The sequence below is a fragment of the Anabrus simplex genome, chromosome 1 (assembly GCF_040414725.1).
Source record: "Anabrus simplex isolate iqAnaSimp1 chromosome 1, ASM4041472v1, whole genome shotgun sequence".
Lineage (NCBI taxonomy): Eukaryota > Metazoa > Arthropoda > Insecta > Orthoptera > Tettigoniidae > Anabrus > Anabrus simplex.
In genome coordinates, this window is record NC_090265.1 from 881,207,613 (window position 1) to 881,495,970 (window position 288,358).

The 288,358-nt window shown below is 39.9% G+C and overlaps 1 protein-coding gene across 1 annotated transcript; it reads right to left on the bottom strand.

Moving 5' to 3' along the window:
* Positions 1 to 70,347: 70,347 nt before the first annotated feature.
* On the bottom strand, positions 70,348 to 211,641 carry Rpt1 (26S proteasome regulatory subunit Rpt1). The gene is made up of 9 exons (XM_067136524.2): positions 211,442 to 211,641; positions 208,846 to 208,883; positions 173,754 to 173,927; positions 151,963 to 152,102; positions 132,262 to 132,430; positions 105,092 to 105,256; positions 104,810 to 105,001; positions 81,925 to 82,120; positions 70,348 to 70,580 (listed from the first exon to the last, which is right to left on the bottom strand). The coding sequence occupies exons 1-9, from the start codon at positions 211,512 to 211,514 to the stop codon at positions 70,423 to 70,425; spliced, it is 1,305 nt and encodes a 434-aa protein (XP_066992625.2). The 5' UTR covers positions 211,515 to 211,641; the 3' UTR covers positions 70,348 to 70,422.
* Between the last annotated feature and the right edge of the window lie 76,717 nt (positions 211,642 to 288,358).

Consider the following 288,358-nt stretch of genomic DNA (forward strand, 5'->3'; position numbering starts at 1 on the left):
GACCCATTGCCTACGCATCTAGGACTCTGTCGGCTCAAGAAGCCAAGTATTCCATCTATGAGCTCGAAGGTTTGGCAGTCTTATTTGCCTTAGAAAAGTTCCGTCTCTATCTGGAACATGTCAAATTCGACCTGGAGACAGATAATCAAGCCTTAAGCTGGGTTTTAGGTAGGCCGCGTCGTACTGGTCGTATAGCCCGTTGGGCCATCCGAATTTCTGCCTTCCAATTTGATGTTAGGCATATTAGAGGTACTGAAAATGTCGTTGCAGACGGACTCAGCCGTATGTTTTCCAACGACGTCGAGACCCAGGAACCGGTCGACAGTTCATCAGCTCCCGAGTCCATACTATCTGATATTAACGCCATCTTAACAGATGCTCCCATGCTCTTTAGGGATATCGAGAAATACCAACATGAAGATCCGACGCTGGCTCCGATAATGGAAACACTTTCTTCTGGGGAACATGTTGTCCCTTATGTACTGAGGAATGGTGTTCTATGTTGCCCTTCGAGGCATGATAAGATGATGAAGGTTGTCGTTCCAGCTGTTCTTGTGCCTATGATCTTCAAGTACTATCATGAGACCCCTTTGGGGGGGCATCTTGGAATCTTTAAAACTCGTGAAAAGATTCGTGAAAGGTTCATCTGGAAGGGTATGGACGGTGAAATCTGTGAACTAGTAAAAGCTTGTAAATCTTGTTTGCTCAGTAAACCCACCATGTCCACCAAGGTAGGCCTTTTGTCTTCGCATCAAGCGTCGCGCCCCATGGAACGCCTGTATATTGATTATGTAGGACCCTTCCCCCAGTCAAAGGGAAATGCCAAAAAGTTCATTTTTGTATGTGTAGATGGTTTTACAAGATTTTCCTGGTTATTTCTGACTAAGCTGGCTACCGCTCAGTCCACCATTACTTGCCTAAATTCTATTTTTGCTTCTTTTGGTCCGTGCCAATATATTGTGTCTGATAATGCTAAGGCGTTTACATCAAATCTTTTTCGTAAATTCTGTTTTGACTTGTCCATCTCTCATGTGACGACTTCTGCTTATTACCCTCAACCATCTCTGGCTGAACGGATTAATCGTAATCTCAGGTCCGCACTTATTGCCTATCATCATGAAGATCATTCTAGGTGGGACACGTCCCTGCATTGGTTAGCTTTTGCTTTGAATTCGGCGGTTCATGAATCTCATAAGTTTACTCCAGCTTCTTTGATGTTCAAGTTCGTTCCCAACACGCCGCTCTCTAACCTCTGGTCTCTGAGTGACATTCTACCTGAGACAATAGATCCGGACAACATTAAAAATCTTTGGAAGAAGGCTAAAGCCAATCTTAAAGTGTCTCACAAAAAGGTTAGGGAAAGGTATGATCGTGGACGGAGACCCACCCATTTGAAGGTAGGTGACCAAGTGATGGTCAAGAATTTTGTTCCCGCGGGCAAGCTTGCCCCCAGATTCCATGGGCCGTGTATCATTCTCGATTTCCTTACTCCCGTTACCTTATTGTTAAGCAATCCAGCCACCGAGAGAATATTTAGGGTTCACCTGTCACAGGTGAAACCGGTGTAATTTCTGTGTTAACTTGCTTCATATAATCTTGAAAGAAATATGAAGGTTATATTTTTTTTTGAGTTTTCACTGTTAAGGCCTTCTGCCCCTTCTATAATATTTTGTTTTATATGTAAGCATTTTTGTAAAACCTTCCCCGAACCGTTAAACTGCCATCCTGTCCTTGCCACGGCCATTACCACGCTCCCGTCTCCTGCTCCACAACACACAGTGGCTCATTAAATGCCATGGATATCTGCACGCCGCTGGCCCCTCAACCTCTCCACAAAGCCTGTGCCCTCAAAAAATGATGATGGTCCAACAAAATTCTGCCGCCTAGCTTTAATGTTTCAGTGCCCCCGCAGCCGCGCGGCGCCGTGCCGCGACTGGGATAGAGGAAGGGCCCCCTCTAATCCAGCGAGGACGACATGTGCACGGCGAGCCGGAGCCCTCCTCCCGGCCAAGGCTGATGTGCGGCGCACAACCTGTAACTGGCCCGCGACCTGCATGTTCACCGCGGGCGCGGCGTGCTTCAACACCCCTGCTCCTCTCATAGTGCGGGCGAGCGGTATCTCAGGGTACTTGAGGGGTCTGAGCGGCCTCCTCTGAACTCAAGCAGCGGTGGCTGGTCTGGCCGCCAAAATCATCATCGTTTAAAGTACATATCCAGCTATATGGACATACCTGTTCAACATTATTACATTTTCTTGGATTTTACTGCAATACCTGGTGGACTTAGAAAATTTTGCCTCAACAAAAAAAACTAAAATTTTCCTTCTGAATTCAACTCCTACAAACATAAAGACATTACTTCAGCAGTTACTACAAGAATTTTTGAAACTAAATCAAACCAAAATAGAAAATTTTTATTAATACTTCTGCAATTAATCTCCATATCAACATCATAACTTGGACCTTGTTTTTAACGAATTTCATGTGTTACCCCTGGAGGGACTTTTGGGGGGGGGAGGTCTGTACCGGGCGGTACACCTCCATGCCGCTAATTCAAACTTTGCGCCAGTTGAAACTCCCCTACTGGAAGAAGTCTGAACTTTGTCTTATGTGTTAATTTTCAAGTTACCCTGAAGATGTCACTACTTGGAAATTTTGAAGTTTCTGAACTGTGTTGTTTTCGACGTATTTTTGTTTTGCTTGTAGTAAGAAGTGTGAACATTCTCTTCTAGAGGACACTACTGAAGAACTACAACGGTGCACCCTAGTGCGAAGTGAAAGAACTGTTTTTTTGGAGAAAAATTTAATTTCAAACGTTTGTTCTTTGCTAAATTTCTTTCTGTCATTGTTTAAGTTGGCTGTATAACCCTTTCCTTCCCCTTGTTTTGAATCTAGCCAATCCCGAATTTCTTTAATTAATTTATAACCAATCAAGTGTATCTTCCCCAAAGGGGATATATTGCTTAACCCTAGCCAATAAAGGTTTGGTGGGAGGGTGTTCTCATTCCGGTAACGCCTCGAACTTTCCGCGAGAGTATTTAAACTGCTGATTGTAGGGTCTCTCGGCCACTTCTGTTCCATCTTTCTGTGTGCAAAGTACATAGCAGGGGGCGGGAAGCGCCTCTTTCTTCGGGCAGCAGTTCAACAACCAGGTAATGGCCGTATAATAACTTATTTTCTTGCTAGCTCAGCAGTTTAACTCTCGGGGCGGGTCCGAAGCTTTTCCAACATGTAACTTTTCCCTAAATGTAAAAAATCCTTGTAACTATTCTCTTTTAAGCTACATTTTGGGATAGAGAGTGCTTAACCCTCTCGAGCTCCCACTCATATTGCTTCGAGGTGAACTTATTTTCGCAACCTATTCTTCTTTAACGTAATGTAAATTGTTTCCTTCTAAAGTCACCTCTTTAGTATGGGACTAGCCCTTGCATTAGCGGCCTAGAGCCAGATTAGGTTTCAAACAAAATGTATTAGGAGTGCAGTTCGCCTCCCCTCAAATTGGTATTTTTAGAGGCCATGTAATTAACCTTTTCTCACTTAATAGGCCTCAGTAGGTTGGGTATTTTACCCCTGTGTTTATGTCCTTAGAGGACAGCTTGAAGGTCGAGTTTGGTGTGGCCTGTGATAGGCTTAAATTTTGAAAGCGAGTGGCTCTTTCTTGAAAATTGAGTATGTATACCTCGAGGAGGTTTTTCTGTGTAATTCAGGGCATGTGCTCCTGGGCGTGAATGGGGTTTTCTGCCCCTCTGTTAAATCTTGTTTTGAGGTAAAGTTGAGCTAGTTGCTCAAGAATTGTGAATTCGGGGCCTGAAGCCCAAATCCTGTAAATACTGTAATTGTACCTTTGTTGCCTTGCTACTGTGTACCTGCCATGTTTGTTATTTCTTGATTTTGAAAAGAAAATATAACCTTGTTAAATTTTACCTTAACTTTGATTTCGTATTTTGAGGCCCGTTCACCCCCACACCTTCTTTCACCTCTAACTACCACGGAAAACTTGGTAACAATCATCATCATCATCATCATCATCATCATCATTATTTCCCTTTATCCAGCTGTAGCCGGGTAGGGGCAAATATGGTTCCTCTCCACTTTCTTCGGTCTTTCCACCACTCCTCCTCCAATACTGTGTCCCAGTCCAGGTTTCTTTCCATAATACTGTGTTGGATTGTATCCTTCCATCTCAATCGTGGTCGTCCACAGCCTCTCCTTCCTTGGATTTGCATTTCCATCACCTTTTTTGACATTCTTTCATCACTCATTCGCTTTATTCTGTCATTCAGCTTTTCCTCTCCAATTTCCTCCTGGATTTTCTCATTCCTTATTTCGTCTCTTCTACTCTTCTGTATCATACTCCTCAAGAACATTTCGGCTGCCTGTATTCGACTCTCATCCTTCTTTGTCATTGTCCAAGTTTCTGCTCCGTAAGTTGTTATGGGTATGTAATACATCTTGTACATAGTATCCTTTGCTTCTATTGGCACATCTTTGTCCCATAACATGTTTCTTACACTATGATAGAAACAACTTCCAGCTTGAATCCTCTTATTAATCTCAGCATCCAGTCGTGCATTCTCCATTAATTCACTCCCCAGGTATTTAAACGTTTCCACTACTTCGAGGGGCTTGTCTGCAAGTTTAATCTGACCTTTCCTTTCTTTCTCCCCTCTAGTCATAACAAGAGTTTTACTCTTTGCTACACTTATTTTCAATCCACATTTTTCGATCTTCCCATTCACCACATTCAACTGTTCTTGAACCTTCCTGTCGTCTTTTCCCCAAATCACAATATTATCTGCAAATAAAAATCATGTTCCTTTCTGTGTCATGCCATAAATAGCTGATTATCTTATCAAATAATTCAGTGCCAGTGTTGTCCCTTCCAGGACTGTACTCCCCAAAAACATCAAGTTGCCTATTATGTTTAGAGATGAGCCTTAATCCTAGAATTTCATGTTCCTCATCCTTAACTTTTTTATAGCTTACAAATTCTTCTTTCACCAAAATTAATACTCACCATCCTACTGTTCCTACCATGTATCTACAATAAACCCTACAATAAAAAGTTTCTGCATCTATAATATCACACATCAGCCATGGTTTTACTCCCATTACAATGGTAAATTTGGTGATCATCATCATCATCATCATAATTTCTTCGCTCCAGCAAGCCGGGTGGCGGTTGTGTACGAGCCTCCTCCAGTTTGTTCTATCCATCCACAGATGCTGCTCATATATGCGACACCAGTTCACATCTCTAATTTCAAGGTCCTTCATTATCTGTTTTTCCCAAGCATCACAAGTGAGGTCTTCCTCTTGGTCTCTTCCCAGGAACATTGTGGTCAAAGTATGTTCGAGGAGTTCTGTGAGGGTTCATTCTTTTCATGTGACCATACCATTGCAATCTCTTTGCTTCTAGAGTCTCCAGCAAGCTTCTTTCTAATCCAAGCTGTTGTTGGATATCTTTTTTTTAGACAAGAACAGAGGAACTTCATTTCTGTTGCCCGCAGACGACTCTTTGTTGGTCCAGTAAGTGTTGCTGCTTCCAGGCCATACGTCAATATAGGTACCGGTACTACATATATTTTGTACAAGCTGATCTTGGAAACTAACAGAAATGTTTCAACCAAGTATTTGACATACAGCGTGATAGAATTTGGAAGCTTTCTGTATTCTGTTACTGATCTTTTGATGTATGGTATTGTCTGATGACAGAACACTAACCTAAAATATCCATCTCCTCATCTCCAATTCTTAGATGAACAGTTGGAGAGTTTCTACTCATCACCAAACCAACTGTCCAGCTCCATAGCTAAATGGTTAGCGTTCTGGCCTTTGGTCACAGGGGTCCCGGGTTCGATTCCTGGCAGGGTCGGGAGTTTTAACCATAATTGGTTAATTCCGCTGGCACGGGGGCTGGGTGTATGTGTCGTCTTCATCATCATTTCATCCTCATCACGACGTGCAGGTCCCCTATGGGCGTCAACTCAAAAGACCTGCAACTGGCGAGCCAAACTTGTCCTCGGACACTCCCGGCACTAAAAGTCATACGCCATTTCATTTTTACCAAGCCAACTAACTGTCTTCGTTTTGGTGATTTTGAGACCTAAGGTTGTAAAAGTTTCATGCCAGAGATCTAGTCTAGTTTGTATTTCCGCTTGTGTCTCACCCCATACCATTACATCATCAGCAAAAACCAGGGCATTAGTTGTTGGATCCTTTCTCTTAACCACTTTAAAACTTCATCCATTATGATTATGAATAGAAGTGGTAAAAGACTACTTCCTTGCTGGACTCCACTCTTCATTTCAAACCAACCTGACCTTCCATCCTGGACCTGGACACAACACTTGGTTTCATCATATAATCATTGTACTCGTGCTATGATGTCATCGGGCACTTTCTTATGTCTCAAACATTTCCATATACGCCTGCGTGGTACATGGTCATTTATGCTTTCTCGATGTCCAGAAAAACAGTTATAAGTGTTTTACCTTTCTCCCAATACTTCTCATAGAGCATTCTGGTAGCAAAAATTATGTCTATAGTTGATCTATGAGGTCTAAATCCATGTTGTTCTTCCTCAAGTGCAGGTCCAACATACAGTATTTTCTAATCCTGCTCTCAAGGATGGATTCGTAGATTTTGAGGTCATGTGACAGCAGAGTTATACCTCTGTAGTTGGTACATTTCTTTCTATCACCTTTTTTCAACAATGGGATGATGACTCCTTGCTTCCAGTCATTGGGTATTACATTCTCTTTCCAGATTCTATTTAGTACCCTGTACAGCCACTGTTGTCCTACCTCTCCTAGTGCTTTGATCATCTCAACACTTAATTCATCTGATCCAGTTGATGTGTTGTTTTTCAGCTTAGATATTGCTGTCTCTACTTCCAACCATGTCAGACTAGTGGTATTTATGCTGCCAAAATAATAAGGTTTGTTGTCTAAAGGAGTGACATTTTCATAACAGTTCAGCAAAGTTTCAAAGTGCCTGTGGAACTCCTGTAATATTTTGGTCTTATCCCTAGTCACCTCACCATTAGGAAGCTCTACAGATTGGATAGATTCATTTTGAGTTCTTCTATTCTTAACAATACTGTATAACAGTTGTTTTATTTCCATCCTGCGTTATTTTGGTAGGCAGATCTTCCTTGCATTTCTGCTTTTCAGCTACAACCAAATGTTTGACCTGTAATTTTTTCTTTCTCTAAAGTGACAGCTTCTCCTCTATTTTATGTTGATCTCCCCATGTTCTTGCTTGATACAAGGATCTTCTTGCACGGTTTCTGTCATTGATAGCCTTTTTAATATCATCATTCCACCAGGCAGTTTCTTTAGGTTTCCCTATTTGACTCTGTCGTCCACATACTTTTTTCTGCTGTACCAACCACAACCTTCTAAGAGTATCCCATTCTTTATCTACCAGTTTCAGTTCTTCTCTCGGCAACAACCTGCGGACACCTTCCCTGAATTCTTCCTTTACACTTGGCTCGGTTAGTCGCCGAGTTTTTATTTTTGGGACTCTTTTGTTACAGACTTTGGGAGGTCTTTCCTCTGCAATAACTGCAATCAACAGTCTATGGTCTCCACCAAGGCCTTCATTTGGAATGACCTTAACATCATTGACATTTTTCCATACATTTTGATATAGAAAAGAAAAACCTACAACCTGTTTTCCAGTCATTGACCGGGTCAGGGATGTAATGAATGAAACATATATGGGCTATTATTACAATGGGGTCACCACTCCTAAGGTGATTTATTAATGAGTGATAAATGCTATGAAATGATAATGGAGAGTGTTGCTGGAATAAAAGATGACAGGGAAAACCGGAGTACCCAGAGAAAATCCTGTCCCACCTCCGCTTTTTCCAGCACAAATTTCACATGGAGTGACCGCGATTTGAACCACAGTATCCAGTGGTGAGAGGCCGACACGCTGCCGTCTGAGCCACGGAGGCTCTACATTTTAATATATCAGAATATAATGTATTACTGTACCTATTTTATCATCCCAAATATACCTTGTGATTTTATGGGAGTCCCTTTTCTTGAACCAAGTATTACTCCCTATCAGGTTGTTTCTCATGCATAATCTAGCATATACTCTCCCTCTTTATTTCTGTTTCCCATTCCATGAGGGCCCAGTATGGATTCATATCCTGTTCGTTGTGAACCAACTTGTGAATCAAAATCATCCATTACAATTAGATTGTCATACTCAGTGTGTTCTCATTAAGGAAATTGGCCTTTTCCTCTTTTGAGCATCCTACCTGTGGAGCATAGACTTGGATCACATTGTACTTTTTCCCTCCTAAGTTCACAGATAACTTAATTATCCTTTCACTAACAAACTTAACTTCACTTATCCATTCTTAGACTCTACTTCCAGACCAGTAGAGACTATAGTCCAATCTGATATTCATTTTCCCAGTTTTCTTCCACTTTGTTTCACTCAGGCCCATGATCAGAAATTTCCTCCTTTCCATGAGGTTGACCAGCTCTTCAGTTTTGTTTGTCAATGTCAGGATATTTAATGTTCTCACTCTGATACTTTGTCTTCGTTTGGTTTGGGTAGCTGGTGTAACATTGGGCTGTAAACCTTCATTCGCATCAAACTAATGTCGTTGTCGTGAATTCCTACATCTGAGGCTCGTATTATTCTTGAAAGCAACTTCAGTAATCCCTCTGTCTAACTTGTCGGCTGAATAGTCAGCGTACTGGCTTTCAGTTCAGAGGGTCCCGGGTTCGATTCCCGGCCGGGTTGGGGATTTTAACCTTAATTGGTTAATTCCAATGGCTCGAGGGCTGGGTGTGTGTGTGTGTGGCGTATTCAACATTAGAAATCATCCTAGGTAGGGCCCTCATCTTCACAGACATGCAGGTCGCCTAACAGGCCGACTACTAGAAAAAGACCTGCACCAGGCCTCTCCGGAGTCCATACACCATTATTATTATTACTTACCCCTCTGTTGACCTGCTGAGCCTAACACAGATGGAGATTTTCTTTCAGGGTTTTCTCCGTTAGACTTTGGTGTCCAGTCACCTCAACCTACAAGGCAACAGGTTGTACTCATATTAATCCCTGAATACAGGGCTTCCTCTTCCGCCATCTGCACCGTACTGAAGTCCACCTTCTCCGCTGTAGAAGTCATTGAGGTCTTCACTCATAACCCTGAGCTGGGACCCTTATCAGATGTTACACACCGGGTCAGTGTGCTCTGGGACTCACATAGGCAGGGGTGCCACTTCCTGGGTAGGACTGCCTCCGAAAAGGGTCCGGGTCCCTACCTGTTACCTACAGTAAATTTGGTAAATTTATATTATTATTCACAGAGTGGTGATCTGTTACTGGATGTTAGCAGTCCACATGGCTATTTAATTTTTATTGACTGCAGTTTGAAGTAGTTCTGTTGATGAAGTATTGAACCAAATCTCCAAATTCTTTTGTCACGTCTTCCCCGCCCAGCTACTGATTTGTTATGTGGTCTGTCCAGGAAATTCTTAAAATGAATCTGTAGATCTACACCTCCAATGCTTATAATTTTTTTTTTTTTGTGATTGCAGTGAGTGCCCATGTTTCTACACCATATTGCAAGACTGTGGAGACATAGTCTGAATATCCAAATGATGACTTTTCAGAATAGAACTAATCTTCACAATCAATCAATGATCTGCATTTAGGGTTGATATTATTATTATTACCGGTATTTACCTAGTCATAACTGAAAATTTATTGAACATGTCCCTTGATAAATTATTCCAATCCCTTACTCCTTGTCCTATAAATGAATATTTTCCCCAATTTGTCCCCTTGAATTCAAACTTTAGCTTCATGTTATGATTTTTCCTGCTTTTAAAAGCTCCGCTCAAGCTTATTCATCTACTAATGTCATTCCGTACCATCTCTCTACTAACAGCTTAGAACATACCACTTAGTCAAGCATCTTGCCTTCTTATTCCCAAGTCTTCTAGGGCCAAAGTTTACAACATTTTCATTTAACATTTGTTGGAAATCACCCAGAACAATTCGTGCTGCTTTCAAGTTCTCATATCAGGTAGTTCTGGTGTGGGTCCCATATGCTGGAACCATACTCTAATTGGGGTCTTACCAGAGACTTATATACCCTCTCCTTTACATCCATACTACAAACCCTAAATACCCTCATAACCAAGTCAACTGACAAAGTCATTTTGTGCCTGTTCTATTTGGCACTTGATTTTGACTTTGATTGGTCCCATCTCCCTATGCACTTAAACTTCTTCCTTCTCTCAGTTTCTATACCATTTAGAAATCATTTTTCTGGAATGATTTGTTGTCTTGTTGTATACTAATAACCATAAATTTTATCTTTTTCACACTGATTAGCACTTACTTCTGATATATTAACCATTAGTCGGCGTAGACCTTCCAAGGAATCAGCAAATACAACAGCATCATCTGTGTACCTGATATTATTAATACAGGGTAGTTGGAAACAACGTGAACTGAGTATGTGAACATTAGAGAGTTGGTCACACTGATAAGTAATTTGAAAAAATTACGTTGGTATCTTGCGCCATCGTCATTTTATTGGCTACTGAAGTTAGCCAATCAGATCGCTTCGCGGGTGAATTAAAACGGGCTTTACAAGGCGGCGTTGCTGAATCTGCATGTGGCTTGGTCAGGCTTGAGAGCCATTAAATCAATAAAAGTAAATATCCCCCTTTTTGATACTTATATTTTCTTTAAGAAAATTAATTATTTATAGTACATGTTTCGGGAAATGAAGCTGATTTCTTGCAATCTTGAGAGCCATGCTGAGAAATGAGCATCAACACTAACACACTATGGGTTTCATCTAATGCCATCATAGTGTGCTTTCTATGGGGCGAGTTTATCAGCAGGCAGGTCCTGTTTCAAGTCCCTCCCCTGGAGAAGTTTATTTCTTATACTGTAAATTATCACACCTCCCCCCTTTTTCACTGAAGATGACTCAAATGAGCCGAAACATGTTTGAATTTGATTACTCCGTCTAATGATGGAATATATAATGTATTGAATAAGGAGGATACACTCATTTCTTCACCATTGTAAAGTGAAATATCTTGTAATGGAAATGCCATCTAGGCAGGCAAGAAAGCTAACCTTTATTGCAATCTCAAAATAAAGGTTGCCAAATTAGGGCAAGACTTATGTTTCCAATTTTCTAAAATCTACCAAGAAAACTCGTAGGAACACAGCAAAAACTTGCGCGACTCAGCTTAAATCCGATAAAATCTGGTAATGACGAAATCAAATTTCTCCATAAAAATAAATATCTTCTCTACCACAAACTGTTTGAAACTTATTTAGAAGTATCCACCCTACTTTTCCCCCTTGAATGGACGTCTTTTCAATTACACATCTTTAACAAACTTAACCTCACTTTGTTAAAGAAACAAAACACACTTGACAAAAAATGGAATGTTCTTTCAGAAACAACACTTAGCAAACATAACACCCCAAATAACATAAAGCCACGTGATTTTCACCAACCTGTAGTGAACTTAAGTAAAATTAATCTTGATGCCGATGATCTCGATGTGCTGAGCAAGGGACCTAAACATAATTGGGGTAATCCTTCTAACCGTGGTAATTTAATTTCCACCATAACTGAATCTGAATTGGCCATTAATAAATTACCAATAAACATACAATAAGAGGTCTGATATGAAGTCAAACACAAACTATCTTCCATCCTTAATCAACAACAAACCATTAAACCCAACACAGAGCACATAGGTACAGTAAACAAACTAAAGTAGAAAGTCAAACAAAATGACTTAATAATAACAAAAGCCAACAAAGGGCACACTACCGTAATCATGGACAAAAGTGACTATATTAATAAAGCACACATGTTTTTTACAGACTACACCTTCATAACCTCTAAAAAAAAAAAAGATCCAACTAATAAAATACAAAGAGACCTAAAAACCATCATTAAGAATGTTTCATTTCTGTTTAATGACTTTGAAAACTCCAAAATGATTATCATGAATCCGAAGCTTCCCACAGCCAAAGGGCTACCCAAGATCCATAAAGCAGACATCCCCATACCCATTATCAATTTCAGAAACAATCCGACCTATGAGATACCTCGCTTCATTTACAAATTCCTTAAGTCACACTATCGTTTTCAAGCCAATACATCAGTAAAGAACTCCATAGAATATTGCAACAAGATCAAACACTTTAATTTATCCAAATACCACACTCTTCAGTCTTTTGATATTACTAATGTGTATGCTAATGTTCCCATTAACAGCACCGTTCAATTGATCATGAACAATCTTTCCAAATTCAGCAATTTAAGTATAGGTGAAATAGATGAATTTATTCAGATTCTGAAGTTTACTTTGAGCAACAATTTCTTCAATTTCAATAATGTCATTTACCAACAGATAGGTCTTCCCATGTGGTCACCAGCTTCAGGAATCCTTGCGGATATCTACATCGATCATTTAGAGCATTCTCACATCATTGGCAATATTAACGGCATTCAACACTGGACACGCTTTGTAGATGACACGTTTGTTATTTTAGACACCCACGTTACTAACAGCAACACAGTACTTGAATTTCTCAACTCCGCTGACCCACATATGAAATTCACCATAGAGTCAGAAAACAATAATGCCCTTAATTACCTGGACTTAACCATTATGCACTACAGCAACAACACTTTATACTTCAATATATACAGGAAATCCACCCACACCATCAATACCATCCATCAGACCTCTGTGCACCCAGACATACATTAAAAAGCAGCTTACAATAACCTGATCTTCAAAGCATTAACTGTTCCTTTATCTCGCAAGAATTACAAAAAAGAAATTAATACTATTTACAATATTGCAGAACACAATGGTTTCAGTAGAACCTTTGTCAGCAGAATCATCAATAGATATAAGAGTAGGCCCAAGTCTACCCTAGAAAAAGATTCCGCTCCTAAAGAAAAGTTTACTTTCACTTTCAATAATAGTAGCATTTACCAAATTTCTAATACTTTTAAGAAACACAACATCAAAATAGCTTATAGAACCTCCCACACCAACTCCAAACTAATTTTCAATCCACACACTGTCAACAATAACAACATTAATAACAAATATTTGAATTCTGGAGTTTACAAATTAGAATGCCAATCCTGTAATTCCAGCTATATTGGTCAAACAGGCTGCAATTTTGTCATAAGGTACGCCGAACATCGTAACACTCTCAAATATAATCGTTTCTCAGCTATGAGTGAACATCATGAAGCATCCAGCCATAAATACACTTCAACAGATAAAGATCTTAAGATCTTGCATTATGAGCAAAAAGGCACCTTGCTCAACGTTCTCGAGAGCATCCACATCAATTTAGATCAGTTTATTAACACCTCTCACAATTTAAATGAAGTCATCAAGAAAAAGAAATTCTACTTCACATTCCATACATTTGTCAGAACTTCCATAACATAAACAAGCCCTGCCTCTGTCTCTCCAACTCACCACCACTCCACTCTCCCCCCCCCCCCCTCCTCACACCAGCCCTGCACCACCCCTTCCCCCTCCGCTCCTTCCATCCTCGCAAACACAGCTGAACCAACAATAGACTCGATTGCATGAACGAGACAGTTACTTTGAGAAGGCCAGGCCGTTTGAGAGGACAACCACCTTCTATACACCTTAAATTTAAGCTTTCTACACATCCATTCCACACTTTTTACTTATCAGCCCAAATTTCTCACACAACCTCATAATTTTTTATTTTATTTTTTTATTACAGATTGGAACTTCATTGACGGTTTCCACTAGGTCACTTACAGTTTACCATGCATCTGTCATCTCCCTAATACAGCTTCTCAATTTTATGTTGCGGCCCTCTGACCTTTTATAATAAGGCAAACCAACCAGCCAACATTATGAAACATAATCAAGAATGGTACCGCTAGATTGAGAAGATATTGAGAATGCTGCTGTTCTAAAGCTTTAAATTTCATTGGTGTTTCTCCGTGTCACATGCATTTCACCTGCATGTTATGTCAGGCTTGGTTTCTCAAACTTTTTCGCTCCCACTCCCCTCCTAGCCAATTCAATGTGATGGGTTTCTACAAAGATACATTTTCTGCCTGAATTTTCAACAGTGATTTCATCCTGTTTTGTATTGTTGCAAAATCAATATTTTGTAAACTAAGAGGTCCACAACCTCACTATGTGCACTTATTGTTAATTTCCATCTGTATCATCTCTTTTCTTCTTAGGTTAATACAATTTCTAGTTTCAATTATGTTTTTGTATTAACCCCTATTTCATTGAATTCTGTCGCAGTGAGTTGTTTTTTGCTCCACATGATGATGTGAATATTGTATATTGTGCTAATTTAGTTTTTATCTAGGCTCTCTTTTGTTTTTTCATTTGGTCTTTCATTATGTTTTTTGGCATTTTTTAGCTTATATTATGTACCCCTTCCCCTTTTCACTGAAGAAGGCTCAAACGAGCCGAAACATGTTTGAATTTGATTACTCCATCTAATGATGGAATATATAATGCATTGAATAAGGAGGATACACTCATTTTTTCACCATTGTAAAGTTACCACAATTGTTTAGGAATTTTACGTGGATGCCATTAAATTTCCCGGAGCTTCCCAGTTTTCATTTCCTTTAGAGGTATTGTTACTTCCTCAGCACTGACTGGTTTAGAGTACTGTGTCTCAGTTTTGGCATTTTCTTTAAGAAAGCAGAATCATCTAGAATCATAGCCAGTATACCAGGTGGTTCACCAGCTCCTTGTGATTTAGTTTTATACAACTGGGCAACCATCCTCTGTATAACAATAAACAAAGAGAGGAAAAAAGGAAGGGATCCAACACTTCAAAAAATGAAAGTATCGGCAAAAGAAAGACAAGAGCCACAAGGGGTGTGAAAATGAAAGATTCTCTAGTTCATGACACCTAATATTTTCAGGGTCAGAAAAGAACAAGAGTCGACCCAGGGAGGTTGGATAGGATAGACGAAAGTAAGGAGCCTAGCAAAAGTTAGTGGAGCAATGCCAGGATTCAGTTACTGTGAGGGCACCATGGTCGCCAACTCACACTCCCAAGTTAAGAGACCCCGGGCCCCTTTCACCCAGCTCTTATGACAAGCAGAGGAGATGGTGGTGGCGATTACTGTTTTAATAGGAAGTACAACTAAGCAACCATCTTATATATACTGTAACAGTAATCAGAGAAAAAACTGAAGGGATCCGACGTTTCATAAAATGAAGGCATCGGCGAAAGAAAGAGAGGGCCCATGAAGGGCGTGAAAATGAAAGACTCTGTAGGCCTCAGAAACTTAATGTGGCAGTATAAAGACAGCAGTGGGAATTGATTTGAAATTTGTTACTTTATTGTATTAAAAATTATTTTTCTTGTATATTATTTTATTCTGTTTGGACTTTTGGATGCTTGGATGAATCTAAGTTTTTTTTTTACTAAGGTTAAAATTTCATTCTTTATTATTATTACGTAAACAGCCCAAACATGGTTACATCTAATACCATATGGGTTGGGAAAGAACAAGAATTGACCAAGGGAGGTTGGATAGGACAGATGAAGGTGAGGAACCTGACACAAGTAAGTGGTGGCAATGTCAATACTCAGCTAAGGGCCAAACCACACTCCTAAGTTCAGAGCTCCTGGGGCCACTGTCTTTGTGTGAATCCATGATCATACAGTTCACAACAGAATGTTCATACTTCTGCAAAGCAAGAAAATAAATGTTTATACATAAATTTCCTGTGTTCAACAGGACTTACTGACTTACGATTATAATTGATTCCTCCACATGCACAGTTGTTGCAGTGATGTCACCATATGACAATTTTTGCACACAGTGGTTAATGTAAGCTGCTTCTTACCCAACTTATTTAACCATAACTTTACAGATTTCCTCTTGTACACAAGATTTATAGCATATTTCACTTTCTTCTGTGGACTGAAAGCATACTTTGAACTGGTAGATTTGTCACGTGATTTACATCAGTAATTGTGTTCGATTATGATGAACAGTCTTTGTGTGAATTCATGATCATACAGTTCACAATGGATACTAAGAAAAAACAGCTCATTAACAGAAATCACCAACATCATTCCTATTTGACCCTTTGATCATCGGTTTGATAATACAGTTTTTGTCAAGGAAGAGATCAATCAATCAATCAATCAATCTTGATCTGCACTTAGGGCTGTCGCCTAAGTGTCTCTTATTTCCTTGACACTGTTGAAGACAAGTATATCCCATGGTTTGAAATGGTTAATCCAAGCCAGAAATGTTTATGCATCAGTCCATAAAATAGTCCCTGCTCCAGGAGATTTCAAAGAACTTAGGAACTGATTGAACATTTCCCTTGATAAGTTATTCTAATCCCTAATTCTTCTTCCTATAAATGAATATTTGCCCCAATTTGTCCTCTTGAATTTCAGTTTTATCTTCATACCTTTCCTACCTTTAAAAGTTCGACTCAAGCTTATTCGACTACTAATGTCATTCCACGTCATCTCTCCACTGACAGCTCAGAAGGTACCACTTAGATGAGCAGTTCATCTCCTTATTCTCAAGTCTTCCCAGCCTGAAGTTTGCTACATTTTTGTAATGCTACTCTTTTCAATTTATAAATTAAGTTATAAAACCAAAGTTGATGCTACTCTTTTGTCAGAAATCACCCAGAAAATATTGTCCTGCTTTCCTTTGGATCTTTTTCAGTTTACATATCAAATAATTCTAGAGTGGGTCTTACACAATTTAATCATACTCTAACTGGGCTAGTAAACCCAACAACTTTGGATATGCTAAACCAGAAAAAGCCTCTGCTTGCACTAAGCTAATTATTTTAATGTTAGCAGCCTCATATTCTTCAGGTGTCAAATCCTGGTGTATATGATTGTCTCTTTCTGCTTTTCAGTTCTTTATAAAGTGAATAATCCACCCCATCATGAATGATATTATACGGTGAGAAGTATCTATGATATCATCCACTGTCTCTAGGGTTGCACAACATGAAAGAAATGACAGTATTTTTCTTTTCCTTATTTATTGCTTCATAGATAATTTCTGACTTTGGCCATTGGTTGGATGTTTTTTAACCAATCAGGACCGCCCCACCATTACAATTCAAGCAGTTTCTGTGCTGAACAGCCTCTTGAAGATACATCAACTGGATTACTGTGACCAGGAATGTGACTCCATTTTTTTCAGAAGTATAGATAAACCTCTGTGCAATAAGTAGCTAAAAAATATCTAGGATTACACTGTCCTTCCTTTTGGTTGTGCCTGTATTCGGAGAGCTCAGCAACTTATGCTGATTGTCTTAATGAGTGCATTTTGTTAAAAAGAGGATGTCTCCATCCATGACCCTATGTTAAGTCTCTTATTTCCTTGACACTGTTGAAGACAAATATATCCCATGGTTTGAAATGGTTAATCCAAGCCAGAAATGTTTATGCATCAGTCCATAAAATAGTCTCCACTCCTGGAACTACAGTCTTCAACAATATTTGCAAATAGGCTTGCAGCAATTGATGCACCCAGCAGTTCAACTCTTGGAATTGTCATCTTCTCCCGGGACTTACATTTGACAATCATCTTAAAAGATGTGAAATATCCACTTGCCATACCTGTTACAACCAGGCAACCATCAGGGTGTCTTAGTTTTTGAGAGGTCTGGTGTATGTTTACACCAGTTTAGAAACTGTAAATTTTCTTTCTTGGTAACTATCCCTTCATCCCTGCACCCAGAGATAACAAACCATCAACAATCACCTTGAGGGTATCCATTATGATTCTGCTAAATTCTAAGGACACTGACTGTACTGCATGTGATGTATCAGAAGCAGAACCAGTAAACTCCCACCCTATTAACTCAAATCCTTGTTCCATAAGGACTGTGGAGGCTGAATGAATTCTTGAGCTTCTTGTTCAGCATTGAGACCAGTAATACAATTATCAACATAAAAATTTTGTGCAAGTTTTTCAACCAAGAGAATAGGCTACTTTACAGTTCCTTCTTGGCATTTCTTCAGAGTTGTTTTGAGATTTATCCAAGTGCAATGGACATGAAGACACACAAAAAACAAAACAACAGTACCTACATCTTTTCATTTCTCCATCCCTAGTAGTCCTTAAATATCAAAGAACATCTCAGTCATAAGGAATAACCCTAATCTGCAGGAAGGCAAGTCTAATGGCCCCCACCACTCTAATCTTCTTGACTCAGAAATGTGCTAAGAGAGAAGGAACCTTTATGATTAATAAATTTGGTAGTTTTTCTAAACACTGACTGAAACCTGAACTTTTGTTTTCCCTGGAGAAGGCATCAAAGACAGGACACACAGGCATTGTACTCCCAGGTTTCGCCACATATCTATGAGGAAGGTAGTGACATGATGTGTCTAGATTCCCTGATGACATTTCATTAATAACTTCTTTGGTGATCTATTGATTCAACTTGATAATTGTCATGCAATTGGTCCGCTTCTGTGGTGTAGTGGTTAGTGTGATTAGCTGCCACCCCCAGAGGTCGAGGTTCGATTCCCGGCTCTGCCACAAAATTTGAAACTTTGTATGAGGACTGGAACGGGGTCCAGTCAGCCTCGGGAGGTCAACTGAGTAGAGGGGGGGTTCGATTCCCTCCTCAGCCATTCTCAAAGTGGTTTTCGCGTGGTTTCCCACTTCTCCTCCAGGCAAATGCCGGGATGGTACCTAACTTAAGGCCACGGCCACTTCCTTCCCTCTTCCTTCTCTATCCCTTCCAATCTTCCCATCCCCCACAAGGCCCCTGTGCAGTGTAGCAGGTGAAGCCGTCTGGGCGAGGTACTGGTCTTCCTCCCCAGCTGTATCCCCCGACCCAATGTCTCACGCTCCAGGACACTGCCCTTGAGGCAGTAGAGGTGGGATCCCTCACAGAGTCCAAGGGAAAAACCAACCCTGGAGGGTAAACGGATTAAGAAGAAGAAGAATTGTCATACAATCCATCAGACTATAAATTCAAACACTTAAATGCTAGGTTATACTTATCAGGAAGAGGAGGATGGTTCATAGCCCGTATTAAATGTACCTCAAATAGTCCTTCATCTGTGACGGACAAAGTTTCTAAAAATGCTGTTGAGTTCCAGCCGCTAGTGCCTGTTTTGCAACTTTCTCAAAGGGGTCTTCGATTCCTAACTATTCCCAAGTTCAACTAATCTGACAACAAAAAATCTTTAACAAACATGCTAATTAAAAACAATAGCAAGATTGTCATAATAACTTGCAGTTTTGGTACATTTCCTATCAGAGTCCATCCAAGCTTCAATTGCTACAACAATCATTGCGAGTGTAGGAACTGTGGGTGTGGCCAGGCATTAAGGAGTATGAGGGAAGAGTTGGAGAGCTTGAGGGAGATAATTTGGATTCTCTCAGAGGACAGGAAAGAAAGTAGGCCTCTCTCAAACAATGTACAGGATACAGTAGGTGTAATAGAGGGATGGGAAGGAAAGGGGGGAACTACAGAAGGCAGGTGGTCCAATGTTTTAAGGGGAAGGAGATTGCAGGCTAAGGGTTCCATTCAGGATCAGAATTCAGGACTGGTGTCGGTGAGAAATCGGTATGAGTCACTGCAGGTAGAACAACCAAGGGAAGATAAGGAACAGGGAATTGGTGCCGAGAAGTGTGGAAGTAGGAGAAAGGGAAGAGGTAGAAAAGGGAAATGTGGAGTAGTGGATAGGAAAAGACAGGTGGAACAGGGTCATGGGATGGAGAAAAGGGAGCAGCTTCTGCAGCCGTCAGCAACGATAGGACTGACCAGGAGGGGAGGGGATGAAATGAGGTGGATAGGATTGAGGCTCTGTTCATGGGGGATTCCATAGTTATACATGTCGGGAAAGTGTGTGGAGGAAAGGGTACCAGGGTAGAGTGTTATCCAGGAATTAGTTTAAGGCAGATATTGAGGAAAGTAGAAGAGAAGGAGGAGGGAAAGGAGAAGGTGGTAGTGTTTCACGTTGGTACTAACAACATAAGACAAGCAGGTATAAGTACCAACATAGTTGGGGATGTGTGGGACCTGGTAAATGCAGCACAGGTGAAGTTTAAGGAAGTGGAGATTGTTATCAGTGGAATACTGTGTAGGAGGGATACTGACTGGAAGGTGATTGGGGATTTAAATGAGACTATGGAGTGGGTATGTGGAAAACTGGGAGTGAGATTTCTAGATCCTAATGGTGGTTAGGAGATAGGGATCTGCGCTCAGATGGCCTTCACTTAAACTGCAGTGGTACATATAAGTTAGGAAATTTCTTTAGAAGGGTTATAGGGAGATACATTCAGGGAGCGGTGTTAAGGGAACAGAGAACTGGAAATCAAGTAGGGATGACATAAAAACGTTAGTGCTCAGCTGTAGAAGTATTGTAAAGAAAGGATTAGAATTAAGTAATTTAATAGATATATACTTACCAGATATTGTAATAGGAGTTGAATCATGGCTGAGAAATGATATAATGGATGCAGAAATTTTCTCATGGAACTGGAGGGTGTATCATAGAGATAGGATAGGAATGGTAGGAGGGGGAGTATTCATTCTGGTGAAAGAAGAATTTGTAAGCTACGAAATAGTTAAAGATGACAAACACGAAATTCTAGGGGTAAGGCTCATCTCTAAAGATAACAGGCAACTTGATGTCTTTGGAGTGTACAGACCAGGAAAGGGTAGCGCAGATGCTGATTCAGAATTATTTGATAAGATAATCAGCTATGTGTGAAACAATAAGGAAAGGCACCTGATTCAGAAAGTGATGGAACCAACTAGAGGGAAGAATATTCTGGATGTGGTGCTGGTAAAACCAGATGAGCTCTATAGAGAAACGGAAGTAATAGATGGTATTAGTGATCATGAACTGTTTTTGTGGTAATTAAAAATAAATGTGAAACAAAGGAAGATATTAAAATTAGGACTATTAGGCAGAACCATATGGCTGATAAAACAGGCATGAGGGAGTTTTTAAAAAGTAACTATGATCGGTGGAAAACGGTAAATAAAAATGTAAACAGACTATGGGATGGGTTTAAAGCAATTGTTAAGGAATGTGAAAATAGGTTTATACCTTTAAAGGTGGTAAGGAATGGTAAAGATCCACTATATTATAACAGAGAAGTAAAGAGACTAAGAAGGAGATGCAGGTTGGAAAGAAATGGAGTTAGAAATGGCTGTGGAAGTAAGGAGAAATTGAAGGAACTTACTAGGAAATTGAATCTAGCAAAGAAGTCAGCTAAGGATAACATGATGGCAAGCATATTTGGCGTCCATACAAATTTTAGTGAAAAATGGAAGAGTATGTATAGGTACTTTAAGGCAGAAACAGGTTCCAAGAAGGACATTTCAGGAATCATTAGTGAACAAGGGGAGTGTGTATGCGAGGATCTTCAAAAGGCAGAAGTATTCAGTCAGCAGTATGTAAAGATTGTTGGTTACAAGGATAATGTCCAGATAGAGGAGGTGACTAATACCAAAGAAGTATTAAAATTTACCTATGGCAGCAATGACATTTAAAGTAAGATACAAAAGTTGATAACTAGAAAAGCAGCTGGAATTGATAAGGTTTCGGGGGATATACTAAAGACAATGGGTTGGGATATAGTACCATATCTGAAGTACTTGTTTGATTATTGTTTGCTTGAAGCAACTTTACCAAATGAATGGAGAGTTACTATAGTAGCCCCTGTATATAAAGGAAAGGGTGATAGACATAAAGCTGAAAATTACAGGCCAGTCAGTTTGACATACATTGCATGTAAGCTTTGAGAAAGCATTCTTTCTGATTATATAAGACATGTTTGCAAAATTAATAACTGGTTTGATAGAAGGCACTTTGGTTTAGGAAGCCCAACTTGTAGGATTCCAGCAAGATATAGCAGATATCCTGGATTCAGGAGGTCAATTGGATGTATCGCGATTGACCTGTCTAAGGCATTTGATAGGGTAGATCATGGGAGACTACTGGCAAAAATGAGTGCAATTGGACTTGACAAAAGAGTGACTGAATGGGTGGCTTTGTTTCTAGAAAATAGAACTCTGAGACTTAGAGTAGGTGAAGCTTTATCTGACCCTGTAATAATTAAGAGGGGAATTCCTCAAGGCAGTATTATTGAACCTTTATGTTTTCTTATATACACTGACTGACAGTGACAATGCAACACCAAGGAGGAGTGGTTCGAAAGGGATGAAAGTTGGGGAAAAAACAGAGACGGCACGGATGAATAATTGATGTTTATTTCAAACCGATATGCAGGTTACACAGTGCGCACGGCATCGACTCAGTAGGATGTAGGACCACCGCGAGCGGCGATGCACGCAGAAACACGTCGAGGTACAGAGTCAATAAGAGTGCGGATGGTGTCCTGAGGGATGGTTCTCCATTCTCTGTCAACCATTTGCCACAGTTGGTCGTCCGTACGAGGCTGGGGCAGAGTTTGCAAACGGCGTCCAATGAGATCCCACACGTGTTCGATTGGTGAGAGATCCGGAGAGTACGCTGGCCACGGAAGCATCTGTACACCTCGTAGAGCCTGTTGGGAGATGCGAGCAGTGTGTGGGCGGGCATTATCCTGCTGAAACAGAGCATTGGGCAGCCCCTGAAAGTACGGGAGTGCCACCGGCCGCAGCACATGCTGCACGTAGCGATGGGCATTTAACGTGCCTTGAATACGCACTAGAGGTGACGTGGAATCATACGCAATAGCGCCCCAAACCATGATGCCGTGTTGTCTAGCGGTAGGGCGCTCCACAGTTACTGCCGGATTTGACCTTTCTCCACGCCGACGCCACACTCGTCTGCAGTGACTATCACTGACAGAACAGAAGCGTGACTCATCGGAGAACACGACGTTCCGCCATTCCCTCATCCAAGTCGCTCTAGCCCGGCACCATGCCAGGCGTGCACGTCTATGCTGTGGAGTCAATGGTAGTCTTCTGAGCGGACGCCGGGAGTGCAGGCCTCCTTCAACCAATCGACAGGAAATTGTTCTGGTCGATATTGGAACAGCCAGGGTGTCTTGCACATGCTGAAGAATGGCGGTTGACGTGGCGTGCGGGGCTGCCACCGCTTGGCGGCGGATGCGCCGATCCTCGCGTGCTGACGTCACTCGGGCTGCGCCTGGACCCCTCGCACTTGCCACATGTCCCTGCGCCAACCATCTTCGCCACAGGCGCTGCACCATGGTCACATCCCTATGGGTATCGGCTGCGATTTGACGAAGCGACCAACCTGCCCTTCTCAGCCCGATCACCATACCCCTCGTAAAGTCGTCTGTCTGCTGGAAATGCCTCCGTTGATGGCGGCCTGGCATTCTTAGCTATACACGTGTCCTGTGGCACACGGCAACACGTTCTACAATGACTGTCGGCTGAGAAATCACGGTACGAAGTGGGCCATTCGCCAACGCCGTGTCCCATTTATCGTTCGCTACGTGCGCAGCACAGCGGCGCATTTCACATCATGAGCATACCTCAGTCACGTCAGTCTACCCTGCAATTGGCATAAAGTTCTGACCACTCCTTTTTGGTGTTGCATTTGCTCTGTCAGTCAGTGTATATCAATGATATGTGAAAAGAAGTGGAATCAGATATAAGGCTTTTTGCAGATGATGTTATTCTGTACAGAGTAATAAATAAGTTACAAGATTGTGAGCAACTGCAAAATGACCTTGATAATGTTGTGAGATGGACAGTAGGCAATGGTATGATGATAAACGGAGATAAAAGTCAGGTTGTGAGTTTCACAAATAGGAAAAGTCCTCTCACTTTTAATTATTGCATTGATGGGGTGAAAGTTCCCTTTGGGGATCATTGTAGATACTTAGGTATTAATATAAGGAAAGATCTTCATTGGGGTAATGGGTGAAACATGTATCTGACCTGATAAGTCTACATAAATTCATGAAGATAAAAACCACATCAAACATGGAAAGTATTGAATAGGTGGTTTTTATTAAATTATTGCTGAGATTCTATGCCTAACGTCCTCTTCAATATGGAACAATAATGAGAGTTGTTACTTGTAAGTGGTATGTTCTGAGCTGTCAGTGCAGAGATGGCATGGGAGGATATCAGTAGACGAATAAATTTGAGTGGTGTCTTAAAAGTAGGAAAGATCACAATATGAAGATAAAGTTTGAATTCAGGAGGACAAATTGGGGCAAATATTCTTTTATAGGAAGGGGAGTTAGGGATTGGAATAGCCAAGGGAGATGTTTAATAAATTTTCATTTCTTTGCAATAATTTAAGAAAAGGCTAGGAAAAGAACAGATAGAGAATCTGCCACCTGGGCGACTGCCCTAAATGCAGATCAGTAGTGATTGATTGATACACTGAAATCTATCATCTTTCGCGTGAGCAGTTTACCAGTTATGTTAGCTTCAATCGTATTTCTATCGGATGGGAAAAATTAACATCACTTAATTTTATATTCTGAGCTAACAATTCTCTTATCCAGGGGCCCTGTCTCACTGAGGAAATGTCTCCACATTTACTGCTTGGCCTAGAGCTTCAAAATTACACCCATGCTCATCATCTAAGGTAGAGAGATGAACCCTGTAGACAATACATGTAAAATTACATCAGTTTTTATACCACCGAAAATTTAATGTTGAATAAGTTCCTGTCTACACGGTTGATAACCCATCTTCTTTGATGTTTCCTTTCTTCTTCTTTTTTTTTTTATTTTTTATTTTTTTTAATTTTTTTTTATTTTTTGCTAGTCGCTTTATGACACTGATAGGTCTTATGGCAAGGATGGGACAGGAAAGGCCTAGGAATGGGAAGGAAGCAGCTGTGGCCTTAATTAAGGTACAGCCCCAGCATTTGCCTGGTGTGAAAATGAGAAACCACGGAAAACCATCTTCAGGGCTGCTGACAGTGGGCTTCGAACCCACTACATCCCAGATGCAAGCTCACAGCTGCATGCTCCTAACCACACGACCAACTTGCCCAGTCTCTCTTTTCTTCTAGCAGGTGACATCTCTCCCCTAATGTCATATTTTGAGCTTTTATACAGTCTTGAGAACTGTGACTTGAATTACAAAATATGAATTTGGCCTGACTTTCAATAGTTGTGAGAAATTCTGCAGAAGGAGAAATCTTGCCTGAAATTGACATTGTTTCTCCCTGCACCTTTACAACTTTTCTGTTAGTTTTTACTGTATTTCTAATTAGCTGTTCCACTGAAATTCTTTGTTCCTCTTCAACTTCAGAACAAAGAAACTCCATTAACTGAGTGAGTTGTGTTTTCCCCGTGCTGCCACTAGCTGTGTCTAATTCTTACCCTTGAAGTAAAACTTCAGACCTTTGCCAATCTATGAGCAGTTCTTCTGCCAAACCAAACTCTATAAATAATGGCATATAGCCTCTGAAGCGGCCTAGTGCATGTCTTTGGAGTTGATGCCGTATAGGTGACCAACTCATGTCCTCATCCTGAGGTGGTGCGTTTCTTTTCAGGCACAACCCCCATGAAGGTGAGCTGCATGTACCATGCTGTGCCTCTGTAAATGGGAAAAACATTGCTTCACATCTCTGCATTGTTACCTTCAAAGTTTCAAGAGCTCTAAAGTAACTTTCAAGGAGATCATACAAAGAATAAAGTGACATACTGGAATTAGAATTACCTGGCTGTAATACAAGCCCAAGCAACTCCCTCACATATAGACTTCTACCAGCATTTCTTCTCTACCAAAATGTGCCTTCAGTGCTTCAACATTCTCAGAGTAACTCTCGAAAATAGCAGGATAACTGCTTGCAACCTCTAATGTTTGTGAGTCTTCAGTTGTGGATTGGAGTAGATATTGAAATTTGTCTGATGGATCTAAAGTTGTGCCTTTGTAAATTTTCTTGAACTGAGCCCAGGATTATATTCAGTTCTTAACATTGCTATTGAATTTTTTAAATTCAAGAAGAGGAATTTTATGTTTTCTAAAATTACAGTTGTGACACTTTCACTAATGACCTTTTATTCTCTTAACCTTAGGAAACTGGCAACTTTAATTTCAAGTATATTGAATTTACCTGAAATGTCATCAGAAGCATTAACCTATTTCTGAAGTGCATCTTCAAGGAATAGGTCGAATATCCAGTTATCAAGTATACATAATTTTTTCCCATTTCTCTAGAAGTAAGTTGAATTCTGCTTCAATTGCAAATGAATCAGGATTTTGTGATTCAGGATATAAACTGTTTTCTTGTATAACTAAGCAGATGCATGACAATGAACACTTTGCATCTTCTTTGATGGACCCATATTTACAAGACTGTCCTATTACTGTCATCCGGTGTTACAACATGTAACCAAACTAAATGATTAAAATCAACCAAATATGCCATAATATATTTGTTTCAGATTATTTCTATCACAGGCATACAGAAATTTTCTCTGAATTGAGGAGTCAACTCAAAGTTTAGGAGCGAGCAAGAATCCCACTAACCTGATATCCACAAATAAACAAGTCGTGCTACTTAGTGGTGTCCACAGTATCACTGTTTCCTAAAGTATCCAGAAATTAAAGACCTATAGTAGAACTATTAACTGTAAATGCTAGTATCAGCTTTGTTTTACAAAAGTCAGACTGATCATAGATTTACATAATCTTCAGAATAATGATCTAATGACACCATAATGTACAGGGTTATACAATGTGCAGATGATTGTCTGAAGTTACAGTCGTCATCAGCCTTAATGCAAAACTGTACAAACACATCCAGTAACTTAAAAAAATGTACAAACACACACAAATGGCATTAAAAAGTGTTAAAAACATCTGGGATTAACTATTTGCTTATTCAGCGCAGCTTTAGAATGACCTCTCTGCCAAGATTAAATGTAAAAATGTAAATATAGTTAAATGTTATGTTAGGAAGCACATGCGGTGAGAAAATGTATGTGAATATATGGATGAATGAACCAGGGAGTGAAAGGTTGTGTGAATGAGAAATATGTATCCATTATCTTTTGTTACTTTACCTGCAAATACTGTATATGAATGTTTCATTTTATGATTTAGGTTATTATTTCAAAAGGTCAAGAGGCACTACATGTTGAGGGGCCTCTCCTTTTTCCCTGGCCTTCCAAAGATACTGTAAAGGTTTACGGTAAATAACTAATGAATGAATGATTCTTGCATGTACGTTGTGACCATGGATGTGTCTTGTGGTCTTGCTATTAAGGAAACTGCTGGTCCGCAATCCTTGCAGGATCAAATGGCTTTACTGCATATTACACATCATCACATCACATAAAATGTTTGTTTTTAATGACGATCTGAATTTGTCTTGCATAAAGTTCATCTGACTACAGCCTTGCTCACATGATGTAGTAGAGACTGGAAGAACAAACACAATAGATAGTAGCTGTCCGAGAATATGAAATCTGTCACTGCTTGCCAACACCAACAGTTCAAACATTTTTTTTTTTTTTCTCTTCCAAAAACTTTGAACTGATACCACCACAGATTCATTGTACTTTTGACTCACCACTGTCTTGGACAGCAGTATTTTGACTACATGTGACTATGAAGTAATTAGTTTTCATAGATTTACACAATGTTCAGAATAATGATCTAATGACACAGTAATGTACAGGGTTATACAATGTGCAGATGATTGTCTGAAGTTACATTCATCATCAGCCTTAATGCAAAACTGTACAAACACATCCAGTAATTAAAACAAATGAACAAACACACACAAAGGACATTAAAAAGTGTTAAAAACATCTGGGATGTGGATATCAATGAGGGTGAACTGCATTATGCACATCGACTATTCACTGTCATTAGTGCTGAATCTCTCGTGATCTTGTACAGAGTAAAACATATATTTGCTTTGATCTCACAGTTATTTATTTTTGAGAAGATCATAGCACTGTTATAAGCTTGTTCAGTGACGTTATGTCATACGTTAAGGGGCCATTTGTTGCTGATTGATGGGTAGGAGAAAAAATAAAGTATGACCAAACAGAAAACAGATTTTTTTTTTGTTGAAGGTTCAAACTTGGCACCAGTAGCAAAAGCACTATCGGTGCGGCGACCTGGCACCCGGAGTTTCTGTACCCCTGTTCTATCAGATACAATAATAACAGTCTCTAATAGGTAACATACTGGTAAACAGTACACAGGGAGGAAACAACATGGCCAACGATAAAAATGACATAATGGTACCATTGTTGTTGTTTGAGTCATCAGTCCATAGACTGGTTTGATGCAGTACTCCATGCCACCCTATCCTATGCTAACCTTTTCATTTCTACATAACTGCAGCATCCTGCATCTGCTCTAATCTGCTTGTCATATTCATACCTTGGTCTACCCCTACTGTTCTTACTGCCTACAATTCTCTCAAAAACCAACTGAACAAGTCCTGGGTATCTTAAGATGTGTCCTTTCATTCTCCCTTCTTCTTGTCAAATTTTGCCAAATCGATCTCCTCTCGACAATTCGATTCAGTATCTCTTCATTTGTGATTCGACCTATCCATTTCACTATCAGCATTCTTCTGTAACACCGCATTTCAAAAGCTTCTATTCTCTTTCTTTCTGAGCTAGTTATCGCCCATGTTTCACTTCCATACAATGCCATGCTCCAGACAAAAGTCTTTGAAAACATCTTTCTAATTTCTATATCAATGTTCAAAGTGAGAAAATTTATTTTCTTAAGAAAGGATTTAATTGCATTTTATGTCCTCCTTACTCCTGCTATCATTAGTTATTGTACAACCCAGGTAACAATATTCATCTACTTCCTTTAAGACTTCATTTCCTTATCTAATATTTCCTGCATCATCTGAATTAGTTCGACTACAACCCATTACTTTTGTTTTGGACTTATTTATTTTCATCTTGTACTCCTTCCCCAAGGCTCTGTCCATACCATTCTGCGATTTCTCCAGATCGTCTGAAGTCTCAGATAAAATAACAATATCATCGGCAAAACTCAGGGTTTTTATTTCCTCTCCTTGCATTGTGATTCCCTTTCCAAATTCCTCTTTGATTTCATTTACTTCCTGTTCTATATAAACATTGAAAAGGAGAGGTGACAAACTGCAGCCCTATCTCACTCCTTTATGAATTGCTGCTTCTTTTCTAAAGCCCTCGATTTTTATCACTGCAGACTGATTTTTATACAGATTGTAGATAATTCTTTGTTCTTCGTATCTGATCCCAATCACCTTCAGAATCTCAAATAGCTTGGTCCAATCAACATTATCGAATGCCTTTTCTAGATCTATGAATGCTATGTACAGTACATGGGGTTGTCCTTAATTCGATCCTCTAAGATCAGACGTAAACTCAGGATTGCTTCACATGTTCCTACATTTCTTCTGAAGCCACATTGATCTTCCCCCAAGTCAGTTTCAACTTGTCATTCCATTCTTCTGTAAATAATACATGTTAAAATTTTGCAGGCATGAGATACTATACGAATGGTGTGGTAGTTTTCACACTTGTCAGTACTGACTTTCCTGGGAATAGGAATAACAACATTCTGCTGAAAATTGGATGGTACTTCTCTTGTATCACACATCTTACACACTACATGGCATAACTTCACCATGCTGGTTTCTCCTACGGCTGTCAGTAATTCATAGGGAATGTCATTAATTCCAGGTACCTTGTTCCTACTTAGGTCTCTCAAAGCTCTGTCAAATTCTGACCTCAAAATTGGGTCTCCAATTTCATCAGCATCAACAGACTCTTCTTGTTTCAGAACCATATCGTTTACACCTTTACCTTGATACAACTGATGGATACGTTTCTCCCATCTTTCTTCCTTGTTTTATTTTCCTGGAAGCGGTTTTGCATCTGAGCTCTTAATATTCATACTTTTCTTTCTTCAAAGGTTCCCTATTTTCTTTCATGCAGAATCTACCTTTCCAAGGACCATACAAACTTCAACATCTTTACACTTCTCCTTCAGCCATTCTTCCTTATCTGTTCTATCCACTTCATTCCTTAAATGCCTGTATTCTTTTCTGCCCTCCTCATTTTTTACATCCTTGTTTTTTCATCGTTCATCAATCAAGTCTGGTATCTCCTGAATTATCCATTGATTCTTAGTTCCTAACATTTCTTCAGTAGTCCTACTGACCTCATTCTTCTCGACTGTCCATTTTTCCTCTATTGTTTTTCCCTCAGACTTTTAATTTAGTCCTTGTGCAACATGATCCTTGAAACAATCCCTCATACTCTTTTCTATCAATTTATCTAGATCCCATCTCCTTGCATTTCTTCCTTTCTTCAACTTCAGATGGCATTTCATAACCAATAAGTTGTGGTCAGAGTCCATGCCTGCTCCTAGAAAAAATTTGCAATCCAGCACCTGATTTCTGAATATCTGCTTAATCATAATGAAGCATATTTGATAACTTCCAGTGCTCCAGGTATCATTGATGTATACAGCCATTGTTTGTGATGTTTGTATTAGCAAGGACTAAAGTATGATCAGTGCAGAATTCAAACAGCCAACTTCCTCTTTCATTCCTTTGTCCCAATCTGAATTCTCCTACTGTATTACCCTCTCTTCCATGGACTACCACTGCACTCCAGTCTCTAACCACAATTAGATTCTCGTCACCTTTTACATATTGTACTTAATCTTCTATCTCTTCATATATTCTTTCGATTTCTTCATCATCCGCTGAACTAGTAGGCATCTGCACCATTGTGGTGGGCACTGGCTTGGTGTCCATCTTGTGAACAATAATCCTTTCACTATGCTGGTCATAGTAGCCTATTCGCCCTATTTTCTTATTCATTATTAAACCAATTCCTTCATTTTCCCTGTCTGATTTTGTGTTGATAATTCTGTAGTCGCCTGACCAAAAATCCTGCTCTTCCCATCAACGTACTTCACTTATAACAACTACATCTAACTTTAGTCTATTCATCTCCCTTTTCAGATTCTCTAACCTACCACAATGATTCAAACTTCTAACATTCCATGCTCCTACTCACAGAATCTCCCAGAGATCCGAATGGGGGACTATTTTACATCCAGAATTTTTTTTTTGCTAGGGGCTTTTCGTCACACCGACACAGGTAGGTCTTATGGCGACGATGGGAGAGGAAAGGCCTAGGAGTTGGAAGGAAGCAACCGTGGTTTAATTAAGGTACAGCCCCAGCATTTGCCTGGTGTGAAAATGGGAAACCACGGAAAACCACCTTCAGGGCTGCTGATAGTGGGATTTGAACCTACTATCTCCCGGATGCAAGCTCACAGCCGCGTGCCTCTACGCGCACGGCCAACTCGCCCCGTCCAGAATATTTTACCTGGGAAGAAGCCATCATCAGTACATCATTCATACAGACAGAGCTGCATGTCCTCAGGAGTAAGTTATGGCTGTAGTTTACCACTGCTTTCAGCTGTGTAGCAGTATGAACACAGCCAAAAAGTACCATAACAAGCCTTAATTTACCTTTTCCTTTTTTTTTTAAAAAAAATTTGCTTTATATCGCAACGACACTGATAGGTCTTATGGCGATGATGGGATAGGAAAGGCCTAGGAGTGGGAAGGAAGCAGCCGCTGCCTTAATTAAGGTACAGCCCCAGCATTTGCCTGGTGTGAAAAATGGGAAACCACAGGAAACAATCTTCAGGGCTGCTGACAGTGGGGTTTGAACCTACTATATCTCGGACGCAACCTCACAGCTGTGTGTCCCTGACCGCACTTCCAACCTCCCAGTAAGCATTTAAAATAAAGGGTCGCTAGTAAGACCCAAATTAGAGTATGTTTCCTCACCAGGATTTATTAGAGATAAGATCTAAAGGAAAGCAGCACGATTTGTTCTGGAAGATTTCCAACAAAAGAATAGTGTTATGAAAATGTTGCTAGTTGCTTTACATTGCATTGACACAGATAGGTCTTATGGCAATGATGGGACAGGAAAGGGCTAGAAGTGGGAAGGAAGAGGCCGTGGCCTTAATTAAGGTACAGCCCCAGCATTTGTCTGGTGTGAAAATGGGACACCATGTAAAACCATCTTCAGGGTTGCCGACAGTGGGGTTCGGACCTACTATCTCCCAAATACTGGATACGGGCTGCACTTAACTATCTTGGTGCCAGACGGTAGTGCGAGCACCCGGCCTTTAAATTGCCAGAGCCGATCTGGTCGGCCTTTAAGAATCCAGTCGGAAGTTGCCAGAGCCGATTACATGGGCCAGCTTAAAATTCTGTGGTATACATAATTTTGAGGCAACCTAAGTGACGTGCATACATTTGTTACAACCTGTAGTAAAGGGGCTACACGTTATTGTGTGCCTGGCCTTGGTTTGGCAGTTCTAAGAGGGTGTTATACCTTTCACAAGAGTCGTTTCCTGTGTTTACAAATACCGCTAACCGGTCAGTAAGAGATTGCTCTTTGCAGTGAGTGGATTTTTGACAGGAAAATGGCATGTCGTTCACGTGATATTTTTTCACCAGGTATTGATGACAATAAATTAATGCAGTATTTGGAACAGTGCGAAGTTAACGCGGATGATTTATCGGATAGCGATAGGGAATTTAGTTCAGAGAGTAGCGACAAAATTATACCAGACACGTCCACGGAATCACCGCAGCTAAAGAAGATACGTTTAATTGTGTCTAACAGCATTAAAGCTACTCTGAATATGGTGGGAGATGATACTAGTGATAACGAATATGATGATGTCTCTGGAGAACATTTTGTGAAAATTTGTCCCAATGAAGCCGACAACATTCCTCAACCTCCTGTGTCCTTCAAGGAAGTTCTTGGACCTAAGCATGCCCTACCGTCTGATTCTCCGCCCATATCATACTTCAATTTACTTTTCACTTACTCTCTGCTAAACCTTATAGTCACATATAGTCCTCTATCATTACCTAAATGCCGGTCTCCACGGGCCAAGTGTAGCGTGCCTGCCTCTCACCCGGAGGCCATGGGTTCGATTCCCGCCCAGGTCAAGAATTTTTTACTTATTTAATAATTCAGAATTATTCTAATACTGTGTTGTCCGCACGTAGAATATTTGTTGTCAGTATTTGTCAAACATCGATACACGTACGCGAATTTTATCGGTGAGTAAAATTGTCTTGTTTTTACTAGTGACATATGTTTGAATTTTTATTTTTTACGTTTTTATTTTTCTCGTTCAAATTAGTTATTCTATAGAATTGTATTTAGAAATACATTATACATAATTACGTATATTCTTTTGTATCGTAAATTATTTTTCAAAGTAGATATTGAGAGAGAAAGTGCGAAAATATTTTTCTCTACCTAAAAATAAACAGTATCGACAACTATAAATCAACAATAAAACGTCTTTGACTCTTTATATCACTCCAAACCAATTTCTTATTCTACATAATCGATATCTAGAAAATTTCATGCCGGTATTTGCTATACACCGGTAGATATACGCGAATTTTAAAATACATGTATTTCCACTGAAAACGGCCTGGCACTTTACAATAGTAGAGTGGAGGCGGAGCTCTGGCCTCTTCCAGCTGATGGGGAGCGGCCTACCAGATCGGCTCTTGGCTCCAAGAGGGTTACGCGACTGCAGCTATCGAGCTCGGTTGAAAATGTTGCAAATTTTGGGCTGGGAAGACTTGGGAGTATGGAGATGAGCTGTTTGATCAAGTAGTATGATCCAAGCTGCCAGCAGGGAGATTAAGTGGAATAATATTGGTAGATGAATAAGCTTGAATGTAGTTTTAAAAATTTAAAAGGACCTTGGAAAAAACACCATGTTAATCTATCTACATACATACATTAACATGACTGATAAACAAAGAAGATAAATTGGGTATTCAAGAGGACAAACTGGGGCAAATATAATTTATAGGAGGAGGAATTAGTAATGGAATAATTTACTAAAGGGGATGTTCAGGATATTTCAAACTTCTTTGGAATTGTTTGAGAAAAGATAAGGTAAACAAGTGATAGAAAATCTGCCACCTGGGCAACAGCCTTAAATGCTGTTTAGTGGTGATTGACTGACTTGGCTTTTTTCACAAAATAAATTGTTTATTCACCTCAATAATATTATTAACTAGCTGATGTACCCATGCTTCGCTATGGAATTCTCAGAAAGACTGTGCCTCAGAGTAGGGATTGAATAGCTGGAATGCTATGATGAACCAGTGTACCAGTAGTATCAGAAAATGTATGAACCAGAGGAAAGCAATGGCATGCTAATTAAGAGAGAAATCTAACTCCCCAGCCACTTTCCCCCAATATTCAGGCAGGCTGTTATACCTGGTATGCAGCAGTAATGCCGTCTACCAGAGATGAGTGGCAGCAGAAGACAAAAGCACATCACAACAAACAATGGTCAATGTAATGTTTTTGTTGGTCACTTTTATGAGCTTTCTATATTGTAGGCCTTCACATTAGATTTCTTCCGACTCTGTGATATTAGCGCATCTTATAAAATTATTCATAGCGTAGACTGTAGTTCCTTATTCCTCAGTTTTACATACCAATTTTCATTAAAATCTGTTTATCCAATTTATCGTGACTTGGTGTAGATATGGATTTAGCAACAAAAATCAAAATTCATGTATATCTCTGTTCTCATAATCGGTACGATAAAAATGTATAAGACATAAATGATCGGAAATTGAATACTATATAACTTTAGTTATGTAGTTTTTATAGACAGGACCACTAATAACATAAATATTTGAGAATTACATTTTAGGCCTTCCCCTAAACTACAATTTCACTCACCGTGAATAAAATTATTTATGGCCAAGATTGTAGTGACTTATTCCCCAACTTTACATACCGGTACTGATTTTTATTAAATTCTCTTCAGCCGTTTTCTCATGATGCACGTACATATATACAGACAGACATAAATTACGGAAAATTGAAAAGTTCATTTCCTTGTTACTGTGGACACGACTGATACAGAAATACAATTCTTTTTTAAATTCTGAGCAATGTACAGGCAAAACTCTTATTTTATATATGTAGATATAAAAATTCTCTTTACATAATTTGTATACTGTATGGTATAGAAGTAAACTGTTGCTTCATAAAGAATCATTTAATATCCACTGTAGGAGAAGGGAAACTGAACTATTTATCTTCTGTATTCTGTCGATAGAGAATAAACTTGCATCAGATTTAAACTTCTCAGACATAATAGATGATTTTATGAGTGTCAAAATGAAAAAAATTCAGTATGCCATACATTGAATATATATCCTTCACACAACATGCTATAAGATGTGAATCTTCTCTTCAAAATCTGCAATGGGACAGTGGAAAATATTTAGAATACTCAAACTTAAATTTATTATCTGACAATATTAAGTAATAATTTTCATATGTACTCCTCAGTAGTGTAAGAGTTAGCATTCTTAGCTGCCATATTTGGAGTCCTGGATCGATCCCTGATACTGCCAGAAATTCAAACCTTCGTTACTCACGTCGGGTCACAGAAACATGAGTGAATGTTCTTTTATCAATTTTCTTTGATATATCTTATTATAACTTATTGCCAGCATAATGTAATTTCATCTGCTTTCGAGTTATTTGTCACAGTGCATTGTTAACAACAATTTCTTGCGCTTCTGTTGTAGTTATGAAATTTGACTCGGCGCAAGTGTGTGTGTGTGTTCTGCTAGAAGATATACATAGAAATAATTAGAAAATTAGTGAGCGGCTAAACAAATTTCTATTTTATGTGTAAGCGTTATGTTATGGAGCAGCTTCATGGTTTAACTGTGTAGCATGCTGGCCTTTGGTTCAAGAGTTCCTGGATTCGATTCTCAGCTTGATTGGAGATTTTGACCTTCATTGGTTATTTCCTCCTGCTCGGGACTGAGTGTTTGTGCCCCCTTCATCATTAGATTTCATTGCATGTATTGCCCCACTCTCACAAGCCTTTGGGTGTCAACTCAAAATACCTGCACAAGCCTATCCAGAGACCACACAACATTATAATATATAACATTCTGTAATAGTAAGTAGAATGGTGTGTGTAGTGGGTGTATTAAGACAGACACAAATATCAGTCCCTGACAGAGAGGAATCAACCATATAAAGTTAAAATCCTTGGCCAGGCCAAGAATCAAACCCAGGGCCCTTTGAACCAAAGGCCATTACGATGATCATTCAGCCAAGGATGAGGACTTCATATTGTGGATAATAATTAATAATTTTCCTCATATTATACTTAAAAGTTTTCATTTGCAACTGTGGATCAAAAAGACCCGACGCAAGTGTTTATGTTCCTCTGTCACGCGAGTAAGGGTTAAGATTGACAGGAGAGCTAGCATTTGGTTAACCCTAGAACACTAACATACGTCAAATTAATGTGTACGCATCAAATAACAATGCACTGCTCCTTCCCACATCACCCCCAACAGACCACCTGCATGCAGTGCTTCCACTGATCAATATGGATGATGTCACCATAGCATTTGGATGCATGTATGAGGAGCGAATACTGGAAGAGTTCACGTTTGGTAAGTTACTGTGCTTTTTTTAATATTGTTGGTATCGACACATTATCGTTGGTACGTAAATCTTATGTATTATTAGTATGTAACAGGTACTTGGATGTTGTTGTATGCGGGTAGGTTGCTCATTCCGAATGGTTGCTTTATAGTTACTAGGCGGGTGGCTTTCCAGGTACAATGGATAAACGAAGGGTGAAATAGGAGTTAATTTGCCGTATTCTTGACGAGCTGGTTGAAGATGAGAGTGGAGAAGACAACTGTTTAGAAACTGAATCTGAGCATAAAGACTTCGATGATGATCCAAAATGTTCACTCAGTGATGATGGTTCCAAAGATAATTTCAACTGTGATCCATATTTACGAGCTTCAGTTGAAATTCAGCAAATTGAGCGGCCATCAAAAGGGAAATCTCAAAAGGAACTAGGAAGAGAATAACAGAAATGACCACTTCAAACAGCTCACTTCAGCCTCTTAACTTCTAGAACAGCTTTTTGTTGACTGTGAAGTCTTTGGTAAGGATGAGCATATATGGAAAACAACTGATTCAAACATAGGAAAATACCCAAAGAAAGAACATAGTTCATATCCAAACAGGACCTTCGTCGAACGTAGAAGCTGAGCTACTTAGGTGTTTGGAATTATTCTTTACTAACAACATAATGCAAACTATACTTCATAATTCATAAATAATATATTACTTCTGGCAACAATGTGGAGTTTTCTTATTGTTTTAGCGTAGATATGGACAAGCATGTAAATTTTACGTACAGTTAGTCACAATAATTATCATTCAAAGTTATTTAATTCAAACTCAAACTTTTGTTTTTCTAAAAATAACATTATACATTAAAGTAACAATAAGCACAAATAATTACAAGTCTTTGGTATCAATAACAAAGAGTATCATTCTTCTAAACTATAACAACTGTTATTAAAATAATCATTAATTGTACATGTTGCAATTTCAAAGTCACTTAAATGTTCGGTCAACAAAGAAGCGTATTCCCCTCTCACTGGTTGAATATAATACCTGATAGGGTATCCTTTATGTCTGATTATTTCTAGTAGGTGTGAATTCATATTGAAAATTATTTTCCTTGCATAGCCTGGTTCAATCTTAACCCATTCTTGCAGCAGCCTTCTCTTATGATGATCTTTAGAGGTGATGGGAGAATTTCTGATTTGTTTATTAAATTCATTCCATAAATTCTCTATTGGGTTAAGATCTGGACACTGTGGGGGTATATGCATGACTTTTGGGCAATTATACAACAACCATACCCTGACAATATATGTTTGTGGTCTGGATTGTTATCTTGATAGAATTTAAATGTATCTCTGATCCCTAATTTCTCTATGCAGTGATGTACGTTTTCTCTCAGAATCTGTAGGTGTTGGATGGAATTTGTCCATACTATTTTCAATGAACACCAAATTTCCCACTCCACCTGCTGATATACACCCCCTAACCATCACATTACCACCTTTGTGTTTTACTGTAAGATGTAAATTCTTTCTGCCCAGTTCTGTATTGGGTTTGTGCCACACATGAACCCTGCTTTCTATATCGAACACATGAAATGGATTTTCAACAATAAAAATAACAGCATCCTCCCATTCTTGATATTATTTGCAGTATTCTTTAGCAAACTGCAACCTCTTGGCTCGGTTAGTTTTATTTACATAAGATTTTTTTCTGGCTGACCTTCCAATATACCTTCATTTCTAATAACCCTTATAGCTGATTATGGGTGCGCATCTTCAACAGTTGACAGATGCAGTTCAGTCGCCAGTTTTGGGGCACTAATTTTAGGATCAATAATTACCTTCCTCATAAGTATTTTCTTCTCTCGCTCACTCAGCTTGTGTGGATGTCCTGTTTGTGGCAAAGATTCATTTCTGTCCTCTACTCTGTATTTTCAGATGATGTCTCCAACCGTGCTCTGTGGTATATTCACCGTAGCAACAATACCTCAATGTGTAAGACCTTTAGCATGGTGAAAGATCACAAGCTGTCAATGTTCTAATGTTGAGTTGGTTCATCTGTGTCCCATTTTCATTTCCGCACACCACGACAGCATAGCAGCACAGGTTTGTCACTGATAGTAATACGCTGGGATCCTCCCCTTTTTAAACTCATTTCAGTGGATGAATACAAGCTTAACTATGACTGACCGAATATTTAAGTGGCGCAAGAATATCCTGCTCTGAAATCAAACGGTACATGTCTGCTGCAACAATCTAAAATTACGGAATGTATTTAATATTTTGTTTATGCTTTATTATGAAAATAAAAAACTGTGTTAAATCAATTTGTAATTTTAAATATCTCTGCATTTTAACATAAAGTCTTCTGTGACTGAATATTTATGTGAGTACTTCTATGTTAGTATTGAGTAACTAGAGAATAACATTAGTATTATAGGGTATATACAACTCAACTCCACTGGGGGTAGGCCCTATGACTGAGAAGAGCTGCACCTCCCCAGGACAAGGACACATTTGGATTACATTCCATTTTACTTGTTTTGAATAATATAATAAACTGTATTTCTGAAATGAAAAACAGATATCCTAATGTCAGTATCCATTATTGTACAAATTTTATTTGATATTTCATGAAGAATTTGAGGCCTACCATCTTGATTTGTCAGGGTGGCCAGAATTAATGTGGGAGGCCCTGTGTGTATGTCAATGCATATATAGATAATTTGTGTTTTTGTGGGTCTGTAATACCATATATGATTAAACTGAGGCACTCCAGGACATCATAAAAAGATACAATCCCAACATCTTTCCATGGTTTAATATGAACAAATACAGCACAAATCCTTCTCTGGATAACGAACAAAAAAAAATCATGAGGAATCATAAGAAAACTCCTTGATTTTGGTTCTCTTACCCTCTCATCAGTACCTTAGTATGAATGCATATGAATATAGATTTGTGAAGCTACCTAGGGGAACAATTTATAAACATGAAAATATTCTTTTAAACTTGCAATTTTGCTATAATCCAGAATAAAATAACCAATTAAAATGTAAAACAGAATATGAGAAAACTACCTTACCTTCTAAAATAGTTTCGAAAATTATGCATTGTGTAATGTAACACAAGTTTTCAATATATCACCATGGTTATGCAACAATAGCATATCTAGTATTGTTAAATCTATGAACAATGAACAAGGCAATAATCAAAGTGGTTTGATGGACACTTATTATCTCTGGAATACTGCATTAGGGTCACACAGCAGATTATATATTATTATAACAACAATTTTTATGGGAATGGTATGGTGATGACATTCATTGACATTGAAAAGGCATATTACAGCATCCCCAGGACTAAAGTTTGCGACAGTCTGGTGCAAAAAGGAATTGGACAGGGATTAATAAAAATGATCATTGCAGTGTAGAAGGAATCACAAGTTGGCAGGACAAGTTGGTTCAAAATAACTAGTGGGCTGAGACAGGGAAGTGTTCTATCACCAATCCTGTTTACAATAGTAATGGATGACATCATGAGAAGAGCAAAAGCAACATATGGAGGAAGAGAAATGTACATCATGTTATTTGCAGATGATATTGTGATTTGGGGAGAAGAGGACATGAAGGTTCAAGAACAGTTGGATGTGGTAAATGGGAAGATTGAAGAATTTGGATTGAAAATAAGTGTAGAAAAGAGTAAAACTCTTGTTATGACTAGAGGGGAGAAAGAAGGGAAAGGTCAGATTAGACTTGCAGACAAGCCCCTGGAAGTAGTGGAGGCATTCAGATACCTGGGGAGTGAATTAATGGTGAATGCTCGACTGGATGCTGAGATTAGTATGAGGATTCAAGCTGGAAGCTGTTTCTATTATAGTGTAAAAAAACATGTTATGGGACAAAGATGTGCCAATGGAAGCAAAGGAAGCTATGTACAAGATGCGTTACGTGCCCATAACAACTTACGGAGCAGAAACTTGGACAATGACAAAGAAGGATGAGAGTTGAATACAGGCAGCCGAAATCAAGTTCTTGATGAGTATGATACAGAAGAGTAGAAGAGACAAAATAAGGAATGAGAAAATCTGGGAAGAAATTGGAGTGGAAAAATGAATGATAGAATAGAGAAGAACTGACTAAGATGTTTGGGCACATAAAGTAAATGAGTGATGAAAGAATGCCAATAAAGGTGATGGAAATGCAAATGGAAGGAAGGAGAGGCCATGGACGACCACGATTGAGATGGAAGGACACAATCCAACACAGTATTATAAAAAGAAACCTGGAATGGGACACAGTGTTGGAGGAGGAGTGGTGAAAAGACTGAAGAAAGTGGAGAGGAACCATATTTTCCCCTACCTGGCTATAGCTGGATAAAGGAAAGTAATGATGATGATGATTTAACATGATTCATTAAGAAGTAATGAAAATCAGAATCCAAACCTTAAAAATCAAGGATTTTTTAATTTAAAAAAAAAGAGAACATGATCTGTAGTTTTTATATTACGGTACTAGCAAGATACCCGTGCTTCACTACGGTATTATACTGAAGTTTCTAATTGAATGTTTAACATTTTATATATAATCCGCAAAAATTCGTGATCTGACTCGTTTTCTGAGAGATTACGGCTAAGTTCCTCCCATTTTATTTCCAGCAATCGATTTCGTATTTTCCAGGCTAGCTCCAGGTATTCCGCCCGGTCAGTTGGGTTCCTAAATCCTTGCCATCTTTTCCTATAAGCATTTTTAATATGGATGAAATCCTTGAGGAGATCTGGCGTGGTGTCGTCTTGGGTGCCTTGGCGGTACTGAACCCGTGACCAGACTGCATTTGTAGTCATTACCCAGTCAGGATCCATTTCCAGCGCGGTCCGCACATTTTGACGACGGTCCACAACATTATTATTATTTTTATTATTATTAGGGTGGGTGATATTAATTGAATTTAGGTTATTAATATTATTGATGTTCTGGAACCTGCAGCAAGATGCAAGACCGCTACTAGGCGGTAAATTACATCTGCTACCATTGTCGCGCGTAGGCAAGTACGCGGGATTTCTGGCGATACGAATTATATACTTCCGTGCATTATTGACCTTATTATAGAGGTGAACAATTGTGCAGTCAATATCATTCCTATAATTTATTTCATATGTATTTGAATTTTTATTTATATGCCAGGAGATTCTACTGTAATCTAACTTTAAGTTCTCCAAAGGAAAAGATGGCTCTTGAAAACGAACCCAGGAAAGATTAAAAATGATTTTATGATCAGAATCAAGTATATTATGAACAGTAAAATCAAGTGGTCTCAACTCCTTTTTCATCCCACTGCTGTTAAGTTGATTTACCCCCCACGAAAAGGAAGGCGTGTTTCATTATGTTTAAAGGAGATTCCAAATACCAATGTTCATGTCTGTTACCTTCAGTTTTGAGATATAAGTATCCCCATAAAAAGAATTAACTTTTTTTCACTTCCTTTCACACTCCCCCGCCCCCACTCTTAAGTGAATTTTCTCGGGGGAAAATACTTGTTTACTTGTTTCTTTATTAGTAAAGGATCTTCTAAATACCAATTATCATGACTGTTTTTGAAATATGTGTCCTCATAAAAGGAATTCATCTCCTTTTCACCCCTGCCCCCCAAGATGATTTTTGCCTAAAAATGCATTTTTCTTTGGTTTTAAAGGAGATCCGAACATCAGTTTTCATGTCTGTAACAACTTTATTTTTTATTAGATGTCAGTATTCTCATACAGTTAATTCAATTAATTTTTCAATTCTTTCAGCCATTTTCCCCCCACCCCCCTAATTGGATTTTCCAAAATTAAAGGAATATGTGTTTCTTTACTTTCAAAGCAGATTCCAAATAACAATTTTCATGTCTGCAACATCTTTCGTTTTTGAGATAATAGTATCTTCAGCAAATAATTGAAATACGTATATCTTTATTTTAAAGGATATTCCAAATACCAATTTTCACATCTGTAACATCTTCAGTTTTTGAGATATCAGTATCCTAATAAAAAGAATTCAACCCCATTCTGAGTCACCTCCCAAGTGGTTTTTCCAAAAACAAAAAATACCCGTTTCTTTATTTTTAAATAGAGATTAAAAATGCCATTTTTCACTTCTTTAACATGTTAAATTTTTGAGATATACCATAGACATGCTCATTTTAAAATTTCATCCCCTTTTTAGTTCCCCTTAAGTGGAGTTTCCAAAAACAAATCACTTATGTTTCTTTACTTTTACATGAGATTCCAAATACCAATTTTCACATCTGTAACATTTTAAGTTTCTGAGATGATACTGTAGATATAGTCTTTCACCCCATTTGTCACTCCTGTTTAACCCCCATTAATTGGATTTTTCAAAACAAAAGAAATACATGTTTCATTATTTTTAAAGGAGATTCCAAATGCCAATTTTCAGGTCTGGAATATCTTCAGTTTCGGAGATATAAGTATCCTCATTAAAGGCATTCAACCCCTTTTTCACCCTTTTTCTCCTCTCCTAGTGGAATTTTCCAAAAACAAAAAGAATATGTGTCTCTTTATTTTTAAAGGAGATTTTAAATAGGCCTACCAATTTTTACATCTGTAAACTTTTAAAGTTTTGAGATAAAGAAATACTCATTTTTAAAAATTCACCCCCCCGCCCCCTTTTCACCCCCTTAGTGAAGGAATATCCCAAAATCCTCCCTTAGTGAGCACCTACATTGTAATATAAATGTATCCTCAAAATTTCATTTCTTTATATCCAGTAGTTTTGGCTCGGCGATGATGAATGTGTCAGTCAGTCAGTCAGTCAGTCAGTCAGTCAGTCAGTCAGTCAGTCAGTCAGGACATGTTCTTTTATATATATATTACAAACAGTTAATAGAGACATAGGTGAAAATTAAATATTTCAATTTATTTTTTTATTAATAACCTTAACATTAGAGTGATTAGACCTTGCCATTGGTTGTTACTCATTTATAAGTATACAATTTCTTGGGCTTATAATCCACTTACACTCACTGCTGTTTGTACTTGTACTTCAGATGACTGAACAGGACAATTCTTGCATGAAACATGTGTCCACCAGTGGCGGCCGGTCAGTACGTGCTACCGGGCTCCAGCACGTAGCTTGGAACTGTAAGGAATATTATTTATGTACAGTACAATTATCCTGGTGCCTTTTCGTTTTGAGTACGATATGAATTTGTGTTTTGTGCAAATCAGGACGAGATCTGTCGAACACCTAGCGCCGTTCTCCCGGAGAACAAGGCTCGTGCTCATGTGAAGTGAGCCCTTGCCTGTAGCCTGAAGGAAGCAATACGCAGGCGCAGCCAAGCTTGCAACACTCCCCCTAGCCGGCGGAGTATACCGTAAACCGGGATCAACTTTCACTGATCCCGTTTATAGTTACTTCCTCTCCCGCAAGGGGGTAGAATTACTCGATGTCTCCTGCTACCCGGAGCGCAGCGAGGGATCCAGTCGGCCGTGCTTATGTTGAACGTGGTAAGCGAATCTGCCACTAGAGAGTAGCATCGTCTGGGTTCGAAAGTAAAGCGTAAGTGGAGGCAATCTATCTCACACATGCTTATTAAAATAACCATCTTCCTTTTGTGTCAAAAATAAGGAATTCGTAGGTGAGTCAAAGAATCTTTGACTGACCCTAAATGTTATCCCGCATTACAATGTAATTTACTCTGGTGAAATGAAATAGCGTATGGCTTTTAGTGCCGGAAGTATCCGAGGACATGTTCGACTCGCCAGATGCAGATCTTTTGATTTGACCGCCGTAGGCGACCTGCGAGTCGTGATGAGGATGAAATGATGATGACGACAACACGTACACCCAATGATGGTTAAAATTCCAGACCCTGCCGGGAATCGAACCCGGGATCCCTGTGACCAAAGGCCAGCGCGCTAACCATTTAGCCATGGAGCCGGACATTTACTCTGGTAATAGGGGAGGTCTCAATGAATCAGTTGGCAGCTCTTTCAGTTGCTTTGTGCGGTTTTTAATCTCGCAGTTATATTACTGGTGCGTGTTTTTTCTGGCATTGTGTTAGTGCTAAAGTTTATACGAAGTTTTATCAAATTATTTATTAACTGCAGTGTATATAAAGTGAAATTAAATTAGTGTTCTTAGTGCGGATCTATATTCCCACGATTCTATTTGCACTGATGTAAGTTGCGCCATTAGGTTAGTAAAAACAATATTTCTCGAATGAATTATTTATCTCGTAGACAGTTGTCGAAGAATTCATCTGCTTCCAAATTAATGTTGTTTTTGTTTGTTCTGAGTTATAAATTGTGAGAAAAGTTGTATTATTATTATTATTATTATTATTATTAGTAGTAGTAGTAGTAGTAGTAGTAGTAGTAGTAGTACCAAGTTTGAAGTATGCGTTGTTCATCATGGCAATATGCAGATTTAAAACAGCGTATTTAGCTTGTTTTTTGTAGCACGTAGGACGATTTTTTCACGAGCCGCCACTGGTGTCCACACAGACTGCACTGCATGGATGGGGGAGGATGATGCTGCATCTGATGCAGTATGCGTATCTGTCATTTAAACTATTCATGTCTGCGATGCTCATGCTCAAACAATTCAATAACAGTAGAGGTGGTTCAGAACCAAAGCGAGCGATCCTTGGAAATTTTGTTCATGATTTGTTTAAGCTGGTTTTTATAACACTTCAAAGGGGCATCATAGGATATTGTGCCCAAGCAAAGTTCACCATATAGGAATTGGTAAGGAAGCTGGTGTCACTCATATGCTAGACATTCCCAGTCTAATGAAGCCTATGGCCAACAAGAGGCTTCTACACTGTTCATGCGTGCTTTCTCAAGAATGGCAATGGTTCTCCCATTTGATATTTATGACAGAAAAAGATTTCTGTTGATGAAAATGAAAGTTTCTTCATATCGCAGCAGTATAGGGTCCAGGTTTCACATCCAAACACTGAGATGATGACTGCTTTATACACCGTGTTGTGTTTGAGTCATCAGTCCATAGACTGGTTTGATGCAGCCCTCCATGCCACCCTATCCTGTGCTAACCTTTTCATTTCTACGTAACTATTGCATCCTACATCTGCTCTAATCTGCTTGTCATATTCATATCTTGGTCTACCCCTACCGTTCTTACCACCTACACTTCGTTCAAAAACCAACTGAACAAGTCCTGGGTGTCTTAAGATGTGTCCTATCATTCTATCTCTTCTTCTCATCAAATTTAGCCAAATCGATCTCCTCTCACCAATTTGATTCAGTATCTCTTCATTCGTGATTCAATCTATCCATCTCACCTTCAGCATTCTTCTGTAACACCACATTTCAAAAGCTTCTATTCTCTTTCTTTCTGAGCTAGTTATCGTCCATGTTTCACTTCCGTACAATGCCACGCTCCACACGAAAGTCTTCAAAAACATCTTTCTAATTCCAATATCAATGTTTGAAGTGAGCAAATTTCTTTTCTTAAGAAAGCTCTTCCTTGCTTGTGCTAGTCTGCATTTTATGTCCTCCTTACTTCTGCCATCATTAGTTATTTTACTACCCAAGTAACAATATTCATCTACTTCCTTTAAGACTTCATTTCCTAATCTAATATTTCCTACATCACCTGCCTTCGTTCGACTGCACTCCATTACTTTTGTTTTGGACTTATTTATTTTCATCTTGTACTCCTTACCCAAGACTTCATCCATACCATTCAGCAACTTCTCGAGATCTTCTGCAGTCTCAGATGAAATAACAATATCATCGGCAAATCTCAAGGTTTTGATTTCCTCTCCTTGGAGTGTGATTCCCTTTCCAAATTTCTCTTTGATTTTCTTTACTGCCTGTTCTATGTAAACATTGAAAAGGAGAGGGGACAAACTGCAGCCTTGCCTCACTCCTTTCTGGATTGCTGCTTCTTTTTCAAAGCCCTCGATTCTTATCACAGCAGACTGGTTTTTATACAGATTGTAGATAATTCTTCGTTCTCGGTATCTGATCCCTATCATCTTCAGAATCATAAATACCTTGGTCCAATCAACATTATCGAATGCCTTTTCTAGATCTACGAATGCCATGTACGTGGGCTTGTCCTTCTTGATTCGATCCTCTAAGATCAGACGTAAAGTCAGGATTGCTTCACGTGTTCCTACATTTCTTCTGAAGCCAAATTGATCTTCTCCCAACTCAGCTTCAACTTGTTTTTCCATTCCCCTGTAAATAATACGTGTTAAAATTTTGCAGGCATGAGATACTAAACTAATGGTGCGGTAGTTTTCACACCTGTCAGCACCGGCTTTCTTGGGAATAGGTACAACAACATTCTGCCGAAAATTGGATGGGACTTCTCCTGTCTCATACATCTTACACACTAAATGGAATAACCTTGCCACGCTGGTTTCTCCTAAGGCAGTCAGTAATTCAGAGGGAATGTCATCAATTCCAGGTGCCTTGTTCCTATTTAGGTCACTCACAGCTCTGTCAAACTCTGACCTCAAAATTGGGTCTCCCATTTCATCAGCATCAACAGCCTCTTCATGTTCCAGAACCAAATTATCTACATCTTTACCTTGATACAACTGTTGGATATGTTCCTGCCATCTTTCTGCTTTGTCTTCTCTCCCTAGAAGTGGCTTTCCATCTGAGCTCTTAATATTCATACACCTAGATTTCCTTTCTCCAAAGGTTTCCTTGATTTTCCTGTATGCAGCATCTACCTTTCCCAGGACCATACAGCCTTCGACATCCTTGCACTTCTCCTTCAGCCATTCTTCCTTAGCTTCCTTGCACTTTCTATCCACTTGATTCTTTAATCGCCTGTATTCTTTTCTGCCCTCTTCATTTCTAGCATTCTTGTATTTTCGTCGTTCATCAATCAGGTCTAGTATCTCCTGAGTTATCCACTGATTCTTAGTTGATCTTTTCTTCCTTCCTAACACTTCTTCAGCAGCCTTACTGACTTCATTTTTCATGACTCTCCACTCTTCTTCTATAGTGTTTCCTTCAGCCTTTTCATTTAGTCCTTGTGCAACATGTTCCTTGAAACAATCCCTCACACTCTTTTCTTTCAACTTGTGTATATCCCATCTTTTTGCATTCTTTCCTTTCTTCAATTTCTTCAACTTCAGATGGCATTTCATGACCAACAAGTTGTGGTCAGAGTCCACGTCTGCTCCTGGGAAAGTTTTGCAATCCAACACCTGGTTTCTGAATCTATGCCTAATCATAATGAAGTCTATTTGATACCTTCCAGTGTCTCCAGGTCTCGTCCACGTATACAGTCGTCGTTTGTGGTGTTTGAACCAAGTATTGGCAAGGACTAAATTATGATCAGTGCAGAATTCAACCAGCCGACTTCCTCTTTCGTTCCTTTGTCCCAATCCAAATTCTCCTACTGTACTACCTTCTCTTCCTTGGCCTACCACTGCATTCCAGTCTCCCATCACAATTACATTTTCATCACCTTTTACATATTGTATTAAATCTTCTATCTCCTCATATATTCTTTCGATTTCTTCGTCATCCGCTGAACTAGTAGGCATATAGACCTGCACTATTGTGGTGGGCATTGGTTTGGTGTCTATCTTGACGACAATAATTCTTTCACTATGCTGGTCGTAGTAGCTTACCTGCTGCCCTATTTTCTTATTCATTATTAAACCAACTCCTGCATTTCCCCTGTTTGATTTTGTGTTGATAATTCGGTAGTCGCCTGACCAAAAATCTTGTTCTTCCTGCCAACGTACTTCACTTATACCAACTACATCTAACTTTAGCCTATCCATATCCCTTTTCAGATTCTCTAACCTACCACAACGATTCAAACTTCTAACATTCCACGCTCCGACTCGCAGAATGTCAGTATCCATCTTCCTGATGATCGCCCCCTCTCATGTAGTCCCCACCGGGAGAAACCGAATGGGGGACTAGTATACCTCCGGAATATTTTACCCGGGAGGAAGCCATGATCAGTACATCATTCATACAGAGAGAGCTGCATGTCCTCGGGAGGTAGTTACGGCTGTAGTTTCCCGTTGCTTTCAGCCGTGTAGCAGTATCAACACAGCTAAGCCATGTTGAGTATTATTACAAGGCCGTATCAGTCAATCATCTAGACTGCCGCCCTTGCAACTACCGAAAGGCTGCCACCCCCCTTTCGATGAACCATTCGTTAGTCTGGTCTCTCAACAGATACCCATCCGATATGGTTGCACCTGTGGCTCGGCTATCTGCATCATTGGGACACGCAAGCCTCCCCACTGCGGCAAGGTCACATGGTTCGCAGAGGAGGCTTTATACACCATGAGTTTGATATGAGCTGTCAGGTCTTTATCCTGGTATTTGGATAGCAGACCAAATACCAAGCAGACAGCACAGAGTCTGTTTACCACAATATCTTCTGAGGTGCATTGTTTAAACAACATCTATAGTACAAGGCAGCGGTATTCGAATCGGCAACGTCACCTTAGTGGTCACCTGACGTGCTATGAGAGAAGGAAAAGCCATGTTCTCTTTGTATCCCAAAATCTAATTTTAAGACTTATTGGTAATGGAAATAACTGAAATGCCATGTTTTCTATATTATATAGAGATGTATAATAATCCTCAGTGCATTATGAAATCAATAATTCATGCATATTTCATAATTAAACTTTTATTAAATGTTAAAAGAATTGATAAACCACTAAATGAAATATTACTGCTACCAGACCTGTGAATAGAAGAAGCATAATATGTTCCAAACTTCACCATTAGGCTACAATAGCCATGTTTCAAGAGACTTGGGTGTATTCTCACCATTATTGAGCAACACTTACCAATTGCTTTTACTGCATCTTTACACAATTTAAACAGTTGCCACCTCAGCAATGAGACTCCTTGCGCAAACATTATTTCATCATTTTGGACCCTGATTTTACTTAAATAGTGAAGAATGTAAGTTTGGTTACATATCAGATGGCACTGAAAATTCACCCCTGTTCAGTCTTTGAAAATACTCATCTTGATAGCTCTTACTATTAATTAGAAGTAACTACACTTTACAATTGCAGCAAGCTTAAAACCTACATAACTACAAATGTACAGAAAACTGGGCTCAAATTCCAGACAATTCTCTTCTAAATCCCCCAAGCACATTTCTCATTGACCTAAGGCTACAATTTCACATCTGGTATCATTATGTTCAGTGGATTCAATACTCTGTAGGGAAAAGGTAATGGCTTCATATTTTGCAGAATGAAGACCAAAACTTTCTTCAGCTTATTCCAGTTATTTCTGGGGTTGTTAGAGCTACCCAGGATCATTTTGGTTTTGGCCGGGATTTTAAGGCCGAATGCCCCTCCTGACGCCACTAGATTTTTAGATGAAAATTTCAACCCAGGATCAACTGGGATTCGAATCTTGGTCTTCTGGGTGGGAAGCCTGATTAACTTAGTGGTTTAGCTGCAGGCTTCCCAAGAAGGAGGACCAAAAACACTTTCAATACATATCTTCTTTCCTGCTTCAGGAATTTAGGTAATTGCAATATTATAATTACATTGGATCAGCGGTTTTACAGGAAGCCCTTGGTTTGAACAATTAGAATTTTCCTTGTAGAGAAACACTAACAAAAGGAATTGTTTACACTGTCCAAACCTACCGAGCGAGTTAGTTGTGCAGTTACTGTTGCGTAGCTGTGAGCTTGCATTCAGGAAATGCTGGGTTCTAATCCCACTGTCGGCAGCCCTGAAGATGGTTTTCTGTGGTTTCTTATTTTCACACCAGGCAAATGTAATGTACATTAATAAATTAAGGCCACAGCCGCTACCTTCCCAATCTTAGCCTTGTCCCATCCTTAAATTTCTAAAACTTCCGTGTTAGTGCGATGTTAAACAATCAATCAGTCACTACTGACCTGCATGTAAGGCAGTCGCTTAGGTGGCAGATTACCCAGCCGTTGTTTTCGTAGCCTTTTCTTAAATGATTGCAAAGAAATTGGTAATTTATTGAACATCTCCCTTGAATAACTCCGCTTCCTATAAAAGAATCATCATCATCATCAATGTCCCACTCCAGTCGCCCTATAAAAGAATATTTGCCCCAATTTGTTCTCTTGAATTCCAACTTTATCTTCATATTATGATCTTTCCTACTTTTAAAGACACCACTCAAACTTATTCGTCTACTAATGTCATTCCTCACCATCTCTTCACTGACAGCTCGGAACATACCACTTAAGTTTTAAAAATTACAAATATTTATTCAAACAATCCACCTATTCAATACATGCAATGTTCTTATAGTTAGGACTTAATCCTTATTATAACCATCTAATTGGGACATGTTTTGCCCACTTGCTGGGCATCATCAGCCAACATCGCACCTCATAGTCAATAATCAGGATCCTGATTATGTTTAAAAATGCTACTTCGTTTCTACATTGTACAGGCTTGAAAAGTCTATTTTACAAGTGCTTGTTTAGATTGTTTGAAAAACAGCACTAGATTATAAAACACCTAAGAATAAGAGCTTAGCTATAATAATGGCACAACTGATTATGAGATCATTTAATGAAAAATTTAAATATGTTGACAATCATGTTAGGTTGTTCTTGGTCTTAATGTCTAATGTCTAAAACTTCATTCTAGCTTGAATTTTATTATATGAAAATTTCTGGAAACAGTTGCATATTCATTAACTTCTAAATAGAAAATCTGGTTAAAAACTTTGTGACCTAGTTTATATTTATGATGAATACTAAAGCCAACCAGGCTAATCAAAAAACAAATAAATATCTCAACCTCAGAGTCAAAATCAGTAAAATATCTAAAGATATAGGTTTCCTGAAAAGAGTGTCTAAAACTTAAATTAGCTCCATATTCTTAAAACCGGTCCAAAGAAAAATCATCTCAACTCCAAATTTGATCAATACTCAAAATAGAGTTAATGAAATCTGGTTGAAAAATGAGATTAAGATGTTATACAAAAATAAGTCATATTTAAACTTTCAGCTGTACAGAACACATTTAACTATCTCCAATTACTTATCCCCCATAGAATGGAATTCTTTCCTAATGTGCGCTAATAATAAGTTAATTGACAAACTAAGTAAGAAACAAATAATGTTAGACAGTAAATTTGCTCGCCTTAGAGAAACCAAAATGAAATTATCTGAATAGAACATAGAAACAATAAAATCTATCCCACTTATAAACAATACTCCAACCACGGTTAATATGTCGAATACAAGTCTTTCAGAAAAAGAAATGAATCTCCTGAGTAAAGGATTAAAATTCAATTGGCCCAGTTCACGTAAAGAAAATGACGTCATTACAATAATAGCAGAGGTTGAGTCCAACATAGCGAAACTCCCTCCAGAGCAACAGAACAACATTAGGCATGAGATAAAAAAGAAACTCCCCACCTTAACTAAGGAATTAAAACCAAACTCTGATCCCACCCATCTAAAGTTAACCCAAGAATTGAAAACCAAAATAAACGATAATATAAGAGTCACTAAAGTGGATAATGAACAAGAATGATTTTATTTTTAAAAAAACAAAGAATTTGTCTCAGATAAGTCATATTCAATAGTAAATAAAGACCCCATAGTTAAAATTCAATGGAACTTAAAATGTTACTTAAAAACTCAACATTTTTACTAAAGGAACACGCGCATCAAAAATTAACATGAATCCAAATATACCCACAGCAAGAGCTTTGCCAAAAATTAATAAAAAAGAAATACCTATTCGACCAATTTTTAATAGTAAAAACAGCCCAACATACAAAACATCGAGATTCATGCACAGTTTTCTTAAAAAACATAAGTTCAACACAAATCCCCAATTAGAAACTCAATAGATTTTTGTGAAAGATTAAAAGGATTCATATTACAACCCAATCATCTCATGTGTTCTTTTGACATCACAAACATGTACTCCAATGTTCCAATTAATGAAACTATCAATATTATCAAAGGAAATCTTTCTAGACACAGCAACCTAAGTAAATTTGAAATGGAGGACTTTATTAAGTTATTATTTTTTTGCTAGTTGTTTTATGTCGCACCGACACAGATAGGTCTTAATGGCGACGATGGGATAGGAAAGGCCTGGAGTTGGAAGGAAGCAGCCGTGGCCTTAATTAAGGTACATTTACCTGGTGTGAAAATGGGAAACCACGGAAAGCCATCTTCAGGGCTGCCGACAGTGGGATTCGAACCCACTATCTCCCGGGTGCAAGCTCACAGCCGTGTGCCCCTGACCGCATGGCCAACTCGCCTGGTATTAAGTTATTAAATTTTGTATTAAATAATAATTATTTTACCTTCAGTGGTAAAATTTACCATCAAAAAGGCCTAGCAATGGGCGATCCAATATCAGGAATTCTGGCAGATATATACATGGACAGTTTAGAACATAATAAAATAGTGACGAAAATAAAAGGGCTCAGCCTATGGCTCTGATATGTAGATGACACATTCGTAATAACTGATAAAGAACAATAGTGATAAAATTCTTGACTAGCTAAATGATCTTGATTATAACATAAAGTTCACAAAAGAAGATGAAACTAATGGCTCTATAAACTTTCTAGATATTACCGCAACACGCATCAATAATAATTTTGAATTCCAAATATATATAAAACCAACCCAAACCCCAATAACAATCAAAAATAACTCTCCACATCCAAATTTCCATAAACAGGCAGCCTTCTACAGCCTAGTGTACAGAGCATTTATAATCCCTCACATGCCTAAAAACCTAAATATAGAACTTAATTATATAAAGAATTTAGCTAAATTTATTGGTTACAAAATAGATATGATCAACAGAATAATCAATAAAGTTAAACTCAAACTTTCAACAAATCTCATCCCGGATAAAACTAACAAGCCCAAATTCCTACCTTCACATACAATAATCCAGCGCCATCTATCAAGTTTCAAAACCTCTTAAACAAAACAAGACGTTAAAATTGCCTTTAAGACTCAAAACACCGATGAAAATATTTTCTTCAACCATAATATGGTCAACTTAACCAACAACTGTTATTCAGACTCTGGAATATATAGGCTCACATGTTCACAATGCAAAATTTGATATATCAGACAAACAGGCCGCAGTTTTTAAACAGGTACTTACAGCACTTCAACGTGATTAAACAAAATAAATTTTCTGCAATGAGTTCTCATATGAAAGAAACTGGAAATCAGTTTACGACAATAGAGCATTAAAAAGTAAATAAAGGTAAATTAATGAATTTAAGAATATCTATATCTACCTAGACCAATATTTTAATAAAAACCAGAACCGTAACAATATAATAGAAGTTAAAAATCCCATATACGAACAAATTCCCAAATTATTACAAATATTAAATTTGAAAGAAAATAGCTTTGATAATATTTTTAAACCAAAGTCTTCAAATACTCCCACTAAACCAACAAATACAACTCCCTCCCAATCTGCTTCTATCAACTCCCCTCCGCGTACAATACGCAAGCATAATGCTCCGCCCACCCCTCTTTCGCCAACACACCCCCGTCACAACATTCACACAGTTACAATACGAGAAGTATGAGCGCAGCGGCTGTCAGTCGTTCCGGTGCAGTCAGCACAACTAGTCAACTATACAAGAGTCAAGGGGGTAAGTAAAAAAACATTTGATGATGTTGGATTGTTGTGATCTTCTCATAAAAATAAAATGTCATGTATTATATCTTGTATTAGTTATAAGAAAACAACATTAAGGTTATGTGTTGGTAACTCAGTTAAATTGAGTCGAGTGGTTTATCTTAGTTTGCTTTGTTCTTTGAACTGCTTGATGTGTGTGATTGTCAGTTGTGGTCAACAGCTCGTAATAAAAGGATGTGTATGATGAAGCTGGTGTTTCTATGGTATAATTTGCTTACCTAAACCAGTGTAATGAGTAGAAATGAAGATATATCAACAAATGAGGCTTCTTTAATAATGAGAATAATACAATTCGAAAACAACTTACACGTTTCCTTCTCATTGCAGACATTTCGACATGTACTCTGCAATCAGCAAAAAAGGCATGGGAGAAACTGGACGAGTTGTGTAATGACAAAGGGCTAGTGAATGGTGCTATGACCTTGAAACAGTTAACTCATTTTGTGAAGCCCAAGGACATGAGTGTTCAAGAATACTTTGCAAAAATAAATCAACTGTGGAGGAGAACTAGTAAAGCCGGATACGATTTCACAGATCAACAAGTTGCACGAATGATCATCGGAAATCTTACAGAGGAATATGCAGGTTGTATACCTTCCTTGGAAGCTGATTTGACGAAACTGACAATCTCGAAGGTGAAGGCGAGATTACTCACTGAGGAAAGCAGAAGGAAACTTCAGAAAAATGGAGGAAAGGCTTATGACACTGGAAAATGTGAGGAGGATGAAGCTCAAGCCATGGTTGTTCAACAGAAGTGATATATCAAGAAAGAAGACGTGGGACGAGGAAAACGCTATAGATGCTACAATTGCAGTAAACAGGGTCATGTATCTAAATATTGTCGCAGTACCCAAAAGTGCTTCAATTGTGGCAAGTCAGGACATTATTCTAAAGTATGTCCAACAATGAAGAGTGACAAATCACAGGAGAGTAAAGCAGCGAATGCAAGTGGAAAAGTGGTAAGCTCAGAAATTATACATGTAGTAGATAAAGCAATGAGCAGGGTAGTTTCTGTAGGAACTGAGAAAATTAGAGATTGGCTGTTCGATTCAGGTGCGTCCCATCATGTGTGCCCAACAGAGATGTTTATAGACATGGCAACAAATGTGTAACCGCGATTTCGACAAGTACGATTACACATAATAATAATATGGAAATAACCAAAATAAAATAATAATAATAATAATGAGATAATAATAATATAGAAATAATAATGATAATGAGATAGGAAAATGACGCAGTGGCGGAGAATTCATATAAACCAAATACAGGGAACACTTACAGGCCTAAAAATGACAACTAAGACAGGATAGTGGAACGTGCTGGGAAGCCCTATCTATGAGGTCCATGGGAACGTATGACGTTATGGGGGAGAAAAGACTTACAAGAAACACCCTCTAGCTCAACTATATTAAAAATGACAAGAAGGTTTTACAAAATACAGTTCCACGACACGGAAACAAGACATACTTAAGTAACTTAACATAAAATTTGATTTAACAATGAAGGGGATGCTACATTAAAGGTATAGTTTAAAGCGAAAGTATATAATGGATGAAAGAATTGAAAGTACGGCAATTGGAACCTAGGGTAAACTCGGACACATTAAATTAAACTTTTAAAATGACATTAAGCAAAGAAATAATGAAACACAAAAGGAATTAAACTAAATGAAATGAAACCGGAAAACATTGAGAATAACATTGCAAAAACACTGAAATAACACTTACTTCGGAAAGGCAGGAGTTCCCGAGGGTAGCCCTCGAGCGCGAACGCTCGCGAGGGCGGTCGGATGGAAAATGACGCCGAGCTCACGCATCATTTTTCGAAGCCGGCCACAAGGCCGGAAATGGCCCGATTACAATCAACCAATAAGATCAAACTTACCCTAGATTCCTGGACCTTTTTGCCAATAGGAACTCTCGTGTCCATATATGGTCATTTTAACATCGTTAGCAATTGCACAAGTTCTGGAACATTACGATTACAACACCAAAATTTCATCATAGGAAACCACACGTGTGGTACAGGGTGACTCAATTTAAATAACCTTTTACATTTTAAAATCACATTACAAACATCAAATCAACCTTTGGACAAGTTGCTGACATTAATTTAAATTATAAATTTCATAAAATTTACATACAAAAAAATCACTTCGAAAACCATTCTCGTATCTTGCAGTGTTCATTTACAGTTCCATATTATCGTGATGTTTCCATATTTAAAAAAAAATTCACAAACATATTTCAGTTACACAAAAACTTTAAAATTTATATTTCTAAATACACTGTAGTTCCAATTCTCCGTCCCAGCGACCGGTGACAAAATGTAACTGGGAATGTAGAAACAGGAGATAACAGTAAGCTGGATATTAGAGGTATAAGTAAGGTGAAAGTAAAAATGTCAACAAATGTGTTGTATGTACCAAACTTGGATGCAAATTTAATATCAGTTGGTAAGTTAACCAACAAAGGTTTCAAAGTAGGATTTGCAGGTGAGAAAGCAGTGGTTGTAGATAAGAATGGAGATGAAACATTGTTTATTGCAAACAGGAGGAATGATGTGTATGTAGTACAGATAGAGGGAAGAAGTGCTATTGTAGCTGTGAGTGATTGTGACCAAATAATAGATCAAGAATGTAATAACAATGTAACATTTAAATGTGTTGGGCAGGTTAGGTTGTGGCATGAGAGATATGGAGCTTTGTTTAAATTGCCTATGTTAGAATTGAAAAGAAGTAATGATATTAATACTTGTTCTATATGCATTCAAGGGAAACTAAGTAATAAGGGAGTACCTAAGTCTTGTGAGTGTAAGGGAGAAAAACCACTTGATGTTGTGCACACTGATGTAAATGGAAAAATTAGTCCACCATCACTTGGGAAAGCTCAATATGTTGTAACGATGATTGATGAATACTCCAGATATAATGTGGCTGTATGTGTGAAAAATAAGGATGAAGTGTTTGAGGTGTTTAATAGATATCAGGCATAGGCAGAAAAGTTACATGGTGTAGGAATTAAGGTAGTGCAATCTTACAATGGTACAGAGTACAATTGTGAAAATGTGGTATTACTCATAGGAGGTCTGTACCGTACACTCTGCAACAAAATGGATTAGCAGAGAGGCAGAATAGAACAATGTTTGATACTGTTAGATGTCTACTGATCCAGTCAGGGTTACCAAAAGAATTTTGGGGAGAAGCGGTAATGACAGCAGTGTACTTAAGAAATAGGTGCCCCTCCTCAGCAATAAATTTTCAGATACCGTATGAACTGTGGTTCAGTAGGAAGTTGGATGAGGAAGAAATAGGTAGATTGAAAGTATTTGGATGTCAGGCGTAGGCTGCGAGAGCAGACAGCAGGAAGTTAGATCCCAGAGCAGAGTCATGCGTTATGATAGGATACGAGGCAGGTACTAAAGATGGATATAGATTAGGGAGTCTTGAAAGAAAAAAAGTGATAGTGAGGAGAAGTGTGGCATTTGAGGAGCAGATATTTCCCTTTAAGGTGAAAGGTCCTGGAATTGATATTGATAGTAAAGATAAATGTACCAAAGAGAGAGGGTAGTGAAGCATACTTTGACATATTGTGCATTGGAGATCCAGAGATAAAATTAGGGACTGAATTAGACACAGGGGAGGACGGAGAGGAAACATTGGCTGTTGAGTCAAAGACAGGGGAGGAACAACTAGAGGCTGAGTCTATAGCAATACAAGAGCCAGGGAATAATCTGAGAAGGTCAATAAGACAGAGGAAAGGAAATACATGTGCAGATTGTAAGGCAATCATGGAAGCAAATACAGTAGAGACAATACGCGTCACTCAGCAAGATATCGAGGGACAGCTATTAGAGCTCTCTCTAGCGGATTGACCTGAGAACTACTGATTCTGTCATAAGAGCACGTGTATTTGTGTGTGAAGTTTTTGGTGTTATTTATGCATTTTTAGTGAGTTGACATAATTAAATAGTAGTGTGTGTCATTCCTTGATATCTCCTCTCAACATGAGGGGAAAGGTATGTGCTGTGTTTGGCTGCAGTAACTATGAAGTAGAGAAGAATGCGCTGTCTTTCTTCCGTTTCCCTCGTGACAAGAAAATGTAAGTAATATTGTGTTTGCATATATATTCTTCCAGTGACAAAGAGATTTTTATAGTACTTCATAATCTTCTGACCTGCTCGACCCATATTTTAACTGGCTTAAAATATAATACGCATATCTTATTGCATAGTGCAGCAGTCAACCTTCAATACCGATGTGTTATTGTAGGTATGATCTGTGGGTTTGATTTAATTCAGGAAAATACATATGCATATGAGTGTGGTTGGTTGTGTTCCAAGTTACCCCATCTGGAATGCATTATCAAGCACTGAAGAAAATATGGGTGATTTAAGAAATGTACATATTTTGTTGAAACAATATGATGATGCAAATTTGCTTTACCATAATGTAATGACATTGTGGCAAGTATTGCTTACAGGGAAAGTTTGAATGTTTTTGAGGCTAAATTTATAGATTTTCTTTCTGTTAGTAGGCTTCAAGTTAAAAGGAAAATTGTCCAGCTCTTAAATGTAAATTCAGAATCATGTGTGTAAGGAATGTGCCGATATTTTTGTTGACAAGCGTTTTAGTATGGTGATACAATGCTTTTAAATGAGAAAAAATCTAGCCATGAACGTTCAGGCAGGAATTCTAAAGCTAAAAAAGTAATGCATAAATGAAAGATCAAGTCCTTTCACAGCAGTCCATTTCACATCTTGATTATATGTCTAATTTCAGTCTTTAAATCATAACCTGTTAAATAATTCTTCATTCATTTATCCAGAATTGCTTTAGCAACTTTGAAGTTAATATCTTAGTAACACTTTCTTTCTAGACGTAATTTATTTATCCATTTCCGTATATACATTTCCAATGATATTTGAATTTAGCGTGAATTTTCAGGTCAAGCCTAAATCTGGAAGTGTCGCGTATTGTCTCTACTGTATTTGATGGAAGTTAGACCTGGGAATGTAGTGGAACCTATGTCAAGCCAAGAGTCTGATAACTGGATGGAAGCCATGAAAGTGGAGATCAATGAGATGAGAAAGAAGGATGTTTGGGAAATTGTAAAAAAACCAGAAAATATCAAGATAATTAGTTCTAGGAGGGTGTTTTCATTGAAATATGACAGTGAGGGTAACACTCAGAAATATAAGGCTAGGTTGGTTGCCCAAGGTTTTAAGAGACAGATGAACCTTAGTTATGATGAAACATTTAGTCCTGTTATAAAGAGGAAAACAATGAGACTGTTAATAGGTATCGCAGTACGTAAAGGTTGGACTGTAGAACATCTGGATGTAACTAGTGCTTACTTAAATAGTGAAATCAGTTGTACTGTATACATGGAACAACCAGAATTGTTCGTAGAAAAGGATGTCCAAAACTATGTATGTAAATTGAAGAAAAGCATCTATGGACTACCTAATTCGAGTAAAGACTGGAATGCTTATGTTGATGCTATAATTAGAAGACTAGACTTTAACCCGCAAGTGGTCGCTATATGGGATTTTATCTCACATTATTTTTTATTGTGGTATCACTTCACAGTGATGAAAGGGAGGTGACTGCTCCCTCTTCTAGCTGAGTTTATAACTCATGAGTAGAGCGATTCACGTTTGAAGGGTAAGCACCCCCTTCCCTAGTCAGAACAAAGGTTTCTATATGCCCGTGCGTGCTGCGTTAGAGTTTCTCTCATTGCGGGACTAATGACGTTGGTGTTATGTTGAAGTAGAGCGGAAACTTACTACTGTTGTACGCATTAGTATTTGACTTAGGTTGTGAGCGGAACGTTTACTATTTGCAGTTACTGATAAATGTGTCTTCAAAAATGTTGAATCGAGGAAGAATGATAGTTGAATTAGCGTTGTTACAAAATCCAGGTAACCCACATGTTGAGAGAAGACTTAATGTACTTCATTCTTGTTTTTGTATTGCGACTGTCATAATGTCTTATATTTTCAATATTACGTACTGTCATGTGATTGAATTTAAGTCTAATTTCCAATATTGTTATTTTCAGAAATTAATGCATGGCGACAGGAATCCTGTCCTGACTGCGTGGAAAGTGCTCAAGAGTAAAACCACAGATGTCATTACGCAGCGAGACCCTGTATTATGAGCACTTCTTGTTTTTGAAAATGTTATTGTGTTCAGAAACCTTGCTTTGTACGTAAATATTACTAGATGTAATGCATGTGTGAGATTTTTTACAACTTCAGGATGGAAGTTATTTTTATGTACATTGCATATGTTATTTTAAGTAGTAATTTGTGTCTTTAATAAACAGCTAATCATTTCATTTTTATCTAAAATATATAAGGTAGAACTTGCGTTTCATTTCAGTAGTAAATTTCAGCCTTATGCCCCATAAAACTGTGAAAAATGCCATATTTATTTTAATGTGAGAGAAAGTCTCACGTGCGACCACTCACGTTACTTTTCGGCTAGCGACCACTCGCTGATTAAGAGATGTGTCAAGGAACCATGTGTGTATGTAAAAAAGTGTTGTATAATTCGCTTGTATGTTGACGACACAATTGTTATAGGTGACAAAGAGGTTGTTAAGTTGGTTAAAATAAGATTGGCAGATGAGTTACGAATTAAAGATTTCAGGAAAGCAACAAACTTACTGTCAATAAAAATACAACAAACAAAAGAAGGAGTTATGTTGAGTCAAAGTTTGTACATTGACAAATTATTTGCTCATTTTTCCATGAGTGACAGTAAACCGAGTAAGACTATTTTACCAAGTGAGTATTCAGCAGCTGAAAATGATGAGCAGGAATTTGATTGTACCATCTATCACATTGCAGTAGGAAGTTTGCTATATTTGTCAAATATTACTAGACCTGACATTGGATTTGCGATAAGTAAAGTTAGCCAAAATTGTCAAAAACCTAAGATTAAAGATTGGAAGGTGGTGAAGTATATCATAAGATATCTATGTGGTACTAGAGATTTAAAGTTGCATTCCAAAAATTGTGAGGAGTCAGTACAAGTGTTCTGTGATGCAGATTGGGGAGGAGATACTAGTCAAGAAGATCAGTGAGTGGGTATGTAACAAAAGTGACAGAGGGAGCAGTATCTTGGTATAGCAAGAAGCAGAGTTGTATTGCTAGATCTACCATGGATGCTGAATACCTGGCAATGGCAGAGGTACCTTGAGAAGTCACTTGGATGAAAGATTTGCTATCAGAGCTAGCGCTGGAAAGGTTTATGGATATACCTTGTAAAGTTTTTGCTGACAATGCAGCAGCGATTAAATTGAGTAAAAATGATAATGTGAGTGACAGGTCAAAACATATTGACATCATGTACCATGTATGTACAGAACTAGTAGAAAAGGGGTTCATTGAGTTTGTATATGTAGCATCGGAGAGAAATGCTGCAGACTTGTTCACAAAGAATTTATCAAGTAACAAGCTTAAGAGTTTCTGTAGGCCTATAGGATTGCAATGAGAGGATAATTGATTGAAGTATAGTTTTTTATTTTTTGAGAAAAGGGGGGAGTGTTGGAATGTTGTGATTTTCTCATAAAAATAAAATGTCATGTGTTCTATCTTGTATTAGTTATAAGAAAACAACATTAAGGTTATGTGTTGGTAACTCAGGTAAATTGAGTCGAGTGGTTTATCTTAGTTTGCTTTGTTCTTTGAACTGCTTGGTGTGTGTGATTGTCAGTTGTGGTCAACAGCTCATAATAAAAGGATGTGTGTGATGAAGCTGGTGTTTCTATGGTATAATTTGCTTACCTAAACCAGTGTAATGAGTAGAAATGAAGATATATCAACAAATGAGGCTTCCTTAATAATAAGAATAATACAATTCGAAAACAACTTACACGTTTCCTTTTCATTGCAGACATTTGGACATGTACTCTGCAATCCAGAAGCAACACCTACATATTATCTAATATTAAGGTTGAGTGTCCCCTTTAGAACAACACAACAAGAGGCAGCAATTCCAACTTCAAATCACATAAGTACAAACAATTCTCTCTGACATTTTCCATCAGTTATACCAACAGCAGGACTGAAGAATAATGCTGGATACGACAATTGTAAATCATTAAGTAATAATTAATGATAACGTCAACAAATTGTCTTCTAAATAACTCATAATCGGAGACATACTCTTAATGGAGGACAGTTATAAGGGACAGCAAATATCAACATATTGCAGTAACAATGGCGTAAAAAGTTTTTAAGAAGACATCAGTGTTTTAATCATAAATATAAATCAGGTCACAAAGTTTTTAACCAGATTTTCTATTTAGAAGTTAATGAATATGCAATTGTTTCCAGAAATTTTCATATAATAAAATTCAAGCTAGAATGAAGTTTTAGATATTAGACAATAAGACCAAGAAGAACCTAACAAGATTGTCAACATATTTTGACTTTTAATTAAATGATCTCATAATCAGTTGTGCCATTATTATAGCTAAACTGTTATTCTTAGGTGTTTTATAATCTAGTGCTGTTTCTCAAACAATGTAAACAAGAACTTGTACAATAGACTTTTCAAGCCTGTACAATGTAGAAACGAAGTAGCATTTTTAAATATAATCAGGATCCTGATTACTGACTATGAGGTGCGATGTTGGCTGAGGATACCCAGCAAGTGGGCAAAACATGTCCCAATTAGATGGTTATAATAAGGATAATAGATGAATTGTTTGAATAAATATTTGATTTTTAAGACTTGTATGAAATTCAGCATGGATCAACAATGAGATTGATTACTTGTAATACATACCACTTAGTCAAGCAGGTCATCTCCTTTCTCCAAGTCTTCCCAGCCCAAATGTTGCAACATTTTTGTAACGCCACTCTTTTATCGGAAATCACCCAGAACAAATTGAGCTGCTTTACTTTAGATTTTTTCCAGTTCTTGAATAAAGTAATCCTAGTGAAGGTCCCATACACTGGAACCATACTCTAGTTGGGGACTTACCAGAGACTTATATGCCCTTTCCTTTACATCCTTACAACAACTCCTAATTACCCTCAGAACCATGTGCAGAGATCTGTACCCTTTATTTACAATCCCATTTTTGTGATTACCCCAATGAAGATCTTTCCTTATATTAACACCTAGGTACTTACTTAGAGAATCTAACAGAGTTAAACCCCTATAATTACTCATGATATTTCTATTACCTTTCTTCTTGTATATTGAAAACATAATTCCTTGTTTCCCATTCTTTTGGGTACTTACTCCCTTCAAAAATCTTGTTAAATAACTTCACTATGCCCTCTATCATCAGCCCAGTTTTGCTTAATTCTTTCCAAAACCCACTGTTAATACCATTGCATCCTCCCACAGACCTACCCCTAATTTTACCTATCACTACCATGACTTCTTCTTTTGAAATTTCTTTGTCTAGTTCAAATTTTGATACCCCCCTACCTTCCAAATAACTTCTTCCCCCTCCTCTCTATACCATTTCTCCTCCCCCCTAAGTAGTTCACTGAAATAGTTCACCCACTGCTCATCCTCAATACTTGGTTTCTCAAATCTGCTTCCACTCTTGTTAATTCTATTTATTCTGTCCCAAATTTCTTCCATTTTATTCATCCCATACGCTTCCGTTTGTTCTTTCACTCAATGATTTCCCTTTTGTAACCTTTCCTTAAATTACACAAAACTTCTCTTTCTGCACTCCCACCTTTTTTCTATACTCTCCTAATGCACCCATAACCCTTTTTCGTAATTCCTCACACTCCTTACTGTACCGCTCTTCTTTCTCCTCCTGCCTCTGTCCATCTGTGCTACCTTTTTGATTGGGTATAAAATCATTTCCAATGCTCTATCTGTGTAGTTTTCCTCCAATGCAACTCCCACCTATAACTTACTAATTGTAACTCCTCTTTTATTATCATATCCAATTCCCGTTTTGCTTTCCCTGACCACTTATAATTAACATACCCTCTCCCCAATTCTTCACTCTTCTTTAACTCTCTCTTCTTATCCCTCCCCTTCTTTTTATCAACACCCACACTTTTAACTATTTAATTAGAGAATTAACAAAACAACAAGGTAAAGTGTAAGTGAGATCACGCTATAACATGGTAGCTGTCACATCACGGGCCGGGCAGCTCGTGTTGGTAGATTTACTGGCACGTAAAAGAACTCCAGCAAGACTAAATTCCAGCACCTCAGCATCTTCGTAAAACAATAAAAGTAGTTAGTGGGACGTAACATTATTATTATGTGAAATCATGGTCAACTAGATGAGTCAGGAAATGGTTCTATCTTCTGTTCATAGCAAAGACATATGTGCCAGAGGGGGGAGGGGAAATGGTGCAATGTCTGACTTACCCCAGTCAACCCAGAAAGTGGATAACAAACTGTAATTTCATTGGAACCTGAGCCTTCAATTTATGGTGGATAGGAAAGATGTGCACCCTTCTGCTCATAATTTATTATATGTAATATTTTTAGCACACACTGGAGATCTTTCTTGCTATTTTGCTTTACGTTGCACCTACACAGATAGGTCTTATGGCGACGATGGGATGGGATAGGCCTAGGAATGGGAAGGAAGCGGCCGTGGCCTTAATTAAGGTACAGCCCCAGCATTTGCCTGATGTGAAAATGGAAAACCATCTTCAGGGCTGCCGACAGTGGGATTCAAACCCACTATCTCCCGGATGCATGCTCACAGCTGCGCGCTCCTAACCGCACGGCCAGCTCGCCCGGTACACTGGAGATCTTTACCTCAAAGTTATTATTCTTTAGCACAATCTTTGGGACACATGTAGCTTAAGGAATGCTACAGACACAAACGGCTAATAATAATGTTATGGGTTTTACATGCCACTACCCATCTTCACGGTTTTCGGAGATGTCGAGGCGCTAGAATTTTGTCCCACAGGAGTTCTTTTATTTGTCGATATATTTACCAACAAGACGCTGGTGTATTTGAGCACCTTCAAATACTACCCAACTGAGCCAGGATCAAACCTGCCAATTTGGAGTCAGCGGGTCAATGTTGTACTGTCTGACCTAATCAGTCTGGCACACGAATGGTTGTTATCCTCTTCACAATACCAAAGCATGCTCTGCATCCTGGTGAAACCATCTGCTTTTGTTCAGCCCCAAGCCATATGGACAACCCTCAACTGCATTCAGACTAACCATGGAAGGTAAGCAAGCAGATGCTCTGCATTAGTGAGGGAAATTAACTTCATCTACAGGGTGGGGAAGAAGTCACGATCGGAAAGTATTTTAAGTAACTTAACATATAGTTTCGTGGTTGCACTGATCTGAAAATGTGTTCTAGAGTGAGAATAATGTTCATCCCTGCCCATAGTACATCTGTCTTCTGGTAGAGGTCACTCAAATTACAACAATGCAGGCGATAACTGCTATGGGTCACTCCATGAATATACAGCGTGTGAATATTCTGTTTTGCTTGTGGTTCTGGCAACTGCTACCAAGTTGTTACTGTTGTAAACATTGGTGTCTTTTACATTTTTTTTTTTACAATTTGTTTTATGTCACACCGACACAGATAGGTCTTATGGTGACGATGGGTTGGGAAAGGCCTAGGAGTGTGAAGGAAACAGCCGTGGTCTTAAGTAAGGTACAGCCCCAGCATTTGCCTGGTGTGAAAATGGGAAACCATCTTCAGGACAGTGGGGCTCGAACCCACTATCTCCCGGATGCAAGCTCACAGCTGCACGCCCCTAACCACACAGCCAACTCGGCTGGTAATTGGTGTTACAATGGCGCATACAAGCAGATTCACAATTGTGAACTGTGTGAGAAACGTGGGGTGATAAGTAAAAAGTGTGGAATGGGTGTGAAGAAAGCTTAAACTTATGGTGTTTAGCAGGTGGTTGTCCTCTCTAATGGCCTGGCATTCTCAGAGTAATGGTCTCGTTCGCGTGATCGAGTCTATTGTTGGTTCGGCTGTGTTTGCTAGGATGGAAGGAGCAGAGGGGGAAGGGGTGGTGCAGGGCTGGTGTGAGGAGGGGGGAGTGGTGGTGAGTTGGAGAGATGGAGGTGGGGTTTGTTTGGCAAATATATGGAAAATGTTTCAAGTAGAATGTTAGTTTTCTCGCTGACTTCTAAAGCTCGAATGGCCTGGCCTTCTCAAAGTAACGGTCTCGTTCGCATGATCGAGTCTATTGTTGGTTCGGCTGTGTTTGCTAGGATGGAAGGAGTGGAGGGGGAAGGGGCGGTGCAGGGCTGGTGTGAGGAGGGGGGAGTGGTGGTGAGTTGGAGAGATGGAGGTGGGGTTTGTTTGTGTTATGGAAACATTATGAAACAATAATGAAGAAAGGGACTGCTAGATTGAGAAGATATTAAGAATGCTGCTGTTTCTAAAGCTTTAAATTTCATTGGTGTTTTTTCCTTGTTACAGGCTTTTCGCCTGCACGTTATATCAGGCTTGGTTTCTCAAAAATGTTTGCTCCCGCTCTCCTCCTGACCAATTTGATGTGATGGGTTTCTACAAGGATGATTTCGACAGTAATTTCAACCTGTTTTGTTATTGTTACTAAACCAATATTTTGTAAACTATGAGGTCCACAACCTTACCATGTGCTACTATTGTTCACTTCCATCTGCATCATTTGTTTTTTCATTCCTTTGTTTCTTAGGTTAACACAGTTTTAGTTTCAATTATTATTTTAAATTAACACCTGTTTCACTGAATTTTGTCGCATTGAGTTGTTTTTTGCTCCGCATACTGATGTAAATATTGTATATTTGTGCTAATTTTGTTTCCGTCTAGGCTCTCTTTTGTTTGTTTTTACATTTGCTCCTTCATTATGTTTTTTAGCATTTTTCAACTTATATTATGTAAATTATTTCAACCCCCCCCTCCCTCATTTTTCACTGAAGATGGCTCAAACGAGCCGAAACATGTTTGAATTTGTTTACTCCGTCTAATGACGGAATATTTAATGTACTGAATTAGGAGGATACTCTCATTTTTTACCTTTGTAAAGTGAAAACCGTCAATACGGAATGATTCTAATATCTTGTAATGGATGTTCCACCATTCAACACAATATATAATACATAACATTTATTAAGTGAAAACCGGTTTCGATTCCCTTATCATCATGAAAAAACATTTAAAATGGCTGACATGGATTATATGACATAAAAACACATTAAAATTTATAGAATGTCCTAGGATCCAGGTCACAGATAACTGCATTGCATTTGTACAATTTTGAACATAGCTTTAAGATAATATATAAAAACTTGATGTTGAGGGATATTGTGAGGTTCTTATTTGTTACTGTGGACATAAAAAAATACATTAAAAATGTTCAAATATTCGTAGTTGAATCGTCGATGAAGGATAAAAATATGTATAAAAATTGACGATCTTGTAAAGTGCCGATGTTAAGAAAATTTGCAGTTAAAACTATTAGTTGAGGAGTTGGGGGGAACATCCTTCATTGTTTTATAACATCTGCTTTGTTGTTGAAAATGTCGCTGTTATTGTGTTGAAGTAAAAGTTGAATGATGGTATGGCCTTAGTTGTATGGCATAGTATCGTAAATGGTGGATGTTCCCATATTCCTCACTCCCGTTAACCTGCCGCTAGAAAAGTAGGAGGTAATACCATCATTCAACTTTTACTTCAACAATAACAGTGACATTTTCAACAACAAAGCAGATGTTATAAAACAACAAATGATGTTCCCCCAACTCCTCAGCCTATCATTTTAACTGCAAATTGTCTTAACATCGGCACTTTACAAGATCGTCAATTTTGATACATGTTCTTGTCTTTCATCTACGATTCAACTACGAATATTTGAACATTTTTAACTTATGTTTTTATATCCATAGTAACAAATAAGAACCTCACAGTCTCCCCAAACTTCAAGTTTTTATATATTATCTTAAAGCACTGTACAAACGCACTGCAGTTATCTGTGACCTGGATCCTAGGACATTCTTTAAATTTTAATGTGTTTTTATGTCATATAACTCATGTCAACCATTTTAAATGTATTTATAGGCAGATTTCATGTTGATTGTTGTTAAGATCCTTTGAGTTATTTATTTACGGTGAACTGATGATGTTTTCAAGGGATTTGAAACTGGTTTTCACATGTTAGGTATTATATACTGTGTTGAATGGTGGAACATCCCTCAATTAATTCCTATTACATAAGTTATACGTCAACACGGAAATGAAAATTATAACTTATGATAGTGACCTTATCATCGGGCCGTAATTCTTCGATGGTTCTGTGACGGGAATCGTACTAACAGATATTATCTTACTGGCTGTTATCTGAACTTGACAATGTTGGCCTGCTGAATGGTGTAGTTACGCAACAGTATGGTGCCCTTGGACACTACTGGACTCCTATTCAAAATTGGTTGAACAATCAGTTTCCATTATGGATTAGACATGGCCGTCCAGAAGCTCGGACTTAACAACATGTGATAATTGGCTGTGGTCCTTCTTAAAGGAAAAAATTTCCGCAACTCGCATGACTTTTGTTGAAGAGCTGAAAGAAGAGATTACCTGTACCTGAGAATGAATATTCCCGAAATGCTGCGCCGGGCAAGAAGACGCAGACAGCAACGAATCAAACTCTGTGCTAAGAACATTCATATCTGTTTTATTCCATTCTTGCATGAATTTTTTTCTGTTACATACAATTGTTTACCTTTCAGGTTGCTTCTTGTTTCAATACAATAACATTAAACATTTCCAATTGTGATTTCTGGCTCACCCTGTACATTCAACTGAGGTGCTGAATATTTAACTGTTTAACATATAGTGACTGAGTGCAAACTCCGGGCATACCATGGAGACTTGAGTGATTTTCTGACAACAGCAGCTAGTGTGGTAGATAATAATGTAGGTTCTTGTATCTCCAGTGATTCCATGACTGATATTATCTGTATTGTAATTGAATGTAACTGTTGGTACGCTTTTGAGAGAGAGAGAGAGAGAGAGAGAGAGAGGGTGGGGGGGTTGGGTGGAGGTACTGTAGATCTAGAAACAGCTTGATGTATTAAATGAGAAGAAAACAGAATTTAAAAATGTGAGACAAAGATGTTTAATGGAGAACTACAATTATACTGGAAGTGAATTTGTGGAGAATTCAAGACTTTATATGGAAATCAGCAGGAGAATAGAACTTGGAATTGTTTTCTATCATAGATGATACAATATACTATGGAAGGTAGATATTCCAATGAAGGTTGATGAAATAATGCACAATACGTTTTACATACCAGTTAGGACATACAGTACATAGCAGAGACTTAGTCGGTGGCAAAAGATGAAAAGTCAGATACAGGCATGACAAATGACATTTTTTGAGAAGAATGTTACAGAAGAAAAGGAGAGTTAGAATGAGAAATGTAGATACATGGAAAGAAATAAAGGTAGAACAGTTGAGATATATAAGGCATATTTTGGGCATCTGAGGATAAATGACAGAGGAATGTCAAAGTAAAGAATGAAACTGCAAATGAAAGAAGGCCAAAACCCAGATCAGGATGGAAGGACCTAGTTCAGAACTACTAGGATCTCAATGGGAATACCATACATAAGTGACGGGAAATGGTGGAAAGAAAAATGAAGAGTACCTGTATTTGTCCCTAGCTGTATCTGTATAAGAAATGATTATGAACGTCAGAACTTTTCACAAAATCTTTAGTTAAATTAACAACTTATCAAGACCATAGATAGCATAGCAACTGCCACTTTCCACCCACCCACAGTCTGAAGCTATGACATTGAGACTTTGCACATATTTCCATCTATGAATTTGGTTTCCCATAATTCCCATAATTCTGCTGAATATTTCCCAAAAAAACACTCAATAAAAGATAGTTTGTAATTGACTTCAGTGTATACAGAGCATGTATATAAATTGCCTATATTACTACAGGCTTTTGCGGTGTCGTTACTAACAAAATTTATGACCTGAAAGATCATGACTACCGGTACTTTTGAAATGTTCAAACGCATTATAATGGGAAAAAATGTTAGAAGGGTTTGTATTGATGGCTAAATTTATTATTAAAAATACAAACAGTAGATTGAAACTGATACTTAAAATATTTTTTTTTCTTCAACTGCTCACCAATGAAGTGAGTTAGAAATGAAAGGGAAATAAATATTCACAATCATCGTAATATGTAGGAGATGTCATTTATTTCCTGCAAAATTATAAATTAAAAACACAAAATCATATCATCAACTGCATTTTAGTTATACGTCATGTAACGTGGAGTTGCAGAGAACTTTGCATATGACTTGATTACTTTATTCACAGCTTCTAAGAAGTCCTTCTCAGTTGCTACTTTCCTTCGTGCACGAATTGCAAACATTCCAGCCTCAGTGCAAACAGATCGTATTTCAGCTCCTGCAAGAGAAATTCATATTCACAATCCAAATATTAGTAAATAAAGAGTGAAAGCTGATTTTCTTTACAGAGAAGTTTTAGAGGAATTGGGTTAAAGCAGCGTTTAGTTGACATAAATCTGGAAAAATATTATGCACAAAAATTAAATGTAAAATGCCGTCATGTCAGAAGTCAGAAAAAATAGTATCTAGCGTTCCATATCCCTGTTGGATAGCTTTTATTTGTGTATTCAGTAGTACGTTTTCTCGCTTAACACGTTCTTTTACCTTGTCCCCTGGAGAAATGTCTTAACGAGGTTTTACTGTATATGTTTTCATGGATCACCACAGGGTCATTAACCCTCTATGGACCGTTTATCTCCTAAGAACCCCAAACAGCTGAAAACTCTCTCACTTGGGACACTTGTAGCTGGAATACTCAACACTTGTTTTGCAATGATTGCTAAATATGGAAAAGCATCTCTGCTGTTTCTCCACCACATAAGTAGATCATCGTCAACCTGCAGATCTATATTTATATATCAATCAAGTTCATTATGATCTGATAGAGCACTTCAAATAGTTTTTGTCCCCCTTGGCACTGTAGTTGCAATGATGGTGTTGTTTCAGTTTTTCACTTGATGTGGTTACCAACAGTGAAAATAATTATTAATATGCTACATGAGAAATCATGCTAAACATTAAATGCTCATGAAGAGAATATTGGTCTTCTCAGAGACAGAGTGAAACATTAGGTCTACCTTTTGCACACATTTCAGACACAGTTGTATGGAGTTAATGCTCTTCATCTTGGGGCAACTTCTTCGGGTAAATTAACAAGGCACTAATATTGTGCCACCTTTTTTAAGAATATAAACTTTAAACTTCTTATTCAGAAACATTTTTCCAGTTTATTTCAAAAGCTATGTTATTTGAATTGTGAATTTTTATATGTATTTATTTATGGTCTTGTATTATTGTTTATTTTTCATGTCTTTCTTATTAATTAACCGAACATATTAACAGTGAATGTAAATATAATTTTAACTTGACATCTCTATCTTAAACAGTACTATGTGATAGCAATATATGAAACCCTAATACATATTTTCTCAGTAGCCTATCTTTACATCTGGGGCTACTATGATTTAATAATCACGTTAAGTTCCTTCTAAAACCTTTGTAGCATCCCTGCAAGGCTGTAGAAAGAAATAAGCTCAGCAGCTACGTTTTGGTCATAGCCTGTTACTTTCTCCGTGGCATTTTCTGGGTCTAGGATTGTTGTTATATCCTCTATTTGGGAATGAACAGACTCCAGCATGTTCATACAACTATTTCAGTGAGTACAACAATATTGTTTTAAAGACGACTGAAAACAACTTCACATTCTTTCAAAGTACAGTAGAACTTCGATTATACATTCCCGAAAACTATGTTTTTCCGGATTATTAGTTCAAATCAGGTGGTCCCACGAGCATCCTAATTAAATCACATTGTTAAAAATACTGCATTATCCGTTCCTTGAAGAAATGATTTCCCGGATCAACCGTCCATAAATTTCAGTCCCATCAACGCTAAATCCTTGATCAAGGGTTTTTCAAGAAAGTGTATTTCACGAAAGGACTGCTACAGCATACTTATGCATCTTGGTGTTAACGTCACGTCATTGTGATAATTAGAGCAAGAACTGTACTGGAAAAGCGATCGGCGGTGAACTTGCATAAGGGACCATCTTAGCATTGCATTCGGAAGGTATTGTTTAGAGAATCCTAAGAAATCGTAAAGCAGAGAGTGGCCACAACAATTGGAAGGAGACAGAGCAAATTTTGACAGCTCTACTGGAAGATGGAATGAATTCCATCACATGTTCAAACTTGTAAAATGAGTACATTATGTCTTGTATATTATGTACATTTTTCTACTTTTTTCAATTGTATCGCCGAACAGGTTTTCAGCACTTTCCTCAGGACAATGTATAATCACTGGGCTTTCAAGCAGGAATCAAAACTGCTCCTTCTTAACAGAAAGTTAGTATTTTAATATTATCGTATGTTATAAAAAATAAATTGATAATTCAATACAATATATCAAGTAAACAACATTACATAAGCCTGGAGAATCCTCCTCAATGAAACTGTCTATTGAGAGAATGACCCAGTTACCAGCACGATGAAGAAAAGAATCTCTCATTTCTTTCACATCTTACAATTACCAGAAAACAGGATTTTAAGACAACTAGTGATGAGAAAGCTGGGAAAGAAGATAAAAGGGTACCAGGTCAAAGAAATTCAAGAGGATCTCAAAACAGTTGGACTTAAAATTACAGATGTAGAGAAGAATAAAATTACCACCCTTCTTAAGAATGACAAACTTTCAACTGAAATGGTGCACAGAAGGCCTGTAGAGATTTCAGACAAATTAAGAACACTGCGATCAGAACAAATAAGAAGAAGTACTGGGCAGATAAGAAGAATCAAATGGTACAATGTTCAAAGAAAAAGTGTATATGAAAGACTTAAAGGGTCCGATGTGGACAATAAAGTTAATAATAATAATAATAATAATAATAATAATAATAATAATAATAATAATAATAATAATAATTACATCAGTCCTGGAACTAGTTTCAGCCACTTAGTGGCCATCTTCAGCCAAATAAAAATTAAATAGATTATGTGATAACTAAAACATATGTATATCAGACAAAGACGATGCAGGAATAATTATAACATTAAAATACATATAACAACAAAAAATATGGTTATATTGTCATAATATGATGTCTTTAAGTTGACATAAGACCTCAGGCAAAGAAGTAAATCTGGAAATGATAGCCAGAATTAAGAATGAATAAACATACAGAACATAAATTAAAAAGGAGAAAAATTATCTATGAGACTCACCTCTATAGTGAAATGTACAGTATAGCTAATGTCTGATGTAGACCAAGCAATGACTTGCAGGAGGAAGCAGGCAGGCCATGTAAACAAAGGAGTGGATAGGGAACAAGCACTGACTTGTAGGAAGCAGGCAATATAAACAAAGGAGTAGATAGGGAGAGGACGGGGTAAAGAAGGGAGAGGAAGGGAAGAGGGAGGACTGAAGGGGTGTCTACGGTCTACGAAAGTTGCATGAAAATGAGAAATGGTTGAATTTCTGAACTTCACAGGGTAAATTACACCTTCGGGAAGGAAGCCGTTAGCCTCAGGAAAGTTCAGTTTTGCTCTCCGATTTTCATTGATATTGCTGAATAACCTAGAAAGCTGTTTGTGCTTGTATTTCGCATCCCTTTCAGAAAGTTAGAAATTTATTTCGTGTTGAGTCATACAGTGAAAGGAAGCGAATATTTGTCACGTGAAAGCCTATGTACAGATGAGGAACACAATCGTGTTGACTAGCGTGGTCATATTATTGTGTAGCCCAGTTATAGATACTGAAAAAGTTGTGATATTCGCTTACTAATGAAAACAAAATTAATATTCAGGAAGACGACAAGCATCCACATCTTTCAACAGTGGTGCTTATGTTGAAACTCACACCTTCGAGTTTCGACTTGAGTCGATCAAAGTGTTGTCACATTCGAGATGATGCTCAAAGTAATCCTCTCACACATGGCCAAGTTTAACCTCCAAATAATTCATGGTGGAAGAGTGTGACCAGAAAACAATGTTCAACACGTCGAGTGCCAAGCGACCCCATTTGGGTATATGAGAGTAGTCAAGTTTTTGAACTTCACGTTCCCATATGGGGTCGTAGGTTCGTTGTAAATCGAGAACTGTGCAGACCCATTTGGGTGCGCACTAAGTATGTGTTTCGAAGCTGTATAAATTCTCTTCCTGCCATCTGCTGGTCATCTATTTAAATACATGCATAGTCCACCTTCCATTCCTCAATCCCTGTTTTGGCGCGACCCCGTATGGGTACATCAAGAGTGCTTTGTAGGGTGACAAATTCATTGTCTATCTCGTGCACGGATTGTTTATGTAAGTGTACAGTGCTGTGAGTTTCCTTTTCTAGTTTAAGTTGTTACGAGTAAATCGAGCAGTAAAATACTTAGTGCAGATAGTCTGGACGATATATCGAACAAGTCGGACAATGATTATCTAGACGAAGTATATAGTTAGGGTGATTTTGAACCCAGTACAGAGGAAATAGCGATCTCGCACGTTTGTCCACATTGATGAATTACAGTCTTCAGCATACACTTCCCCACTGTACTCCTAGTTTCCAAGCCAGCTCTTGCAACAATTATGACCGTCTTCAACGATATGGATAGTCACTGGTTTCCCATGCCGCACAATCATCGGTGTTAGGTTCTCTTACTCAAATTAAAAGTTATACAAACACAATTACATACTTATTCTCCGTAACTATTAATTTTTCTTATATTATTATTCTGTTACATCCTAATTTACCAAATTCACATGATTGTCACTACTTTATATAACTACATTTTATACGAAAATTTCCTAACCTAATTTCGAAAGATCGTCATTTACAAACATTTCCTGACCTAAAATCGGGGATCGTACGTTTTTACGGCTCCAGTATGAACACGCTAAAACTTCTCTCATAATCAACAGCATATAATGCATCCCTGCAAAGGAAAAGGTTAGTATGACCGAGCGTCGGGACAGTAACTACTGTACAAGTACAACCCCATATGGGAGCGCGTGTACATGTACAATTCATAATGACCAATACGACCCCATATGGGGTCGCAATATTTTACCTAATATACATAATAATACATAATAATATGACTTCAGCGATCATTTGCTTGGTTAAGCCTGAGAAAGTTTTGGCACCAGGGAGTAACTGTATGTTATTAGCTCACGCCACTAGATGGCAATCCTATGAAATTCGGTCTGGCACTCAACGTGTTAATAATCTACTAGTCCAATATGACTTCAGATGACATTGGTTTTAGAAAGTGTGTGACCGTTGTCATTTAATACACCCCAGTGGAAAAGCTTTTTGTATTTGTTCTCTTATCTTTTTCATGCCTTTTAATACTCGCATCTTTAGAAACAGTAGATGGCCCACTTCCTTCACTGTACCCGTACATACCAACGTAAAATGGGAATCAACATTTATATCAAATGTACTCACGTCGAAAGAAAGAAGCTTTTCTCTACTGGAGTTCTGAATCGTGTATTCAATAGTATGTTTTCTCGCTCAACTTATTCTCTTTCCTTGTTCCCTGCAGAAACATCCAAACGAGGTTTTACTGAATTAAATAACCTCTGAAACCGGTCATCCTTTCTGCACCGTATTCAAAAAAAAGTTATTGACTTTATGTCCCAGTAACTGCTTTTGCAGTTTTTGGAGACACCAATGTGCCGGAATTTATTCCTGCAGTTCTTTTATGTGCCAATAAATCTTCTGACACGAGGCTGACATTTTTGAGCACCTTCAAATACCACCAGACTAAGCCAGGATCGAACCTGTCAAGATAAGGTCAGAACACCAGTGCCTCAACCGTCTGAGCCACTCAACCCAGCCTGCCGTATTTTGAGATGTATCACATTCTTACTTAATTTCAGTAACTGAAAATCCACAGCCTGTTTCCAGTCATCCGACCGGGTCAGGAATGGAATGAATGAAGCCCCCATCTAGCGGCGAAGATGGGAATTGTGCCGGCTGCCGAAGCCTGTTGCACTCCTCTGGGGCAATGATTAATGAATGATTAATGAAATGAAATGATATTGGAGAGTGTTGCTGGAATGAAAGATGACAGGGAAAACCGGAGTACACGGAGAAAAACCTGTTCCACCTCCACTTTGTCCAGCACAAATCTCACATGGATTGACCAAGATTTGAACAATGGAACCCAGCGGTGAGAGGCCGGCGCGCTGCTGCCTGAGCCACAGGGGCTCCACTTCATTTCAGTACACAATATTAAATTAATTGATTGTTTACTTCAGCCTTTATTTCTAACTACTATCGGTCCGGATACTTACGCATTTATTACGGGAATATGTTGCCTTTCATTTTCAAATTGTGTTTAAAGAACAACAGTCAATGAGGATTACTAATCGACTCTGACATTCCCTTCGAGTTCAAATGTCAGCGAATGAGCTTGCGAGTGCACATGCGCAAAAACTACACCGAAGATGATCGTTTGCATTCATTGTAGTCAGTGGCGTCCATAAATATTGATAATGGAAATAACGCATGCTTAATCGCTCATAATAACGGATACATCACTGATAGGGTTCTCGCTGTAACCGTAGGATAATACACAGTTTAATATAGGAATTTTCAAGGGACATAAAAAATCTGCCGTTCCAACGGAGTTCGCGCTATATGCCGTATTCGCTATAGCGGACTTTACTGTGTATGTATTTTAACGTTATAATTATTCCTGAAATATTGTCTTTGCTTACTATACATATGTTTTAGTTACCACATAATCTGTTTAATTTTTATTTGGCTGAAGATGGCCATTAAGTGGCTGAAACTAGTCCCAAGACTGATGTAATAGTATTTACTTGATATATTGTATTGAAAAGGTGGATCATCTTGTCTATTTCTTATAATCGACTTCAATACGGAACAAAAATGAAATTTATAGCTTATAAATATGATTATGTTATCGAGACCAGACAGATGTTGCACCTTACATAAAGCCATGGGAGGTTTTGGGATTGCCTATTACTGCTTTGGTCTTAATATAAGACTGGGAATTTTACCGTTTCTGTATTAAAACGTTATAAAAACCGCAGTTGTTTTATTTGCGCACGTTACATTTAAAAACTTTGCATCATTTCCCACTCGTACTGACCTGTACAGTGAGCGTTCTTTTCAGTTGAGCTCAAGGTCACGAATAACTGAACCATAATTTCTGAAGTTTTGATGATATTTCTTCTCTTTCCAATTTGATTGTGATTATTGATGGGCAGAATTAAATATAATGCATTCAAGAACTTTTGAGAATTGATACTTCATTCAAAAGCATATTCTAGAGTTCAACGTAGGCCTGATTTACGCAGTAAAAGATTTCCAGAAACTGACTACGAACAGTATACTGGTGATCAAATTACAATGGAAGATTAAAAAAAAGGGATTTTGCCATCATGTTGGACGCTTTTGTATCTGAAGTGCTTTATTTTATTAGATTAGAGAATTAAAAGCTACTTATGGTCGATTGTAGTTTGGCTTAGCGTTATCGGTATTAGATTTTTTGAAGAGTTTAGCTGATAAAAGTTGCTGGACTGAAAGAAGTTTTCATGGAAAACTGATGAAAACTCTGTCACAGTCCAACGGAAGAATGGGGATGCTTTCACCTCACGGTGGGCTTAAGTAACCAACAGCAAGCTCGCTGGCTTTGGGGGTTCCCCAACTGTTTGAAAAAACAGCCAATCAGTGGACTAGCCTAGTTCAACGGCTCTACATTTAAACCAATTAATATATAAAAGCGCTCAAGTACTAGGTATTTTCACTCAACAGTGGACAATAACTCTGTGCTGACTTCTGGTTCTATCAGACCTATGGATTAGCAGTTAATAACGGATTTTACTGAATAAATGTAGAAGATGACAGCACTGTAAAATCAAAGTTGGCCCATCTGATATCCTTGTTCTGGGCTTCCCTTCATCCAAATCTGTCACACTCTGAGCTCATCATTGGTTATGTTTGAACGGTGGAGTGAGGCTTCCTTACTCGAGTCTGCCGGAAACGGCTTGTTTTAAAAATTTGAAGCAGCTCGCACCGTGGAAAAGTACCGGAGAATCTCACCCCCTCTCGCGATTCCAACCGACTATCAGCCTCACCTTCAGCTCTCAGCATTTGAAATATAAGAATACTGTCCACATTGCATAAATCAATAAGTACCGGTACATAGGCTAATTGAGGCATCAATGGAATGTCTCAGTATATCTGCCGTCGAGGGAAATTTTGCAAGCCTTATTTCTGCTGTTGAAGGAAGGTTAGAAAACAGGTTTTCGACTATCAAGGGAGATGTGCAGAATATAAGGGAAAACATCCTTCACATAGTAGAAGATACATTAACACAAACGGGACATATCCTTTTTTTTTTTTTTTGCTAGTTGTTTTTTACATCGCACCGACACAGATAGGTCTTACGGTGACGATAGGACAGGAAAGGGCTAGGAGTGGAAAGGAAGCGGCTGTGGCCTTAATTAAGGTACAGCCCCAGCATTTGCCTGGTGTGAAAATGGGAAACCACGGAAAACCATTTTCAGGGCTGCCGACAGTGGGGTTCGAACCTACTATCTTCCAAATACTGGATACTGGCCGCACTTAAGCGACTGCAGCTATCGAGCTCGGTACAGGACATATCACCACACCTCTAAACCCCTCAAACCTGACCGGCAATACAGCACACCTACACCAGAAGGTGATTATAGAGAGCCTTCCAGAATACCATGGGCGACTGGAGGAGAACCCTACTAGCTTCGTTGAGGGATCGGTCAGCCTATTAGGCAGGACTAATTTACCAGAGGACATCTTCGTGCAACTCATCACACTGTAATTAAAGGGGAAGTCGCTACTTGGTGGAAAAACTTGAAGGGTTTAAATCTAAACTGGATGGACTTCAAGAGGGAATTCCTCGCTAGGTTTAATTCCGAAGGGGTGAAGAGCTCTGTGAAAAGGAAGCTACTGACTGAGGCACAACCCAATGGCATGAGAGCTAGCACCTTCGTCCTACAGAAGTACCAACTCTTCAAGCATCTGCACCCGGAAGAAAGCGAAAACGAGATCTTACCAGATATCACAGAGCTACTCCAGGATAAGATTCGACTCCTAGTGAAAGTATCACAACCTTTGATGATCTACGCAGAATCATCGCCCAGCTGGAGGAGGAATGCAAGAGCAAAGCTACAGAAGAGACCAGTGCAGTTAGGAAGTGCTACCAGTGTGGAAGGTTCCTGAAGAACAAGTGCCCAGCCTTGACGTTCGGAAAACTAGGTCCGGCTCATTCTGGATTGTGGGGGGGAGGGGGGATGGGACCGGGAACAGGAATGCACCCCAAGACCTGACAGATAAGCAACCCCGGTCAAGTAGGAGAGGAACTGGTCAGATAGTGAGTAGAATAGGCCAACCCCGCCCAGCTATCATCTTAAGGATTGGAAACAAGAATTTTTCAGCCATCCTCGACAGCCAAGCAAGCCATTAATTTGTCAACGGGACCGGCGCCAGATTACTACCACCTATGCAGTCTCACCATCTCGGATGGGTAGTGGAAGCAACGGACGGAGTAACCTATTCCATCTCCTTCCCATGGTAGGTCCGCTGGGTCCAATCGACGGTGTCTTCGTTCCTAGTGATGATGATCCACAGGTCCTTGCGTGGCATTCAAAGCTTCGCTAACTGGTAATAAAGAGATGAGCAACTACTATCCCCCTAAATCTATAGCTAACTATCTATTACATCTACTCTGTAGCATCCCACACATGCGTGGATAGCCAGCATCACGTCACATGCTACCTCTACAACTATCTACACTAACTACTTAATTACCTTATTCTAACTAAGACTAAGTCTGACTGGTCGCGGAACCCCACCCCGCAAGGAAACATCCCATCCAACCCGCGGATACCGCCAGCAGCCCTGCCTTGTAAGGCCGTGTACTGAACCTCATAGACTCTTGCTGATAATGTGTTCCTCACTATTCCTTACATAACAGGCTGCATGTGGCGGATAGCCCGTCCAACACACGGCCCATCACACTCTTATCTCCCGTCTAGCCAGATCTCCTTACACGGCTCGTCTTCCATCACATCTTCCATTCGTTCCTCTCCACGTGCAGATGTAATAATCAACACTTCCTTGGGATGGGTCAGACCCGCCCCTCTCTCTCACCTCTTACGTCATGCACTCCGCCATTTTGCTTGTTCCCACCTGATCATACTCACACTACACACATATAAACACTCCATTCTTCTACATAGTCTACCATTCCAGACACACAACAGTTCATCATTCCAAACTCTCCTTTACGGATACTATTTTCTGAAAGAATGTTTCTTGAGGGTCCACCTTTTCAATACAGTATACTGTATGTTTTTTATTAATTTACATAAATAATGTTACATCATTACTATGTCTTAACCGGGACATTTTTGCCTATTTTTTAGGCATCTTTCGACAGAGCAATTCATGTTAGCTCAACTATTTTAAGCATTTTATCATAAACAAAGCCTAGGATCCTCGCAATTTTGATCATAGATATAAGGAACAGTAGCTGAAGATGCCAAAAAAATTAAGCGAAACATGTCCTGCTTAAGACATAATAGGAATGATGTAACATTATTTATGTAAAATAATAAAGAAAAAAACATTTAATGTATTGAAAAGATGGGCCCTCAAGAAACATTCATTCAGAAAGGTATATGTTGCTCAACACAAACCTAACGATGAGATTTATAACATGTAATAAGCAGGATACTAAACCTACTTACATATTACTGGCAAAACTTTTAGTGACACTTGAATTCCCTAGTGCTGAATCGGTAGACCTCGGCAATCTTCGAGATTTGTACTGACAACCATTGAACACAAACTATGAATCGCCATGAGACATCTGGAGTACACTTTACGTACTAGTATTGTTGTTGTTTACACAGCAAAGCTAAAATATAGAATTCATGCTAGGAACAAGATTTGCATTGAGAAATGTTATATAATGTGTGTGTGACACAGTTGTTGGCTTAAGATAATGAAGGTTTAGAAAATACCTATTGATCGATCGATCATACTATTGCTTCAATTTAGATTTCATTTCCATTTTACAAAGAAGTATTACTAAAAGTTTTGCAAGTAATATAGTCCCAGTGGAGATTTCTCCTCTAAAGGGTTAGGGACGATCGGTGGATTGTACAGTCCTAGCCGCCTGAGAACAAGGAGGGCCTCGACTGAGAATATGTCTGGAATGCCCTCTCCCATTCCATATCAACTGGTATCCTGACTCTCAGGACCACTTACTAGGCCACTCAGCCATTGCCTAGGGTTCACGAACCACTAAAGACAAAGTATCTGAACTCAATACTAAAATTTTGGGACAACAATTAATTTTTATGTACAGTATATGTCCACTCCATCTAAATTTCTAGTCAAAGTGAGCTGTGCAGTAACAGAAATCATTGCAAAGAAATATAAGCCATTCACAAAGATTCATATTATTTCCTGTCAAATAAATATTGTTGATACTGACCACAGGATGTACAGCTATCATGAAAAGCTGTGTCAGTACTTGCAGTAAGATCGGACATTTCAAAACCTATTACATGTACCGTAGATGCTATACAACAATTACTAGATTACACTACTGAGTAACATTAATAAATTTCTGAATGTTTCTACAAATTAAAAATTTAAACTTTAAATTATTATTGCATTACCAGTGCTGTTAGGACAGAGACGAGCTAACAACTCAAAACGAATGTCACGTTCCACACTCATGGAACGGGCATGTATTTTGAAAATGTGAGTACGACCTTCAAGGTCAGGTAAACCAAATTCCACTTTACGGTCAAGCCGTCCAGGCCGCATCAATGCAGGATCCAGGGTATCAGGTCGATTTGTAGCCATCAGAACCTGGGAAGGAAAATAAAAATTATTTCAAAAACTATTTTTAAAAATGTGTCTAATGTTGTGTTAAGACTTTGCTAAATACTTTATTTCTTTTTGTATTTCTTTCTTTATTTCTTTTTATATTTTCCGCACGTATTTTTAAAGAAATTATCACAAAATATCACACCAACAATAACAATGGGCACACTATGTGGATGACATAGAGTCAGAAGACAATATTGCCCTTAATTATCTGGACAGAAAGGTCTTAATGAGATAGGAAATGGCTAGCAGTTGGGAGGAAGCGGTCGTGGCCTTGATTAAGGTACAGCCCCAGCATTTGCCTGGTGTGAAAATGGGAAACCAAGGAAAACCATCTTCAGGGCTTCCAACAGTGGGATTCGAACCCACTATCTCCCGGATGCAAGCTCACAGCCACGCGCCTCTACCAGTATGGTCAACTCACCCGAACAACACTTTATCCTTTCATATACAGTGGAAACTCTATTCTCCATTTTTGGAGGGACCACGAAAAAAAAGAAACCCGTACAACACGGAAAAATGGAAAATCCGGAATTGAATGATGATGATGCCTGTTGTTTAAAGGGGCCTAACATCTAGGTCATCGGCCCGTAATGGTACGAAATGAGACAAAATGGTATGACAGTTTAAAAATCCATAATCCTCCACTGACCAGAATTCGAAAACGTGAGGACGAAGAATGAATGGACTGATATGAAGTTAAAACAATCAGTGGATCCGACCCGCAATGCCCCACATTCCCAGAAACTTTGCGTTAAACTATAGTATTACTGACCAAGGGACAGCTTCTAAAGCACAATACTGACTTGATGATGCTTATAGTCGAAACGGGTCCAAAATCCATGTCATCGGCTCCTCATAATGGTACTTATCGCTAGGAAAATAGAACCATGCTATGTGTCATGTTGCATCAAAAGTAGCATAGGACTCGTGTATTCCACACAGTATGGTACTAAGCACAGGTAATGAAATTCGCACATGTAACATAGATCTATGGTGTTTTGCATACTCCGGCGCTACTTACAGACAACATAAACCTATTCAGGCAACGCAAACCTATGGCGTTCCTCACATAAGTGGACTAAACACAGGGACCCACACTATCCCATGGTGTTCCTCACAGAGTGGGTACCAAGCACAGGCAAGGCAGAACCATGGTGCCACTAATCCCATGGTGTTGCTCATATAGGGGTACGAATAACAGATCCTGTAAAAGCCGCCAATGCACTCTATTGCTACTAATCACAAACCTATTGTGTACCTGACATAGTGGTACTACGCGCAAGTATAAGCGACCCATGGTGTTCCCCGTGTGGTGGTACTAATTACAAGTAGTATCATGGTTCTAATTTTATCATCCCTTGGTTGCCCCTTTTAGTCGCCTCTTAGGACAGGCAGGGGATACCGTGGGTGTATTCTTCGTCTCCGTCCCCCACCCACACGGGGTGGTGTGTGTGGTCTGCGAGAGGTATTTTATTTCCCTCAAGTCCACCGGTTAGGACCCCCTTATCCGCCACCTGGGACGCGCCACGTGGGAGTATCACCTCTCTTCCTGCTGCGCCAGCGTAGTAGGTTCGTTGCGGGATCGAATGAACCATAAACAATTTGACTAAACATCACAAAAATGAAATATATATTTATAATCTTACAAACACCCCTAAACTAAAACAAACTACAGCCCCAATGGGCCTTCCGCCTACCAAGCGACTGCTGCTCGGTCCGAAGGCCCGCGGATTACGAGGTGATGCATGCTCAGTGTAACAAATCCTCTCGGCCGTTATTCCTGGTTCTCTAGACCAGAGTCGCCATTTCACCATTAAATAGCTGCTCAATTAAAGGTAAACGGACCGGGCGAGTTGGCCGTGCGTGTAGAGGCGCGCGGCTGTGAGCTTGTATCCGGGAGATAGTAGGTTCGAATCCCACTATCGGCAGCCCTGAAAATGGTTTTTGTGGTTTCCCATTTTCACACCAGGCAAATGCTGGGGCTGTACCTTAATTAAGGCCACGGCCGCTTCCTTCCAACTCCTAGGCCTTTCCTATCCCATCGTCGCCATAAGACCTATCTGTGTCGGTGCGACGTAAATCCCATAGCAAAAAAAGAGGTAAACGTAAAAAAACCTGGAACCAGCCCTCATATCCAGGTAGAAATGCCTGGCCTGGCCGGGAATCGAACCTGGGCCCTCCGGGTGAGAAGCAGGCAAGTTAAACCGCAGGGCCGGCTTCGAACATTAATTACCGGTATGTGACTTAAAAATCTAGAAACTCTACATTCAGTCAGTTTCCTCTAGAAACTTATTTCTGTTCAGCAACTTTGATCAGACAAACTCTTCAAAAAATTTTATACCCGTAACAACAATTAACCACAAGTAGTTTTTAATTCTATAAAACTGCCTGCTGTCATTTCTTGATGGATACAGTACTTTTGTATCCATCTCTTGGCACAGGCCAGAGTAAAGTGTAGCTTCCACCGAAGTCCCAGTCAACATCCATGGCTGTGACAATATGGAAGTTGCTGGGGTATGGGTACTGCTGAGTAATGACATTCAGAGCATGACTAGTGCATCTGAGTGTTATGAAAAGTGCTGCTCATAGGGTCAGTCGTGCTGCAATAGTACTTTCTGACCCAGTGAGGAAAGCAATGGCAAACTACCTCACTCCTCATCTTGCCTAGTACGCCTCATTTTGGTGCTGCGATTGGTTTTTGGGGTTTCCTCATAACAGCATAACCTTTGGTGGTGTTATTTGAGGATCCAACCAGCCTCTGGGCTGATGACCTAACAGACAGACAATCCCCTTTTTTAATCTTTCATTGTAATTTGGTCTCCGGTATACTGTTCGTAGTCAGTTTATGGAAATCTTGTATCGCGTAAATTACGCCTACATCAACTTATAAAGGTTATGTTGAAGCAAGACCAACTGCAATACCTCAAACCTTAACCAACCTATCGAAACCGTCCAATATGGCGGATACCGGTGTGCTAGCATGAGTTTGTTTTGATTGTGGAAGTTGTGTTGTTGCTCAATAATTACGTGGAACTTGAATATCATTAATCGTAAATTTTATATATTTATAGCTTTAAAGAAGCTATGGAGCCTCTTTCAGTGCCTTGAGAAGCTGTTTATTCTTAAAAAGCTTATTTATTTGAGCAATTTACGTGATGATTAGGTTATTGTTCTAGTGTTCTTCACTAAAAGTGTTTTTTCTATATTTTCAGTTAACTGTGCAGTATGTGTATAGTTTAATACAATGGGTCGTATGTGCCGTGTGCCTGGATGCAAGTCCAATTATAGGGGTAGTATACAAGTTTCAATGTTCAGATTTCCGAAAGACCCAGTATTAAGGCAAAAATCGGTTAGGTGCATTCACAGGGAAAACTTCGAACCAAATGATAACAGTGTTGTGTGTATTAATCATTTTGATCCTAAATGTATTGTTAGGGAAGACATTATACCCACAGAAGGTGGTGATCCAGGTCGAGTGCCATGCAAAGTTCCAAAGTTAACGACTGATGCCCATCCTAGCATTTTCCCCAATCAGCCAACATACCCGACTGCAAACATAAGCCAGTCCCGGAAAGATCCGGAAATTCGTAAGCAAGAGGCACAATTGAGAGATGAAAATAATTTTCAACAGTGGTGCAAAAATGATATAATTGATAATTTCCAGTGTTTTACAACTGAGGTGCATAAACGAAAGCTAACCCCATTTCTTGTAAGTGAAAATGAGGATTATGTTCTCTTTTATAAATTACAAGAGGATGATGTGCCATCAATTCTGGTGAGTTTTAAAGTGACGAGTTATTTAGATGTTCAAGTGTACCATAGAAACATCACTATACCTACTCAACAGTTCAGATGGATTTTGGAGAGTGAAGGGCAGTAAGGCTTGAAATGCAACAGATGGAGCAAGTTTGATTCATTGGTAAGTCATCTTGGAAATTTTTCAGATTCTAGTGTTACAGTTAGTACTAATTAGTTAATAAATTTTGTAAAATATGCTCTCAGAGTGGACAGTGTCTTCAACAAACTGAAGGTCAATAAAATAAAATCTGCATTATAGCAACTGGAATTAGGTGAAACAAATCAGGTGCGTTATTCCACAGAATTATTAGTATGGGCTGCAACTATTTCATTTTCATTCCCTGGTGCATATCATTTTCTCAGGTTTACAAATGTGATGACTTTGCCTCACCCTTTGTACTTGAGGAAATTTTTGACTAAAATAGGTACGATCTGTCCAGGCATTGGGCCTTCACAGAAAGCATTCTTGCAAAAAAAAAAAAAAAAAAAAAAAAAAAAAAAAAAAAAAAAGTAAAACTTCTTAAGGAACATGAAAACGTAGTAACAGTGAAGTTGGATGAGATTTATGTAAATTCCAAGTTCTCGTACAAAGCAGGTAGGATTTATGGAGTGGCAGAAAACTGTCCGCAAGCAGACCCAGCAAGTACCATGCAGGTTTTCATGTACTCTTCATTATCTTCTGATGTAAAGGATGTGATAGGTTTTTTCCTTGTGAAGAACATGAACGCTGACAACCTTTTAAATCTAACTAATGAAGTTATTAAGTGATGCATGAAGTAGGACTTTATGATGTTTGCTTAATATGTGACAATCATAGGATCAACAGGAAAATGTTTGAACTTTTATGCTGTGGTTCCTTAAAACCGTGTATACCTAACCCGTGCGATTCATAAAAGAGCAAATTTCTTTTGTTTGATAATGTACATTTACTAAAGCATATTAGGAACAATCAATTAAATAGACCTGATGAGACCCTTAACATCCCTAATGTTCAGGAAATATTTTATGCGATTGCTGGCATGTTGAGTATTACTGATGGTGCAGTTAACTGTGAATACACCACTGTTTCAGCCAAATTTTCCGATTTAAAGGACTTACACAAGAACCTTGTTTATCCGGCCCTCATTAATCCAGATCTCCAGTTTATCCAGATCGAAAATAATAAAAATGTATTTTTACTTGTACAGTATATCTTTTACTGGGTCGACTCTTCTGAATGTCTTTTCCGCCAAGAATAGTTAAGGACAGGAATTGGAAGTAATTCGGCCACGGTCTATAAAAGGTAACATCCCGGCATTCGCCTGGAATTGAGAATGGGAAGCCGTGGAAAATCATTCCCAGGATGGCTGAGGTGGGACTCGAACCCCACGCTCTTCTGAATGCAACGCACTACTAATTCACTGATGGTGAATTTGAAAATGAAACTGGCGCTCCATCAGAAGAAACAATGACTCCTGGAGAGGCAACAATGCAGCTGGACGGACAAACTGATGGCTTATTTAGAATCCTAGACTAAACCGCACCGGCAGAATTATTAGTAAAACGTCGTCGTGATCGTGCTGTGCACAAACACTATACACTAAAGTAGAAAAGACTCACACATTAGTGCATAAAACAGTCGTAAATGTATCAAAAGTGTTCTTATATTTTTTTGTACAATTGAAAAAAGGATATCACTGTACAACTTATGTTAATAGATTATATAACACGTGCTGTATTTGTTTTTTAGCTTTCCAGATAATCTGGATTTTTGATAATCCAGATCTGTTCCAGTCCCACTTAATCCGGATAAACGAGTATGTTACTGAAGTTAGCACCAAATTTATGCAGGAAAGCCCTATATCCATCTTCTATAGAGAGGCAGAATGTTACCCTAGTACAGTAGTTAATGTTTTCAATCTAAAGAATATCACTGCACTGGAAATGCTAAAAAATCAAGGGGTTTTTGAAAGTCATTAGTAAGTGGTGGAATATTTGCAACATGCAGCACCCAATGAAAGGGAAATATACTCAAATTGATGATGCCCATCCTATCAGTGGCCCTGATGATCCGAAGATTTCATTTCTAGAGAGTTTTAAACTTATTCTTGATATCTGGCACATATCAGTCACTGATGGCAAACTGACCCAGGAAACTTACATTGCCTTGACCCATGTGCTTGCAGCAATGGTTGGGTTGTGCAGGAACCTCGTCAGTAAATATGATTTTTCATACACTTACTGCCAAATTGCAAAATGATGGATTGGAAGGAAGGTTTAGTGCCTAAAGACAGCTAAGTGGATGTACCTACAATGTATCAATAGAGCAGATTTTAGAACCTGAGAGGAAAGTTAAAGTACTGGGTATAATGAAACTTAGGTCTGCACAACTTGGAGAGTTTTCTTTAAAAGATTTCTCATTGGCCATTAATAAAGGTGCAAAAGGTAGAAAACAACATTGAAAACTTTGGAAACAGCACTAGGAGATTTGGACAGTATTGCACACAACGTTTTGGTTTGTATTGCAAGCTACATTACTTTTAAAGTTACAGAAAGATCAGGTAGTAAATGTTCTTACTGTTTGCAAGCATGCAGTCAGAAGAAGAAATGAGTGAACTTTGTGATGAAGATTTATATTCCTACTTTACTCTGGTAAACTGTGCTGGACTGAAGTGCCCCTCACCCATTCTTGTATTTCTGTGTACTCAGATGTTCATACTGTTCCAGGTTCTGATTAGTGAAGTTTATGAACTGAGCTTATAAAAATTAGTCAGCAGTATGGACTGTTAACCTTAAGCATGTGGCTAAGTGAATGCATAATTAATAACCGGGATGATGTCCGCAAATGTGGTACCCCATTAAAATATCTTAAGTGCATCAAAATTATCTTTAACATTTTTATAAACAATTATATTCAAGTCTTAGCAGAAAACAGTGCTTTTAAAGACATAGCCAGCAAACTAGCAAACCAAAAATCGAAAAGGAAAGTTGATAACCCTAATGAACTGAAACTACAGATACACAAACCGATGAAACTAAGCAGCAAGTAGATGCATGCTCCAGTAATAAGGTAAAAATTAAGTTATCTCTATTTTTCTGTATTTATTATTATTATTGACATTTTGTAGGAGAAATGCATCTGTTTGCATTTTTTTTTAACATAATGGACTGTGGGTACCTGAGATGTTGCATGGCATTTGATGTAAGGTTGATAATGCAATTTGTTGACCTATTTATCTTATTTGCAGTCCGGAGTTTCATACGTGAAAATATTTGACGGTGTGTCTGTTTCAACCTGACGTTTATAAAGTAATTCTCCCACTGAAATTACAATTGGATTTACAATAGAATTACACGATAATGCTACTTTTGGTGTATAATTACTCATATTTTGAGTTATTTCCTTGCATTTCATGACATTCAACTTGTGATGTTTCCTTTAGTTAACTAGGAATGAGCATGAATAACCTACTCCTCAACCTCCCATGTCGCCCACAGATGTCCGCCATGTTTTTTCTGTGTTACGGTCTGATGCAATTGTAGTTGGTTTTCGTTGAACTAGAGAATATGGTTTCAAATGTAAGTATCGATTCCAAGTTCTTGAATGCATTATATTCAATTCTGCCTGTCACTAATCACAAATTGGAAAGAGAAAAAAAAACCATCATTAACACTTCTGAAATAACGGTTATTCGCGACCTTGAACTCAGCTGGAAAGCGTGTTTGCTGTACAAGCCAGTATGAGTGCAAAATGATACAAAGTTTTAAATGTGATGTGCGCAAATAAAATTATTGCAGTTTTTATAGCATTTTAACACAAAAATGTGAAATTCCCAGTCTTATAACAGTAATAGGCAATCCCAAAACCTGCCATGGCTTTATGTATGTATACGATGATATTAAAATACTAAATCTGTGTTACTTAAGAAATTCGATTCCTGCCTGAAAGCCCAGTAATTATACAGTGCCCTGAGGGAAGTGCCGAAAACCTGTTTGGCGATACACTCGAAGAAGGAGGGGGGGAAAAAAAAAAAAAAAACCACCATCTAATCGTGGACATAATGTAGACGTTTTGCAAGTACGAACATTTGATGATGATGATGCTTGCTGTTTAAAGGGGCCTAACATCTAGGTCATCGGCCCCTAATGGTATAAAATGAGATTAAATGGTATGACAATTTAAAAATCCATAATCCTCCACTGACCAGAATTCGAAAACGTGAGGACGAAGAATGAATGTGCGGATATGAAATTAAAACAATCAGTGGATCCGACCCGCAATGCCCCACATTCCCAGAAACTAGCGTTAAACTATAGTTTACTGACCAAGGGACAGCTTCTAAAGCACAATACTGACTCGATGTAGTCGAAACAGGTCCAAAATTCAGGTCATCGGCTCCTCATAATGGTACTTATCATTCTTCTTCAAGTGCCATATCCGGTTGCCCAGACGTCGGCGATTACTCTGGAGAAAGTTTTTCTGTCTTCTGCCAATCGGAAGAGTCTCTCAGTTGTCTCGATACCGGTCCACTGCTTGATGTTGTGTAACCATGTTATCTCTGGTCTGCTAACTTGCCGTTTGCCCTCTATTTTACCCTGGAGAATGAGTTTTATGAGGCCATATTTGTTTCCTTTTAATATGTGGCCTAGATAAGCTATTTTGCGAACTTTTATAGTTATTAGTTCTTACTTCGTCCTAGCTCTGCTTAGGACTTCATCGTTTGTTGTTATATCTGTCCAGGGTATTCTAAGCATTCTTCTGTGCAACCACATTTCAAAGGCGGCAAGTCGTTTGATACTTGTGGCTTTTAAGGTCCATATTTCTGCTCCATATAACAGTACTGACCAGACGTAGCACTTCATTAATCTCTGTCTGAGCTTCAGATTCAGATGATTATTACAGAACAAAGAGCTCATCCTGTGAAATGGAGCTCTAGCGTTCTCAATTCTGCATCTGATTTCCTTATCTGGATCTATACTGTCTGTTATTATGCTGCCGAGGTACTTGAACTGGTGGACTTGTTCTATTTTACGGTTGTTTAATGACAAGGTGACATTTGCATTACTATTTCTGCTAAATACCATTAACTCAGTTTTTGCTACAGTACTTATCATTAGGAAAATAGAACCATGCTATTTATCATGTTGCGGTACTAATCAAAAGTAGTGTAGACTCGCGGTATTCCACACATTATGGTACTACTCACAGGTAACGAAATTCGCACATGTAACAAAGACCTATGGTCTTTCGCACACTGCGGCACTATTTACAGGCAACGCAAACCTATGGCGTTACATAAGTGGACTAACCACAGGGACCCGCACTATCCTGTGGTGTTCCTCACAGAGTGGGTACTAAGCATAGGCAAGGCAGAACCATGGTGTAGCTCATACAGAGGTACGAATCACACGAACTGTAAAATGCATCCTAAGCTACACACTATTGCTAGTAATCACAAACCTATTTTTACCTAACGTGAAATAAAAGTGACCCATGGTGATCCCCACGTGGTGGTACTAATCACAAGTAGTTTCATAGTTCTAATAAAATCATCCCTTGGTCGCCCCGTTTAGTCGCCTCTTACGACAGGCAGGGGATGCCGCGGGTGTATTCTTTGTCTGCTTCCCCCACCCACAGGGAGTACGAACATTTAACGAAACTCGTTCCATCCTCAAGTAGAGCTGTCAAAATGTGCTCTATCTCCTTCCAATTGTGGACACACTGCTTTATGATTTCTGAGAATTCTCTAAACAATACCACCCGAATGTGATGCTAACAGGGTCCCTTATGCAAGTTCGTCACCAATCGCTTTTCCAGCACAGTACTTCCTCAAATTCTAACAGTGACGAGACATTTACACCAAGATCCATAAGTATGCCATATGTAGCCGTGCTTTCTTGACATACAGTTTCTTGAAAAACGCGTGATAAGAGGATTTAACGTTGATGGGACTGAAATGTGTGGATGGTTGATACAGTAAATTGTTTCTTTGAGGAACGGATAATGCAGAATTTTTACAATGTAATTTAATTAGGATGCTCGCGAGACCACGTAATTTGAGCGAATACGGGAAAACGTAGTTTCCAGGAACGTATAACCGAGGTTCTACTGTATAAACAGCTTACAATAGACCGCGTGAGTCAGCTGTGCGGTTAGGGACACACAGCTGTGAGCTTGCATCCGGGAGATAGTGGTTTCGAACCCCACTGTCGGCAGCCCTGAAAATGGTTTTCCGTGGTTTCCCATTTTCACGCCACGCAAATGCTTGGGCTGTACCTTGATTAAGGCCACGGCCGCTTCCTTCGAACTCCTAGCCCTTTCCTATCCCATCGTCGCAATAAGACCTATCTGTCAGCGCGACGTAAAGCCAAATTAAAAAATAAAATAAAAAGCTTGCAATAGTATGGTACTCAGAGCATTAACTGTTTCTTTATCTCGCAAGAATTACAAAAAAGAAATAAACACTATTTACAATATTGCAGAATACAACAGCTTCAATAGAACCTTCGTCAACAGAATCATCGACAGATATAAGAGCAGACCTAAGACTACCCTAGAAAAAGGATTCCGCTTCTAAAGAGAAGTTTTCTACTTTCACATTCAATAGTAGTAGCATTTACCAAATTTATAATGTCTTTAAAAAACACAACATTAAAATAGCGTTTAGAACTTCCCACTCCTACTCCAGACTTATTTTCAACCCGCACACTGTCAACAATAACAACAATAATAAATTAATGTAGCCACAAAAATGCACAAAAAATGCTGTCAAATTGCGTACATGGATTTTTATTTACAATTAATTATTTACAAGCTAGGAAAGATCGCGGCTAGAGTAGACACGCGCAAGCTTAGTGCTGCTCCAATTTGTGTTGTTTGTGTGGGAATAATCAGAGTTGTTTCGCTTTACGGTTCTCTGCACAGGTCTATTCGAGTTAAGGAATCGGTGTGTGCAAGTGAAAAAGTGAGTTCTCCTTTTGCATGGCTACTAGCAGAGAGGAACTACTACATTCCAGCATTCTCTCTGACTGGATGCGCAATTTTCCAGACTTATAGGCGCCTCCCTACTAGCTCTGAGCTGAACAAGCCTAGGCCTGGTCGCTCAGCGATTAGGGGCTTGCTTTGCCTCCTACTACTGGCTGGAGTTGTCCACTTAAACCCCGGTCCCACCACTTGTGAGATGAAAACAGACATAAACATCTAATGTCAGAATGTGCAAAGCCTAAACAATAAGCTTCTGATTGTGAACTATCCCTGCCAGACTTAAGAGAAGTTGACGTGATCAGAATTACTGAAACATGGCTCTCTTGGGCTAGTGACAGTGAACTACCACTCAATGCTAATTACAGCATATTCCGTCGTGATCGCGCTACTCTAGGTGGTGGAGTGATGCTAGCAGTGAACAGTGTGTTTACCATGTAAACGAAGGATAGATCTTGAACGGAACTGTGAGTTAGTGTGGGTGGAGCTACTCTTTCCTCGACACCCTGTACTTGTGGGATGTTACTACAGACCACCAAACAGCCCATTCTGTGACCTTGAACAGTGCCTGGACTCAGTCATTGCAGCTCTCCCTCATGGTGAAGTAATTTTAATGGGCGACTTTAACCTGTCTATAAAGTGGTCTTCTCCAACTACCGGACTGTCAGCTAACAACTGCAACACACTCTTTATACACAGTTTTATTAATGGCCTCGGACTGAAACAGTTTAATATGTACCCAACCCATGGACCCAACACCCTAGACTTCATATTCTCCTCATTAGAACTTAAAACAATAACCCCAGGCAGAAACCTTTTCCTGTGTGACCACCAGTCTCTCGATGCTACATTCCTCCTTCCCCACCCCCTCCTCAAAGCCTCACAGCAGGACATCCTACTGCCCTACCTACATCTGGCGCCGAGCCGACTGGCCTGCAATGTGTCGTGCACGTGAATGCCTTCCCTGGAGTCTGCTCGAAATAGCTGATATCGAATCGGCTCTTGACCTGCTGTACGACTGGCTGCAAGCTGCAATTAAAAACTTCGTACCTGCACAACGGGCTACTACTAGCAAATATCAACACTGGATATCACAAGAGACCAGACTGACACTATTTAATAAGAAGAGAGCTTGGCGCCTGTGGAAAGACTTTCCTAACCCACACACTCAAAATACCTTCGTTAAAATCCGCCGCCACATGAGGTTTATGGTCAGAAGAGACTACAAAACACACGTAGACACTGTAACTGAAAACGTCCGCAGCAATCCCAAGCGCTACTGGAGTCTCATCAACACACGGAGAAGGAAGGAGCGGATTCCTGTCAGCGTGAACCACAACGATGCAGCAGCAGATGGCGCTGATTGCAATGAACTGTTCAACAGGTATTTCTTCTCCAACTTCTCCCCTCCCGTTGGTACAGCTTCAAACAGAACTCTATCAAGCATAACTACCACACCAAGTGAAGTTCATAACCTTCTTCAAACTCTTCGTACCAACAAAGCTACCGGTGCCGACACTATAGGTCCTCTTTCCCTAAAAAATACTGCCAGCACTCTTTAGGTCCCTCTCTCTAAATTATTTAACAGATGTTTTGCTGTGGGCTATTTTCCTATTACCTGGAAACAGGCAAATACTGTGTTGTTCCACTTCTCAAATCAGGCAACAAATTTAATTTTTCATCTTACCGACCAATTTCTATTCTTCCCACACTATCCTTTATCTTTGAAAAAATACCAGCGTCTCCTCGCATTCACTTTGCCGTATATCTCAACCAAGCAGCATGGTTTTCTACCAGGTGGCTCTTGTCTAACAAACCTGGCCACTCTGCATAAGCTTAGCATCACACGCCATTGCAGCTAAATCACAGCTGGATATCTGCTACGTAGACATTTAGAAAGCTTTCGATTCTGTAGACCATACTCTGTTGCTCCATAAACTCTCCGAACAATTTAATATACATGGCAGTCTTCTGACCCTTCTTGCTGGCTTCCTACATAACCGTTGGCAGAGAGTGGTAATATCAGGCACTTCATCCTCATGGTTACCAGTCACCTCCGGTGTCCCACAAGGCACTACTCTTGGCCCCTTGCTGTTTTCTTTGTTTATGGACGATCTGCCGTCCAAACTCAATGAAACAGCGAATACCTTACTCTTTGCTGACGACTGCAAGATATTTAGGGAGATCAGGAATCCAGCAGATGCAGCTCTGCTACAGCCCTGCCCTCTCGAACTGGTGCCGTACTTGGAAACTTATACCGAATCCACAAAAATGCAGCCACATGACCATAACACTACGTAAATCTCCTCTACCGACACCATATTACCTACTCGACAAGCCCATCACCGTAATTACGCAACAGCGTGACCTAGGTGTAATATTCGATACAAAATTACAATTTAAGACCCACATAGAAACATATACAATCAAGGCTATGAAATTACTAGGCATTCTCTATCGCTTCACAGAAATTTCTGACCCCATTGCTCTTCGTCACTTCTTCCTCACGATCATTCAACCTCTCTTAAACTACTGTTCTCCTATTTGGACAACAGCCTCCCCCTCCAATACTAAGCAGTTAGACAGAGCAGTGTCCTCCTTTGCTGCAACTGTAAGTAACAGAAACCCCAAGCTAAGAAATCTGTCTACGCAGCAGGTATTAATGGCAATTAATATGTCACCACTGCACATCAGGCGACAGGTAGCTGACGTGAGTTTCCGTCACATGATCTTAAATGCGCATTACCACTCAGAACATCTTGTCTCACTCTTCTCTCTCCGTGTTCCTTCCCGCTCCACCAGAACCAAAGACCTTCTCCACATTCCCCACACTCAGCACTCAATACTTCAATGATCTTTCCTAATCTGCCTCCCAACACTCTTTAACACTATTAATAGAAGACAAGAGCTTGATATAGCATCAAATAAAAGTGTATTTGAGAGGTGTGTAAATAGTCTCTTAAAGATAAGTTGATGTGAAGGGATTATACCGCCATCTTGACCCACGACAACTTGGCTACGAACATGGACATTCTCATGGTTTTCGATTTGGACAGGTGTTATTAGTAGGCTGTGTAACTGATCTTGATACATTTTGTTATGTTTGTTATATTTTATGATGAAAGTTTACATTTGTTAAATAGTCTGTCGACAGTGCAAGTGAAATTTGCTCAGTGTAGCTGTATCTTGTAATAAACAAACAAACAAACAAACAAACAAACAAACAAACAAACAAACAAACTACAAATAAATAAATAAATAAATAAATAAATAAATAAATAAATAAATAAATAAATAAATAAATAAATAAATAAATAAACACGCACATAACCTAATCAACTGCCTTCACAAACAAAACACACACATCAACAAACCACCAATTTAACAACTGCCTATCACTAAGCACATGGAGACTGCAATCTTGAAACAGTTGACTGCTGACTGCTTACATTAGCATGTCGCCCTAAACACAACACAACACCTGTTAAACAATAACTCCTCTCCACCATCAAGACTGCTTCCTTATATATGTCGCCTGTCCAGACTTCTAGGATTTGTCACAGCATATCTTCTAGCAAATTCTAGAGTGCTTAATACATAGTTACAATTGGAAGAAAGGTTTTCCATAGTTCTCATCTTACCTAGTGTTATTCTGGATATTACAATGTGTTGCACAATACTGTAGTGGATTACACACCATATACACGTAATAATAGATTATATACTATTAATTAAAGGTTCTTACATTAACTAAACTCATATAAATATTCATGACATAGCCTCACAAACAATGCGATTGTAAATAATACTACTGTGCCATTTCACTGTGTACAAAGGTTTATCCGGAGCAAAAATGGCGGCTATGTCTTACGAACGCCAGACATAGAACGTCAACGTGTGCGTGAATGATAAGAGAATGATACTCCCGTCAGGTAAAAGAAGGGAAGGAATTATAGAAGTCGGTGAGAAAAGATGACGTCGATATGTTGTTAAAATATGCTTATTAAAAGAAAAAAATTTATTGAGGAATACACAGAAGTCATCGGCGAGATAGAATTTGTAACATTTCGTAATATAAAGCTACACAATTAATTGGCAGAGTACCGTAGTACTACGTCACGGGAGACCAGCAAGAACTTGTATACAACGAAAGGAATTCAACATTAAGAAGTCGCAGAAGAGGAATAATTGTTGCGCACGAAATAGAAAGAATTATATTGCGGTTTAATTGAAACTTTAACAGACGTAGAGAAAGATTCTAAAATATCATAAGCCACATAAGAAGCAACAATCAGACTAATAAGTAGCTCATAGTAGGCCTTTCCCCAGAAGATGATGAAATTGACTATGTTGATCTGTTTTTCATGTTCACCACGCAAGAAACCGGCTACGTCATGTGCTAGTCGTACAGAGGCACAGGCTGCCTAGATAAAGGTATCACGATCGACAAGTCCAGCCCATGAGAGTCGGAGATGAGCAAAGACCATCCCAAACGTTCCCGACAGGCTAATATGATGCCGTGAACCCGGAGACCACATGTCCTAATCATTTGGACACGTGACAGCAGCATCGAGAGCGGGAGGAAAAGATAAGTCTTGTCAGTCTTTTAGTAAGTAGTTTAGATATTTGTTATTTGGAAAGTGCCAGGTATATTTGCATTTGTTACTCAAAAGTGCTATTTTTAAGTGTCCTATAAGAGTGATGTTACGTGAAGGGTTATCTGAATTCACAGTATCAGAGGCTAGTAGGTAATCTAAAATGCAAGGCAAATCCATTCATATAGGAAGTGATTATCCAGTGATAACTTATTTTCTTTTTTTGCGTTCGTAATGTTGCCCTTGGTGAAGTAACGGAGGTTAGTTCATGTAAATGCGATATTAAGCCATATTGTGTTTGACATTAGGTCTATGATAATGCACGTACAATCAAGCTGAGGTAAGATATGATCATGGAGAGGTTGTTACAACATTGTTACAAGACATAACGAGATAATTTATGGAATTCGAAGAAAGTTTGAGAATAAAGTAGGATATTTGATGGATGAATAACGACGAGGATGTAATGTGTGTCAAGTTAAGGTGAATTGTGATGTTGTTACAGCATTAAGATGAGACATGAGGCGCGTTATATGAAATAAATGAATTGTATAGGAAGAATAGTAATATGGTAGGAGTAATGATGATGATGATGATTATTATTATTATTATTATTATTACATCGCAAATGAAGAGATAGATAGTTTCTAGAAATGAAATGAGGTCAATTGATGCTATTCAAAATAAATAATAATATAATTGGTTCTCAAACATACGTTAATCTTTCGGGAAGCTTTATACAATGTCAATTACAATCCAAATATCGTAACTAACTTAGCAACTACTTATATGATCATCGAAAATGATTCCACACATAGATGATATTAGGAAGGCAACTTATGTCTGTAGAATTTCCTAGCCATAGGTATTTTTACGCTGGTAAACTAAGCTCAGAAGTTTATTTACTAACATGATATGGTATCACTGGTGACATTCATAATTAACGGTTGATGATAACAGTTAAAGTTTCCTCATGTACCCGATTGCCTAGTATTTAATTGAATTAGTTTAGATGCTTCTTAGATGTGAGTGACAGCTTGAATATTAGGACACATATAACCTCTGAACTGGCACTTAAGGGTATATATATTGTAATGGTCGTCGAGTCCGCCATGCTAACTCGCTACGCGCCGGGGCCATCACCCATCGCCCCACCCCCCTTATGCTCGAGCGCGCCAATCCGCGAGCAACACTCAAGCGCTGGGCTGGCCCTTCTCACTTCTATCTGTGGTCGCGCCGCAGCGAACTGCGGAAACGACTGGAAGACTAATCTGGAGTCTTCTATTTCGCGAGGTCCCTCGATCCATCGGACATCCGGACTATTCCAGAAGGGCTGGCGCAGGTATAAAAGAGCAGTTACTTGCCTACAGAGTGAGTCAGTGAGAGCTAGTCAGTGAGAATTGGTCGAGTGTGAGGGTTAGTTAGTGAGTGTGTGAGGAGTGAGCGCAGTCGGGCTGAGGTGTCAGCCTGAATGGAGTATCTGCCTGTGGGAGCCGAGGACTCGTTCCTGTCTCGTTGACGTCGTGCGTGCGTATCTCTTGGGGCCGGCTACTGGAGAAGAACCTTGGGTGTTCTGGAGTAGCGCGAAGAAAACACTGGGTGCCGACGTGGAGGACTGCGGAGTTCGACGGATCGAGTAAACACCGGATACTATCCCGACCTGCGACACTGATGTGTAGGCTGTGGACCGAGACAGCGCTAACGAGTGTGACTGAGTGGCTGAGAGAGTGTACTGTAAATAATCGACGACTCTGTGTATGTGTGTGTGTGTCATTGTAGATGGAACCTAAGAGAAACTAAGAGAGAACGCGCGAACCGTAAGTGTGTATCTGTACTTGTGTAACTTGTAAGCTCGGCTATCATCTGTCTGTGTGTGTGTGTAAATCTGTAATTGTAGTGCTTAGTTAATAAATCTTAGAAATAGGTTGCTACCAGGTGCTGTACGCATTTATTCATTTATTTACCCTGCCAAACACGTCACAACTGGTGTCAGAAGTGGGATGGACAATTGTGATAAACTAGTGGATAAACTCTTATGTAAAAACTGGAGTCAGAATCGAGTACCTGGTAGCTTATTTTGTAGCCGGCAGAAATTTCGAGTGAAATGAATTCCGAACAGCTTCAGATTTTTCTAAGCAAGTTTAGTGAACTTGAAAATAAAATCTTATCTTCCTATGACGAACTCATTAGTGAACTGAGATCTGAGCGGGGTTTAAACCCGGACCAGCTGAAAACCGATTTGAGTGAACGGAAGAGTGAGGACGAAGTGCGCTCTCTCGAAACCGAGGTCGACGATGACGATAAACGGGATGGCAACGAACTGGACCAGAAGGGATCCGAAGAGATGCTCGCGGTTGTGGAGTCCGGAGTTCGAGGCCCAGAGGTGGAAGTGAGTGCCCTGCGTGCGGAAACGATGGCTGTGGAGACGTGAATGAATCCTGCTAGCAGCAACGGCGGCTCCACCACCGTGAATTTGGAAAACCTATGGGACAACGGGATTACTTCCAAGAGAACACGCCGGACCCAGTTCGAGACCGGATCGACGTCCAAGAAGAGTGCCGAATATCTGATCGCCGGACTACGTGTACAACGCAGCCCCCAACCAAGTTCGACCTACGAGGAGGTTATGGGAGTGCTCGACGTACGCTGCGGTGTCCACCAACAGAGAGCCACCTACCGAGTCCAGTTGCAGGAGAGGACTCAGCGCACAGATATAACGCCGCGGATAATCGACGCAGAGATCGAGCGACTAGGCGACGTGACTGTGGAAGAGTTATCGCGAGGTGACACTGAGCTCGAAGTGGCTGACGCCTGTGATAAACTACGTGGCGCTGAGATCCGTCCAGGGAGGACGATCGGCAGGAAAGAGAACTACAAACCGGCTCTGATGATGGCCCACGAGACAGAGGCAGTGACTGCAACGGCACGGCTGGAGGGACCCCTACTAGGAGATGGAGCAACAATGGAAGACGAACCGATGACCAACGAATGAGGATGCCACCTGACTAGGACACTTGTTCCGGCACGAAGCTGCGTGCCGGTACGAACATCAAATTCCGCACCCCGGAAGAAGAGGAAATCCAGCAGGGCTAAACCTGGGACGAGCAAACCAGTCCCGGGCATCACACCAGAGGACTACGAAGGCGCTCAAGCCCTGAAAGTAGATGCGGGTGTGGACGAAAGGAAAACCACCGAAGTTCCGGCTGCCACGCGAGGACTTGCTGATCGTTACCAACGGGAACGAGGACACCGTCGACCGGACCCAGCGGATCCCCCATGGGAAGGTGGTGGCCAACCGAACAAACTGTATTGCAGCGAATCGTGGAGCTGCTCGGGACGAGCAGACTTAAGGAGGGGGCAATGTAATGGTTGTCGAGTCCGTCATGCTAACTCGCTACGCGCCGGGGCCTTCACCCATCGCCCCACCCCCCTTACGCTCGAGCGCGCCAATCCGCGAGCAACACTCAGGCGCTGGGCCGGCCCTTCTCACTTCTACCTGCGGTCGCGCCGCAGCGAACTACGGAAACGACTGGAAGACTAATCTGGAGTCTTCTATTTCGCGAGGTCCCTCGATCCATCGGCAGGTATAAAAGAGCAGTTACTTGCCTACAGAGTGAGTCAGTGAGAGCTAGTCAGTGAGAATTGGTCGAGTGTGAGGGTTAGTTAGTGAGTGTGTGAGGAGTGAGCGCAGTCGGGCTGAGGTGTCAGCCTGAATGGAGTATCTGCCTGTGGGAGCCGAGGACTCGTTCCTGTCTCGTTGACATCGTGCGTGCGTATCTCTTGGGGCCGGCTACTGGAGAAGAACCTTGGGTGTTCTGGAGTAGCGCGAAGAAAACACTGGGTGCCGACGTGGAGGACTGCGGAGTTCGACGGATCGAGTAAACACCGGATACTATCCCGACCTGCGACACTGATGTGTAGGCTGTGGACCGAGACAGCGCTAACGAGTGTGACTGAGTGGTTGAGAGAGTGTACTGTAAATAATCGACGACTCTGTGTATGTGTGTGTGTGTCCTTGTAGATGGAACCTAAGAGAAACTAAGAGAGAACGCGCGAACCGTAAGTGTGTATCTGTACTTGTGTAACTTGTAAGCTCGGCTATCGTCTGTCTGTGTGTGTGTGTAAATCTGTAATTGTAGTGCTTAGTTAATAAATGTTAGAAATAGGTTGCTACCAGGTGCTGTACGCATTTATTCATTTATTTACCCCGCCAACACGTTACAATATATTTTCTTTTGAAATTAGTATTTCTTTAACGAGCAACTTGATTAATTATTATAATAATATTTTGATTATTTGTGTTAAATAGAAGAACGACACCGAGTTATCTTTTCCTCAATGCCTACGAGATACTGTATCGAAAACTCAGGAAAGTTAGACAGGTGAAATGCTTGGGACACTTGGAAAGAATGTTTTCCCTGATAACTGATATCCCTAATAACTGAATGTGATAATTACTAGCAAAATGAGTTTATAATACTGCGAATTAAGTTAGGAAATAATTAAATCGAGTGGAAGTTTGTAGGAACAGATTATGTAATATTGGAAGAATATTGTAGACATGATCCTAATTTTTTTTAAAATGTAAATATCTTGCGTCAGACATTTTCAAACTACTCCCAATCAAAGATGTAATGTTTGATTTTCCTTTCTTGTTAATTACTTGGAGGCCTCCAAATTTAATATACTTTGAAAGCATTTGATGAGATGCGACATTGATGAATTATTGTTCATTACTTTAATGGTATTTCAACGCACTTAAAGTTTTTTTTTAAGATTTCATTTATTCTTGTTTTAATAAACAGTATTGTTTAAAACTGCTAATTCTTTCAATGACTTACTAGATTATGGACTTAGTTTGTAAGTAGACATAGGTCAAGAATTGTGCTACTTTATTTGGATACGAACCGGTTTCGCGATTTGGAGACGTCCGTTTGCGTAGGTTTGTTCACCCGATGGTTTACCACGACGGTGTTTTCTCTAGTTTCGGAACTCGTAGCCCAGAATTCTTTTGTTATAATTTTGGAAATTGACATTGTCTTCAAGCTAGCCTGGATCTCACGCGGCCCTACCTGGACGCGGGACGGCGCAATACTAATAAGTGGATGTAAACACTTCATAGCCATACCTCACAAGGAATAATAATAATAATAATAATAATAATAATAATAATAATAATAATAATCATAATCATTTGAGCTCAACACTTGCATTAACCCATCGGTTAAAGAATATTGTTTTCAAGTTACATCAGTCTGTTACACTTGCGTCAAAATACTTGAACTCCGGAGTTTACAAATTAGAATGCCAATCCTGTAATTCCAGCTATGTCGGTCAAACAGGCCGCAATTTTGACATAAGATATGCTGAACATCACAACGCTCTCATATATAATAGTTTTTCAGCTATGAGTGAACATCATAAAGAATCCAATCACGAATATACAACAATAGATGAATATCTTAAGATCTTGCATTATGAGCAAGAAGGCACCTTGCTCAACATTCTCGAGAACATCCACATCGATATAAATCAGTTTAGTAACACCCTCTTAAAAAAAAAAAACATTCTACTTGAAACATTCCATATATTTGTCAGCATTTCTATAATAAAAAACAAACCCCGCCTCCATCTCTCCACCTCAACACCGTTCCCCCCCTTCCCCTCTCCCCAACAACTCAGCACCTCCCTCCCCTTTTCCCTTCACTCCTCCCATCCTTGTAAACACAGCTGAGCCAGCAACAGAAATGATCAGTGAAAGTGGGACCACTAAATTGAGAAGGTCAGGCCATTTGAGAGGGCAACTATTTAATAAGTAAGTTTAAAGTTTTCTTCACATTATTTTTTACTTATTAGCCCAAGTTTCTTATACACACTCATTTTTCCATTACAGATTTGAACTTCATTGGCAGTTTCCACTATGAGTTACATACATTTTACCTGGCATTTGTTTTATTCTCAAACATAGTTTCTCAATTTTTCATTGCTCTCTTGACTATTTTAAATGTGACTCAATGAAGACAAACTGTCATTTTAAATTTTAGCACAATGAATTCGTCCTAGTTTTTTACTTGTAACGCACTGTATGTCTAGACTAAGAGGCCCATAATCTCGTCATAAATACTTTTTGTTTTAATTCCATCATGTGTCATTCATTTCCACTCTCTTCTTCAGTATGATTTAACATTCTTTTAGCATCAATTACGTAAAAAAAAAAAAATTACCTTTTGTTCACTGATGCTTCAAACGAGTTGAAACATGTATGATTAATATTACTCCATCTAAAGATGGAGATATGTATGTACAGTGAAACCTCGTTAGTACGTTCCTCATTAACACATTCTCCCACTTAGCACATCGTAAATTTGAAGTCTCATTGCCCATCCTATTAAATCTGTATTAAAAAATACCTCATTTAACATGTCACGATTTTTTGCCTTTACCGCTTGGTACTATCATATATTCCCCGGACCTGAAAATGTTCTTTGTCATCCCTTGTGTACGGAATGTGATTTCCAACAGAGATATGATCCCTCGCCAAAGATCGGTCGGAAAAAGTTGCGCGATAAGAGGAAATGACCTTGACCCCCCTTTACTATTTTTGGCTGTAATAGTGGAGAGAAAAAAAAAAGGGTCTAATACGCGAGTAAATACGGTATTCTAATTCCTAATTCCTCTTTCTATAAACAAATATTTGCTCCAACTTGTCCTCTTGAACTACAGCTTTATCTTAATATTATGATACTTCCTACTTTTAAAAACTCCATTCAGCTTACTCATCTACTAACATAATTCTATGCCACCTATCCCCTGACAGCTTGAAACATATTGCTTCAAGCAGCACGCCTTCCCAGCATCATTTTTGTAACACTACTCTTTTGTCGTTAATCACCCAGAACAAATCGTGCTGCTTTTCTTGTAATGTTTTCTAGGTCTCGAATTAAGTAATTCGGGATAGGGTCCATAATATAATTGGGTTCCTAGCAGTGACTTACATGGTATCTCCTTTACATCCATACTCCAACCTCTAAACACCCTCAAAACCATATAACTTTTGTCATTTTTTCTATATCTGGTTATTTCTTTTTTCTACTGTTTCCCTTTATCATTTATTGCGACCTACCCTGAAGCTAACTTAACTTTAATTTAAATTTTCTGCTCATGAGTGGTTGCTACTTCCAGTGCCATACTTCTGGTCTATTCACACAGAGTAACTCTAAAATATTGCGCCACTTTCAGAGAGATTGTTCAAAGTAAACATTTCAAATACCAATATACACCAAAATACCATTACCTAGAATATTTACTGCATACCTTGATATTACCACGTGGATCAAAACCATCCAACTGATTGATGAGCTCCAACATAGTTCTTTGAACTTCATTATCACCTCCAGCACCATCATCGAAACGTGCTCCACCAATAGCATCAATCTCATCAAAGAAGATGAGGCAGGCCTTTTTGCTACGTGCCATTTCAAACAACTCTCTCACCATTCTAGCACCCTAAAACATAAATATATAACAGCATCGTTTTAACACAGCCCACTGACAAAACGTACAAAACAAGGTAAAAACAACAAGATGCTTGCTTACCTCCCCAACATATTTCTGTACTAGCTCCGATCCAATAACACGGATAAAACAGGCATCAGTTCTGTTGGCAACAGCTCGGGCACATAATGTTTTCCCAGTTCCAGGAGGACCAAACAACAGGACACCCTTGGGTGGCTCAATACCCAGATTCACAAACTTCTCAGGCTGAAAGATATTTAATGACAAATTGTAACTTAAAGGGTAAAACTGACAAAGGTTAATGTGATGTAATACATTTGATATGGTCTTATATAATACATATAATACAATAACTACAGGAGAATCTACAGGGGAATCTCACTCCTAGACACAACATACAAAATATTTTCAATAATCATCCTTAATAGGATAAGTTTACAATTCGAGAAAGAACTAGAATATCAAGGAGGTTTCAGACCCTGGAGGAGCTGCTTTGATCAGATCATGAGTCTTAAGTTGATAATGGACTATAACAGGAGAAGAAACAGAGATATGGTGATAACATTTGTAGATTTCAAGAAAGCTTACGACTGCATCCATAGAGAATCTTTGTTTAAAATTTTAAGACACCTTGGACTACACTCCAAATTAATAAACGTGATAAAATTGACACTCACTAACACCAAATCAAAAGTGAAGTTTAGGGGTGAAACATCAGAGTCATCTGAAATTAAAACTGGACTATGACAGGGGGATGGGCTCTCGCCACTATTATTTAATTGTGTTCTAGAAATGGTAATGAGGGAATGGTTTAGGAAATGTCCCCCAAAAATAAAGACTGGCTGAAAAATCAAAACAAACTGCCTGGGTTTTGCTGATGATTTAGCATTACTAGCAGTGGACATAAAAGTAGAAACCCAGAAACTTCAAAACATTGCAAATAAAATTGGCCTGAAAATATCATTTGAAAAACAGCAATTATGCCCCAAAAACCAACAAAACTAAATGGTAATAAAAGCAAAATAGTAACTTAATTTAAATATCTTGGAGAAGTAATAACACATAACCTAAATGAAAAAATCTCAATCCAAACAAGAACAAATAGATTAGCTAAAGCACAACAATTAACATGGGATATCTACAAAAAGAAATGTTTAACAATAAATGCAAAAATAAAACACTACAACACAGTTATAAAACCGGAAGCTACATATGCAGCAGAAACACTTTTTCACCTGAATAAACAATCAAAGACTGACAGACTTCAGAAAATTGAAAGGAGGATTGGAAGAACCTGCATCAACAAAAAATACCAGAAAGATGGGCAGTGGCGGATAATACCTAACAAAGTCGTGTACAAAGAGCTAGAACCCATTACAGGTACTATGCATAAGAGGAGACCGGGATTCTTTGGACATATCATGAGGATGCAGGATTTGAGACTTCTGAAACAACGAGTACAACACAATCTCGTCTCAAAAAATACCACAGCAGAATGTAAATGGATCAGAGAAGAAGGGATCTGAAGGAAATAGGCCTTACAACAGAAGACACCACAAATATGACAAAACTGAATACAAAACTCAAGAATACAAAACTCCGCTTTACCCTTACACGAAACAAACCAACAACATGCATATTTTCAACTGAGGAAAGAGCACGAAGATCGGAGCGTCTGAAGAAGTACTGGGAGGACCGCAAAGCCGAACAATCCCTTCAAAGAGACCTGAACGATGGACTGACTAAAGTGATCCTATTATTATTTATAAATTTCATTTTCCGTATTGACAGATTCAAAGTATAGATAGGAAATGTGTTTTTCCACCATTCAATACACAATTTATTTTAATAGATTAAACTAGTACCGGTTTCGGCTCTTTAACGGCCATCATCAGCTAGTACATGATTTGTTTTAGCCATTAGACAATTCACAAGTTGTTATTGTATTAGGCATCCGGATGTCTAATGGGGGATGGAAATGTATACAATAGCATATAATTAAAATATCAATAGTCAGGGTAAAAAGTTACAAATTAGAACATGAGTATGTAAAACATATTAAAACACACAGGCCACAATATATAACATTTAAAAAGTTTCAACACATTAAAATGGTACGTATAGGTAGACACTTGTTAAAATTTTCAATTCATGCTACATAGATTCCATTCTTCTGTCCTCTGTGCAGTTCCTTTGCTTCTAAGTTATGTTGATTTTAGCTGCGTAAGGTAATCTTCGAGAACATTCTGAAACTGGTGTACGTCTTATTGATATGGGCCTTTGTCATGAAGAAATTTTGTTGTGTTATATATCCCAACTTGCGATATACTATGGCAAGTTTCAATATAGCAAACAGCAGGTCTCGAGCTTGTATTTAGAAGTAGTTGGTGGCAACACCTCTCTTGTCTACGTTTGTTGTTGTAGTCTGTAAAGATAAGGTGATATAAGTATGCCGGTAGTGTGTGTATGAAGGAATGCCTAGTATGTGTATGGAAAGAGTACTTACTATAGTTGTTGTGGAAGTCTTGTGCCGATGTGTTTGAAAGCTTGTTGTGTTCTACTGCGAGTGCGTCTGGGGCTCATATTAGCTGTGGAGGGGAATGTAGGTGGAGGGGAAGAAGGAGTGGCCGTTGGAGAAGTAGGGGCGGGGTCAGGCTTGTGATTCGTTGGTTTGTTAGAGCGTGTATTTACTATTTTGAGGTAATCATTCTTTAATGTCGGAATGGCTTTGTCAAAAATGATGCTTGTTTTTTCAATAATATCATTAATGTTATGATTGGGGTTGGCGTATTGGTCTAAAGAAATGTAGAAATCTTCGGTTATGTTGACTTTTTAAATGTTATATATTGTGGCCTGTGTGTTTTAATATGTTTTACATACTCATGTTCTAATTTGTAACTTTTTACCCTGACTATTGATATTTTAATTATATGCTATTGTATACATTTCCATCCCCCATTAGACATCCGGATGCCTAATACAATAACAACTTGTGAATTGTCTAATGGCTAAAACAAATCATGTACTAGCTGATGATGGCCGTTAAAGAGCCGAAACCGGTACTAGTTTAACTCATTGCGGACCGTGGACGGCGTAAGACGTTTAAGCTTGCTCCTATGCTGCGGGCCGTGGACGGCGTAAGACGTTTAATGTTCCGCGCGAAGCAATGCTGTTTATATTCGTCATCTATGCATTCTTACACCTTAGTCAGCGTTACTAGTTGTAGCAGGAAGTTGGTTGACCTTTTTTGAGATAAACCTCGCGTTGAGTGGGCTTATGTTTATCTTAGCCGTTTTAGCGGGAATATCTCAGCACTTCCTCGCGCGTCAAGACGACACTTGAGATTCCAATGCAGTGCGTGTCGTTCTTACCGAGTGTAGTATAATGGCTTATAAAACAAAGTTTATTACGGAAGATTAATTATTAGATATTGTTCACAATGATTATTCTGGTGATGAACTTATTCCTGAAAGTGAGAGTGACGAGGAAATTCCGATTCCCGAATCCAATAGGCCTATAAAGGAAAGTGAAGTGGTCGATACATATCATCCTAGTTATTGTCCACCTGTTCCATCGTTTAGAGAGAATTCAGAAACGTTCAAACAGAAAATGAGCAGGATATTTTGAGTTAGGTGAGTATTTTCATGAATGACGAATTTTATCAGTATGTGTGTGAGCAGACCAATCTATACGCGAGTCAAGTGATAAGCATGGCGCCCTGGCCTTTCGCGAAGAATTCGTTCATGCAATCGTGGAAACTGATTATTCCAAAATCCTTATATAAAAATGTACTGGACCGAAGACCCTGTTTTTCATACTCCGATATTTTATAAAGCAATGTTCCGAATATGCTTTCTTCATATTCTTTCCTTTCTTCACTACAGTGACAGTAATCATTATGCCGAAAGTACAGATAAGCTATATAAAATTAGACGTATTTTGGAACCTGTGACACCAGGTATCACACCCTAAATATTTACTAGAGTTTAGCACAAAGTATCATGTTACTAACATTTATAGTTCAGGAGTAATGGTAAATTTTATTAAGTAATACACGTTAAGAGGGCCGGGCATGAAAATGGCTGGTCCAGGCATTCAAGTGTCCCGCTGAGAAGCAGGTACTGAATGTGTTAATCTATTAAAATAAATTGTGTATTGAATGGTGGAAAAACACATTTCTTATCTATACTTTAAAGTGATCCTATGCGGTCATAAAAGAAGAAGACAACAATGTGAAAAAGTAACACCGTCTTATATTCTTTATATTTTTTTTTATATCTTCAGAGGTGCCAACCTTTGAAGTGGGTTTATCAGTAATCCCATTTTTAACTCCCCCCCCCCACAAAACGTTTACGTGTTAAATGCAAAGCACCCTGTTTGCCCTTTCCTATAGCAATCTATTCTATTCTAAAGTATATCATATTACAGAATAAAATTTGCTCATTACCTGTTAGTTCTGCGATAAAAAATTCTTTGTAGCTTGTTTCGCACCCAGCAGCTGCTTTTTGGTGTAGGTTTTCTTGAAACATACTTCCCCCTGAGATGACATTTTCATCTCCAGAACCATAAGCGATTCCAGTGTAGATGTACTTAACATAGGCCTGAATTCTGTCTGATTTTTCCTAACACTGAAAACTCTTTCTGTAGGAGAGTTACTATGAGGTACACTTAGTACTGCAAATACAACATTACTTAAGGTTTTATACTTAATTTGTCCACTTTCATTTTTATGCTCTGCAATGTTGCCCCAATTCACATCAATGTTAGGTCCATGAACAATGTATTCAGGGAAAGTATCACACTGGTAAACTGCAAATTTCTCTTCAAGTTTGTCATGTTCACTTTCCTTGACAAAAGTTGGGAATCTTCGTACAAAATATTCAAGAGATGAATAGGAAACGTTCATTCTGAGAGAGATGTCTACAACTTCGGCATGATGAAATTCATCAAGGGGAAATTTCCTGGTAATGCAACTGCAAGCTGCCATATAAAACTCTCTAACAGAATTATAAAACATCTCTTCATCACAGTCATTATCTTTCAAGTATGCCCTAGCTTATGCTCCAATTACCAAGTCCTCATTGGCTTTCTGGTATTTCCTCCTCTTGAATTCAACACTCAAAAGGGAGGTAGATTCTGACTGAAGAGAACATGGCTGAACAAATCTGACCAATAGGTCTGTTAAAAGACCAGTAAGTTTCCTCCTAAGAAGATGTATGGCTGGAGCATCTTGTTGCAGAAATATATTCACAGAGTTAAAAACAGGAAGTGAACTCTGAAGTAGCAAAAAAGTTTTGTGTGTGGGTCTTGTATGAAAGATTTCACAGTTTCAAACTGCTTGGTGGTCTCATTTTTATGGTGGATCTCACTACAAAACATGAGTGTCAAAGCTTCCCACTGCTCAAGAACTCTATCAATAGACTGAAGAAGCGGGAGCCAACGGGTACCAACATATTTCAAAATTTTGTGACCCTCAGTGCCACAAACAGTCTGATAAACTTTCAACGTGTTTTGCCTTTTAGAACTCTTATCAAGATAGTAATATAACTGAACCAAAAAGTTATCTACATGGACTGGCATTTGGGCTGCTGCTTTTTGTGCACAGATGTGTATGAGATGACATGAACAACCTGGGACATAAACAGAAGAATGCCTGTCCTTCACAAATTTGGCAACACCTTTATTTGCCCCTATCATTGTGTATGCATTGTCAGATGAAAAAGAAATGCAATTTTCCCATGGATGGCTAAAGAAGACAATTCACTATTAATAACAGAGAAAATTCCCTCATCTGTATTGTCGGTACTTTCTAACAATGACAATAGAAGAGTTGATATTTGGCCTCTCTGAGCATTAAAGAAAGATAAAACTATAGGATAAAGTTTAACTGCATTTTAATCCGTACTACCATCAGTAGCCAAAAAAAAAAAAAGGCGTTATTTGCAAAAGTTCACTTATTTCCTTTTTTGCCTCAGATGCCGTGTATTGAACCAAAGTAGAGGTTTTAGTTCTTGCACAACCATATTTCTGAGATATCTTAGAGTCGAGGAACATTGATCTAAACAAATTTCCAGCGTGGTCTGAAACTGATAACGGAATATTATGATCCAAAAGAAATTATGTGAACAATAATTCGGCATTTGTCACCGCAGTTTCATTACTTTTTAAGAAGAACGATGAAACAGACTGGTTTCGTAATTTTGATTCACCGTATGTGTGATGTTTCTTAGATTCTATGTGTCTTCTGCAACCATCTCGTCCACAGTGAGCCACAGAGAAATCACACTAACACACACTGCAGAACACGTGGTTTTCACTAACACGTGAGGCAAGTACGCACGGCCATTCCTTTGTGTAACCGTCTCTATATTTCTGTAACACTGCTGTCTTTTTAAGAAGATGCAATTTGACAATTGCTCCCGCTTCATTTCACAAAACCTATGACTACTTTTCGAATCAACGTCTAGGATAATTAGAATTGAAATGCGCTAAATATACCATTCGTTCTACGCACACAACAAACCGCGCACTCGAGAACAGCAGAGCAAGGAGTAGAGCCTACCATACGGCCGACTTGATACGTCATTCCCGCGTCATTCTAGCTAAGAGAGCAGCGTATATCTATGTAGCTGGCCGTGATTTCACAACATTAGCGGGACACAAAACGAAGTGACGACCTAATAACTGCCAAATATGTTTAGTTGCCAACTTACAAACACTGAAGCGAGGAGGGTTGACCAGTAATGCTCTAAGGGATTGAACATTTTTTACTTCTTTCCTTTTTTTTCACAGAAATTAATTTTTATCGTGACAATGTTGCTTTTCCGTAATAATTTTCCCTTCGACCGTAATGCCGTAATCGCGAAGTGAAATCCATAATCATTATGGACAATCCGTAATAGTTGGCACCTCTGTATCTTTATATCAACAAAAAATATAACTTTAAAACCCAATTAACACATTTTTGGGTAAACAATGTAACTAAACTGTACTTTTAAAGAAAGCAAATTAGCATTCGCATATATTCAAAGTAAAATTTTTTTGCTTGCTAATCTGAAAAAGTAGTTATTACCCTCCTCTCAACAAATGTATTCATTTAAAGCAAAAATTTAAGCTTGTGTTTGCATATTTAAATCCTTGAAGCACATGTTAAATCCATCCATAAAGTTAACGTTCACAAAAAACAATTTCACAACAAAATACTACATAATTATTATTAGGAACCACAGGAAGAGGTGAATAAAATGCTTCATTATCAGCAGTGGAAAAAATACTTAAAAGGTGGTAAAAGAGACAGTAAATGACAAGACTATTTTTGCTACTTGTTTAACGTTGCACTAACACATTGAAGATTTTCAGCTGAAGAGGGATGGGAAAGGGGTAGGACTGGGAAGGTAGCACCCATAGCCTTAATTAAGGTACAGCCCTAGTATTTGGATGGTGTAAAAACAGGAGATAGTTGAAACCATGTATTTGAGATCATAGTCTCCTCTGGGCAAAATGCTACTAGTAAACTCTCCCCTTACATTCTGGCCTCCCAGACCATAGTTTCCAATACCACCATCAAATATCCCTTTCCCCACCTTTGCATTATAATCATCCATAATCGTAACTTCATGCTTGTTTGTGTACGACTGTAGATCCTTTACTTCTGAGAATCTGTTAATCTAAGTTTCAGATTTGTGAGTTGTCTGAATGATATCCGAGTGATATTTACGTTTCTCGGTACTGCTTTTAGTTGTAGTAGCATTCCTCGATCAGAATCTGGGATGAAGTCAATAATAGATTTCTTTATTATCTTAGAGCTCGGCAACTCAAAGTGAAATCCTGCAGGAAATGCGAACTTCGAATAACTTCCTCTTGCCCTTCTCTCTGTAGTCATGCACGACCAACAGCTTACTAATCTGTATAAGGGAGTGTCCGGTGATGAGCCAATCGAACTGAAGATTGCCCAACACAGTCGAATAGTGAGCGCAAGTCAGTGCTCACCTAGCTCTCATGGGAGATATTCCCGTTGAGCAAGCATGAAGTGCTCCAGCTCTGTCCTCTGTCAATGTGCATGGCTTGGCAACACAAAGGGCTAAATAGCCATTGCTGCCAGTTTCTGTATGCTGAGTGCTGCACTGTATTGATTGTGAGATTTTCCCTCGTGGCCTTGTTGGAATATATTGTACCCTATCGGAAGTTCTGTCACACTAACTGACAGAACCAGCGCTTATATCATGTGGCTTCCAGGATCTTACTTCAAATTTTCATGCTATATACTCACAGCAAAGTTGGGATAATTCATTGCCAGAATAATATACAGTACAGTCAAGTCTCCTACATCAATTTTTCCTGATCCAGGCCATCTAACCTCATTGATTCCAAGAATGTTCACTGCCATTCTTTCCAATTCCTGAATTGTGTTACGGATTTTTCCAGACACGTATAGACTTTGGATATTCCATTCACCAATTTTCAAAGTGTCTTTTTACAGTTTTGTTTGGTCGGGCCATTTCTCGTGGGTATTTTTAAGATCTGCCACGGACTAGGGACCTTTGCTTTACTTTGTATTGCCACAACCGCTTCTTTTGAGGAAAACTAGAGTAGAAATTTCTCTTTGCTTTCCACTCTGTAGTACTATGGCCATATATGCTGATTCAGCTACGCCTGTAGTTCTCTGAAGATGAACCTTTGCAGCAATTATATCCTATAGCCTCATTCTCAGTACTGGAAGAACTGCATCATGACGTAAATATCATAAGCTTACATAGACTTAACAGTAATAATGGTAAAAGGTGTGCCCAAAAATTGTAGAAAATTCAACTTTACACGAACAATTCTGCTCAGAAATGAACCCTTTTAGTCCTTGGCCTAAGGATAGTTGGAACCCCAACAGATCCACCATCAGTAATACTAGGAAAATATTTATTTTTGCTAGTGGCTTTATGCTGCACCGACACAGATAGGTCTCATGGCGACGATGGGATAGGAAAGGCCTAAGGAGTTGGAAGGAAGCGGCCGTGGTCTTAATTAAGGTACAGGCCCAGCATTTGCCTGGTGTGAAAATGGAAAACCAAGGAAAACCATCTTCAGGGCTGCTGACTGTGGGATTTGAACCCACTATCTCCTGGATGCAAGCTCACCGCCGTGTGCCCCTGACCGCACGGCCAACTCGCCCGGTACTAGGAAGATGAATGAGGCAGTTTCCCATTAATTTCCTCATCAGGCCAGACGGTGAGTCTGCCAAGCCCACCGAGATGCATGCAGCAACCAACTTTATGAACCATACTTTCACACCATTCATCACAGGGAATGGCTGTGTAGAGAATAGCATTATTAGCATCAATCATACCTGACTCGCTTTCATATCGTCAAAGCCGAGGATGAGACTGAGACCAAGACAGAAAAATGAAAATAAACTTGATACAGCTCATACCAGGAGACATAATACAGTCTGCACACTTTATCTCACCAGAGAAGGATCTGGGCAGATAGAGCATATAGAATTACAATATGCCTGATTATTTAGGATGAAATACTACATGCAATAAGGGAAACTGTTCCAATCAAAATATTTATGCGAAAAGCTTATTGAAAAGATTCAAAATATTTTAATACAATATTCTGATCATTTCATAATATCAAAGATTGAAATATACAGTATTATATTGTGCCATTTCACTGTTACGTAAAGTTCCATTCATAACAAGAGCAAAGATGGAGTCCAAACTTCCAAGAACAGCGAATATTAAAATGTCTGGCGATACCACGAGCTATGATGACAGTATTTTCATCAGGCGCTTGTAAAAGGACTAAGGTATAGAAGGCAGTGAAAAGGAACGAAGTGTGAAGATTGTTACGAACAATGATTTAAAAAAAAACAAGTTGGAAGAGAACTACTTTTCATCTTAATTACACACGAAAAGCGACATCGTCTACTACGTAAAAGAAGGTATCGACATTAGATTCATCCAGCGGAAACAAGAAGAGGACTTTATTGACAACTACACTGTAGATCATTAGCAGAAGATTTTTTTATTTCGCTCCGCGAAATTTAATACGCTAAAACCCAAGTACAAAGACTACAACAGGCACACGTCACGACAGTCTCTGCTGACGTATTATCTGATACCAACAGACTTAAAGAATCAAAGGAGTGGAATTCCAACAGTAATCTTTAGAAAGAATATATAAACATAATCTATTCATTTCGAACGTTATAATCAATTATGTTATCCCAAGTTACCAGTTGTTGATAACATCAACTCTTCCAGGAAGAACAACCATTCGCTATAAGCAGATAGTAACTCAACCTTTTCCTAAGATGACGATGTTAATTAAAACTGCATGTTATTCTGTTCCAACTAGTCAAGATATGGACGAGATGTTCTAAGAAGATGGAAGGCGAAACTGCCCAAATGAGCGCTGTAGGATGACACTGCCAGCCGTAAGATGACCGAGCCCAGAGGAGACGTACTCTAGCCTTCCCAAAATACATAGGGAAACGAGAGGAGGCATATCCATATGTCGTGTCCCCCGGACATAAACCAACTACAGGAGTTGCTGAATGAGATAAGTCTATTTTTAAAGTAATGTTTAGATGAATAATATTTATTTCTTTGCTTATTAGAAACGTACCGAGTTGTTCTGTGCGAAAATAACGAAACGATGCAAATAGTGGATTATGAATTAGGTTAAAGGTGATCAGGTAATCTTCACATCCTAAATGTCAGATCCATATGTAGGTAGTCAGTGATTAAAGCCTACGCTCGAAATGTTGTCAATGTAATGTGAGAAAAGTTGGTTTCTCTAAGGTGGTTGGTATATGGTATACGATGTCAAAGGTGAACTCAAGTATGTGTATATGATGGTTGTGACCAAAAATGATAAATTAGAGGCCATCCGTAGGAAGTGCTTGCCAGATGAATACATGTGTTTATATTAATTTAGGGTTATGACAGAACCGAAGCTACAATGCAGTGAATAAGTCCACAAACCATGGTAGAAGTGATACTCTATGTGAGAGGAGAATGAAATACGTAGGGTAAATGCAATGTGTTATATGTTTAATGTGTGAAATAATGGCTGTTTAAAGAATTGATGATATGAGGTTGGTGGATAGGAATAATAGTAATTATCGTTTCTTCATGAATACGATCATGGTTATGTAGTGGTGGACATAATTGCTTCCAAGTTGAGCTTTGCGGAATGTTAGTGAGTTTGTTGTGTCTCTTTTAATTATTCACTTGCGAGCAAACATAGATAGGTTGGTATATGATTGGAATGACACCTGTTGGTTGACAAGTATACCCGAAAGTACCAATGATTTCCCGACTAGGAGGGTAAATTTGAGTATGTTCATACCTTCACAGATATTTTCAGATTCTGAAATTATTCTCAAGTGGAAGGAACGGTAGAGTTACTTCTTAGGCTATATCCGATATCACTGATGGCTGACTGTAGGTATATGAGTTATGACCTTACGATAGGATCTTCACAGAGTAGACCACACAAGCCAATATGTTTTATATGGAATTAGGATAGTATCCACTTGGAAACATAATGCAATCGCACGAATACTCACTTAGAGTAATAAATATGCTCAAGTTACGAGTAGTGTACTTAAGATTACAGATACAATGTTGAATCATTTATTGCAAGTAATTTAAAAAGGGACTTATCAGTATTCACGCAGTGAAACAAAGAAGCATAAACATTCGCACCACATAATGTCGACTACTTGTTTTAATACCATGAAAATATTCTCCCAGGTTAATCTGATTGTGTATCCCTAACACTGTGAACTAGAAGGAAAGAGAATTATCATATTTCAGTAGGTCAACATCAGCTTGAACTGAAAGAGAACAATTAAGTCGAAGGTTTCACAATGTAAAGTAGGAAGATTTTGATTCCAATTCATAAGATTTGATTCCAGACATAGAAATTGCGTCCTGCATATTTGAAACCACCCTCAATCTACAACTTTGTGTATAGTGTATTATACTGTAAATATTCTTTTCTTGTTAGATGCATCTAATACTTTTAATCTAATATTTTTTAATCAAATATTTTTAAATTAATATCTTTAATCTAATATTTTTAATTTAATATTTTTTGATCTACAGTAATATTTCTAATAACGCTAATCTAACGATGATAATCATGTAATTCTGATTTAAGAATCCTAACTTAGTAATATCCGATTTGACGATTTATCTTACTTACCTTAATGATCTTTCATTTAATTTAATTCCTTTTCCAATCAATTTTTCAACCATTCAAGACTTAATCATTGATGTACTGTATTACTGATTCAATATTCTTATTGAGGAATATTTTAATTTGAATGGCAACTTTTTCAGTAGGCACTATTAAGGTTGGACATATTAATCACTTAAGCATTTGTGGTGAACTTCACCCAACATTTTTGTCCGATACTGACATTTCTTAAATTCCTTTCATACCAGAAGTAAAGGTGTTCTAGGCCAATGACTTGTAATAGAGGAGATTAAATGGATATTTAGGCATTTCATCAGATATTCTGACAGGTGATGTGAAATATTTTTAAGAATTTAAAACTAATCCTGTCGAGAATGAGTAAAATACCTAGGTGAAGCCTACAAATTTTTCATTTATAATTCAAGGGAGAATGATATAATGTCCAATTCATGGAATGACATGAATGTATAATAAATGTGGTACGTGAAAGTATAAATTCTTCTTGTAATGTGTATTTTAGAATAGCGACCTACATTTAAGTATTTATGTCATAACAACTTAATTAATTGTAAGGAATTCTAGTCAGTAGAGTGAGGGAGACGTCTTTCGACGCGGTTTAGAGGTTCCTTAGATATAATCTGACATACCCTTCTCATCATTCGGAACTCATAGCCCATATAAATGTATATGATAGCCGTTATAATTGCGAATTAAGCTAGCCTGGATCTTAATGCGTCCTTACCTTGGACGTCGGACGGCGCAATATATTAAGTTACACTAATATAAATTTATATTACACTAATATAAATTTATACATGCAAAAATAAATAAATATATAAATAAATAAATAAATTAATTAATTAATTAATTAATTAATTAATTACCGATGAACTCACTGACAGACTGGGGTGGAACGCTGGTATACTCCTGAGCACGTAAACCCATACACTAAGGGTGCAACTTTACTCTTTCTCCCCTGTATGTAAAGGTAGTGATTTATAGTTACTTTTCTTACTGTTAGTTTTTTTTTCAGTGTCGCTAACCATACAGTTTAGGGATCCTACTTGCCGATGTGACCTCTTACAGTTACCGTTAAGCTGCCACGTTGGCAACGTTCAGTCATGGTTGTTGCCTGAATTACGTATTAACACTGCAAAAGTTTCTATCGCTCATCGTCGCAGGATGTTTACTTTTGGTAAGCTTAAGAACCGAAAAGAAACGCTCACAAATGTATGTTGAGCCGAACACTGACAGAACTTTACATGCATGTTGATACAAAAGGGGGTATTTTTTTTGCGGAGAGCCGCTGTAAAATTCTTCTAAACTTGGTGACATTAGAAAGCGGTCTTTAAGACGAGCATTGCACTGCAATTCAATCAACTCTTAATTGAAATAGCTGTGGAGCACTGTCTGCACTAAGAGAAAATGGTCGAACAAATACATCTTAACACCGCTTGGAGTTCTGATAATTCTGAAAATCTCTTTTCAAACTCTTCTTGTAATTGGCGAATTACCTGCAAGTACTCATCAAAGTCGACACCTTCTTTCACGCTTTCAAGCTATGGAAAATGTCCTGTGTTCCTTGCATGGATCTGGTTTTCCCACAAAATCAATTTTCATTTGAACGCTTGAATTTTTTCCAACAAATCGCAGATATTGTTCTCTTCGCCCTGAAAAGTGTTCAAAGTATTCAGATGGGTGGTAACGTCACTTAAAAATGCCAAGTCCACCACCCACTTATGATCATGCAAAAGAACTTTGCGCCGGCCTTTCACGTCACAAAAGGTATGTATTGCATTCTGCAAGCAAAAAACAGGATGAAGCACATTCGCCTTGCTTAGCCATCTTACTTCTGCATGGTATGGGATATCCAGATACTCCGCTTCGATGTCATCCAAGAACTCTGAATTGACGGTGCAGTATCTTTTATTAAGGTACATAAGGTACATAATATTCTTACATGTATGTATAATCGAGGAACTGAAGATCCATATACAGGTAAGTGGGTCGCCCTATGGTAGAAGTCCAAACTGTGTAATTTGGGAGAGAGCAAGCCCATATGGTAGGCCTATTACGCGTCATAAGAAAATGAGTGGACTGGCTGTGCAGTTCGATCACATTGCTGTGAGCTTGCTTTCAGGAGACGGTAGATTTGAACCCCACAGTTGGCAGATCTGATTTTTTTTTTTTTGTGGTTCCCTCATTTTCATTTCAGGCTAACGCTGTGGCCGTACCTTTATTTAGGCAATAACTGCTTATTTTCATTGAAGTCCTAGCCCTCCTTCCTATCCCATTCTTTCCTTACAACCTGGCTTCATGTGATTTAAGCCAATATATATATATATAAAGATCTGGTAATGTTTGACTCATTAGTCCCCCTGTACATTTCCTCGGTTTCCCTAATGTCGTGAGCTTGAGATACACCAACTTGCAAGCTGAAAATAATGTCTAAACTGCCCCCCATCTCCCCTACTGCTTACTGAAGAAAGACAAAGACAACATCCAAGCAAAAGGATGGACGCCGGGCTGAGTGACTCAGACGGTTGAGGCGCTGGCCTTCTGACCTCAACTTGGCAGGTTCGATCCTGGCCCAGTCCGGTGGTATCTGAAGGTACTCAAATACATCAGCCTCATGTCTATAGATTTACTGGGATGTAAAAACTCCTGCAGGACAAAATTCTGGCACCTCGGCATCTCCGAAAACTGTAAAAGTACTTACTGGAATGTAAAGCTATTAGGATTATTATTAAAAGGAAAGACAGGTATCGTCGGTGTTCAGGCAGAAATGACTACGTCCATTTTTTACAAATTTGAGTTAAATGCAGTAATGGGGTAAAGAAAACATGTTCTACGCGATGGCGTGGTCACTGTTTTAATAGAATGAACCATTTTGGGAGTACGGGTACCCTATCCTCTAATGTGAAGTCCATTTTTGAAGATTGACGTCCAGGAAAAAATTGACTGCCTTAATCACTTAATATGTAACATAGTAGAAGACACTGCAAAATGAACTAGCCCAAAAGATGGATAGCCTCGCAGTAATATAGAATCATACATCATTGATTTCTTAAGACCCATTATATCTCAAAACTATGTTTTTGGGCTTAGTAACTTCTGCCAGAATGCTGACGATATGTCCTATGTAGTAAGGCCTTGAACTTACGGAAACTGCAATAAATTATACAATCTAGATTCTCTCCCCCCCCCACTCCCTTTCGGAATACAGTTATAGTAATGCGTACATTAGAATAAAGGCAGGAAATGTTTAAAATTATTTAAGTGAGTGAAGGAGAGAATGTATGACTAGCTCAGGTTGGTCGGTTCGAATCCGGCAGTATTTGAAGGTGCTCTAATACGCAGTCTCATGTCTAGATCTACCGGTACATAAAAGAACTCATGCGGGACGAAATTCTGGCACCTCAGCGTATATGAAAACCACAGAAGTAGTTACTAGAACTAACAACATTATTATTCTCAATTCCGCAGTGAGCTTGAAAGCTGATCTAATTTCCGTTCACGTAGCTTGACACATTAGTGCTCCTATATGTTTCCTGGATAAGCTTGAAGATATAACCAGCCTGCAAGCTGAAAATATGCGAAATAATCTCCCTCCTTTACTGGTTATTGAAAAGAGAAGGAAACGTTCGCACAAAAGAAAGGCATGAAGTAATTTCTGGAACTTTCGAAAATCACAATGCAAAGCCTTATTAAATAAACTGTATCGTTAAAGACGCACCTCTTTCCAAGAATATGGTTATAATACTGTGTATATCAAAATAAAGACAGAAATATTTAACATTAATTTGAGTGAGAGTGAGAAAGTGTGTTTATTTCCTTAATTCCTCATTGAGCGTGGAAATTGGCTTAATTACTAATATAGTAGAAGTCCGCTATAGCGAGTACGTCTTATAACGAGAGCCCCGTTATAACGACAATATTTTTATGTCCCTTCAAAATCCCAATATTAATATCTGTATTATCCTTCGGTTACAGCGAGAGCCCTATCACTGCCCCATCCGTTATTACAAGCGATTAAGCGTGCGCGATTTTTTCGTTATCGATATTTATGCACCCCAGCGATTATCATGCATGCAATCGATTATCTTCGTATTGTTTCCTCTCTATGTCCACTAGCGAGTTCTCTCGTCGACATTCAAAGGCGATGTCGGAGTCTATTAGTAATAACCGTCGACTGCTGTTCCGTAAAGAAAATTCTAAATGGAAGAGAACATATTTTAGTAATACATGCGTAAATAACATGTCCGGTAACAGTTCTTATGTATAATATAACTATTTATAATAGTTTATTTAAATCCGCCTTGATCAATACACTCATTAAATGAAAGAAACATTATTTATTAAACCATACATGTTTCAGGAAATCTCAACCATTCCCTTCATCAGTGGTTAGATCAAAGAATAACACAATATGACACAATCTTTTGTTTTACAATTTGAAGGAGTATTGTGTCCCAATACATCATATCAAAGAGTAAAGAGAACTTATGAAATATTATAAAAATGATCAATACATACAATTTTGGTTGAACTGAATGAGAACACTATACAAATTTAGAATCTTCAAGTTTTTCTTCTTTTCTTCTTCTTTTTGTTCCTTAAATGATTATATGCTAGCCTAAACAGTGGGTTATCTTCTGTACTTTTCTCACTTAAACTTGATTCAGAATTTCTTTTTCTCTTTTTGCTCTTTAATTAAAGTTGTTTTAGGTTCATTTTTCACTTTATTTATCATTCTATTAATAAATCTGTTGGAAAAAAGAAATTCGTAGTTCTAACTTTTCGAAATAAGCACTCTTATCAACTGGCTAAAATTTTCAGGAAAAAGAACATCAATGTCACATACAAAACGGATAATAATACTAATAAGATAATTTTCAATTCAGATAAAATAGAGAATAAATGCATATTTAATAAATCAGGAATTTACAAACTAACATGCCAAACATGTAAACAACGATACATAGGACAGTCCGGAAGAAGTTTGGCTATAAGGTACAAAGAACACGTTAATGCGGTCAAACATAAAAGATATTCGGCAATGGGAGAACATATGGTTGAAATGAATCATAAATTTACAGACATTTCCAATGACATGAAATTATTACATTCGACCAAAAAGGGAAAACTGATGAATGTTTAGGAAAATTTAGAAATTTACCTTACACAAAAATGTAATTCTGAATCAAGTTTAAATGAGAAAAGTACAGAAGATAACCCACTGTTTAGGCTAGCATATAATCATTTAAGGAACAAAAAGAAGAAGAAAAACTTGAAGATCCTAAATTTGTATAGTGTTCTCATTCAGTTCAACCAAAACTGTATGTATTGATCATTTTTATAATATTTCATAAGTTCTCTTTACTCTTTGATATGATGTATTGGGACACAATACTCCTTCAAATTGTAAAACAAAAGATTGTGTCATATTGTGTTATTCTTTGATCTAACCACTGATGAAGGGAATGGTTGAGATTTCCTGAAACATGTATGGTTTAATAAATAATGTTTCTTTCATTTAATGAGTGTATTGATCAAGGCGGATTTAAATAAACTATTATAAATAGTAATATTATACATTCAGACCAGTCAATACGGACCAAACACAATATTAACCTATCATGGTTAAGTTTATTAACAACAGTTCTTAACTCATTAAAAATAAAGGTTGACTAAACGATTGCTTAATTTTAATGCTAAATACTGCAATTAAGTAAAAATGGGTCACGCATCGAGATAGTGCATAATTGATTTTACAGGTTAGTTTATATTTTCTCGTGTCTGGTTAAATTATGGAAAGGTTATTATCATGTAAATTTAAAGCGAGAAGGTTTCATCGTTTCTCTAGAGGCGCTTGAAGTATGTTTTCATCATATGTATAATACGGTTAGGTTAGGATAGGTGACGCTGTTTGAATAAGGAAACCGAAACGTTTGCCACAAAATGCAATCGATCATCTTTGGTACGGTATAGTTTTCTCACTATGTGCATTTGCGAGCTCTCTCTTCGACATTCGAAGGCGATGTTGGAGTCTATCAGTATTACCCAACGACTGCTATTCTCTAAACAAAATTCGAATGAAAGAGAATAACAAGTTTTTGTAATAAATGCGTAAATAACGTGGCCGATAGCAGTTATTAACTCGTTAAAAATAACGGCTGAAGTAAACGATCTCTTAATTTTAATGCTATACACTGAAATTAGCTTGAATATGATATACCTCAAGATATGGCAGAGTACAGCACAGATTTCAGAGGATAGTTCATATTTTCTCGCGTCTAGTTAAATTTCGGCAAGGCTCTTCACACATAAATATTTAGCGAGGATAACTAATTTCTCTACATGCGTATCAATTATGTTTACACGACACATATACCGTACGGTTAGGTTAGGTCACGCTATTTGAAAAAGAACTCTGGAGTAATACCGTATTTCTCCGAATCCAAGACGTTTTTTCCCCCCCCCCCCTCAGAATCTCATGCGAAAAATCAAGGGTCATCTTGCATTCGTGGCCTAACAGTAATGAATACCACTGGCAACTCTCGCGGTAACCCCGTTTCTTCTTTTCACCCCTGCACGCACACAGACAATTCGTTGACAATAAGCGACCCCTCTTTATTATACATCGCTAGCCGTGACAACCAGTTTTACAGTGCCTGTGTGTAACGTCACTGGATCTCAGGAAATAGTGAAGAGAGAATGAGATACTATTAGCCTCCACAAACACGTTTCTCGATTCTGGAGAATGGCATCAAAATATGAGAGCCTTCGACTTCTTAGAAAGGCCACGGCTACTCAGTGGCAGAGTTATAACGTGTCTACTGTACCTGACTCTTAGTAAAATAAAGTTTTATAGACCGCAAGAATATTTTCGTGATGGATAATCGTAAAGATACGTGGAACAGGTATTGACGGCAAGTTGTCAACGGGTTCTCGTCGATATTATGCAAATTTTAAGTTACCGGTAATGGTTATTAAACACTCGGAAATGTAGAATAATTGTGCAGCCGCAAGAAAATATGGCGTAGGCCTAACTAAGTCAATATTTGGCGTCAGCGCGAAGACAAAGATACAAAAAATGCAATCAGTGGTCCGCAACAAGGACGCTTTAAAGAAGTCGAAAATGAAATTGAGAGGTATGTGCACGAAAAACGCAAGGCGGAAAGGCCATACAGTGGCGCAATAAACTCGTTCATTGACGTTCAAAGTACGCGATTAGGCCTAGCTATCCGCTGAAGTTGGCCGAACCCGGCAAGCGAGACGTGCATGTAGCGGTAGCCGGTTATATCTGACACTGAGTAAAAGTACCATGAAAGTTTTTATAGACAGCAAGAATATTTTCCTGGCGGATTGCTGTATTGTAGAGACGCATGGAATAGGTATTGCCGGCAAATTTTCAATCGGTTCTCTTCGGTATTATGATGGCAGTTTTAAGTTAATGGTCATTAAACCTGCGGAAATAAAGAATAATTGTGCAGCCGCAAAAAAGTGCGGCATAACGAAAGCCAATGTCCGGCGTCTAAAAATTGTATAAAAATGCGTACTGTACAACAGAGGCATTCATATGATTTTACAATGCACTTTTTGAGCATGATCAAAATTTTTTGAAGGTAAAAGTAGGGTTCGCCTTGGATTTGGAGAAATACGAAACTGTAATTTTTTTCAGAATGAAATGAAGCATACACTTTCACGTAGTATCGGATTTTTAAAAATAACAAACAAATCGTAGTGTGGATACCATCCGCAGAAAAGTAAGTTTTGAACAAATTGATTGCAGTTTCATACCAATTTTAATGTGTATGGGGGGTTTTCCGACTTTTATACAAAACTCTGATATAACAACAATCCGTTATAGCGAGTAAATTTTCCGCTGTTGTGAATTCTCGCTATAACGGACTTCTACTGTATCTTGATTTATTTCATCTTAACTTTTCTCATTTACTAGCGTAAGGGAACATTCATTATTATTCATTATCGATCCTTTGAGGTTAATTTGTTATGGTTACGTCTGGTGATTTTAATATGTAACTAGTCAGGCTAGCAACCAAAGAGGATAGAATAGAATAGAGATGAAACTCAATGATAAATTTCGGTTCCAAGCCACTTGGCGCTAGTAGTTTTAGTCTCTTTTCCGAGATAGCGCCACAGTGTGCATTCTGGTGCAATACCTTAGTATTACTATCAACAGATAGCGCGGAGAATTAACATCCGGCGCAGTGACGCACATCCGGGTATGCTTACGGCTCCTCCCCCATCCTTTTGCCTGCCCTTTCCCCCCCCCGCCACCAAACGGCGATAATAATGCAGTTCTACTACTTCCATGCCCAATACATTGTAATTCATATATTTTTATTTCCAAGTACTTACTATGTTGTAAATAATGATCTGATACCCCTAGTTCGTATGGCGTACTATGTTACTGAGAACATAACCTCACACCTCAAAGCAGCTTTAACTTCAAATGAATGATTGACACATTAACACAAAGCTGATATTATAAAAAAAAATAAGAAATCCCTTCGAAAGCAAGACAACAGAGCACACCATATGCAAGACAATGGGGTATCACATCAATATCCAAGTACCACATGAAAATAAAAATAACAGAATTAAATGCACTGAGACAGGAAATATATAGAACTACATTAATAGAACCATTCAGCTTTCAGCCCCTGATGTGTACTCAAACAGGAAATACAGGATTTCAGGAGGACTGGCGAAGATATATTTCAAATAAACAAGCACAAGGAACAAAGATTTACAGCACAAGCACATGAGCACTTGGAATTCAAACAACACAAATACTGTAGCATCATGGAAACTATCGATTTAAAATTGATATAAGTTCGAACAAGGTTAATCGATTGGGGAAAGTCGAATTCGATGCAATTCAGCAATATTATCTCCACAATGCTTGATGTTTTATGACTAATTAATTTGTGAGAAGTGCCCAATGATTGAGTTAGACTTGAAATACTTCACTTCGAGACAAACTGCCTTTAATTATTAACAACGCTCATTTCAAGCTTACTTGCGTGCCATCTACAGAACGTGTATATAACTATTTACACGTTATGAATGACCTACAGCGCCATGTAGAAAAAGAGACTGAAACTACCTGAAGCTAGCTACAGATTGGAACCAAAAGCCCTATTAGAGTTTCACCCGCCTGCTAGCAACAGTGATCAGCCATTACAAAAATGAGAATTGGGCAGCAATACAGTAGAAGTCCGTTATAGCGAGAATTTACAACAGCGAAAAATTTACTCGCTAAAACGGATTGTCGTTATATCTGATTTTTGTATAAAAGTCGGAAAACCCTTCATGCGCATTAAAATCGGTATGAAAAGGCAATCATTTTGTTCAAAACTTGTGTTTCCGCAGTTGATATCCACACTACGGCTTACTTGTTTGTTATTTTTCGTAATCCGATACTACGTGAAAGTGTATGTTTAATTTCATTCTGAAGTACTGTATTTCTCCAAATCCAAGATGAACCCCACTTTTCCCTTCAAAAAATTTAAATCAGGCTCAAAAAGAAGTTTGTAAAATCATATGAATGCCTTGTTGTACATTAGGCCTATGCATTTTTAGACGCCGGACATTGACTGACGTCACGCCATTTTTTTTTTTTTTGTGGCTGCACAATTATTCTTTATTTTCGCGGGTTTAAGGACCATTAACTTAACATTGGCATCATAATACCGAAAAGAACTTGTTGAAAATTTTCCGGCAATACCTATTCAATCTACCTATTCAACCTACAATACAACGATCCATCAGGAAATTATTCTTGCTGTCTACAAAACTGTTATTTTTACGCAGCGTCAGATATAACCGGCTACTGCTACACGCACGTCTCGCTTGTCGGGTTCGGCCAAATTCAGCAGCTAGCGATGTATAGGCCTAATTGCGAACGTTGAAAGTCAACGAACGAGTTTATTGCGCCACGGTATGGCCCTTCCGCCCTTGCGTTTTTCGTGCACATACCTCACAATTTCATCTTTGACTTCTTTAAAGCGTCCTTGTAGCGGACCACTGATGCTTTTTTTTGTACAGTACCGGTACGCATTTTTTAGCTCTTTGTCTTCACGCTAACGCCAAATACTGGCTTTAGTTAGGCCTATGCCGTATTTTCTTGCGGCTGCACAATTATTTTACATTTTCGAGTGTTTAATAAACATCAACTTAAAATTAGCATCATAATATCGACTAGAACCCGTTGAAAATTTGCCGGCAATACCTTTTCCACGTATCTTTACAATACGACTATCTATCACGAAAATATTCCTGCTGTCTATAAACCTTAAGTTTACTAAGCGTCAAGTACAATAGACGTGTTATGACTCTGCCACTGAGTAGCCATGGCTTTTCTAAGAATTCGAAGGGTCGCATGTTTTGATGCCATTCTGCAGGTTTGAGAAACACACAGGCACTGCACAACCGGTTGTCGCGACTAGCGATGTGTAGTAAAGAGGCGGTCGTTTATTGTCAACGAGTTCTGTGCGCGTGTGGAGAGCAGCAGCGTGTTTACCTCTGTAGTTGCCAGTGGTATCAATTAACTTACTGTTAGGCCACGAATGCAACAACCCTTGAGTTTTCGCATGAGATTCTGAGAAAAAAGTTTTGGATTCGGAAAAATACGGTATCACTCCAGAGATTTCTGTGGCAAACACCTCAGCTTTCTTCTTCAAACAGCGTCACCTAACCTAACCGTATATGTAGCCTATCATGAAAATATATTTGAAACGCATGTAGAGAAATTATCTCCACGCGAAAAATTTACATGTAAATAGCCGTAACTAGACGCAAGAAGATATGAAATATCCTCTGAAATCAGTGATGTACTCTGCCATATCTTGAGGTATATCACATTCTTACTTAATTTCCGTATATTACATTAAAATGAAGATATCGTTTACTTCAGTCTTTATTTTTAACGAGTTAAGAACTGCTATCGGCCACGTTATTTACGCATTTATTACGAAAACCTGTTATCCTCTTTCATTTCAAATTTTCTTTAGAGAACAGCAATCGATGGGTGTTACTAATCAACTCAAACATTGCCTTTGAATGTCAACGAGAGAGATCGCAAATGCACAAAGTGAGAAAACTATACCGTACCGAAGATGATCATCGCATTTTGTTGCAAACGTTTCAGTTTTCTTATTCAAACAGCATCACGTATCCTAACTTAACACTTCAAGCGCCAGTAGAGAAACTATAACTTTCTCGCTATAAATTTTCATAATAGCCTTTCCGTAATTTAACCAGACGCGACAAAATATAAACTAACCTCTGAAATCAATTAAGCACTCTGCCATATCTCGAGGTTTATCCCATTCTTACTTAATTGCAGTATTTAGCCTCAAAATTAAGCGATAGTTTAGTCAGCCTTAATTTTTAACGAGTTAACAACAGTTATCGGACACGTTATTTACGCATTTATTACGAAAATATGTTCTCTTTCATTTCGATTTTTCTTTACGGAACAGCTGTCGGCGGGTATTACTAATCGACTCCGACATCACCTTCGAATGTAGACGAGATAAATCGCTAGTGCACATAGCGAGGAAACGATGCCGAAGGTAATCTATGGCATGCAATATCATCGCTGGGGTGTATAAATATTGGTAATGGAAAAAATCGCGCGCGCGCTTAATCGCTCGTAATAACGGATGCGCCAGTGATAGGGTTCTCGCTGTAACCGAAGAACGATACACAGTTTAATATAGGAATTTTGAAGGGACAGGAAAAAGTCGTCGCTATAACTGAGTTCTCGTTATATGCCGTACTCGCTATAGCGGACTTCTACTGTATTTACTTTCTAGTGTGTGGCCTTACATGGCAATTACTATAATCTGAAATGGCCTAAAGAGCTTGAATGTTGTAATTAACACAGTTGGTGAAATTAAATTACGATTCCCTTGTGGGAACTTAAGTTTTGAAATAAATGACTTTAAAAAATTCGGATTAAGCTGAACACGCAATATTATGCTCTTGGCATTAAAAGGTTTAAATTACATGCATAGAAAATATCTAGATACAGTAGGAATCTATTTTAATACCACAAACTGCAAGATGTTAATAATCAATACACTGATATCAAAATATAATTATTGTTTCTAAAATTTGCAATATGTCACAACTGTATAACGTTAGAAAATTAAGCAGTTTGCCGTATTGAAGAGCAATATAATGTAAAACAAAGAGCTAAAGGTTTCCATCTACTCAATACTATTTATTGTAACCTTAAAAAAGTTACATATAATTAATGAAACTATTTTTGGTCTTACAAGAGACCATCACCAGTCAAAATCAATAAATTGTATCTATAATTCATGTCTTGCCTTAACTTTTAATGATTTTGACAAAAGGTTTAAGCGACATGCACGGAAAATAGCTAGATAGCGTAGGAATCTATTTTAATATCACGAGCTGCAAGATATTAATAATTGATACACAGATTTTTTTCCCCCCCATTCTGCAATTGTATCTTTGATAGACTTGAAAGCAAGGAAATGACCCCCCAACTAGTTGCTGGCAAGGAGGAGGTAAGTTCAGTGGTGGGTCGGTCACCTTTCAGCTTCTGAACCAGCTGCATGGTACTGCATTTCCTCAGTACTGAGATGGAATGGTTATACCGCCATGACTCGGTTCCCCAGAGCCTCATCTGTAAAAGCAGGTTACTGCACCTAAACAGGATGGACAGAAGCAGGATCCCCAAAGCAGTCATAAACTACTGTCCCGGTGGGAAGAGATCTCTGGGACGCCCCAGGAAGAGATGGCGTGAAAATGCAAATCTTTTGTATAGACCGTAACAGTTCTATAGAACTAATACCTGAAAGGATGATACACTGACATCAAAATATAATTATTGTTTCTATGCAACCGATTGATGGATGACATCCTGCAATATATCGCTGTTTTCACTGAATTTTTTTTTTTTTTTGCTAGGGGCTTTACGTCGCACCAACACAGATAGGTCTTATGGCGACGATGGGATAGGAAAGGGCTAGGAGTTGGAAGGAAGCGGCCGTGGCCTTAATTAAGGTACAGCCCCAGCATTTGCCTGGTGTGAAAATGGGAAACCACGGAAAACCATTTTCAGGGCTGCCGATAGTGGGATTCGAACCTACTATCTCCCGGATGCAAGCTCACAGCCGCACGCCTCTACGCGCACGGCCAACTCGCCCGATACTGAAAAATTTGTTTGAAATAAAAATGAAATAGATATTCATAAAAATCATGAATTACGTAAGAATGTGCAAAAATAACAGATTCGCTTAGATGGTTGCATCATTTTGAATTAAACATAACGTCCACTACATACAACAATTCAATAATAACTATACATGACATAACTATACTATACATGCAAAGTGAAGCACTGTACTCTAAGAACGTAGGCTACATCCCCAAACTCGCTTGATTTGGATACTGAAGCTCAAAATTCAAAATTTACATTCGACCTCAGCCCCTGACCCCTGACAGCAAAGCAAACCGAAGGTTTCTGGAGAGCGCACTGCGGCTTCAGGCTACAAATACGAACAAAATGAACGTTCGGCTTACTCCATACACTTTCAGAACTGAAGCCTTAGTACGCCGCAGAGTGAAATTTACAGTAGGGAATAAAACATGCGTGATTTCCCAGAAGGCAACACAATATGTAAGACTGTTTAATAACCAACAGAAATTCATGCTTGGTGGACGCAGAATAACTCTGCGCCTGACTATTGGCCTACCACTACATCACATAGCGTTGGAGGGAGATGGAACAGCAAGCTTGTATGTCGATATGACGATCAATCGGGATTTAGAATTTGTCGGGTTCAAAATCAATGAACAACAGATCCAGGAGAAACGATACTTTGAGGAACGAGAAATACAGCTTCCTTTAAACCCAGATTTTATTGGATATGTTCTCAGATCTGGGAATGATTATGGTTCCACCACACAGTAAACTGAGAATGAAATTGGTCTACTGCTTACAATTTCGATGTCATACAGAAGAATGTATGTTTTCACTGCTTACAATTTCAATGTCATACAGGAGAATGTATGTTTTCATCAGAAGTAAAAGAAAAATGATGTACTATTGCTGTCACAAACAAGAGTCTGCTTTTTGTTTTTAAATGCTGAAAATGACAAGGTTATGGGTGAAACTGATGTTGAAGAGGAACTATTTTATTTTTATTACTAAAAAATGATGAAAATTCTTCCATATGCTGCAATTATCAAGCTACAGAGATGAAGGTCTATCACTACAAGACCAATGCTGGAAAGTCACAGCAATTTGGAAGTAATAAAGGCTTTTCTAATTTAGATGTCTCAGAGCTAAACATGTACTGATGGTAAGTAAATCCTGAAAATGGCAAACAATGATCATGTTAATGACACAACTTATGAGCGACTCTTCTGACAGGCAAATAGTGGAAATAATGAAGAGCTGCATGTAATTTGTATATTGTGCAGGGATGATTGAGCTAACTGTAATACAGCAGAGATTAATAGCTGTTATCAGAACAAGAGCTAAAGCAAGCCATGCAATCACCATTCATTCAGGAAACAAATGAAAGTATGAACTTCCCTACCGCAAAACAGAGAACTACTGAACACTGCAGCAAATTAAGTGACGAATTTGCAATAATCAATGATGTCATTAAAAGTAACATGCCAGAAAAAGAAATCAAAAACTAGTATTCTATGGAAGGCTATGAAACATTCAACAATACCTTTTCATTTACTGCTTTGAATTTACAAATAATTAACAGTATCACTGAAAATTTATGAACTGCTCTACGATGAGCAAAATCTCCAAAGTTTAAATCTTATAAAAATCCTACATTAGCAGAAACAGCAAATTTTCTGAAAATGTTCAAATATTCATGAATATATGAAAAATTATACTAATGAAAGTTATGAAATAATTTAGGTTATTGGAAATTACAAGCACATGTGTGTGAAATGTAAACGAACAAAATCAAGTACAAATGCTGATTATAGAAAAATCACAGGTATTTTCTTACATGAAGTAGAGGAGTTTCAACAACTTCCCTAAGCTTTTCAATCTGCTCTTTGCACCCACCAACATCACTGTATGTTACATCAGGCTTCTCTTCTACTTGCATCATTGTAACAGTAGGGTCAATCTTTGGTGGCAGTGGGATATGAATCTGGTACTTGTTACGGTCAACCCTGGAAATGCACATTATAATTTAACATACTGGTAAAGACCACAAACTAATAAAGAGGTTGGGAATATATACAGATGATAAACACAATGAGATGTCAAATTAGCAGGACAGGAATGTGAACAGGAGCATATACTATACAAAGATGGAGCAAAGGAACAATGAAAAACTCCACTTCATCACACACCTCCTGATTATGTTGGGAAGGAAAAACAAACTTGTCAGAGCCTGAGAAGAAACAGATATACAAAACCTGGGAACTAATGAGGAAAGAATCCATTCCATCATCATCATCATCATCATCATAGAGCCTTTCCAGCATATGCAGGTTGTAAATGAGCGCTCTCCAATCTTGTCTGTCCAAAATGGTTTTGTTACTCATGATGAATTCCCAATTCCATCCTCTGTTCTCCATATCGTAACTCAGTCTATCCATCTTTTCCTCAGTCTACCAACCAGTCTTCTGCCTGTTAGCCTTGTAACCGTACAAAAGTACGATCCCCTGATTTTAGGTTAGGAAATTTTCGTAAAATAATTTGTAATACAAAGTAGTAAAAATCATGTGATTTTGTTCAGTTGAGATGTAAGAACATAATATTATAAGAAGAATTTGTAGTTAGGGAATACCGAATATGTATATCATCACATTTTGTATAATTTCAGTGTAGATTCTTCAAAGTTGTGCAACATGGGAACAGTGACTATATCGGTAAAGAAGGCTGAAGTCAGTTGAAAGTAATGCATCAAGTGGCTTGAAAACCCAAGGTACAGTCTGAAGATTGTAATTTATCAATATGGATGAATTGTGAGTTCGCTAATTTTCGTATCGGTTGCTCGGTACCCAATCAGAAAGCTCTGATTTTAAACGAAGGTGCGTTAACAGAGAGATACTTGAAGAATTGCCAAGGAGAGCATTGCTACCAGTGAACTTTGGGAGACTCTACAGCCATGTGGAACAAGACTGTATATACCCATGCGTGCAGGCGACTGTTTTCATTACGGATTCAATCCGAGGTCTTTATGAAGTCATTTTCTGTATTCATTCTGTGGAAGAAGCAAGGAGTTCATTCTCTGGAAGAATGTACAGTACATGGAGTTTTATATGTAAACTGGAGCTAATATGTTATTTTGCATAGAACTGATTATTTATCATGTTTTTTCTTTTCACGTCCCACTAACTATTTCTAACAGTTTTCAGAGATGCCAAAATTTTGTCCCGCAGGAGTTCTTTCATGTGCCAGTAAATCTACCAACACGAGGCTGACGTATTTGAGCAACTTCACACTCCACCAGACTGAGCCAGAATCAAACCTGCTAAGTTGGGATCGGAAAGCCAGCACCTCAACCGCCTAAGCCACTCAGCCAGACAAGAACTGATTATTGCCAGATGAAACAGTTGGCTAAGTGTTCACTGCCTGGTCATTGTTTCATTCAATTGACATGGCATTCGTCGTTCACTGATTCTACATTGTGAAATTGTTTGGATAGATTCACATAGTATAGTGAGGTGACTTGGATTTTTACCTCATGTAGTTACAATACGTGGTGACTTTATTCCATGGTGATGGTATTATTTTGTTCATGCATAAGAGGTAAAGAAAGATACAGCAATCTCATCCATATGAAATCACTCTGAAGCCTGGCCTTCAAAACTATGTACATACATCTGTGAACCAAGGAGGCTATTCATGTACATCAATACCTCGGAGCAACACGAGGGGACAAACCAACCTTTGGAAATAGCTGATGGAAGCTGGGAGGACTCAAGGCATCGGTCTGAAAAGGAAGTGTCTGTGATTAAGTTTAGGAATGACCTCAGCAAAAACAGGGCATCGATGTGTAAAGAAGGTCTTTACTAGATAAAGTGGAATTCCAACAGCATCAGGCAGTGCCTAATGGAATATTACCTTGAGGTATGTAATATACGTAAGTGTAAATAATTACATCAAAACTTAGTGTAGCTAAATTGTGGGTATATTGCACATCTGTGGTTTGTCAATTTTAGAGACATAATTTACGAGTTTGTTTAGCGGCAAGATGAGTTGGTATCATCAGATGATTGCTGTTTTTGTTTCGGGAGTAAATTCACATAGTTAAACTTATGGCAATTCATCTTGTGGGTGGAGTACAGAAAATACCCGGATTCACTTTCAGGGTTAAAAAGTCGCAGGTAAGATAATGAAGCAAGTTTGGAGCCTTATGACAGTCACCTTGCGAGAAGGAGTTTGTTCATGCTCAACTGAGTTATTTATTTCTGCAAATATTTTGCAGCTGATGCCCATCTTCATTACCACTTTTGTTATACATTTTGTTAGTTATATTTTATTTACATTACAGTCTCCAAAGTTTAAATAAGTTTAATCACACGGTATTCTTGTGCTGTTCATTCTTTTTACATGCCTAAACAGTTTAAGTCTGGTTGGCCCTAGTTTTCCCTTCAAAGGTTCAGTTAATCCTGGTTTATTCAGATCTCTCTACTCTTTATATGATCAAATCGTATTTTCTGGAAGCAGTTCTAAGAAAATTCATCACACAAGCATTAGGCTTGCAAATGTCCTTTGATATATATAATGTATAAGAATGGAAATAAGATAAGACTCGTTCAGCGTGTTTTTTGTTTAGGAACATTCCTGTCCCATTCTATGAAGGTAATCCCAAAAATAAGGTCTCCTATTTTTTATAAATACATAGACCTGTTTATTTCTACAATGGTTTACATCAATTTACAGCTTCAATATTTAGCTATTTTCCTACATAATCACCATTTTGGTCGATTAATTTTGTAGGTGCTGTGACAGTTTTTGTATGCCCATGTCATACAAGCTCACTGCCAGTTGTCATGACTTTACCGGCAGACTGTGTTTGCTTCAATTTCTGCGGCTTTGGTGAAGAGGGATGCCGCTACTGGCGTGATTGTTGCTTGGTCTCAGGTGTAAAATGGAACGCCCAGGTTTCGTCACCCATGACAACTGAGTCCAAACAGTTGTCCTGTTCGGCTGCAAGGCGTTGAAGAAATGTGCGGGAAGAATCAACTCGTTGCCGCATGTGGTCTTCAGTCAGCATGCGTGGCACCTATCTTGCACACATCTTCCGGTATTTCAACTTTTTCATTAAAATTCTCTGAGCGGCGCTTCGGGAAACCTCAGGAACCAAAGTGCAGAGATCATCCAGGGTGATCCGCCGATCTTCGCGCATGATTTGCTCAATCTTCACGACTGTCTCGATGGAAATTGACGGTCTACTGCTCCTTTGTTCGTTCGTCAGTCTGACCAGCTGCAAACTCTCTACACCACTTATGAATAATTTTGACATCCATGCATGACTCACCGTACACTTCCCTCAACTGGCGATAGATTTCAATCAATTCAGTACCTTTTGCGTTCAAAAACCGAATAAATGCGCGCACTTCGCAGTAATATACAACGGGAGCTCCATTCTCAACGGCTGCCAAGCCAAGACTGAGTGCCACAGTGTGGCATGCGCATGTTCATATGCGAGCGTGGGAAACACCCTTCACAATATTGTGACCAACAGCCACAAAAACAGAGTTCTGTATTTATAAAAATAAAGGAGACCTTATTTTTGGGATTACCCTTGTAAGTTTCACATGAGACTGTAGAAATTGGATCCTTTGATTACTCTACTCAGTAATTTTGGCTCTGCCCAGGCATTCTATCCATCATGCTACCCAGATATCTGAATTGGTTTACTACTTCAACCTGTTGGTCATGCAGTTGTATGTTGCACCTGCTAAGCTTCATTTTTCCATATTCTTCAAACTTGATTTTCCACATATTAAGTTTGATTTGTACTCCCTCCTCTATTTCATCCAATACTGATATACAATCCACATACATCAAAGCCTGTAGTTCTCCATTTCCTACTCCCTTTAGGTCTTTCCCACTATGAATAGAACAGGTGAGAGGGCACTTCCTTGTTGTACTCCCAAGGTTGTCTCAAAACCATTCAGAGTATCCATCTCCAATATGAATCGTGCTGATGATTTATTATAGTGGAAGCCATTTCTTTTCACTTTCGACTCCGTTAATTTATAAGTGTTAATTTCTTCAGTGTGTCAAAACTTATTAATGATAAAATTCCTGAAAAAGAAAACATTTCACAACAGATTATAAATTAGTTGTGACTCTGCTGCTTGTTCTCCCACTTATTTTATCAGCACTTACAGTACCTTAATTTTCTCAGATAATTGTCACCATCAGCCTAATCTGTATTGAACCAAGTAGCCATTTTTGGTCTCTCATTCTCTCTCCATCTCTTCTTCACTGAATTCGTGGATCTTTCTCTGCGTTGATAGAGAAGAATCTTCTTAGGCGCTTTCCAAAAAGACATTTCCAGTTTTTCTGATTATTGTAAATAAAGTCAAATTGTCTGGACTTTCATTTCTTTTAGCATAACCTTATGTATCCCATTTTGTGTAGACTGCTATTCAGGACATGTAATTCATTTCACTGCTGTGAGCCTAGGGATATGGATAATTCTTAGAGCCCATGCTGTACAGCCATATCTTAAGAGTTGGTTTGACTAATGAGCCGAACTAGGGAAACATTTTCTTGCCATGAGTGGGCGACTACCTTTTCCCTGAATCGAACGCTTAGTCCCGCGGCGTCTTTCTCCTATCGAGCTCTACGACTTGGTAACAATTTTTTTTTCTTGTACCGTTCTTATGGGTGACTATTTATCTAGAGCCGTGCTACAGTGCCTATCTCACCTTTCGGTCCTCCTCAGCAATCAAGAAAATTCAATGTTCGAACAATATCTCAGGGAATAAGTTACATCAGCATTTCTTTTTTACCGTGAATCCGACTGGGATTACCCTCTCTACCTTTCATTACATGCGAACATCGATTGGAATATTTGGTCATGAAGACTCGGTTTCAAACTCAATTAATTACCATCTTCAGGTACGATATTACCTTAAATTAATCTTATAATCTATAAATAATATAAAATCACTTAAATTCTAAATTATTAATATTTATTCAAAATGATATCATATTTTCAGATGAGCTAAATGTTTTCTAAATATTTTGTATGTACATTGGTATTTCATCCAAACAAAAAAAAATCTTGAAGTCGTCCTTGAAGTCCATGATCATTGATCAAAAACTACCTCATTATTGCCTATGGTCTCATCCTATCAAATAATTCTTCCCCTAAAATTTTTCATGGATTAAGATTGTTCGATGAATTCATCCTGACTTATTATGAATTACAATCTATCTTCATCTTCTCATTCTCTTATTTAAAAAAATTATAATTGTATAGTTCTTTATATTGACATTTAGAAATTAATTAGATTAATGAATTAGCTTGAAATTGTGTAAATGACACAACAAGAGTAAAATAAAAATGAAACTCTTTTATGAATAAAGTCAAATTCTTGTGAAATATAAGATTCTACTGTTAAGCTCCAGCAGAATGTCGATTTCTGACATACATCCAGTTTCGGTTATATTGGTATTATAAATTTGCTCATTCAGGACAAATATTTCAGATTCCCCATGGGAATCAACATCTATATCATCTGATGGCCAAGCAGGCATCAATTTTTGATAATGAGACAAAGTCTCTTAGTGCATCGGCACTGCCGGTGGCTCCGGTTAGCCTACGCAGTGGCCTCCACGGTACGCACTAGCCAGCGTATTGGTAGGTGTGCTATGTACCAACTGATGAGCCCACCCTAGCACACGAGGGCGAAACGCTGGCAACCAAGAATGAGTTAGCTGGAAAATTTATAATGTCCAATGACGGACCATTTACATTGGTATTATAAATTTGCTCATTCAGGACAAATATTTCAGATTCCCCATGGGAATCAACATCTATATCATCTGATGGCCAAGCAGGCATCAATTTTTGATAATGAGACAAAGTCTCTTAGTGCATCGGCACTGCCAGTGGCTCCGGTTAGCCTACGCAGTGGCCTCCACGGTACGCACTAGCCAGCGTATTGGTAGGTGTGCTAGGTACCAACTGATGAGCCCACCCTAGCACACGAGGGCGAAACGCTGGCAACCAAGAATGAGTTAGCTGGAAAATTTATAATGTCCAATGACGGACCATTTATATTGGTATTATAAACTTAAGAATCCGAGATTTTTTTTTTTTCCCTTTTTTTTTTTTTTCTTTTGGTAAGTAAGCTTAATTATCTGTCTAGGCTCTTCAACTAACTTTATCTTTCAGAAAACACACGCAGAATAAGAAATGTTTCATGATTGTAGCTCGTAATAGCTACCTACGTTAATATATATATAAACACACACATATATATATATCATTATTCATGACTAGATGTGATCAAAATATTCCTATGAAACCTGTAAAATCTTCAAGATAGACTCAACACCTTTGCATTCAAGGTTATACTATGTCGCATCGCTTAATAAATTCAATTATATGTTTGCAATAATTCAAGGCACACATTAGAGGACAGTTCCTAATCCAGTAATAGCGATAAGCTAATATTACGAGGACACTAATTTCATACCTGCCGACACTAATCTAGTGTTTCAGCTTAAATCAAGTTAAATATCAAATAGGATGTGGAAATTTTCTTTCAGGTTGCCATAATAGCCTGAGTTGTAGGTTAATTGAGATTAATTTCTGATGACCATACTTCATTAACATCCTGTAAACCCATCTTCAATTTGCCAATACGTCACATATAGATTATTCGAGGTTACGTCGCTTTAAGCATTAAATAAAACCATAATTCTACACTACGTTACATACACTCTCATTAATTACTTATACGTGAGATTCTTTCCTCAAACGACCTTCCATTTATTATCATTCCCCAAACAAATATTCAAGGATATCTATTATTTATTATTCGCACTCCCTATCTCATATTTCCATCATATCCTTACATCACCGCATACATAAACTTCATTTGATCTATTCAATGTAACGCTCGATTTGAGTAATTCCATATCCCAATGAAATTACAATATTATGGATCGACAACTTCTATTTCTGACAATATGCACTTGATTTGTCAAAATATACATATAAATATAACCCATATTTACTCACGTTTGGCAATAAGTTGATATTAATGATGATCTTGGTAACCTACGATTCGATATGCATTACCGGTATTTATTCACTCCAAGTACATTTGAACAGCTTGATTATGGCATAACTCTTTGAAAATCGACTGACAAGACGTTATTATTGTGCTTCATTGGCGAATGCGACATTTCCTACATATGGAAGTTCTTATCTGCTTTTGAAGATTACCAAACACCTTCATCTGAACAGCACTATCAATACGTTCGCGATGAAACTATCTTTATAAGTCATCTCTCGAAGATACATCGATCCATTCCTTACATCAACACAACCAACAAATTACTACATGATACTACACAAATATCTACTTTTGAAAAATACAGCTTTTAATCTTATTCTGCCTGTGTTTAGGGCTGGGACTGCTGTAATTTCGTCCTCTTATGTGGCGATCATCTCTGGTTTATATCTGCGGCATCTCCGAGTCTTGATCGCTGGACTTGTGTTGTCGGGCAAGGCCGGTTCGGTTCCAGTCTGTCGCCAATCCCATCTCCATCTAGCAGGCCATCACAGCGTTTTCACGTACATGCATGCAAAACATAGACAAATATAACATTAATTCCACGGTCTCCTTAGTTATAAAGCCTTCTTATATTCTTTAGGTTCTTATGAGGAGAATATGATGACGTAAATTCAACTATTGCAGTTTTAACGACACGAATGGTGGCTTAAATACTGTCAGGTTAATGTTAAAATGTTTCAAGATATCATTTTCATAGAAATCTTCTTCAATAAACTTTCATCGATCCTCAGTTCAACCCTGCTTTCCGTTCAGTCGTCTTCTTCATCTGATGCAGTGTAATTTTCCTATGACCCTATATCTTTACAAGAAGTATAGCATTTGGACTTCGTATTTTTGTTAATTCTTCCGGTAATTTTAGTATCTTCTCTCTAAAATCTGCTATTTCTTTATACAGTAGCTTCTTGAAATTTTCTGTGTATATTCTTCCTTTTTACGATCTTCGAATGTTCCTACTGTTGGTTTATAGTGAACTTTTCTTATATCACGGTTACCTGGATTCCGTTTGCCTGTATACTTTCCCTTATGTTAGCGGCCACATGGATTCCATTAGTCGGTATTTCATTACTTCGAACTTTCTGCCGCACGATTTACGGAACTTTACCGCTATTCTCGGCAAATGACGATTTCAATTCCCTGTTATTTTTTATAAAAAATTTATATTTAGGGCAATGAAATGGTACACTAACCTAAGAAAGAAGTGGAACAACATGGGTACAAGGCTGGCAGGAGTACAACAAATTTTATATTTTCCTTGAGGATGCAGGCAGAAAAATATTGGGAAACAGGAAAAAGGCCCAATTATTGTGTTTATGGAACTTGGCATACAATAGTGTCCCTAGATCAGTCATATGGAAATCTCTAACATAACTTGGAATACCTGAGTCTCTCTTCAGTCTGTCAAAACTAAGTTACAATAGGTTGTGAAATGTTTTCTTTTTCAGGGATTTTCTAAATTTTATTATATCATTAATTAGTTTTGACAGACTGAAGAAATTCACCAGAGGAAAAAACGAGAAATGGAAAGCTGTGGAAATATGTAAATATCCTAACAATTTCAACAGGGACACTGGCTATCAATTAAGTAATACGTAGTTGCCAGCCATTAAGGATTTACGCAGGTAGCCAGTCCTTTCTTAGTTATTTTGTCTCGGTGTTTTTGAAATTCGTACGTTCGTCATCACCAGTTGGTTCATTCCAAGCTATGCAGTGTTTGTATTAATGTCATACTTTCATAACATGTGTACAACGGTTATGCCCCCACCCATCATTATCATCCTCTGGTTTTCTTCACATACTTTCTTTTCATTCTTCAGCTCTGTTCTATTCTATCCTGGTGTCTTTCACTGCATTTTTATTTTAATAGTTTCTATTTATTTCTTCTACCATATTCGTCTAATGTCCTCTCTGTTACTCCTCACGCATACATGGTGTGATGAACATCTTAACTGGAGCTTAACCCTTAGTACTCTTTTTTTTTTTCTTAACACTCCTGCCTCTCCAGCTTCATTTAGGAATCTGCTTGCAGAGGGATAAGAGATAGCACAAACATATGGACAGCATATTTATAAAAATCAACTAAAGCATACATTACATACATTATCATTATAGACTGTTATGCCTTTCAGCGTTCAGTCTGCAAGCCTCTGAGAATTTACTAAACGTCGCCACAATCCTCGATTTCTAAAGCAAACACAAAATAAATATAATACAAGTACAGTACAATATTCAGCTGTAATGTTCAGCATTTTTAAGCCTGAAATTACCTCAGACAGTCAGCACTTGGCGGGATGCACTCCAAGCTTTTTTCTGCAAGTATTGCAGAAAAACGCTGTCTCACGTCGTAATTCAGGCTTACTGTTCACTGAAATATTTAGGATTACGCTTAAAAGTTCTTTGAATTCAGGAAGAGTATCTATCCATGACATCCTAATAGACTCATGTCTGAGGGGTGTAAGCTTTTGAATATTTACACTGGCATAACGGTTACTCTCGCGCACAATCTCCGACGATAACTCGTCAATGATGAATAATTGGAAAAAGTCAAGTTCACTGTTAGGTTTAGTCCCTTGCGGTGGCTTATAACCTGACGTAGGGCCTACCTGTGAATGGGTTCTTTTGAAGTTCAAGTCCATTTCACGGTATTCCCTCCAGCCATCAGCAGAGGTACCAGCACTGCCATTTAGCATACTTTTCTCATTGTCGGGATCTACATCACTCAACTCACCAGCACAGTCTCGTTCCGCAATATCTTCCTCACCACTTAATTGGAAATCACTCTCACTATCACTGAAATCAACGTCACTTTCACCTAAACGTCTGGCTATTTCCTTCTCATGCTGCTTGAACGACACCATGTTGCTATTTAAACAACGCCTGTTTACGAACTCACATGATCTTCAAAGAATGCGCACAAAGCCTGATTTCAAAGAGATTATAGATATACATAGCTTCAAACTGTTGTCAAAAGATGGCAGTAGCTTACTGTACCTGTAATTCATACGTGCGTAACCCGACAAAGGAGTTATATAGGGAAGAAAAGTCTGACATAGGATCTACGCGGGATATTCTCGTTGCAGGCCATGGCCCACCGCATGAGTGGTAAGGGTTAATGTTATCGTCGGCTCCCGCATAGAGCGTTGTACCAACGTACAGAGAATCTAATGGAAACAAGAGAGGTCCACCTATTCAATACCATACAATGTTATAAGATAAATTATAACATTTTATTATTCTTAGTACATACAGAGAGCCACCTGGTGATGAACGAGCATACTACTACAGCTCCAATGGTAAAATAATCTTAAATTCAAACCCTCAATATTGTAGAAGACTTCCTCGTGGAAAGTCTAGATTTTCTTCTGAAGACAGGCAGCAAAGTTCTCTGCAAAATGTAGAGAGTTTCACCTTGTTTTCTTGACACTGCGTAAGTCCAAAAGCCCATATCATGGCTACAAGTACAGACTGTGAAAGCATCAATGTAAACAAATTATACCTAGCTCACGGCCCTATGAGTTAGTGGGTACTTTATCAAACCGACTGATGTATCTTAGGCATAGAATCTCAAGGATAATTTAATAAAACCACCTATTCAATACTTTCCACATTTAATGTGGTTTAAATCTACATTTACATCCACAAAACATGTTTTGTTCACATTTAAAAAATTATTATCCTGGCATGTTAGTCTTAAGAGATTATTAACGTCCATATATTATGCTATATAAGGTTAAAAAGGTCCCAAATCTTGACCTAAAGGTTGTCTACAGGCTGAAGATGCCCACATAATGGGTGAAACATGTACCTGATCTGATAAGTCTACATAAATTCATGTAGATTTAAAGCACATTAAACGTGGAAAGTATTGAATAGGTGGTTTTATTAAATTATCCTTGCGATTCTATGCCTAGCGTCATCTTCAATACGGAACAATAATGCGAGTTGTTACTTGTAAGATGTATCTTAAGTTCGTGCAATGCAAAAACACAAGTTAACCATTCGATACTCTTGGCCTGCCGAGTCTGTCGAAGTTTTTGATGTTGTGAACGTCTCCTGCCTTAGGGTAAGCGCTGTTGTTTTCTGTCCGGTTTTAAGTTCCATTTAGTTTTCGTTGGTGTATCACAGGAGTTTGCCCTAATTGCCACTCTTTTGATCAGATGTTCTGAAAAGCAAGTTTTGATTTCACTCTAAAATGTAATAGTATTTTGTACTTCCTCTTACCTTCAATATTGTATTTGTGGAATTTGATTTGTACTGAGATGTATTTACTCAACTCTTTGAACTTAAGGCAAAGCTCTTGTCTAGGATCATCTAAACTATATTTGTCAAAGAACGTCTAAGTCGTGTGTAGTGTGTATCTAGATTTGGTGTACAGCTGAATTTGTTTCGGAAGTTAATTTGTATTGCCGATTTTGTAAATAATATTTTGAAAACAAGAGATCACTGTTGGCTTTTCGGAAAACCGCAACCTTCGCACCTCCATGGCCCTTGGTAAGGTTTCCCAGTCTCCTTTCCACGTTCCTGTTTTATTATCATCAAGTTGCCCTCACTGATATTTACCAGTGTTGTTTTCGGCGGAGTTCTGCGTAGTTCATCAGATGTTTTAATGTGAGTGTAGTGTCTTAGGAACCGTGTAATTGCATTTACTTTCCTCCCTTTAACTATGTTTGGTGTAGCCGCTGAAGTATCGGTTACCGATACCGCTATAGGTTTGTTACCTCATATATCGAGGAAACGGGCATAAATGTTGCAAATAATCCTCTAAAATATCATGACACCCTGAAAGTCGTGCAGAAATATTGATAGTCCAACACATATCACGACAGTCCAATTTTTAACACTTGACAAACTTAGAAAATTACTACTTACAATGTTTGTACGTAACACTGTCAGAAATGATTCAAGATTAAGAACAGCACTTCTAAATCACTTGGTAAAATGAATTAAATTGTAAAACAATACTCACAATATACTGGAAGTTTGAATTATTGTATAATTGTTGCAAATATATTGTCCAAATTTCCCCCAGTGAAAACTACAGTAGTAATACCTTTTATTTCATTTGCATTCTTCATGAATTACACCACACAATGTTATTTACACGACAATTTACGTTTCAATTCTAACACTTCACATTCACAAACCACGTGTTTGAACTGTCAAAGCTTCAACATTTGAAAAAAGTGACAAACGGTCATGCATAGAACAGTATCAACATTAGTGCCAACAGTATTTAACAACACATCTGTTTTCATGGCATTTCAGTCATTTTTAATAGAGTGCATACTGATGAACCTGTTTATGATGTAAATAAATATAAACTGTCAACTGCTGAGTTTAAAAACATGTATAATGCCTGTGATGTCATATGCCACGACAGATCAATTATTCCTAATGAATTGTTAATTAATCAAATTTGCCATTCATGTGTGATAGTGAAAATTTGAACAGTTCTTGGAGATTAACTCCAGTCTCTAATACTTTATGATGTCAGGTATGACACCATAACTCATCAATTGCCTTGTAAATGTGGTAGGCATGTGCTCTCGTTGTCATATGTAGTACACTATTCAATGATGTTGAGTAATAGTACAATATCAAGGTATGTTTTCCACCATGTTTTCTTGTTCCTCGCACTTTAATTAATATATTGAACAGCATTTAAGAGCGCCTACAAGTAAACTGGCAATGGTCCACTTTTTATAATGTAACCCTACTTTCTTCCATCTTATCCCTATTCCAGAACTGCCATGCTTTCTTCTTACTTTTCACTGCTTCCTTTACCTTTCATCCCACAAGGAAATTAAATCTTTCAGTTATTCGCACACAAGCACTCTCTCCACAACTTACAAATTCATTTTTGAACATGTCCCATTCCACTGCAACTCTCCACCTCATTTCCGAGGATGTGGTGTTTCACTTTATATTGGAAATTTGCTTTTACGTAGGTGGTTTGAAAAGTTCTCGGAATGTACTAGAATTAAGTATCTTACCTAGGTGGAACTGCTTTTATTTTTCAACATAGTCTCCCTGTAGACTAATGCATTTGGTCCAGCGATGTTCGAATGCCTTGATCCCATCTCGAAAATGAGATTCCTCCAGGCCTGCAAAATACCTCTCCAATTCGGCTGTCAGTTCCTCCCTTGTAGGAAATCTCCGTCCACCGAGGAAAATTTTCAGCTTGGGGAATAGATGAAAGTCTGATGGTGCCAAATCAGGTGAATAAGGTGTATGTGGCAACAATTCGTACCTCAGTTCATGAAGTTTTGCCATGGCAATAACACTTGTATGCGGTGGAACGTTGTCCTGATGAAAGATGACCTTTTTCCTTGCCAAACCAGGCCTTGTTTCGCGTATCTTTTCCTGTAGTTGGTCTAGGAGGTTCGCATAGTATTGCCCCGTAATTGTTTGGCCAGTAGGAAGATAATCTATCAACAGAATGCCTTTTGCATCCCAGAAAACTGAGGCCATGACCTTTCCGGCCGAACGCACTGCCTTTGCTTTTTTGGTGGTGATGAATCAGCATGTTTCCACTGCTTTGACTGCTGTTTTGTCTCTGGGGTATAGTAGTGGACCCAAGTTTCATCTGTAGTCACAAACTGGCGCAAAAAAATCTTGTTGGTTGCACCGAAAACGGGCCAGACTTTGTTCGGACATTTCCAATCTGGTGCATTTATTGTCCAACGTCAATTGTCCCATCTTGCGGATAATTTTTTCATACCCAATTCTTCGGTTAAAATATAATATACCCATTCAGAAGACATCCCTACAGCTTCAGAAATCTCCCGCACTTTCAGTCGACGATCCTCCATGAGCATTTTGTGCACTTATGCGATAAATTCTGGGGTCGTAACACTTTTTGGCCGTCCACTACGCGGATCATCATCCAAGCTCTCCCGACCAAATTTAAACTTGCTGGTCCACTTGGCAACAGTTGAAGGAGCAGAGTCCCCCAGTGTGTTCTGAAAGTCGGCATGAATTTCCTTTGCTTTCATACCTTTCTTTACAAAGTATTTAATCACTGCTCGAATCTCAGTTTTTTCCATTGTCACAAATCACTACGCGGGAACAACAACAAAGAGTCGTCACTACCACACTCCTGCAGCAGCTAGAGCACTGACACACCACGTGTTCACTCACAAAGGATGTGTGATTATTGCGCGGGAACCTCGTTGCTCTAGCACTGACATCTAGCGGTGATTCCGAGAACTTTTCAAACAGTCTTCGTACTTACATACCTTTTAGTTTGCATACTTTTATTTTCTTCTCTCTTACTTATTTCATTTTCACTTTTTATTCCTGCTTTCATTTTTGCTATCACTACTCTGTGGTCTCCATCATAGGCTACTTCTGGCAAAGTTACTACATCTAACAAATGTCTATGACTTGCTCTTTCCACCAAAGAATAATCAATTACTGTCTTTGTCCTTTGTTTCCCCATCCATTTCTCGTAATCTTTTGACTATTCTTCTTCCTAACCCACATATTACTCAAACTTAACCCAATTTCTCACACAAAAATCCCCCAAATTCTCTCCCCCTTCATTCCCCTTCCCATATTCAAAAGGTACAATTATTTCCTCCATTCCTTTTCTGTCACATTCCACTATTGCATTCAAGTGACAGTCACTTACACAACCTTTATTTCTCTAATGACATTAAGCTTGGTAACCTATTGTTTAATCATCATCATCATCATCATCATCATCATCATTTCCCTTTATCCAGCTGTAGCCGGGTAGGGGCAAATATGGTTCCTCTCCACTTTCTTCGGTCTTTCCACCACTCCTCCTCCAACACTGTGTCCCAGTCCAGGTTTCTTTCTATAATGCTGCGTTGGATGGTATCCTTCCATCTCAATCGTGGTCGTCCACGGCCTCTCCTTCCTTGGATTTGCATTTCCATCACCTTTTTTGGCATTCTTTCGTCGCTCATTCGCTTTATGTGCCCAAACCATCTTAGTCGGCTCTTCTCTATTCTATCATTCATTTTTTCCACTCCAATTTCTTCCCGGATTTTCTCATTCCTTATTTTGTCTCGTCTACTCTTCTGTATCATACTAATCAAGAATTTCATTTCGGCCGCCTGTATTCGACTCTCATCCTTCTTTGTCATTGTCCAAGTTTCTGCTCCGTAAGTTGTTATGGGTATGTAATACATCTTGTACATAGTATCCTTTGCTTCCATTGGCACATCTTTGTCCCATAACATATTTCTTACACTATGATAGAAACAACTTCCAGCTTGAATCCTTTTACTAATCTCAGCATCCAGTCGAGCATTCTCCATTAATTCACTCCCCAGGTATTTAAACGTTTCCACTACTTCCAGGGGCTTGTCTGCAAGTCTAATCTGACCTTTCCCTTCTTTCTCCCCTCTCGTCATAACAAGAGTTTTACTCTTTTCTACACTTATTTTCAATCCACATTCTTCAATCTTCCCATTCACCACATTCAACTGTTCTTGAACCTTCCTGTCGTCTTCTCCCCAAATCACAATATCATCTGCAAATAACATCATGTTCATTTCTCTTCCTCTATATGCTGCTTTTGCTGTTCTCATGATGTCATCCATTACTATTGTAAACAGGATTGGTGATAGAACACTTCCCTGTCTCAGCCCACTAGTTATTTTGAACCAACTTGTCCTGCCAACTTGTGTTTGCACGCAACTACAACATTCCTTATACAATGCCATGATCATTTTTATTAATCCCTGTCCAATTCCTTTTTGCACCAGACTGTCCCAAACTTTCGTCCTAGGGACACTGTCATATGCCTTTTCAATATCAATGAATGTCATCACCATATCATTCCCGTACTCCCAATGCTTTTCCATTAGTTGTCTCATAATGAAAATGGGCTCTATTGTTGATCTTCCACTTCTGAAACCAAACTGATTTTCCTGTATCTGCTTCTCAACCCTCAACCTTATTCTACTTTCCAGTATTCTTTCCATTATCTTAGCAACATGGGATATTAGAGTAATTCCTCTGTAGTTCTTCAAAACTTTCTTATCACCTTTCTTGAAAATTGGGATGATTATTCCTTTTTGCCAATCCTCAGGGACCTCCTTATTCTCCCAGACATTCCTGAGAACCCGATATGTCCACTGCAGGCCTACAGCTCCAGCTGCCTTTATCATCTCCACTGAAATTTCATCTATTCCAGCAGTTTTTCCATTCTTCATCTTTCTTACTGCCATTTCAATTCATTCATTGTAATTTCTTTATCCATTTCTTCGTCAACTAAATGTCTTTCCTGGTCGTCCATTGAATGACTGTCATCCGTTCTTATGTTCAGCAGCTTCTGAAAATACTCTCTTCATCTATTTCTTATTTCTTCTGGCTTTGTTAAAATTATGCCACCTTCATCCTTCACAAATCTGGTGTTTACTTGATCTCTCTTTTTGTTTCTTAAGATACCATACAGTAATTTCTTGCTGCCCTGCGTATCATCTCTCAATTTCTGTGTGAATAAGGCCCAGCTTTTCCTCTTTTCTTCCTCCACTACTTTCTTGGCCAAATTCTTTGCCTCCACATATTTTCTTCTACTTTCTTCAGTCTTAGATGTTTTCCATGCCTTCCATGCCATTTTCTTTTCCTTCACTTTAATCTTTACCCTATCATTCCACCAGTGTGTTTCTTTGTCTTTCACATTTCCTGATGTTCTACCACACACCTTTTCTGCACATCCAACTAGTGCTTCCTTAAATCTTTTCCATTCCTCTTCAACATTCCCCACCTCTGTCCTGGGTACCAAGGGTATTATTTCCCTTTGAAATTCTTCTTGTACGCTTTTCTCCTTCAACTTCCATACTTTAATTCTTTTCTCTCTTCTTAATTGGGGTTTTTCAATATTTCCAACTTTCAATTTTCCTATCACAACTCTATGATCTCCACCAAAGGCTTCTTCAAGCATGGCTGTTACATCTACAAGGTTCTTCCGGTGTTCTTTCTCTACGATTATATAATCAATCATGGTCTTTGTTCGTCTGTCTCCCCAGCCATACCTTGTAATCTTCTGACTGTTCCTCTTCCTAAACCAGGTGTTTCCAACAATCATTTGATTCCTCATGCAAAAATCCACCAACAACTCGCCTTCTGGATTTACATTTCCATATCCAAAGGGCCCTACAACATCTTCCTTTCCTTGTCTTTCCATTCCAACTTGTGTATTTAGATCTCCCATCAATAGTACTTCCTTATCTTCTATCTGTCTCTCCACTTCCTCTAAGAAGTCCTCTAGATGTTCATCTATGCAACCCGTTTGTGGGGCATACAACTGAAATAGATCTTTCACGCCATTTTCAAACTGGAGTCTCATCATCATCATCCTATCGCTGACGTACTTTGTATATTCCAGATATTCTTGGATTTTTCTTCTAAGTATGATGGCCACTCCATTTTTTGCTTCAGGTCCTCCGCTGTAATACAGCCTGTATCCTTCTCTCAGAGGGATCTCCCCTGTACCTCTCTTCTTGGTCTCGCACAGTCCAAGTATGGCTATATCTTTTTCTATCATGAAGTCCACCAGTTCTTCTGTCTTTCCCGTCAGTGTCAGTACGTTAACTGTTGCAATTTTGATGTAGTTTGGTGCTGGTTGCCCATTTTTCACAGTTCCCCCAGCACCTGAAGAGCTGCGCGTCGCTTTTAGCAGGGGACGCCCTAACCTTTTCCGAGGCACCATATTTGCTTTGTCCATATAGGCTATTGTTACGATGGGCTCGTCACACCCAAAGGCATTTTATACCTACTGCCAGGTTCAAAATTAGGCCGCCCCTAACATGGAGACAGACGCCTTTCGTAGCCGCTCCTCTGGAGTACAGACGCTACGGGTATGCCCCTTCCGCCATCTCCGCCGTACCGAAGTCCACCTTCTCCGCCGTAGATGCCGTTGAGGTCTTCACTCGTAACCCTGAGCTGGGACCCATACCAGATGTTACACACCGGGTCAGTGTGCTCTGGGACTCACATAGGCAGGGGCGCCACTCCCTGGGTAGGGCTGCCTCCGAAGAGGGTCCCTACCTGCTACCCACCTATTGTTTAATATCACCCCAAAATCATTTCTGGGCCGATGACCTCGATGTTAGGCCCCTTTGAACAACAAGCATCATCATCAAAATCATTTCTATGGCAGTGAGATTTGAATGATAAGCTAGTAAATGAAGTATAGTGTGACCATACAAATTTAAAATGTTATGTAACATGTACTGTACTTCTTAACCCTCCATTTATGAAGCTTTATTAGCTCATAAGTTCACTTTTATACACTTCATTTGTAAAAGAAGCGTTATTTTGCAGCAACCAATCCTGCATTTCTGACTTTTTGGTTCTGGATGTTGGGGACTTATTAATTTCTACATTGTAATAGGATGCATTACTGGTATCTATCATGAAGACAGATTTATAAGGTAAATCAGGAAGAACCTTTTCCTTAATTCAGCGCTGGTAATTCATCATGTTCATCACACTGTGATAGTTACCTGTTTTTATACAAGATTTGAAGATCAGAAGTGCATTTGGGATGAGAGCAGTTATGTTTCATCACTGTACACAACTGATCTATGCTCTTGCTTAAACCTTGTGATAGCTCTAGGGTTAGAGATCCTGGCATTTTTAATATTTCTCTCTATCAGTATGCATCTGTTATTTTCAGACTTCCTCCACCAAATACCCACTTTCTTAAAAACTTTCTGCAGGCTATATGGCAATCCTTTTTACTGGACTTCTTCTTCTTTTTCCCACACCTGTGGGGTCGCGGGTGGGAACTGCATCACACATGTGGATTTGGCCGTTTTTACGGCCAGATGCCCTCCCTAACGCAACCCTATATGGAGGGATGTAATCACTATTGCGTGTTTCTGTAGTGGTTGGTAGTGTAGTGTGTTGTCTGAATATGATGAGGAGAGTGTTGGGACGGACACATACACCCAGTCCCCGAGCCAACAAAATTAATCAGAAGCGATTGAAAACCCCTACCTGGCTGGGAATCGAACCCGGGACACAACTGAAGGCCAGTACGCTGACCATTCAGCCAAGTCGGATAATCCTTTTTACTGGACTGTTTCATATAATTCAGGAAGTTCACTGCTTACTGCTGGCACTTTCTTCTCCTTGATATTCAAGCCACTGGCTTTACGTTGCACCGACACAGATAGGTCTTATGGCGACGATTTCTGTTTTTGTTCTTTATCGGTATACAGAAACTCTTTGAAGTTCCAGCTTCAACATTGTCTAACACTTAATTGCCACTATTTAGATATGCACAGGTGAGGTAAGCTGGCAGACTAATTACTGCTGATGACTGAGCATCTCACTTAGCACAACACTGCCCCACACGGTCCCATTGTGCAAGGGTGCACACTATTCTCACAAAAAATGTACAAAAATAATTTACCCCTACCAGTTATGTATGACATACTCACCCAACTCTCATGCCTTCTTCTATATCTGTTGGTGCAACAGAATCAGCCAAATCAACAACAAACTTTGCAAACTGTTTCACATTAATGATGTATTTGGGATCATCTGAATCAGCATTGATAATCTTCGTACATCTTGCCACCTGTCAAAAAAATTAAGTAAGAAAGTTATTCAAGTCTTCAAGAACAAAAATTTGTTGAAATATTTAGTTATACAGATGTGATCAAATACTTATAGTAAACAACATTTCCTGACCATAGTATCCTTAGAAATCCATCTGTAATTATGAGAATTATATTGCCACTGATATCTGCATAATAATTAATTTTATAGCCAAATAATACTCGTATATATAGAAATAATTGAGTTCCAATATGCTACTCTATGCCTAAAACATTACAAAAATTCATATAATGAAAAAATATTCCCTCAAATAGTGCAGTTTATCACATAACAACAACAACAACATCTGTATGCTCTATCACAACAGATTCGTAACACCAATAAACAAGCTCTTGGACAAAGTTTTGAGCTTGAAAAACTTATGTCTTCTTTTATTTGTTGTATATATAAAACATCACAAATGTACAAAATATATTAAGGAATGACAAGGTCATCATCAGATTTTTAAGATGTACAGAATGTTGTTAACATGATAACTAGAGGTTGTAATTTTTTAGTTTTTAATCATACAATAATTGTCATAAGACTTAAGAATGTGGGCCATCTAAGATACAGCATTTACCAAAATGAAGTTGTCTGCACACCAATAGTATAGAAAGAACTTCAGGACAAAGAAATTAAACAGTTATATATACACTCCAGGAAAATGACAGTGTGTACGTGAACCGTTTGTGCAACTGACAGAGTTTGAGCGGGGGCATACAGTAGGCCTGTGGGAGACCAGATGGTTGTACCGCAGAATTGCGCAACACATGGGGCGCTTATGGAAGTACAAATAGAGACATGTCATCTTGAGCTATGAGAGTCACTTTTGCCATGGTGCCAATAATGGCCGTGTGCATGTGTGGCATCGGTGAGTGCCAACATCGGGAGTGTATATGACAGAGGCACACAGGGCCAAAACCTGGCATCATGGTGTAGGGAGCCATATCCCACACGGGATGTTCTCTTATGGCGATCGTCAAGGGAACACTGAACAGTGCACGGTACATCCAAACCATCATTCAACCTGTCATGTTACCATTCATGCACTAACAAGGCGATCTGCTTTTCCAACAGGACAAGGCACATCGACTGTATCCTGTGCCATCCAACATGCTCTCCAAGGTGTACGTCCACTACCCTGGCCAGCAGAATCTCCAGATCTGTCCTCCATTGAGCATGTTTGGGACCAAATGAAACGTCATCTTGGATGGTCTGAACGACCAGCAAGAAATCTGGCCCAACTCAGGCACCAGGTAGGAATTGCATGGCCAGCCATTCCGAAAGACTGCAATCGTCACCTTTACGATTGTCTCCATGGGAGAATTGCAGTCAGCATTGCTGCAAAAGGAGGGTATACACGGTACTAGCACTGATATTGCACACGCCCTTTTGATTGTACTCAGATGCGTATGGCTTTGTCAGTGTGATCGTGTGTTGTATATGTTCTCAAGAGTGTGTCAATAAAATTTCCCTCTGCCGGGTCGACGAATTCATGGTGTTCCTTTAATAATTTCCCCAGAGTGTAGTTATTAACCATGAGATTCATCAAAGTTAACACATTCACGCCCGTATCCAAGTTATTGCCTATAGCGCGTGACCAGCTGTGGACCGTATCCGAGTTAGCCCGGATAAGCGCAAGCTTGAACTCGAGACGTTCCTACGCAGCTGGGATCTATTTTGGTCACAAATATGTGCGAGAGAGATGAAAGTAATACCCTTATGAATGTTTCTACTCACCGAAAACCACATGGCCACGGCGATTTTCCCACCCAATGCACTTTCTTTGTTTTGTTTCTGAAGGTAGCCTAGCGCTCGCACAACTAGCTGCGTAGTTACTTTGTGATTGCACAAGCGTGTGTATAGTCGCGTTCTGAAGTATAACCATGGCGTGTAGGGACAATATAAATGATGCAGGTGATGCGAATTTACAAAGTACAGTTTTTCAGCTGCTTGAAAATTATCTTGGCCAGGGGTATACAGTCTATATGGACAATTATTACAAATAGCGCTGGACTCACGAAACAATTGCGGGAACAGAACACTGCCGTATGTGGAACAATACGGTCGAATAGGGGTGTACCAAAAGATCTAAAGGAACACCAGGCAATTCTCAAACGGAGTAAAAAGTGAACCCGACATACAAGTACAGTCACCTCTCTCCGAAATCTCAGTTCCATCTTCGTCATCAGCTCCAAGTCAACGTCCTGCAATTTTGCCGCCAAAAAGGGCACCGGCCAAGGATCCATCATTTAGGTTAGATGCGAAGAAAAAAGAGTATATTCTAAGTTTCCACCGTCTAATATAGACAAGTTCCCCTGAAGAAGGTGCAAAGTGTGCTTCAAAAATAAAATTATTAGTGAAACACGCTATTTTTTGGAATGTTTAGTGTTCCCATTCACCCAAGAAAGTGTGACATTACCTACCACACTCTACAGAGATACTAGAGGACTTCATTAAGGTATCTGGAAAATTTTGTTTCCATATCTTGTTCAGTTTAGAACTTATTGTGAAAAGAATTCGTTGTTGTTTGCTCTGCCACTAACAGCTGGAATAGCTGGGCCAGCCCTTTAAATAGCCGCTCAAATGATGGGCGTGAATGTGTTAAGAGAATAACGCATGAATTTTAACTGCAGACTTGGGATGTCAAAAGCGGGAATGGAGTCCTGAGTGAAAAAGAACAAGTCACTGAAAGACGGAAGGAATACTGCGTGCAGCTGTGTTCTGACAGCTAGTTGTTCAAGGAAAATTAAACAGCATCAGGCTGCGTGGAAAAGTGCCCAGGAGATGGACAGACCAGATCAAAGATGCAACTCACGCACCTCTTTGAATGACAATTCGGAAAGCAGAAGACTGCAGGCAATGGCGACTACTGGTTGACACCATCAAATAGTAAAAGTAAAGGAGGGTATACACGCCCTTTTGATTGTACTCAGATGTGTATAGCTCTGTCAGTGTGATCGTGTGTTGTATATGTACCTTACTGTACCGTACTGTAGGAATGTATATTTTCATTAAGCTGAGTAGCTCAGCTGGTTGAGGCGCTGGTCTTCTGACCCCAGTCTTAAGGAGGATAATAGATTAGAAGAGTATTTGTGGGATACGAGGTTTTGCTCGCGCACCATCAATATACATTGTTTATAAATTTTAGAATTTTATGTTCCCAGAAAAAAAGTTGTCAAGTTTGAAAGGTAACTTTTCCTTGGTTTGGGGTGATTTGTATTTTTATTGGGTAGAATAATACAATAATAGTAGTAAGAATAGTAGAATAATAATACTTACCAATGCCAGTGCAGGGTAAGTTGAGCGATGTTGCCATAAGAGTTGAAAATACTGATTACAAGTACATTTGCTTTGCCGTTTACTTAAAAGTTTCTTCTTGTATTTAATAATTACCTGTGATTAGCATTCAAACAAATGGTATTTAGAGGTCATGGAAAACGCTTATCAGCTTATTTCATTAAGTCTTTATGTTCATTTTTATGTTTTTTTAAATTTTTGTTTTTAGTTTTCATTATTATTGACCACATTGGACCACTTCAGTCGTTCTGTGTTCACTTTCTCTTTGAAGGTTGTATTGTATGGTACGCCATATATGCACCAAAAAGCCACACAAATTAAGTTATTTTTAAAATATATATCTCTTCTGCTCGGAACAAATAATTATGCTTCGAAATAATGATTTTATATGTTTTTACAACTTAGTATGTACAAAATTGTTTGAAGTGACATGAGCCCCTATTCCTTGGGATATTCAGAGAATCCTCAATGCAGTGGTTTCCCGTTTTAAATGTGATTTTGTTTGAGATGCGTGATGTTTGCTGCTGGTTCCAGTGATTATATTTGTTACTGTTCGGGTATGACGTTAAACTGCGTCCGACTGAGTGACCACCGGTATAAGTGGTCTCCCTCTTTCAAGCGTGGAGGAGGTAGAGGAGCACTCTCCTGTCCTTGGGGTGAGAAATCACCCCTAAAGGCGGATGAATGAACAAGGAATCGTCAACGGCATAGAATGCAGAAGGCAATGGAAAACCACTGCATTGAGGATTCTCTGGATATCCCAAGGAATAGGGGCTCATGTCATGAAACCTGTACTCATAAAATTTTCCAGATTAGCCCCGCAATCAAATCTCTGGGTGGGGTGTGCTTGTACAAGTGCTCAATGTAGGAGACACATTGCAACATGGAACGTTTGATCACTTCTACAATGTGGAAAGTTGGAAAACTTAAAGCTTGAGATTGGAAGGATGAACGTAGATGTGTTAGGAATAGCAGAAGTAAGGTGGCCTGATAATGAATATTTTTGGAGTGGAGATTAGTGAATAATCCACATGGGAACCATTATGGAGAAATCAGGGGAGGGAAGGGTTGGCGTGGTGCTGACGAAGGAAATGGGTCATCGAGTTAAAGGATACATTCAGCAGAGTGGAAGACTGATTTTAGTGAAAATAGATACTAAACCAAGGGACACTGTGATCATTCAAGTCTACATCCCAACCACTGCCCACGAAGATGAAGAAGTGGAAAGAGTGTACGATGATCTGACAGAATTAATCAAAGATGTTAAAGGAGATGAGAATCCGATAATTCTCGGAGACTGGAATGCTGTTATTGGAGAGGATAAAGATGGAATGGTTGTGGGCTAATTTGGGCTTGGTACACGGAACGAATGAGGAAACAGTTTATTGGAATTCTGCGCTTACAATCAGCTGGTGGTTGCAAATACATTATTTTCACACCAGGCACGAAGACATTATACTTGGACAATGCCAGGTGGTGGGAATCAATTTCAAATTGATTACATTTTAGTAAAGCAGCGATTTAAGACACAGCTGAAGGACTGCAGAAGCTGCCCTGGCCCAGATATTGATAGTGACCACAACATGGTTTTTGAGCGAATGTCAACTAGAACTGAAAAGGAAGAACAGTCAAAAATGTAATACTGAAGCTCTCAGAGATAAAAACCTTACTATAGATTTTAAGAAAAAGACAGATTCACTTCTGGCAGAAATATCAGCAATAGACTTAGGAAGTATGGAGAATAAGTGGAACGCTTGGAAGGGAAGTGTAATAACAGCAGCAACAGATGTTGTGGGAAAGCCGAAAGCACAGAACAGGAAAGCCTGGATAACTAATGAAAAAATTGAGAAGATAGACACAAGAAGAAAGTTCACGAACTCTGCTACTGAAGAAGGACAACAACAATACAGGAAATTGAGAAACGAAATAAATCGAGAAGCGAAAGCAGCCAGAGAAAAATTTCTGGAATTGCAATGCATGGAAGCAAAAGAACTAGTTAAGAACAATAAATATGAGACAGCATTTAAGGTAGTAAAAAGGTTCTTTGGGGACAAGAGGATTAGGTGCAATGGACTGAAGAGAGATGATAGAACTGATGTATGAAAATTCTGAAATTGCCTCAAAATGGAGAGAATACATAGAAAATGTATATGGAGGAAAACATACACCTTGTGAAATACTAGACAATGAAGAGCTAGTAGATAAAGAAGATGAGGAAGATGAAATACTCCTAGATGAATTGAATCAAGCAATGGAAAGGCTGAAAAACGGAAAGACCTCTGGGGTTGACGCTATACCAGCAGAGCTGATAAAAGCCACTGAAGAAAATGTGAAGAAAGCCCTATTTGATCTGATTTGTGAAATGTATAACACGAGACATATTCCACTGGATTTTAGGAAGTGTGTCATAGTGACCATTCCAAAGAAATCATCTGCTAATAGATGCGACCAAGATCGCACACTGAGCCTTGTATCCCATGCCTCTAAAATACTCACCCGTATTATCTTGAAACGCATTGAAGGAAAGGTGGAGTTGACATTGACAGAAGATCAATTTGGATTTAGGAAGGGTAGAGGGACTCGAGAAGCAATCCTAGCTTCAAGAATAATTATAGAGAAACAACTACGAAACAATCTTGATACATTCATTGCTTTCGGAGATCTGAAGAAAGCATTTTATAAGATTCAGTGGGATAAACAATTCATGGTGTTGAAAGAACTGGGTGTGAAGTACAAGGACAATTTGGAAAATTTATGAAGACGAGATAGCTATTATACGATATGGAGATTCCACAGCAGAAGCCTACATTAAGCAAGGAGTACGGCAAGGTTGTTTGCTCTCACCAATACTTTTTAATGCATACATCCAAAAAGCAATAGATGAAGTAAATGGTAATTTTCCAATGACTGGAGGTCTCAAGATTCAAGGGGAAAGAATCACCATGCTTCGCATTGCAGATGGTATTGCAGTCTTGGCAGAAAACGAAGATGATCTGAATTATACATTTGCACAAATGGAATCGGCCTTCAATAAAAATGAAAACCAAAGTCCTTCTCTCTAGCCAGCAGTATCAACCTCCTCGTTGTACTTTAAATGGAGAGCAGTCGACAAATGTACAGCAGTTCACTTATCTCGGTAGCAAAATGACAGCAGATGGAAGAAGTAGAAGAGAAATAGTCAGCCGCATTAACCTAGCCAAAATTGCGTTCAAAATTTTTTTTTCTTTTTGCTATTTGCTTTATGTCGCACCGCCACAGATAGGTCTTATGGCAATGATCGTTCAAAAAAAAAAAAAAAAAGGGGGGGGGGGGGACATGCAAAAACATTAATATGAGCCTCAGGAAACGTCTTGTGAAGATATATGTGTGGAGCGTACTAATGTATGGTAGTGAAACCTGGACTATTAACTTGGCTGATAAGAAACGTATAGTAGCCTTTGAAATATGGTGCTACAGGAAAATACTGAAAATTCCATGGGTGGACAAAATCGCTATGAAGAAACGCTGAAAAGGATTGGAGAGAAGCCATGTTTATGGAATATGCTTACTCATCGAAGAGACAATTGGATTGGACATATCTTGAGGCATGAAAGTCTTCTGCACACAATACTGGAGGGCAGAGTGGAAGGAAAGAACTGCAGAGGTAGACCACGTCTATGATAGGCCTATATAAAACAAATCATTCACGACAAGGGATGTGATAATTACTTGGACTTGAAGAGATTAGCCACAGACCGGAGTTAATGGAAAGCCGCTACAAACCAATCTTTGGATTGAACACCACAGAAGAAGATAATGATCACAACACAACCAAAAACGCAATTTTTCAACCAACCCGAACTGAGAAAAGTTACCTTACAAAACTGATAACGTTTTCCTTGGAAACACAAAATTTTGAAATTTATAAACAATGTATATTGTGTTAAATTTGGATTTGATCAGATGACAAATTTTTGAGAAACAATGTCTTAGAATTGCCACATAGCTGAAACACTTTTTTTGCATTCTACTTAAGTTAACAATTATTAAAATATAAATTAAAAATTCCAAAACTAAATGATCTGAAATAAAATGAAATGCGAAAAACGATGGTTTTGGATTTTCTGTAGGCCTATTGGTTATTTCATACACAACCTCCAAACTCTAGTACATATACACTTAAGAAAATGGAAATTGCAACACCATGAAGGCATTGGTCATTGTGTTGCTTTTCAAGATATGGAACGATGCCATGTAGGTATGTAAACGATCAAAGTTTCAGACCCATTGGATTGTTGCTACAGGTCTCCCCACATGATTGGTCGTGGAGGAATCAACTCCAGTATACGGACTCTGGTGTAGCGTTGACTTGCAGTCTGTGCAGTGAAGTGTTCCCCGCCAAACATGCCTCGACAACAGAGAAGAGCACGCTATAAACAACTGTCGCCGTTTGAGAGGGCCCGGATAATTGGGCTGTGTGAGGCTGGATTATCGCTGCACGTGTTGGCCGTCAGGCATCTACGGTGTACGGCAGCCGTAGTCAAATGAAGGTACCCACACTCGTAGACCTGGCACAGGCCCAGCGCGACAGACAACTGTGAGAGAGGATCGCCGCAACATTTGGATGGCCTGGATGGAACCCCATGCAACAGCAGCGCAAATTCGAGCAGCTGTGGCACCCCACGTTACACAACAAACAGTTGGTAATCGCCTGTGTGCAGCTGGCTTACAAGTCCGTGTCCCTGCAGAAGGTGTTCCATTGACCCCAAAACAGCGACGTGTAAGGCTGGCCTGGTGTCGAGAAAGATCGACGTGGGTCGACGAATGGCATAGGTCGTCTTTAGTGATGAATCGCGCTTCTGTCTTGCCCGCAGTGATCGCCGGAATCGTGTGTGCCAACGTACCGGGGAGAGGGGCCGCCCAGATCTTATTGTTGAGAGGCACACAGGGCCAACACCAAGCATTATGGTCTGCTGAGTTATTGGCTTTAATGTGAAATCACAATTGGTGCTTGTTGAGGGCACTATGACTGCTCGACAGTACGTTGATAGGGTACTCAATCCAATGGTTGTCCCTATGATGGCGAACATTGCTAATGGGATGTTTCAGCAGGACAATGCCTGGGTTCACACTGTACGCATCCCCAGAGAAGCTCTCCACGACATCACAACCTTAGAATGGCCCGACAGATCCCCGGACCTCAGTCCTATTGAGCATGTGTGGGACATGATGGGTCGACAACTGGCCAACCGTCCTCAACCACCCACAACTCTCGAACAACTGACCCGTGCAGTGCAGCAAGCATGGGCCACAATTCCTCAGGAAGCGATCCAGGGCTTTATTGACTCCACACCTCGACGAATTCATCAATGTATTGCAGCTCGTGGTGGGCACATCCTGTATTGATTGTCGTCCAAACTTGCAGCCAGAGGGACCTGAAAGTGTAATCATTGAATCACAACCAAACAATCGTCCTGCATGTTCAACTGCAGCAATGTAGCACCACTCCTTCTGGGTGTTGCAATTTCCATTTTCTTCAGTGTATTACTCTGACGACGGTAGTACAGGGGCACCTTGAAAGAACAGCATGGTACGATAGACAAAACAATATATTCTGATGGAATGGATCAATCAAGGTAGTATATATATTTTTAAAAAGGCATTAAAAATTCTAGCAGACTTAAGCATGCATTTTTTATCACTTAAATTATGCAGTAGGTATATGTTGGCAAGGTGGGAGTGGTGATAGGCGATTTATCAGACAAAACTAAATTTTCAGCCCCTCATATTGGAGACAGAATACAAAATATTAAAGAACTGCACAAAACAAGCACTGTGAACATGCACGTTAACATGCTATGGCTACGGAACCAAGCTCTGTATTTGGAAGATGAGTGAGTTTGAATCCCAGCATCGGGTCTTCTGAGAATGGTTTTCTGTGGTTACCCATTTTCACTTCCAGGCAAATGCTGGGATAGTTCCCATTCATAGGCCACAGTCGATTTATTCGACCTCCTTATTCAATTTCATTTACTATCATTTATTTCATCTTGACTGAGCTCCTCAACTGAGGTTGGTGACAGATGGGTACCTGGTCGTAAAAACATACCAAGCTCGATCCCATATCAGGAAGCAGGACTAAGGGGTAGACATACATTATAAAACAGAATGTTCAATGTTAGCGATCTACCTCAAGCTTAAGTCACGGTATTAATCTGGTTTCTTATTATGCTTTACAGTAGTGTGTTATCTGACAATTGCTTATCCATTCTTTCACATTATCCATCACTGGTCAAGTTGAAAGGAAACATTCTTTCTTTGGCAATGTGCATATTGTGTCACCACGTTAGTTCTATGAACAAAGAAGGAAAATACTAAGGAACATTCCTGAAAGGCATTGTTAAGATTAAGGCATTGTTTCATGACCAACAAGAGTAGAGGAGCTTGCAGTTTTAAATGCATTTTTCATGGGATATTGATGGAGTCTGAACCACGTAGCCAATTTCCTCAGTCGATGGTTTTATAAAATTATATGACTGAAGAATTGACCATAAGCAAAGGTCTTAAAGGAATGGTCATTCTCACAAATAACAATTCAGTAACCCACATACAGTATTTTACTTTCTTGCCTCTAATGTTATGATTTCTGACAAAATTAGAATAGATACCCTGTAACACAGATTTGCACCTGATATTCATAAGAAAGAATATGAGAGAATTATTGGGAATTAATCAAAAGGCTGCTCGCTAAGTTTCCAATGGTGTTGCCAGTACATGCTGCTGCAAACACAGGGTCACTTCTTACTTACAATGTTCGTATTTGAGAAAATAAGTACGATAATAAATATGCAATTACTGTCTAAATACTAGTGAAATTCCATCAGTTCGTCATTCTCAGCAGCTATTTCTATTCTTGTTAAGTAAGACATTCTATAGTTTTTGTTACATGTGAATATCTATTGATACTGGAAGCTTATGTTAACTTCGAAAGGAATGTGGCAGGAAAACGGATGGAGGGAAAACCGAGAACCTACCAGGTGGACATCATGAAAGTTGACCGTGCATATTAAGGAAGGGCACTAGAAGATGTCATTAACAACAGAACGTATCTCAATAAGACAGAGTGGAAGAGGCTTGCCAACAGTACCTGGGAAACTGGAAATGTAAAATGATGATGATGCTGTAACAATGGCAGTTTGTAGAGGAAGGCCTAGAAAACACCTGGAGAGTTCTTCCCCTAGCTGCTGTTTCAAGATAATAAAACACACATTTTTCTAAGACTCTCAAATGCATTGTAAGAAAGGACTGTTCCTTGCCATTGTGTTTAGACATTCCCAGTACAGTGGAACCTCGATTATCCGTTCCCGGAAAATACGTTTTCCCGGAATATGCGTTCAAATTACGTGGTCCCGCGAGCATCGTAATTAAATCACGTTGTAAAAGTCCCGCATTATCCGTTCCTCGAAGAAACGATTTCCCGGATCAACCGTCCAGAAATTCCAGTCCCATCAACGCTAAATCCTCGATCAATCGTTTTTTAATAAACTGTATCTCACAAAAGGACGGCTATGGCATATTTATGGATCTTGGCGTTAATTAATTAAAGCAAGTACTGTACCGGTACTGGAAAAGCGATCGGCGGTGAACTTGCATAAGGGACCATCTTAGCATCGCATTCGGGTGGTATTGTTTAGAGAATCTCGGAAATCATAAAGCAGAGTGTGGCGACAACAATTGCAAGGAGACACGGAGCATTTCGACAGCTCTGCTTGAAGACGGAACGAGTTTCGTCAAATGTTCGCACTTAGAAAACGTCCATATTATGTCCAGGGTTAGATGTTTATATTTTTACTTTTTTCGATCGTACTGCCGAAGAGGTTTTTGGCACTTTGCTCAGGGCACTGCAGAGTAACTGGGCTTTCAGGCAGGAATCGAAACTGCTTCTTAACACAAATTCAGTATTTTTGATATCGTACATGATTATGTTAGCGAGACCAAAACACATGTTGCACCTAAATGTAATTTAAAAAAAAAAAGAAAGCCATGGGAGGTCTTGGAATTGCCTATTACTGTTTAGGTCCTAATGTAAGACTGGAAATTTTACGTTTTCGTGTTAAAATACCAAAAACCGCAGTCGTTTTATTTGCGCACGTTACATTTTAAATAGTTGGTATAATTTCAAACTCGTACTGACATGTGCAGCGAGCGCGCTTTCCAGATGACCTCAAGGTCACGAATAACCGTAATTTCTGAAGTTTTGATATTTCTTTTATCTTTCCAATTTGATTGGATTTGTGACGCGCAGAATTGAATATAATGCATTCGAGAACTTTTAAGAATCGATACTTACATTCGAAACCATGTTTTCGAGTTCAACATAACCTTTAAAAGTCGACGTAGGCCTAATTTGCGCGGCACGAGATTTCCAGAAACTGACTACCGGAGACCAAATTACAATGAAAGATTAAGAAATGAACGGATTTCGCATTCATTTTGGGTGCTTTCGTATCTAATGTGCTTTATTTTATTAGATGAGAGAATTAAAAACTACCGTACTTGTGGTCGATTGTCGTTTGGCTTGGCGTTATTAGATTTTTCGAAGAGTTTGGCTAGCCTAATCAAAGTCGCTGAACTGAAAGAAGTTTTCACGGGAAACTGACGAAGATTCCCATGTAAAACTGAATTTAAAGTATCGAGATTTTGAACTCGCGTACCGGTAATTAATGCGGTTTCGTGGTCTAACATACCCGCCTCTCATCCAGAGGCCCGGGTTCGATTGCGACCAGGTCAGACAATTTTACCTGGATATAAGTCTGGTTCCAGGTCCACTCAGCCTACGTGATTACCTTTAATTGTGGAGCTATCTAATGGTGAGATGGCGACCCCAATCTACAGAGCCAGGAATATCGGCCGAGAGGATTCGTCGCACTGACCATGCGCACCTTGTAATCTGGAGTCCTTGGGGCTGAGCAGCGGTCGCTTGGCAGGCAAAGTCCCACTGGGGCTGTAGTTTGGTTTGGTTTAGGAGTTTTGTAAGATTATAATTATACATATTTCATTTTTGTGATTAACCAAATTGTTGATGGTTTTCATTCATTCCCGGATTTTCCGTTTTCCCGTATTGTACGTTTTATTTTCATGGTCCCTCGAAAAACGGAGAATCGAGGTTTCACTGTAGTGGGACTCTGGAATGCTCCCTCCAACATCTACCTCTACAATGAGAATTTAACTTCCTCATTAAATGGTTAGTTCAGTATAAAGTGAGCTTTACCATTTACACATTGTGTGTATTGAAAATACTATGTATCTGTGTTTGAAATTATTTTGAGTCGCATTTTAAACAGTGAGTGATCATAGTTGATTGGATATTGAGCTTATCTGCCTGTCTACCAATATGGTGAGTGCTTCTCATATTTAACCCTTAGAGTGCCAAGGAGCGCAATCGCGCTCCTCCCGACTCCCGCTAAAATTTATATAGTTGTTGATTCCCATAGGGAATCTGAAATATTTGTTCCGAATGAATAAATTTATAATACCAATATAAATGGTCCGTTATTGGACATTATAAATTTTCCAGCTAACTCATTCCTGGTTGCCAGCGTTTCGCCCTCGTGTGCTAGGCTGGGCTCATCAGTTGGTACCTAGCACACCTACCAAGACGCTGGCTAGTGCATACCGTGGAGGCCACTGCGTAGGCTAATCAACATCTATATCATCTGATGGCTAGGCAGGCATCAATTTTTGATAATGGGACAAAGTGTCTCGTAGTGCATTGGCACTGCCGGTGGCTACAATTAGCCTACGCAGTGGCCTCCACGGTATGCACTAGCCAGCGTCTTGGTAGGTGTGCTAGGTACCAACTGAAGAGCCCAGCCTAGCACACGAGGGCGAAACGCTGGCAACCAGGAATGAGTTAGCTGGAAAATTTATAATGTCCCGCTAAAATTGCCAGAGTTAGTGGAGTATTTGAATACTTCACCCTTTAATGGGAGTGATTTCGAGAATAATGACTCGGACAGTGACAGTAGTCAGGTTACTGTGGAAACCGCGCAAGTAATTGCTGCAAATATATCTGAGAGGTTGGAGGTTTCTGAACTTAGTAATGGAGCAAATGACGGTCCTGAGAATGAGGATAACAATGATGATGATGATGATGATGATAGCAGTAGTGCTCGCTAAAGATCTGTGTTTCGGGAGGCTTTTGTAGGAAGTGATACTTGTTATCACCCTGCACCTGTCTAGTTGGAAAATCCAGGTCCAAAGCATGTCCCACCTTGCAATGCGAAACTTATTTTGCATTGTTATCTCTTCATTACTCAGGCTCTGTGGCAGCTAATGGTGACAGAAACTAATAGATATGCTACTTAATTCTTGAGGTCAGCACAACAATTGAAGCCAAATTCTTGCTTAAAGCAGTGGCGGCCTGTTATTCTAAAGGAAATGAGACGTCTTATTGCTGTATTGTTAGAGAGGGGAATTACACACACAACAGCTTCATACTGGAACACTTATTCTTGAGTCATCCCATGGTTTTCAAAGATGTTCTCAAGGAACAGATTCCAGCTAATACTGAAATTCTTCCACCTTGTGAATAATGATTCGTTGTTTCCATCAGGCCATGGGAAATATGTGCTCACTTCAGTCCTCTTGTGGATCACACCAATAATTTGTTCAGACACCATTACACTCCCCGCCAACACCTTAGCATAGACGAGTCACTTGTTCGAACAAAATATCATTCCTCTTTGTTGCAGTATCTTCCAAACAAAAAACATCACAAATAGGGGATAAAATTCTGGATGCTGTGCGACTCAATATCACATTACTATTTGGGTTTTTTCTGCTACCACGGAGCAAAGAGCAATGTCGATACGAAAAATATACAGAAACATGGACTAGCATTTCTTGTTGTGACTAAATTACTGGCGACAGGCTACTACCTAATGAAGGGCTATCATGTGGTAACAGACAATTTCTTTACAACGATTAGTCTGGCCCAGCATTTGTTTTTTAAGGGTACATACTTCACAGGTACTCTCCGGCAAAACAGGAAGAACATCCCTTCAGAACTGAAAGGTAAATTTGCTATTGGTGAGGGTAGGTACTTTAGAAAGGATGAGGTCCTGCTAGCTGCTACCGGGAGAAAAAATCTATAAAACATCCAGTTTTGCTCTTGTCTACGCATTCCATTGCCAACTACTACCAAACCAAGAAAGAACAGACCTAAGGAGGTAACGAAACCAACAATTATACACCAGTACAACGAATTTATGGGGGGCGTTGATGGTTCGGATATGATGCTATACACTTACCTAGATGAGCGCCGGACACTCAAGTTTTGGAAGAAGGTTGTCTTTTCAATTTCCACAAGAATGGTGCTGAATTCATATATTATCTATAAGGCAAACTACCAGAAAGTGACAAGGTTAAAATTTACATCTTCCATTATTCTTGAACTTGAAAGCGAGTGGATGTCAGAAAAGAACCTCTTATCTCCAGCACAACATCCGACAGATCCAAGCCCTCCCGGAGCGCAACTGGAAAAACTTCCGGGATATAACCTAAAACGATGTGCCGTGTGAAGCAAGAAACATGGTGGACCAGTAAAGAGATCCATTATGCTTGGGAGTCCACAAGTGTTAAAATTGGTAGTGACTGGGAAAGTGTAAATACATACATAATTTTCTTGTAGTTAGTGTAAAAATAATTTCAATAAATACTAGGCAGAATATCCCAGGTTTCTTTTACATCTGACTATGAGCAAGTACACATCATAAGACATCCTAACACATCTTTCTTAGGTGAGTACCTATGTATTTCAGGTAACTTTTGTAGGTCTGAACTTGAAAAATATAATCTGCTCCATGCTAATTTCCCAGGAAATAACATATTCTTCCCCAAATGAGACCTTAGTTGGTATTGTTTGCTATCAATTTCAATACAGTCAAACTTTCTGAGGAATTTGAGACAATAATCAATTATCTGGATTAGAATTAGGAGAATTATGGTTCATCTTGTTCAGCCTTGCAATTTGATCATAAAGCGGGTGGCATCTTAGCATACCCACTGTAAATAAGCATGGCACTAAGAGGGTTAAATTGTGGTTATATGCTGTAGATTGTTTATCCAATACCAAATTTATTTAATATACTGAAAAGAATCAACTTAAAAGGTTATATAATGTTGCATGTCTTTAGTTAACATTATTTAATTGAAACAGTATGCATATTAAGATGTGTTTGCAGCGTAGACCAGTAAATGGAAACAGTAGCTTTCAAGAAATGATAATAAGCTTTTGGGTGTTTGCTGTGTCAGAAAACAAGGTAAAATGCTTTGCGTTTCGCAGAGAACTTTGCTATGCGTCTTCAGAAGAAAATACCATCTGTTCATAAGCAAGACTTCTCAAATAATGAAGGTTTGAATTTAAGAACGCTTTACCGTTGGTCTATAGCAGGGCTGACAACGTTTGTTTCTATGCGAGCACATTCACATGATAACTAAGCGTATGCGGGCGCCAGTTACGATTCCACTAATATGATTACTGTTATCGGTACTACAACGACTATATAATAATAATAATAATAATAATAATAATAATAATAATAATAAATCTAGAATTAAAAATTATATGAAAATATATTTACTCACATAATTAATGTGAAATCTGGCACTGCATGCTCACTGCAAGTTGAGGAAAGTCTGGTGTGCAACTGGAACAGGCTGCTCTTAATGCATCATCCAGGTGTGAGTCTGCCAGGCAGGATCGGTATTGGTTTTTTAATATGTTCGTAGTCGAAAACGCGACTTCACAAAGATAGGTTGAACCAAAACAAGATTGCATCTTCAGAGCAACACTGCGGGTAATGGGATATTTTTTTACCGTCCACCAGAGTCCAGAAATTGCCATATATTGCGCAGGAGGATTTCAAAGAAAGGCCTCACTGAAGGCTTAAAATTTCCATTTCTAATTCTTCAGGATTATAGTTTTCGAATATTTCACACACCCTCCCTCCAAGCTCACAAACGTCAACAGAAGCGAAGGGATTATTGACAAACATGATCACTGGTTCAAGCATTGAAAACTCGTTAAATCTGCTACCAAATTCGGACCCAAGAGTTTCAAGATGTTTAGCAAGAGATGAAAAATCACGCTTGCCGCCATTTACTGTATCTGCCATAGATTTCAAATTTGGAAAATGTGAAAGGGAATTTCTATTTAGATGGACAATCCATACCTTAAGTTTCTTTTCAAATGCATTGACAATACTTATCATACCTGAAATATTATGATCTTTTCCTTGCAATTCGAGATTTAACTCATTTAATTTTGAGATGATGTCTGCCAAGAATGCTAATTCGATTAGCCAAGATATAGAGTTAGTGATAATATTTCCCAGGAGTTGATTTCATAAAATCTCGTATCTCATCCAACAGGCAGAAAAACCGTTCGAGTGTTTTCCCCTACTAAGCCACCTTACGTCTGCATGAAGGATGACGTCACCATACTCCGAATCTGACATACCTAAAATATTTCTGAACAATCGATGACGAGTAGATGACGATCTTATATAATTCACGACATGAGTTACAATTTTCATGACATGATCGAACTTTAAAATCTTTGCGCATAAAGCTTCTTGGTTAATAATACAATGATAAGAAAGAAATTTTGGAAATGATTCATCCTTAGCGCAAAGAGAAAGAAATCTGTTATTTCTACCAGTCATAAATGGTGCCCCATCTGCTGTTATAGCGACAAACTTTGACAGTGGTACTCTCTTTGGTGAATTTAACGAAAGCATTAAATATGTCTTCTCTCCTAGTACGTCCATGAAGTGGCAATAGCTTGACAAATTCTTCCTTTACTGTAAAATCATTAAAAACCTTTCTAGCAAATACACACAACTCAGCAGTGTCAGACGTATCAGCACTTTCATCAAACTGAAAAATGTTCACACGATTTCAAATCCTGATGTAATTGAGATTCCATATTATTAGAAATCTGCTCAACCCGCCTAGCAAGAGTTTGGTGAGACAACTGAAGTCCTTTGATTGAAGATATCAATTCAGATTTACCTTTGTGAGATTCGAACAGAGATTCAGCGGCATTTAGCATAGCTTCTTTCACTACATCCCCATCACTGAATTGCTTTTTCCTTTTAGCTAGGACGTAACAAACTTTGTAAAAAGCTATTGACACGTTACGTGTTTGCTGAACTGGCTTATTAAACTCACATTGTTGCAATGCTAATTTAGATTTTAGGTCTTTCACTTTGTGTTTTCTTAGTTCAGAATTAACAGAAAATTCACTGTCAATTTTTTTTGTGATTAGTCAAAAAATGTCGCTGTACATTACTTCTTTTAGGAACAGTCACGCTAGCATTACACAATAAACACACAGACTTTCCTTTGTTTTTAATAAAGCAATAATGATCTTCCCATTCACTGTTAAAGTTATAATTTCTTTGTCTTTTAGCCATGTTAAGAAGAGTTATGTTTATTGAAATATAACTTATTATAAACTGAATAATTTAAAGTTTAAATAGTAATTAAAAAAAGCACACGAAACATGTTGAATGTACAACTTATCACAACACAAGGCACTCAAAACGTATTCCATAAGCCCTGCATAAGCTCACAAGTAATACTGAATGTTCGCCTGAAAGCTAGGAAATGGGAACATTCCAATTGCAAGACTTTGTGGGCAAATTGGGTGTCCCATTGTCGTCCTGGCGAAACTCTGTCATGGTAGAAAGTTTATGGCATTGCAATCAAGTGAATCATACGGAAGCGGTTCTGTTTGGCAGAATAAATATGCGGCTGTATTTGGCTCCGTGAGTAGAGAGGGCCTTATACCTGGCGCAAGCCCCCCCCTGTCCCCCTCCTTCGCACAGTGAGAGGTTTGTGGAGGATTTCCCTTTGTCGCAACTACTTACATGTCGAATAGCTCACTTTCTGAACCTTTCCTCTATCTCTTCACTAATTGCGGACACGAGTCAGTTAGGCCTAGATCACATTCATGGCTTACTCAAAGCTCTTTGTGTATTTGTAGGTAAGGATATAACAAATTTCCTGACTTTGAGGACGGTATTTTTAAGAGAAAAGTAAGAATATTTATTGAAATGCACAAGTATTGTTTTCAAATATTAAGTAAAATCTAATTTGGAAATTAATTGTGAAGGGCGCCATAAAAGGGCACCTCGGGCGCCATGGCCACGTTGGACAGGGCTGGTCTATAGTAAGTGGCACCCTCGTTCGTCGCTAGACGGCTCACAGGGCTCAGAATGAACCATCTCATGATAAGGAGGGTACAAATTTGGAAAAACAAAAAAGCATGGCGCAACAGCCCTGAAGGACCATAGCCTACCAAGCAACCGCTGCTCAGCCCAAAGGCTTACAGATTACGAGGTGTCGTGTGGTCAGCACGATGGATCCTCTGGGCCGTTACTCTTGGCTTTCTAGACTGGGGCTGCTATCTCACTGTCAGATAGCTCCTCAATTGTAATCACGTAGGCTGAGTAGATCTTGAACCAGCCCTCAAATGCAGGTAAAAATCCTTGACCTGGCCGGAAATCGAACCCAGAGCCTCCGGGTAAGAGGCAGGCATGCTACCCCTACACCATCGCGGGGCCGGCTTACATTTGGAAAAACACTGAAACAAAATAACAATAGTGAAAGAACGGGGAAGACAACTACCTACGTAAATTCTTAATAGCTGGCATCCACGTATTACTTAACTGATAACCAGTGTCCCTGTTGAATTGTTAGGACATTTATGTATTTCCATAGCATCCCATATAATCCTAGACCAGTAATGTTTAGTGTGGCTAAGAGCTCAAACATCTTGGAACACGATATCATGAACCGTTGAAAGGGCATGCTCACCTACTGCTGGATATCTCGTTGGTGTTCCATGATACTAGTACCAATGGACCAGCATATTTGGCCAATGTATACCTTGCCACAAGTACAGGAAATTTTGTACACCCCAGAGTGTAATAGAGAGGACAATTTGTCCTTGCTTTTACAAAATTTTTGCAACGTTGCCAAACACAGTTTTTATTAAGAGGTTGTGGAGGAACTTGGCAATTCGATCTGTGGTATTGTGGATGAAAGGAAGGTAGGCAATTCCCTTCACATTTTCCTTCTGTGGGTTTTCCTTAGTTGTCCTCTGGAGGGAGGGCTCTATAAATCTGTACATCGTTGTAACCATTACCCTTGAACATGACTGAGTGTTTCTATCACCTCCTGGATATTTGATGGCTATCAGATTCATTTCGCCCTTGTGGTGTGTGTCGTGAAAATGCCCTGTATTTGTGCTGGATGGTGGTGATAATCTAAATGGAGATATTGGTTTGTGTGGGTAGGCTTACGATAGACTGTGTGTTCTAAGGAACTGTCCAGTTTCTTCCTTACTAGAACATCCAAGAAAGGAAGGAAGGCATCCACCCGACTCCATCTCCATAGTGAATTTCATTGAAGGATGCTGCTGATTTAGGTGGTTTAGAAATAGGTGAAGTCTCTCAGAACCTTCTGTCCAGACCACAAATATATCGACAACATACTTCCACCAAATCATCTGTTTGAAGGGCGCCGGATCAATAGCCCCCTCCTCAAAATGCTCCACAAAGAAATTAGCCACTATCACTGAAAGAGGATTTCCAATAGCCACATCATCTGTCTGTTTGTAAAATTACCATTCCGTAAGAAATAGCTGGAAGTCATGCAATGGTGAAATAGCTTAGTAACATCCTTAGGGAACAGATGCTCAATGAGAGACATGACTGAGTCAATCAGCACTTTAGTGAACCCCTGAGGGAGTTTACTAAGCTATTTCACCACTGCACAACTTCCAGCTATTTCTTGTGGGATGGGCAATTTTTACGAACAGATGGATGGTGTGGCTATGGCAAGTCCACTTTCGCCAGTAGTGGCTAATTTCTTCTCTTCAGACCAATTATAAGGTGGAGGTATGATGACGATACATTTGTGGCCTGGACAGAAGATCCTGAGAAACTTCACCTATTTCTAAACCACCTAAATCGGCAGCATCCTCCGATTAAATTCACTATGGAGATGGAGTCGGAAGGATACCTTCCTCTCTTGAATGTTCTAGAAAGAAAGGAACTGGTTGGCTCCTTAGCGCACACTGTCTATTGTAAGCCTTCCCACACTAAACGCTGTCTCCATTCAGATTCTCACCACCATCCAGCATAAAAACAGAGAATTCTCACAACATGCACCATGAGGGAGAAATGAATCTGTGAGCCATCTAATAACCAGGAGGAGATGGACACACTCAAAGTAATGTTCAAGGGTAATGGTTATAATGATTGCAGATTCATAGAGCCCTCCCCTCCAGAGAACGACTAAGCGAAACTCGCAGAACAAATAAGTGAAGGGAACTGCCTACCTTCCTTTCATCCACAATACCACAGATTGAATTGTCAATATCCTCCACAAGCACTTTATAAAAACCATGTTTGGCACCGTCGCAAAAAAAGGTAAATGCAAGGACAAATTGTCCTCACTATTACACTCAAGGATGTTCAAAATTCCCCGCACTTGCGGCAAGGTATACTTTTTGGCCAAACATGCTGGCCCATTGATACTCGTATCAAGAAACACCAACGAAATATCCATCTCAACCAGTCAGACAAATCAGCAATAGGTGAACAAGCCTTAACAACGGCTCATGATATCGTATTCCAAGATGTTTAAGCTCTTAACTACACTGAACACTACAGGTTTAGAATTATACGGGACACTGGAAAAACATACTGCCCTCATCACAAGATGGTTCATTCTGTGCCCGATGAGCTATCTACAGTAGCGATAAATGAGAGTACGACTTACTATAGCCCAACGGTAAAGCATTCTTAAATTCAAACCTTCATTATTTGAGAAGTCTTGCTTGTGAACAGATGAGATTTTCTTCTGAAGACGCGGAGCAAATCTCTGCAAAACGTAAAGATTTTTGCCTTCATTTTCTAACACGGTAAAAGCCCAAAGGCTTATTATCATGTCTACAATTACAGGCTGTGAAGGCATCAATCTTAACAGTAGCTATCAAACCAGCTGATTCAGTCTGATAATGTAGCTCAGCTGTTTTGCTCTGGCATCACATCTGTTATATTCTTTGTTATGAATATCAGATTATAGAATCTTAAGTTATAAGACATTTTAAACTCAAGTTCAGAACATATCCTTTAGCAACTTGGCTAGGTTTTCCTTTCATCAAATCAACTTTAATGAAGCAGTTGACTAGTCATTATGAAGTCATTTTAATCTCAATTGTCTAACTATGTAGGTTCATATTAACTCCTATTTATATAGTTGACAAACTTACCTGTAGTGGCTGCTCATTTTGCAAAGTCTGTTTATCAGCTGCCAAGTCCCAAAGGGCAGGAGCTGCAAGACCAGTATCGGATTCCTTAATGCCTGTTAGTTCATTGACACGCTTAATCACCGTTTGGATATCTTCTTCCACTTGCTTGATGCTCTTGGTATACTGACCTTGACCCTATAACAACATCAAAGACTATCAGCAAAAATGATTTGTTCCTACCTCTCTACATTTGACTTTATTAGACACTTGTTTCTCTCTACACTACTTAACTGACACATAGGGTTTCTGGTTTTCTTCTATATTCATCCTTATTCTTAGCCTTCTACTACATCTGAACCCTTATTGTTGTCTCTTCCCTTCCTTTGGATTATCCAAATTTTTTCTTATCCTACACTTCTCCCATCAGGACTGAATATCTGTCAAGAATGGCCCCCTCAATGAGTGTTGAGTCCACCCCACTGATCAAGTTGGGAAACAGAAACAAACAAGCTCTACAGAGTGAGAGAGGAAATTTATTGTATTTTGAAGAAGTGGGGTAAGGATGAAGCCCACTTGTGTGAAGATGGTAGTGTGTGAAAGGAAGTTTTTTCTTAGCTCTTCTTTATATTCATATAGTCTCCGTTGCTCCCACTTTTGATGCTCATCTGTCACCATATTTATCGCCATATGTTCCCATTTTCATTCTCCCAGCTTTCTACATTTAAAATGCAAAATTAATCACAACATACTGTCAAATTCTTTTTAGCACTTAAAAAGAAATAGGAGAGAAAAGTAATTTTGATTTGGTTGTTATCAGAGCTTGCCTATCACCTCACTCAGCATTACTGATGATGGGGTGTACATATGAGGTGATAAAATTTAAATGATCCTTATTTGTGTCCACTTTGTAGGGTTTGAGCCATGACAAATTTCACTTAGCATGGTGAGAGCCATTTATCCAAACTTACCAATCACACATCCCCATGTTCACCAAATACATAGCAACCAAAAACTGAGATATGAGACCATTTTAACAAACTTCCTCACCCAATGATCTACATGTTCAACTCCCTAAAACAAAATTAATCTAATAACTTTCATCGTTCCAAGTTTCTTCATATCTATTTGTAAGCATTAAAACTACTCTCAGAGAGGTTCGGAATAGGTAACTGCTTCCTATTTACAAAAACACATAATGATTCGTCGATAATCGACCTGATGAATTTGCTAATACTTCCACTGTCGATGCACATTAACAATCAAAATGATGACAAATTACTCTGTGGGCCTTAACGAAGCAGAATGGTATGTGAGGTGTAGATCCAAATACTAAAGATTATTTTATATATGAACGATTATTGTGCAATAATGTAACAAGCTTTGCTTCAATGGAATGTAAATATGTAGGAATAGTGTTATAAACATAATCAATCACGACACGCTTATGCATCAACCGGAACCTAAAGTACTTTATCGTTCCTCAGTGTGAAGGGCGCACGTCATCCATGATTTTTCATTTCTTTGTCCAGAAACTAACTTTTTGGTGTTAAAACTATCTTCTTCCATTTTTCACCTTAAACGGAGAGAAGAAAACTGATCAGCTCCAGGAGTGATTTATAAGTCCAATTAAGGCAAAGTGAACGTGTTAAGACACCTACCCAGGAAACTGGACATTCGTATTTCACATGTCAGGGCGCAAAGAAAGCAAATATTTGTCTCTACAAGAGCACAAATGTGCAAGAGTTACTAATGTTGATAAAATTCGCTGTAGTACAGTTTACGATTTAGCAATAAAGTACAGTACCACTTGTCGGGATATGTAAACCCACAAAATTCCTGGAGCTGGGTATCTGAAAAACCACATGAGCCTGCTGAATCATTGCTACATCCACAAAAAGTAGTTGTACGGTGTGATCTGGTTAACAAATCACTTTACTGATCTTCAGTAGCATTTTACTAACAGGAGTGCATGTTTAGGAATGAGAAAATCATGCTAAAATGATGTGAAGTGACATCCGAAGTAGCAGAGAGGAGAGATACTTTATACTTGCCAGAGACCAACCCACCTACCCCTAGAAGTATTCTTATATAGAAAAATTAGAACGGAAAGTATGTCAATCCGGGAAGTGCGACAATTTTCTGGGTTTCTATTGTGCGGAGCATCATGCGTGGCCACAGGGCTTCCACATTCTCTGAAATAATGAAACTGCAAAGTTTGAAAGTGTTATGATGCGTTCTGGATGTATCCGTGACGTGAATATGTAAACACAGGAATCTATTAATCTAGTGTAACAAAGACAAAGACAAAAAAGATAAAGTCACCTACGTACAGGCCATGAAGGCCCTTGGAGGAGTGGAAGGTAAAGGCTTCCACCATTGTTAACCGTGGCACGTGATGGGGTAGAGTGGTTAGCTCTATGCCCGGCCGCCTCTGCCCCCAGGAATTAACCTGGTACTCATTTTTGGTGTAGGCTGAGTGAACCTCAGGACCAAATGCACCTCCGGAAGTGGAAATCTCGTTTCTTAAATTTTACGACTTCCAGACGGGGATTCGAACCCTCATCCTTCCGGGCGAACCGAGCACGCCTTTCCTGCCTCGGCCAGGCAGCCCTAATCTAGTGTAACAGCAAGACTAAATCTAATTCACCTACTATCAAATCATTAGTATACTTTATGGACAACGATTACAGACCTGTGATATATTTTCAAATCAAATCAAATCAAATCAAAATCTCTTTATTTGCAAATGAGGTGTCTACCTCGGTGGCAAATGGTACACTAAAATACATTATTGTCAAGCACTAAATTTAAATTAACAAGAGAAGAAAATTTTCCTAGTATACAATATTATACAATTTACTCTAAAAAATTTTTCTATTAAACACACAGTTCATCCTTAATAAAATTTATATTGTTTACAAAATTCTACTTATATCTCCTGTACTTATAAACACAGTCAACTCATATACAGTATGTGGAATTACTTCAAATAATACTATACAACTGGTATAAGATTAAAATTTACATTGTATTTACTTATTTAGTTTTTACCCATTTTGGAACCTAAGTAGCATAACGACCTGCTGCATCTTTTCCTGAAGGGCCTTCACAGCTACCGCAGCGGTCCCAGGGCCATCGAAGTCCCCACTGTACTTTACCCCTACAGGCAGTCCCCTACTTCGGCTGTCCAAACTCCACACACCACGGGATGGAATCAATTTATTCACACACATTTTTTATTTACAATAACCTGCACTGGTCGAATGCCCTCTAACATTTCATTTATTTTCTCTGTTGCTGTTTATTCTCTTCTTGAATATCTGTACAGATTTTGGAAAAGGATCAAACACTACCCCTGGTAAACTGTTCCACTCCTTCACGCCCTTCCCAATGAATGAAGATTTACCCCAATCGCTTCTGCAAAAATTCCTTCTAATTTTATACCTGTGGTTAGTTCTGCCGATATAATTATTTTCCAACTGAAGCCTCTCAAGGATTTCTCCCCATGCTTCTCCTGTATAGGCTCTATATAATCCTATCAGTCTAGTTTTCTCCCTTCTCTTACTTAAAAGTTTCCCACCCAAGTTCCTTTAACATTTCTGATACACTACTTTTTCTCCTGAAATCCCATGTTACAAATCTTGCTGCTTTCCACTGCACACTATCTATTTCTTTTATTAGGTAATCTTGGTGAGGATCCCAAACACTGTTTGCATATTCCAATAATGGACGAACCATACTTAAGTAACTTTTTTCTTTTAATTCTTTGTTGCATCCTTTAAGTAGCCTCATTATGACAGGTAACGATCTGTACGCTTTCCCAACAATGTCATCAACATGACCCTTCCAGTGCAAATTACTTTCAAATCTCACACCCAAGTATTTGTATTTGCCATCTTTTGGGATAACTACCTCATCCAAAGTATATTCAAATTCGGTTTTAAAGCTCCTGTTTGTAAATGTTTTAACAGTTGATTTGCCTCCATTAACCTTCATATTATTTTCTTCAACCCATTGTTGGATACTCTCAAGGTCCCTTTGTAATTCTGAACAATCCTCAATGTTATTTATTTCCCTATAAACAATTATGTCATCTGCATACAATCTTATTTTTGATGTTATATTGTTACCTAAATCATTTGCGTATATTAAGAAAAGTAATGGACCGATTGTACTATCCTGTGCAATTCCCTTCCAAACTTTCTCTTACTTCGATACATTAATTCCTACTTTGACTTTCTGAACCCTTGAATAAACATATAACACTTACGCCCAATCCTATTCCCTCCAATTTCTTTAATAATATTCCATGTTCCCTCTATCAGAGGCTTTGGAAAGATCTATGGTTATGCAATCTAACTGGCCTCCTGAAACCAACTGATCTGATATGTCCTGCTGAAATCCCACCAGTTGTGCCTCACAAGAAAATTTCTTTCTAAATCCATACTGGGTCCTCATGAACCAATTTTTATCATCACAACTATTAAACTCTCCAGTATTTTGCAAACTATACTGGTCAGGCTGATTGGTCTGTAGTTCTCTGGTTTCCTTTTATCACCCTTTCCTTTATAAATTGGTATTATCATCATATAGATTCCTTCCATTCCTTTGGTATTACACTATTATTTATGACATAGTCAAAGAGAAATTTTAAATAAGGCACTATGTATCACCCCATTGTCTTTAATACCTCTCCAGTAATTTGATCACTTCCTGCTGCTTTTCCTTGCTGAAGCAGTTGGATTTCTCTGAAAATATCTTCATTTGTGAACGAGAAGCTTCTTGTTTCCCTATGTGTCTCTCCCTCTCTATCTTCTGTTATGGTTTCCAACTCCTGACAATTTTCTATAGACTATTTTAATTAGTGCTATTTTACAGTTTTTGAGTTTTACACATGTCTAGCTGAGGATGATCCAAGACAAGGGTCAAAACTAGTTATTTTAATGTATAAAATGTAGGATTTTCATTTTACAACTGTAAATCTTTGAGTATTGATCAGGTGGAACATCCCTCTTAGTTACTATGTTAATTAAGGAATCATCGATACGAACAGTCATGAAATTTATATCAAATTATATGTTAAGTACACAAGGAGTAAAATTCACCAATTTTTTAGCCAGACCAATGATACAGTGTAAGTCCCTAGCCAATACTGTCACAGAAGATACTACTATCCAGTTCAAAAGTTTGAAGACTCAAGTTTACAGCCTCATAGAAACTAAAACGATTATGCAACCTAACACACACAAAAAGTTTGTTTGTTTCATTGTGTGTTAATTAATGTAGCAAAACAAGTACCAGTTTTTCAAGCCTGTCTCAGCAAACTCCAAATTAAGAAATCTCTTTACAAAAAAAAAAAAAATGTGCCAAGCAGTCACAACCAAACTTTATCCACTCTTTCCTCGGAGTCTTTCAAACATTATTAAGTTTCAAAATTTATCCGTAACTAGAAGAGATTTTTATAACCAACGTTTTCCTCAGCAACGGTTGCTCAGACAAGATCACATTGGCCATCATTTTAATCGGCTCAACTTACTAATTCAGATTCAGCCACTGCTTACAATGTGTAAATTTTGGTTAATTTAACATAGATGTTTATTTGGTGTGGAATTTATGAGCGTTCTAGCTCTCACTGTAGTCTTAGAAAGGCCAATTTTCTTATCATACTCAATGAACCTATTTTCAAGTTTCAAAATATTAGATTGCAGGCTTTCAGCAATTCTAGCATAGTGAAGCCACCCATACAACACACAAGGGGTGCTACACTGCTGCTATTACTCTTTACTAAAAAAAAAAAACCACACAAACACACACATACAGAGAGAGATAATGTTGACAGTTTGGGCCACATAGCTGTCTGCTAGCATTCAGAAGATAGAGGGTCCAAACCCTACTGTCGGCAGCCCTGAGGATGGTTTTCCATGGTTTCCCATTTTCACACCAGGCGAAAGCTGGGGCTGTAGCTTAATCAAGGTTACGGTTTAATTCTTCCCACTCCTGGCCCATCGTCGCCATAAGACCTATTTGTGTCTGTATGACGTAAAGCAAATTGTAATTAAAAGAAAAATTACCTACACACATATTATATTCATTATAGACTGTTATGGCTCTCAGCATTAAGTCTGCAAGCCTCTGAAAATTTGCTAACGCCTCCACAATCCTCTATTCATATCTAGCTATGTGGCCTAATTAAGTTCCATACCTCTCATCTTTAAATCATTAGAACCGAGTCTGCTATTGGCTTTACGTCACACTGACACAGATAGGTCTTATGGTGACGATGGGACAGGAACGGACTAGGACTGGGAAGGAAGCGGCCATGGCCTTAATTAAGGTACAGCCCCAGCATTTGCCTGGTGTGAAAATGGAAAACTACGGAAAACCATCTTCAGGGCTGCCGACAGTGGGGTTCGAACCCACTATCTCCCGAATAGTGGATACTGGCCGCACTTAAGTGACTGCAGCTATCAAGCTCGGTGGAAGAACCGAGTCTCACCAACTTGTCTTGGTCTCCCTCAACTTCTCTTACCCTCCATTACTAAGCCCATTTTTCTCCTCGGTAATCCATCCTCCTCCATTGACCTCGCATGACCACACCACCAAAGCTGGTTTATGTGTACAGCTTCATCAATCAAGTTCATTTCTAACTCAGCCTTTATCTCCTCATTCCGAAACCCTCCTGCCATTGATCCCACTTGTTTGTACCAGCAATCATTATCACTACTTTCATATCTGTTACTTCTAACTTATGAATATGATATCCTGAGTCCACCCAGCTTTCAAAGTTTTGTTCAAGAGCAGACTTCTTTCTTACAGAATACTGTTGATCACAACTGCAAGTTCACTGCATTAGCTTTTCTTGCAACTTGATTCAATCTCACTTACTATGCTACAAAATTCATGAAAGAAAATCTACCATAAATACTTGAAATGATCTACCTGTTCCAGTTGTGAATTCTCAACATGACATTCAATTCTCTTAGGCATTTTCCCTAACAAGATCACTTAAATCTTGGACGGCCAATTTTCGTATCATACTCATTGCCCCTATTTTCAAGATCCAAGACATCAGATTGGAGGCTTTCAGCAAAGTCTGCCATTAAGATAAAGTCGTCGGCATAAGTCAAACTGCTTACTACATTTCCATCTAACTGAATCCTCCCTCTCTACCCCTCTATACCTTTCAGTACATGATCCACAAACTATGAATAACAAAGGTGAAATATTACGGGCTTGCCTAACCCCAGTAAGCTCCTTGAACCAGGAACTCATTCTACAATCAAATCTTACTGCAGCCTAATTGCCTTTGATTGCTTTTAATAATCTACTCTTAATCCCACAGTACAGCGAACATCTTTTCCCTTGGTACTCTGTCATATGCCTTTTCTAGATCAACAAAACATAAAATGAACGAGTATTCCTCTCGTAGCAGTTTTCAATTACCTGGCACATACTGAAAATCCGATCCTGACAACCCCTCTGTAGTCTGAAACTACACTGGTTTTCATCTAACTTACTCTCAACAATTGATCGCACCCTGCCTTCCAAGCTGCCAGTGCCAGTTCCGTTGCTTAAGGATAGATACAATTGCTGCTTTCGTCTAATCAGAAGGTACCTTACTAACATTCCATCATTTCATCCTTGCTTTCCCATTATATATCACCATTCCAAGTCTACTTTTGTGTGTTTCTGCTGCTTTATGACAATGGAATTTAATTATCATCCTTTCCACTTCCTTAAGCGCAATTTCACTGAAATCATTTCATCTCTAAACTTCCCATTATATTTCACCATTCCAGGTCAAATTTCATGTATTCCTGCTGCTTTATGATAAGAATCTTAGGAAGGGATGGTAAAAGGAAATGAATAGTGTTGTGTGTAAATCAGGTGAACTCACAGTAGATCCCAGGGAATCAATCACTGGACAGGTAGAAGGAATATTTTGAAACCCTTCTCAAAAATATAGGAAATCTTTCTGGTGACGTGAACAACCGAGCTCATGCGGTAGAGCACGATGATTTCTGTGAAATTATGCTTTCGGAATTGAAACGGATGGTAAATAAACTTATTACATGTTATAAACCTATTTTTTTGCAATTTTGCTTTACGTCGAATCAACACAGATAGGTCTTACGGTGACGATGGGATAAGAAAGGCCTAGGAATGGGAAGGAAGTGGCCGTGGCCTTAATTAAGGTACAGCCCCAGCATTTTCATGGAGTGAAAATGGGAAACCATGGAAAACCATCTTCAGGGCTGCCAAAAGTGGGATTCGAACCCACTATCTCCCGGATGCAAGCTCACAGCTGCGCGCTCCTAACCGCACGGCCAACTCGCCTGGTTTTAAGTTTTCGTATATATATATATATATATAAATGATATGAGTAAAGAACTGAAATCACACATAAGGCTACTTGCAGATGATATACTCTAGAGAGAGGTAAATGAGGTGCAGGATTGTGAACGACTGCAGGGGAACACAAACAATGTTGTAAGATGGACAGCAGACAATGGTATGAATGTAAACGCGATGAAAGGCAAGATGTAAGTTTCACCAAGAAGAAAAGTCACCCCATTTTAAATTACTGTGTTGATGGGGTGATAGTACCTCATGGGGAACAATGTAAGTAACTAAGTGTTAATATAAGGAACGATCTTCATTGGGGTAATCATATTAACAAGTTTGTTAGGAAAGGTTACAGATCACTTCACATGGTTATGAGAGTATTTCCGGTTGTAGTAAGGATGCAAAAGAGAGGGCGTATAAGTCTCTAGTAAGACAGCAGACTATTTGATACGAGAACCAGAAAAAAATTCAAAGGAAAGCAGCACAATTGGTTCTGGGTGATTTCAGACAAAGGAGTAGTGTTACAAAAATGTTGCAAACTTTGGACTGGGAAGACTTGGGAGTAAGGAGATGAGATGCTTGACATGTGGTATGTCAATGTTTATAATTTACATGTTTCATACCGATGATGATATAATTATTGTAGACAAATGAGGTAATCCATCTAATCAATACAATATAAAATTAGTACTTCCAATTTATTTTAATCATGGTACTAGTTATGGCCTATTGATATTAAGCAATCATCGGCCACAAGATATTAAAACACTTTAAAAAATAACTGGCCATACATATAATGAAAACAGATAGCATAATACCTGAAAATAGTTCTGATCTAATATTCAATATCCCCTACAATAAGTCACTGTCTTGAGGATATAACACAACACTTGTAAATTCTTATGATCTGTTGGTATATTTCAATAAATATAAACCACCTTCTTGAAGATCTATAAATAATTTGTTGAACACTTGCATAAAATTAAAATTAGTCCTGATGGAACCTTTCCCATACCTGCCAAGTTTACAAAACCAAAAATCAGGAGATTTTGATATGAAAATCAGGAGAAATCAAATTGGTTAAAACCGCTGATTCTACATGTCTTGCGCAACAGGAATTCTATGGCATATGTTATAAACACTTACTGTCTTTATTGTCTCAAAACCCGACTGTAGCTATACGAGGCTACAAAGCTAAAATTACGCATCTTCATTCCCTCATAAGAAGTATGTGAGTGAGAATATCGGTCTCTGATAAGCCTTCCGAAAACTCATGCTCCACACGTGTGAATCAGTCAAGCACTCAGATTGCATTACTTGGCAAATGCATAGATTAATATCCTGCAGCAAGCGCCCGAGCGATTATGCGAAGCGTAATGCTATTTTTATCAAGTAATAAATTAAAATTCACTAGAATTGTCTTCAACTGGCTCCTAAAATCTCTAAAAAAGTCACTAGTCGCTATCTTTGAAATTCTGTCACTAAATTACTAAAAAAGACTCCAAATCTAGCTACTAGTCTCTAGAATCGACTGGACTGCATGTGAACGAACACGAACATAGCACCCGAGAATGAGAGATTGACAATCGATACACCGTCTTGATATACAGGTTTCAATAAACATTGCACATTAGTTGGATTTCTCGCATTTCATTTGAAAGCGGCTAATGAGCGAATTATTACAAAAAATAAATTTTATCGTAAAGTCCGTATTGTCGTACGTATACTTTTAGGTTTAGTCAATATTCCACCTTTACAATACCATAAGTTTATTGTCTATTTATTTAAACAACATTATTAACTATGACGGGACGTTTCGTCTAACTTGTAGACGTCATCAGCCGCAAGATATTTAAGAAAAAGCACAAAAAAGACAAGTCAGAACAACACATTGAAATAAATCGGGTTGCCGAACATGTCAACCAAAATACTGAGTATGTTGCAGATTGTTCCAAGTACAGACATTCAAAAGCTGTTGATGAACAAAATTAAAATCATACACACGAGACGATACAGTAAAGCTTGTTGTTAAAGTTCTTCTTGAGGGTGCCGTTGACAAGCAGCATTCAGGTGCGTCGGCAAAAGCTGATAATGAAGTGCATAATGTTATTTGTAGCAGAAAAAAGACGATCAACAAGCATGTGTAGGGAATCCAGTGAGAAGATGTAAAGAACGTCATACTGGTGCAAGGTTGACATTTCTTATTAAAACTAGGTGGAATATCACATCGTATGATGTACGTAAAAATATAGTGGACGGCCCTAGAATGAGAATAAAGATTATTATAAAAATTGAAAAAATTGAAATTAATAAGCAAGCTTTTACGATATAAAAAACGAAAGAATGAAAAAAGGAAGATTGTGGCACATCTGAATACTTGCGTTCTCGCTTCTCAAAGAGTAATTAGCTTAGCATGGTTTTTTATATATATTTTTTAAATATTTTTTTGCTGACTGAGGATGAACTATGGAGGACGTGTGTGATGGGAGCCGGTGTGAGGGGAAATTAGGGGAAGGTTGGAATCAATAGACAGGAGCGATCACGTGGAAGCTTGTTTGAATGTTTGTCGAAATTGGAACTGTTGAGTAATGCCTCAAAAATTACGATCATAGTTTCTGAAATCTCATTTAAATTATGAGTGGGGTTGCGTTTTTGATCTATGTTAATATAAATGTTTTCTAAAACGTTGAGTAAATTGTCTTTACTATGAAAATAAAGAATTTTTAGGTCCTTTTCTGTGGAAGTGAAGAAAGTATTGGACTCTGTCATATGAGTGCTCATGGCGGAGTATCTTTTATATTTGGTGGCGTTGACGTGTTCTTTATATCTGATAAAAAAGCCTCTTCCGGTTTGCCCAATGTAGCTCGCGGAACATTGATTGCAATTCAACCTATGTACACCTGATTTATTGTATTTGTTCATAGTGTTATTGATTTTATGGTGGTTGTAAAAGAGATTAATGTTACTGTTAATTGTTTTAAAGGCAATGTTGACCTTATGGTTCTTAAAAACGTTGGTGATTTCGTAAATCTTATTACAGTATTGGTATAGGTGAAAGATGCATAGTTGTCTGTTTTTCTTTTTGTTTCTCTAAGAAGGGTTGAACTGGGTCTGTTGACAATTTTGTAGACTATCCTGTCAATGAAACGCTTACTAAAACCGTTTTTACTCGCTATTAAGCGAATGGAGTCGAGTTCTTTTTTACGATCTGCATCAGATAAGGGGATATGGTAGGCTCTGTGGATCAAACTATAAAAGGTTGCTCTTTTTTGAGATTCCGGATGTATTGAATCTTGCCGAATGGTATTAACAGTTTGGGTGGGCTTCCTGAAAATAGTGTAAGAGAATTTATTGGAGCTGTTGTTGGTAGTGATATCTAAGAAGTTTAAAGAATTATTAACTTCAACTTTGGAAGTGAATTTGATCCATGGATCGATTTCATTTAACTCTTCGAGAACGATGTCACCGTTGGAGATGTTATGATCTATTATGGCAAATATATCATCGACATAGCGCGTCCAGAATACAATACCTTTAATTTTATTGTGAATTTTAGAATTTTCCAGATGGTCTAAATAAATTCCTGCCATTATTCCTGAAGCTGGGGAGCCCATAGGAAGAACTGTCCTGCTTGTAAATTTTACCATTAAAGGTAAAATAATTATTGGAGGTTACAAATTCTAAAATATTTAAGAATTCTTCTATTTCTTGTAAGCTTAATTTTCTGTGTTTTAGAAAGTTGTCCTTGATGATCTTTAAAGTTTTTTGACAGGTATATTCGAATACATGTTTTTTATGTCAAGAGTACATTTTTTGTTGTGGTTGCAATTCTAGGTTTTTAGTCAAATTACACAATTCCATGGAATTCTTAATAGAAGTGGGATTTTCAAACTTGAAGTATATCTTCAAGAAGTTGTGGATAAATTTAGAGGTTTTGTAAGTCGGACTGTTCCTATAGTTTACTATGGGTCTTATGGGGATATCTGTTTTGTGGACTTTTGGCAATACTTTAGCTGTGGGAATACTAGGATTCATATTAATAAGTTTCCGAGATTCATATTCAGCTAAAATAAAGGACGTTTGTTTTAATAATTGTTTTAAGCTCTTTTGAATGTTGCTAGTAACGTTTTCCACAACAGGAACATCAACAAATCCGACCCGGGAGACTTGAAATTTCACGACCCAACTGTAAATCTTTCTGATACCCAACTTAGCGCTTCAGATATCGACATATTGGAGAAGGGCCCTAAATTTAATTGGCCTACTGTCTTTAAATTGAAAGATGTCATTACCATTACCGCTGAAACTGAAAGTGCTATACAAAATTGCCTATTGACAATCAAACAGAAATTAGACTCAATATTCGTAAAAAAACTTTCTAATTTAATTGAAAGTAACAAGTCTACAGCTCCCTTATTTCCTAAAAGCCATTAACTCAAAGCAAAAAATTAACGAGAACGATCTGATTATCACAAAAGCAGACAAAGGTAATGCCACAGTTATAAACAAAGAGACTTATATACGAAAAACCGAAACATTCTTTTCCGATTATTCATTTAAACTGATGAAAAAAGATCCCACTAGCAACATTAAAAAGAGCTTAAAACAATTATTAAAACAAACGTCCTTTATTTTAACTGAATATGAATCTCAGAAACTTATTAATATGAATCCTAGTATTCCCACAGCTAAAGTATTGCCAAACGTCCACAAAACAGATATCCCCATGAGACCCATAGTAAACTATAGGAACAGTCCGACTTACAAAACCTCTAAATGTATCCACAACTTCTTGAAGAAATATTCAAGTTTGAAAATCCCAGTTCTATTAAGAATTCCATAGAATTTTGTAATTTGACTAAAAACCTAGAGTTGCAACCACAACAAAAAGTGTACTCCTTTGACATAAAAAACATGTATTCTATTATACCTGTCAAAAAAACTTTAGAGATCATCAAGGACAACTTTCTAAAACACAGAAAATTAAGCTTACAAGAAATAGAAGAATTCTTAAATATTTTAGAATTTGTAACCTCCAATAATTATTTTACCTTTAATGGTAAAATTTACAAGCAGGACAGGTCTTCCTATGGGCTTCCCAGCTTCAGGAATAATGGCAGGAATTTATTTAGACCATCTGGAAAATTCTAAAATTCACAATAAAATTAAAGGTATTGTATTCTGGACGCGCTATGTCGATGATATATTTGCCATAATAGATCATAACATCTCCAACGGTGACATCGTTCTCGAAGAGTTAAATGAAATCGATCCATGGATCAAATTCACTTCCAAAGTTGAAGTTAATAATTCTTTAAACTTCTTAGATATCACTACCAACAACAGCTCCAATAAATTCTCTTACACTATTTTCAGGAAGCCCACCCAAACTGTTAATACCATTCGGCAAGATTCAATACATCCGGAATCTCAAAAAAGAGCAACCTTTTATAGTTTGATCCACAGAGCCTACCATATCCCCTTATCTGATGCAGATCGTAAAAAAGAACTCGACTCCATTCGCTTAATAGCGAGTAAAAACGGTTTTAGTAAGCGTTTCATTGACAGGATAGTCTACAAAATTGTCAACAGACCCAGTTCAACCCTTCTTAGAGAAACAAAAAGAAAAACAGACAACTATGCATCTTTCACCTATACCAATACTGTAATAAGATTTACGAAATCACCAACGTTTTTAAGAACCATAAGGTCAACATTGCCTTTAAAACAATTAACAATAACATTAATCTCTTTTACAACCACCATAAAATCAATAACACTATGAACAAATACAATAAATCAGGTGTACATAAGTTGAATTGCAATCAATGTTCCGCGAGCTACATTGGGCAAACCAGAAGAGGCTTTTTTATCAGATATAAAGAACACGTCAACGCCACCAAATATAAAAGATACTCCGCCGTGAGCACTCATATGACAGAGTCCAATACTTTCTTCACTTCCACAGAACAGGACCTAAAAATTCTTTATTTTCATAGTAAAGACAATTTACTCAACGTTTTAGAAAACATTTATATTAACATAGATCAAAAACGCAACCCCACTCATCATTTAAATGAGATTTCAGAAACTATGAACGTAATTTTTGAGGCATTACTCAACAGTTCCAATTTCGACAAACATTCAAACAAGCTTCCACGTGATCGCTCCCCGTCTATTGATTCCAACCTTCCCCTAATTTCCCCTCACACCAGCTCCCATCACACACGTCCTCCATAGTTCATCCTCAGTCAGCAAAAAAATATTTTAAAAAATATATATAAAAAACCATGCTAAGCTAATTACTCTTTGAGAAGCGAGAACGCAAGTATTCAGATGTGCCACAATCTTCCTTTTTTCATTCTTTCGTTTTTTATATCGTAAAAGCTTGCTTATTAATTTCAATTTTTTCAATTTTTATAATAATCTTTATTCTCATTCTAGGGCCGTCCACTATATTTTTACGTACATCATACGATGTGATATTCCACCTAGTTTTAATAAGAAATGTCAACCTTGCACCAGTATGACGTTCTTTACATATTCTCACTGGATTCCCTACACATGCTTGTTGATCGTCTTTTTTCTGCTACAAATAACATTATGCACTTCATTATCAGCTTTTGCCGACGCACCTGAATGCTGCTTGTCAACGGCACCCTCAAGAAGAACTTTAACAACAAGCTTTACTGTATCGTCTCATGTGTATGATTTTAATTTTGTTCATCAACAGCTTTTGAATGTCTGTACTTGGAACAATCTGCAACATACTCAGTATTTTGGTTGACATGTTCGGCAACCCGATTTATTTCAATGTGTTGTTCTGTCCTTGTCTTTTTTGTGCTTTTTCTTAAATATCTTGCGGCTGATGACGTCTACAGGTTAGACGAAACGTCCCATCATAGTTAATAATGTTGTTTAAATAAATAGACAATAAACTTATGGTATTGTAAAGGTGGAATATTGACTTAATCTAAAAGTATAATGAGCGAATGGCGAACAAAGCTGAAATGGCGGGATTTGAAAACGAATATTTGAAGTTCACCAAAAGATAAGCTAAAATCGGGAGGCAGGAAAAACTGTCGAAAATAGAGTCTCCCGCTTAAATCGGGAAAGTTGGCAGGTATGCTTTCCCCATGCTCATCACTGACCTCACCAAGGTTTTGTGGAAATGTATTCAAGTGCAAATGGAGGAGGTGAATCTTAAGGGATATGTTGCACCCCAGTGTCTTGTAAGCCCTCAATAAATCTTCCACCATATCTCTGTAATTGCCTGCTCTGTAGTTTCCCAGGAAATTCACACAAACCAATTTAAAAGCAAGCTACAATTTTTTTTCTTTTGAACAGAAATGAGAGTGCCCTGAAATACAGAATCATGTAAAAGATTGCAGTTTTGTGGCCCTATAAGGATACCTTCATTTAGTTTTGATCACTCAACCTTTGAAATTTTCCCTTAAATATTGAAATGTGCTTCCTGATATGTCTACCGCCTTAACAAAGTTCTTCATCAAACCTGTTTTATATCTGAAGGGGGAAAAATTATTTTGGTGACATCAACAAGTGGCAAGTTTTTAGCACATTTTGTCCTAATACTACACTTTCTCTTAATGACCACTCTCTAATTTCATAATTATTACGCTTATCTCAACTGTCTCACTCACAGAGAAAGCAAATCTTTTTTTGTAAATCCTCGCTGCATTCCTGTTAACATACCTATCACTTTTAGGTCTGCACAAATCTGCCACCTGTGTTCTGTATAGTACAAAGCCTTAAGAATTGTTTCCATACTATCATATGTTTCTTTCATATTAACGGAATAGGCAACTGGGGGAATTTAACATTCCTTTTAACGTACCCACAAAGACGCACACGAAATGCTGTCAGTTGGTACAGTTATTTATTCACATCTATTTATAAATTAACACACACATAACCTTAATCACAGTATCATAAACAAAACACTTCACTCTGAGAACACCAACAGAGCCGCCATTTTAAAACAACTGCCTGGCACTTCAATATGGGGACTGCAACCACTGCACGTCACAAGTATATTCGTGCTACACCATAACTCTACTAAACAATAACTCCACTTTCCGTCAAGATTGCTTCCTTATATATGTGCCTGGCCAGGCTTCTGGAAAGATACATTAGAATATTCTGCTCTGTATAGAATATTCTATACATTATAACCATGTTGTAAAGCATTCTAGAATTTTTGAGAAGGTATTCTTTGTAACTTATCTTATATCTTGGCCATGTCCTAACTTCTGAAGGCTTAGAAAGGCACCCGGAGAAGAATCGAGCGATCGAAGAAGCTGAACGCCTGCGGACCACGCGACAAGTACGTCAGTTCCTTGGCTTGTGTGGATGGTATAGCAGCTTTATGCCACACTTTGAAGAAGAGGCAATACCACTCATTGATCTACTCCATAACAACCGCCCGTTCCGATGGACCAGCAAGGAAGAGGCAGCATTCCAAGGCATTAAGGCTGCGATATGCAACGCTCCCGGTCTAGCCCATCCCGACCCCCAATGGAAGTTGTGCCTGCAGACGGACGCCAGCGACTCCGGCTTAGGAACGGTGTTATTCCATGAGAGGAGTGACGGCAGAAGGGACAACATCGAGTATGCCAGCAGGAAGCTATCTCCCACCGAACAACGCTACTGCACTGCCAAGAAGGAAGCCTTAGTCGTGGCGTGGGCCATGGGTAAATAAAGAGGCTACTTGGAGGGAAGGAAGTTTCAGCTCTACAGCGATAACACCGCTCTCAAATGGCTCAACTCTGTATCTGGCTCAAAATCTAAATTGATGTGATGGGCTCTCTTAATCGCAGAATTTGATTTCGATGTGTGTCACGTCCCAGGACCGACGCACATAGGAGCAGACAGCTTATCTAGGCACCCAGCGATGGAACCTGAAGCTAGGAGCACCATTGTCGAGAGGAAGTTCCCACAAAAAAAACACCAGAGTGAGCCTAAGGAACCTATCCTTATGACCATCACAAAAGAACTTGATCTGGGAGTGATCAAACAGTGGCAGGAACAAGACAAGCCTTGTAGGACCATGACGCAGTGGATTAGGAGACAGAACACGACAGTCGACTGTTCCCAAGGGAATTCAAGATGTGCTACAAGAACTTTCAGGTTGACGGAGGACTCTTGATGTATAGGTCGCACCTCTCCGACACGCCTGCAGTAGTGGTGATCTCCAGACAGCACAAAACGGACATCCTCGAGAAGTTCCACGACAGCACTGAAGCCGAACATCCAGGAGGCGAAGAGACATATCAGTCTATCCGACGAAGATTCTTCTGGGTCAACATGTGGAAAGACATCCTGGACTACGTGAAAGGGTGCTACACCTATGCCTGCACCAAGACGAGCAACAGGAAGGCAGATTCCAGCCAACGAGGAAGACGGCCACAATGCCCGTGGGAGGTCATAGCCCTGGACTTGATGGGTCCTTACCTTAGAACACCACGGGGTAAAATAGGACTCCTAGTAATCACCGACCTCTTCGATACCTGAAGCCTCTCCGATACCTGAAGCCACAACGGGACGCATCACCAGCCTGCTACAAGACGAGGTATTCAGCCGCTACGGTTATCCACGGTGCATTCTGTCAGACAACGGGAGTCAGTTCACATCGAGGAAGTGGCATCAAATGATGACAGAATGGGGTGTGGAGCACTGGACCACCCCTATCTACAACCCAAGCGCCAATCCAACAGAACGATGAAACTAGGAGCTGAAAAGGATGCTACAGGTCCACCTGATAGACAAAGAACATTGACTGCGGGACCGTCAGATATCGCAGTTACCTTTGCCCTGCAACGATGCATCAACCGCGTCACCGGCTATTCCCCAGTGGAGCTGTTCCTTGGTCGACAGCTATACGGCACCGGGGATTGGGAGATTCGCCCACCACCCACTTTGGGTCAAGATGATGCAGCTGTTTCGCTGGCAGAGTGGCAGCAGCAGCAGCTGAACATCAAGGAGAAGCAAGCTTTGGCCGAGAAGAGATCCCTTACCCAAGTCAAGGCTCAAGATGTCGAAGAGACCCAGATCTTCCTACCAGGCCAACAAATACTGCAAAGTAACCACCCAGTCAGTAACAAGGTTGGAGGGTTTCAAGCAGGTCTCTCACCTAAGTAGGTTGGTCCCATCGAGATGGATAAACAGCTAGGCCATGGGATCTACCTACTAAAGACCAACCCTCCTGTCAATGTCCACGCATCTGAGTTGCGGCGAGTCACCCAACCGCTGCGCATACAGAGTAAGCCTGGAGGAGATGCTACTAATGACACAGCACCATCTGGTCATCGTGAGAACGCATCGACCATAATTGAGGAAGAGGCTGGCAGCGAGGCAATCCCGACCCCTGACACGGCACAAGCTGGTCAAGAGGAGGAGAGCACATCCAGCGACATCGAGGAAGAAAGAAAATACAATCTACCTCCAAGGCAAAGTCGACAAGTGTGACACAAGTGTGGAAATTCTTTCAAGTTATAGGGCGATATTGACACAATGTGATAAACAGATATAACTTGAAAATAATATTCTCTCACCCATGCATAAATAATGCAAGTGTTGAGCTTGAATAATAATAATTGTATATATTATTATTTTTACGATTATGATTATTATGAGCCTCCGTGGCTCAGGCGGCAGCGCGCCGGCCTTCATCGCTGGATACAGTGGTTCAAATCCCGGTCACTCCATGCGAGATTTGTGTTGGACAAAGCGGAGGCGGGACAGGTTTTTCTCCGGGTACTCCGGTTTTCCCTGTCATCTATTCTTTCATTCCAGCAACACTCCACAATCATTTCATTTCATCTGTCAGTCATTAATCATTGCCCCAGGGGAGTGCAACAGGCTTCGGCAGCCGGCACAATTCCTATCCTCGCCACTAGATGGCGGCTTCATTCCATTCCTGACCTGGTCAGATGACTGGAAACAGGCTGTGGATTTTCATTCATTATTATTATTATTATTATTATTTGTATGTATGGCTATGAACTGTTACATCCAGTTAGTATTTGTATTATTATTACGATACGATTGTGTTGTTTGTGAGGTTATGTCATGAAACGTGTGCTGTACATAAATATTTATGTGAGTTCAGTTAATGTAAATACCTGTAAATTAAAAATATGTAATTTATTCTTACCTGTAGGCCTATATATGATTTGTAATCCGCTACGGAATTTTGAAACACACTGTAACTTCCAGAATAGCACTAGATCATGGCAGAATATTCTATACATTATAACCATGTTGTTAAGCACTCTAGAATTTTCGAGAAGGTATTCTTTGCAACGTGTCTTTCCAGAAGCCTGGCCAGGCACATATATAAGGAAGCGCTCTTGACAGAAAGAGGAGTTATTCTTTAATAGAGTTATGGTGTAGCACAAATATACTTGTGACCTCTTGACATGCAGTGTTGCAGTCTCCATATTGAAGTGACAGGCAGTTGTTTTAAAATGGCGGCTTTGTTGATGTTCTCAGAGTGAAGTGTTTTGATTGTGATACTGTGATTAAGGTTGTGTTTGTATTAATTTGTAAATAGATGTGTATAAATAACTGTACCAACTGATAGCATGTCGTGTGCGTCTTTGTGGATACATTAACTGGCGACCGTGGGACAGGACATAAAAATTTACGGGTGAATGCGAGTGTAGTAGATCAAAATGCATGTAATGCTAGAGAATATGTCGCTTAAACACCTCAAAACGAACTTCCCAAGAGGAATCTCCCAATAAACGGGAAGAAGAGAACGCTACAGGTACGGCTACAGGAAGATCTCATGGAAAAAGGAGATCCTGAAAAGTTTATCATAGAATTCAATGAAGATGCAGACGAAACATCAGAAGATGAGGTAAATATTCCCAAAATGTGTTCTAACCTAATGACCATCAAGCAGGCACTAAATAACAAAGTTTCAGGCTAAATGACAAAATTTCGTATGTAAATGACAAACATTCAGGTGTAATTTCTCAAGCTAACTCAGTTTTAACCAGACAGATAGCACAAGTGTACACACAGGTTTACAATGTAGAACAGGGTCGAGAATCAAAAATTTCAAGCATGACGAAATTTCATCACAAATTAGTGACTCACCAATCGATTAACTGTAACGCAGCAGATATCAGACATCGGGTCAAAACTGGGACAGGTCGACCAGATCGATAGAAGAGTAAGCCAGCTGGAAGGGGATATCTTGGGCCTCAAGGAGGGGGTTTCCAGCATAAAGCAACAGGCGGAGGGGAGGATTTCTAACGTTGAGGGAAATTTTGAAAGTTTTATACCTGCCGTCGAGGGAGATCTTGGGAGCCGTATTTCTGCTGTCGAAGGAAGGATAGAAAACTGGATTTTGACCATCAAGGGAGATGTACAAAATATAAGGGAAAGCATCGTTCACACAGTAGAATATAGATTGACTCAAACAGGACGTACCGCCACACCTCTAACCTCCTCAACCCTAACCGGCAATACAGGACACCTAGACCCAAAGGTGATTATAGAGAGCCTTCCGGAATTCCACAGGTGACTGGAGGAGAACCCGACAAGCTTCGTCGAGGGATCGGTCAGCCAATTAGGAAGGACTAATTTACCACAGGACATCTTCGTGCAACTCATCACACTGCGATTAAAGGGGCAAGCTGCTACTTAGTGGAACAACTTGAAGGGTTTAAATCTAAACTGGACGGACCTCAAGAGGGAATTTCTCGCTAGGTTTAATTCCGAAGGGGTGAAGAGTTCCGTGAAAAGGAAGCTACTGACTAAGGCACAACCCACTGGCATGAGAGATAGCGCCTTCATCCTACAGAAGTACCAACTCTTCAGGCGTCTGCACCCAGAAGGAAGCGAAAACAAGATCTTACCAGATATCACAGAACTACTCTACAATAAGATTCAACCCCTATTGAAAGCATCACAACCCAGATCCTTTGATGATCTATGCAGAATCATCGCCCAGCTGGAGGAGGAACACAAGAGCAAAGCTACAGAAAAAACCAGCGCAGTTAGGAAGTGCTACCAGTGTGGAAGAGCAGGACACCTGAAGAACAAGTGCCCAGCCTCGACATTGGAAAACTAGGTCTGGCCCATTCTGGATTGAGGGGGGATGAGACTGGGAACAGGAAAGTGCCTCAAGACCTGACAGATAAGCAACTGAGATGTTCGTATCTCTCTGACTATCTTTTGAAACATATAAAACTGCATTTAAATTGAAAAATATGAAAATTAATATTCATTAAATAAAATACACAATCGTCGAACCTTGTACTCACACTTACTTCTTACCTACTTACCTGCTTACTTACACATACGTTATTTGAAGGGCGCCAGCTACAACTCAGTGCAGCAATAATAGAATGAGAATCTTGACTATCTCTAGGGTGTGGGGTAATAAGCTTACTTTTGACAACACACCATATAAGTTCTGGGAAAAGGAGATTGGCGTTCGGTTTCCCCATTAAATTTGAGGTTGAGATATTTTACTGTCATTGAAATAATACTATGAATTCATTTGATAGAACAAAATATATTCTTTAAATAATTTCAATAAAATAGTGAGAACTGCTGCGATTAAAACAGATGAGAATATGAAATTATGACATTGCAACTGAAAGAAACTAGGCATGAATTTGAATTCTTCTTGACCGGACATTTAACAATTTATACAAAGTATATCCCTCACTGTTTCACTTGACTGTACCTTCAACACTTTGAGTGTAATTACGACGTATTCCTTAAATCTGGTGTTTACTGTAGATGTGTCACGCCTAATTTGGTGATATATCCATGTGACTGTTTCTTCTCTATATCATATGACCTCTTTGTAAGTCTGTATGGTATGACTTCTTTGCAAGTGTGTCCCTCTATGACTCCATCAGTTCACCATCCACTTCTTCTCTCTTCACCTTCAGCTTAACTATTGACTCCCGTTGACTGACTGAGGCCACTCCACCTTCGTACACTTAATGGCCAACTGTGCCTCTCCTTCCAGTAGAATAATGACTTAATGACCGACTGAGGCCTCTGCATCTCGTTCACATAACGACCAACTGTCGCCTCTCCTTCCAATTGAATAATGACTGATGCTACAAGATACAGCCACCTTTTATAGACGTTGGTTGACGCACCTACGTAATCTCCAGAAATAACTATTATCGACTCCCACCTCGCGACAAATATTACATACAATGGTGAAATCCCCCGGGGCGGCCTGAGTATCTGAGCTCATCGCTAAATGCTCACGATGACGTAGCGATGACTTGACAGAAATACCAGCAGTATTGCACAATGTAACAATGTCACATCCAACATCTGATATAGGCTATAACAATTCTTACTGTACATGTATTAAGTGTTAATCTACACATGTATATATGCATACATTTAACTACAATCATGCAAGCGACAAGCATTGCAGAATCGAATTGAATAAGAATGATAATATAACAATAGTAATCTCACAGATAAAATAATAATAATAATAATAATAATAATAATAATAATAATAATAATAAAACGGGCATAATAATAATAATAATAATAATAATAATAATAATAATAATAATACAATAATAATATCACAGATGAAATAATAATAATAATAATAATAAAAAATAATAAAAATAATAATAATAATAATAATAATAATAATAATAATAATAATAATAATAATAAAAATACAGATATCAGTTTGTAATGGGATTTGAACCGTTACACAACCCTGGTGAAGTAGGAGAGGGATTCATCAAACAGTGAGTAGAATAGGCCAACCCTGCCCAGCTATCATCTTAATGATTGGCAACGAGAATTTTTCAGCCATACTCAACAGCCAAGCAAGCCATTCATTTGTCAACGGGACTGTTGCCAGATTACTACCGCCTATGAAGTCTCACCACCTCGGAAGGGTAGTGGGAGCAGCAGATGGGGTAATCTATTCCATCCAAGGACAGACTAACCTAACTGTTAAATGCATGAACATGCTTATTGTAATTGATGTTGCAGTGATTCAGAACCTGATACCTGACATCATATTAGGTCATGACTTTCTGGTGGAATACAAGGTGATCCTAGGCTATGCAGCTCATGAAGTCTTTTTGGGAAAAGACAGACGTCTGAGGGTCGCCTGGCATGATGGAAATCTCCAGACTCGCAAGGATACGGAAGTCAACGTAAACCTGGGAGACAGGCCTATCCAGTTAACACATCTTCGACCGAGTCAAGAAGAGGAGCTGAGACACACCTTAAAGGACTTTTCGGAATTCATCACCAATAAAATAGCACAGACTACCACGGTAATGCACACCACTGAATGCAGTGCTTCCTCACCCATCAAGCAACGTCCATATCCAATCAACCCGGATAAGCGCAAATTCGTCATCCAGAAGATTTAAGAAATGGAAGGGCAAGGTCTCATCGATACTCTACATACTGTTGGGCTTCACCTTATCGTCCTACCGACGAAGAAGAAGAAGAAGAAGAATGGGGAGTATCAACTGTGTGTGTGGACTTCCGCAGGTTGAACGAGAAGACCGTTAGTGATGCCCACCCCATGCCTGACCTGAAAGACTCGCTAAAACAAGTAAGTGGGTCTGGGATTTTCAGCATGCTGGATCTCAACTCCGAATACTGGCAAGTAGAGGTCGAAGAAAGTTCTACACCACTGACCACCTTCATGACACCAAGAGGATTGTACCAGTTTGCAGTAATGCCCTTTGGATTGAAGAATGTTCCTGCCACCTTCATGCGACTGATGGATACGGTATTATCAGGATATGTTGGAGATTTTTGCCAAGTGTATCTTGTTGTGTGTTGGGTATTCATCCCGAAGGCTGGTTTGATCCTCCACAGCTCCGCCTACAGCTATCATAAACAGCCTAGGCGTCACTGAAGAGGCATACTAGGGAAATGAGGAGTGAGGTAGTTTCCCATTGGTTTCCTCACCGAGACAGAAGTTGCTATTACATATCAGTCTGCCAAGCCCACTGAAATGCATGCACCAACTGACCCTATGAACAATATTTTCACACCATTCATAACAGGGACTGGCTGCATAAGGAATGGTATTACCAGCATTGCTCATACCTCAGTCACTTTCATATTGTCAAAGCCAAGGATGAGACTGAGACAGGGCAATGAAAGTAACAAATTTATTCTAGCCCATACCAGAAGACACAGTGCACTGTAAACACTACATCTCGCCAGCAAAGGCATAAGTGTATCTTGACAACATTTAAATCCAAAGCAAGAATTTTCAAGAACACCTGGTACATCTGAGGAAAGTGTTGGAACGACTGAAGATTCATGAACTGAGTTGTCAATTGGAGAAGTGGCACTTCGCCCAGTTCCGCATCACTTTAGAGTAATAAAACCAAGAGGTATAATAAGAAAGTTGCCCGGACAGGGAGACAATAGCTCCTTCTGCTCCCGAAGAAGGTAACAGTCCCGCTATAGGCTCCGTGCGTATAGCAATGTGCTTCTGTGGGTGGACATTAGGAGAACTGCTTATGAGCACCTTCATTAACAGCTGACCATAAGAAGCTGCAATATGTGTGTGTGATGTTTACATACATATATTCAATCATTTTACAGTGGCCCTCTATCGCTGAATCCCTTTCTACGTTTTTGTCTAAAGCCATTATTAGAATCTAAGACCACATTCCCTATGTGTTGATCTGGTCATGTTTGTGATGTAGATAGCCGTCGTGATGCTTCACACTGGCGTGAAGAGTAGAACCTTGTGTCCCTGTACATTCTCTATCCCAAGTTTTTTGTTTTGTTTTTGACACAGTATATGATACCTATGTATGTTTTTTCAGCTAATTTCAGCTAATACACGATAAAACGACTAGTAGCTGGGTATAACACGAAAGCGGAACCCAACGAATAAATTAAGAAGGAGAATCAGAAGAAGAAGAATTTTACAATGCTGACTTCTGATGATTATTTTTAATGCAATAACGTTCGGGCAGAACTATATGCTTGTTGTTGGCTGCATTAATAGATACTGTGATACAAAGGTTTTCTTCAAGACCTCATGAAATGCATTTGAAAAGGCAGCGGATCATAGCAGTAAATCGCAAGAAGTAATTCTGGATTTATACATTTTAATCAATACAAACTAACTCTTTACAAAATGTATTTTAACCATTATTTACAAATAGTTAAACAATTAGAAACAAATTATTACAGCAATGTTATATTTGCAAAGCAAGCTGCAGTAGGCCATCTTTTTAGAGAGCACACATAATAGACATACATTGTATTGTTTTGCCACAGTCTTAATTACAGCTATAATAATAATAATAATAATAATAATAATAATAATAATAATAATAATAATAATAATAATAATAATAATAATAATAAAATATACCGTACTGTACTGTAGATCAAATTGTGAAATTTTATAGTATTCGGTTACCAATCTAATGAAATGGATTTGGAAAGGCAGTACACAAATATAATTACACAAGTACCCCTCCATTATGCAATATCAATAACTCACAGAAATACCGTATTTTACATCTGTACATTCATGTCCTCGTCCCGAAGTATTGCATTTCTTTTAAGCACAGCCCGAATGGAAATGAACTGCATGCACAGTTTTAACCACATACCAACCCTCATGCCAATCTTAAGTTTCTGACAGTGTCACGATTCAAGCCTGGGCCCCCGAGGAAGGCAGCTGGTAGTGCCAACCGTTATATTACGGAGGTGGACTTGAACATATTATACATACAGACACACAATATAAATAATCACTTATTGGCAACTTTAAGTGATTCTGAACTTTTCTTCTCATGCATAATTTTTGATAGTGTACACGTGGTTTTAATATCAGCAATTTCAATAGTCCAACATCAAGCCTGAGCCTTTTTATCAGAAAAAGTTCCTCTACTCTCTTCCCCCTGTTGTAGTTCTCTTTCCCTACGTTTGAGATGCGAGGTCGAGACCATTCACACGGTCGATCATTATGCGAGGTGACATGTTCTGAGCAAAACTGCATAAACAGCTGAAATATGCTTACATTTCATGGAAACAATTATTCACCTTCATGAAATAATAACGATTGTTACCAAGGTCTGCCTTAGAAAACATGGTTATGTTTAAATAAAATTATTTAAAATTAAAATTTAAAATCAATCGCCTCCCTAGCAGCATTAACCTAAGCTAACATGATATTGTATTAGAAATAGACCAAGGATGTTTTTCTGAAGACAGCAATGTTGAATGTGTATGAAAACCTACAACCTGTTTTCCAGTCATTGACCGGGTCAGGTATGTAATGAATGAAACTTATATAGGCTGTTATTACAATGGGGTCGCCACTCCCAAGGTGATTTATTAATGAGTGATAAATGCTATGGAATGATAATGGAGAGTGTTGCTGGAATGAAAGATGACAGGGAAAACCGGAGTACCCGGAGAAAAACCTGTCCCGCCTCCGCTTTGTCCAGCACAAATCTCACATGGAGTGACCGGGATTTGAACCACGGTATCCAGCGGTGAAAGGCCGACGCGCTGCCATCTGAGCCACGGAGGCTCCATTGAATGTGTATATGAACACAAATCTTATCACCACTCCACTATAATACATAAATTACTACGTTGCCTCTATCATGAAATGGTAGGATATCTAGGGAATCAATGTTTCTTTCTGATCACATTCGCAGTTATTGCTCTGCTGCTATTTCCTACAAACTGTTTTTCTTGTAAATTATTACATGACCACTTTTTGCAAGTTTGGAATAATGTGGCCAATTGTTGTTGCATAAAACACTCAGAAATCCCACTGTTATTATTTAGTCGGCCATGGCAGCATGCGGTGAAACGACAGCGGATATGTGCGCTGTGAAACGCATTAAGTTACAATGTTCGCCACTCGCAGCGCATTTCTCCCATCAGAGCACAGAGCCTATAGGGTGCGATACTGTCCCCGTTAAAATTGGCGATATTGTGCATATTTTCAACAAGTGGAGATTAAAAGTTTTATTGTCTGCTCGGAACTGCAATGTGTCATTGGGGAAGTAGTGGCGAGCTAAGAACGAGTTTTTTTCGTCACTCGGAGGGGTGATACATGGCCCGGTCCGTGCCAAGGTCGAGGCAAATTACGTGACTACCGCCGCACGCGCGCAACTCACATTCTGAATTTGGAATAGTCTGAGCCAATTAAATGAGACCCGTCAGCCAATTATCGTTCTCGTTGAAGATCACACCTCCCAGGCCGATAATATAAAAAGGCCTTGTTACGAGTAAATTGCTCTCTGAATATCCTTTACTGTATTGCTCTCTCTCTGAATATTCTTCGCTGTGCTGCTATTCTGAACTCTAGACTTGGATGTGCGACGCTGCGTTATCCGACCACGTGGAGAAATGATTTCCAGTTCAGTCGACGCCCGTTCTGCCAGAATTTAGCGAGATAATTAGCGAATTCCTATGGAGTAAAACACGCATCAAGAACTAAGTTAAGTGTGACTGTGTAGACGAGTTATTAACGTTCGACGTGTGCTTGTGCAAATACTTAATCTTGTCATCTCGGTTACAGCTTGTGACCGGAATTCTACAGAAGTCGTCTTAGAAGCTGAACACCTCAAGATGGACAATTCCACAACCATCTATAACACAACTTCATCGAGGGACACCTGCTACAAAGTCTCCATGGAGCTGTAAAATGTGAGGCGTATCTGGTAATTGGAAGGAGACTGACCGGAGGAAAATGCTGGAATAATTGACTGTCCACAGGGACCGAACTCCATCTAAAACTTGAGTACCTTTTAATTTATCTGTCTCACCTTTTGTACAACTAGAGGTTTTTCTTCTTTAAGTCGTAGATCTATTAGTTTGTTGTAGTTAGAAACATTTCATTTTTCCACTTCTTAAGGTGTCGTGGTAGACTAGGTACGTGTGAATGAAATTTTGAATCTGTTAGAGTAGACATGTAGGTTGTATTCGAATGATTTCCCATGCTTGGGAGCTTAAAATTTAAAAATCACTAACCACGCGATAAATCTACTTCCCTTGTAATGTTGAAAGTTATTGGACTGATATTTACGTGTACATTTTGAGTGAATAGGGTCGAACCTAGTGTCTTTCAAGATCACTTGCTGTATTTATGATGAAGTCATCTAATTTTATGATATTCCACGAGGATCAGTGGATGTAATAATCACTTAAATAATAATAATATTGGCTAAAGATCGGGTAAAACAGAATTAAATGCTCGTGAGCCATAAATTTACAGTAGAGTCCTTATATGTGAAATTGAATGTGCTCTGTTCATGAAGGGTCTGGAATATGACCAATCCTGAGGGATATTTGTTGTATAATTGAGCGATTGATGATTTAATGATGATATTTGACTTATTCTTGTGTATTGGGAGCGCAAGACAGATTATAATTATTGGAGTACGTGTTGCGAGTGTATTTCACAGGTAGGGAATAAAAATAATACGATTAAGGCTCACGCTCGCGATAGTTTCAACCTGTAGCCCAAGCGATGGTAGTGCTTACGGATTTTACTAGAATCTTCCATTATAATTTCAAGAGTTAGATGAACTCACATCGATATGTGAAATGTGTTTCTACCAAGTGATACCCATGACTTCGATCACTAGTCACCATTAATTTCAGTACACAGATTATTTCCGCTAGATATTACGTGACCTGACCATTCGTAAAAATCATGAATAAACTTGCCAAAACAGGATTCGATGTAAATAATGTACATAAAAAATACGTGTTTCCTAGTGTGAATGTGTGTGTATACGTGAATACGTATATTTCTCTTGTATCATGTTGGTCCAATTTAATTTGATCTGGTCGTGCACTTGCTGCGACGCAAATTACATTCATCGTTGTGTGCTGCCTTAATAAGTAATTTTCATGCCCTTAAGGGAAAATTTGATCAACTTAAGTCGAGGAAGACTAGAAAAGGATTTATTTTCTTCATTAGCGAGATTTAAAAAGGAAAGATCATCTCGTTATCTTACGAAGGCACTCGATTTGTAAATAAAATTTATTTAACTAGCTCACACGTGGATAACGTAAATTTCTGACACATTTATAGTTGAACTTTGAAAGATTTTAAGATTAATTTGAATGGAAATGCAATACAAAGATCAGAAGTAGAAGTTCGTTAGCCGCATAATGACTTTGAGTTATGGTGAAAATAAGTCATAATAATTAATTGGAAAATAATTATTCTGGAATGTTAATGACGATCGTTAGGTAAATGATGCAGTGGAGAATTAATGAGAACATGATCGTGTGACAGTGAAGCATAGGTTAATTAAATGATGAGAGATTAATAATAATAATAATAATAATAATAATAATCAGAATAATAATTAATTAATTTTGAAAATTTTGAAATCAATTTTCATTTTCTACCGAAGTTCATGTTGGTGTCATTGACTAATATTAAATACTGTAAATGATAAATTTAGTTGAGTTCATCTTAAAACCACGTGTTGAGACTACTCTGAATTGGTAAAGCCTTGAACACATTTATTGTAAAACCCTCGTTAACAAGACAGTTGTTTATTTTATGAACCTCTATGTTAATTTTTTTTAATTCTTTCAATCAAATATTTTGATTTGGAAAGGCAAGAGGCCTAATTTTTCTTTGATTTTCATTACAGCACAGTAAGGCTGGAGATTAAGAACACGTGTCACTCAAAACCGAGGAAGAAATAAAATATTATGGAAGTTCAATGTAAAAAAGAATATCATCAAGAATATTTTCATTTGTTATTCGCTTATGTGAATAAATGTCAGAGTGTTGTTTTAACATTTCTTTTTATCCTGCTTGGTCATCAACCCTTAACTTGCCTTAAATGCCTCTAGAAAGTGATAGCCAACGATCGAACGGTCCACCTCGGGATCTCTCGCTCGCTGGCTGGGCTTAGCTCGGGAATAATGGGGGCTATACAAATATCTCAGGAATGTTACGTGATACAAAAAACTAAACTAACATGGTAATTGATATATTTTGTGTCTGAGAGCAATTTATGGGTGTTGTGCTGTGTTACTGCATCATGTTTCACAGGAAGTCTACTTCTTCTGCACATTTGTTAGTAAAGTTTTACTCCACCATTTTTTTGGCATAACAGTGCTGTATTTTTTATAAATGTGTGCAGCAGTTGGATAATGTGGACCTGACAATAGGGTTATTTTCAACAGGAGTCAGCGACATACTACATGCCCAATGTATCCACGGAATTGACTGAGAGCTCCTTCTGCAAAGGGATCATCTCTAAATGGTTGTGGCTCTCCAAGATCCCCTGATCTCAGCAGCCCAGATTTTCTGTGCAGTTTGCTGAAGGACAGGGTGCATGCAAACAGACTCCATACATTACAACAGTTGAAGGACAACATTTCAGCAGAATTGAATAACATCACCAGCGAAACACTGCAGTAAGCCAGTAGGTACGTGCAACAGTGGACAGCGGTGTGCCATGATGAAAACAGCACACACTTTTAACACCTGCTCTGATTCTAACAAAATTAACAAAACCCAAGTTAAGTCCATGCAAATTATAGCCTATTATTAAGTATCTGTACAGAATATTTTATATTACAGCTAATTTTATCAAACCAGTTCTATGCAAAATACTCCATAAAATTAACTTCCAATTAAATGGTAGCACATCATACTCTGTGGTCTGGGTTCATCAAGCAGGGTTAAGGGCCTGTACTACAACAGCCAGATAAATGTGTGGTTAAAATTTATGCACATTTATCCGGAAGTTGGGTTGAATACTTTTGTTTATCAATCAATCACCACTGATCTGCATTTAGGGCAATCGCCCAAGTGGTAGATTCCCTATCTGTTGTTTTTCGAGCCCATTCTTAAATGATAGCAAAGAATTTGGAAATTTATTGAACATCTCCCTTGATGAATTATTCCAATCCCTGACTCCCCTTCCAATAAACAAATACTTGTCCCAATTTTTCCTCTTGAATTCCTACTTTATCTTCATATTGTGATCTTTCATACTTTTAATAATAATGTTATTGGTTTTACGTCCCACTAACTACTTTTTAAGGTCTTCGGAGAAGCCGAGGTGCCGGAATTTAGTCCCGCAGGAGTTCTTTTACGTGCCAGTAAATTTATCGACACGGGGCTGTCGTATTTGAGCACCTTCAAATACCACCACTCAAACTTATTTGTCTACTAATGTCATTCCACACCATCTCTCCACTGACAGCTCGGAACATACCATACATGATGTGTATTGATTGAGTGGCCCAAAACCTAACATTGTTTCTTAGTTTTAACTGTATCAATACGAATTAATATGATAAAGTTCGTAAACTATACATACCACTTAGTCGAGCAACTCGTCTCCTTTCTTCCTTCTTCCAATTATTCCCAGCCCAAAATTCACAACATTTTTGTACAACTACTCTTTTGTGGAAAATCACCCAGAACAAATCAAACTCTTTTTCTTTGGATTTTCTTCCTCAAATCCAGTAATTCTGGTGAGTGTCCTATACACTGGAACCGTACTCTAGTTGGAGTCTTACCAGACTTATATGCCCTCTCCTTTACATCCTTACTACAACCTCTAAATACCCTCATAATGATGTGCAGAGATCTGTATCCTTTATATACAATCCCATTTATGTGATTACCCCAATCTTTCCTTATATTAACACCTAGGTACTTACTCTCCTTTTCGCGCGGTACTTTGTTTTCTTCCACAGTTCCGTGGTAGCCTTTCGTAATATGCCTGATAACAGTCATTGAAAAAAATGGAAAAGATTCAGAAAAGAAATAAAAGAGACAAAATTTTGTACCTAAGAAGAAAACATTACTAACTGAGCTAGTCACAACGTACCAAAGCATTACCGTACAGAATGTGAGAAGACATGGTGTTAGATTAAAAGAAAAAGACAACACACGGGAAGATACTTTAACTTTAACACATTCAACACTTTACACTTCCACAATTTCCAAATACACGTAGGTTCATAACTAGGGCCCGGATTTTTAGGTTTTAACCTATATTTTTCCTCGATATTTAATTCACAGATTTTGATATATTTGTTCATTTCACACTTTCTGGAGCAGAATGTGTGAATTTCATTGCACCTAAAAGAACCTAAATGAGGGGTTGACACCTAAAATAACCTAAATAGCTGTTTTACCTTCTTCAAATAAAGAATGTTATTTTCCCTGCATTGTAAAATTATTTCCACCGCAAATACAAGCAATAGGACGGAGGTAGTTCATGTTATTACCGTTAAATGCAGCACATCCCGTGCTTCCCAGTACATATGTGACATCTGGTGGCTCCTTGATGCATCTGATAGGTCAGGAAGAACGTAAACAGTTTCGCCTCAAGTCGTCCATAGAGTACAGCCGGCAGAGTGTGTGGTGACTGGTTTCTGCAGTATTTTCTAACCGTAATTGCTGTATAGCGAAACAATGCCTAAATCGCACTTATTGAGAAAATTGATTGCTACAGATGGACACTTCACTACAGACGGTCGAGTAGTCTTCTGTCAGGCATGCTCCAAAGAAGTAAGTTTCCCGTAACTGATCTAAAACCTGCATTGCAATACCCTAGCTCCCTTACTGAAGAGTACTTAGGATTTGGATTCTTCATTTCAGGTTGAATGTGAGCAGAAATCCCATCTTGAGCAGCATAAATCTGCAGCTGCTCACATGGCTAGCGTCGCGAGGAGAAAGAAGTCCAGCAACAACAGTAAGCAAACGTTTATTTCTTCCACAGTTGGCAAGCCTGAAGATACTTTAACTTACGCCTATGTCAGGCGTTGGTGTCTGCAAACGTCCCATGGAACGTGCTAAGTAACCTGACCATGAAAACATTCTTAGGAGACATCAGCGGCCGCAGTATACCTAATGAATCCACTTTAAGCAAGAATTATTTGCATCCTGTTTACCAGAAGACATTAGATGACATAAGAGAAGATATAGGCAATCACTATATTTGGTGTTCTGTCGATGAAACATCTGACAGTTGCGGTCGCTTCATTGTGAATGTGGTAGTAGTTAAGCTGGATCAAAATGAACCAGGTAACGTTCATCTAATTCTTTGTAAAGAAATAGAACAAACTTAACAGCACAATAGCCTGCGCTGTGACGGATGCTTTACGCATATTGTGGCCAGCACAGAATCAATATAGTAAGTTCGTTTTGTTGGTGACAGACAGGGCTGCCTACATGTTGAAGACAGGGCAGGTTCTACAGTCCTTCTACCCGAGCATGCTGCACGTTACGTGCTTGGACCATGGCCTTGAGGAGGAGATTAGAAGCAACTTCAGTGACTTCAACAGCGTGGTTTCTTCAGGCAAGAAAGTTTTCCTCAAAGCCCCAACATGTATACAGGTGTTCAAAGAGAAACTACCAACAACACCTCTTCCACCTGAGCCGATACTTACCCGCTGGGGAAATTGGCTGTCTGCTGCTATTTGCTATGCTGAGCACCAAGAAGAAATTAAAAATTTCGTCAGTGACTTGGATGAAAGAGAAGCTTCCTGCATCGCAAAGGCCAAGAAATCGCTCGAGTGCCCGACCCTCGTCGCTTCCCTAGCATATATTAAGACACATTTTTGTTTTATACCAGAAGCTATTCTCCAGTTGGATGGTGCAACTTTACCACTCAAAGATTCCCTGGATATCATTGGCAGTGTTTTCAGAAGAGAAATACCTGGGCCATTGGGAGTGGCATGTTCTTCGAAGCTGCACAAGATTCTTCAACGCAATCCTGCTTTTGAAGATATGAAAGTCATCAATTCAGTATTACAGGGTGAAAAGTATTCAGGAAAATTACCCCTACAACCTAATTCATTAGCATCTATGTACTACGCTCCAATGACGTCATGCCCCGTTGAAAGAACTTTTTCATCATATAAGAATGTGTTGCGTGACAACAGGAAATGATTTACGCCAGACAATTTGGGTATGTACATTATTTACTGCAATGCCAAAAAATAACTTGCAAAAGGAAACAGTACAGTGTATTTTTATGAATATGACAATGTAAACTTTTGTGAAATAAGTGAAAATGAAAACCTACAATCTGTTTTCCAGTCATTGACCGGGTCAGGGACGTGATGAATGAAACATATATAGGCTGTTATTACAATGGGGTCGCCACTCCCAAGGTGATTTATTAATGAGTGCTAAATGCTATGAAATGATAATGGAGAGTGTTGCTGGAATGAAAGATGACAGGGAAAATCGGAGTACCCGGAGAAAAACCTGTCCCGCCTCCGCTTTGTCCAGCACAAATCTCACATGGAGTGACCGGGATTTGAACCACGGTATCCAGCGGTGAGAGGCCGACGCGCTGCCGTCTGAGCCACGGAGGCTCTTTCTGAAATAAGTACATAAATAAATTTTACAGAACTACGAAAACCAAAAAACCCTAAAATAACCTATTTTAAGAATTCAAAAAACATAAAGTGAAAGTTTATGCCACCTAAAAATCCGGGCCCTATTCATAACATATGGTGCAAAGTAGGGGCAAAAGATCTCAGGTTGACGCCCCAAATAAATAGCATTTAAATAAAATAAAAAAACGCCCACTTTGATGAAACAGAATTAATTATGAAATTCAGAGTTAAAACTGTGTAACACTGGGTTAAGGTTTAATCCAGCCTGATGAAACCAGGCATATTAAGAAGATAATATCAGTCACAAGCAGGTAATTTTCTGCCTCTAAAATATTGCTTGCTGCACCTCATTATGAGCAAAAGGAAAAATTACACTTACGTAGGTTTTCAAAAGAGCAATGTCGCCTTCATCCAAAGCTGGAAAAAGAAAAATATAACATCAAAAGTTAAAAATGGTCCATGTGTAAAAAACACAGAATTTTAATTTTAAAAATTGAACACTAAAACAAAAAGACCATCACAAAATAAGGTACAGAAACTATTTTTCTACTAAAATTAAGGCTTTCAGTAAGTCATGGAAACTATATGTTTATCTCCTTAATGTAAGCCAACAATTTAAATCTACGTATACATTTGAAAATAGGCAATATTCACCTCATAATGTTGCCACCAGATGAGATACGAGTACACCGGTCTGAAAAATCATCATGTTCTCGATGTGAGTAATTTGATGAGAGTAGTGTATAATGGAAGTAACCAAAAAAAGAGCTTGTATCTCAAGACAATTGCTCTACGCTTTGGCAATGCATAAGAGAGTAACATAAAGTTTTATCAAGCATTAGACGATTGTGTTCTACCCTATCATACTGCAGTAAGGTGGATAGAGGCTTTCAAACATGAAAGAGAGTCAACAGCAGACTTTCCTCACAGCGAGCTTTCTGAGTACGTCATAACAACATATTGGTGGCTGTGATCCAACACTGCCTAAGACACGTTTTATCCCAGTATTTAATTATAACTGTACTATCAGTACACTAAATTTACAATTTACTTTACATAGCACAGACACAGATAGGTCCTATGGCGACGACAGCATAGGAAAAGGTTAGGAGTCGAAAGGCAGAGAGAGTCCTTAATTAAGCATTTGCTTGATGCTAAAATGGGAAATCACAGAAAACCACCTTCAGGGATGCCGACCGAGATTCAAACCCACTATCTCTCGAATGCAAGCTGATAGCTACGTGACTCAAACTGTGCAGTCACTTGCTCAGTATGCTAAATACTACAGTAAGACTTAAATGCATGGAAGATTGCTTCCAAGATGATGAAACATAATTTTACTGATTAAGAGAAGTAAACACACTATAAGAGATGATGCATCAATCTGCACAGATTTCACCACAACAGATACAGCATGCTGAATCATTAGCAACTGACGACACATGGATACAAGCACATAAACGTTAGCCTAAATGGCGGTCCAATGTGTGGGGTTACTCTGGATTAACATAATGACTCAAAGGTCAACAAAGCTGCTCATCCATGAAGCTAGGTAATGATCAGTTTGGCATATGATAGTCAAGGTGTTCTGGGGTAACAGCCAGCTTGAGGAGGGACACAGTGTAAAATGCACAATACTATAGGTCATTATCTGTGGTGCTATCTTTGCCATAGAACATGAGAAATAGCCAGAACTGTTGGGCAACACAATCTTAAACGACAATGGTAGATTTCACAAAGCAGATGCTGTTACATGATGCTAACAACAGCATTGGGGACTGGAAGTCCTGCCGCACTGTCCCTATTTCCCTGATCATAATATGCGATTTTGTCTCATTCCAAAAGTGAAGATACTAAATACTACAGTAAGACTTGTATGGAAAATGCCTGCTAACAAACATGACAACATAACTGCAGTTCAACTTGAGGTGCCAGTAGCACATATTAGTGAATCTCATGCAACCAATATTCTCCATCTTCCTCATCAATAGCAATGAACCATGGAAAATGGTGTAGACCAATCTGAAGGACGTTAAACAAGTTTGATAAAACCGTACTTAAAGGGGGTGCAAAAGAGGGGATAGAAATACAGAAGGGTGTGGGTTGTACATCATAATATGCTACACAAGGCTGCCAACTTAAGTGCAGCTACTGGCAAGACAATTTATCTGGTATGGTTAGATTACTGGCTAGTGACATGCCCAATGGTCTAGATTAGTTAGACCTTGGCTAGTGACAAGACCACTGGTCTGGGTGCAACCAAAGAGGATTGGCGAAGTGGCCCACACGCTTCTAGTCCCCTGTAACAGTATTGACTACTGAAGAGATCATTAGTGTGGACTGGTTAGACCAGTGCCTAGTGACAAGACCATTGGTTTGGCTAAAAATCTGGGAATTACACTCGTTCTGTATTTAATATCTTCACATAGCAAGTACATCCTGCACATGCCACGATAATACCAATATAATTGGTCCATTATTGGACATTATAAATTTTCCAGGTAACTCATTCCTGATTGCCAGTGTTTCGCCCCAGTGTGCTAAGTTGGACTCATCAGTTGGTAAATAGCACACTCACCAAGACGTATGGCTAGTGCAAACCGTGGAGGCCACTGCGTAGGCTATTTGGAGCCACCGGCAGTGTTAATGCACTATGAGAGACTTTGTCTCATTTTCAAAAATTGATGCCTGCCTAAAATATTTGTTCCAAATGAGTAAATTTATAATACCAATATAATTGGTCTGTTATTGGACATTATAAATTTTCCAGCTAACTCATTCCTGGTTGCCATCGTTAAACCATATAATAGGGGAAAGAAATGATTTGTGTACATCATTATATAGGCTATATCTAATTACAACAGTACCAATAACAATTAAATACTTCTCAGAAAATAACAGGTTTCAACAATGATAGTACCACCTAACCTTAATTTAAAACACAAACTGAAGTTCAATGAAAACTATTAACATACATTTTATTTCCTTTTCTTCTTCTTTGTCTTCTTTCTTAACTTTTCGCATCTCCGCTCCTAAATGGTCAGGCATTTTTAACAAACTTTTACGGCAACTAAAAACAACTCACGATTCAACTTAGTGCTGACAAGCAGTTTCAGTGAAGATGAAAACCAGGGCTGCCAGTCTATCAAACTAGGGATGGGCGCGACTGAAGCCTGGAATCGAGAGCGTCGACTCCATCGACTCCGAACACCGGTCTCGTTAAAGACCAACTACAATTCTCAGACCAAGACCGACTTCAATCCTCAGACCTTAATGCTACTCTCGATCGTTCAAAAATGGCGAATCGAGTAGCCGAAATTGTTGGAAATGTGGGTTTGTTTTGGTTTGTTGTTATCGTATGTAGTCGGTGTAATTTTATTAAATTTGACGATAAATGTTAGTTTCTTTGTAGAATATAAGTGTGCGAGTGTATTTATATGAGTCGGTGGGTACATAGGATCTGTAATTATACGCAGTAATGTGAGAATGTGCTTGTTTTGATCGTATTTTTACTCATTAAAAAATATGAGTGCACTAGGTGGACCAGTTTTTAGTCTAACTATGACAATGCCTCTCATACAACTATTCTTAAGTTTCCTACGAAATAGAACATTAGAAGAGAAATCGATTAGGAATATACATCGTGATTATTTTGAAGTCCATGGCAAAACCGTAGCGTGCATACATCATTTTGAGAATAAGTCTGAGGTTAGGAAATCTAGTCCTCTACTTCCAAACTATTCGTGTTCCTCGAAAAATATTAATTTAGATAGAATGTAATTGATATTGTGTTATTCCGTCAGTGTCTATGTGCTTCAAAGTGTCTAGTGATTTAGATGCAAGTGTATTTTACAATAATCTGTGCTTTGCCTGCGGAAATGTTTGGCTGGATCTTGGAGTATAACAAAACTTATAAGTGTGACGGATGGAGCAATCTGTATACTGTTACACAAAAGAAATAGTGACTTAGAGGGATTAGCTGGGTTTGTAACGTAGGGTTTTACACTATCAACACCTTCCGATTCATGCTGTGGCTATCAGTTATTAAGCAGACTGTGCCGAACTGAAGCTCGTGCATGTGGTTAAATATCAATGTTTAGTCAATAGAGTTTTTCCACTCATGTTATTTAATGGGTAAAAACGTATTAGGCTATATCCTTAGTGTCTGAACGTTTCATTATTAAGGTTACTATCATTGCGTGAAGTGCTGTTATGCCATATGTCAACATTATATTAACATCATGTTAACATAATCATTTCGGGTGTACTTGATATGGGTGACACCGAGCTCGAAAGCTGCAGTCGCTAAGTGCGCCAGTGTCCAGTATTCGGGAGATAGCAGGTTCGAACCCCACTGTCGGCAGCCCTTAACATGGCTTTCCTTGGTTTCCCATTTTCACACCAGGCAAATGCTGGGGCTGTACCTTAAGGCCACGGCCGCTTCCTTCCCACTCCTAGACCTTCCCTGTCGCATCGTCGCCATAAGACCTATATGTGTCGGTGTGACGTAAAGCAATTATCAAAAAACTAGCAATGATCTGAGTGACTCCGACGGTTAAGGCGCTGGCCTTCTGATCCCAAGTTGCTGGATTCGATCCTGACTCAGTCCGGTGGTATTTGATGGTGCTAAAATACGCCAGCCTCGTGTCGGTAGATTTACTGGCACGTAAAGGAACTATTGCAGGACTAAATTTCAGCATTTAGACGTTTCCGAAACCCGTAAAAAATGTAGTTAGTAGGACGTAAAACGAATAACATTATGATTTCGGGTATACTTCCCATTCATTGGGTGGTGAATTTAAGAAATTATCTACCACTTCAAAACTAAGGCAACAAGTTATGTTTGTGTTTCACAGTTCTCATGAGAGCGAATAAATCGAGGAATTTTGCACCTTAATTTATTTTGAAATATTCAAAATGATGCTAGAAATATTTTAACAGTTTTATCACGTATTTTCATCTAACCAGCGAAGTGAAATCTAAGAGAAAACGTTATTTGACGAATTGAAATGTCTAAATAATCAGCTTGTTGGCCTCTTTTCTAGTAGAATATATGTGATTCTAGTTGATTATATGTGGTGCGTACTTGTTGGCGAAGCGATTTCATACGTGTAAAAGTGATTTTCCTTACGATGTTACATTTATCATATTAAATTACGGCCGTTTATATAAAATGTATATGATATTTTCGTGTTAGCCAATACCAGCAATTCGGCTACTTCGGCCGCCATGTTTTTCTTATATTACGGTCTGAGGATTGGAGTCGGTCTTGCTCAGACCTCAAGGCAGGTTTCGATTAATGGCAATATGGCCGTGGGTGCGGGCCAGGCGTAGGTTAAATGTGTTTGTGGATACGAGTTTAAAGCAATAATTGTGAAATAGGTATTTCGAGTGGGCATATGATCGTACTTCGTGATTTTCAATACTGATACGGAAGTATTTGTGTCTCCAGTCACTTTTATGTGGAAGCTTAAAATACCTGTAGGTTAATTATTTCGTGTTTCAACGTGGTACCGTACAGGTTATGTGTTTGTTTATCATTGTGTTTGAGAGGTGGTGTTATAATTATTGGCGTTTACTTAGAATGTAGTGTGCTGTATTGTGTACCTCTCTGCAGGTCAAATTACCTGTCTCTCGCATAACATTTATTTACCTCGAGGAAGAAGGTGCCCTAAAAAGCATGAACAGCAACTCCCACTGAGAGACGAAGTAGCACCGCATTTAAACATTGGTGTGAAGATGATACAGATATTTTCAGCCTTTTAAGACAAAAATATGAGTCCATTCAACGTGATTGCGAAATATTATAATGTTCTCAAGACCTACAGTAGATATTCCATCAATATGAAAGTAACGAGTGACCTAGAAGTGCAAGTGTATTATAAAATTATTGCTTTACTAGCAGAAAAATTAAAGTTGATATTAGGATGTTACGGGCAAGACAACCTCAATTGTGAGAGATAGAGAAAATGTGAAATTCTGGTAAGTCACCTTGGTAATTACAGAGAGGGTAGTATGGAAATGAGTGACATAATCTTTATTTTGGGGAACTTTCTGAAAAATAGAGCCCTTGTTTTAGTCTTGTATTAACCTTTGAAAGTAACATTAATTGTTCAAGTGATGTGTGGAAGTGTGATGTTTCCTCGTCAAAAATTATAAAGGACTGTGTAAAAATTCTGGCCAGTAATTTTATCAACAATTATACGACCTCAAATGAAAAATTGCCAAGAAACTTCAAAAGAGGAGTTGTAGGATGTGTGTAGTGCTAGTTTTAGTCAACTTCAATATTTTGGTGAATGATGCATAATAGGATAATGGGTCACAGTGTTAATGTTCGGAAAACTACTTATTTGTTTGGTGCTGTGTCGATTTTTTCTTAAGTCCGTATTCGTGTTTTCAACGAAGTGACATTTGTTAGGCGTTGATAACTTGTTGTTTATTGTAATGCTTTTTTCTGTTGCCGGTTATTCAACGTCACATTAACACATCGAAAGTTCTCGGTGACGGAAGGATAGGAAAGAGGTAGGAGTGGGAAGGAAGCGGTCGTGGTCTTAATTAAGGTACAGCCTCAGCATTCGCCTGGTGTGAAAATGCGAAGCCACGGGACACCATCTTCAGGGCTACGACGATGGGCTTCGAACCCCTCCCATCTTCCGAATGCAAGATCACAGCTACTCAACCCTGACCGCGCGGCCCTGAAGATAGTTTTCAGCGGTTTCACATTTTCAAACCAGGCAAATGCCGGGGCTGTACCTTAATTAAGGCCGCGGCCGCTACCTTCCCACTCGTAGCCCTTTCCTTCCATCCATCGCCAACACCTATCGATGTGATAGTGGACGTTAAACAAGAAAAAATCCTCTAGATAAAGAGCACGTAAAATTACCATTTCTCTTTTACGTATCAAATGCTGCTTTTTTAAAATCCATCAATAAATATTTTCGTACTGCAATATTCTCACGACCATTATTAGGTTTCTCCTCGCCACGTCAGCTTTGGCCTGGTACGGCAGCCATGTTTTTTATGTATTGTGGTCTGAGTATTGTAGTTGGTCTTGTCTCGGTGCGCATGTAGCCTCTCGACTCCAAGCGAACTTGACTTTCATTGCGGGCAAATACATGAAGTACTATAACAATCTCTGTCACTGGAAGAATATATATGCAAACACAATATTACATACATGTTCTTGTCACGAGGGAACCTGAAGAACGACCGCGCATTTTTCTCTACTTCGTAATTACTGCAGCCAAACACAGCACATAACTTTCCCCTCACGTTGAGAGGAGATATCAAGGAATGACACACACTACTATTTATTTATGTCAACTCACTGAAAACGCATAAATAACACCAAAAACTTCACACAAAAATACACGTGCTGTTATGAGAGAATCAGTACTGTTCAGGTCTATCCGCTAGAGTTAGCTCCAGTAGCTGTCCCTCGATATCTCGCTCAGTGTCGCATATTATCTCTACTGTATTTGCTTCATAATCTTCTGACCTGCTCGACCCATATTTTAACTGGCTTAAAATGTAATACCGGTACGCATATTTTATTGTATAGTGCAGCAGTTAACCTTCAATACCGATGTGTTGTTGTAGGTGTGATCTGTGGGTTTTGAAATGTCACATAAGTGTTTTGGATAAGGTGTACAAGAAAGAAGGGGCGTTACGCTTATATAAGAATTATAAGATCTATTGAGATCATTTCCAGGCCAGCGACTTTAAAAATCCTCGACTATACAGCCAAGGGTATGTTACATTTTTACTCTAATTGTACGTAAATATTCCTCAAAGCATCACTATCGACAACATTTTCACACTTTTCTTTCTTTTATCCCTCTTCTCAGATTAAAGCTGGGATTTTATAGATTATCTTTCTGTTAGTAGGCTTCATGTTAAGAGGAAAATTGTCCAGCTATTAAATGTTAATTCGCAGGGATGAGTGGCTCAGACGGTTAAGGCGCTGACCTTCCGACCCCAACTTGGCATGTTCGATCCTGGCTCAGTCCGGTGGTATTTGAAGGTGCTTAAATACGTCAGCCTCGTGTCGGTAGATTTATTGGCACGTAAAAGAATTCCTGCGGGACTAAATGCCGGCACCTCGGCGTCTCCGAAAACCGTAAAAGATTAGTTAGTGGGACGTAAAACAAATAACGTTATTTTTATTAAATTTTAATTCATTGCATCATATGTGTAAGGAATATCTTCCTGTTAGTACGCTTCATGTTAAGAGGAAAATTGGCCAGCTATTAAATGTTAATTCATTGCATCATGTGTGTAAGGAATGTGCCGATATTTTTATTGACAAGTGTCTTAATGTGATGATACAACGTTTTTAAATGAGAAAAAAGACAAATCCAACCGTAAGAGTTCAGGCAGGAATGCTAAAGCTAAAAAAAGTAATGCACAAATGGAAGATAAAGCCATTTCACAACAGTCCATTTCACTTCCTGTTTATATGTCTAATTTCAGTCTTTGAATAATAACCGGGCCGATGACCTCGATGTTAGGCCCCTTTAAACAACAAGCATCATCATCATCATCATGAATAATAACCTTTTAAATAATTCTTCATTCATTTATCCAGAATTGCTTTAGCGACTTCGAAGTTAATATCTCAATAACACTTTCTTTCTAGACGTAATTTATTTATCCATTTCCGTATATACATTTCCATTGATATTTGAATTTAGCGCGATTTGTTCAGGTCAAGTCACTAGGAGCGCCACCGTCGAATTGTCTCCCATTTTAGCAAGGCGAAATCCGTGTCACGTATTGTATTTGTTGCGGGGCCGCTTGCGTGTCAATACGCGGTAAATAACATGAAATATCATACATGCCGCTGCTCATTTGCCCATTGGGTTTTTAAGAGTATTTTAGAGTGAAGTACGATATCGTTAACGAAGACGACGAGCGTAATGGTGTAGCTGAAGTAAAATTAAACGTGTCATGTCAGAAAGTATCGGCATAGCAGACCACGGACATTTAATTTCACGTCTTTATTTGTCGTGATCAGGAGATTGATAAACAGATATCGATGGTAAATCATTATGAATTATACATGAACGATGAAAACAAATCTAATATGGGTAAACCCTCTAACATAATTCGAACATGGATTACACCATTAAAAGCCCCCGTGCTCAGGCGGCAACGCGTTGGCCTTTCACCGCTGAATTCCGTGGTTCAAATCCGGTCACTCCACGCAGTAGCGTAGCCAGGATTTCAGTTTGGGGGGCGAGGCATTTATTTTGATAGGTGAACAAACTTCCAGAGATTAGGTGGTATAGAATACCTAAAAAGGAAATTAGTGTCCTTGTATCCAAGTAAGAGTGGTGGATTCGTGCGGATTCCGGAAGCTAATCGTAATCATCATCATCATCATCTTCTTCTTCTTCTTCCGTTTTTCCTACATCTCTGGGGTCACGGGTGCGAACTGTGTCGCACATGTGAATTTGGCCCTGTTTTTCGGCCGAATGCTCTTCCCGACGCAATCCTATATGGAGGGATGTAATCACTGTTGTGTGTTTCTTTCGTGCCTGGTAGTGTAGTATGTTAACTGAATATGAAGAGGAAAATGTTGGGAAAAACACCAAGTCCCCAAGCCAGAATATAAATACGGTAATTTTATTATAATAATGGTCATGTGATAAGCTATAAAGAAGTGACATCTTATACGATTAATGCGGCAAAGAAACACACACATACACGTCGAATAAAGGTTTCTCGCCCTTCTCCATGGCTAGATGTTGAAACCAAGAGAATGATGGCCCACCGTGACTCGTTATTTCGACATTATAAACAAACCTTAGATGACACAGACTTCGAATCTTATCGCATCTTAAGAAATCGCACAAAGCAGTTAATCAGAAATAAAAAATGTGCATATTTCCGGAATTTAGCTAACTACTTTAATTCCAATCACGTATGGGACCAATTTAGAGCTCTGGGAATAGGAAAACATCAACAGAGCCAGACTACTCCTGACATTCTACTTGACGAACTGAACGATTTCTCTAGTAGAATAAATATTCAACCTGCCCCAATTAACTGCACCGAATCACCGCCCTCCCCTCCAGTCAATCCACCATTCACAGTGTCACAGAAAATCAGATTGAAAAGGCTTTGTACTCGATTAAATCAAAGGCCACGCGTGTAGATGATAATCCTATTACTTTTATACATAACATTATTGGTGCTGTCCTGCCTATACTGTCGCACATACTGAACTACTGTTTACTAAACGGAATTTTCCCTACTGTCTGGAAAACAGACAATATTGAATATTATATTGGTACCTAAGAGTTTAGACCCACAATCTCTCTCTGACATTCGTCCTGTGTTCATACTCCCTGCGCTTTCTAAAGCCTTTGAACGTTTAGTTTATGAGCAAGTTCTGGAATACCTAAATAAAAATGCTCCTTTGGACCCTTTGCAATCTGGATTTAAGAAGGGTCACAGTACCGCGACAGCACTTTTGAAGGTAAGAAGAAACGCTATAGACAAACGACTGCTCACTAAACTTATCATTCTTGACTTCAGTAGCACCTTTGACACTATAGCAATTCCGACTATGATAAAGTAAATGGAACTGCTAAATTTCGACCTGGCTGCGCTTAAGTTTCTTAGTTATTATTTGAGTAACCATCAACAGCGTGTAACAGTAAACGACAAGGCCTCTAAATGGAAAATGAAACTTAGTGGTGCCCCGCTGGGCAGTATTCCAGGGCCCTTACTTTTCTGTATTTATATCAATGACATACCATCCGTGACAGGAAATAACATATCGACACTGCAAGACAAGATATTAACAATGACCTCTGATGACTCAGTATATATGCACAACGAAATTCTCTTATACTAAACTCCACAAAATCTCAGGCAATCATATTTGGACCACGAAAATTACTGAGCTGCTCAAACAATGTCGCTATCCCGCCTATCCTACTGAATGGGAACATTATCCCCACAGTAAACCGGTTAAAAATTTTGGCTTAATTATGAATGAAACACTTGATTGTTCTGGCCACACGAAAGAAATACACTGACTGACAGAGCAAATGCAACACCAAGAAGGAGTGGTCAGAACTTTATGCCAATTGCAGGGTAGACTGACGTGACTGAGGTATGCTCATGATGTGAAATGCGCCGCTGTGCTACGCACGTAGCGAACGATAAATGGGACACGGCGTTGGCGAATGGCCCACTTCGTACCGTGATTTCTCAGCCGACAGTCATTGTAGAACGTGTTGTCGTGTGCCACAGGACACGTGTATAGCTAAGAATGCCAGGCCGCCGTCAACGGAGGCATTTCCAGCAGACAGACGACTTTACGAGGGGTATGGTGATCGGGCTGAGAAGGGCAGGTTGGTCGCTTCGTCAAATCGCAGCCGATACCCATAGGGATGTGTCCACGGTGCAGCGCCTGTGGCGAAGATGGTTGGCGCAAGGACATGTGGCACGTGCGACGAGTCCAGGCGCAGCCCGAGTGACGTCAGCACGCGAGGATCGGCGCATCCGCCGCCAAGCGGTGGCAGCCCCGCACGCCACGTCAACCGCCATTCTTCAGCATGTGCAAGACACCCTGGCTGTTCCAATATCGACCAGAACAATTTCCCGTCGATTGGTTGAAGGAGGCCTGCACTCCCGGCGTCCGCTCAGAAGACTACCATTGACTCCACAGCATAGACGTGCACGCCTGGCATGGTGCCGGGCTAGAGCGACTTGGATGAGGGAATGGCGGAACGTCGTGTTCTCCGATGAGTCACACTTCTGTTCTGTCAGTGATAGTCACCGCAGACGAGTGTGGCGTCGGCGTGGAGAAAGGTCAAATCCGGCAGTAACTGTGGAGCGCCCTACCGCTAGACAACGCTGCATCATGGTTTGGGGCGCTATTGCGTATGATTCCACGTCACCTCTAGTGCGTATTCAAGGCACGTTAAATGCCCACCGCTACGTGCAGCATGTGCTGCAGCCGGTGGCACTCCCGTACCTTCAGGGGCTGCCCAATGCTCTGTTTCAGCAGGATAATGCCCGCCCACACACTGCTCGCATCTCCCAACAGGCTCTACGAGGTGTACAGATGCTTCCGTGGCCAGCGTACTCTCCGGATCTCTCACCAATCGAACACGTGTGGGATCTCATTGGACGCCGTTTGCAAACTCTGCCCCAGCCTCGTACGGACGACCAACTGTGGCAAATGGTTCACAGAGAATGGAGAACCATCCCTCAGGACACCATCCGCACTCTTATTGACTCTGTACCTCGACGTGTTTCTGCGTGCATCGCCGCTCGCGGTGGTCCTACATCCTACTGAGTCGATGCCGTGCGCATTGTGTAACGTGCATATCGGTTTGAAATAAACATCAATTATTCATCCGTGCCGTCTCTGTTTTTTTCCCCAACTTTCATCCCTTTCGAACCACTCCTCCTTGGTGCTGCATTGTCACTGTCAGTCAGTGTACGTAAAAAAAGACTTTTGGAGTGCTTCACCCTCTTAAACGGCAGAGGGATATATTCCCATTTGAGCTAAAGGCAAAACTAATACAGACACTCATTCCCCCTATTCTTGATTACTGTAACGTTGTATTAGTTGATATGAGGAGAGAAGAAACACTTAAACTTCAACGAGCACTGAATTCCTGCCTGAGATTTATTTACAACATCGGGTACGATGTTCATACCACCCCATACTATCAGGCTGTCTCATGGCTGAAGCCTGATAAACGTCGGCAGCTACACACTTTAACGATGGTGTTTAGGAGTGTTAGCTGAAAGTCAGCCACTGTATTTCTTCTAAATTCACCTTTTTATCATCATTTCACAACTTAAATACACGTTCTAGATCCTATCTTTCTATTCCACTGCACCGCACAAATACAATTAATAGATTATTTGTGGTGATCGGCGTCACATTATGGAATTCCCTGTCAGCTCAGGTCAGAGAAACTAGCTCTTTATTAAGATTTAAGGTCACCTGCCGAGACGTCCGACTCGTTGGCTGAATGGTCAGCGTACTGGCCTTCGGTTCAGAGGGTCCCGGGTTCGATTCCCGGCCGGGTCGGGGATTTTAACCTTCATTGGTTAATTCCAGAGGGCCGGGGGCTGGGTTTTTGTGCTGTCCCCAACATCCCTGCAACTCACACATAACACTATCCTCCACCACAATAACACGCAGTTACCTACACATGGCAGAAGCCGCCCACCCTCATCGGAGGGTCTGCCTTACAAGGGCTGCACTCGGCTGGAAATAGCCACACGAAATTAAATTAAACCTGCCGAGACTACCTGCTGAGGACAGCGGACTGAATGGTTGAAGTGTGAATGTGTGCGTGCCTGAGGATGTCATTTTTAAGAGTTTTTAATTTTGAAATGAAATGGCGTATGGCTTTTAGTGCCAGGAGTGTCCGAGTGTCCCAGCCCCCGTGCTAGCGAAATTAACCAATGATGGTTAAAATTCCCGACCCTGCTGGGAATCGAATCCAGGACCCCTGTGACCAAAGGCCAACTCGCTAACCATTTAGCCATGCAGCCGCACTTTTCAATATTAATTAGTTTTAATATTAATTTAGTTAGTAATGTATTTAAATTTATTTTTAAAACTATTAATTTATGTAGTTTTAACTGTTTTACGTATCTCAGTATTTTATTTAAGATTTTGATTAGTATGTGGTTAAGTATACGAGAGGGCCTCAAGCCCTAACTTCGCCACTGTAAAAAATGCACTAATAAATAAATAAATATAGAATGTAAGGGGTATGGGTATAGATATTTTGTTAGTTGGTAAAGAAAAATATATGTCACAAGATATGCTAGGGAGTGTTTACCTTGTCCTATTAGTTTCCCTAGCGGTTAGGGCAGCGCAGTTGTGAGCTTGCATCCGGGAGCCAGTGGATTCGAACCCTTCTGTCGGCAGCCCTGAAAATGGTTTCCCGTGGTTTCCCATTTTCACACAGGGAACGGCCGCATCCATCCCACTCCTACGCCTTTCCTATCCCACCGTCACCATAAGGCCTATCAGTGTCGGTGCGACGTAAAGCAAATTGTTAATTAGTTTCCCTCGGAAGCCTGGGGTGCAGAATATAGTAGTAGCAAGTTACAGTTTTATGACGCTAATATTCGTATGTATACTTTTTATTAACGTGCCAGAAACCAACAACATGGAGCTGTTGCCATTTCAATACCGTTTTGAGGGGAACCGACCCAAGTCGGGATTTGAACCTGCGACCTCCGACTCAGAAGGACAGTGACTCAACCAACTGAACCACATGAAAAGGAGGCGTTTGTGATTATTGTTATAAATAGATTCAGTTAGTACGTTTTCACAGGTTTTATGAAGAGCATTTATTAAGGCGTACGTTTTCCAACTGTCTTAAATGCACGAGCCCGGACGGAAGAACTAGCTCGAAGCTAAAGAGCCTTGCAGGGGTGTCGCTTCCTTCTCTGTTCACTTTTCCAAACCAAACTCCATGGCGTAACAGCCCCAAAGGGCCATCGCCTACCAAGCGACCGCTGTTCGGCCCGAAGTCCTGCAAATTATGAGGTGTCCTGTGGTCAGCACGACGAATCCTCTCCGCCGTTATTCTAGGCTTTCTAGACCGGGGCCGTTATCTCACCGTCAGATAGCTCCTCAATTATAAGCTCGTGGGCTGAGTGTACCTCGAACCAGTCCTCAGATCCAGGTAAAAACCCTGACCTGGCCGGGAATCGAACCCGCGGCCTCCGGTAAGAGGCAGGCAAGCTACCCCTACACCGCGGGGTCGGCTTGTTACTTTCAGGTCACCTTATTTTAGAATTAGACTTAAGGCATCCTGCATTCGATGCCCGCCACTGACAGAGTTAAGAAAGGCATGGGATCGGGAAGATACAGCCTTGTTTGTGGGTGCAATAGAGTTGGCCATGAGTCTCCCGTGATCGAAATATCTACGACTTGGCAGGTAGTCACCTTCACGGGGCGTCGTACCAAAGTGGTTCTTTTTTTAGAAAAAAAATTAAATGAAGATTCTACTTCCTCACAAACGAAGAACGATATCAATTTTACGAACAGTTTCAATAATGCAGCCGGTTTAGAGTACAGAAGCTATGATTTTGATTGTTGGATATAATTACATGGCAACAATCTAAACCATCAATATCTACAGAAGATCCGTCACCGCACTCGGTAGGACTGGCTTTCTTTTCATATCCACCGGGCGAGTTTGCCGTGCGGTTAAGGGCGCACACCTGTGTGCTTGCATCCGCTTCGAACCCCACTGTCGGCAGCCCTAAAGATGGTTTTCCGTGGTTTCCCATTTTCACACCTTAATGACAGCTGATGGCGGAGCTGTTGAGGATCCAACCAGCCTTAGGGCTGAAGACTGAACATACAATTAAGGCTACGGCCGCTTCCTTCCCACTCCTAACCCTTTACTTTCCCATCGTTGCAATAAGACCTACGGTGCGACGTAAAGCAAATTCTAAATACAAAATAAAACATCTTTTCACAACCCCTTCCATGAAAAAGTTGTATCCACGCTACTGGCCTAGACTTGGCCACTGATATTATTTCGTGGGTACGCCACTGCATCCACTCACCATTTAAGGTACAAGGTAAGCCCGAAGAATGGTTGATACTCAAAATACACCATCATAAATGATGCGGTTATTACTAAAAAGTACTAAAGAAAGGTAAGGCACGCGACCTAGTGTTTTAAGTAGAATCTGTATCAATAGAACGTGACTTCCCATTTTAAAAATGTTTCATGCATCGACTGCGACTCAAGCCTCGGCCGTCTTGATGAGAAGATAGAACCATTGGAACTGAGTTATCATGTCCGCTAATTACAAGATAGTTACATGCACTTTTGATGGTGCCATTTGAAGTTCCAATCAGTCCCCGGGCATTTGACAAAATAGAACTAAGGTACGCATCTGCGATCTGTCTTGCTATTAGAATTTTAAAAAAATCATAACTTACCGAGGATGCACATTATTTTGCCCTTAGTGACAAATAAAGTTATTATATGGCACAAAATGAGAAACTAACGTGCAGCTCACAATCCTGTCACAGTCTTCCGAACGCTGCAACTTAAACACAGCACATCTTTCAACCATGGTACAACCCCAGTTTCCTGGAACTGATCTGCAAAAGCTGACACGATGTTGTTCAACTGTTTCTGGCTGTGGACTCCGTTATCTCGGTGGTCACGTTCCGGCCCCCTACTGAGTAATCCCTGGCTAATTGCCCCTTTCCTCATCTTTTGACATTTGTCAACACATTCCCAATACTGAGGCCTCTACAGTGAAATATTCCCGCGCATCACAATCCTAAGTGTCTTCCTTTCCTTCAAGCAGTACAAATATGGAGAATTATGAATGGCCGTATTGAGCCCTGCTAGTAGATTCTTTGTCGCTACGTTAATTCGTCATTTCGGCGTAAGTTTTAAGTTGTTCGTATCGTACGTAAAACAACGGCTGATCCTCGCTCTAGTTTCAGGAAACATTTTGGGGGGGGGGGCGGCCCCACTGCCCCACCCCCCCTTGGCTACGCCAGTGACTCCACGTGAGGTTTGTTTTTCTCCGGGTACTCTTGTTTTCCCTGTCATCTTCCATTCTAGCAACACTCTCCAACATCATATCATTTTATCTGTCAGTCATTCATCATTGCCCCACAGGAATGCGACAGGCCTCGGCAACCGGTACAATTCCTATCCTCGCCGCAGGATGAGGACTTCATTCATTCCATTCCTGGTTCGGTCACTGACTGGAAAACAGGTTGTAGGTTATCATTATAATTCAAGGACCACGTTAAGTCTGTTGCATTATTATTATTATTATTATTATTATTATTATTATTATTATTATTAGTAGTAGTAGTAGTAGTAGTAGTAGTAGTAGTAGTAGTAGTAGTAGTATACACAAAACCCCCTTTTCACGACAGTGACCTCTGCCCAGCTCGAAGGCTAGTAGATTACGAGGTGACGTGTGTTCAGCACGACGAATCCTCTCAACCGTTATTCTTGGCTTTCTAGACCTGGTCTCCACCTCAACGTGATCACGAAACCTGAGTTACAGGTAAAAATCCCTAACCTGGCCGGAATCGATACCGGGGCCTCCCTAGACTGCGGAGGCGGCTATTATGACGCACAATGTTTGGTAAAATATTTGTTGTAAAATCATACTCTAAGCACTCACTTCATTTTTTTCTATTTTATGCCCCAGGCCAGGCGTATTAATCATTTACAATTTAAAAAACCTAACCCAGTCGAGAATCGAACCCGGGACCGCCGGGTGATAAGCACAAGCGTTGCCCCATACATCATCATCAGTAAGTAATTTCATTCCCACCTCTTTAGGGTGGGCGGACCATCAGCTCAACGAGGAGCTCTTCAGCCTTCGAAAATAAATTGGAGAAAATAAGATATGGGTGTATGTATCGTACATACAAGAAAAAGACGTGAATTATTGGATCGGCTCAGGGAGACCACAACCCACAAGGCAGAACCCAGGGAGGACCCGCAAAGCTCCCCGCACGGGTGAACCCTACGAATACCGGAAGAAAAGAGGCGAGAAATTTATTTACACAGTAAAGCATCTCGGGCGCGCAGTACAGAAATGGAAAGCGTTACAGAGAATATGTACAAGAGTATTTACATATGGTGAGCAGGTACAGGTAGAGAGGTGGGGAGGAAGGTATAAGTAGACGGACACGGGTAGTATTGGAGAAGTAGATAATATAGGTTAGTTGTGATACTGATGACGGAAGTGGCAAGTAGACGGAGAAGTTCCAGGATGGAGAGAGGCGGTAGGCTGAAAGGAGGTTGTGGAACAGGGGGATAGATTGCTTGCGGCGGTGGGGTGGGTGGCGGTGCTGGTTGAGAGCGAGGAAGGGGGGCGGGTAGGAGAGCGTACAGCGCGGGGTGGGGAGCGGGAAGGCTCCACACGATAAGTTCGTCGATGAAGATTGACGCCATCGGTGAGCAAGCGGTTGACGTCTTCATTGGTGGAAAGCTGAAGGCGTACCATGTACATCGGTCCATGGGCGTTGAAAATGCGGAATACTCGCCGTGCCGAAACTCCTGCCAGGTGAAGGTCGTTCAGGAGATCTTGTTCAGCAATGGCGGTGTCAACGCCACGAAGAACACAACTTAAAGATGAGGGCGGTTGATGAGCCATGGTAGCGCCAGACTCTCTGACAGAGGCTGGCTGAGCAGTGGCGGTGGTATCTACGGAGTCGGCAGGGAGCAGCTGGGGACTCGTGACAGTCGTAGGTAGGGAGGTGACGGGTGTGGACATTAATGGATAGAGATGACTATATGTAAGAGTGGTAGGAACAGAAGTGGTGACGGTGGTGGCAGTAGTGGTAGTAATGACAGGGGACGAGGTAGAGGTGGGGAGTGGGGGGAACATGGTGGGTGGATAAGGGAGATATGGGGAATCGAGAGCGTAGAGTTCATAAGAAGGATTGCTGATCATTTGCTGGAGAACATCGGCAGGAAGGGCCACCACGTCATAATGTCGTCCATTGATGCGTGCTCCACTGGTTTCCAAGGCAAACGCAGATTCCATATTAAAACACCTGACCAGGACTTGGGTTGACGGTTCACTAGTGGAGCGGTCCTGAAGCCGTTCAGCACAACGAATTGGAAGGGTATCAAGAAGTGTGTCGTCATCAACATTGAGGTCCACGCCTAAGATGAGACGTCCGAAGTCCGAATACGGTCTTCCCGGGTCGTCATGATGAGAAAGGGGAGGCGACAGCTAACTAGGCGTCTGCCCGTGTGCTTATTCTTGGGCCGGCTGAGGATGCGAAGAGGTGAGCGCCACCCAGCCGAAAAATGCGTGGACATGAGAATTTCGAAGGATGCCCCATACACCGCGGAGCTGAACTGGTTGGAGTCAATATTGGCGATTATGTAAAAGTATACTGTCAGATTATTATTGCCACTGCAATTATCGTCATCATTATTGTACCGGGCGGTACACCTCTACGACGCCAGTTCAAATCTTGCGCCAATTGAAACTCCTCTACAGGAGAAACTCTGAACTTTAAAAACGGAATCAACTCAACTGTTTATCAGAAGATGTCTCTGGGTGTTTTTGATTTGCTTTTGTTGGTCAAGAAGTGTGGACATTCTCTAACAGATGTCTCTACTAAAAACTATGATTATGCACGCTGGTGTGAAGGAATGTTCTTGGAGAAATTTTGTATTCATAAGTTTTGTCTTTACTAAATTTCGTTCTTTCATTTGAGGGTTGGCAATATTAAGCTTCCTTTCCGCCTGTTTTGAATTTAACCAATCCTAAATTTCTGTAATAAATTTCCCACCAATAAGGTGTTTCTTCATCGATTTGTGTGTAACTTTTTGGTGTTAGCCAATAAACGTTTGTGGGCGGGTCTTAATCATTCATGAAAGGTATCCAATTTTCCGCGAGGTTATAAAAACTGCCGATTTTCTTGTCTCCGGGCCACTTCAATAACATCTAGCTTTGCGTGTGGATATGTAGCAGGGGGCGGGAAGCGCCTCTTTCTTCGGGCAACAGGTCTTCAACAAGGTAACGGCCATTAAACATCTTTATTTCTTGCTAGCTCAGCAGTTTAACTCGCGGGGAAGGTCCGAAACCTTTAATATGTAACCAACCTTTTTAAAATGTAAATCCCATTTCAGTCTATGTAAAAACTACAAATCTCTTTAACTGTAAAGCGGGTATAGAGAGTGCTTTACCCTCTCGAGTTCCCCTTCATTTTGAAGTTGAGGTGACTACGTTTTCATAACCGTTTCTTCTCTTCCTTAATGTATTAAAGTTTTCTCATACGAGTCGCCTCCCTAGCTTGGGATTAGCCCCTGTGTAATCGGCCTGGGGCCACTTAGGTTTTAAAATGTGTATTTAGTGCTAATTCACGCCTCCATCCCTTTTGCGTTTTGGGCCATTTAAATTAACCTAGTATTTGCCCACTAAGACCCAGTAGATTGGGTACGAGATACCCCTGTTTCTTCATAATTTATGCCTTGGTGGCAATTTAGTGTAATAGTCTATTATTGCCTTTACAGGCTCGAAAGATCGAGAGCGGGTTAGCTCTTTATGGTGTTGTGGTAAAAGTGCCTTAGAGAGGCTTGAGATGTGAAGTTGGGAGCAAGTGCTCCATGTAATGAGGGGTTTTCTGCCCTTTGGTAATTTGTGGTTGTGAGGTGAGAGCACAGACTTTGGGGCTCGTAGCCCATAATTTGTAATATCCTCTTAACTTGTGCTTTCGTTTGTAAAGTTGCATTGTACCTGATTTTTCTTTGTTATATCACCTAGTGAAAATTGTTAAATCTTGTTATCAGTTGAAAATATAACCTTTATTTACATTTTTAAATTCATCTTTCGGACTTGTAGTTAGACCCATTCCAGCCCGCACCTTCTTTCACCTCTGCTGATCCACCAAAATCTCGGAACAATTATCATCATCGTCGCCAATATAGACCTACAATATGAGCACTAACGATGATAAAATTCCGAAACAATATTTAATGTTTGCTGGCTAATAATCAGCTTGTATTCACCGTATCACGAGTTACCAAGGGAGGAACGTGGAACTATAATTCCAAGCAGTTCCGACAATAGTTGAGAGATGGCGTTACTGCATCAGTGGAGTCGACACTGGACTCGAGAGTGTCGGTTCCAGACAAGACCGACTCCAATCCTCAGACCGTAATATTAAAAAAACATGGCGGCCGAAGTAGCCGGATTGCTGGTAATGACCCACACGAAAATATCACGTACATATTATATAAACAGCAGTAATTAAATATGATAAATGTAACAGCATAGGGAAAATCACTTTAACGCGTATGAAAACGCTTCGCCAACAAGTACGCACCATATATAATCAACTAGAATCACATATATTCTACTAGAAAAGAGACCAACAAGCTGATTACTAAGACATTTCAATTCGTCAAATAACGTTTTCTCTTAGATTTCACTTCGCTGGATAGATGAAAATACGTGATAAAACTGTTAAAATGATATTTCTAACATCATTTTGAATGTTTCAAAATAAATTAAGGTGCGAAATTCCTCGATTTATTCGCTCTCATGGGAACTGTGAAACAAAATTGGTTGCCTTAGTTTTGAAGAGGTGGACAATTTCTTAAAGTCAGCACCCAATGAATGGGAAGTATACCCGAAATAATAATGTTATTGGCTTTACGTCCCACTAACTACATTTTTTACGGTTTTCGGAAACGTCGAAGTGCCGAAATTTAGTCCTGCAGTAGTTCTCTTACGTGCCAGTAAATCTATCGACACGAGGCTGACGTATTTGAGCACCTTCAAATACCACCGGATTGAACCAGGATCGAATCTGCCAACTTGGGATCAGAAGGCCAGCGCCTTAACCGTCTGAGTCACTCAGCCCAATTACACCCGAAATGATTATGTTAATCCAATAAACGGCCCTGGTAATGTTAACATAATGTTGACATATGGCATAACAGCACTTCACACAATGATAGTAACCTTAGTAATAGAACGTTCAGACACTAAAGATATAATAGGTTTTTACCCATTAAAAACATGAGTGCAAAAACTGTATTGACTAAACATTGATATATAACCACTTGGACGAGCTTCAGTTCGGCCCGGTCTGCTTGATAACAGATAACCACAGCATGAAACGGAAGGTGTTGGTAGTGTAAAACCCTACGTTACAAACCCAGCTAATCCCTCAAGTCACTATTTCTTCTGTGTAACAGTATACATATTGCTCCATCTGTCACACTTATGAGTTTTATTATACTCCAAGATCCAGCCAAACATTTCCGCAGGCAAAGCACAGATTATTGTAAAATACACTTGCATCTAAATCACTCGACACTTTGAAGCACATAGATACTGACGAAATAACACAATATCAGTTATATTCTATCAAATTAATATTTTTTGAGGAACACGAATAGTTTGGAAGTAGAGAAATGGCTTCCCTAACCTCAGACTTATTCTCAAAATGATTTATGCACGCTACAGTTTTGCATGGACTTCAATATAATCACGATGCATATTCCTAATCCATTTCTCTCTTAATGTTCTATTCCGTACGAAACTTAAGAATAGTTGTATGAGAAGCACTGCCATAGTTAGACTAAAACCTGGTCCACCTAGTGCGGTCATGTTCTTTAATGGGATAAAACACGATCAAAACAAGCACATTCTCACATTACTGCGTATAATTACAGATCCTATGTGTCCACTGACTCATATAAAGACACTCGCACACTTATAGTCTACAAAGAAACTAACATTTATCGCCAGTTTTCATAAAATTACACCGACTACATACGATAACAATAAACCAAAACAAACCCACATTTCCAACAATTCCGGCTACTCGATTCGCCATCTTTGAACGATCGAGAGTAGCATTAAGGTCTGAGGACTGGAGTCGGTCTTGTTCCAGAGGTAGCAGTCTCGACTCTTCGCGACTCCGTTCGCAGCCCATCCCTACCACAAACCAAACAAACCAAAGAGAATGAGAGAATGGACCAAACACCTCTAGCAGCTCAATTGGGATGTACCACTGAAACACTACCGATAGATGTTTCCGGAGTGGTACACGCTATCCGCTTAATGGAGTTTGAATATATCGCAATGACAGAAAATAAAACAAAAAAAAACGGTTTTGCCTATCTATCGCACTATTCCAAAGTTCCAAAATCACCGCCGTCTCGATCCTCTTATACTGCCTGCTCAATGCCACAAGTTTACACAGGAAGGCGCGTCTACCAATATTTCTCCAAGTCGCCGTAAGAGTGCAGCAGTAGACGCACAATCTTCGCTGTCAGTGTGAGTGTAGCACTGTGTTGTTGGTGCATGAATGTGTGTGAAAACCTGAGTTATTTTGTACAATGAGTAAACGTGTCTGGTCACTTCCGTTCGTACAAGAGATATTAATCATGTTATGCTTATAGATATTTCAAAAGTGACTTTAAGGTGTTGGTACTTGTTTCTTTCAGTTTGTGCAAGGTGTATTTTTCGTAGAACTGAAACTTCAGATTATTTCCCCGAAGTATTCAACTGTTGTGAACCATTTTGCCAATCTCGGCAAGGTGGTTCGCAGCCAGAAAAGATACAACTCCATGAAATACCGCCTAGAAGGGAATTAAGGGAAAAGCGGCTGTCGGCTTTATCTAGGCAAGGCCATAATAAAGGAAGTAATTGGATATCCTCAGTTTACTCTCGCATCTGTACCTTTACACCTTATTTCAGAAGGTGATAGAGCCTTCGCGGCTTAGGCGGCAGCGCGCCGGCCTCTCATCGCTGGGTTCTATGGTTCAAATCCCGGTCACTCCATGTGAGATTTGTGCTGGGCAAAGCGGAAGTGGGACAGGTTTTTCTCCGGATCCTCCGGTTTTCCCCGTCATATTTCATTCCAGCAACACTCTCAAATATAATTTAATTTCATCTGTCATTCATTAATCATTGCCCCGGAGGAGTGCGACAGGCTTCGGCAGCCGGCACAATTCCTATCCTCGCTGCTATGTGGGGGCTTCATTCATTCCATTCCTGACCCGTTCGAATGACTGGAAACAGGCTGCGGATTTTTTTAGAAGGTGATTAAAGCCGTGGAGGATAGTGGATTCCTTGTGATAAGAATTGTGACGGACAATCGCAAAACAAACTTCTTCATGTTTAGACATTTTGGACAATCTCAGATATCCAGACGATAATATTCCAATCAAACTAAAAACAGGAAATCAAATCCTAATTTGCGGGTACTAGGTTCGTGTTGTTGAAGATAGGATGGAGTGTGACATTTGTGTCAGCAACATCTCACTGCCTAGAGCTTCGACACCGCTAAATGGAACTGATTATTCATCAGGGCAGAGGAGGAGTTCGGTACTCATAACCTTCTTTTGTTGCTCTGGTGAAGCATCTGCAGGAGTTCGTTTCAGCTGCTGTGCCCTATTATCGAAGTCCTTCAAACGTACGTGCGTAATACGAGGACTTGCGACGTCTTCCCTTTCAGAATACCGGGCGAGTTAGCCGTGCGGTTAGCAGCGCACAGCTGTGAGCTTGCTTCCTTGAGATAGTGGGTTCGAACCCCACTGTCGGCAGCCCTGAAGATTGGTTTTCCGTGGTTTCCAATTTTCACACCAGGCAAATGCTATGCATGTGCCTTAATTAAGGTCACGGCCGCTTCCTTCCCATTCCTAGGCCTGCCTTACCCCATCGTCGCCATAAGACCTATCTGTGTCTGTGCGAAGTAAGACAAAAAGAAAAACTTTCAGAATGTGTTTTGTTACAGTGTGAGGTCAAATAACATCAGCAAACTGCTAGTGATAGTATCCTAACCAAGTTCGTAAGACCTCTATTATTTGATATTGCGTTGCCAAGAACACAAAAACTACGGTACCACTCCAAGCCTTCGTCCAAGAAAATCTTTAAATTGTGCATGAAGAGGCCAACTGCGACTTCGTACAGGTAATATTGCCGATATTTAATATTTCTGATGCGATTTACGAGCTTCAGTGAACATATGACCATACTGCATAGTGTTTTGTAGGCTGTCGTCATTAGAATTGGTTTAGAACATTGTGAGTCTATGTCTGCCATCTAGCGGAGACATTTTGTCGCAGCGTAGTCGCAAAAAGGCTCGCATAGGGCAGGCAGTATAGGAGGATCGAGACGGCGGTGTCCAAAATCAAGATCAATCTTTTCCATTCCATCAATTTCCTATGGATGAGCCAGCGCCTCCTAGAGAACAAGGCCTGGCAATACGAATGAGAGTAGCTGATGACGTATGTTGAAGGAAGCCCATGCCTCAAGAACCTTGATTCCTTTTTTTCCTTGGCAACCGTAGAGAGGTGTTGTTTGAACTTCAGCAAATAGTTTGAAGTTTATTTACTGGTATATTTTGAAGAACTTTGTGCCTCCAGTCGCTACCTAGTACTTACACATTACGATACGCTTAGTCGTGTGCTCCGTGTTTTTAGTACTTGGTTGTGAGGATTCTTTTTTCTTGTTTTAGTGCTAGTGCCGTGTGTTATTATGGCTGCCTCCAGTGGAGGTGATAGCCTTTTGTTAGGAGATAAGTTAGTTGTCGCGCAGGAGGAAGAAGTTCGGATGCAAGACGAATCTTCTGGAAACCTGGCAGCTCAATCAATTTTGACAGACTCACAATTATCACAAAATTCTAATTCTAATGGTGACAATGTACTGCCGCCTATGGAACGTGAACAGTATTCCCATTCCCACCTTGGACCTTATATTGTATACGTTGAATCTCTGGAAAACAAAAATTTAGGGCAACTCCATCCTATGGTCCTTGGAAGACATTTTTATGAACGTAATATTTCCGTCCAGTCTATCTCCCGTAAAGGTCGTAATCGCCTACAAATAATTTTTTATAATGCGGGGCAAGCCAACGATTTTCTGTGCCACCCTCTGCTCACATCTCTACATCTTAAGGCATACATCCCGTCTTCTAATATTTTTCGTGTGGGGATTATTCGAGATGTGGATAAGAACCTTTCTGAAGACGACATTCGACTTTATCTTACTTCAACCGTACCGGTTAAAGCAGTACAACGTCTCAATCGTCGCATTGTTTCCAATGATGGTGTTGGATATGTCCCCACTGGGTCAATTAAAATTACTTTTCGAGCCCAAAAGTTGCCTACACAAGTGTCTCTTTTCCAAGTCTACTTGCATGTTGAGCCTTTCATTTTTCCCCTGTTCTCTGCAGAAAATGCCTCCGATATGGTCATACACAGGCCCAATGTCGTGCACAGGTAGCACGCTGCGGGAAGTGCTCAATGGAGCACGCCACCGATCATTGTACATCTCAGATTGCAAAATGTGTGTATTGAAAAGGCCCACATCCAACGGGAGCAATAACTTGTCCGGAACACAAATATCAACAAGAGATAAAGAAGGTCATGAGCACGGAACATATCTCATTTCAAGATGCTAAGAACAAGACTTCCCTCCCTCATTATCATCCGTCTCAACACCCCCAGGATTCCCCCCCCCCCTGGTACCAGAACAAGTCGCTTCTTCCCCTGTTCAAGATTTTTCTAGAAAACGTAAATTTACACACGTAATCCAGAAATCTGCCCCTCTTTGACTCCGGGTTATGATAGAACTGGTTATCTTGCCTTGGTACGCCCTGACCCTGGTTCTACGGGCCGGTTTCCATTATCTTCTCCTCCGTCTGCTACAACATCATCTTCTCTTCCCACAGCACCACCTCCCTCTGCTTCGGGTCCTAGTTACCCGCCCCGATCCCAGAACTCGCAACTGTTAATGCAAAGAAACGAAGTACATCAAGAAATCCAACAAATCTTATTCTTGCTTCTTCAGAATGTGGGAGGAGAGTCTCCCATTTCACCGGTAATTTATCAACTACGAGATCGCATCGCTCATATCCTTACCCTATATGATACGCGTTTTGCAGTGGAACGCTAGAAGTCTTTTTCATAAAAAACATGAACTTCAACTATTAATTCAGGAAACATGTGCTAACATCATTATAATACAAGAAACGTGGTTTTATGCAGACACCCTTTTTCATCTTCCTGAGTTTCGTGTCGAACGCCTTGATACTAATGGAAGTGAAGGCCTTGCCATTTTTATACATAAGTCTATTCCATATGCCCCTTTTCCTCTGACGCATTGCATTCCAAATACTCTTGCTTTAGGTATTATCGTGCGAAATATATATTTCATCAATGTGTATTGTCCTCCTGATGTTTATATCTCTACCTCTCACTGGTCCCACTTCCTTACCCAATTTGATTCCATTGACAATGTTTTTCTCTTTGGTGAATTTAATTGTTCCCATACTGCCTGGGGTAGTTCTAAAGATACATCTAAAGGGACAAATTTTCTTACGGCAACTCAATCCCATCACTTTACCCTTTTAAATGACGGGTCCCCAACTCGACTCACCCCTCCTGGTTCACCCCCTAGTGCTGTTGATCTTTCGCTCTGCCATGACCACATGACTCCTAATACCGTGTGGCATATACTCCGTGACACTCATCTGAGTGATCATTTCCCTATTCTTATTTCTTTTGGTGTTTGTAAACCACCCTTCTCCTCATCCCCACCCTCTCAGCTCAGTAATATTCGGTCTTTCCGAAATTTTGATAAACAATCGTATTGTAGTTTCCTTCACACCCATTTCCTTCAATACACGCCCAATACCTTAGACTATCCTACCCTTCTACGCATTCTCTCCTCATATGTTGAGACTTTCCATCCATTCAAATTTATCCCCTCCCTCTGTCCCCGTCCTTATCAGAAAATACATTGGTGGGACGACGAATGTCACAATTTAATACTGCGGCGAACAGTTTTATTTAAATTGTACCGTAAGTATATGACGCTAGCTAATTATTTAAAATTGAAACGTCATAATGCATGTATCAAACGCATATTTAATGCAAAGAGACGCGAGTCTTGGAAGGCCTTCATCTCCTCTCTTAATCATCGCGTATCTGCAACATCCCTTTGGAACGCCATTCGCGCGCTCACCCGTGTTACTTCTGTACACCCTGCGCATTCGATTATTCTGCCTAATGTCTTTCTTTCTTTTCTATATACTATAACACCTGACTTCACAATTCCGCCTCCCTTTTCTTCCTTCCGTCCTATATCCCCCCAATTTTCTGTTTTACTTCAACCCATCCAACTGTCCGAATTACAGTCCGTTTTACAAGCAGTTCGTAGTTCATCTCCTGGTACTAATAGTATCACTTACACTATGCTCCGACTTTTACCCCATACCGGTCTTCTTGTTTTACTTTCTCTTTTTAATAATATCCTTCTCACCTTACAGGTACCGACACAGTGGAACAAATTTCATTTAGTCCCAATTCTTAAACCTGGGAAAGATCCCTCTTCTCCTTTAAGTTATCGTGGCATTGTTTTAAGTTCCTGTGTTAGGAAACTTTTTCAAAAAATTCTACTACGGCGTCTTCTCTGAGTTATGGAGAAACATCAAATCTTTCCTAAATATCAGTATGCCTTTTTTAAAGGACGTAGCACACAATATCCACTCAATATTTTGTTGGACTGATCTCCTACTAGCTAGACATCGTAAACATAGCACTATTACTGTTTTTCTTGATATTCAAGGAGCTTATGATTCCGTTCCTTTACACCCATTATGGTCTTACCTTGATTCGCTTGGCTTTCTCTCTGCTTTTATTTCTCTATTAGAACGCCTATATACTTCTCGTACTTTCATTCTCAAATCACCCTACCCCCCGTTTCCAGGAAGACACGTTTCGCATGGAGTCCCACAGGGTGATATACTAAGCGGTATCCTCTTTGCGCTTTATATGCGAGATTTAGAACGTATAATTACAAAGAACGCACGAGTTTTAGCTTACGCAGACGATTATGTTTTATACGTATCACATGATAGTGTTGATGTGTGTAGGAGAAAAATAGAGTGTGTCCTTCATGAGGTTGCTCTCTGGTTACATGAACATGGCTTCTCACTCTCGCCTTCCAAATGTGCTGCAATCCTTTTTACCCATACTCGCGCACCTAACCGTTCTCCTCTCCTTCTTGATCGTCTTACCATCCCCTTTGTCAATCAGCATCCCTACCTTGGAGTCATATTGGACCAAAAATTATCATGGACTCCTTATGTGGTCTCTTTTCAACGTAAAACTGATCGTTTTATTTCTATATTACGTACGATCACCCGTCGAAGTTGGGGCGCTGACCCCGTTACAGCTATTCTCCTTTACAGAGCAACTATTCGATCCTTACTAGATTATTGTGCTCTTTTTATCGACACCGCTTCTGCTACTACCCTTGCACGTTTAAATACAATACAATACCGCGCACTACGTGTCTGTTTAGGAGCACTTAAAACTACACCAACCAATGCCTTATTAATAGAAGCCGGTGAACAGCCTTTAAAGATTCGGCGACAGACCATAGCCGCTAAGTATGTCCTCAAACATTTTACTGTCACCCGGTCTCAGCTTATCCCCAAGCTACGACTTTTACATTCTTATTATTCTTCCAAATCTCCCCGTGGAAACCGTGTCCCTGCTTTATATACCGCATTTCGTTCTCTTATACCAAGAGAATTTGAGCTCCTCCGTTTACCCACATTGCATTTATACTCTATCCCTTATGACAGTCAGTCCTTTTGTCCTCAAGTAATTATATCTTCTTCTGAATCATTTTCTTGTCTAACACATTCTACTCCACTTTCCCCTCTTGCAACTAAACGTATTCGACTTTCCCTCTACATAAGGGAAGTAAGTATTTATACTGACGGATCAAAATCAGCACACGGCGTTAGAGCAGCCTTTTATATCCCCCAACCGTATACTCTCTCTGAGTTTTCCCTCCCTTCTGCATTTTTTGTTTTTACCGCCGAATTGTTTGCTATTCGACAAGCCCTCATTACCATCAGGTCACATGCTTATGATAAGGTTACGATTTTCACGGATGCACAAAATGTTCTGCATGCCTTATGCTCGCCTCTCTCTTCTCCTAATTGGTACTTATATAGCGTTAAGTATCTCTTATATATCCTTACTCCTTCTGGTGTTTATATAACTCTAGTTTGGGTTCCCAGTCACTCTGGTGTCATGGGGAAAGAGACTGCTGATCAGGCAGCTAAACGAGCATCACAACAATCCCCCCTTCTTTTTCTTGCGATCCCCCCTTCTGATCTCATTCATGAAGTGCGGGATATAGCATATCGACATTGGCAGTCCGATTGGAATGAAACGTCACGAGAAAAGGGACGTTTTTATCATCAATTACAACCTGTTATTCCTCTTAAACCGTGGTTTTATTATGGTACGTACTCTCTGCGCCACATCACATCTATTATTCGTCTACGTTTTAATCATGCCCTTACTTCCCAATATAAAAATCGTTTTCATCTTCCTCCCCCAACTTCCTGTGCTTGTGGCTTGTCTGATACTGACAGTAATCACCTTCTGTTACAATGTCCTGCTTTTGATGTTCCCCGCCAGCGCTTCCTATCCTCTTTGCTTAACATGGGCATCCGCTTCCCCACAAGTATTTCGTGTTTATTATCCTCTCTAACTCCTACTCTTGTGAACAGCATAAATCAGTTTCTTGATGATGCACATATTATATTATAATCCTCTGACAGTCTCTTTATGCTCACTCTTCCATTGCAAAATGTTTATCATAATTTTGGTAGGATATAAATCTCTTTACCCTCTGTCTATATGTCATCATCGTTTCTTGTGTGACTCCTATGGTATGTTTTTTCTATCAATTACATTTTAAAGTTCAATACGAGTGATACATGTGTCAGTGTTAAAGTAATTAATGTTTTCGTGACTGGACGATAACACATGATTCCAACCACACCTTTCAAGAAGAAGAAGAAGAAGGAGAAGAAGAAGAAGAAGAAGAAGAAGAAGAAGAGGCCCATGCCAGTAACTCAGCTTGTTGCTGCTTGGTGTATGAGGACGCGTTTCCCTATTATGTGTGTTTTTCGTCGATGATATTAATGTTAATCGAGTCTTGTGTGTTAACACTCGCTTAATATTCCTATTAGTGTAAGTACAGTTAAAGGTGATAGTACTTATAAATTGTTAATATTGATAAATTGTGTTTAAAATGCCGGCATGGCCACCACGTGAGGTTAGAACTGAGTTTATTTTCAATGGTGTGTTGTGAATTGCGATCACTGTTTTTCAAATTATGAATAACGATGCCTCAGAAATGCAGTGTTCCAAATTGTAAGGGAAATTATCGCACTGGCCCTAAAGTGAGTGTTTTCTCGTTTCCAACTGACGACTCGGAGAGAGCTCAGTGGTTACGAGCTATTCGCCGAGATGATTTCGTTCCTTCCAAAAATGCAAAGGTTAATCTTAGCTATTAGTGTATTATATATGATTTCAATCATTCAATCACTTAAGTTGTGGAATCGTCCTTGAAATGGAGCCCTCCGTTGTAGGTGTGCGAGCTCCATTTCAAAACTCGTGAGGTTGAAAGGACGACCAGCATGTATGATGAGAGAAATGGGAAATTATTGACTGCACCTTTATCTCATCCAAGGCTTGTGAAAGGTTTGTGGGTAGGTCTCTTATATCTTTGCTATTTATGAATGAAATAGTAGATTTTTTAGTGTAATTTATATCTTACTGATTTAAGCATTTGCTGTAATGAATTGACCAGTTATTACATTTAGTTTGGGATGTGCTTAGTATTCACATTACTTCATAGGACTACTGTTGTGGGTATAGTGATATTCTGGGAAAACTTGTAGGGCCTAAATTATGAAGGCATGTAAGGTATTGGCTTTCAAGTATTTCTTCTGTGCTGTACCCATAACTGCAAGTGAGACAGTTCTGTTTATTATATCGCATGAGGGAAAATACCACTTAGTGTGGGTTAATATTTTTAGTTCAGGCTAGACAGCAATGTTATTGTGTTTATTGCAATTACACTGACTGACAGAGCAAATGCAACACCAAGAAGGAGTGGTCAGAACTTTATGCCAATTGCAGGGTAGACTGACGTGACTGAGGTATGCTCATGATGTGAAATGCGCCGCTGTGCTGCGCACGTAGCGAACGATAAATGGGACACGGCGTTGGCGAATGGCCCACTTCGTACCGTGATTTCTCAGCCGACAGTAATTGTAGAACGTGTTGTCGTGTGCCACAGGACACGTGTATAGCTAAGAATGCCAGGCCGCCGTCAACGGAGGCATTTCCAACAGACAGACGACTTTACGAGGGGTATGGTGATCGTGCTGAGAAGGGCAGGTTGGTCGCTTCGTCAAATCGCAGCCGATACCTATAGGGATGTGTCCACGGTGCAGCGCCTGTGGCGAAGATGGTTGGCGAAGGGACATGTGGCACGTGCGACGGGTCCAGGCGCAGCCCGAGTGACGTCAGCACGCGAGGATCGGCGCATCCGCCGCCAAGCGGTGGCAGCCCCGCACGCCACGTCAACCGCCATTCTTCAGCATGTGCAAGACACCCTGGCTGTTCCAATATCGACCAGAACAATTTCCCGTCGATTGGTTGAAGGAGGCCTGCACTCCCGGCGTCCGCTCAGAAGACTACCATTGACTCCACAGCATAGACGTGCACGCCTGGCATGGTGCCGGGCTAGAGCGACTTGGATGAGGGAATGGCGGAACGTCGTGTTCTCCGATGAGTCACGCTTCTGTTCTGTCAGTGATAGTCACCACAGACGAGTGTGGCGTCGGCGTGGAGAAAGGTCAAATCCGGCAGTAACTGTGGAGCGCCTTACCGCTAGACAACGCGGCATCATGGTTTGGGGCGCTATTGCGTATGATTCCACGTCACCTCTAGTGCGTATTCAAGGCACGTTAAATGCCCACCGCTACGTGCAGCATGTGCTGCGGCCGGTGGCACTCCCGTACTTTCAGGGGCTGTCCAATGCTCTGTTTCAGCAGGATAATGCCCGCCCACACACTGCTCGCATCTCCCAACAGGCTCTACGAGGTGTACAGATGCTTCCGTGGCCAGCGTACTCTCCGGATCTCTCACCAATCGAACACGTGTGGGATCTCATTGGACGCCGTTTGCAAACTCTGTCCCAGCCTCGTACGGGCGACCAACTGTGGCAAATGGTTGACAGAGAATGGAGAACCATCCCTCAGGACACCATCCGCACTCTTATTGACTCTGTACCTCGACGTGTTTCTGCGTGCATCGCCGCTCGCGGTGGTCCTACATCCTACTGAGTCGATGCCGTGCGCATTGTGTAACCTGCATATCGGTTTGAAATAAACATCAATTATTCATCCGTGCCGTCTCTGTTTTTCCCCAACTATCATCCCTTTCGAACCACTCCTCCTTGGTGTTGCATTGTCACTGTTAGCCAGTGTATGTTAGGTTCTGTATAATTATTATAAGTTCAATGATTTTCTCTGTCTCCTTGTGTGCTATTCATTTTATATTAAAATCAACCAGATATATCCAAGACATGACATGGTCCTGTGAAGTAAGTGGTGCCATGTATTAATAGACGAGCGCATTTATATCTAGGCGAATGCATTCTAACTTGGTCTAAACGTTTCAGGAGCTGTTCCTTCTCAGTTTCCAAACTGCCCAGACTACTTGTCTGATACCACATCTGCCCACCGAGAAGCTCCAGACAATAGGCGTTGTCGAGTAGCCAATGAAAGTTTGGCCAAGGCTCTTGCTCAAAGTTTAGAGACCTATGAATCTCATGTCAGTACTGTTTCTTTCAAGAACTTCCAGGAATTTAAAGAAAAATTAAGTTCAATATCTGTAAAACAAGACTGGAACTGCACTGAAAAGGAACAAATTTAGTAGCTCTATTTTCCATAGTAGTTTCTTTAGAAGAGAACACAGTAATAACACAAGAGCACTTTTATTTTATCATATTTATTGCCAGGTGTTATGTTTTCAGGGAGTGATGTTACATTTGAGAGGGCACCTTTTATGTTAAACAGGTATTTTGTCATTTAAAAAATACGGTTCATTACCTTGGTGGCACATATCCTACAAAATCATTAACCATCCTTTACTTTTGTCTGTGATAAGCTGAGGCTTTCTCACTTTTTTTTTTTAGTACATTACTATTATTAATCATTGAGTTGATGAACCTCTATGAATTCCATTCAAAGGGAATGTGTAAACTCTGAATTCAGGGCTAATCACTGTAAGTTCCTTCAGTAGTAAACATTTCTGTTTGAGTAATTGTGAATTCAATTATGAATTTCCTCTTCCAGGATTATAGCCTATTCACACTGTGGTTATGAATTTCCTCTTGGAGAAAGTACTCCTTCCAGCTTTTGTTATGTAATGAATCTAACATGCATCCGAGAAAAATTGGGGATTAATTACTTAATTGATCTCATGTGTGTCATATCTATATCATGCAGCTGGTTCATTAAGCATGAAATGAGTAGTTCAGTGTGTGTTCTGCTACTTTTTTATTAATGTAATGGCAGGGATGCAAGTTCTTAATATGGTTTCTTAGGATTTTAACAATTAATGTTCGTAGAGATTTCCTTTTATATTTTCTTATATCATTGGTACAGTAGGTACGGGCTGGAAAAAGCGGCGGCCCGAAGGGGCTGGATGAAGTTCGCATTTAGCGAAAAATACCCACATCAATTAACAACGAGATCTCGCCAAGCTTCTTTAATTACAAGTTCGAAAACTTTAACTCCTTTAAGAACATCAAATAACAATAATTTACAATTAAGAAGATAATTCCCGTATATACATTCAAAATTATTACAATATACTAACGAGGGAGCCAGCCCTCTCTATCAGGTACAAGTCCACATGCATACGTGGAGGGTTTCGCATTGCAACTTCCGCGCTAGCGTGCCGGGTTCGACGGGCTAGAAGGCAAGCCCGGGAGATAACAGACTGCTCTCAGTGCCAACAGCAGAATAACCCGGCCGGCCGAGGACAACGACCGCGAGCCGAGCAGCGGTCACGTGGACCGAAACTCCCCTCTAGAAGAGAAGGGAGTTGCAGAGGGGCGCGAAGCAAGAGAGATAGAGAGAGCTCGGAAGGGAGGGAGGACTCTTCAGGGCGAGAATACTTCTACATTTCCCTGAAGACATGCGGAACGGGCAAAATTACATTTATTCCATAAGAGGGGCAACGATAGGAAATAAAATACATGTAAATACATCAAATTACACAATACATAGTACAGCTTGCAAGCACATACAATGTAAAAACAATGAAGAAAGATAGTCTGGGGGGGGGGCACAGTTTACACGGTTCAGATCCTCCCCGCCTAAAAGCCGACGCCGGAGAAGGTGAGAGTAGACCTTAAAAATAAAATATAAATGCAGTTCTTCTAAAAAGAGTTTGTAGGCCGCCCCTAGTGGACTTTGAGTGAACTAAAAACCGTAGATAACTCGTCTTTGCCGAGAGAAAAGCGGCAGAAAAAAGTAAAGATGGAGTGAGCTGTTTTTGTACATTTGTGTAGTGATAATTGTGGTGTAAAATAAAGTGTAGTTAAAGCAGATTCAGTGTGTTGTGTACTTCGCTACATAATTGGTGACCCCGACGTGATTCAGTGACGGAAGTGCGCAATAAACATCGCGAAGTGCATAAGTGTAGTGTAAGCGTGAAGAACAATGGATGAAAACAACACAACGGGTACGCCAACGGCAAACGAATCTCATTCAGGACACATGGTGGGTGAAGCTAACAAGGTAAGCATCAAGATCCCTCCTTTCTGGATAGAAAAACCTGAAATATGGTTCTTTCAAGTGGAAGCTCAGTTTTCTATCTCAAGAATTACCCAAGAGGACACTAAATTTAACTACCTCGTGTCTCAGCTCGAACCTAAATATCTCGAAAACATTTGGGACATTATCAAAAGTTCGGAACTGAATAAATATTCCGCGGCTAAAGAACGCCTTCTAAATATCTTCAAGGAAACGAAGATAAACAAATAAAACGGTTGGTAACAGGCCTAGAATTAGGCGATCTGAAACCTAGTCAGCTTTTAAGGAAAATGCAGTCCTTAGCAGGCGTGAATGTTTCCGAAAAAGTGCTTCGTACCTTGTGGCTTGAGAAATTACCGGACTCTATCAAACATGTTCTAATCGTATCGGACGAAAACTTGGAAAAAATCGCAATTATGGCCGACAAAATCATTGAAATGAATCCCTGCAGTAAACTTTACAGTGTGGAAAATAGCGATACTGATGCGTCCGTAAGTAACGACGCTATCTCGAAACTCTCTGCACAGATAGCCGCCCTAGAGCAACAGATAGCTTCAATGCGCACTTTTAGGCCCCGCAGTCGAAGTTCGAGCCGAAACCGAAGCAAAAAGAAGTACGATCCAAACGGAAAGTACTGTTACTACCACTTCAGATTTGATAATAAGTGCTTCCCTGACAAATGCAAGCCTCCATGCGCGTGGAAAAATTCGGAAAACACCAAACAGTAGTAGAGTTGGCAGCAAGCTCCACTACTGAAATTATTAAGGATTGCTGTAAACCCCGTTTATTTGTACGTGACAAAAACACGGGTTTGCACTTCCTAGTGGATAGTGGAGCCGATGTTTCAATAATCCCTGTCACTTCCAGTAACAGAAACTGTGACCCAGATTTTAAACTGTTTGCAGCTAATGGCACAGAAATCCCAACTTATGGACTTAGAACACTGAATATTGATTTGGGACTCCGTCGACAATTCCAATGGCCTTTCATAGTAGCTAAAATTGGCAAGGGCATATTAGGTGCTGATTTTCTGAAGAAGTTCAACTTACTAATTGACCTAAATAAAAAGCAGTTAATTGATGGCGAGACTAAACTCTCTGTCATGGGTGAAGTAACAGCCATCACAGCTGATAATGTTGTTAGCACAATGTCAAATGCACAAAAGTTTGCCGATCTACTATCCAGTTACCCAGATTTAACGAAACCTAATTTACTACCTACTCAAATCAAACACGACATTCAACACTTCATCCCAACTGAAGGCCAACCAGTTTATTGCAAACCCAGACAGCTGGATCCTCGGAAGCTACACATTGCTAAACAGGAATTCCAGTTTATGCAAAACAGTGGAATTATTCGACCATCAAAGTCGCAATGGGCTAGTCCTCTCCAACTGGTCCTCAAAAAGGATGGAACTTTTCGACCATGCGGTGATTACAGACGACTGAACGCACAAACTATCACGGACCGATATCCAATTCCTCGGATTGAAGATTTTCAACATATTTTGAGGGGTAAGAAAATATTTAGCAAGCTCGACCTCTTCAAGGCATATTTCCAAATCCCTGTAGCAGAGGAAGACAAACCTAAAACCGCTATTACCACTCCATTTGGCTTATATGAATTTAATGTGATGCCGTTTGGACTCCGTAATGCACCAAGCACCTTCCAACGTTTCATTAATGAGGTATTTAGAGGCCTAGATTTTATTTTTCCATACCTTGATGACTGCCTAATTGCTTCAGAATCAGTAGAGGAACATCGTGAGCATCTTAAGATTGTGTTTGAGAAGCTACATGAATTTGGCCTCCGAATCAATGTCTCAAAGTCTGTACTTGGTGTAGAGCAAGTGGAATTCTTGGGACACTTAATCACCACAGAAGGCTCCAGACCCTTACCAGATAAAGTGAAAGCGATTGTTGACTACAAACTACCACAGACAGTTCATGACCTTCGTGTATTCTTAGGCACCGTTAATTTCTACAGACGTTACCTCAAGGATGCAGCAGAAACTCAGTCTCTTTTGCATGCTTATCTCAAAGGTGCTAAAAAGAAAGATAAGCGAGAAATTAACTGGACACCAGAAGCTATCACAAAATTTGAAAAATGTAAGCAGGACTTGGCAAATGCAGCACTGCTTACATTTCCAGACCCAACATACCAGCTGGCCCTGGCAGTAGATGCAAGTGACTTTGCAGTAGGAAGTGTCCTGCAACAGTATGAAGAGAAAGGATGGAAACCTATTGGATTCTTTTCGAAGAAGTTAAGCGATACACAGAGAGCGTATAGCACCTATGACCGTGAACTGTTAGGAATCTACCTCTCTGTCAAGCAGTTCAAACATTTTCTTGAAGGAAGAGACTTCATAATATATACGGACCACAAACCACTCACTTTTGCATTTAATCAGAAAAATGAGAAGGCATCTCCACGGCAGCTGCGACATCTTCAGTATATCTCCCAGTTTACAACAAACATCCAACACATTAGTGGCAAGGACAATATCGTTGCGGATAACCTGTCACGGATTGAATCTATGACTGTCATCGATTACGACACAGTCGCTGAAAGCCAATGTCAAGACAGTGAACTTAAACAACTTCAAGAGGAAAGTCAGTCACTCGTGTTCAAGAGCTACCCACTGCCTTCTGGAAAGTTACTGTGGTGTGATACCTCCACAAACAACATAAGGCCATACATTCCAAAAGAATTTCGCAAACAATTCTTTCTTCAGATCCACAACATGGCGCATCCAGGGAAAAAGACTACTGTTAGGCTGATGACTTCCAAGTTTATCTGGCCTGGTATCAAGAATGACATCACAAAATGGACGCAAGCTTGTATGGGATGTCAAAAAAGCAAAATAACAAGACATACCAAATCGCCAGTCAGCCATTTTCAAGAACCTGATGAGAGGTTCAGCACTGTTCATATAGACATTGTTGGCCCCCTTTCACCTTCTGATGGCTATATCTACTGCCTCACATGTATAGATCGCTTCACCAACTGGATGGAAGCAATACCATTGCAAAATATAACAGCAGAGACGGTAGCAAAATCATTTTATGATCATTGGGTGACGCGGTTTGGAGTCCCAGCAAATCTAGTTACTGACCAAGGCCGACAGTTTGAAAGTCAGCTCTTTAAGAATCTTTCCGAATTGTGTGGTGTGAAGCTTAAACGTACGACACCCTATCATCCGCAGAGCAATGGTAAAGTTGAACGTCTGCATCGAACAATAAAAACTGCTATCAAAGCCCACAACTCTATAAAGTGGACAGACACCCTTCCGACTGTGTTGCTAGGTCTACGCGCATCACTCCGGGAGGACTCGAACAGTTCAGTTGCACAAATGGAGTATGGCACGCATATTAGGCTTCCAGGTGAATTCTTTGATAACCCTCCATCTCATACCGAACCAGAAACTTTTGTCTCCAAACTTCAGCAGCACATGCAGCAACTCAGGCCTGTGGAAGTTAAGCACAAAACTTCCCGAACTGTGTTCATCCATAAAGACTTGAGTAAATGTACTCATGTATTTCTGAGAATTGATAGAGTGAAAAAACCTTTGCAACCCCCATATGAAGGTCCTTTCCTGGTAACTGCCAAAACTGATAAATATTTCACGGTTACCATAAAAAATAAATCTGTGAATGTCTCCATTGATCGCCTGAAACCAACCTACTTCATAGCAGCAGATGATGAAACTTCTACAGCTCGTCATGAAGAACGACCAGGTGTCTTGCAAGGACTCTGCCCCCCTGATGGATCAACCACGGATTCCCCGGACAAACCCAGCAAGGAGAAAGTGGTAACAAAATCACGTAGCGGAAGGACTGTCAGGTTCCCCACTCGCTATTTAGATGATGTTGTATATATTTAATATTCTTGTGATTATGGTATATTTTGTTTATGTTTATATTGTCTTTGTATCGTAACTTGGTTACTGGAGGGGGAGCGGTGTAGGCCGCCCCTAGTGGACTTTGAGTGAACTAAAAACCGTAGATAACTCGTCTTTGCCGAGAGGAAAGCGGCAGAAAAAAGTAAAGATGGAGCGAGCTTTTTTTGTACATTTGTGTAGTGATAATTGTGGTGTAAAATAAAGTGTAGTTAAAGCAGATTCAGTGTGTTGTGTACTTCGCTACAAGTTCCATGCGGTTGGAAAATTCTCCTAGTTCAAGGAGAACACATTCCCAAAATCACTTCAAAACTTCAAATTCAAATTTGAATAGAAATGCACATAAAGAGGTTCTGTGCCTTTAAAAATCTCCTGTTACTAGGAGCAGACTTTTATAGAATAATAAGTGGACTCGGTAGAAGGAATTTGAGCCACACAGAAAGTTCATAAGCGGCACAGGAACTTGGCGAATAAGTCACAGCGACGAATTTCCCACTCGGTCCTTCACATAGCTAGGTCGCAGCGGGTGAGCAACCAGAAAGAGTTGCGCGCCATAAGAACGGATAGGCACGAAGATAGGGGCTCCGAAGGCGTAACATGGTCCATGAGGAGCCGAAAAACAGGTCACAGCCAGGGCAAGACGTACCAACAGCTCCACTGAGGGGCCCTCTCAGAGAGCTCGGCAACAGGATGGACCAAATGACTGGAAAAATAACAGAGCCAACAGAAGTCTGTCTCTTTGCACCTTTCAAGGAACGACCGGAAGTAGGTCGACAACGCCAGGCCGCATAAGGACCCGGCAGCAGCGCGGAGGTAAGGCGGGAAATGAAGAAGGGAGGGAGAGAAAGGCCGGAAGGGGCGTGAGGTAAAAGGAAATACAAGAACAATTAATCAAAAGATACCGTTTAACAATGGTAAACATTTTAAAATACAACAAGATATCATCCTTAACTAAGGAAACCCTCCACAAGTAATTCGAAGCGAGGCGAACTTGGTGCAAATGGCACCGACAATTTAGGCAGGCTTGACTTGAGAGAGGTGGACTCTAAACACCCTCTCCGCCACGGAGTCCCTCAGGAGCAATGTAACAGGAGTCAAAAATTTAATGACAGTACAAGGCCCCCAAAAGCGGGGGGAGAGCTTACTCGAAGGTACAAAATTCTTCACAAAAAACTTATCACCGACGGCCAGGCTGACAGGTTTTCGCCCCTGATTGTAACGTTGCTGCTTCCTTAAATTAAAGACCTTAAGGTTAGCCATAGCACGTTTCCACGTAGCCCTAACATTAGGAGGATCGATATTCTCCGGCAACAGATCATTTATATTCCACAAATTTGACAAGGGTGAGTTAGGTATGAAACCAAACATGAGAGAAAACGGGGAGGACTTATGCGCCTCATGAATAGCAGTATTGAAAGCATAGGTTAACCAAGGAACAGTCGTATCCCACCTCCAAATATCTTCATGATGGAAGGCGATAAGCGCCGAGCGCAAATTACGGTTTACCCTCTCCGCGTACGACGGCTGAGGATAGTAAGCAGAGGTCGTAACGTGAGAGATAGAAAGGCCGAAACAGAATTTTTTAAAGCAATTGGACATAAAAGCCCTCGCATTATCGGAAACTAAAACTTGACAAGGCCCAAACGTAGAAAAAATGCTTTTCAGACACCTTACCGTGGTGTCAGCAGTAGCAAGCTTGGTAGGAAACATCCAGGTAAAGCGAGTGAAAGCATCAACACAAACACGAAATAACCTATTACCATCCCCTTTCGATTTGGGGAGGGGCCCAACGTAGTCTATAAACATACGCTGCATAGGGCGAGTAGCTTGAGAAGAAGATAGAAATCCGACCTTAGTATTCAGCGGTGGCTTGCTAATTTTACAAAGCTTGCAAGCTCTAACCAATTCGCGCACTTCACCATCCAATCCCTTCCAAATGAAATTCTCACGGATTTTCTCTCTTGTTTTAAAGACCCCGAGATGGCCCGCAAGGGGAGACTCATGAAAATATTTAAAAATCATGGGCACGAGAACGGCAGGTACCACCACCTTCATCCTTTTATCATGGCGAGCCGTACAACACAGAACTCCGTTCCGTAACTCGTAGGGAGCAACCGGTTTACCTAGCTCTAAATCTTGGATGATGGGTCCCAAGTAAGGGGCTTCTCTTTGAATTTTTCCAATGTCATGGTACAATATGGGGGTATCTGACAGAAACGCCGCAGAAATCGGCAGGGCAAGGGACTCAACAGCAAAGGGTTGATCATCTTGAACCACCTCGGGAGAGTACATACGGCTTAAAGAATCAGCCAAAATATTATCCGACCCCCGGATGTGGCGCACTTCGAACTGAAAGGCAGAGATCCTGATCGCCCACCGGGCCAAACGGCCAGTTCTTCGAGGACGACCCAGAACCCAGCTCAACGCCTGGTTGTCCGTTTCAAGTTTGAATTTAACGTGCTCTAAATACATCCGGAACTTCTCGAGGGCAAACAACACGGCTAAACCTTCAAGCTCGTACACCGAGTATTTAGATTCCAGGGCGGACAATGTCCTGGATGCATAGGCAATCGGGCGTCTGCCAAATTCTGACTCCTGCAACAACACCGCGGCGACAGCGGATGCAGAAACATCGGTTTGAACTATAAACGGTTTAGAAAAATCGGGCATGGCGAGAATAGGCGCGTTGGAGATGGCCAACTTAAGATCTTCAAAGGCGGCCTGCTGAGAGGGCCCCAATCAAATTTAACCCCTTTCCGACGCAAGGAGTTAAGCGGGCTGGCACGCTTAGCGAAGTCCGGAATGAACTTGCGAAAAAAATTTATCACATCCTTAGGAGGGGGGGGGGGAAATTCACGAATGGACTGGGTACGAGAGAGGTCCACGGAAACGCCGTCAGGCGAAACCACATGCCCAAGAAAAGACATCTGGGGCCTCGCAAAGGAGACCTTAGAAATCTTGACCGTAAGGCCCGCCTCCCGACGGCGCATCAACACTTCCTTAAGGTGCAACAAGTGCTCCTCGAAAGTTTCAGAATAGACCACAAGGTCATCCAGATAGTGATATAGGTAGTTAAATTTAATGTCCGAAAACAGCTTATCCAAAAGCCCAGTAAGAACGGCGGCGCCCGTCGATATGCCAAAAGGGACGCGCAAAAATTCGTATAAATTCCAGTCTGTGGCAAATGCCGTCACATGCCGCGACTCAGGAGCCAAGGGGATCTGGTAGTAGGCTTGATTTAAATCCAAGATAGTAAAATATCGAGCCTTCCTAAACCAGGAGAAACAGGAGTGTAAATCGGGGAGCGGCACGGACTGCAACAAAATTTTCTTATTGAGGACCCTATAATCCAGGACAGGCCTGAACCCGCCCTGAGGTTTAGGGACTAGGAAGATGGGCGAGGAATAAGCGGACGCAGACGGTTGAATAATCCCCTGATCAAGCATCTTATCGATGGTCTCCTTCAGCGCCTTCATCTTAGGCGGAGACAAACGGTAAGGGGGAATCCTTACTGGAGTTGAATCAGAGAGTTCGATTTTATACTCCAAAAGATTGGTCACGCCCAATTCCTCAGAAAATACGTCCAAAAATTTGTCGCACAACTCCCTCACACTCCGCGCCTGATCCTCAGGGAGATGGCTAAGATCACATACCATCTCCTCTTGAGGGGGCGTAACCGACCGGAAAGACACAGAATTAAATGAACCAAGGGGAATCTTTACCGGTAGGGAGAATCTGAACCAACAAACCCCCTGTTGTAGGTCCAGAACCAATCCGGAGTAAGAAAAGAAATTTGTCCCAAGGATTACGGGACATGACAAATCCTTGGCTACATAAAAGGAGAACTTCCAAGAAAAGTTAGACACTCTAATTTTACTAGTGAAGCTACCTATAATATCGACCATAGAAGAATTGGCTGAAACACAGGAAACAGAGACAGGAAACAAGTCCGAAAACTTACATATAGCTTTATGTGCGATATACCATTTCTCGCTGACCAAGGAAACTACACTCCCCGAGTCCAGCAAGGCCGATACAGGCTCGTTCCCCATTTCAACCTTAATGAAGGGAGCACTACCTTTCAAATCCGCAGAAATCCGTAAACACTCGGGCGGAAACGTATCACATAAAGGCTGAACAGAAACACAACGAGGGCTGCCATCAACTGGGGGACCGTGAGGGACGGAAACCCCCTTACCTAGTCAACTTGACGCTGAAGTTCCAGCACAGTTCTTCGCAAAATGACCCGGACGCCCACACTTAAAACAAGCCAAATTGCTACTCCTATTAGGAACACTGGCATTAGCCGATGTGCCCACCGGGCGACGACCGGGAGTCCTAGTGGGACAACGATTCCGTAAATGATCGCGTGATCCACACTCATAACACCTTCTCAGGTCTGCAGGCTTTCTAGAAGCGGGAGCGCCGGATTCATAGGGCGATGAAGGACTACTTCCCGTACGCAAGGTGTCCGCATGACGAACTCCTTCCGCGGCGACGACCATTGCCTCCAACTCCGAAAAATTGCGGGGATGGGCCGCGAAACACAAACAAGAACGGTACAAGGGGTTTATGCCCTCAACAATAGTCGATACGATTTGCTCTTCTGAAAAATGGAGCGCGAAGACCCTGGCGTAATGTTTAATATCCAAAATGAAATCAGCCAACGACTCATCATTACGCTGGACTCTGAAGTAAAATTTCTGCACAAACGAATTTAACGCCCTAGCTGGAATAAAATGCGTCAATAAGTGCGCGTGGAATTGCTGAATACTTTCCTGTTCCTTAATGGCCTTAACACTCCTATACGACAACTCACCACTCGCTAAGGGATAGATAATCTGCAATATAAGACTATGAGAAATTCCAAAAACCAGGGCATGGTCCAGGAATTCGACCAAGAAACGAAGGAAGGCTACAGTGTCGCTCGCCGAATTGACAGAGTAGTAAGGGGCCCCCTTCAACATTAGCGTTAATGGATGACGAATATTGGAGAATATGGACACATTTGACGGTGGGATAGATTGCAAAGGTTGCTGTTCTTGCTGTTCTCCAACCTCTCTATTCCCTATAGGTTTATCCGAATCATCTCCACCTACCACCACAGGAGTTTTGGTTTTGCCTGCCAATGATCTGGGGACAACGACCGCGAGCCGACAACGGTCACGTGGACCGAAACTCCCCTCTAGAAGAGAAGGGAGTTGCAGAGGGGCGCGAAGCAAGAGAGATAGAGAGAGCTCGGAAGGGAGGGAGGACTCTTCAGGGCGAGAATACTTCTACATTTCCCTGAAGACATGCGGAACGGGCAAAATTACATTTATTCCATAAGAGGGGCAAGGATAGGAAATAAAATACATGTAAATACATCAAATTACACAATACATAGTACAGCTTGCAAGCACATACAATGTAAAAACACTGAAGAAAGATAGTCTGGGGGGGGGGGCACAGTTTACACGGTTCAATCATGTTCACCTCATGTCCATTTCAATTTTAAGCAACCTGGTGAAGTTAAATTGAAAACAATTTCAGAAACTGTCTGGGTGAAGGTCAGTTCAAATGTTATAAGAATTGGCATGCTACTTTTCATATTTAAGAATTTCAATTTTTTCCCTGTTCTGGTTATTTGAATCAGGGTCCATAATCATTTAAGTACATTTATTTACACTAGGGAATGCGAATATAATTTTGATGACTTGATGAACAAACTATTGTTGGCATGTACTGTAGTCATTCTCTTTGCATAACAGCCAAATTGTGTGAGCTCTTCATCCCCTTAATTTATGTGAGGCTTCTATTGTAAAAAAATGTTTACCTGTTTTCATGACCGACAACACTGAGCATTACAGCTTGTATGTTCCTGGACTGCTACTAATATACTGTAAGTAAGGTAGTTTATACGTTATTATTTATATTTAATAGCTTTTTATGTACTTACATGTTGTTTTTTATCTTTAATCAGCAAGTTCAGTTTTGTAAAAGCTTGCTTTTTCTTTTTTTTCCTTTTTTGAGTCGCACCGACACAGAGAGGTCTTATGGCAAGTTTTGTAAAAGGAACTGATCATTTTTGACTCTTAAATATACGTAAGAAAGTGTCATTTAGACATATTATTAAAAAGTTATTCAGTATTAAGACTCTTAAAAAAATCTTCTTCGCATTTTTAATTGTTCTTTCTAATTATTACGGTATATTACTCATTTCACTTCCGATATGCGCGTCTACGAGAAAGAATATTCGTAGAATGCACTTTAACCACCGTGTTTTTTAATTTTTGTAAGGAATTAGCTTCCTCTACTATCCACTCGCGCTGAGCCGTGGTGGTCACGGCTGAGCCCAGACACGTGACGTCACGAATCGTATTGCCAGGCCTTGTTCTCTAGGAGGCGCTGGATGAGCCCTTCCGGTAAGAAGTGGTTGCATGCGCTTCGTACACAGGACAACCAAATAAAAGCGTGACCGTAAAATCAATGTCTGCTCCAAGCATTTTTGCAGTTGAAGATTTTGTCATTACTGAAACGAGTGAATGAGATAATTCATTCTGATTAAGAAACAATGTTATAATAAGCTAGTGACGTTCTGATTAGTTAATAAGACCAAATAAAGTAGAGACAATACGCGACACTCAGCGAGATGTCGACGGACAGCTATTAGAGCTCTCTCTCTAGCGGATAGACCTCATAACTACTGATTCTGTCATAAGAGCACGTGTATTCGTGTGTGAAGTTTTTGGTGTTATTTATGCGTTTTCAATGAGTTGACATAATTAAATGGTAGCGGTAGTCATTCCTTGATATCTCCTCTCAACATGAGGGGAAAGGTGTGTACTGTGTTTGGCTGCAGTAACTATGAAGTAGAGAAAAATAGGCGGGCTTTCTGCCGTTTCCCTCGTGTCAAGAAAATGTATGTAATATTGTGTTTGCATATATATTCTTCCAGTGACAAAGAGATTTTTATAGTACTTCATAATCTTCTGACCTGCTCGACCCATATTTTAACTGGCTTAAAATATAATATGCATATTTTATTGTATAGTGCAGCAGTTAACCTTCAATACCGATGTGTTGTTGTAGGTGTGATCTGTAGGTTTGATTTAATTCAGGAAAATACATATGCATATGAGTGTGGCTGGTTGTGTTCCAAGTTACCCCATTTAGAATGCCGTAATGCGTTGTCAAGCACTGAAGATAATATGGTGATTTAAGAAATGTACATATTTTGTTGAAACAATATGATGATGTAAATTTGCTTTACCCTAATGTAATGGCATTATGGCAAGTATTTCTTATAGGGAAAGTTTGAATGTATTTGAGGCTAAATTTACAGATTTTCTTTCTGTCAGTAGGCTTCAAGTTAAAAGAAAAATTGTCCAGCTCTTAAATGTTAATTCATTGAATCATATGTGTAAGGAATGTGCCAATATTTTTGTTGCCAAGTGTTTTAATATGATGCTACAAGGCTTTTAAATGAGAAAAAAGAAAAATATAGCGGTGAACGTTCAAGCAGGAATTCTAAAGCTAAAAACCTAATGCATAAATGAAAGATCAAGCCATTTCACAGCAGTCAATTTCACATCTTGATTATATGTCTAATTTCAGTCTTTAAATAATAACCTGTTAAAGAATTCCTCATTCATGTATCCAGAATTGCTTTAGCAACTTTGAAGTTAATATCTTAGTACCGGTAATACTTTCTTTCTAGACGTAATTTATCCATTTCTGTATATACATTTCCATTGATATTTAGCTCTACTTTTCAGGACAACCCACTAGGAGCGCCACTTGCGACTTGTCTCCCATTTTAACAAGGCTAAATCCGGAAGTGTCGCGTATTGTCTCTACTGTATTTGATATGACTTATATCAATCATTTTGCCGGACTGGGTAGCTGTGACGGTAGAAAGGCTGGCCTTCCAGGACCAACTTGGCAGGTTCGATCCTGGCTCAGCCCGGCGGTATTTGAAGGGGCTCAAATAAGTCGGCATCGTGTCGGTAGATTCACTGGCTCGTAAAAGAATTTCTGTGGGACAAAATCCCGGCACCTCGGCGTCTCCGGAAACCGTAAAGGTAGTAAGTGGGGCGTAAAATAAATAACATTCGTTTTATTATCAATAAGCCTCCGTGGCTTACGTGGCAGCGCACCGGCCTCTCTACGCTGGGTTCCGTGGTTCTAATCCCGGTCACTCCTTGTGAGATTTGTGTTGGACAAAGCGAAGGCGGTACAGTTCTTTCTCCGGGTACTCTGGTTCACACTGTCGTCTTTCATTCCATCAACATTCACCAATATCATTCCATTTCATCTGTCATATATTAATCACTGCCCCAGAGGAGTGGGACAGGCTTTGGCAGACGGCACATTTGCTATCCTTGTCGCTAGATGGGGACTTCATTTATTTCATTCCTGACCCGGTCGAATTACTGGAAACAGGCTGAGGATTATCATTTTCAGTATTATTCAATAATTTTAGGTGAAAGACGAAGGCTTAAGGAGAACTCTGTACCTTTGATATTTTCATGGAGTAGCACCAGCACCTTGGAAATAAGCCCCAGAGCAAGAAGATTTACAAATAGGGAAGCAGCCATATCACCGTGTGCGGTGTTGTGTATATATATGTCTTATGACTTGAAACAAAGTCTTGAAACTCGTGCGCTGAAGGGAAATTCAATTCAGTAGTACTGGTACTGCAGTACTGCAGTCGCACCAATTTTTTGCTTCATGTACACCTCTAACCTTATATAGTATATATATTACGCATATTTTTAAAAGGCTATTTTCACTTAAAGAATTCAATCTTAGCAAAAACAATGAAATAAAAGGTTGCTACTTGTAGTTTTTCCCTTTCCTTCAAATCGCTTCTTTCTGAATTAATTTCCGCCTTTTACCTTCAATTCCGCTTTCAAACCCGCAGTCGTCATTGCACCTATATTATTTCCCATATCTTCCAAAACATCAGCAGACTATAGTAACTTCATTTTCATTCATTTAGAGTAATAGTTTCGTTTCGATTATCATAAATTTAGAAATACTGCATGTAAAGTCTCATGTAAAACAGACGACAAGCAGAAGGCGCATACCGTGTATTACCATTACGCTGCCTAGCGGACAAATTTTGCGTCATATATCCACATTAGCACTCAGGGCGGAGGCAACTAGCGCGCCGGTCGCCACGATCTTATTTTTCTTCTTCTTCTTCTTCTTCTTCTTGGTTCATTCTGTGCTCAATGATTAGTGGGTTTGAGGTGTTTGCTTTCTCAACTATATTTACAATGAAAGATACCTAACAGGTTCGCTTTTATTTGAAACTTATTATTATTGAATATTGGATTGAGGTTTAGGGCGACTTACTACGCATGACAAAAAGGGGGTTTTTAGAATAAGTTATGCTAATGGTGATTCAGAGGATAACCTTGCAATTTTCTGAAAAATCCGACATTATTTTTATCTTGGATAATATAGGAGTGGATACCACGTAAGCTATATTGATTGGTAGCGGAATATGATTGTCTATTAAATGATTTGCGGTACCAATTCCCTGCTAGGATGTGCCCATGTTTGTTTCTCTATAATTAAGTAGAAATATGTGATCCAGTGCACGTGCGTGATTAAATCTTAATCTAATGATCGTAGTGAAGTTCCATCGAGAGTAATTAGTAACTAAGAAACAGGGTTTATGTGATGGTGTTGTCTGCAACTGTACATAATGTCTACTTTTGTACTTGCCTCTTTCCACATCCTGTGCCATTTGCTACTAATATGCTCTCGCTCTTGCAAAAAAATCGGTACGAAGGGGCATAGCATAAAACATGACACATCTTTGCTTGCTTGGTTTCGTGCAATACCAACCCTTAAGTCTGAATGTGGAAGTGCTAACTGATATTCTAATTCTTCTCAATTTGCAGCTTCTTTAGCTAAATTGTCCGGGTGTATGTATCCCGTTATTTCTGAAAGTCCATGTATCCACATGAAATATGCTATAATTCCTTATTGATAAGTTTATTTATTGAAGAACATTACAGGCTTTCGGCCCAAATACATGTTCCCGTTACAAAGAGAAAAAATGAACTAAATCTACCATGTGGACGCAAAGTAAGAATAAACTAAGTCTACAATGTTAACGCTCACATGGACGAAAAACCTGGCCACAAGCAACCGCAACCCTTAAAATATAAAAAAAACTAAATCTGCTACGTGGACTCTCACATGGGCGGGAAACCTATCCACATGTGAGCGCCACCCTTATAACTACCTAACTGATCGGCCGAGCCATCCCCCCTGGTGAGGAAACAGAAAGGAGCCGCCCTCACTGGAACGACACGTCCGGCCCTCTGCACAGTCGACAAAGCTATATCCTCACCATTCCGTTTGATTATAGGCCACCCGCGCGTTGGAATCCAGCACCCCAGGCGCCCCGTCACTCTCCCTCTCGACCTCCATCTATTCACCTTTGTCAACAACCTTTGGGATAGGCCCGCCCTATCTCTCCGTCTTGTGTCATTCCCTCCCTCACCCCTTCCTATAAAAATACAAAGTTAATATGTGGTCGCTCACATGGGCGGAGAACAATTCTCATTTGAGCGCCACGCATATACAAAGTCTACTATGTGGACGCTCACATGGGCGGAAACCAATCCTCATGTGAGCGCCCCCTATGACTAACTTATTCTAAACTCCTCTACCTTAATTCTTACACACACTTATTTACTCATGACCTTCAGACCTGCCCTATATGATTCAGTCCTCTTAAAATCAAAATTTCATCCTCAGCAGAACACTGCTTTCCAGCTCCGCTTATTTAGCAATATGTTATCCGCAGCGCATGTCATTCTTGTTACCTAATCGCCGTATTAACCTACTGACTTACCAATTGTTCATATTACTCATGCACTAACCTACTTCCAAGTACATTCCAGATCACTTGTGAGTCAACAGTTGAGTCATGTTTTTCCTTATCTCACTTACTTGCTACTACTATTACAATTATACGTCCATGTCTTGCCATATCATTATAAACATGACCTGTATTTATTACTTGAACCTTCGAAATTATAATATCTTGCTACTTCCCTACTCATATTTAAACTTCACACACCTTTCACATTCACCATATAACTCCACGTTTAACAATCAGATATAACAGAACCTACTGACTTTTTGTCTTGAAACTTAACTAACTTTCCCTCACACTTCACATACATTTGTAACCATACTTTTCCTACTTAAAAGCACTAATCAACACTACAAGTACAAATCCTTATCTCTAAAAATGTTACTTATCACTCATACACTCTCCTCAAATCCATTCTAACTTTACTACCTTATCTCTTTAAACTTTCTTTCTATGAGCATTCCCCTTTTAACTTTATTTCACAAACTCTCCTTACCGCACATAAATGTCTGTTTAATTCACTCCGTTCTCCCATTCTTTGGTAATCCACCCTACGATTTTTGTTCATCCGCTTTTTCTAATAATTCCCGATTATTGACACTCAAAAGTTTATTTCTTACCTTATCCATATCTTTACAATTAAGTTACCTATTAAGTGTATATCATTGCCTGATATCCCACATCATACACATAATGTCTTATATTTACCCTTTGTCCATCCCGTATTCTTGTATATCCCCATCAACCACCATAGTAAACCTCCTCTGTTTAACCTATCTACATTCCTAACATTTAACCCTGTCACTTCCGTTACTTTATTAAAAACACCAAGCGATCCTCTGTCCCTGCACTCTTCTGACAATTTCTGCCTTTGTATGTCTCTAATCTTCCCCGAAAGCAACCCCTGACCCCTACCTTCTTTCTTCTTCCAAACCTCTTCCAACGTGTACCCCAATCCCACACTCTCCAAGTATAGTTTAATTTTTTCCATCCAGCAGCTCTTATACATATTTTTCTTTTGTTGTTTGTACGCCGCCTGGAGCACCATTCCTTCCCCTCTTTTCAATCCCATCCAATATTTGACTACTCTCTTCACACACTCAACTTCTATTTTTTCCCCGCACATTAATTCCAACCCAACATATGCTGTGCACTGAGGGATCTCCGTCACTGCCTTACCGACTTTACTAATAATTTGTCCTAAATATACGCTGTTTTCCTCCAGCCCTCATACTTCCGCCCCATACATTATCCTTCCGAATATCGTACTACAGATCTTAAGACTAATCTCAAGGTTTTTTAGCCAATTCCCGGAAATGTGACCACTAAAATTTTGACTTAGGCTAAAGCTGCCATCCCCTTACTCCTCGCTCTTTTGATTTGACCCTCCCATGTGCTTTTTCTGTTTAAAATCACTCCTAGATATTCTAACTTATTTAATTGTTCCAACCTCTCTCCCTGTACCATCCAAATCATTTCTTTTTTCTACCTATATGTTTCTGCGTTACTAACACTTTAGATTTGTTTCCGTTAATTTTCAAGGCCCATTCCATTGCATATTCTGACAATGCATTTAAACTGTGCTGCATCCCACCTGCGGTTAATGTCAGCAAAATCGCATCGTCTGCAAGAATCAATCCCGGTATCACCAGCCCATTAGGCACCGGTGCCGCCCATTTATTCCCACCGTGTCCATCCAAAATATCATCGATAAATACACTGACTGACAGAGCAAATGCAACACCAAGAAGGAGTGGTTCGAAAGGGATGAAAGTTGGGGAAAAAACAGAGACGGCACGGATGAATAATTGATGTTTATTTCAAACCGATATGCAGGTTACACAATGCGCACGGCATCGACTCAGTAGGATGTAGGACCACCGCGAGCGGCGATGCACGCAGAAACACGTCGAGGTACAGAGTCAATAAGAGTGCGGATGGTGTCCTGAGGGATGGTTCTCCATTCTCTGTGAACCATTTGCCACAGTTGGTCGTCCGTACGAGGCTGGGGCATAGTTTGCAAACGGCGTCCAATGAGATCCCACACGTGTTCGATTGGTGAGAGATCCGGAGAGTACGCTGGCCACGGAAGCATCTGTACACCTCGTAGAGCCTGTTGGGAGATGCGAGCAGTGTGTGGGCGGGCATTATCCTGCTGAAACAGAGCATTGGGCAGCCCCTGAAGGTACGGGAGTGCCACCGGCCGCAGCACATGCTGCACGTAGCGGTGGGCATTTAACGTGCCTTGAATACGCACTAGAGGTGACGTGGAATCATACGCAATAGCGCCCCAAACCATGATGCCGCGTTGTCTAGCGGTAGGGCGCTCCACAGTTACTGCCGGATTTGACCTTTCTCCACGCCGACGCCACACTCGTCTGCGGTGACTATCACTGACAGAACAGAAGCGTGACTCATCGGAGAACACGACGTTCCGCCATTCCCTCATCCAAGTCGCTCTAGCCCGGCACCATGCCAGGCGTGCACGTCTATTATGTGGAGTCAATGGTAGTCTTCTGAGCGGACGCCGGGAGTGCAGGCCTCCTTCAACCAATCGACGGGAAATTGTTCTGGTCTATATTGGAACAGCCAGGGTGTCTTGCACATGCTGAAGAATGGCGGTTGACGTGGCGTGCGGGGCTGCCACCGCTTGGCGGCGGATGCGCCGATCCTCGCGTGCTGACGTCACTCGGGCTGCGCCTGGACCCCTCGCACGTGCCACATGTCCCTGCGCCAACCATTTTCGCCACAGGCGCTTCACCGTGGACACATCCCTATGGGTATCGGCTGCGATTTGACGAAGCGACCAACCTGCCCTTCTCAGCCCGATCACCATACCCCTCGTAAAGTCGTCTGTCTGCTGGAAATGCCTCCGTTGACGGCGGCCTGGCATTCTTAGCTATACACGTGTCATGTGGCACACGACAACACGTTCTACAATTACTGTCGGCTGAGAAATCACGGTACGAAGTGGGCCATTCGCCAACGCCGTGTCCCATTTATCGTTCGCTACGTGCGTAGCACAGCGGCGCATTTCACATCATGAGCATACCTCAGTCACGTCAGTCTACCCTGCAATTGGCATAAAGTTCTGACCACTCCTTCTTGGTGTTGCATTTGCTCTGTCACTCAGTGTAAAATAAACAATATCGCGGATAAGTTACATCCTGGTTTTATACCCACCTTAGGCTCTAAAGACCTGCTCAACCTATTTGCCTCCAATTTAACACAGCACAGGACCTCCTTATATATCGCCTCCACTGCACGTATCGTCTTCCCCGAAACCCCCAACCTACCCAATTTTTCTACTAACGCCCTTCTATTGACATTATCAAACGCCTTTTCAAAATAAATTGCCGCCAAAAACACAGTGACTCTTCCCATTCTCATGCATTTCTCTACGTCTTCACTATCGTTATTATTATTCCTTATTGCTGTCATACTAAATTTTCCATATATTTAGGAGATACCAATGAGATGGGTTTTCGATATTATATAAGTATAATAGCGTACTTGCGGGGCTGCCTGGCAGACTTGACGTTACGCGCAGCCCCTGTTCCTACACCCACGAGCAATGTAAGTTCTGTGATGTAGTCCTATATACGCGCTCTTTATCTTCTATGGTGGCTTCAGATTTCATGATTGGTGGAAGTGATATTTTTTGTTCAGTTCGGTTCGAACAGTGGTAGAGTGCGGTCTACTTTTTGTTGTGTGCGACAAGTTCAGTGGAATATAGTGCAAGCCTTACGTTCGAAGTATGGCAATTTTTGATAGTGGAGGAGGTGGTACTAAACGCTCACCAGACCTGGACGTTTCTAGTACTGTGGACCACGAAGAACGGTGCAGCCAACCAATACTAGTGACATTAACATTTCAGCTCTCAATGTTGAACAACATTCATCAAATATTCAACCTGATCAGACCATTATACAGTACCAAATCCGTTTTATTACTATCCTGGGCGTCGAGGTCTATGTGAGGACGGTGGATGATAAAATATTGGAAGTATCCACCCAATGGCGCTTTGTAGACATTTCTATGATAATCACATTGCGGAAACAACATCCATCACAAAAAGGAGTTAAAAGAATTAAAATTCTATTTAACTTGCATTTAGCTGCCAGTGCTAAAAATTTTCTTTCACATCCCATTTTGAAATATCATCAACTTAAAGCTTCCTTCCCGGAATCCAGCTTGTTTCGCATTGGCTTAATTCGGAGAGTCGATAAGACTTTAACGGAGGAGGACATAATCAAATACATTCAATCCCCCATTCCTATAGTGAAGGCCCAACGGTTCAACAGACGTATGACAGTTGATGGACAAACATCCTTTGTTCCCACTGGACGGAAAATCAACGTGCAAATGCCAAACTTCACCAGAATGTGTTGCTATTTGTATTTTTCACGTAATGATAGAAGTCAAGACATTCATTTTTCGCCCCATAATTTGTAATAAGTGTCAGCGCTATGGCCATACAGCCGAGAACTACAGAACAAAAATCCCAAGATGTGGCAACTGCTCAACGTCTCACGTAACTAACAAATGCTCTGATGAAATACGTAAATGCCTACATTGTGGGCTGAATCACAGTGTAGGCTTTGATAGATGTGAATACATTAGCAAAATATCGCGATCAAACGCATTGTGTGTGTTGACAATATATCCTTCAAAGAAGCCCAACCGAAATACTTTTCTCTCCTTAGAGTACCACATTTCTTTCAACAGCTTCGTGAAAGCAACTCGCCCTCTCCACATGAGACTCCCTGTAAACGAAAATTCACTGAAGTTATCCACAAACCAATTCGACCAACCCCCCTGTCAGGGTTTGATAGGGCAGTCTATCACGCGATATTACGCACACCTATTTTGGAGAGTTCTCCAAGAATATATATTTCACAGTCCCTAATGGCGCACGTGCAAATGGAGCCGTCAACTAGCACGGCTTCAACTTCAGAGCAGCATTAGACCCCATCAGATCGCACTCCACTCCCTCGCTTCAAAAAATGTCCAAGCAGAAATACAGAAGGATTTCAAGCGATTAGCCGAAGACTTAGATGAACAACATCAATGGGCTAATTTATTAAAAATCCTCTTTACCAAGGTCAGTGAGTTTTTCGTAGAGGAGGATTCGAATACTGAAATGGAACAGTAGGAGTATTACGCCGAAAAAGCATGAAGTAATACAATCCCCATATCATCTTATTACAAGAGTCATGGTCAAAATCTGAATTCAGTAAAGAGTTAAAATATTGAGCGTTTGGATGATTGTGGGTATGGTGGTGTGCTCAGTTTAATTGCATCTAATATAACATATATATCCATATTCCTATCGTATATGCTTCCTAACACATACTCATTGCAAGTGAGAGTAAACCTTTACCTTATTGTGAACTTATATTGTCCACCTTCAATACAAGGTAACTCACTTCAGTGGCATCAATATTTTTCTCAGTTTTCACCCCAAGAAAGTTTAATAATAGCAGGAGATCAAAACGGTCATCATATTAATTGCGGATGTGTAGATGCCACAACAAAGGTTTGTAATATTTCAGTACGGTCTTAAATAACCAACTATTTATTTTAAATGATGGCTCGCCTAGGACATTAACTTCACCAAGACACCCTAACAGTGCAGTTGACCTATCAATTTGTTCTGGAAATATCGCCTGTAAATCCATATGGTATACGCACAAAGACACTCAACTAAGTGATCATTTTCCCATAATTGTAGACATTAATACACAAATTAATACGCAGAACATGGCCTTAAAATCTCAACGTCCATCTCGGAATCTGCGAGATTGTGATTTCGACTTATTCCAAGATTATATTTTAGCCCACATTAAATTCACATCACAAACATCTTCCGCATATAATACCTTACACCATCATATTCAGAACTTCATATTCGAACCAATAGAAACACTCAAAAACGTCTTAACATTCACTGGTGAAATCAGCAATGCACGGCTATGGTGAAACGAAGAAGAAACGTACTCAAAAATTTAAATCAAAATTGTATACTTGGCAATTTTGTGCAAAATAAAAAAGGACACTGCCAACCTAAGAAAATGTTAAAATGATAGAAGACGAGAATCTAGGAAATGTTTTCTTAACAACTCCTCCAACAGAAACACCAGAATAAAGGATACATGGGACGTATGAGAACATTAGCCCATACGGGCAGGCCCCGATTTCAAGTAGTTAGCGCCCTGGGCAAACCATATTTAGCCGCCCCCCACCCTAGCGCTCGTTTATCTGTTCCTCTAAAAATGTAATTGTTTACAAATTGAAGATTACAGTTTTGAAGATTGGGTTCTAAAACAGCACATTATGCAAATAAAGTTAATTCTCATAATTAAATATATCAACTCAAATAAAGGTAACAGCCAAATAAGAATCGGGCTGTTTTTATTTTTATTTAAAAAGGCGTTGGTTCAGTTTGATAGTTTGTGTGTAAGTAAATAATTTTTGAAATAAGACGCATATAAATTATCATTAATTTATTGTAATTTATTTCGTTCACATTTAAAAATACAAGTTTTGTTTATAGGCTACTTGTATATAATACTACTTTACAGACAAGATTTTTTTCCTACCAAAATCTTGAACAATTTCGTCAAAGTTGGTTTTCAAAGTTAAATCTATTTCAGTGCAAATGGGGACTAATGCGCTTAACTTTTCATTAAGAAGAGTTGCCGTTGCCCTCTTGGCATTTTTTTTACTCTGCTTAAAACAGAAAAATCCCTTTCTACAGTACAGTTGGTTATTGGTAATTTCATGGTTGGGAAAAGTACAGTATTTGTCTAATTCTTTTGCTTAATGTAAGAATATACTTATCAAGTTTTGGAATCCCTCGTGTTCAACATACATTTGAAAGTGTACACACTCGTTTACAAAATTTTGACTGATGTCTTCAGGGTACAGCGAATTAAGTTTCAAAGCAGCGTTCTTCACTTCTGATGATTCGGATGAGCAAGTCAGTAGTATAGGTAACACTTGAAATCTGGAAGCTACGACTTCATATGCTTCTTTCCTCCTTGCTAAGTTTCCTGTAAGTGTGTCCATGATTTTAAGGAACACATTATTTTTTTAATTTTGTTCTTGCATCTAGGTCTGCTTCAATCCCACATGTTTCATCTGCAAATATTTGGCGTTTTCTTACTCTTGAGTAGCTTGGAACATCACGTCCATCTATTTTCAAAGCAGATTGCTCATTATGTCAAACTCATCCCTTTTCGCTTTGATGAAGCCTTCCAGGGTTTTCAATTGTTTTACTGTACTCCTTCCTCAAGATTAAGATCTTCACACTGCAAGTCATTAGAACACTTGTCAACTCTTTCCAAAATGTCATTCCACCCCGACTAACAGAAAAGTGGTCTCGAAATTCTGAAACTTACTTTCAAGGTTTTGTGCCACAAGTCTACAAGCAGGTTTTACACTGGAGTCTTCAGATAGCTGCCTCAACGTTTGTCGTATTTCTTCATAACCTTTTACCAAAGCTCTGACAGCGTCTGCTCCCGCAGACCATCTGGTTTCTGATAAAGATATTACCACTGACGTGCCTTTTGTTTTGGCCAAAAATGGCTTCAAAATATTCCACCTGTACGTTGAAACAGAAAAGTAATTGTACAACACCTGGACGAAGCCAAAGAAAACTACAGTGGCAGTGCAGCCTCCTGTGGCAACCGAACCAACAAGATTTAAACGAACCAACAAGATTTAAAAATGTGCTGCACACGGTATGTATTCAGCAAGGGGACTTTGCTGCTTTATTCGGGCCTGAAGACCCGAGTAAGCTCCTGACATATTGGAAGCATTATCATAACTTTGGCCCCTACAATTCTTGATGTTCTTTTCCAAACTCTCAAGACAGTAAACTACAGATTTTTCTAGTCTAGCAGATGCATGTGATATTCCAAGCAGAAACTTAATGAGTCGTTCTACAGGCTTTTGCTCTGTTTGAGATACATATCGTAAAAAATAGCCAACTGGTCAGTGTGAGAGCAATCAGGCGTCGAATCTACAAGGAGAGAGTAGTATCTAGCTTATTTTACTTCATCAACTACAGTTTTAAGCACGCAATTCCCTGTAACTTCAATAAATTCATTGCATATTTGAGAAGACATGTATGAGGTGTGTCCTTGACCTTTGTTACCATATTTCCCGATGTGCTGGGCAAGGAAAGGGTCATATTCATTCATTAACTCGAGGCATCCAAGATATAAACCATTTGAAGTTGATCCAAAATCCTCATTGTCTCCTTGGAAAGGTAAATCCCTACTGTAACTGCCAAAAATCGTACAACAGAAACTATTCTTGAGATTACACTTCGCCAACAGTTTACCTCTTCTTCATACCTTGTAAACAGAATTTTATCAACCTGCATTAACTGTTTTTGTCTGGTGATGTACGTAAGAATATCGCGCTGAAGTTAACTCAGCCTACACCAAAAATGAGTACCAGGTTAATTCCTGGGGGCAAAGTCGGCCGGGCATAGAGCTAACCACTCTACCCCATTACGTGCCGCGGTTAACAATGGTGGAAGCCTTTAACTTCCACTCCTCCAAGGGCCTTCATGGCCTGTACGGAGGCGACTTTTGTCTTTATCTTTGATGTACGTAAGAACATTAAGCCAGTGGTCATGAGAATGTTCATGATGTTTTAGTAGTTCGTAGCTGTGCTTCCAGTCATTAAACCGGTAGAAAAATGTGTTTTTGCATTGTCTGGTTAAAATAAACAGCATTGAATACAGAATAATTTCCAGGTTAACCGTGAATACAATAACCAACCTCTTAAAACAACGTCTCCATTAGGAAGAGATACATATCGTAAAAAATAGCCAACTGGTCAGTGTGAGAGCAATCAGGCGTCGAATCTACAATGAGAAAGTAGTGTCTACCTTCTTTTACTTCATCAACTACAGTTTGGAGACAATGGGCCTTTACCATCATTGCAAGTTCGCAGAGATTTCGAAAGAGCCACCATTACGTTTTATTTTGGACAATGTTTAATAACGTTCTCAAGTACTGAATTTAACTTGACATTCCAAGTAGCAGGATCATCTATAGAAAATGAATTAGGTAAGGTTATCTCGGGATGTAATTTTGAAATAGATCCAAACGGCTGCTGGAAAACTTCAGGCTCATTGTTCAGTTTAATACTAACACAGGGCTGATCAGTCTGTATATATAGGCCTTGTAAGTCTTCTTGTGTACAGTTAAACCTGGCCGATGACGAAGTCGAACGTTTTGTTAAGTCATATTGGCATTCCGATTCCTAGGTTGGAGTTGAACGAGTCAAAGACAAGAACTTCCCATTTTAGGCACTTTCTGTAGTTCATGTTCATCACTCTGCTTTTTAGCAGCGCGTTGTTTGTATTCAGCACCACCTAACAATTTACTCATGGTTAAATACCAAAATACATATACCGTAAGAATTACACTAGACACTGCGTTGGCTAGGTGAGGTTATCAGTTTGATGGTGAGCGGATGTAAACAGCAATACGCGCACGAATCGTCACGAGCCAATGACAGACAGGGGGCTGTCTAGACTAACAGGGTTGCCAAGCCACCAACTACAATTGCCCACCCAGCACTCGCACGATACCTTTCTTATTGTTTGTAGTTTAAATTTCTTCAAAAAATTTAAATATATAGATTAAATTCCGGTTTTAAAGTTAGAATTGTTTAAAGTGTTTTTCACTGACTGCGCAAATGTCACGGGATAGCGGAGCACTGATGCGCAGGTTTGTTGTCTGCGCACCACACGTCCCCTGTGTCAGCGGCAGTTGCATAGGAGACCTTGTGAGCAGTGGCTGTGCATGTGACAGGTGTAGCATGGAACGTCGTCGTGGGCTGACACCGTTCGAACGGAGTATGGTGGTCGGTGCCCGACGGCTGGGAGGTGGGATTTCGGAAGTGGTGCGGGAATTCGGCTCACACGATCAACCGTGTCCAGGTTGTATCGTGAATGGTTGAATGCGGGTGTCACCGTCGACAACAGACGAACGACCGGCCGTCCAGCCACCCTCGATGACCGTGACTAGCGACATCTGAGACGGATTGTCAATAGTGACAGACGGGCAACCGTGCAACAAATCACGGCTCAATTCAACACAGAAAGTGCTAGACACGTCTCCCATTGGACAATCCGTACGAGCATGGGTTCTACGGGGTATGGGAGTCGGCGCCGCACACGGGTGCCACTGTTAACCCAACGTCATCGGGCACAACGACGCGCATTTGTCGCGAGTCACCAGGGATGAACACTGGAACAATGGCGTAACGTGATATGGTCGGACGAATCACGATTTCAACTGCACCATGCCGATGGGAGGCAACGTGTATGGCGCAGACCACATGAAGTGATGGATGCCGCCTGCATCGAAGGTGTGGTCCAGGGCGCTGGTGTCTCTGTTATAGTCTGGGGTGCATTTTTCTGGTATGGAATGGGCCCCTAATTGTTCTGGAAGAGACTTTGAATGGTACGCGGTATGTTGAGCTGCTCGGAGGCCACCTTAACCCATTTTTGGCCTTCCAGCGCCCAGACGGTTCTGCGGTGTTTTAAGATGATAACGCGCCGCCACATCGTTCCCACGTCGCCCGGGAATTGTTCTAGGAACATGCAGCGGAGGTTCAACGACTGCCATGCCCACCCAGGATCCCCGATATGAACCCCATCGAGCATATCTGGGATGTCCTGGAACACAGGCTCCGTGCCATGGATCCTGCACCCACGAACAGACCATCATTGGCGGCCGCTCTGCAAACGATTTGGTATCAGCTGCGTCCAGAGGACTACCAGGGACTTGTCGACTCACTTCCACGGCGTCTCACTGCAGTTCGCAGGGCCAGAGGAGGCCCCACACGGTATTAGGTGACTATCCTATGACATTTGCTAAGTCAGTGTATATAGGCTAATAAAATAATTGGAATCATTTGTGGAAAGTAAAAGTATTTTAAGTGTAATGAATTTAAGACGCAATTCACGCAGGCCATAATTACTCGATCCGCCGGCCGCCGCCCCTCAAAAACTGGCTCCCTGGGCAAATGCCCAGTCCGCCATTTATAAATCGGGGCCTGCATACGGGAAGCAACGCAATAGAACACACGCATTTCGAAAGCATCTCCCAATTTTGTTACATCTTAACACCTATTTTTGTTGTCCAAGAATATAGGCTGTGTTCTACAGTGCCTATTTCTGATAAATTTATCAGGATTTCCCATCCTATTTCGTATCTAGAATTCTTTAATATACTCCGAAAGAAACCACCTCTGCTCCAGGACCAGACTATATTACCTATAAAATGCTCACCCATCTTCCTTACAATGCCCACATGATCATCTACAATCAAATATTAAACTCATCTGTCCCTCCTTCGGAATGGAATACCTTTACGCTAGTGCCCATAACGAAACCAAAACTCTCGTCCACAAATTTCAAAGAATATAGAGGAATCTGTTTAGGGCCATGTTTACGGAAGGTATTCCTCAATACTATGTTGGAACCAGTCTCAATCGAGTAAACAGTGAGGACGGATGTGCTGAGTCTGTGCTGAAGTATGAGGATAGCGCTAGAGCTCTATCGAGTGAGGATTGGGAGTTGGCAATGCAGGAGGAAGAAGATAACGGGCTTGAGTAACAGGATGAAGGGTGAGGAAGTAGGGGTTATAGCAGCGCTGCTCAAAATAGGTGGAGTGGAGTTAAACCCAGGACCAGGCCCTTTGGTTCCCTAAGGTGCGAAGAGATATAGGCGCTAAAAGAAGTGGTGAAGAAGGCGTGTCAGATAGACCAACTGAAGAAGATGATACGCGACCATTTCAAGGAGCTAAAGAACTTGCGACAGTGCGTTAAAAGTGAGGTGGACGGGTTGAAGGAGAAGATGGAGAGAAATTAGGTGGAGATGGAGGAAATGCGATTGAAAGTCCAAGTGCTGGAGGGGGGGGGGGGCGAAACTAAAGAGAGAAATGGTCGATGGGATCCAAGTACGAATGAGGAAAAATATTTTTATATACGGAGTTGAAGAAACAGCGAAAGAAGATAAGGTGGCATTAGTTTATAAGATAGAGAACTTGATACGGGACAGAATGAAGGTAAATTTTAGTGATGTATATATTGATGAGGCACAGTGAGTGGGAAGAGTGAAAGGCGGAGTTGGGAGACCAATTAAGCTCACGCTGATGTCTACCCTGATGGCGGACATTATACTAAGGAACGCAGGGAATTTAAAGGAAGAGAAGATATGGTTCGAACAGGATATAGGTAGTGAAGCGAGCAGAGAGTTGAAAGTGCTAAGAAGACACAAGTGGTGTGCGAGGAAACAAGGATTGAGAGCGTTCATTAGGGGGAAAAAGTTGGTGGTGGGAAATTGCCGCTGGGTAAGAGAATGGTCAATGGAAAGTTTGCAACATATGGACCAAAATTATTTAAAGACAATTACAGAAAAGGGAGCGATAGGCGTGGCAAGAGAAGTGGAGAGCTCGGTGGAGAATGAGGGAGAAACGGCGGCTGGCCAGAGGGGGAGCGAGGACCAGCGTGAAGAAAGAAGAGGAGGCAAGAGTGAAGGTGGCCGGAAAGAAGAAGAGGACGATCAGGGAGTGGAGCGTGACGTAAAGAGTCGTGCGTCACCTGGAATGTGCTGGAGTGGAAGAGGCGGCAAGTACCCGGAGAGAGGTAACGACAAGGACTAGAAGTGCCTGAAAGATCTGTGGGGGAAGAGAAATAAAGAGCAGGAGGAGAGGGGAACAAAGAGTCTGTAAGGGCGGCTAAGAAGGGAGAGAGCAGAGAGGAAACAGAAGGACTTCGTAGAACTAGAAGTAAGGTAAATTACGCTGCTGAGGTAAATAAAAATAAGGGCGATAAGGAGGAGTAGGGGAGGGTAGTAGGTAGCTAGGGTGTAAGATAGGCATTATAAATATGGAAGGGGTGGGAAGTAAGTTGGGGAATAAAGAGGTTTGCAAGATGGTGGAGAGTTTTGATATAGTGGCCCTCCTAGAGACATGGCTAAAAGAAGGGACAAATCTAACCTGGTAGGGGTTCGTGATAAGGAATAAAACGAAGAAAAAGCAGGGAAAGAAGGGGAGAAATTCTGGCGGAATTTCATTATTAGTTGAAGAAGAATTAAGTGATCAAGTTATAGATATCGAAAATGAGCTAGAAGATGTTTTATGGTTTAGGGTTAAAATGGGGTTGGGGCGTAAGGAAAGAATGTGTGTTTGGGTTTTATATACAACCCTCCACGGGGATCAATGTATGCGAATGATTAATTCTTTGATGGCCTTATAGAGGAAATAAATATTATTAGTGGAAAGTACGAAGAGGACGGATTGATTTTGTTAGGGGACTTAAATGCAAGAATAGGATCCTCTAGTCCAAATTATGATAAAAAGAAAGGAGAGTAAAAATGGGAGGTAGGAAAAGTGAAGATGAAGGGAGAAATGTTTGCGGTAAGAAGTTGTAAGAAGTATGTGGGGCGTTTGACTTGTATATTCTTAATGGGTGGTGGAAGGGCGACAGGGATGGAAAAATTACATACATTAAAAATGAAGGAGGTAGTGTTATTGATCTGATTATGAGTTCGGATGATATGTAGGACAGAATTAACAGGATGGAAGTGGTTGATTGGGTGGAATCCCAGCACTCCCCGGTATATATAATTGTAAATAGCGATGGGGTGCAGAGGAGAAGCGTTCAGGAAGAGAGGGGAGTGTGAGAGATCGCAGAGTTCCTAAGTATATCTGGTCAGCGGAGGGTAGAGCGAAATTAAGCAAATACCTGGAGGAGGAAGAATTCCAGATCATTAGGGTGGGTATTGAGGTAGCAGTAAAAGGTAATAATATTGACAGAGCAGTAGAGCTACCGGAGTATCCGGGGAGGAAAATAGCGTAGGAGAAATCATACAGGAATACGAATAGAGAGGTGGGAGAGGGTTGGATCGATAAGGTATGTAAGTCAAAAAGGAAGGCAGTGTCGAGGGCGTTGGCAGAGTTCAGAAAACATGGTGGGAGGGGGTTAAGGGAAAAAATTTGCAAGATGAAGAAGGAATTCAAGAAAATGATAGGAGAGAAGAAAAAGGTTTGGCAGGAGGCTCAAACGGAAGCTTTGAATAAGGAGTGCAAGAACAGGGAAGAAGATAAGGTGTGGGCGAGGGTTAAAAATTAACAGGGGGACGAGTAGAGTGACGAAACCGAAAATCGAATGTGGAACATGGGTAGAGTATTTCTAGGAACTATTAAGAGAACAGGAAGGGTAGGTAAGGGGCGACGGAGGTGATAAAGTGGATAGGGGGATAGAGAGAGCCTGCCAAGAATTGTAAAAGAGAATAACAGGTGAGGAGGTGATGGGAGTGATAAAGAAATTGAAGACCAGGACTGCGGGTGGAGAAAGTGGGATAACTAATGTGTATGGGAAGGAAGTAGCAGAAAATAAGCAGATGATAGAGTGTTTGGTAACATTCCTAAACAAGATGTTCGAAGGGGCGAAGTTTCCTAAAGAATGACAGAAGGGGATTATATGTCCTATTTATAAAAATAAAGGGGAGAGGACTAATCCCAGTAATTATAGAGGTATAAACCTGCTGGACTCCTTGAGCAAGGTGTACAAGGGTATTCTAGCAAACAGATTGAGGAAGTGGGCAGATGATTACTCAATTCTATCGTGCTTTCTAAATGGATTAGGAAGGGGAGGATGACGGCTGATAATCTAATGAGCGTGAGAACCATAATTGATAAATATGTGAGAAAAGGCGGCGCCAAAGTATTTATTGCCACAATTGACTTCCAGAAGGCGTTCGATACAGTGAGCATGGAAGCCCTGTTTGAAAGATTGGGGAGGGTTGGGGTGGGAGAGAAGATGAGAAGAGCGATCAGAATTATATACGAGAAAGTCTATTGTAGCATCAGGGCGGAGGAAGGTGTGCTGAGTGGAGTGATTGAGTCGAAAGGTGGGTTGAAACAGGGATGTAAATTGTCGCCAATCCTTTTCCTATTATATATACACGACCTACTAGGTGGCCATGTAGAGAGAAAATGGGCTTACCAGGTAATAGGCAAACAAGAAATTCCAGGATTTATCTTGGCGCATGATGTGTTGTTGCTGTCGTTGACAGCTGGGGGTTTGCAAAGACGTTTGAATAAAGTAGGGAGTTTTGCGGAGAAATGGTTATTGAAGATAAACAGTAAAAAAGAAACCGGGAGTAAAGTGGGTAATAAACGGGGAAGAGATTGAGGTGGTGGCAAAGATGGAGTACCTGGGGGTGATGCTGAGTAGAAATGGTAGCTGGATGGAGCAGATTAGGCGTGCCAAATGGAAAGGCAAAGCAGCACTCCCAGTAAATAAGATATTGGAAAATAAATTTAGGGGAGCAAGCTATGCTGTACAAAGCATGGTATTTAACACGGTGGTGAAGGGTAAAATGCTAAATGCTTCGGAGGTTTGGGGCGTAGAAAAGGAGTATGTGATATTAGAGCAGGTAGAGAGTAGGTTCTGCAAGATTGTTACAGGCCTACCGTTGTGCACCGCGAGTGCAGGTGTGAAGATGTGTAAAGAGTATATTAAGATCGAAATTTTAGAAAGAGTGCTTGGTTACTGGTGTAGATTAAGAGAAGGGGTAGGGGGCCTGATCCTACAGTCGGCCTACCAAAGTCAAATGGAGGACAATTATGGTGATTACTGGGTGGACAAGGTGAAAAACACCATAGATACACTGGGGTTGGGCGAGTTTTATAACGTTAAATGGGGCGGGAGTAAGGGCACGCATTGGAAACACGTGATTAAGAGGGCGAGAGATATTGCTGAACAAGAATTGGAGTGCCGGAAGAGGGCTACCCTAAAAATGTTTCTGGGGGTTAATCAGATGCTAAATTTGAGAGTGGCAAATGTAAATAGGGGGTGGGAAGAGGGCTAATCTGGTGGATGTTAGGTGTATATGTTAATAAAGTCCGGACGAAGTTAAAAGTAAATACGTTGTGTGTATTGTGGTGAAGAAAGGAAATAAAGAAACGCTAGCAGAGAGACGGATGTTTAATAAATAACAGATGGAGTGGATTTCTCATCCGTGCAATGAAGATAAACTTTTGAGGTGGTTGGTGGCGGAATGGAAAAGTTCTGGGAATATGTGTAGGTTTTTGACAAAAAATCAGAAACAGATGTTCAGTGGCTTTAAAGGCAAAGTCTCAGTTGTGCCAAGAGGAGGACGATAGTGTAGTGGTTTGTCATGACACAAGCAGTGTATTAAGTCATTGAATCAGAACAGTGGAGTTGTCGGCCTTCCTAGCTGCTGACTAGCAGCGGGAAGTGGGAGGAGAGGTGCTGGCGTGTGCCACCACAAAGAGGCTTACTAGCATATGCAATAGATGCTAGATCAGGAGGTATCGGGTGACACATGCCATCACGTACCCAGGAAGTGAGGTGGTTTAAAGCTGGGGTTGCCGTACTTTGCCGTTCTAGTTTTACATTTAACTCAGCTGGCCGAGAGGCCAGTAGATTAACTTTTTCCTTGTTTTCTTTATTTTGAGCTGTTATGCCCACCAGTGTGGGGAATCATTGTGTCTTTGTAATGTATTGTCTATGAAATCTAGTTTCTTTGTCTTTTGTCTTTGCTGTGACTGTCGTAGTTTTGCATGTTTTTTTCCCAAGTGAGAATTGCTATTTTTCTCCGTTAAGCTCGATTAGGTTGTGTAACTGTAATATCGGGAGAAAAATAAAGGTTTAGTACTACTACTATGTTGGAACGGCTTCTTTGGTGCCTCGGTTATTACAATTTGCTGTCCACATACCAATATGTCTTCGTCCCGCCGACAACACATCCGGATGGGTCCACCCCGATCAACACCGAGTTCTCCAGCTAGCCACCACGCTACAACAACAGTTGTTGGTAACCACAGCCGGCAGGGACAAGCACGATATAGAGACCATCCTCTGGGGTCTCAGTGCATGGGACCACCTCGACGAGGCCCAGCGCAGATACTTCGCCACCCGTGCGAATCTTTTATTTGTCGCAATCAACAAAGGGTGGCAAGCTGCCATCCAGCTGGACGCGGCCACATCGGAAACGCTCGCATGGACCCCAGAGGGGTTTTCTTTTCAACCTGTGCAACGCCCAGCCACGGTCACCCGCGGAAGGACCCGTGGACGGGGACGTGGAACTCGGGGAGGCGCTGCGAAGTGACTCAGCACGATCATCAGGAGGCGGCCGTGACCACTTCCAGGACCAACCCGTCCGCCCTGGATGCAGCTCCGGCCCCGGTGACCAGATGGCTAACAGACCTACCACCGCCATCACCACCTCCTGGTCGATCCAGACAACAGAGACAACGGCACCAGCAACGATCAGACAAGACCACCCGGCGGGCAGCTCCTTTAGCTGTTCGCTTGTAACCTTTCTAGTATTGTATTTAATTGTATTCTTTGTTTGCTTATGTATGTTTGTTCTTATATTCTAATTGTAATGTGTATATATTAATAAAACACAGTGGTCAGAAGGGTTCTGGATGACCACCACTGCAAACCTCGCCAGCTCGCGGCTGCGCCTTTGCTTTCCCCGCCTACACGCGAGCCTTGGCTCGGGTATAAAAGGACGGCCGGGGCGAGCTCAGGTGCAGTCGTGTGCTGGACGAGGAGCAGTGGACACCATCAATATATTATTAACGGATCTGTAACTAAAAACAACGCAAACACGGACAAATTGCTGCATTTCTTGTCATAATAGCTGCATACGATAAGGTGTCCATACACATGTTATTGACACAACTCAATCAATTAAACCTCCCTGATCACTTTATCAAAATGCTACAACATCTCTTATGATTTAACGCATGGAAATAACATCACAGACATATACTACTAATGTACGATGTGCATCACATGGGTTGCCCCAATGCGATATCTTAAGTGGTCTATTATTCGCTCTATACTTAAATGACTTAGAAGATATCGTAACACGAGACGCAAGAATATTAATTTATGAAGGTGATATTGTAATTTATTTTTCTAATGAAAGTCTGGAAGAATGCAGAAGTAATAGTCCTATCACTGGAACTTTAACTAATGCTAAGGCATGCTTAAATGACTACGGCTTGGATTTATCTCCTACCAAGAACGTGGCAAAGATTTTCACGCATAAACGCTACTATAATGGAGACGCTTACAGAATCGCTAATATTACACTTCCGATCGTAAGAATACACATATATTTCGGGATCTATTTAGATAATTAACTGTCTTGGAGAGCCCATTATGAATACCTTTCGAAGACGACGCAAAAATTTACCAATATATTATAAATGACTGTTCGACGTAAATGGGATGTTGATCCAGTCACGGCTTCATTACTTTACAGGCATACATTTTGCTCGCTTTTAGATTATGGATCCTTTTATTTTGATATTGCTTCCTCCACTGTTATTCAAAAGCTCAACGTAATTCAACATCGAACACTCAGATTATGTATAGGCGCTTTAAACTCTACCCCGACTGACGCACTACTTGTTGAAACATGTGAAATGACTCTAAACTATCGCAGATTGTAGACGTGATATAGACTTTTGGGCTTATGGCGTATCAAGAAAATAAGGTGAATTTCTTTACGTTTTGCAGAGAACTATGCTCTGCGCCATCAGAAGAAAATTTCGACTGTCCTCGGGAAAGGCTTCTAAAACAATGAACGGGCATTGAATTTAGACATTACTCAATAGAAGTGGAAATGGTACGTTCATTCGTCACCAGATGGCTCCTGGACGCGGTACTTCGCTAGCTTTCGAAGCGGAGGCTGACGGAACCATCAGGATAATTCTCTGGGATGCAGGGCTCTATGAATCTGAAAATCATTGTAACCATTACCCTTGAACGTGACTTTGAGCGTGTCCATCTCCACCTCCTCAAAATGCTCCATAAAGAAATTAGCCACTACGGGCGAAATTGGACTTCCCATAGCCACTCCTTCCGTCTGTTCGTAAAAATTGCCACCCCACAAGAAATAGCTGGGAGTCATGCAGTGGGACAATGGCTTAGTAATGTCCTCAGGGAGCAGGTGCTCAATGAGAGACATTACCGGTTTAATCGACGCTTTCGTGAACAAGAACTCCACATCGAAACTCACCAAAAGTGCATTGGGTTGAAAGTTGTGGTTGACAGCTTATTGGCGAAATACCGAGAGCCCCTGACGTATGATTAAGAACGTCCTATGTGTGGCTGAAGCAATTTGCTTAGGTATTTAGCCAGAGCATACGTAGGAGAAACCTGTCGTATATATAAACAAGTTTCTTTATTGTACTTCACTTCGTACCAAGAGAAAAACTTGGTGATGTCAAAGATACAAAGAATTCACACAAAGAGAAAATAAAGGTATCGTTAATCCTCCACATCCTCCCTACCCTCGTCGATCTCCATTGGCACGACCAGCTGTACCGGTCGGGTGATCTCCGTTCCATCGCTGAGTCGGAGGACGAGAGTCCTCGCCTTCCCGTCACGGCCAGGTCTCACTCCAGTGATGCAAGCTCGTTGCCATATGTGATGTGGACGCAGATCTTCTTGAAGCAGGACGACATCCCCCTTCCGGCACTTCGTCGATCTTCTGTATGGTTGCCGCACCTCGTGGAAACTTCTTAGGGCGAGGAGGTACTCCTTCCACCTCTTCCAGAAGTCGTCTTGCATCTTTGCCCTTAGTCTTGCTTCCTTTCTCAGATCTGTGTAGACGCTAGGTTCTGGATCGTTAGGTAATGTTGTTAATAGTCCCCCGTCTATGAAGTGGTTTGGGACCGTCTTGTGTAATTGGTCTGCTGTTAATGGCGGCTTCTATTTCTGCCAGTACTATCCTCAGAGTTTCCTCGTCCACTTGAGACGTGCCCAACACTTTTCTCAAGCATCGTTTTGTTGTGCCCACCATTCGTTCCCACCAGCCTCTCCACCAAGCCGCCCGTGGAACAATAAACTTCCAGGATACACTGTTGTGGGCGAAATGCTGTCTCGTACATGGGTCCGTAAAGATCCGAGAAAGTTCCACCAGTTCTCTGCTCGCCGCTTGAAAGGTTTTTGCATTGTCCGAGTAGATGGTGTGAGGTAATCCGTGTCTGCTGGAGAAGCGTCTGAACGATATGATGAATTTTTCGGTACTCATGTCCGATGTTAATTCCAGGTGCAAAGCCCTTGTAGTGGCGCAAGTGAACAGTACAATATACGATTTCTGTAATATGCTCCCCACCGTGACATACAGTGGACCGGCGAAGTCCACTTCTGTGACCGTGAAAGGTTTAGTGGCTTGTATGCGATCCGCAGGTAGGGGCGCTTCTATTTCGTCTCCTCGGTGGTTATTGGCGATTTTGCTGGGGAGGCAAGCGTGAATAACTTTCTTAATAGACTGGCGTGCCTTTAAGATCCAGTACTGCGAGCGTAGTTCGCACAGCACAATTCTTACTCCCAGATGCTGCAGATGAATATGCGTCTGCTTGATCAACAGTTTTGCGAATTGATAGGTTCCGTCGAGGAGGAGTGGATGCTTCTCTTGAGATGTCAGGTCTGCATGATCCAGGCGTCCCCCCAGTCTGATGAGATCTCCCTCCAGGAAGGGATTGTAGCGTGCAATTTTGGACTTAGATGGGAGATTCCTTTTATCTTGTAGACATGCGTGTTCTGCACCAATGCTTCCCAGTTATACAACGTAAATCAAACGCAGTTTCGCAGTCTCCAGCTCCGTGGCAGTTAATTCACCGTCGTGTTTCTCCGTGCATCGAACAATCTTCATAAACCGAAGAATCCAACCCATGGTCGCCCACTTTGACATCGGCAATTGTATCTCTCGGTGAAGCCCTGTTATTTCGTAGTACACAGCAATGATTTCATTTTCGTGTTCTATACTGGCTGTGAAATCATCCTTGAAGGTCCCTTGATCTAGCAGTTTTGTAGCCAAGGGATAATTGTCACAAAATCTGCAAGCCATTTCACGTAATGTAGCTGATAAAAGGAATGGGCTGCATGTAAGTCCAAACGGCAAGCGAGCGAATCTGTATACTGCTGTGTTGTCAGTTGTCTTCCAATCTCCGTTTTCCCCTCTCTCCATTCCAAACCATAGAAATCTCGTTAAGTCTCTGTCATTTTTATCCAGACACAACTGCAGAAAGGCTTGGGTTCCGACCCCAATTAGAGCTAGTCGGTAGAGTCGGAAGCGGAGTAGTGTTGCCAGAATTTCTGATAGGAGATTAGGCCCTGCCTCCACGGCATCATTAAGCGATAGGGAACCCCTTTCATGAGATGAAGCATCAAAAACTATTCTCCACTTCGTCGTGCCGTCTCTTTGCTTCCATATAGCATGGTAAGGCTAATAGAAGGTGTTGGTAACCAATTCAGCCTTGGGGGCCATCTCTACATGTCACTTCGCAAATTAGTCGGTCATTAAAGCGTGGTATACCACTCGGAACTGTTTGTTTCCATTAAGTTTGTTCTTCTGGGAATCAAAACCTTTCTCAGCGTTCTTGCGATTCGAGTGCAGTATTACTCATTCCTTCCTTGGTAGGGAGACAACCCTCCTCCCGTCTTTCATTTTGAATGACTCATGAAAGCCTCCCAAGATTGCAGACTCTCTCGCAGTGAGTGCTCGTTGCTGATCTTCCTTTATCCCTAGTGTCTCTAGATCCCAAAACTTGCGTAGATTGTCCTCGGAAGATAGTAATTCTGGATTGATACTGACGTGGTTTACGGACACGTGATTCATTGTAGTACCAGACATATTCCCACTAAGAATCCAACCAAACCTAGAGGGAAGAAATATCATGGAACTCGAGATGCGTATTGGCTGTTCATCCTTCATCACCTACCAGTACTGGTCTCCTCCTATCAGGACCTCAATCATCAGATCGTCTGCATCATCTTGAGGATCTGCTAGTTGCAATTTGTGAAGGCGTGATAGACTCTGGATGTCACGTGGGACGGTTGGGTGTGGTGAGTACGTATTCCTACTCTCAAATGCCGAGATTCGCACGGAATCTTTCGTCCACATTCCACTCATGCTGAAGTTGGCCAATCTGCGAGTCACCGATGTACTTAATGGTGCTTCAAATGTTGTGACTGACAGATCTCTCCTGTCAATGACTTTCAGCTTCAAATCATCTACCAGTTTCGAGCTGATGAAGCTTGACTGACTTCCGGCGTCCAGAATGCAGCGTGTTCTTTTCCGAAGACCGGTTGGTCCGATTACCCAAATTCGAGCTGTTTGGAGGTATGTCAAGTTCGGCATGGTAACATCTATTTTTCCTACAGTTACTCCCACTTGTCCTTCACAGATGGAAATGTGATGTGGTCCCTTACATTTAGTGCAGGATACTTTGTTCTTCTTGCTGCAGTTTCTCAAGGTGTGACTTCTGTTTAGGCATAAAAAGCATCGTTGAGTAGACTTCAGTTTGTCTATGCGTTGCTTGACATCTGTCATCCTGGTACAATTTTGAGCCCAATGGTCTTTCCCTTCGCAACAAAAAAACGCAAAAAGCTGACGTCTTCGTCTTTTTGGACGTCTGGCTCGTCCTAGTAGTGACTTGCTAGGCAGCAGCAGTTGGGTAATATAAGTTTGAGATGGCGTTGTCTCCTTTGATTTTCTGCCCCGTCATTGCGCCGTCCACTTCTTCATTGAGGAATTCCATAAGCCTTGTTATGTGCGCTTTGGAAATCTTCTCTCTCTTCGCGTAGATGATCCACCTTCTACAGATATCATCCGGAAATGCACGTAACAGTTTGGGGGCTAGCATTCTCCCGTAGTGGTCGACGTTTTTCCCTAATGCCCTTAAAGCCTGAATATGTCTATTACATTCTATATATGTACGATTGAGGGTGTCGGGCGTAGCATCACGAACTGGTCTCATGGTCTCCAGGTAATCCAGATGCGCCTGGAATATGCGGTTCCTATCGCCATATCGTCCAATAAGAATCCTCTTTATTTCCTCGTATGCGTCTGCAGTCACCGCTATGCTATCGATTAGCTCCTTAGGTTCTCCCTCCAGGTATCCACGAAGGAAGACGTGTTTGTCGATAGTGTTGATGGTCGGGTTGTTGTCCACCGCTGACTGGAATTGCTCCCAAAACCGGGACCATTTTTCTACATCTCCTGCGAATGGTTCTAGTTTGATGGTGGGTAATTTTACGGAGTGCTTGTTGGATAAGTGTGACGGCTCTGGTACTGCGGATGAAGGTCTGGAAGGGTCAAGGTTCATGTTTCCGAACGACTCCTATAATTTTTCACGAATGACGCGTGTCGAATTAAATATCGCGCGCTTCGCGACCTCGATGTATTTCTCACACTCTATGACGTCTGCGTCATATTCGGCGTCTGATAGAAGTTCGTGAATGCCATTATCGAGGGAAAAGAGTCGATCTAAGGTCTCTTGCAATCTCGTCCGATTATATTCGTGATCTATTTCTACATCTGATGCTGCCTTTGTAATGTCATTACTGAATTTGGTTATGTTTGCTCGCACTGTCTTTCGTTTTCTCTTCATCTCTTATCTCCGTTCTCGTCTGCCATACTCGTGAAATATTACTTTAAACAGATTGCAAGGGAAGTTCTTGTTGGTTATGTTCCTATAAGTATCCGATAGATAGCACTAGTCACATATACGTTCTTAGATTCCTTTAGCACTCATTGCATCTAAGAAAACAAGATGGCTGCTCTTTCCCTTCAATATTACTGGCCACACTCTCGCACGTAAAGGAATCTAGCATTTAGCTATACAACCTCAAATCAGCCCTTAACTGGCAAACTTTCAATTAATAACTCCCGTATAATGTCTCAAGGTAATTCAAATAGGTAATTTGGATACTTATCAGCGTTCTCGATGTCTCGTGGCGGAGTACCTTGTGATCGTGATGTGAAGCTCGTTTAATAAAAAATGTTGACAGTTTCGTTCACTTTCTTCGCCAATTCTGAAGTCAACTAGTGAAAGTATTCAAACTTGTCTTCTCGTATTCGTATATCTTCGTAATTTATTCCGTATTTCCCTTAGGGCGGGTTTCGGCACCAAATTATGTCGTATACATAAACAAGTTCTCTTTATTGTACTTCACTTCGTACCAAGAGAAAAACATAGTGATGTCAAAGAAGATACAAATAATTCACACAAAGAGATAATAAAGGTATCGTTAATCCTCCACAGAACCTGTCACACTAACAAGATGTCGGAAGGGAACACCTTTTTTATGGCTCTTAGGAAGTCCATATAATCTAAATGGCACTGCATCTCCGGGGACCGATATTTAGGCTTGAGGACGTACTAAATCATACGTCAGGGACTCTCGGTATTTCGTCAACAAGCGGTTGCCTAGTTGTACTTCCTCTTAAAACAATAATCACCACCACCACATGTCAACCATAACCCTTCAAGCTATACACTTTTGGGGAGTTTCGATGTGGAGTCCTTGTTCACTAAAGTGCCGGTTGACTCGGTCATGTCTCTCATTGAACACCTGTTCCCTGAGGACATTACTACGCTATTTTACCACTGCATGACTTCCAGCTATTTCTTGTGGGGTGGGAATTTTGACGAACAGACGGACGCAGTGGCTATGGGAAGTCCAATTTCGCCCGTAGTGGCTAATTTCTTTATGGAGCATTTTGAGGAGGAGGCTATTGCTTCGGCGCCCGTCAAACCTATGATATGGTGGAGGTTTGTTGATGATACCTTTGTGGTCTGGACAGAAGGTCTTGAGAAACTTAATCTATTTCTAAACCACCTAAATCAGCAACATCCTTCAATTAAATTCACTATGGAGGTGGAGTCGGACGGATGCCTTCCTTTCTTAGATGTTCTAGTAAGAAAGAAACCGGACGGCTTCTTGGGACATACCGTCTATCGTAAGCCTACCCACACAAATCGCTATCTTCATGCAGATTCTCACCACAATCCAGCACAAAACCAAGGCCTTCTCACGACGCTCGCCAAGAGCGCGAGACGAATTTGTGAGCCATCAAACATCCAGGTGGAGATTGACACACTCAAAGTCACGTTCAAGGGTAATGGTTAGAGCGATTTGCAGATTCATAGAGCCCTGCATTCCAGAGAAACGACCAAGTAAAGCTCACAGAACGAAGAAGTGAAGGGAACTGCCTACCTGCCTTACATTCATAACACCACAGATCGAATTGCCAAGGTCCTGCGCAAACACAATATAAAAACAGTGTTTGGCACCGTCACTAACATTTCTCACAGTCTGGGTAAAACCAAGGACAAATTGTCCCCACTTTTACATCCTCGGGTATACGAAATTCCCTGTACTTGCGGCAAGGCATACATTGGCCAAACATTCCGGTCCATTGATACTCGCATCAAGGAACATAAACGTAATATTCGTTCCAACCAGCCAGACAAATCAGCAATAGCTGAGCAAGCTCTATCATCGGGACATGATGTCATGTTCCAAGATGCTCGAGCTCTTACTCACACAAGGCCCTACAGGTCCAGAATTATACGGGAAGCTGTGGAAATGCGTAGAAATCCTAACAATTTCAACAGGGACACTGCCTGTCAATTAAGTAATACCTGGTTGCCAGCCATTAAGTATTTACGTAGGTAGTTCCCTTGATTAATGTTTATCATTTCGGTGTTTCAGTCTAGCTCGAGCAGTCGAGGAGAGAGGTTGCGTAGCGAAGTGCGTGCTGTAAACATGGTTGGCATTGAACAGTACCGGGCCGCTATTGGGAAATGGCAGGCAAGGCAGAAGAAGGAGGTCAGGAATGGATTGGTGACGGACGGATTGAAAATGAGTGAAGCGGTGCTGGTGGTGACAGTGATAGCAGTGTTACTGGTTATTGGGGGGTGGAAGTAAACCCAGGCCCAAATACCAGTGGAAAATATAGCACGGAGGATTTGGCCGCACTCAGGGTGGTTGTAAGTGAAGTGATGCAGGAGAAGTGTCAATGGGATAAGGTGCAGGAAATAAAGGACATGATGGAGGAGCAGAGAAGGGAGATAGGGAACATGAAGAAATGGCTTGAAACGAAGACAGAGGAATCGAGCAGGAGAGTGGTCAATAACGAGAAAGAAATCGAGTTATTGAGAGGGGAAGTGAAGCATCTGAAAGATGAGGTGAGGAAGATGAAGAAAGAAGCGGAGGGGTACAGGCAGGAGAGATTGAAAAAAGCCATATTTTTATATGGAATTGAGGAAGGGGCGAGAGAGAGCAAGATTGAGCTGATATTTAAGGTGGTGGAAGCTATACGTGATGTTATGAAGGTAAACTTTAGTGAGGTAGACATTGATGATGTAGAGAGAGTTGGTAGAATCAAAGGTCGGAGGCCAATTAGGGTTACATTGTTCTCAACCCTAATGGCAGATTCTGTGTTAAGAAACAGCAAGAATTTACAAGGGCGGAAAATAGGGGTGAAAGGAGACATGGGAAGAGAAGGAAGTGAAAACGCGAAGATCTTGAATAGGCACGTTTGGAGAGCGAGGAACCAGGGGCTAAAGGCCCGAATAAGAGGTATGAGGTTGGAGGTGACGAACGGGCGATGGGTCAGAGCTCATTCAATTTCTAAGCTAAAGGAAATGGACGAAAACGAGAGGGTTGAGAGTGGTGAGAGGTCAAGGCAAGATGGGAAGAAGAAAGAAGAAAAGAAGAGGAGGAGGGACGTGGCAGGAGAGCAGGGCATCTCGGAAGAGAATGGGCAGTGCAGCCGGGAGACAGAAGACCAAGATAGTGAAGTGGACGGTGAGAGTGGACCGCAAGAAACTGGGAGAGGAGAGTGTAGTGGTGCAGTGAGTAAGAAAGGTCAAAGGGAGATGGATTCAGAAGTCCAAAATAGTGAGGGGGAGAGTGGGGGTGAGCAGCAAGAAGAGGTGAGTGCAGGGTGCAGTGGTGTAGCGAAAAAGAAAGGTCAAGAGGAGACAGATCGACAAGAAGGTAAAAAACTTATGAGTAAAGTCAGGAGTAAGAGCTTAAAAGACATATGGGGAAAAGTACGTAAAGGGATGGAGGATACAGAGGGAGAGAGGTCGATAAATACTAGAAGTAAGAATAGAGTGGGAGACCTAGAAGGGAGGGAGGGAAAGTTATAACAATTTTGGAAGATAGGATGTGTGAATATTGAAGGAGTAAGGAGCAAATTAGGAAACAAGAAAGTTAGGGAAGTAATTGAAAGTTTCGATGTTGTGGCACTCTTAGAGACGTGGTTGGAAACAGGGAGGGAGATTGCATGGAAGGGGTTTGAGATAAAATATAAATATAGAAGAAAAGAGAGGAATAAGGGACGAGCACCAGGAGGGATGATAGTTCTAATTAGGGAAGAAATTAGTGAAAGAGTAGAGGATATAGAGACCGATATGATGGAAACCATATGGCTGAGATTGAATTTGGGAGAGAGAGAGGGACGGAGGAAGAAAATAAATCTAGCTTTTGTTTACTGCCATCCTAGTAATTCAGAATATGCAAATAAATATTTTTTTGAAGAGTTATTGGTGGATATTGGTAGGATAAGGGGAATGTATCCAGGGGAGGAGGATATGTTGTTATTTGGGGATTGGAACGCGAGAATAGGAGAACAGAGCCCAGTTTATAGTAGGGAGGATGGAATGTGTTTGTTAGAAAGCAGAAGGAGTGAGGACAAAATTACAAATAGTTATGGAGAGAAGCTCCTAGAGATGTGTGCTGTGGGAAACTTGTATATTCTGAATGGGTGGATAGAGGGTGACAGGACGGGGAAATTGACATATGTTATGGAGAAAGGGGGTAGTGTGATAGATATGGTTCTGAGCTCGGAAGGGATGATTGAGGAAGTTGTAAGTATGGAAATAGGAGATTGGATTGAGTCACACCATTTCCCGGTGAGGGTTATGCTGAAAAGAGAGGTAGAGAAGCGTACAAGGAAGGAAAATGAGACAAAGGATAAACGAGGGAGGGGTTATAATAAGTACAAATGGACAGAGAAGGTAGGCCGGGATTGGAATAGGGTAGTAAAGGAGGAGTTACATCTTCGGAAATATGGGTGGGAAGGGGCGTTAGAAGAGAATGATACTGATAAAGCCTTGGAATTGTTGCTACATCCAATAAAGATGATAGCGCAGAAGGTGAAAGCTAGAAAAGGAAATAAGAAAGAGGGAGAAGAATGGTTTAATAGGGAGTGTGAAGGATTGCGGAGAAAGGTGATGGACGCTTTAGGAGAATATAGAAGGAAAGGTGGAAGCCAAGAAAGGGAGTTTTTCTGTAGATTGAGGAAGGAGTATAAAAAGAAAATTTCTGAGACAAAAAAGACGTGGTTAGAGGAACAAATGGAAGCCATAAATAATGACTGCAAGACTAACAATTTTGAGAGAGTCTGGGATAAGATTAATAGAATTATTAAGGGTGGAAGGAATATGGAGAGAACGAGTATTGAGGAAGTGCAATGGGTCAGGCACTTCGAGGAATTACTAGGAAAAAAGGGGGGTGATAGATGGAGAGGTTCGGGAGAAGAAGTAATTTGGAGTAATAGGGGAGTGGCAATTTATGACTTGGATAAAGAAATCACAAGAGAGGAAATCCGGGGAGTGATAAGCAGAGCCAGAGCGAAGTCGGCCGGGGGGTGTAATGGTATAAATAATAAGTTTTGGAAGGAAATTAGTAAAAATGAGATAATGATAGAGGGCATGGTGAAACTATTCAATAGGATATTCGAGGGAGGAAATTACCCTAGGGAATGGGAAACAGGAATTATATGCCCTATATACAAGGGAAAGGGTAGTAGGAACGATGTGAACAGTTATAGGGGTATATCTCTGTTGGATTCTCTGAGTAAAATATATACTGGGGTGCTAGCGAACAGAATAAGTGGGTGGGCGGAAGAAAATGAAATTTTGACAGATTACCAAGGGGGATTTAGGAAAAAGAAAAGAACAGTGGATAATATAATGATAGTAAAGACTATTTTAGAAAAGTATAAGAATATGAATAGAAGTACGGTATATGTAGCAGCAATAGATTTTGAGAAAGCTTTTGATAAGGTAAATAGAGAGGCCCTACGAGAGAAATTAGGTAGGCTAGGGATTTCGGAGAAGATGTTGAGGGCAGTGGAAGGAATATACAGGGACGTCAGGTTTTGTGTAAAATTGGGAGAAGGGAGAATGAGTGGACCATTAGAGTCCAAGGTGGGTTTAAAACAAGGTTGCAAGTTATCGCCCATACTGTTTATTTTATTTATAAACGATATTTTAGAGGGGTTTGGGGCAGGAAATTGGGCTGTACCGGTAATTAATGGTTTGGAAGTGCCAGGACTGATATTTGCGGATGATGTGTTATTGATGACGTTAACTTCAGGGGCGATGAATAGGGCCTTAGAGTCAGTGATGCTATTTGCGAGGAAATGGGGATTGAAAATTAATGGAAATAAGTCTAAAATATTGGTAGTACAGGTGAACAAAAGAAGAAAGATGGAAGGGAATTGGGTAATACAGGGAGAAAGATTGGAACAGGTAAGGAAGCTGGAATATCTAGGAGTTATTTTTAATGATAAAGGAACTTGGAGTGACCAGATCAAAAGAATGAAATATAGAGGTTTGGCAGCCTTAGCCTCAGTCAGAAATTTGCTACTCAAGTACCCGGGGATCAGTTACAAAACACTGAGACTCGTGTTCAGGTCGGTAATAGTGGGGAGGGTATTATACGGAGCAGAAGTTTGGGGGCTGGATGAAAAAAGAGAGGAACTAAGAAAGATTGTTAGTAGTTTTGCTAAGTTAGTGATGGGCTTACCGAGGTGTACAGCAAATGTAGGGGCGGAATTAATGTGTGGGGAGGATTTGGAATCAGAGGGTGTGAAAAGAATAGTTAGATATTGGATGAATTTAAAAAGACAGGAAGGTGGGAGAGTTTTACAGGCTGCATATGTACAGCAATTTAAGAGCATGTATAAGGGTGGATGGTTAGAAAAAATAAAAGGATATTTAGAGAGGATAGGATTAGGGCACCTGTGGGGGGAGGTT

Bases quoted from the DNA above. Each gene is read 5' to 3' on its own strand.
- Rpt1 (XM_067136524.2), bottom strand. From the start codon at position 211,514: ATGCCTGACCATTTAGGAGCGGAGATGCGAAAAGTTAAGAAAGAAGAC. The intron at 105,257-132,261 runs GTAAGAAAATAC...AATATCTTTCAG, and splicing joins TTGAAACTCCTCTACTTCAT to CCTGAGAAGTTTGTGAATCT. The intron at 70,581-81,924 runs GTAATGCAATAA...TTTCTCTTGCAG, and splicing joins TCTCTGTCCTAACAGCACTG to GAGCTGAAATACGATCTGTT.